This window comes from Lynx canadensis, chromosome D1 (genome assembly GCF_007474595.2).
Source record: "Lynx canadensis isolate LIC74 chromosome D1, mLynCan4.pri.v2, whole genome shotgun sequence".
Classification (NCBI taxonomy): Eukaryota; Metazoa; Chordata; class Mammalia; order Carnivora; family Felidae; genus Lynx; species Lynx canadensis.
Genome location: NC_044312.2, coordinates 74,030,790 through 74,319,147, shown reverse-complemented (window position 1 = coordinate 74,319,147; position 288,358 = coordinate 74,030,790). Strand labels below are relative to the sequence as shown.

General features: G+C 43.6%; 2 protein-coding genes across 2 annotated transcripts; both read left to right on the top strand.

Moving 5' to 3' along the window:
- Positions 1–15,467: 15,467 nt before the first annotated feature.
- On the top strand, positions 15,468–41,713 carry TPH1 (tryptophan hydroxylase 1). The gene is made up of 10 exons (XM_030332476.1): positions 15,468–16,042; positions 23,931–24,114; positions 26,303–26,403; positions 30,025–30,092; positions 30,219–30,415; positions 33,095–33,230; positions 33,931–34,057; positions 38,504–38,599; positions 39,401–39,534; positions 41,285–41,713. Exons 1-10 carry the CDS (start codon positions 15,677–15,679, stop codon positions 41,457–41,459), a joined length of 1,584 nt encoding a protein of 527 aa, XP_030188336.1. The 5' UTR covers positions 15,468–15,676; the 3' UTR covers positions 41,460–41,713.
- A 7,395-nt stretch (positions 41,714–49,108) lies between these two features.
- On the top strand, positions 49,109–287,312 carry SERGEF (secretion regulating guanine nucleotide exchange factor). The gene is given in 12 exon segments (XM_030332663.1): positions 49,109–49,194; positions 52,663–52,798; positions 53,987–54,142; positions 55,835–55,929; positions 60,801–60,861; positions 65,627–65,740; positions 68,501–68,563; positions 73,187–73,345; positions 101,436–101,602; positions 197,256–197,292; positions 286,963–287,208; positions 287,211–287,312. Coding segments are annotated over 12 exon segments (1,386 nt in total). The 5' UTR covers positions 49,109–49,134; the 3' UTR covers positions 287,303–287,312.
- The last annotated feature ends 1,046 nt before the right edge of the window (positions 287,313–288,358 follow it).

Below are 288,358 nucleotides of genomic sequence, written 5' to 3'. Positions count from 1 at the left end.
CCACCCCATTAATCTGGCTAAAGGCTGGCAATCCTCTGATAGGCCAGTGTAGAGCCATGAGACTACCCTGGGGCTAGGTGGGCAGGATAGAATCAGGTTCACCAAAACCAAGTGGACTGCGAGTGGGAGTCAGGAGGAGTCTCCAGAAGAAACAGCTTCTGTTAATAGAGGAAGAGGGAATAGATGTAAAATATAAGGAACAGCACTATCCTCTATAAGCAATGAACCAATAAGCCAGGAAAATTGTAGTTAGGATCAAATAATCACTGATAATGTGGCATTTGATGCAATTATTAGATGTTAATGTACTAACAATTTGCAAATGAAATTCCAGATGATTTCAACACAGGGTTGAGGCTCAGTAAAGATTTGTTGAATGAATGCATGAGACATTTGGAAGTTTGGGATAGAGTGGGCAGGGGAAAAGAGAAGCAAGAGCCTTCTAAATTCCTTGTCTTGTTAAGGAGAGAGTTGTAGATACTGATTAATCTTGGTGCTGACAGGATTATGTACATTGAAGTGTGTTTATTAAGCATTTAGGGATAATCACTATTAAAATAGGAAAAAGATGTGGAATTTCTAAACCACTAGATTACAAAAGGGAGGGGAAGCAAAGAAAATTTGGTCAATCCAGCAAAAATCTGGTTGGAAAAGAAATAGTGCATTTTAAAACTAAAGATACCCATGATATAAATGTGTTAAATTCTCGTTATTAAAAGGTAAAGATTTTTCTGTTGAGACAAAATCAAGTTTTATGTTGTTTAAATTTTTTTTTAAGTTTATTTATTTTTGACACACAGAGAGAAGGAGCATGAGCTAGGGAGAGGCAGAGAGAGAGGGAGACACAGAATCCGAAGCAGGCTCCAGGCTCTGAGCTGTCAGCACAGAGCCTGATGTGGGGCTTGAACTCACGCACCATGAGACCATGACCTGGGCCAAAGTCGGACGCTTAACGGACTGAGCCGCCCAGGTGCCCCAAGTTTTATGTTGTTTAAAGGAGACAAATGTGACAACACACAATAAAGGGATGGATAAAGAGAAACTAGGTAAGTGATAAAATAGAAGGCAGGAATCGAAAAACAGAATTCAAGGCAAAAAATTTAAAGGGACTTTTGGTCTAACTTATAAGTGATACAACTAATATGATAGCATGCCTGTCTCAAAGGCTTGTATGAGGATTACAGTCCTTTGAGAAAGGCTTGCTACCTAATCTTCATTTTACAGATAGAAAAGCCAAGGCATGGAAGAGTTAAGTAACTTGCCTGAGGCCACCGAGCTAAGTAAATGGCAGAACTGCATTTGGCCTCAACAGTGCGTGCTCTTAATTCCTATGCTCTAAATGCACACATGTATAGATCTTTGTATCCTACAGTGGAAAAAAAAATATTTGGGCTCTTCATATTTCATTCCCATCTTCCTGGATTTCTAGGGAGATGGTAGCTATCTTGCACTAAGGAGGGGCATTGTGATTAGTTGTAGTCAGTGAAAGGAAAGCCATAGCATTTAAGAGCTGGCATGCCACCTCACAGCTCTTTTCTCTCTGGTGACAGCCACAGATTGAGACAGTAGAGGCACAAGGTGGAAGTTACCAGAATCCCTGAGTAAGCACCCACCCAGAGAAGCACATGGAGAGAAGCTGCCCTGCAGGGTCTTCCAGTGCATGTTGGATTTAGAGTGAGAGAGAAATGAACCTTTATTGTGTCAGCATAAAAAAAGGATAACTTGTTATTGCAGTTAGCCTGATTATTACATACCCCCAAATGAAGAATTCACATTCTTTTCAAATTTAATGGAATATCCATAACGTTTGATAATGTGATGAGGCACGAAGAACATCCTCATAAATTTCCCTAAGTAGAAATAAGATAGGCACATTCTCTGACTCCAGTGTAGTAAATAAAAACATTTTTTAAGGGAGAAACCAAAAGAACACAACCACATGGAAACCTTTAAATAGTGGATAACTTTCTAGGAAAATAGTCAATACTAAAATACTCAAAAAGAGACAGAAAATCTTGAAAGGTTAATAATATTCACATTGGAAAGATAGTAAAAGAGCTACCCTTGTTTCTATCTCAAGGCAACAGAAAATGGTGGGAAATTTCTGAATTCTACAGAGACAACAAAATGTTGTTTACAAAACTCGGTAAGAACAGTCACACACACAAAAGAACTATAGGCCAGTTTTTCTATTAATATGGATGCAAAAATTCTAGACAAAATGCCAGCAAATAAAATTTAGCACCATATTAAAAGATATATAAAAATAGACATTTTAAATAGACATAAAAAAAAGATATATAAAAATAGACATCATGACCAAAGTGAGTTTATCTCACAGGTGTACAGATGGTTTACGTTAGGAAATCTTTTTTATTTTTTTTTATTTTTTACATTTATTTATTCTTGAGAGACAGAGACAGAGCACAAGTGGGGGAGGGGGAGAGAGAGAGGGAGACACAGAATCCAAAGCAGGTTCCAAGCCCTGAGCTGTCAGCACCGAGCTCACAAACTCAGGGCTCGAACTCACAAACCATGAGATCATGACCTGAGCCGAGGTCAGATGCTTAGCCGACTGAGCCACCCAGGCGCCCCAGGAAATTTTTTAATGTAATTCACTATATTAATGCATTAAAAAAAGAAGAGCTGTTGATCATTTCAGTAAGTGCCAACAATTCATTTGATAAAATTTAATATCTATTTCTGAGAAAAACCCCTTTATAGTCTGAAATAAGAAAACTTCATTAATATGATACCTATAGCAAATATTCTTAATTAAAACATTAGAAACATTCCCATTAAAACCTGGAACAAGGGGTGCCTGGGTGGCTCAGTTGGTTGAGCGTCCGACTTTGGCTCAGGTCATGATCTCGCGGTTTGTGGGTTCGAGCCGTGTTGGGCTCTGTGCAGACAGCTTGGAGCCGGCAGCCTGCTTTGGATTCTGTGTCTCCCTCTCTCTCTCTGCCCTCCCCTGCTCATGCTCCATCTCTCTCAAAAATAAACATTAAAAAAAAAACAAAACCTGGAACAAAACAGGATATTATTATATTAAACATTGTTCTGACAGCCCTACCTAATACATTGGATGAAAAACAAATAGGTATAAGGTATAAGGTATAAATATTAAAAAGAAAGGATTAAACAATGCTATTATTTTTACAGTTTATTTTGTTTTTCATTAATCTTTTTCTTGTCAAATAAAACACAGAAACAGAAAACCGCGTGAAACCAATGTGCATCTTATTGAAAAAGCAAATACTGCGGTATCCATCACCTAGCTCAAGAAACAGAGAACTTTGTCAGTCAACCAGAAGCCCATCTATATGCCTGCTCTCAGTCGTAACTCCTGCCTTCCCCCAAAACAAACCACCCTGCTGACTTTTATGATGATCACTTATTTGAAAAGTGCTGTTATTTTTTTTTCATGTGCCTTTTCAGAGGATATTACTGTGTACCTATGAAGTCAAGAGACTCAGCTGACTGACCTATTAGAACTAATGAGATCACTAGGATGGACTTTGCTCCTACAGTTATTCTCTGACTTTCTAAATCATCCATTTCTTCTGCCCTACTGGATCATTCGTTCTTTAGTATTTCCTATCTTAACAACAACAACAAAAATCCTTCCCTTTACCCCATATCCCCCTCTAGCCGCTACCACATTTTTCTGCTCGTGTACAACAAAACTCCTCTGAAAGAGTTGACTCTGTGACCTAATATCACCTCTGCTCATGTAATCTGGATTCCCTCTGTCCCACACCACCAATTCCCAATTGTCCCACAATTGCTCTTATTGGTAATCCCAGACTTCCCTGTTGCTGAATCCAGTGGTTACATTTCTGTCCTTGAGTTGAAGTAGCATTAAATGCAATTGACGATTCTTTGCCTCTTTTTTTTTTTTAAAAAAACATTTATTTATTTTTGAGACAGAGAGAGACAGAGCATGAACAGGGGAGGGGCAGAGAGAGAGGGAGACACAGAATCTGAAACAGGCTCCAGGCTCTGAGCTGTCAGCACAGAGCCCGACGCGGGGCTCGAACTCACGGACCGCGAGATCATGACCTGAGCCGAAGTCGGACGCTTAACCGACAAAGTCACCCAGGCGCCCCTCTTTGCCTCTTCTTAAAACACTTTCTCCTCTTGGCTTCTGGACACCACCTTCCCCTGAGTTTTCTCCCTCCCTGGTGTCCATTCCTTCAGGCTCCTTTTCCTCCTCTTTCTGGCCTGTGAACATTGGCATGCCCCAGGGCCCAGTCCTGGGCCTCTTTCTTGTCTCTTGACACATTTTCTCCCTAGAAGTTTCATCCAGCCCTGTGATTTTATATACTATCTTTATATATGATCATTATACCAGTGACTTATAAATTTGTATCTCTGCCTGTGATCTCTTTCTGAATTTTGGACTCCCACTGCTTGATGCCTACCTGACATTTTCATTTGGAAAAAAAGAGGCATATCAGACCTAACAAGTTCAAAACAGGACTTCATTTTCTACCCCTTACCAAACCTGCTCCAAATGCCAAGCAAAGAGCTTATAAATCATCCTTGAAACTCAGGTTCCCTTACCAGGTCCACCACCCCTGTCATCAGCTGATCCTATGGACTCCACCTCTGAAGTTGGTGGGTATTTCATTCTCTTTGTCTCTACTTTACCCATACCCACCATCATATCTCTCAGCTGGACCCCTTCAGTAGCCTTTCAGCCAGTCTCCCTGCTTCCACGCTTAACTCCTTACATCACACCCACAACGAATCTCCCCTTGTCCACCTTAGAACTGGAAGGAGGGAGAAGGGGGTGACTTGGGTGCCGCTTTAAACTCCAGCGTAAAAGATTGATTTGACTTTATAAAAACAAAAACAGTTGCAAAGTATAAGACATCTGTAATGAAGTTAAAGACGAATGAAAGGCTTAGGGGATAATGATGCATATATAATAGTTACTATCCATAATATTTAGACAGCTCCTCCCTATCAAGAAAAATATAGCCTGATTAAAGAATGAGCAGTGACAGGAAATTCACATGTGAACAAATGTCTGAAAAGATGCTCAGCTCTGCTAATAATTAGGAAAGAGCTAATTAAAAATTAGATACTTGTCTTTGCTACTCAGATTATCAAAATTGAGGTTAATTGCATCCACTGTTGGTTGGGATGAGGATGTTGTTTTATATTCTTGGGAGTAGGAATGTAAGCTGATATAATCTTTTTGGAAGGCAATTTGGCAGAATTGCACATCTGGGAATGAGTTCTACAGAAATGCTAGATTGAATGCATATATGGGCACATATTTGCAAATAGGTTCTATCATCCAGTTGTCATTAATTGAACAAATATATTGAGAAACCCCTATGTGCCAGGCACTGGGATAGCCATTGGAGACTTAACAAAAAAAAAAAGCAAAAAACAGAAAATTTTTTCCTTGTGGGAGATATAAGTAAATTGAATCACACAAATAACTGATAGCTGTTGTTACAAGTGCTCTGAAGTAAAAGGGCAGGGTATGAAGAAAGGGGCAGATGAGAGCCTGGTTTAGACTGGGGGATAGTTTACTTCAGGGAAGGAATTGATCCTTATGTGAAAACTTAAATAAGGGATGAGAAAATATAATCAGGTGAAGAGTCAGGGTTGGAGTGTGAGGGTGGAGATCTTCAGGGTAAGGATGTGGGAAGGTCCTGAAATGGGAAGGAGCTTTGCAGAGAGGACTAGAATGCAATAGTAGAAGGAATGTGGTGAAGAAAGGGAGAGTGAAAGGCCAACAAGCCAGAGAGGTGCATACGGGCCAGATTGGAGGCCTTTGCAGATGATGAAAGACTTTAAACTTCATCATATGAATAATGGGGAGCCTTACATGGTTATGATCAGTGTAGTGACATGATTGTGTTTGCATTTGTAAAGTGTGGCAAAAATTATCGTGTAGACTCGACAATAGTTTTTGGCATACTTAAAAAATGAGAATGGAGCGGGGCACTTGGGTGGCTCAGTCAGCTGAGCATCTGGCTTCAGCTCAGGTCATGATCTCACAGTTCATGGGTTTGAGCCCCACATTAGTCTCTGTGCTGACAGCTCAGAGCCTGGAGTCTGCTAAAGATCCTGTGTCTCCCTCTCTCTCTGCCCCTCCTGTGTTCATGCTCTTTCTCTCTCAAAAATAAACATTAAGAAAAAATAAAATAAAAATGAGAATAGAGGAAGAGAAAGGAAAGCCAGTGAGGAGACAACTGCAGTATTTCAGAGACAAGATGGTGGATTGGACTGGCAGAGTGGCAGAGGAGATGGGGAGGAATGCATGAGTTCAAGTCTGTAGTAGAGATAGAAGAGACCAAATTTCTTCATTTGTGAAATGAAGGAGATGAGAAAGAAGCATATGCAGGAAGGACAGAGACTTGAGGGGGGGGGCAGGGAAATCATTTACCTTTTCTATTGAGGTGAAGTTCACATAACGTAAAATTAACCGTTTTAAACTGAACAATTCAGGGCACCTGGGTGGCTCAGTTGGTTGAGCGTCTGACTTCAGCTCAAGTCATGATCTCATGGCTCATGAATTCGAGCCCCGTGTAGGGCTCTGTGCTGACAGCTCGGAGCCTGGAGCCTGCTTCAGATTCTGTGTCTCCTCTCTCTCTGCCCCTCTCCCTGCTCATACTCTGTCTCTGTCTCTGTCTCTGTCTCTCTCAAAATAAATAAACATTAAATTAAAAAATTTTTTTAATTAAAAAGAACTGAACAATTCAGTGGCATTTAATAAATTGACAATGTTGTGTAACCACTACCTCTGTCTACTTCCAAAATATTTGGAATCAGATCATTCCAAAATAAAACCCTATACCCATTAAATACTTACTCCTTAGCTCCTCCTCCCCACCCTTGGCAGCCACCACACTGTATCTGTTTCTCTGGATTTACCTATTCTGGATATTTCCTATAAATCGAATCATACAATATGTGGCATTTTGTGTCTAGCTTCTTTCAGGTAGTGTAACATTTTCCAGGTTCATCCAGGTTGTAGCATGTATGAGTACGTCGCTGTTTTTTTTTTTTTTTTAATCACTGAATAGTATTTCATTGTATGTATATACCACAGTTTGTTTATCCATTTATCCACTGATGGGCATTTGGATGGACATTTGTTTCTACCTTTCGGCTATTGTGATGAATGCTGCTGTGAACATTTGTGTATAAGGATTTGTCTAAGAATCTGTTTTCAGTTCTTTTGGGTGTATACCTTGGTGTAGAATTACCAGGTCATATGTTAATTCTTTGTTTAACTTTTTGAGGAACCACCAACTGTTTTCTGCAATGGCTGAGTCATTTTATACTCCCACCAGCAGTGTGCAATGGTTCAGATCTCTCCACATCCTCACCAACACTTGTTACTTTCCCAGGGTCTCTTTTGGATATGTTAAGATGCCAGTGTGTTACAGAAGTGGAGATATAAAATAAGCTATTGGACATAGAAGATCTGGAGTTCAGAAGGAATATTTGGGCTTTGAATATATATTTTGGAATTGTTGGTTTACCAAGGGCACTTAAAGACACAAGAGAAGATGACATTGACAAGGAAAAGTGTATAGACTGTGAGGAGAAGAGGGCCTTAGATCTTTGCTCAGAAGAACCATGGGTATCTGGAGGGAAGAGGAGAAGGAGCTGGCAAAGATCAAAGGGGGGCCAATCCAAACATACCACCAAGTCAGCTTAGCAAATGAGAAGTGGAAGTTGTGATGTGTCCTGTCTCAGATAGGTTCTGCTGAAGATCCAGGAAGTGCAATGAGGTGTTTCTTCATTACCATCCATGGCACCAGTACTTTTAATATCTCAAAAGGCACATCTCAGGATCAGAAAACTCCTTGCTATAGATTTCCACAGAAATAGAATAGTACAAACATAAGGAGAAAGACCCTTTCCCATCTTCTAATTTTGATACAGATATGTCCACATCCTAATCTTTGGAACCTGTGAATATGCTATTTTACATGGCAAAAGTGACTTTGCAGATGTGATTAAATTAAGGATTTTGAGATGGAAAGATTATCCTGGATTATCTGAGTAGCCACAAAGTAATCAGAAAGGTCCTTACAAGTGATAGGCAGGCCAGTCAGAGATTTAAAGATGCCACATTGCTTGCTTTGAAGATAGATGAAGGATTAAGACAAGGGAACTTTTTTGAGGTGATGGAAATATTGTATATTTTGATTGGTAGTCGCACAACTGTATATGTTTGTCAAAACTCACAGAACTGTACATCTCAAAAGGGTGAATTTTACTGTGTGTAAATTATACAGCAATAAACTTGACTTGACATGATCTGTTTGCAGGACAGAGTCCTTCCGGCTCCGTGCTCTTAGCAGAGCCTGCTTGGGACTCTGTCCTCTCCCTCTCTCTCTGTCCCTCCCCTGCACGCACTGTCTCTCTCTCTCTCTGAATAAATAAACTTAAAAAAATAAACTTGACTTTAAAAAAATTGAAGAAAAATGTCCTACAACTATAGTCCTCAGTCCCTAGACTGAGCACTCAACCAGTAAATAACTTCGTCCAAATTTTTGGTTTCTGTGCCATGTTGTTCACATATTTGTTTCTACTAATATAGCATGCTCATCTGCCTGAAGCTTTAAATTTTAATTGGAAGAGTAATGAGCATTTCCCTTCTAAAAAGTTCAACAATTGCTCTGCCTCAAGGAATAAGGGAAAGCACCAAAAGAATGGTGACGAAATAACCTAGAAGCACAGAGGCATGTGGGAGGTGGGGGAATCCCTGCTTTGGTGCCAATCTGGAGAAGCAGGCAAGCCTATAGGAAGGAGGTCATTATGTTGAAAATAGATGTCATCTTGGTTTGGAGGGAATTTCCAACTCCGGATTGTTTAATGTTAGACTTATGTAGTTAAGGATGGCCTGGCATTAGCTTAATTAAAACACCAGTCCGTTGTACCTAAAAGCTAAGGCGCGCGAATCTCTGCACAGGCTGGCAGGGACGGTCCCCACCGAGCAGGGGTCAGCTCTCGGCCAACTCTCTCCAGCCCGGCAGGCGAACGGCCTTCTCATTGGCCACTGTCCGGCTGCCTCGGGCGTTCATTGGCCCTCTCCGAATCCCGTTTACTATAAGAGGCGGGCAGCCCTGGTCCGCCGGCAGCACCAGCTTCTCGCCAGCGGCAGCACCACAGGTGAGTGGGGTGGCTCCTACTGGCGGGGATCTGGTACCAGGGTCGCGGATCTGGGGACGCTGGGCCGGCACGGGGCGGAGGCAGGGTCACTCCCCCAGGAGGTGGAGGAGTCAGAGTCTGGATCTGGGGAGTCAGAGTTGTACCCCTGTGATGACTTTTCTCCTTTCCTTCTACCCTCTTTGGGGAGAAAAGACACAATTTTTGAGGGCCTGCTGTGTGCCAAGAACAGGCCCTTTACACATCATCTTATTTCACTTTCACAACAAATCCTGTGAGGTGGGTATTTCTTGCATTTTACATTTCTCAGCAAGTTCACAGTTGAACTGAAGTCTGTATGTATGACTCCTTTATGTTAGCAAAAACAAATGCATTCTTCTTCCTTTCCTTCTCAAATAGCAACATCTCTTTCTTCCTTCTTTCATTAAAGGAACCATCCCTTAGGGGCGCCTGGGTGACTTAGTGGGTTAAGCATCTGGCTCTTGATTTCGGCTCAGGGCATGATCTCATGGTTGGTGGGTTTGGGCCCCAATTTGGGCTCTGTGTGGACAAGCACGGAACCTGCTTGGGTTTCTCTCTCTCTCTCTCTCTCTCTCTGCCCCTCCCTCCTTGTGCTCTCTCTCAATAATAAATACACATTAAAAACAAAAAAGGGAACCATCCCTTAGACATTTCCAAAGGAAAGAGTATTTCAGCTGCAAAGCCTCTCAGCCTCACATCCATCTTTATCACCGGCACCCTAACACAGTACTAAGAGCTTTGGTACAAAGTTACAACTGACAAACAGTGCTAGTGGTTCAGATTCAACAGGTAAGCTTAACCTTGCCTCTGACCGTTTGGTTTCAGTGGTTTAAAATTAATTCCCAGCTGATGTTCTAGTCTAGTTGGCTTGAGGGATGGGGTGGGAAACTAGAGTTAAACTTTCTGGTCCAGTAAAAGTTTGTGCCTGTCAATCAATTATTAAAGAAGAATGGAATTCACTTATTTGCTTTAAAAGGAGATGCGAGCACAGCTTAAAGTAACTACAAGTGTTTTCGTGAAGCCATAATCTGTGGTTTATGAATTTCAGCGCTGAAGTTCACTTGTATATATGTTATCATATTAGCTTATCTTCAGATAAGGATGTGGCTTCTATTTCCATTTTCTTTGCCAGTGCCTGTATTCCTTAGAAAAATGCTTTTCATGGACACTGTTTTCTTTTGTATTTCATGGGCACTGTTTTCTTTTGTATTTCATTTCTACTTTCATTTTTATTCCCTTCCCCCAGTCAGAAAAGAAAATCAAGATTCTCTGGAAGATTCTCTCCCTCCATACCAGTCCTTCCCACACCATTTAATTCTGTCTTCAAACAGCATCTGTGCTTCCAAATATTTTAATTTGATAGTTCTTTATGATTATTAGATCAGATAAATTTAAATTATACTTGTTACTGATTAAACTGAGGGGAGAAAAGAGTTAGTCAATGTAAACACATTGACTTCTACTCTTTATTTTTATTTTATTTTATTTTTTTTTTAAATGTTTATTTACTTTTGAGAGAGAGAGACAGCGTGAGTCAGGGAGGAGCAGAGCGAGAGGGAGACACAGAATCCAAAGCAGGATCCAGGCTCCGAGCTGTCAGCACAGAGCCCCATGCGGGGCTCAAACCCATGAACTGTGAGACCATGACCCGAGCCGAAGTCAGACACTTAACCGACTGAGCCACCCAGGCACCCCTGACTTCTACTCTTTAAAGAGACAGTTGATCTTCTGACCTCCTTCTTGGGATGTCCTCCATATTTCCAATGGTATATCCTCCACACCAGTGCATCTTCAGTCAAGCCAGGAAATGCAGCAGGAGAATGATTCCCTGCCTTTTACAGGAAAAGGGAAAAAACCAGTTGGCATTGGCTCATTAGAGTGTTACTTTGAAAATAAAATCTATACTTGTCTTGATGAGATACGGGTTTAAACAAGTGTGACCTCTTGGACACTCGATAGCTTTTATCTTACCAGTCTGTGCTGTGGTTTTTCCTTCTGAAGGAGTAGGAAGGGATAGGCATGTTGAAGGGGGGGGGGAGGGGAGGAGGGAAAAAAAAGTGACAAGAGAAAATTTTGAGGTTCTGAAAAGGCTTTGGGGGTAATTGAATAAAGGAAAAAAGAACTTATGCTTCATAAGCTCAACCAGGCAAAATTATGGCCAACTTTCAGTGGAGATCAAACCCCTGTGCTCTGTAAGCTTATTTGGGGGGGATCTAGTGGTGGGTGGAGGGTGGCAATAGGGGAGTGAGTGAGAATTGTTTTCTTCTAGTTTCTTAGCAAAAGTTCCTTTTGAGAAACTTCATTCTTATATTGACTTAAACAAGAGGGATAGGAATGTTTCAAAATCTCAACATAAAATGCCTTGTACATGATAAATATTCAACTAATGTATCCTTCACCCTTCTCTGCCCCAACCCACTAAAGAGATATTGGTAGCAAAACTAGATCCATTCCAGAACCAGGGAAAGAAGAGAGAATTATGAATCCCAAAAAGATGGAGTGAGATCAACCATGAGTGTTAGTGCTTTTTACAGTGGTTCCCCGAGGAACTTAAGGATTGGTTTTGAAATGTGAAAGGAAATCTTTATATAGTTTTATATGAAGAGTTGTATTCTAATCTCTAAGAGATCATTGAAGGGTGAACTGTCAGGCTATCTGAAATTCTGTCAGTTTTCCCACTGACTGGCAAAAATCACCTTTCTTTGCTGTTCTCTGATCCTTGCTCCCAGTTGTTAAATTTGCTCTCATTATGAACATGGTGGTGGTCTAGGAAGTAGCTTATATTTGCAGAATCCTCATCCTTCAGCATGTCATGGTGACAATATCAAGGAAAATGGGGACTTAGTAAACAGAGGCTGACCGGAGTCTTCATCTGTTTGTTTGCAAAAGAATTGCTAAATTCTTCACTTGTGATTTGGAACAGTATATTTTAGGAGTTTCATAATAAAAGAACTAATGAAACTGAAAATCACCTCAAGACAAAAGAATACTTACATTTTATGTTGCAAAACAACCTTTACCCTCTTGTAAAATGCTTAATGCCCAGAGCAAGAAAAATTCTTAGCTAAGGTAGTTTAGAATGTCAATTTTATTACATTTAACATTTTATCTTTTTTGGAAGGTGGGGAAATTTGGGATGCACTTCCCATTGGTAGAGCTAATATTTATTGAGTACTTGGTGTAGGTTAACAACTGTTCTAACAGTTTTATACATTATATATATATTTACTCCTCCTTATAACCATGAGATTGATATCAATTATCCTCCCTCCAATTTTGTAAATAAGGAAACTGATGCACATAGAAATCAGAACTTGTCTAGATAAATTTGTAGATGAATTTATTACTAGCAATTTGCTATCTGGTTTTATTTCTGTCTTATTGTTTGTATCTGCATATAATAGAACAAAATCACCCATGCTCTAGGTGGAACAAAAAGAATGACAGATCTTTAGATAAGAATGTTTCCAAAGATTTTCACATCTCTAAAAGCAGTGTGAGAATGTATCCCTGAATTTTTAGCCCAGAGCCACCAGTTCAGACTTTCCTGTGTATACTTAAAGTTCACCAAAGGGTCAGTTTCTTTGAAGCCGTAAGTCTCTCTTAGGATCTCTTGTTTCTCATCCATCAATCCTTTCTGATCAGACTTATGGATGGGCCAGAAGCCATCTCCAATTATCTTTAGGATATTGGTCATGGCGTGGGGGAAATGAGGGGGTGTTGTGCTCCTCAGATATCATAGCTGGATCTCAGGGTCCCATTCTCTTCTGCTTATTTGTACTTATTGGGAGGTCTGCCTCTCCTTCCCCCACCCCTCATACATAAGTCTGTGAATTCTTTGGAGGCAATTTGTCTTATTTTTTAACCTTTACTTCCTTAACACTGACTATGATACTTCATACACTTGAATGCACCTAAGTTGACATTTCATTTACCATTAGTAAACAGTTGAGCTACAGAACAATCCAGATTATTATTAAATTTAACCGGAGTGTTTGGTTTTAAAGTATTTGACATAGAGATTGTTTTAGTTATAGAGAATAAATTGACACAATTAAAAATATTTAGGGGTGCCAGGGTGACTCAGTCGGTTGAGCGACTGTCTTCAACTCAGGTTATGATCTCACCATTCATGGGTTCGAGCCCTGCATCGGGCTCTGTGCTGACAGCTCAGAGCCTGGAGCCTGCTTCAGATTCTGTGTCTCCCTCTCTCTCTGCCCCTCTCCTGCTCACACTCTGTCTCTCTGTCTCTCAAAAATAAATAAACATTAAAAAATTTTTAAAAAATATTTAAGCAGTTTTGATTTTAAATCCAATGAATAAATAAGTATTTGCTAAATGTTGAATTATATATCTCAGTCTTTTCTTGGTGCCCTAAGTAGCCTAGTTTCTTTCTTCTGTGGGGAAAACATCAGGATGCCAAGTCACATTTTGTGTTTTAAAATGGGTGAGAGAGTACCGGGTTTTTGAGTTCCAGTGAACTGTTTGGTAATTTTGCTGTATTAGAAAGGTTAAGAGGCGCCTGGTTGGCTCAGTCGGTTAACCATCCAACTTCAGCTCAGGTCATGATCTCACCGTCTCATGGCTTGTGGGTTCTAGCCCCGTGTCAGGCTCTGTGCTGACAGCTCAGAGCCTGGAGCCTGCTTCGGATTCTGTGTCTCCCTCCCTCTCTGCCCCTCCCCTGTTTGCACTCTGTCTCTCTATCTCTCTCAAAAATAAATAAACATTAAAAAATAATTTAAAAAAAAAAGGTTAAATAACATGCCCAAGGTCACATACTGATAAATATCAGACCAATGAATAGATATGTCTGACTTCACCTTCCAAATATTTCTGTACACTATTTAGCAATGTAAATAGGTGCTCGAGAAGATGCCAAGGTAGATCTCTAGTTCATCTGAGAAGACAGCTCTCAACTAGATGCCAGGAATTTTATACTACCTTCTATGTTTCTGAACATAACCAAATATTCACTGAAACCGAGCTACAACTGCATCTGTGACCATTGCTATAAACAGGAGGTATATGTTGTGGCGATCTTGAACTCTGAGGGGAATGGACTTGGGGAGATCAGGGAAGGCTTCCATGAGTTAATGAAGTTTGAGCTGTGGGGAATTTGACACAGTCTATGTGACTTCAAGCCACAGCATCATTCTATACCTGTTCTGGGTGGTACTGCTTCAGACTTGGATCCATGAGTGTGAGCAGCTAAAAGGCAGTGGAATTGGTCACATCCATCTAAGTTGTTAAAAGTTAATTCCACTAGAACTGCAACACAAAACTGGGCAATTAGGAAGAATTAATAAGAAAACTAATAAGAATAAATACTCCATATACTGTTTCCATTTATTAATCCAGATCTTATTTTTCAGGTGAAAGTTATTATACTCCGCTTTCATGCCCACAATATCTTTACCTCCCCCAACACACATACACAGAGTTGGATTTATAATCACATAGCTCTTGTAGGCTAATAGGCTAAATGGCCTTTCAGGGCCCACAGCCTGGGGGATTCCAAGTCGGAGAAGAAAGAAGATACTTAATGTGGATCCAGAATTCTCTTGGCTAGCTGTTATTCTTGTAGCCCCCATGTGTCCAGAGCTGCCCAGGCTCTTGAATTTATGGAAAAAAATAGAAGGCCTTGTCCTTGTTCTAAGGGGCTTGCTGCCCTGTTAAAAGACAAGACGATGGGAATGCAAGCTGGTGCAGCCACTCTGGAAAACAGTGTGGAGGCTCCTCAAAAAACTAAAAATAGAACTACCCTACGACCCAGCAATTGCACTACTAGGCATTTATCCAAGGGATACAGGTGTGCTGTTTCGAAGGGACACATGCACCCCCATGGTTATAGCAGCACTGTCAACAATAGCCAAAGTATGGAAACAGCCCAAATGTCCATCGATGGATGAATGGATAAAGAAGATGTGGTATATATATACAATGGAGCATTACTCGGCAATCAAGAAGAATGAAATCTTGCCATTTGCAACTACATGGATGGAACTAGAGGGTATTATGCTAAGTGAAATTAGAGAAAGACAAAAATAATATGACTTCACTCATATGAGGACTTTAAGAGACAAAACAGATGAACACAAGAGAAGGGAAGCAAAAATAATATAAAAACAGTGAGGGGGATGAAACATAAGAGACTGTTAAATATGGAGAACAAACAGGTTACTGGAGGGGTTGTGGGAGGGGGATGGGCTAAATGGGTAAGGGGCACTAAGGAATCTACTCCTGAAATCATTGTTGCACTATATGCTAATTTGGATGTACAATAAAGAAAATTAAAAAAAAAAAAAAGACAAGACGTGTGCGAATAAAACTTGAATTTAAGACCCAGTATAAATAAATAAAGTGCTGAAATTGTTGCGGGAGAGGAGGTAGGCTTTAACAGAGAAAGAGTGGCCAGTTCAGGCACAGTAGGAAGACTGTAAGAAGCCAGTAGGCATGAATCATGCCCTGAAAGGATTGAGTTAGAAAAAAAGAAAAGGAAACTACTAACATGCATTGTATGCCTATTATATTCCAGGCACTGTTAGGCAATGTTTTATCTTACGTTGGTCTCATTACAGTCTTGCAAAGCAAATCTACAAATCCATGTTTCACAGGTGAGGAAACTAAGACTTGGTTAATGTTATCAAGTATTGTCTTTGGTTTCAAATATTGTCAAATACAGCCTCTCTTGCACAACTTCTCTTTTAGACCTCTCTATTTTCATACTTTGTTTTTAGAGAAGTACACCAAACTCATCATGATTGAAGACAATAAGGAAAATAAAGACCATTCCCTAGAAAGAGGAAGGGCAACTCTCATTTTTTCCTTGAAGAATGAAGTTGGTGGACTAATAAAAGCACTGAAAATCTTCCAGGTAAGCGCTCTCCATATTTTTATACTTTTGCATAAAATCCTTCTAAAAGGAGTCTCCAGAATTACATTTAAAGTGTAAATTATTGTAAATTCTTCTTAAGCACTTAAATTTCTAAAATACTGCTCAATTCTCATTTATGGAAGAAAAGATACAAATAACTAATAAAGGAGCTGAGAGGAAAGAGTCACTTCACGGATTTCAGAGAAGCAAATTTTCATTTTATTTTAATTAAATAAAATATTAAAATTTAATATTTAATGACATATTCATAATATATTTAATGATATTGTTAAGATAGCAAAATAACAAAGATTCTACAGTTATACTGTTCCCTACTGTCAAAGCTTTAATGCATTTGGGACTTATTTTTTTTTTTTTTTTATTTTTTTTTTTTTTTAGTTTTTTTTTTTTTCAACGTTTTTTATTTATTTTTGGGACAGAGAGAGACAGAGCATGAACGGGGGAGGGGCAGAGAGAGAGGGAGACACAGAATGGGAAACAGGCTCCAGGCTCTGAGCCATCAGCCCAGAGCCCGACGCGGGGCTCGAACTCACGGACCGCGAGATCGTGACCTGGCTGAAGTCGGACGCTTAACCGACTGCGCCACCCAGGCGCCCCTGCATTTGGGACTTAAATGCACCTTTGGTATGAGGGTAACTTAGTATAATGCATAGGGAAACAATAGGCGGAACAATCGGTAGTGCCTTAAAATGTTCTTGTATTTTGAGGCACCTGGGTAACTAATTGTCCGACTCTTGATTTGGGCTCAGCTCATTATCTCACGGTCTTGAGATCAAGCCCCGTGGGGTTGGGCTCGGCACTGGATATGGAGCCTGCTTGGGATTCTCTGTCTCCTTCTGCCCCTTCCTCTCTTGCTTGTATTCTCTCCCTCCCTCTCTCTCTCTCAAAAAAAAAAAAAAAAAGTTCACATATTTTGATCCAGTAATTTCACTTCGATAAACCCATCCTAAGGAAATAGGGGTCAGTCAGGCAGAACATGAATATTTACTGAGTACTTACTGTGTGCCAAGTGCCCTGCTAGAATCTAAGGATGTAGACCTGAACAGAGTAGACACAGTACCTCCCCTCACAGTGTATATAATCTAGGGAGAAAGACAGAAAATAAACAAATAATGATAGTAAATAAATAGTTACATGTGTATAAAGTGACCTAAAAGAAATACCAGATAGTACTATGATAGCATTGAACTGGGGGACCTAACCTGGTTTATGGGCTTAGGGACACAAAGACTTATTTATAAGAACTAAAATTATAAACAAAGTATTTGTCCAAGGGGAGGGAGCAGGTTAAATTATGCTAATAGAACTTCACTGGCATTAAACTCTTACGCTCTGGAGGCAGACCACCTGAGTTCAAATCCTTGCTCTGTCACTTATTGGCTGGGTGACCATGGAAAAATCAATTGGTCTCTCTGTGCTTCAGTCTTTGCATCTATAAAGTGAGAACCCTGCCTCCCTCATAGGGTCATCGTGAGAAATAACAGAGTTAACATATGTAAAGAGCAGATGTTAGCTCTTTTAAAAATCAAGTTTATATCATATGACATGCTTTTTTATAGCCATGTGAAAATCATACTTCAAAGAATTAAACATTTTACATAGAGACCAGTAGTCTAGAAGAGTTTGCAATGAAAAGCATTTTTTTCTACTCAATACACCAACCATATCCTAGTCCCATTCCCTAGAGGCAACCACTTTCAACTATTTCTGGTGTTTAATTCCTTTGACGCCAAATTTATGATATCTAAATATTGTTTTGATCCCTCTCTTGGAGTTATCAACTTTACATGATATTCATTTATTCTCTCTTGTGAATGATACTGATAACCATCACTTCTTCCTCTTCCTTCTCCCTAAATTTGATAATTACATGATTATTTTAACTTCTTTATTGATTACCTTTGAGTTTTTAAATAACATACCTTTATTTCTTCATCTATCCACTGTCTTTTTTATTTTATTTTTAATCAAAGAATGTGTGTGCATGGTTTAAAAAGTGAACCCACACCATAAAGCTTATAAAGAAGATAGTAGTCTTCTGCTTCATGTCTTTTCATTTTTAAGATAAGTTTAATTTATTTTGTTAACCTTAGGGTGGAGGGTTGACTTAATCATATATCTTAGATCACCTGTAAACGATCATCATCGACTTATACAGCCTCCTCCTGTTTTTTTTTTAATTTTTAAAAATTTACATCCAAATTAGTTAGCATATAGTGCTAGCCTCCTCCTATTTTTTATTTTTTATTTTATTTTTTTTAACGTTTATTTATTTTTGAGACAGAGAGAGACAGAGCATGAACAGGGGAGGGGCAGAGAGAGAGGGAGACACAGAATCTGAAACAGGCTCCAGGCTCTGAGCAGTCAGCACAGAGCCTGACGTGGGGCTCGAACTCACAGACTGCGAGATCATGACCTGAGCCGAAGTCAGACGCTGGCTCAACCGACTGAGCCACCCAGGCGCCCCTCCTCCTATTTAAAAAAAAAAAAAAAATTTTTAACGTTTATTTATTTTGGGGAGCTGGAGAGAGCGGGGGAGGGGCAGAGAGAGAGGCAGACACAGAATCCAAAGCAGGTTCCAGGCTCTGAGCCTGTCAGCACAGAGCCTGACGCGGGACTCGAACCCACAAAGTGTGGGATCATGACCTGGGCGGAAGTCATTCAACCGACTGAGCCACACAGGTGCCCCACCCTCCTCCTGTTTTATTTTATTGTTCCATTCGATCTCCATTTCTCCCGCCTGATACACAACTGCTCTGATATGTTTGATCTGTACACTGAGTTATTTTCATGTGCACTTTACAATATGTGGAGTTTTTTGTGCGTGTCTTAGTAATTTACGTAATTGTAACTGTATGACACACTTTTTCTTTCAGTCAGCACTACCCATGTATCCATTTCCTTTGTTCTTCTAACTGTTGGCATCATTTCCAGGGTGCACTCATTCTACTCCTCTTCAGCCTGCAGGAGGCAACTATTTGAAGCTCTTTTAACTGTCTTTTCTAGTGCTTCCTTCTATGGGTTTTTTTGCTTGTTTTGTTTCTTGTTTTTTGAAAGATTTTATTTTTAGGCAATCTCTATACCCAAGATGGGGCTCAAACTTACAACCCGGAGATAAAGAGTCGCATGCTTTACCGACAGAGTGGCCAGGCACCCCTACTTCCATGTTCATAAACAATATGCTCATTCTGCTATTTCTTGATTTTTTTCACTCGTAGATATTACCTACTGATTTCTTGCAATGGAAATAAAGACTTAGCTTTTTTGACACAGCTCCCTTTCCAGTGGCGCCCTCAGCTTTCCTTCCCCTGAATCTTCCCAATGCAGTCATGTCCCAGTTTTTGGCTATGCCAGTTTTTAATGTTTTCAATATTAAAATTATATAAGTCCTGCTCAAAGAAGGCCATATTATCCATTATTTTGACTTCCTTTTTGGTAAACAGGATTACAATTTAGTGTTTAAAAGCATGGAAAGTTTGAATTCCAGTTCTGACACTTATTAGCTGTGTGTCTTTGGGCAAACTGCTTAACTTCTCTGTGCCTCTGTTTCTATAATTGAAATACATGACAGGGAATGTCTCACTTATTACTTCTACTTTATATAAAATTTCCTGGATCTTCCTGACTAAATTTTTCTTGCAGATGGAAAATAATAATTTTAAATTATTTAGTTATATTTCCTCACCAAATTCCATCAAAATTTTGATTTTGATAGTGTTCAATTTATAGAGTAATTCAGGAAGAATTGACTTAGTGCTTCTTTGTCTCAAAAAACATAATTTAGCTTTATATTTATTCATGTCATCACTCAGAAAATATTTATCGGGGTGCCTGGGTGGCTCAGTCAGTTGAGCATCTGACTCTTGATCTCAGCTCAGGTCTTGATCTCAGAGTTGTGGGTTCAAGCCTCATGTTGGGCTCCACACTGGGAGTGGAGCCTACTTAAAAAAAATATTTATGAGTGCATTCTTATTATAAAACTTAATAAGAAATAGATTAAAGCCTCCTTTACTTCTTTCTAAAAAGGTTTTAATTCCAGTGTAGTTAACATACAGTGTTATACTCAGATACCACCTCACGCCAGTCAGAGTGGCTAAAATGAACAAATCAGGAGACAACAGATGCTGGAGAGGATGTGGAGAAATGGGAACCCTCTTGCACTGTTGGGAATGCAAACTGGTGCAGCCACTCTGGAAAACAGGGTGCAGGTTCCTCAAAAAGTTAAAAATATATCTACCCTATGACCCAGCAATAGCACTGCTAAGAATTTACCCAAGGGATACAGGAGTGCTGATGCATAGGGGCACTTGTACCCCAATGTTTATAGCAGCACTTTCAACAATAGTCAAATTATGGAAAGAGCCTAAATGTCCATCAACTGGCGAATGAATAAAGAAGATGTGGTTTATATATACAATGGAATACTACTTGGCAATGAGAAAGAATGAAATCTGGCCATTTGCAGCAACGTGGATGGAACTGGGGTATTATGCTAAGTGAAATAAGTCAGTCAGAGAAAGATAGATACCATATGTTTTTACTCTTATGTGGATCCTGAGAAACGTAACAAAGGACCATGGGGAAGAAAAAAAAAAAGGTTAGAGAAGGAGGGAACCAAATCATAAGAGACTCTTAAAAACTGAGAATAAACTGAGGGTTTATGGGGGGTGGGAGGGAAGGGAAAGTGGGTGATGGGCACTGAGGAGGGCACCTGTTGGGATGAGCACTGGGTGTTGTATGGAAACCAATTTGACAATTAATTTCATATTTAAAAAAAAACATACAGTGTTACATTAGTATCAGGTATACAATATAGTGATTGAAAGCTTCCATACATAAACCAGTGCTCAACACGCCAAGTGCACTCCTTAATCCCCATCACCTATTTTACCCATCCCCCCACCCACTTGCCCCCGACCCAACTCCCCTCTGGTACCTGTCAGTTTGTTCTCTGTAGTTAAGAATCTGTTTCTTGGTTTGTTTCTCTCTCTTTTTTTTTCCTTTGCTCATTTGTTTTGTTTCTTAAATTCCACATATAAGTGAAGTCATATTGTATTTGTCTTTCTCTGACTTATTTCACTTAGCATTATACTCTGTAGCTCCATCCATGTCATTGCAAATGACAAGATTTCATTCTTTTTTATGGCAGAATAAAATTCCATTGTATATGTATATATACACACATATATGTATATGTATACATATATTTATGTGTGTGTGTGTGTGTGTATACATACACACACAACATCTTCTTTATCCATTTTTTTATTGATGGATACTTGGGCTCCTCCATAATTTAGCTATTATAAATAATGCCCCTATAAACATAGGGGTGCATGTATCCCTTCTAATTATTGTTTTTGTATCTTTTTGTGTAAATACCCAGTAGTGTCATTACTGGATTATAGGGTAGTTCTGTTTTTAACTTTTTGAGGAACCTCGTACCAGTGGCAAGTGGCTGCACCAGTTTGCATTCCCACCAATAGTGCAATGCAATTTCCTCCACATCCTTGACAACACTTGTTATTTATTGTGTTTTTATTTTAGCCATTCTGATAGGTGTGAGATGATATGTCATTGTGGTTGTTGGGTGTTTTTTTTTTTAACAAACTTTATTTATTATTTTTTTACGTTTATTTATGAGACACAGAGACAGAGCACAAGAGAGAGAGGGAGACACAGAAACCAAAGCAGGCTCCAGGCTCTGAGCTGTCAGCACAGAGCCCCATGCGGGGCTTGAACTCACAAACTGTGAGGTCATGACCTGAGGTGAAGTTGGTCACTTAACCAACTGAGCCACCCAGGCGCCCCTCATTGTGGTTTCAATTTGCATTTCCCTGGTGATGAGCGATGTTGAGCATCTTGTAATGTGTGTGTTGGCCATCTGGATGTCTTCTTTGGAGAAATATCTGTTCATGTCTTCTACCCGTTTTTCAATTGGATTATTTGTTTTTTGGATGTTGAGTTGTATCAGCTCTTTATTATACATTTTGGACACTAACCCTTTATCAGATGTGTCATTTGCAGATATTTCCTCCCATTCAGTAGGTTGCCTGTTAGTTTTGTTGATTGTTTCCTTCACTGTGCAGAAACCTTTTATTTTGATGTAGTTCCAAAAGTTTACTTTTGCTTTTATTTCCCTTGCCTCAGGAGACATATCTAGAAAAATGTTGCTACAGCCAATGTCAGAAACTCTCCTGTACCTCTGATCAACTCCAGTATATTTTGTAACTGGCTTTCTTCCATTGATTCCATGATAAAGTCTATATTCCAGGATAAACCTTGCCCATTCCAATTTTCCAATATCCCTGATACTCTTTTTTTCTTGTCAGTTCATGTTCCTAATAGTTCTTACTTCATCCCTACCTTTACATATGCAGTTCCTCCTGTTTTGAATCCGCCTTCTTCTTTTCTGTCTTCCCACTCTATTTCTTTTTTTTTTTTTTTAATTTTTTTTTCAACGTTTATTTATTTTTTTGGGGACAGAGAGAGACAGAGCATGAAAGGGGGAGGGTCAGAGAGAGAGGGAGACACAGAATCAGAAACAGGCTCCAGGCTCTGAGCCATCAGCCCAGAGCCTGACGCGGGGCTCGAACTCACGGACCGCGAGATCATGACCTGGCTGAAGTCGGACGCTTAACCGACTGCGCCACCCAGGCGCCCCCCCCACTCTATTTCTTAAGACTCATTTCAGTTCCTATCTGCTCCATGGAAACTTCTTCTTCCTCCAGCCCATAATGCTTTTTCCCAGGACATCTCTGCACCCAAATACTTATTACTTCTATTTCTCTTCGTCTCTCATGTGTTAGCTTACCAGATTATAAACTCCTTGCATATCTTACCTTTCTTTGTATGCCTCACAGCCCTTACCTGGCTACGTAGGTGTTCACCAAGTTAATTCAAATTGAACTGGTTAGTGTTGGAGATTAGCTTTTCCAACCTTGTAATTTTTTTTGTTTTGTTTTTGATGGAAAAACTGTTGGGTAATTGGTTCTTATGTTTCATTATTATGTCACCGGGGCTGGTCCTCAGCTATCCAGATTGGTAAGAGAAGATATCCTCCTCCCACAGGCTTGCACATATGGCACCCAGCTCAGGCTGGCATGGGGAGAGAGCAGAAGGAGCAATCTGCTTCAGCTGGTTACTAAGTTTGTAGCTTAAGAGATTTGAGGTATTAAATACTCTGTTCAAGCTGTTCAGCTCATTTTATTAAATGCGTATTCGCAAAGGAAACTTTTCTTTCTTTTTTTTTTTTTTTAATTTTTTTTTCAACGTTTATTTATTTTTGGGACAGAGAGAGACAGAGCATGAACGGGGGAGGGGCAGAGAGAGAGGGAGACACAGAATCGGAAACAGGCTCCAGGCTCTGAGCCATCAGCCCAGAGCCTGACGCGGGGCTCGAACTCCCGGACCGCGAGATCGTGACCCGGCTGAAGTCGGACGCTTAACCGACTGCGCCACCCAGGCGCCCCAGGAAACTTTTCTTTCTGAAGGACTAACATTAATATCCCTTTTTGAAAACTAGCTTTTATTTCTGAGAATCTTTGAAAAGTTCTTTTTATCTAGGAGGTTTGAGAATTCCACCACTGAACCACCAGTGCTCACAGGTTTGATATTTTGGTTTGAAGGCCATTCATTTCTGGCAATTCGACGGACTTTCTAGTGGGTGATTAATTTTTCAAACTTTTTTGAACAGTACCTAATATTTAGGGGGAATTACTTTGCTTGTTGCATCAAAAACAGCCTCTTTCTCCTTTGATATTATGGTGAGTGTGGAATTGATTTTTAGTGGTGATGAATGTGACGAGCTCAGTGACTAATACCATTTGAGGCTGTCATATGTATCTTCACTCTCTGCTTTACACAGGAGAAACATGTGAGCCTGTTACATATTGAGTCCCGAAAATCAAAGAGAAGAAACTCAGAATTTGAGATCTTTATTGACTGTGATATCAACAGAGAACAACTGAATGATATTTTTCATCTGTTGAAGTCCTACACTAACGTTCTCTCTGTGAATCCACCAGATAATTTTACTGTGAAAGAAGATGGTAAGTTCGAAAAGTGAAAATCCCCCTGAGAAGATTAAGTACATCATATGTGTCCAATCTTGTATTTATCTTGGAGGCATGAAAATAAAAATAAAACACTGTCTCCTCAAATTTCTTACAGTCTAGTAGTGAAGGAAACCCCAAATGTAATTGCTTAAAATACTACAGAACAATTAGAAAGCAACATTTTTATCAAGTGTGAGGGAACGTGAAAAGGAAACGTTGGGTGCAAGAAAGAATTCAGAATAGTTAGAAATTGATTAAGTTTTCTCAGTTTCCAAATCATCAAACATTTCTTGATTTCACAAACCTTCAATTTACAATCCCCGAGCCCCTAGAGACTCCCACAGGGCCTACCATCTGGCAGATATTAAGTGTTCAAATTTGTTGAGAATGTTGACAGTTGCTGATGATTATGGTATGAATACACTCTTTACATACTCCTCCCTGTCCCCACTCCCACCAAAAGCAAGTGAAAAGCAACACAGCCTTCTAAGGTTTCAGATGGCTAAGATCTTCTGTTGTGAAAAAAATCCTCATAGTTTACTTGGGACAAAAGACAAAAAGATAATCCAACCACATTGTATATATGTTACTCAACTTAAAATAGTCCCTTTAAGAGAGCCAAAGCATAAGAGACTCTTAAAAACTGAGAACAAACTGAGCGTTGATGGGGGGTGGGAGGGAGGGGAGGGTGGGTGATGGGTATTGAGGAGGGCACCTTTTGGGATGAGCACTGGGTGTTGTATGGAAACCAATTTGACAATAAATTTCATAGATTGAAAAAAAAATAAAAGGAGGTAAACAAAATGAAAAAAAAGAAAATAAGCAAATGAAATGTCACAAAAATATTATTATTGATTTAAAATGTATTTTCTGAAGTAAAATATTAATCTGTAAAAAAAAATAAAAATAAAAAAATAAAATAGTCCCTTTAGATTATGCACGACATTAGGGTATAATCAGGACTGATGCCGATCTGTTATGCATTTGCATGGCTGTGTAAGTTATTAAAATACTAATATGCTTCCATTTCTAAGTGGCAGATAGCTGCTTCCCCAAATCGCTTGAGTGTCCCCACCATGCCTGAAGTCCCTGTGCTCCAGATGCTATCCTAGGTGTCCCAGGCCCACCACAAACAAAGAAAGGATTAACATCTGGCAGAGCAGGAGCCTAGGACTGGTCCCCCTGTGGTATTCGGGGTTAAATCTGACTATCAATTCTGGGTATGTTACAAAGAACATTAAATGGCTAGAACAAGAAGGATTGAATTCTAGTTCTCTCTCTTCCAATAGAGATGAGTTACCTTGGATAAATTACTTCTCATCTCTGAGCTTTGGTTGCCTCATCTATAAAATGAAGAGTGTTGTAGGGGCTAAATGGTTCAGTTGGTGTTTAGGGAACACCAAGTTGTATCAGATGTCTCTACTAAGAAACAGGGATACAGATATACGTAGTCCCTCCCCTAGAGTCCTTCCCATTCTTTCCTGTAAGACACAGATATGAACACATAATATTTTAAAGAATCAGAAACAGTGTCACAGGAGCCCAGAGGACAGAGAAATAGCTCAACCTACAAGGTCAGGGGAGGTTCATTAGATCTGAGTCTTGAAGAAAGAGAAGGATATTTTCAGGAAAACAGAAGGATGGGGTGGAGCAGGAAGTGGGGGTGGGGTATAGGTATTCCAGGGAGGAGAACAGCATATGCAAAACCCCAGAGTTCTCGGAGGGCCTGTATGTCTCAGGGAGGGTGAGAGATCAGAGTGGCAAAGACATAAATGATCTCTAAGATCCTTTGCATCAACGAAAATAAACGTTCATTCTTATTAAATTTGTACCTTTGGTCTGCAAAGTTGTACATCCTTACTCTGCTTTTTTAAGGATAGCTGAGTTTTAGTTTTTTGGGTTTTTTTTTTTTTTTTTTGGTACTTTAGGTCTATTTCTAAAGTACAGCATTTCTCCAACACCTAGGAAATCAAGGAAATCAAAAAAAGTTTTAAGCTCAAAAATTTTGGATAAACTTTACTTATTAAGAAATAGAGCAATATACTTGTATAAATTTTGCCTCAAAGTACAAGCTAAAATTAAAAATCTCCTCCAAATGTATCCATGACTTTCTTAATTTCTTCTTCCTTCTTGCCTTATTTAAGATCATCTATTCCACATTCAGTGGTTTTGTATTTTGCAGGTATGGAAACTGTTCCTTGGTTTCCAAAGAAGATTTCTGACCTGGATCATTGTGCCAACAGAGTTCTGATGTATGGATCTGAACTGGATGCAGACCATCCTGTAAGTATCTTAATAAATCTTTTCAAGAGAATATTTTAAAGCAAACTAAAAATTAAGGGAAATTATTTTCTTTTTTGGAGATTGTGGTTATTCTAGACTAAATAGGATCTTGTTTTACTCTGGATTTTGGGAAGTTCCGGTAGTCTTGTTGTTGGTGGAATCCGGACTAAAGGCCTGAAGAGCATCCAACCTCAGTGGCTCCAAAACACCTGTCGCATGCCTGGCATTCCCATTACCAAGAGCTATTCCAAAAGTTATTCTAAAATGAAGACAGAATCTGAAGCAGTTTTTATTTATTTATTTATTTATTTATTTATTTATTTATTTATTTTTATTTTTTTAATGTTTTATTTATATTTGAGAGAAAGAGACAGAGCATGAGGGGGAGAGGGACAGAGAGAGAAGGAGACACAGAATTAGAAGCAGGCTTCAGGCTCTAAGCTGTCAGCACAGAGCCTGATGCAGGGCTCGAACTCACAAACTGTGAGATCATGACCTGAGCTGAAGTTGGATGCTCAACTGACTGTCCCACCCAGGCGCCCCTGCAGCAGTTTTTACTAAAGTGGGGCATGGATTGTTGGAAAGGCATGTAAAGATAGGAGCGAGAAAGACTGTCCAGCATGATTGATTTATTAGGTGGTTGATGAACTACGAAATTGTTTCTTTGGAAAATTACCTGGGAGACGGTATAGGCATGAGTTGGAGAATTAGTAAGCCCAAAGCATCAGGGTTGTTTATGGAGCTCTTCGGTCCTGGGAAGGTGGAGAAAAAAGATCGCAATTCTGGAGTCAACACCAAGGTTTTGATCTGCCACTTACTAGCTGTATACATTGACTGTGTATTGCCTTAGCCAGTCCTCAGCTGATCTGCCTATTTTTTTTTTCTATAGTATCTTATTAGGCAACTTATTAATTGGGATTAATACATTGCTGTACTTGCTCAGTTGGAAAGATAAAGCACACATATATGAATAAACACAAGATCAAATTGTGAAAAGTGCTAAGTGGCACGGATAAATTGCTTTGAGATGTACACAAGAGGACAAACACGTCTGGTTGAAGAGGTCAGAGGTCAAACTCTTAACTAGGCTTTGAAGGATTTTGGTAGGAAAGAGATGGAGAGGAAAGATAATTCATTGCAACATGAGCAAAGGATCAGAGGCAAGAAAATCTGGGTCATGTTTACGGAGAGGTGACTAAGTCAGTTTTACTGATCTACTACCAAGTACTGCTGATTTTGATATCCTAAATATTGCTTAAATTTGTTCCTTATTTATACCACACCTTTAACTCATCTCCCAGCTTCCAGCTTGCCACCTTAAACCCATACTCCTCATAGTCACAAGAGCAATCTAAAACCTCAGGATGAAAAATAAAAAAAAAAAAAATTAAAAAAAATTAAAAAAAAAAGAAATGGGGCGCCTGGGTGGCTCAGTCGGTTAAGCGTCCGACTTCAACTCCGGTCACGATATCGTGGTCCGTGAGTTCGAGCCCCGCGTCGGGCTCTGGGCTGACGGCTCAGAGCCTGGACCCTGCTTCCGATTCTGTGTCTCCCTCTCTCTCTGCCCCTCCCCCATTCATGCTCTGTCTCTCTCTGTCTCAAAAATAAATAAACGTTAAAAAAAAAAATAAAACCTCAGGATGATCATTATCCCTTTTCTGACTAAAGATCACCACTGATACCTAGGTACACATCTAAGAAAATTGAAAACATATGTCCACGCAAAAACTTGTACACAAATGTTCATAGTGGCAAAAAGTGGTCCATCCACTAGTGAATAGACAAGTAAAGTTTGATATGTCCCTAAAATATAATATTATTGGCCATAAAAAAGCATGAAATACTGATATATGCTACAATATGAATGAACCTTGAAAACTGATAGTAAAAGAAGCCGGTCACAAAAGACCATATGTTATATGATTCTTTTTATATGAAATGCCCAGAATATGCAAATTCATAGAAACAGAAAGTAGATTAGTGGCTGCCAGGGTCTGAAGGTGAAGGGAAATGGGGAGAGTTTGTGAATGAGTATGGTGTTTCTTTTGGGGATAAACATTTTTTGAAATCATAGTAGAGGTAGTTGCACAACACTGTGAATGTACTAAAAATCACTACTCTGTACACTTTAAGATTTTATGGTGTGTGAATTATATCAATAAAGCTGTTACTCACTCACTCACTCACTGATTGATTGATTGATTGATTGATAGAAATCACCAGTGGCTTCCCATTACCCAAAGATGGAATCCAGGCTGTTTCAGACCTTTACTAGCAGACCTCAAACCAGTCCACTCCATGCCCCACCTCCTCCTCCAAACTCCAGCAACACTGGGTTGCTCCTGTTTCCCTAGGCCCAGAATGCTGTTTTTCAGCTCTGCACTGTCACTGCTGCTGTCCTTTCTGGCCCTTTCCATCCAGCTATCTCCTTTCCTCTTTTGAGACTTAGCTTAGGAGTCGTTGTTGGGAAACCTTTCCTGACCTACCCCCCGTCCCCCATACTCTTTCACATACTGTCTGGGTTGGGACTTTCTCTCTCTTTCAAAGTTTCTCTTTTGAGTCCCAGTGGCATTTTGTGCATATCTCTAATAAGGCAGTTATCATATTGTTTCATAATAATTGGTGGATATAAACTCCTTGAAGACTCAGATTGTGCTTCATTCATATTTGTTTCTCTGGATTTTAGCACAAGGCCAGGTGCATAGTAGGGGTTTGTTAATCTGTGTTAAAGAGAAGGAGACTCATTCTCCCCTTTCATTCTCCCCTTGTTTCCCATTTTGCATTATTGGCCGCTTTCTCCTGGGTTTTGCATTTTGATGTCTTATTTTATCTATTTTTTAAAAAATTTTTTCCGGGGCGCCTGGGTGGCGCAGTCGGTTAAGCCTCCGACTTCAGCCAGGTCACGATCTCGCGGTCCGTGAGTTCGAGCCCCGCGTCGGGTTCTGGGCTGATGGCTCAGAGCCTGGAGCCTGTTTCCCGATTCTGTGTCTCCCTCTCTCTCTGCCCCTCCCCCATTCATGCTCTGTCTCTCTCTGTCCGAAAAATAAATAAACGTTGAAAAAAAAAAAAAAAAGTTAAAAAAAATTTTTTCCTAGGTATAGATTCTAATGTTACTATTTTATCTTTTTATTATCATTGTTTGCCTTTGCAAATATGATTATGTTTGCATTTTGCGATAAAATCTAAGGCTAGATTAAGTTGTCATGATTTTGTGTGTTATTAACTACTATTTTATTAGTAATTACTATTACAGGAAACTATAACTGAAGATGTAGGCAAACGATTAAGAAAAAAAGAATCTCACCCTTGGTAAAGAGTCGTGTATTTAACTAGGATGCTGCTTTTCTTATTCCTCAAACTATTTTATTTTTGTAGCCACTATAGGATTTTTGTGTCTTTGTATCTATAGAATCTTTTGTCCTGGTAGCAACTATCACATAAAGCTTTCATGTAACATCGACTTTAAAATAAAAATGATCATCAATTTCTAAACAATGCTTACTCAAAATAATTCTGTAGCCCTTTAATTTCATAGCTTGAGTAAAAGTGAAATGTTTCCTAAAGATCATTTGTCAAGTATTTTTTAGGGTGGATATTTAAAAACTTTTCTTTAATTATCAGGGCTTCAAAGACAATGTCTACCGTAAAAGACGAAAGTATTTTGCAGACTTGGCTATGAACTATAAGCAGTAAGTATATTATAAATAATACATATAAAATAAATGAATAGAATAAGTTATACTCATTTAGTAAATAGAAAGTGAGTGCTACTATTTATTGAATGCTAATTCAAAATAACATCTGTGTCTCATTAGTGGAGACCCCATTCCCAAGGTTGAATTCACTGAAGAGGAGATTAAGACCTGGGGAACCGTGTTCCGAGAGCTGAACAAACTTTACCCAACCCATGCCTGCAGAGAGTATCTCAAAAACTTACCTTTGCTTTCTAAATATTGTGGATACCGGGAAGATAATATCCCACAATTGGAAGATGTCTCAAACTTTTTAAAAGGTAATAAGTGAATTACTTTTTTGTAAGGGGAATGTTGAACTCTGTTGTGATCATGACAGAATTAAAAAAAATTTTTTTAATGTTTATTTTCAAGAGAGAGAGAGACAGAGCGTGAGCAGGAGAGGCGCAGAGAGAGAGGGAGACACAGAATCCGAAGCAGGCTCCAGGCTCTGAGCTGTCAGCACAGAGCCCGACATGGGGCTTGAACTCATGAACCACGAGATCATGACCTGGGCCAAAGTCGGACATTTAGCCAATTGAACCACCCAGGAGCCCCATCCGTGACAGAATTTTTAATCAAAGAATAAAGTCAAGGGGCTCCTGGGTGGCTTAGTCAGTTAAATGTCCGACTTCAGCTCAGGTCATGGTCTCATGGTTTGTGGGTTCAAGCCCCGCATTAGGCTCTGCACCAACAGTGCACCAACAGTGCAGAGCCTGCATGGGATTCTCTCTCTCCCTCTCTCTCTCTGTCACTCCCCCCACTTACATTCTCTTTCTCTGTCTTAAAATAAATAAATAAACTTAAAAAATTATTAAAGAAGAAGAAAGTCAAGTACATAGGAGGTCAGATTTTCCTTACTCCGTCCTGGAGTATTGGATCCAGTATGGGGCACCCCATTTGAAGAGGGACAATCATAACCTGGAGCCGGTGTAGAGGAAAGTGAGCAGAATTATAAGGGGATTGGAAAACATAGTATATAAATAAAATTTGGAGGACTCTTAGGATATTTAGCCTGGAGATTTAGAGGACATTATAGCTTTATTTAGGTACCAGATGATCATCTTATGTAAGAGAGGAATTACTATGTGGTCCTAAAGTAAATGACAATTGGATTGAAACTGCAAGCTTTTGGCTCAAAATGGAGAAGACCTTGTGTTAAAAGAGCCATTTAGAAATGGAACAGGCTCATGAGATGATTATTTCTGCCTCCCCAGAGGTTTTCATACAAAAGCCCTATACCCACTTGTCTGGGATATAGTAGAGGAGATTCAAGCTCCTTAGGGGAAGATTGGTGTAAATGATCTCTGAAGCTCCTTTCCACACTAAGACTCTATCAGTTTCCCAAGGAAGATGTGCAAGTAGAGGCATTAACAGAGTAGGTTAATTTTTTTCCTTTTAGTTTTTCATGCTTATTTGGTTCAGGTTTCCTTATTTTTTTCTAGCTAGTTTAGGATGTAACCTGATCAGTAATTTCCAGGGTTTACAGTATGTAAGAAAAATATATATCCCCTTTGATCTCAGGGAACAAATAGAAGTTATGCTTTTCACTCAAATGGTTTAGTTTATTTCCACCGTGGTCTGAAATTCCTATCACTGAATTTCTTACATAGATTGTCATAAAAGTCTATGAATTTACTCAGCTCCATAATTCTTATTAGTCAACCACTATGCGCAAAACTAAGAACTAAACAGGAAAAGGCATGATAGTTTTACAAGGGAAGATTTCGTGTACATGGTTCCTATAAAAACCAGATTAAAAAAATAGTGATGAAGGATGACAGAGAACCAATGCACATGATGCATCTTACAAAGATGGACAAGTATATGCTATGTAAGTTATCAAATTAAATTTGCTTGAGATTTGGAGGAAATATTTTGTTATGGGTACAAAACTGAAAGCTATGCACTTGGGGTCTGGAGCTTGAATTGTCTGCAGAACATGTTGCTACAGGTGTTTCAAGAGAAACTGCCAAAGAGGGAAACCAAACTTAAATGATACTTCAAACAAAACATCAGTTGGAAGGAGTTCTCTGCACTGTCAAATATGGTAGTCCCTAGACACGTGTGGTTGCTTAAATAATTCAAATTAATGTAAATCAAAATGTTAGTTTTCTATCCACCCTAGCCACATTTCAAGTGCTTAATAGCCATATGTGGTTAGTGGCTACCCTATTGGGCAGCCTAGATATAGAACATTTCCATTATCATGGAGAGTTCTATTGGACCATGAAATCTACCCATCAGAGTGGGAGAATCCAAGTACAAAGCAACGGGGTGGAACTGGAAGATCAGAGGGTGAGGGTTTGAAATGAATGGAAAGAGTAGAGCTTATAGAGTTCCCCTGAGCCACTGTGGCCTACTGGCTGGTCTCTTTTTATAGAGGGCATACGCAGTTATAGCTGTTGGGGAATAAACGAGCACCATCCAGTTTAGAGAAAGTATAGAAACTACTTTGCAAGAGGTAATACTGGCTAAAAATGGCATAGATTAAAAAATCGTTCTGATTTCAATTAATAGATCTTCTTAGTTTTTTTTTTTTTTTTTTTTTTTTTTGCAAAAGGAAGTAAGATTGTCTAAGAGATATTCTAAACCCTTTAGGGAGACAATAAGGTGTAATATAAGGAGACCTGGGCTCCCTTTCTACCTTTATTATCTACTGTGTGACCTTGGATACTTACTAAGTCTCTGAGCCTCAGTTTTATAGTCATCACAATGAGGAGAATAAACTTTAATTCAAATTGCAAACATGAAAGGGGGTATGATGGATAAGGTCTAACTCATTGCCTGACCATAGTAAGTGCTTAATAATTATCACTTCCCCTTAGTGCACACATGACACATTTTAGTTTCCATGTTCTCCCTCAAAGTGTTACTTGGTACCACTGGCAGTATTAAAGCGTGGCGGTAACTGGTCTGTTTGGGTGAAGATTTTCTTCATTTTCTCCTTTGCTTTGCAGAGCGCACGGGTTTTTCCATCCGTCCTGTGGCTGGTTACTTATCACCAAGAGATTTCTTATCAGGTTTAGCCTTTCGAGTTTTTCATTGCACACAGTATGTGAGACACAGTTCAGACCCTCTCTATACCCCAGAGCCGTGAGTACTTCTACATCAGCCTTCATTCATCAAATAGTATTTGTCATAGTGGTACTCACGTCATGAGTTTTGTGTGAAGATTAAATGAATGAACGCATGTGAAGCATTGAGAATAATGCCTGGCACATGATACATGCTCCATGCTCTGCATATGTTAGCCATTAGCATTACCATTAGTAACTGACAACCTGTTAGGTGCCAGGTGCTATTCTAAGCATAGGGAGTGTAGCATTGAAAAAATTTTCAGGCAGAAATTTCTGCCTTCGTAGAATTTATATTCCAATGGGGGATAAGGATAATAAACAAGTAAATAACATATTATATTTGATGGTGAAAAGTGCTATGGAGAAAAGTAAAGCAGAGCAGGAGGAAAAAAGTGTTATGTGTGGAGTGTTTCTGTTTTGGAAAGGGTGATCAGACAAGGACTCACTGAGAAGGTGAAATTTGAGCAGAGACTTGATTTGGTGGGGGTGTGGGGGGCACACGTCTATGGGTATCCTATGTGTGTATGTTTCTGAGTGGCCTAGGTTTTGAACCAAAATAGTTTCTCTACTAAATTGTTAGTGTCCTTTGTGATCTATTTCCAAGTAATACCACCTGAATAGAAGGAAGATCAGATTCTGGCTTGATTGAATTGTTGATTTTGCATTTATGTGTGACATAAGCATCACAGTGTGACAAACTTGTACCTCTTTTTCAGAGATACCTGCCATGAACTCCTAGGTCATGTCCCCCTGTTGGCTGAACCTAGTTTTGCTCAATTCTCCCAAGAAATTGGCCTGGCTTCTCTTGGAGCTTCAGAGGAGGCTGTTCAAAAACTGGCAACGGTATAAATCTGAAAATAGCTGTGTAGATCAGTAATTCTTATCTGGGGTGGGATATGAGTGTCAGTTTAAAAGTACAGATTCAAGATGGCTGTTAGATTTGTCTTTGTTCATATTTAATTTAATTTAAATGATTTCTTATTTATTTATTTTTAATATGAGATTTATTGTCAAATTGGTTTCCATACAACACCCAGTGCTCATCCCAACAGGTGCCCTCCTCAATGCCCATCACCCACTTTTGCCTCACTCCCACTCCCCATCAACCCTCAGTTTATTCTCAGTTTTTAAGAGTCTCTTGTGATTTGGCTCCCTCCCTCTCTAACCTTTTTTTTTTTCCTTCCCCTCCCCCCATGATCTTCTGTTAAGTTTCTCAGGATCCACATAAGAGTAAAAACATATGATATCTGTCTTTCTTTGTATGAGAATCTCTTATTTCACTTAGCATAACACTCTCCAGTTCCATCCACATTGCTACAAAAGGCCATATTTCATTCTTTCTCGTTGCCACGTAGTATTCCATTGTGTATATAAACCACAATTTCTTTATCCATTCATCAGTTGATGGACATTTAGGCTCTTTCCATCATTTGGCTATTGTTGAGAGTGCTGCTATAAACATTGGGGTACAATTGCCCCTATGCGTCAGTACTCCTGTATCCCTTGGGTAAATTCCTAGCAGTGCTATTGCTGGGTCATAGGGTAGGTCTATTTTTAACTTTCTGAGGAACCTCCACCCTGTTTTCCAGAGTGGCTGCACCAGTTTGCATTCCCACCAACAGTGCAAGAGGGTTCCCGTTTCTCCACATCCTCGCCAGCATCTGTTGTCTCCTGATTTGTTCATTTTAGCCACTCTGACCTGTGTGAGGTGATATCTCAGTGTGGTTTTGATTTGTGTTTCCCTGATGAGGAGTGACGTTGAGCATCGTCATGTGCACATCTTTTCATGTGCCTGTTGGCCGTCTGGATGTCTTCTTTAGAGAAGTGTCTATTCATGTCTTCTGCCCATTTCTTCACGGGATTATTTGTTTTTTGGGTGTGGAGTTTGGTGAGTTCTTTATAGATTTTGGATATCAGCCCTTTGTCTGATATGTCACTTGCAAATATCTTTTCCCATTCCGTTGGTTGCCTTTTAGTTTTGTTGTTTCCTTTGCAGTGCAGAAGCCTTTTATCTTCATGAGGTCCCAAAAGTTCATTTTTGCTTTTAATTCCCTTGCCTGTGGAGGTGTGTCAAGTACGAAATTGCTGCGGCTGAGGTCAGAGAGGTTTTTTCCTCCTTTCTCCTCTAGGGTTTTGATGGTTTCCTGTCTCATATTCAGGTCCTTCATCCATTTTGAGTTCATCTTTGTGAATGGTGTAAGAAAGTGGTCCAGTTTCATTCTTTTGCATGTTGCTGTCCAGTTCTCCCAGCACCATTTGTTAAAGAGACTGTCTTTTTTCCATTGGATATTCTTTCCTGCTTTGTCAAAGATTAGTTGGCCATACTTTTGTGGGTCCAATTCCGGAGTCTCTATTCTATTCCATTGGTCTAGGTGTTTGTTTTTGGGTCAATACCATGCTGTCTTAATGATTACAGCTTTGTAGTAGAGGCTGAAGTCTGGGATTGTGATGCCTCCTGCTTTGGTCTTCTTCAATATTACTTTGGCTATTGGGGGTCTTTTGTGGTTCCATGCAAATTTTAGGATTGCTTGTTCTAGCTTCAAGAAGAATGCTGGTGCAATTTTGATTGGGATTGCTTTGAATGCATAGATTGCTTTGGGTAGTATTGACATTTTAACAATATTTATTCTTCCAATCCATGAGCACAGAATGTTTTTCCATTTCTTTGTATCTTCTTCAATTTCTTTCATAAGCTTTCTATAGTTCTCAGTATACAGATCTTTTACATCTTTGGTTAGGTTTATTCCTAGGTATTTTGTGATTCTTGGTGCAGTTGTGAATGGGATCAGTTTCTTTATTTGCCTTTCTGTTGCTTTATTATTAGTGTATAAGAATGCAACTGATTCCTGTACATTAATTTTGTATCCTGTGACTTTGCTGAATTCATGTATCAGTTCTAGCAGACTTCTGGTGGAGTCTATTGGGTTTTCCATGTATATCATGTCATCTGCAAAATGTGAAAGCTTGACTTCATCTTTGCCAATCCTCTTACCAGGCTTCTCAAAAAGAAAAGGGAGATGACCCAAATAGCTAAAATCATGAATGAAAATGGAATTATTACAACCAATCCCTCAGAAATACAAGCAATTATCAGGGAATACTATGAAAAATTATATGCCAGCAAACTGGAAAACCTGGAAGAAATGGACAAATTCCTAAGCACCCACCCGCTTCCAAAACTCAAACAGGAAGAAATAGAAAACTTGAACAGTGAAGAAATTGAATCAGTTATCAAGAATCTCCCAACAAATAAGAGTCCAGGACCAGATGGCTTCCCTGGGGAATTCTACCAGACATTTAAAGCAGAAATAATACCTATCCTTCTCAAGCTGTTCCAAAAAATAGAAAGGGAAAGAAAGCTTCCAGACTCCTTCTATGAAGCCAGCATAACTTTATTTCCCAAACCAGACAGAGACCCAGCAAAAAAAGAGAACTACAGGCCAATATCCCTGATGAATATGGATGCGAAAATTCTCAACAAGATACTAGCAAATCGAATTCAACAGCATATAAAAAGAATTATATACCATGATCAAGTGGCATTCATTCCTGGGCTGCAGGGCTTGTTCAACATTTGCAAACCAATCAATGCGATACATTACATTAATAAAAGAAAAGATAAGAACCATATGATCCTGGTAATCGATGCAGAAAAAACATTTGACAAAATTCAGCATCTTTCTTAATAAAAACCCTTGAGAAAGTTGGGAATGAAGGAACATACTTAAATATCATAAAAGCCAGTTATGAAAAGCCCACAGCTAATATCATCCTCAATGGGGAAAAACTGAGAGCTTTCCCCTCTGAGATCAGGAACAGGACAGGGATGTCCACTCTCACCTCTGTTGTTTAACATAAAGTTGGAAGTTCTAGCATCAGCAATCAGACAACAAAAGGAAATCAAAGGCATCAAAATTGGTAATTTAAATGATTTCAATAACATTAAAGGAGGATGTAAGATTTTTAAGGTTCATCAAAAGGAGACATGGGCCTTAAAAAATGGTAGAGAAACACTAGAGTTCAATAACAATAGTTTGTAGATATTTCTTTGGTAAAATGATAGGCCCTCTAAAGATGATGCTAAAAATATTCTTTGAGCACTAAGTACAAGACGTCATGCTGGAAATACAAAGATGAGGAAGGCCTGGTTCCTGCCTTCAAGGAATTTATACGCTACTTGAGGAAGCTGTTGTGTTAGGATGGGATGAACTGTACAGCGAAGTTCAGGCAGAGTGGTCTGGGAGGACAGAGAACTGCTTGGGGGAGGTTTCATGGAAGAGGAACATCTGGACTAGCCCAGGGAAGATGAGTCATGTTTTCACCTGGCAAGAAAGGGAGGAAGAGCATCTCTGGATGAGTGCACACAAGGGAAGACAGGAGGTGCTTGGTGTGTCTGGGGAAGTGACGAGAAGCTGGAGCAGCGTGTGTTAGGGTCGGGAAGATAGTATGAAATAGGCTAGACGATTAGAACAGTGCTTCTCTAGTTGTGGGTCGGGGACCCCCTAGAGTCCCTGCAACCCTTGCACAGGGTCCTTAAGTGAAAGACCCACTCAGAGTGCAAAGTGGCTTTCAATATAAGAAAGGCTAGAGTTCATTGATATAGTTTCAGACTCCACACTACAGCTGAACTCTAAGAAATTGCCACTTGTTGAGTTCTGATGCGTCAAAGAAGAACACCCACAATTATCTGAAAAGGCTATTAAAATATTTAGCCTTCTTCCAACTACTTTTCTGTGTGAGGCTGAATTCTCTTTGTATACTTGAACCAAAACAACATATTGCAACAGGTTAAATGCAGTAGCAGATGTGAGAATCCATCTTGTTTTCCAGCCAGACATTAAATAATATCTAGCCAGATGTTAAAAAAGATTTAGAGCAATGTAAAACAATGCCTTTTTCCTGACTCTTTTTTGTTTTGTACAATATAAGTCACTTTGCATTAAATTGTTATGTTACCATAACATGGTTTATTACATTTTAAATTTAATCAGTAAACATGTAAATGTTTTCAGTTTTAACTTTTACTGCTGTAAATATAGTAAGCTGTAACCCACATAAACAAAAGATCTTTCAGGTCCTGAGTAATTTTTAAGAGTGTGTAAGAGTCCTGGGAACAGCAGTTTGAGAGGGGCTACCTTAGAACAAGCCCAGATTGTAGAAATACTTATGAACTGGTCTGGGGGTCTTGAACTTAACTCCAGGACACTTTGGGTCAATCTCTAAGGGTTGCAGTTTGTTTTAAATTGAGCTAATTCAGGATGTGAAAGTAATATCAATGTCCTTTTGCAGTGCTACTTTTTCACTGTGGAGTTTGGTCTCTGTAAACAAGATGGGCAGTTGCGAGTCTTTGGTGCTGGATTACTTTCTTCGATCAGTGAACTTAAAGTAAGAGCTGTAAACTTCTGCATATAGTCATGTTCACTTAATATGATTGATATGACCAGAAAGAGTTTTTGGATTTGAACAAGTGTCTACTATGGAAAATACTTGGGGTGGCAATAAACATTACTTAAGAGACAATTTTCTCTATTTCCCAAGTTTATAGCGCTATCTTAAATTGTTTTTTTACTTATATGTGGACTTTAATTACTTAATTTCTCTTTTTTGAGTATAGTTGACACACTATAGATATATCTTTTAAATAAAAAGTACTTTAGAGCTTTTGCTTGCAAAGTCTTGCTGTTCTCTCATCATTTTTAGTGTGCTAGCAATAACTTCTCCTAAATTCTAGAGAATTCTTTGAGATTGATTATTTATCCAATAAAGGAATGAACTAAGTATGTTTGTTGAGTAATGGGTGTGTGTGAAACACTGTCCAAGGTACTGTCTTGCTCTCAAGGAGCCTACGACCTGATGGTGGGTACAGTCATGTATAGGAATAACTAGTACAGGATGGAAAGTAGGTGTCCTAATGCAGGAATATATAAATAAAGATCACTGGGGGCTCTTACATGGAAAGTGTGTTAGAACAATGCTATGGGATGATCTTGGGGCACTTATGGGGAACAGCAGTTTGTTTTGCTGAAGTATATTGTGGGTTAAATAATGCTGTAGGAAGTAAGTTTGGAATTGTAGGTTGGGGCCATTGCATTAGTACATTCAGAGGTGTGCTGATTGTGGTGGTTGTGTGTAGGATGTGATCCATAAAATTAGACAATATTCTTTGATTCACTGACTATCTTCTAGCATTCACTTTCTGGACATGCCAAAGTAAAGCCCTTTGATCCCAAAATTACCTGCAAACAGGAGTGTCGCATCACAACTTTTCAGGATGTGTACTTTGTATCTGAAAGCTTTGAAGATGCAAAAGAGAAGATGAGGTAAAGTATATCTTCCTCATGCCTAACTTTCCTCTGCAAAAGATAAGTCCAGGGGCGCCTGGGTGACTCAGTCAGCTGAGTATCTGACTCTTGATTTTGGCTCAGGTCATCATCCCAGGGTCATGGGATCAAGCCCCATGTCAGGCTCTATGTTGAGCATGGAGTCCGCTTGGGATTTTCTCTCTCTCTTCCTCTGCCCCCTCCCCCACTCGCGTGACCTCTCACTCTAAAATAATAATAATATAAATAAATAAATAAATAAATAAATAAATAGATTAAAGAAAAATATAGGTCCAATAATGGTAACAAATCACAGAAGTAAGCAGCTGGATAATTAGAAGCCTACTAGGTACCTTCTGCCTGTGATATATCTCCCTTTCACAACAAATATTTAGAGTATGTTGTTTATGGTGATGTTTGGTGACTGCATATATGAATCAGATACATTGAGAAATTGGTTTCTCCTCATCAGAGTTTATAATCTAATAGGAAAAATAAACTATATACAAATTGCTACGTAACAACATAGGAAGCCTTACAGCGATACAGATGAAACTTTGTTCTCCATTTTATTCAGGAGCAATTTGTTCCAGATGGAGGAACAGGGAAAGCTTAATGACATCTGAAAAAGCACTTGGAGGATAAATAGGATTTAGGTATGTTAAGTTTTAGGCTAAGGAACAGCATAAAAAAGGTAAGGAGATGGAAACATACAAGAGTGTGATGCAATCAAGCTATGTGTTATTTAACTATTGATCAGCTAAGTGTATTGTTAAGAAAGAAGAACATTGGAGGCAGAGAAACTACTTAGGAGGTTTTTGTAATACTTCAGGTGAAAATAAGGGCCTGGGCCAAGACTGTAGGACTATAGAAGCAGAATTAACAAAACATTTGTTGGAAGGTGTCATGAGGTCACATTGTGAGATCGTTGTGGGATAGATGGGGGTTTAAGACATGCTCCTTGTCTTCCAGGGATTTTCTGTTACTCGAGGAGTTAGGCCATGCACAGAACCAAATAACAATACTAGCAGGGCTTCCTCTAACACATATGACCCGCTTTTGCAGACTAGAAAAAGGGGTCCCTTCTGGGTAGACCAGTTGGATTGCAAGCTGCATTTCAGCCCTTACTCCTGTACAGTTGTCTTCAGGTGTGTTCCTAGGGGTCCTGAACACAATTGTTCTTGGGGGTGCCAAATGAGAGGTTCAAATGTTGGCCTGATAAAGGAGGCAGAACTTTGATGTGTGAAGAAAGGGTAGAAGTTAGGTCATTTGAGAAGAGGCTAGAGGATGACATTCTAAACAGAAAGAATGTCCATGTGCAGGAGGCAGGCCTCCTGGCCTGTTTCTGGCCTGTTTCCATGTATGTGTGTTTGTGTGTGTATAGCTGTAGTTATGTAAATCACAGCTGAGGAGTCTGTTACTAGGTGGTCAAGGGCTACCGTTGTCTACTGATAAAGCTACTGTAGTTGGTCTCCTTAGCGTAGCCAAGAGATATATAAAAGAATACATCATTAATACAGTCATCCACAGGATCTTTCCCTAGAAATGCAGGGGTGGATGTGTCTATGACAATTTTAGGTTTCCTACCTGTGTAGGATTCCAGGGGATCTCTGCACAGGCAGTGTAGGGAAATAGGTCAAATTGGCTGTGTCTTTTGTCTAGTGTGTGAAATAGGTTTGCTATTGCTCATTCTGTTTTCATCATTCTGCCTCCTAGAAATTGATTGCCTCTTACTTGTTTTCTTCAATAGAGAATTTACCAAAACAATTAAGCGTCCGTTTGGAGTGAAGTATAATCCATATACACGGAGTATTCAGATCCTGAAAGACACCAAGAGCATAACCAGTGCCATGAATGAACTGCAGCATGATCTTGATGTTGTTAGTGATGCCCTTGCGAAGGTCAGCAAGCAGCTGAGCATCTGATCCTGAGAGCATCTGAGCGCCAATTCAGAGAGAGACCTGTGGGCCAGCTCCTGCTTTTCTTGAAGACCTGGTCATGGAGGGACAGTAGCCAAACAACATTCTCTACTCCCATTCCTTAATTAGTTCTTTGGAAATTTGTACCTGGATACTCTATACCAGTACCTATTTTTTTTTTTTTTTGTAACAGCTTAGTGAAATATGATTCACATACCATACCATTCATTGACCACTCATTTAAAAAAATTTTTTTTAAACATTTTGTTTATATTTGAGAGACAGAGACAGAGAGTGAGTGGGGGAGGGGCAGAGACAGAAGGAAACACAGAATCTGAAGCACGCTCCAGGCTCTGAGCAAGCTGTCAGCACAGAGCCTGGTTTGTGGGGCTTGAACCCACAAACCGTGAGATCATGACCTGGGCTGAAGTTGGACGCTTAACCAACTGAGCCACCCAGGCACCCCTGACTGACCACTCATTTTTTACAGAGAAGTTTTTTAACCCCATGGATAGATCTAATACTGGCTTGATTCTCTTTTCCCTAATTTTTCTTGAGTAAAATGACCTTTATGATCATTTAAAATGCCTTGGTGGGTATCATGGAGCTGACCCATATTGACACCTAAGATCCTTTTATTTCTAAAGTATCTTACTTATCATTGGATTTGTGCCAAGCTTGATCCCATTCAGAGCCATAAAGTTAATAGGAGACCCACTGTCTCCACTGCTAGCATGGGCAGAAGTATAGAGACCTTTCCACATGAAGCACACCTCATAAAGAACAAGTAGTCTAGTTTCAAGTATGGTATCTTGTAAGGAAATAGGAGTAGCTAAATCTGGAAAGGTTGATTAGGGCATCATCCTCAAGACCAGGTTATGAATTTGGGACTTTATTTGGTGGGCACTAGGGAGCCCCTTCCCATGTGACCATCCTCCTTGAGTGAGACCCTTTGTTTTCTAAGGCACTGCATGATGCTGGTTTTGTTTTAAAACTTTTTTTAAATGTTTATTTTTGAGACAGAGAAACAGGGCATGAGCAGGGGAGGGGCAGAGAGATACGGAGACACAGAATCTGAAGCAGGCTCCAGGCTCTGAGCTGTCAGCACAGAACCCACTGCGGGGCTCGAACCCACGAACCATGATATCATGACCTGAGCCAAAGCCAGACACTGACTGAGCCACCCAGATGCCCCATGCTGATTTTGTTTCAGATTATCTGTTCTACTCATGGGTCCAACGGGGAACTTGGAGGCCGGGCATTTGCAAGGCCCTATACTCAGATGTGTAGCGTATCATGATGGGATTTGCCCTTAGGTTAGCAGAAGATGATATTGTCAAATGGAGAGTTCAAACTGAGACAGGTGAGAGAAGCACAAAGTTAATGTTAGAAAACTGATGTTGGGCACTTCATTTCCAAGGTTTAAGGTGAGACTGTAAATAGGGAGTCAAGGCATAAGGGTGGAGGGTGGGGAAACGGCTGAGGAAATGGGATGTGAGAAAGGTCAAGAAGACCATTTTAGGTCTGACACTAATAATGCAAGGGTGCAAGGACTGGTTTTTATGTGGTGTCTGCTGTGTAGTACAGGGAGTGGGCCTGATACAAGCAGGTGAAGCTGGACTCCTCAATACGTGCTGTGTCTGTTTAATTTGCTCCTTTTCTCTTCCCCACTCCCTCCTCAAGTTTCTCCTGTCTTTGGTCTTCTCTTTCTGCCATCTCTTTATGGGAAATGTTATCCACATCCATGACTTCAATTATTATTTTGTATGACTCCCGTGTTTGCAATTCTAACCTTGAGATCTTTGTTGAATTTTTGCCTCTTAAGTCCTGCTTAATATTTTAGCCTGCTAGATATTTTCCATCTAGATGTCCCATAAATCAGGCCAATGTTGTACAACTTCTTGTGGTACCATCCACATAGAATGAAACGGGTTTATACAACACGGTAGACCTGCCAAGTATTTCACATTCAGTAGGTTAAAAAAAAAAGAACCCATGAATAAAAACCTCAGGATCACCTGAATATTACACCCCACCAGGTTCCTCTCCCAGTGATGTCATTTCTGTTAATGATATATTATGGGTCATATTTTTAGCCAATTCTTCATTCTTAATCAGGTACTTAAAAAACTGTCTTTACTTTTTTTCACATTAATAGTCAAATGGTATACCATTTAACACATTGTATCTCAACAGACCACTAGATCTTTTCATTTATTTTAAGGCCACAAAAGAAATTATAGAAACTTAAAAAAATTTCTTTTATTTTAGGTCATACAAGGAAATAGAACTGGGAAGAGTAATTCATGCTATTTCAGATTTTTACATTACTTATAATTTTAGTTAAGTATAATTTAATATACCTTTGATAGTAATAGATCTAAGTCAGCTAATCTAAAATCATTTAAAATATTGATTAGCTAGTTTATAGTTAGTGTATTTGGTTGCAAGGAAATCTGTAAGAAAACCATGATAGATAAAAATTAATAGCAAGTTATGCATATCATATTTGGTTATTTTCATATAACTTTGATCATGGTATAAATAATCATAGTTTTTGAATTTTAAGATTGTGGTATTTAAAACCACTCTGCATAAAGCACACTAAAATCAGTGTTAGAGCACAATCAATATTACTTATAACTTCAGAATAATGGAAATATTTAATGATTGATTTTAGTTCTTCTAACCTCTGGACTTGTGATATTTACTTGGTACATCAGGAGTCCTGAGAGTCTTAGAATTTTAAATAAATATTTTAAATATATGTCTTTAAGGCATCTAAGAATATGTTAATATTTACTCCAATATGAGAATAGAATTGAGTCGAAAGTTTGGTTTATAATTCTTTTTTTTTTTTAATTATCTCAGAAGGCTAGGGCTTCTTTTTTTAAAATTTTTTTAAAATGTTTTATTTATTTTTGAGACAGGGAGAGACAGAGCATGAACAGGGGAGGGTCAGAGAGAGGGAGACACAGAATCTGAAACAGGCTCCGGGTTCTGAGCTGTCAGCACAGAGCCCGATGCGGGGCTCGAACTCACGGACTGCGAGATCATGACCTGAGCCGAGTGGACCGCTTAACCGACTGAGCCACCCAGGTGCCCCTGGTTTATAATTCTTAATCAGTGACTTAATACTTAAAGATGTAGGTGGTATCTTTCTGACTTTTTGAAGAAAGCTCTAAAAGCTAGCTGGTTGTCAGAATACCTATATTTCTTAATCTGCCTATGTTGTAATTTGGAGTTATATATTGTAATGACACACCAGAATGTACACAATTATACTTAATTTGTAAGTTGGCTTCAAAACTGAAAAAGGAAAAAATCCTGGAGTTCTTTAAAGGCACACATAATAGAGTCCATATAGTAATTTCTAGGAAATGTATAAAGATGCTGTGGTCCATTTCAGTCTAGTGTTTATTGTACTATGTAATATACATTTATGATTTGCAAGTTTGTTATTCAAGCAGACAATAATAAATGGACACAAAATTCATGTTCTTAATAAGCCTTTTTTTGTCAAACATGCTAAAAACGGATTTCAATATATATTAGCAATTTTATAAGTTTAAGAAATTTGTAACATTCTATACCTCTTGAAAAGCTTGTGAATATGAGATATAAGGGAAACCCAACACACTTGGAACTTAGTAACTACTTTTGGAATTTTTGATAAAGTCTCAATCTCATGTTTCTCATTGGAATCATTAGCTAAATCTACTTCATTGAGTTATTGGAGGAATTATGTTGTAAAAGGACATTGTAAAAAGAAACTTGTTATCCAGATGTAAAGAATCATTAATGCACTCACTGTCCTGATCCAGGATCTCCCATAGCTTCTGGATGACTTTATCTTCTTCCAGAAGGAATTCACTCTTGCTTCTAACAGGCAGTATATAATGGCATGCAAGATCTTCTTAGTCCAATTAGGGATTAAGCTAATTTGAAGCTGAACTTCAGTCTTTGTGAGGGCTGGTCTATTTCCGGTTCACTCTACTCCCAGGGTGCAGTGCTTTAGGGATCCCAAAGGAAAGCTATGGGTGTGTACGAGGGCTTCTCTTTGGGGACCCTGGATGCCTACTTTTGTCCCCTCCTCCTGTCATTCTCCTCACCCCTATAAGATTGCTGAAAGTACTGTTCAGCTTCTCAGCTTCTCAGCTGCAGCTTTCAGCCCAGTTTCTTAGCCTCCAAGTCACTACTTGCTAATTAGCAAACACTTCAAGTGGAAAAGCAGTGCCAAATATAAACTCTCAGCTTCCAGATCTTGGCCCTTCAAGTTCTGGCTGCTTTGATAATTTTCCAATGACTTGAAATAGATTTTTAAAATACTATCCCCCAGCTTTTCTAGTTGTTCTTGTGAGAAGCTTGATCTGCAGCTAACTAATTCGCCTGTATCAAAAATGGAAATCTGGGGCACCTGGGTGGCTCAGTTGGTCCGACTTCGGCTCAGGTCATGATCTCACTGTTCGTGAGTTCGAGCCCCGCATTGGACTCTGTGCTGACAGTTCAGAGCCTGCAGCTTGCTATGGATTCTGTGTCTCCCTCTCTCTCTGCATCTCCCCTGCTTGCTCGCTCGCTCTCTCTCTCTCTCTCTCTCAAAATTAAACGTTAAAAAAAATGGAAATCTAACCTGGGAGTAAATTGTCTAACTTCTTTGAGCCTCGGTTTTTCTCATCTATAAAATAAGATAATCTAAAGGAAAACATTTCTTAATTTGCATGGTACATAGATATAGTCTAGGTGGTCCCAAAGTACTTTATACTTTCCTCTTAAGGGGAAAAAAGGCATTTGAAATTGATATCATCAAATAGTTTGGCCCCATTCAGGAACTGCCACTCAACCAGGCTGCTAATGGGAAGAGGTACTCAGTGACATGTATGTAGTTGAAATAGTGACAACATCTCAACACTTCCAAGAAATTGTATTAAAAGATATAATAATATAACTGTAAGTTAACTGAAATATAGATGCATGTATATTCAAGGGGTGAAATTGTATCCTTCCAGATCCTCTCTCTATCAAAACTGACTCTGTGGATAGTTCTACTTGCCCCTTCAGCTGAAATCTCAGGTCCTGGCCTCGAATTTTCTGCTCATTTTCAGTCCTTGGCTTCTAATTTCTCTCTTTCTTGTTCCTCTGTGCCCACTCACTAGGATGCCTCTGGCTCCTCCAGGGTTTGGGAATGGTAGTGGGGAGGAGAGGCAATGAATAGAAAGTTCTGTTTGGTTTGATACTGTCGTGAGTTGGCATCAGTGCTTTCTGTACTTTGTAAGTATTTAATGCTGACTCATTCTCTGTGGGTGTTTTGGAAGACCTTCCCACCTCCTTATTTCTTGGGAATCTGTGGATGTGGGTAAATCTACCTCTCTGACTGGGCTGTTGTATTCATCTCCCTCACTCTCTAGGAATCTAGTGGTTAACTCTATTGGGGTGTCCCTTCACCCCTCCAGAAATTCCTCTGGACAGGGTCAAAACCACCCCCTGGCCAAACTGGTCCAGAGTGGGAAATACTTGCCTGGGAGATACTCTGGGTATGAAAGACCTGTCCAAAGTATCAATCTCTCTTTGCTCAACTATCAGAGTAGTTATCTGGCCACAAGCCACCGGATTTCTCAGCACAAATCTACAGACTGCCCAGGCTTCAGACTGGAGGGATACATACCAAACTCTCTAAGTGGTTCTGCAGAAGCACCCTTTCCTGAGACATGAGATGGGTGGAGCTCAAAGCACATTGACAACAGTCCCCCTATATCCTATCAGAATTCTCTCTGCCTCTCCAACCTCTTTATAGACTGGAAGTCATATGCTGGTTTCTAGACATCTCTCTCACAAATTTGTATTTTTCTTAGCATGGTCATGGATGTTCTCAAGATGCCTCAGTCTGGGAGAGGAAAAAGTGAGGTGCTGCCCTCAAGTGGACTTACAGGCAGAAATGCTAAGGAGTGGTTGGTGTGAAAGAACAAGAAAGGTGCGTTCAGAGCTCCCTGGAGATACATACATTCCAGGGCTCCCAGGCATGAAGGGTGGTGAGAACTGGAGGCTTATGTCAGCAGAGGAGGTCAAGAACTAGTGAATATGGATTATCATCTTTAAATTTTTTTTTAATGTTTATTTTTGAGAGAGAGAGAGAGACAGAGACAGAGACAGAGACAGGGAGCAAGCAGGGGAGGGGTAGAGAGAGGGAGACCCAGGATCTGAAGCAGGCTCCAGGCTCTGAGCTGTTAGCACAGAGCCTGACATAGGGATTGAACCCACCAACTGTGAGATCATGACCTGAACTGAAGTTGGAGGCCTAACCGACTGAGCCACCCAGATGCCCCGAATTATCTTTAATGTGACCCCATTTGTACCCACAAGATTATGTATGTCTTGGAAAATGCAGGTTATGTACAAAAAAAGTACAGCAAAGAAAATAAAATTCAGCTGTAATCTACCACCCTGAGTCTATGTGTTTGTGTGTGTGTAGAATTGCTATAGTATATTGCTATAATACTTTTATGACATATCATGAACGCTTCCCTTATTTAATATTTTCCAAAACATATTTTTTTAAATGGCAACCTAGTATTCCACTCACTGTATGGCTGTGCCATAATTTAATCAATTTAATTTTGGACTTTCAGGTAATAAGTTCTTTCCTATTATGTACAACTCCCTAACAAATAACTTGCATTCTAAGACTTAGTGCAAGTCTCTGATTATTTTCTTGTGATAAATTAACAAATGTGGAATTTACTGGGTAGTTTACATTCATATTCCTAATATGCATTACCCCATTTTCCTTCGGAAAAATTGTACTTGTTTAGCTCCCACTAGTAGTGTAGAAGGGTATCTGATAAAAGCCATTTTATATGAAAACCTTTGTTGGGTGAATATTATCCAGTATTGATGATCGGAATCAGGGCAGGACCGTGCTCTGCGCGCTGAGGGTTAGAAGGCTGCCCTGGCAGGAATCCATGAGAACCAGCCTCCTCAGTTCAGTGTCCCGAGGTCTAAGTTCCTACACACTCGTTTATCAAAGAGCTTTCTCAGATTTTGCAAACACACACCAAAGCAGATCCAAAGGCAGCTCCGCTAAGACACTGGAGGGGACCCTTTCCACCCCTCCCAGGCTCAATTTCTTCCCGGTCAAAACAATCCGTGCCCTGTCTGTCCTTCCAGGCTATCTTGGGACTCCAAAGAAATAAAAACGTGAAGGAGCGTAGTGCACTCGTATATTACTAAAAATAGAGTGCAAGGGAAGGGAGAGAGAAGTAGAGAGGCACTGCAAGGCTGGAGGCGGGAGGCTGACTCACTCAGAGCGCGCCCGGGCGGAGCGACTGGGAGGCGACTCCAGAGCAATTAAGGGGCTCCCGCGGGCCCTTCTCCGCTCCGGCCCCGCCCCCACAACAGACCACGCCCCAGCGACGGCCCCACCCCCGCGCCCGTCCCTCTCCCTCTGCAGACCCTTCCCCAGCGCCAGCCCCGCGCCCACTATAGACCCCCTCCCTCGGGCCAGCCCCGCCCCCACCTCATTCCTCTTCCCAGCTATGGCCCCGCCTTCGCCGCAGACTCCGCCCCCTCACCGGCTCCTCCCAACCACAGACCCCTCCCCCGTCAACCCCACAGCCCAGTTACTAATCCCTCCCCTGGCGGGCTCCACCTCCGACCCCTCCCGGAAGCGCCGGCATAGCGTCCCCACATGGAGCGCGAGCCAAGAGCCTCCGAGGCCGCCCCCGAGGCGGCGGTGCTCTTCGCCTGGGTACGTGACTCCGTCCCCGGGCCGGGGCCGCTGGGACTGAGGGTCGCTGAAGGGATGGGAGCTGGAGGCCTCCGCGTGGGCTGTCGTGGGCTTGGTGGCTGAGGTCCCGGCCGGGCTCTGGGCTGGAGGACCCTGGGCTGGGGCCTGAGGAGGAGAGGGTCGGGAGGCAGGGGTCCTCACGGCTGACTTAGGGGCCTGCTGGCTGGTGGGGTCCGAACCCGAGGGGCTGCGGCGCCGGGGGAAGCATCTGCCTCCTGGGCAGAGCGTGTGGTTCCGCCAGAGCCCTCAGGCCGGGCTAGCGCCTGGAGAGACGGCGTGGAGGTATCGCCCCGTCCCGGAGCCATTGTAAGGCCACCTGTGCTCCTCACCCTCTCGTTGCCCGGAGGATGCCGGCCCCTTCCCAGCCCCGCCCCAGCCTGGCGAGAGCACCGTTTGCTGCGAGGCCTGCAGTATTTGGCCGTGCACATTTGCTGATCTTCGTCTGTGACCGGATCTTGCCTGTGTTGGGGGCGTGGGTGTCTGCTTAATGTCAGTCTCTTTCGCTAGAAGCGTCACGAGGGGGGATGTATTGTGCCTGTCTTGTTCACGGTGCCTAGCAGATATTTGGACGGATGAATGAATGAGACCCTTTTGTATGCCTATGTGCTGGTCTTTGGGGGAAAAACACAAAACTGAAAGACCCAGCTCTGGTGTTGAGGGAGCGGGATAACACCTAGATTACTGTTAAAACTACCATGTATTTGACTAGTCAAAAAAAGGTAATGATCAGCACCAGGCAGCACTTGTTGAGTGTAAGCCTGCATATACCGGCAGAAGGGAGATCGTGGGGCCTGAGGTTGGCTGGCTGGCTGAGTACTGTCTTTGGGGTGGCACTTGAGCCGGGGGTGGAGTTGGGGTTGAATGTGTGCCTGCGGTGGGTGCTGGTGCTGGCTTTTCCCAGGCGGGAGACTGGGGTCTGGGTGTCAGATAGGGCCTTGTCTACTGCTTGGAAGCCTGATGGCCTTCCCGCTGCATTATGTGTGTGGAGGGGTGTGTTAGTTTGCTAGGGCTGTCATAGAAAAATACCAGAGACTGAGACGTCTTAAAAAATGGATTTTATTTTCTTGTAGTTCTGGAGGCCAGAAGTTCAAGAGCAAGGTGTCTGGCAGGTTTACTTTCTTCTGAGGCCTCCTTCTTTGGCTTGCAGATGACCGCCTTCTTGCTGTGTCCTCATGTGGCTTTTTCTGTGTTTGAGAGCATCCCTGTGTCTCCTTCCTATATTGGATTAGAGCCATACCTTTATGACCTCGTTTAACCTTAATTATCTTTTAAAAGGCCCTATCCCCAGATACAGTCACCTTCTGAGGTACTGGAGTCTAGGGCTTCAACAAATTAATTTTAGGGGAACACAATTTCCCTAACAAAGGGAAATTTACCTCCTTGAGGTTGTGTGTGTGTGTGTGTGTGTGTGTGTGTGTGTGTGTGTGTGTGTGTGTAGTATGTCTGGAGTGTTTGTAAGGAAGGGAGGCAAGTACGGCTAACATGTTGTACTGAATTTTTCTTTGTTTTGCTTTATCCTGGATTTTGGGCCCCTTGCTGTGTTTCAGAAATTGAGTGCCATAATTTGAGCCCCAAGTGCATGTGTCTCTCTCACTCTCTGTTCAACAGCTTGTAGTCCTGGTAATGGGGCAGCCACAGAGATCTCCGGCCTGATGGAGACATCCTGTGCATATGTACTCCACAGCATGCACATCTTTCATTTGATCTTTCCTAGGTAGGGCCTCATCAGATCATATATTCATTCACTATATTCATTCTAAAATATATATACACTTTCTCTGGGGCAGCATAGTTTCAGATGCATTTTCAGGGAAAATGGCAGTGAACAAAACAAAGTTCTTGCTCTCATTGAGTTTACTTTGCAGTAGGGGAGGTAGACAGTAAACAACTAAGCAAATGTAATGTCAGGGAGTTCTATGAAGAAAAAGCATAAAAAGGGAATAAAGTGATGGGGTGCTATTGTAGATACAGTCATACAGTTAGTGTCTTGCCAGGTAAGCTCCGGACTGAATTTCACCAAAAATCCTTAGGGACATGGTATAGCTTAGTGAAAGGAGGAGGGCATATCTGACTTCTTGCCTTCCCAGCTATGCAACTATGCAACTTAACCTCTCTGAGACTTAGTTTCTTCATCTGTGAAATGAGAGCCATAAATGTCTATCTCCTCTGTTATTGTGAGAATTAAGGGTGAATACTAAGTATTGAGGAAGCAGTCAGTAATTGGCAGCTAATACTGCCCCTGAGGGCCTCTTGGACCTGTGCCCTTGCCATAGCTTGCTTTTTCAGCTTGGAGTCCTTGCAGCCCAGGATGGCTATGAAATAGAACATGAGGGGCAGGAGTTTGTATGTATGTATGTATTTTAAATTATTTTTCCTCATTAAAATGTCTTAGAAAACAAACACATTTGGAAGGTTTTACTACTTATCTCTAGGAAGAACCAGCCAGGAGTAATTATAAGGAATTATGAGGATTTCTGAAATCTAAAGATTTTTCTGCAGGTCTACAATTCTTTATCTTCAAGTTTGAATACAAAAAACAAAACAAAACAAAAACCTCCAAAACTCAAACTGACCTGACATAATGCTATTTATAGTCTATGCGCAGTTAATGTATTTGTACCTTTTACTGCAGAAATAATACTATTTTGCTTATGGGGTGCTGCTCCTGGACCTTGCAGCAGTATATATGATTTATATACAGTATTATTTTTTTTAAGCCTATAAAAGCCTGAATCTGAAATACATCTGGCAGCAAGAGTTTTGGATTTGGGATTCTGGACTGTTATTTCATAATAACAAAGATAGACATATTGCCCACCAAGGGGAAATCTGTTCCCTTACAGGAATCTCACCATGTGAATCTTAGAGTCTCAAAGCATTGTACTTGGAAAGGCCCTTAGAGATCATTGCCAACCTCTTTCACTGTACGATGAAATAACAGTGAGGTGACCTGCTTGAGGGCACAAAGCCCTCAGCTAACTTTGATTAAAGAAGTCCTTGCCAGTTTTCTCAGCGAGGGCATGAGAAGGGACAAGTCCAGTGCATTTCCCACCCACTTGGCTGCTATTTCCTTTCCTTATTTCTTTTCTTAGCCTCCCTAGAGAATTGGCTTTTATCACAAGGAACTCCCATGCTGTCTCCCAGAGGCAACACATGTGGGCTGGGGCATTAGAAGGAGAAGGCGAGGAATATCTTTGGATAAATAGTGGATGCTAAGAGCTCCTCTCATGTGGAAATCGTCGTGTTCTGGGTATAGGGCCACTGTCTAAGTATGGGTTGCATATAGCAACCTCTTAAGAATGAGCTTATGAAATCTCATCTGTTAGAGGCTCTGGGAGGTATGTCAGGATGAGAAAGATAGGGACAGGTAAATGCACAATGACAGTTGTGTTTCCTGTACTCTTTCATCCTTGCCTTATTTATCCCTAGGGTGCAAATAGCTACGGGCAACTTGGCCTTGGCCACAAGGAAGATGTGCTTTTGCCCCAGCAACTGAATGACTTCTGTAAACCTGAATGTGTCAGGAGGATCACGGGAGGAGGGGGCCACTCTGCTATTGTCACAGGTAACATCCTTCTGGAGTAGATATTTCTTATTTAGACATTTCTCCCTAGCGTATTGTATTGCCATCTTTCATCCTTTTGTATTTTGCAGAGGAAAACATTTTTGTGAAAAAGCCAAGTTACCAGTAGAGAATTCTAGATTGTCAGAGCTGAAAGCCCTTCAGAGATCTAGGCTCTCCACCCCCATTTATACAAATGAGGCTTGGAGAGGAAAACCAGTTGCTTAAGGTTACAAGACAAATTAATGGCGGAGTTGCAACATATACCACATTTCATACAATATATTGTCATTTAACTTTCACATGTTAGAGTTAGAAGTCTTTGCAGTTAGAGTGAATATTCCTTGAGAGCAAGAACTTTGTATTTTCTTTAATTTCCTTCATAGTACCTATGATAGTACTTAATGAGTACTCCAGATGCCATGATATTGGAAAGGATGGTGTATTGAATCCTGATTAAGAACATGAGTTCTGGAATCAACTGCTTGGGTTCAAATCCTGGTTCTGTTATTAGCTGTGTGGCCTTGGGCAAATTAATTTCTCTGTGCCACTTTTCCCTCTGTTACATGGGGATAAAAATGATGAATGAAGCGAATCAGTGAACTACAGGGCTGCATTATGACTTTCATGGGTCCTTGGCACTCTTGCCTTTGTGGACCCCTTCTTCCTTAAAGAAATATTAAGAACTATATTTTACGACAGCTTTGATATAAAGATTAGTATAATCCAGGCTAGATTTAGCATTGTGTATTCGTTATTATTGCATTTATTTATTTTTTTTATTTTAGAAGAATATAAGATTAAAACATTTTTGTGGGCCTCTGAAAGTATCGTGGGCCCTAGGCATTCTGCCTAAAGGATAAATGGGCCCCACAGATAAAGCTCTTACAAGAATACCTGGCATATTATAAGTTCTAAATAAATGTTGGCTTTTCTTATTATAGTAGATGCTCTATTTGGTGATTGGCCACTGCTCTCTAGGACTTGGAGTTTTCATATAGATGCTAGACTTGAGCCCCTTCGCCCTATGCCATTTGGGCCAGTGCACATTAACGTACATGGCTTATTAACGCGGGTGGGAAAAAATTTATTGGGTTTGTGACTGCAGCTAATTAGTAAAATCCTTTTACTCGCTTTGACAGTTGTAATTTCCCCTGTGCACACCATCACCAAAACTTTTGCTTTCTGCAGATGAAGGAGGCCTTTTTGTTTGTGGCCTGAACAAAGATGGGCAATTGGGGCTTGGTCACACAGAAGATGTTCTGTATTTTACCACCTGCAGATCCCTCCTTGGCTGTCCTGTCCAACAGGTGGCCTGCGGCTGGGATTTTACCATTATTCTCACAGGTGAGTTCACTCATGGGTAAATCTTTATCACCACAAAGGCATTGGGTGAGAAGAACTCGATGGTGGTGATACTGATTAAGTGAAAGTCTCTTTATGTGTAAACATACATACAAATTTCTCTTTGGTTATTGAGGAAAGTTGTGGGTGCCTTTTGCAAGGAGAGTTTGAACAGCAAAATTTTGGGCTGGAAAACTTTTACTAGAGACTAGGGAAGAGACTGGATCACCTTTGGTGGCTACTTCCTGTCCCAGAAATTCACGATAGCTGTGTGCCTGGGCTAGCTGGCCATTAGTACCGGTGAAGGGTTACTCATGGGGAAATGTGGTGGGGAAGCAGGAGGAAGTCAGCGTTCACACAACAGTGATGGCAGCTTTTCCCCCACTGAAGGATTAAAAAAAAAAAATGGTTGGGCACAACTCTTTGCTCTCTGCAAAGCCGGATAGCAGAATAGGGTGTAGAGGGATATGGCCAAACGGCTAATAGGATAATGCTCTTGGGAGCAGCTAGCAATAGTTACTTTTTGTCAGCTGACTTCTCCCCAGAAGTAGTTTTGTCCTGTCTAGCTTGCCATTCTGGATGGAGAAGACCATGTATAGTTTCTGACTAGACTCCTTCTTTGACACAGTCATCTGGCAAGGGCATTTTCTGACCAAATCCTCCCCACCCCACCCTTGTAGATTCTTATGTGCACAGCTCAGATCCCAAACTTCCACACATAGCTTCAATTACTGGTCCCTACCTATCCCTGTTGTTGCCTTGTCTTTTATTCTCCACATTCTCCATACTTTTCTTTCTAGAAATACCAAGCAGAATGTTGTTCTCTCTCTGGAACAGTCCCTTTTTCTGATGACTCATATCCTTTCTTCAAAACCCTGCTCAGGCATCAGCATCTCTCTTTTGCAGAGGGATTCTGTAATAGGTGCTGAATTTGGTACTAATAACCCTGAATAGTAGCCATCATTTCTGAAGTGCTTTTTGTGGACCATGTTGGGGTTGTAGGGAGTCTGTGAATAACACTCTATTTCCTGCTCACTTTTGGAACCAATTGTGAGAAAGGTGGAGAGCAGTCAGATAGCTGGAGATCACACTGTTGGCTTTTCACTGACAAAGGCTATGTTGGAGAACAGGGTTAATGGTCAGGCCAAGTGCTTCTGCTAATTCTCCTCTGATCCAGAGTTATTCTGCAAACAGTAGGTTATCTCTGTAGGGGAAACACTTACTGTGCATCAGTCTAGAGTACCTGAGAGGAAGGTGCCAAGCCACACATGCTCTTCCTTCTCCCAAACTTATCAGTTGGTTAAGTTACCCCTTTTCTCCTGGAAAGCAGGGAGCATACGAAGGGGCAGGGAGAGAGGCCTGGAGTGTTAAAATAATGAAAATTATGTCACATGGAAACATGAAAAGTGGGGCGTGGGGCATCAGTATCCCATCCCAGCACCAGGCTAATGTTCTATAGCAGATAAGCTGTCATTAATTAGGTAGTGTGATAGAGAATCTGTAAAATGCTTAGCCCAGTGCCTAGTGTTTTTATTCCTAGAGGAACAATAAAAGCAGGGACTGTGGTTTGAATGTACTAAAATGTAACCCTGTCTTCCTCCTCTCATTCCCTTTGCTCCTCCCATCCTTCAACATTTACTCACTGGTCAAAGATATCTTACTTCTGAGGTTATGATTTAAATATTTGATTTGCAGAAAATGGTCAAGTTCTGTCATGTGGATCCAACTCCTTCGGCCAGTTAGGAGTTCCTCATGGCCCTCGAAGATGTGTGGTTCCCCAGGCCATTGAGGTAAGGATGGCACCTCATATATAGCTGACCCACATACTATTGAAATGTTTCCCTCCCCAGACTAAGAGACTGGCTGGGTCCCTGAAAAGCCATGGGCCACTTAGAATTTAAGTTGAAAAACTTAGGTTCTTCTGGGAAGGATTAAGTTGGGGGGATGGAAGCTGTTAGTGAAAAACCTCTGTTAGTCCTCATACGCATTATGAATGTTTGTGAAATAAAACATTGAAGGTAATATATGTCATAAAGCCATATTAATGACATTTTACAATACTAAAATTAGTAATAATGGGAACTATGTTAGAAACAGGTCCTGATAGAAGCGACTTACCTAAAGACACTAAGCTTGGCAAATAGTATATAGGCCAGTAGCGCCCAATAAAAATATGGTGTGAGTCACATACGTAACTTAAAATTTTTAGTAGCACTATTCAAAGAGTAAAGAGAAACAAATGGAATTAATTTTTTAAAATAACAGCTTTATTGAGATGTAATTTACATGCCATAGAATTTACCCTTTAAAAATGTATAATTCAGTGGTTTTTAGTAGATTCACAGAGATGTGCAGCCATCAGCATTATCTAATTTTAGAACATTTTCATCACCAAGAAAGAAACTGTGTACCCAATGGCAATTACTTCCCATTCTGCCCTCCCCCAGCCCCTGGCAACCACTAATCTGTCTCTGTGGATTTGCTATTCTGGGCATTTCATATAAATGGAATCATACAATATGTGGCTTTTTGTATCTGGCTTCTCTCATTTCATATGATGTTTCAAGTTTCATTCATATTGTGGTGTGTAGGTGAAATTAATTTTAATAAATCCAGTGTATTCAATGGATTATTTCATTTTATATGTCACTAATGTAAAAATTTCCTAATGAGATACTTTATATTCTCCATTTTTTTTAAGATTATTTATTTTGAGAGAGAGAGTGTGTATGTGTACATGCTAGTGGGAGAGCGGCAGAAAGAGAGGGAGAATCTTAAGCATGCTCTCTCCTATCCGCATGGAACCTGATGCAGGCTTGATTCCATGAACTGTGAGAACATGATCGGAGCTGAGATCAAGAGTTGGACGCTCAACCAACTGAGCCACCCAGATGCCCCTATATTGTCTACTTTATACTAAGTTGAACTCTGGTGTGCATGTTGTACTGTGAGTGATCTCAGTTCATACCTACTCACATTTCGGCTCTTTAGTACCTGCATGTAGCTAGTGGCTTCATAGTGGACAGCACAGGACTAGACAGGACTCCTGGCCCTAGTTCAGAGCCCTTTCCTCTGCATCATATTTAAAATGTACACATTTTTGTGACATTTATATGATAAGTAGTCATAAGAGGGCTGTGGAATTTTGAAAGAAATATGCTGGGATCTAAAATGAGTTCACCACCTAAGCTGCTCACGTCTAGCTAATTTTCTTGAACTCTGACTCAGAGTGGGAGATCTGTTTTCACTGGAGAGAGCTTGGTCAGCTCCTGTCATGTTGCTGAATTACAATTGGTGGTCTGTGGGATAGTATTTGAGGTCATGATCTCCACAGTGTTGTAGTGTGTTTGGGCTGCTGTAACAAAAATACCATAGATTGAATGGCTTAAGCAACAAACATTTATTTTTCACATTTCTGGAGGCTGAGAAGTACAAGATTGGGGTATCGGCAGATTTGGTGTCTAGTGAGGACCCCGTTCCTTGTTCATAAACACTTATTTCTCTGGACAGAGTTGCCCTCTGGGGCCTTTCTTATAAGGGCATTTATCCCATTCAATGAGGGCTCCATTCTCATGACGGCTCCATTCTCATGACCTAATTAATAACCTCAAGAAGACCCCATTTGCAAATACTATCACATTGGGTAATAGGTTTCAATATATGAATTTCAGGGGCACGGAAACATTGAGTATGTAGCACATGATATGCACAGAAATCTAGACTCTATAGTCACTTGTAGGAAGTGTTACAGTTGCCAATTACAAATGGATGGTTTTTTTAAGAACCTATATACATTGTAATTAATTTAGCTTGGGTCACATGATTAAGGAAGACAGAGGAAAACAATGGTTAAAATATGTTGGATGACAGAATCAGGAGGTGAAAACATTTGGGATACATCAAGGCTGTATCCTCTTGAACAATGGGAGGAATGTGGCAAAGTGAAATATAGTAGAAATTCATTCATTTATTTAATAGCAACTATTGGGTATATAGGTGCTGGGTTTAGGCAGTGGGGACAAAGGTGAGGGTCTTAGTATTTGAGGTCTTAGAATTTAGTGGTACATGTTAGCATTTGAGAGTCTTAAGAGTTAGTGGTACATATTAGATATAGAGACACCTAAATGTTAAACTATGGTAGATGCAGGTGTAGCCTCAAAGGAGGGAATATTTTAAGTCTTTCTAGGGGAGGTGGAGTGAGAACAGGCTTATACAGAGTCTTGAAAGTTGAGTAGAAATTTACTTGACTTGAGATAGGATGCATAGAATGGATGCAAAAGAAGAGCATTCCAGACAGAAGGAACTGTGTAAGCAAGGGTGTAGAAGCATGAAATATCAGGGTTTGAGATACTGCAAGCAGTTTAGTATGACTGGAATATAAGGAAGTGGTAGAAATTCTATTGGGGAGGGGACAGTCAGGGAGGTGGTGCATGGCAAACGGTAAGAACAGTGTGTTAGGTCGGGGCCCGAAGGGGTAGTGAGGAGGAAGATTATTCAGGACACTCTTGCTAATAATCCAGACAAGAGGTGATCCTGGTCCAAACTAAAGCCATGGCAGTGGGGATGGAGAGGAAGGAATGGAGGTGAGTTGAAGAAATTGAGGAGATTGAATCTACATGTAAAGCCCTTTAGTTGTTGTTGTTTTATTTATTTATTTTTTAAAAAATTTTTTTTTTTTTTTCAACGTTTATTTATTTTTGGGACAGAGAGAGACAGAGCATGAACGGGGGAGGGGCAGAGAGAGAGGGAGACACAGAATCGGAAACAGGCTCCAGGCTTTGAGCCATCAGCCCAGAGCCTGACGCGGGGCTCGAACTCACGGAGCGCGAGATCGTGACCTGGCTGAAGTCGGACGCTTAACCGACTGCGCCACCCAGGCGCCCCAGTTGTTGTTGTTTTAAAGAGAAAATGCCTAAAGGACAATATGTTCAAGTTGTATTAGTAGTAAGATTTGATCTTCCCCAAAGCTAATGTGGTTGTGGGTTGTATTAACAGAAATATAGTCTCTAAAAGAAGGGAAGCCAGAGTCCTGTCCTTTTTTGTGCTAATCAGACTGCATATGGGATGTTGTATTCTGTTGATTTAGTGCTTAGTCCTGGGCATAAAGGTGAATAAGACTTAGATCCTGCCATTGAGGGTCCTAAAGTTTAGGAAGGCCATGTGGATCTGTAATAAACACATGTAGTAAAGCTGCACAGGGGCCATGATTGATGTATATACAACACCCCCCCCCCGCCGCCCGCCCCGCTTTTTTTTGACAGAAAGAGAGAGAGGGAGCGTGCACATGCACACACACATGCACGCATGCCCAGGGGAGGGGCAGGGAGAGAGAGAGTCTTAAGCAAGCTCCATGCCCAGTATGGAGCCTGACATGGGGCTCGATCTCATGACCATGAGATCATGACCTGAGCCAAAGTCAAGAGTTGGACGCTTAACTGACTGAGCCACACAGGTGCTCCTATACAGTCTCTTTTAAAAGAGGGAGATTGAGTAACCAGAGCATATTTAGAGGAGAGAAACCAAGAAGGGAATGGAATTTGAAACCAGGGGATCACTGATGGAATTGGGGATGTTTGGCCAAAAGAAGAGATATGTATTAGTTATCTATTACAGTGTCATAAATTACTCTAAATTTAGCACCTTTAAACAACAGGTATTTACTATCTTAGTTTCTGAGGGTCAGAAATCTGGGCACAGCTTAGCTGGTCTCATGAGGTTGCAACTCATGAGGTTCAGTGCCTTTCTGTGGGGTTGTTCAGACATGGCATCTGGCTTCCTCCAGGAGTGATTTGAGAGTGAGGCCAAGCAGGAAGCCTCAGTGCCTTTTATCACCTAGTCTCTAAGCCACTCATCACTTCTTTATTCTTTTCACTAGAAGCAAGTTGCTTAGTCCAGACCACATTCAGCAAGAGGGGAATTAAGCTCCAGCTCCACATCTTGAAGGGATGGGTCTCAAAGAATTTGAAGACTTAGTTTTAAAGTCACCACAAGATATCTTAGAGAGGACATGACAGTGGTCTTCATGTCTTTGGAAAGCATTGTGAAAAGCTGTAGGCAGATGTTTGGCTCCACCTAACGAGATAAATGGAACTGCACAAAGATGGAATAGGCACCTGGGGAAGTAGTGAGGCTGTGCCACAGGAAGTAGGTGCTTGGCAGGGGTTGGATGATGATTTGTGGGGGGTTGTGGAAGGGATCTGGCATTGAATAGAGATTGGACTAAATCAAAGGTCGTCCAGCTAGAACCCTTGGTAAATAAATCTTCATTGGAACATAGCCATGCCCATTCATTCATGTATTGTCTGTGGCTGCTTGTATGCTACAATGGCAGAGTAGAGTACTATGACATAAACCATATGGCCTGCAAAGTCTAAAGCATTTACTATCTGGTCTTTATTGGAAACATTTGCCAACTCCTGGACTGGATGACTTTGAAGGTCCCTTGCGGCCCCGAGACACATTGTGATATATTATTTTTAAAAGATTTTTCCTTTTAGGGATACATACAGAAGTATGGAGGGATGGAAATGTTGGGAGTTGGGGACTCTAAACCAATCAGACATGTAATGAGGGCTGTGCTGCATTGTGTCAGGGCATAAATTCCAAAGCATTTTGCAGATGGGTGATTCTAAGACCTCAGCCCTTTTCTTTGTTTTCACAGCTCCTGAAAGAGAAGGTTGTTTGCATTGCTGCTGGACTGAGGCATGCTTTAGCTGCTACAGGTGATCATTTTGCTTTTATTTTCAAAATAGGGACATCACGAGGAGAAGCAGCGCTTTAGAGCAAACAAACTTTAAGGAGTAATTCAGAATGTCCTGCTGTGCTGCATTTCTGATTAAAAGGAGAGGACGTAAGGCCAAAGTCATGTGGGAAATCTTTAGCAGGTAGGGTGGAAAGAAATGAAGTTTTCTAGCTCTTTATTATGTTCTAGGCATGATGCTAGGTTCTCTTGATTTAATTAATACCTTATTTAATCCTCACAACCCTGCAGTGATGTGAGTTACATTTTTACATGTGAGGAAACTGAGGTCCGAAGAGGCTGAAATGCTTGTCTAAGGTTACACAGGGGGTAAGGTAGTAAAAGGTAGAGCTGGGAACAGAGTCTGAGGTGGTGTAGTTTCCAAGGCCCACATTCTTTGCTGTGAACTCCACTGCTTGCCTAGTGCATTTTAATGTTTATTAGTTTAAAAGCTTCAAATGAGCTTGTCTCCTGTACTGTGAGAGGGTGGTGATGGACGTAGGGCTGACAGTGTGTGTGAGGTTTGAAGGTGGCAAGTGGAGAGAGGTGGTCATCTACAGAAGAGCAGTGGCCCTTTTTTCTTCCCCAGGCTCATTTTTCTGCTCCCACTCTCGTGGGGTGAAGTGCAGCCCTAACTGGCTGTGGCAGCTGAGGCTCAAGTGTGGATGCATCCAGTCGTGGCCTGGGGAAGGTGGAGGAGGGGAGGAAGAGTCTGGTGCAGCACTGTACTGGTGTCGTCTGGGGCTTAATGTTGCTCATATAGTAAAATTTTTCTTAACCCTATTATTTTGAGATATTTGTCGATTTACATGCAGTTGTAAGAAATAAAATACATCTCATGCACTATTTTCCCAGTTTCTCCCACTGGTAACATTTTGTGAAACTGTAGTGCAACAGCCCAGCCAGCCTTGATACGGTCAGGACACAAACAGTTCATTGCCACAGCCATCCTGCCTGTGGCCCTTTTATAATACCCATTTTTATACACCCTTTTATATGGCTTTTATACACTTTTATGCGTCTATTATACATCCACTTTCTACTTACCCTCAACCCTTCTTAGCTCCTGGCAAGAACATTATATAAATGATATCAAACAATATATAATTCTTTAGGGTTGGCTATTTTTGCTCAGCATGACTCCCTGGAGAGTCATCCAAGTTGTGAGTATCAATAATTTGTTCCTTTTTATTGCTAAGTAGTAGTATTCTATGTTATAGATGTACCACTGAATTAGTCATCTCAGGCTGCCATAACGATATACCACAGACTGGGTGGCTTAAACAACAGGAATTTTCTCACAGTTACAGAGGCTACAAGTCTGCGATCCAGATGCTATGAGGGTTGGTCTCTGGTGAGGCCTCTCTTCCTGACTTGTAGATGGCTGCCTTCTTGCTATGTCCTTACAGGGCATTTCCTCTGTGCACTCATGCAGAGAGGGAGACATCTGGTGTCTCTTCTTTTTTATACAGACACCAGTTCTGTCAGATTAAGGCCTCACTCTTATGACCCATTTAACCTTTATTACCTTCTTATGGACCGCTCCAAATACAGTCAAACTGTAGATTAGGGCCTCAACATATGAATTTTTGGGGGCACAACTCAGTCCACAACAACACAGTTTCTTTCACCATTCACCCACTGAGGGACATCTGGTTGTTTCTAGGTTCTGGCTATTAAGTATAAAGCTATAAACATTGTGGGCAAGTTTTTATGCAAACATAAATTTTCATTTCTCTGGATAAATGCCCAGGAGTGTGATTGCTGAGTTGTATGGTAGTGATTACATCTTATAAGCAGCTTCTCCTCTTAGATTAGTGGGACTGGAGAATGGCCTATTAATGGTTTAATTCCCCCTTTCCTACCAACTTTCTGTGATTGCTAGTCTTACATATACATTTCTGTCCAGTTACAAAGCAGTACGGTTTCCATTATGTGTTTGATTAACTTAATTGTAAGTCCTCCTCTCCCATTTAATCTGTAAATATTTCTGCAGGCATCTCTAAATGATAAGGACTCTATTGAAAACATTAACAAAATGCCATCATCATACCTACAAGAAAACTAACAATAAATCTGTAATTTGATCAAGTATCCAGCATTTACATTTTCTTGACTGTCTCAAAAATATATTTCTTAACAGTTTGTTTAAATCAGGGTTTGAATTATGTCTCTACACTGCAGTTGGTGGATATGTATGTCAGATATCTCTATTTTAAAAAATATATATTTATTCCTCTTAATTTTTTTATTATGATAAAATATACATAACACAATTTACTGTCTTAGCCATTTTAAATGTACGGTTGAGTGATGTTAAGTACATTCACGTTACTGTGCAGCCGTTACCACCGTGTATCTCCAGAACTTTTTTTATCTTGTGAAACTGAAATTATATCCACTAAACAATAACTCTCCATCCCCCCTTTCCCCCAGCCCCTGGCAACCACCATTCTACTTTCTGACCCTGTGATTTTGACCACTCATACAGGTACCTCACATAAGTGGAATTGTATAGTATTTGTCTTTTTGTGGCTCATTTCACTTAGCATAATGTCCTCGAGGTCTGTCTATTTTGTAGCATGTGTCAGAATTTTCTCCCTTTTTAAGGCTGAATAATATTCCATTACTTGGATATGTCACATTTTGCTTATCCATTCACCAGTTGACAGACGCTTGTGTGGCTGCCATGTTTTAGCTATTGTGAATACTGCTGCTATGAATGTGGGTGTACAAATATCACTTTGAGATCCTGCTTTTGGTTCTTTAGGATATATACCCTGAAGTAGAATTGCTGGATCATATAGTAATTCTATTTTCATTTTTTTGAGGAACTGCCATACCCTTTTCCACAATGGCCATACCATTTTAATTTCTGCCAGTAGCACACAAGGGTTCCAAATAACTTCACGTCCTTGCCAACATTTGTTACTTTGTTGTTTTTTTTTTTTTTTAAATAGTAGTCATCCTAATGAATGTGAAATGGTACCTCATTGTGGTTTTGTTTTGCATTTCTCTTATAATTAGTGATGTTGAGCATCTTTTCATATCTGCATTTCACCATTTGTATATTTTCTTTGGAGAAATGTCTATTCGAGTCCTTTGCTCATTTTTGGAATCAGGTTTTTGTTGTTGAGGGTTTTTTTTTTTTTTTTTTTTTTAAAGTAGGCTTCATGCCCAGTGTGGAGCCCAATGCAGGGCTTGAACTCATGACCTGAGATCAAGACCTGAGCTGAGCTCAAGAGTCAGACGCTTAACGGACTAAGCCACCCAGGTGCCCCTGTTGCTGTTGAGTTTTAAGAGTTCTGTATATATTCTGATTATTAATCCTATATCAGATATCTCAAGATTCATTTTGCTCCCTTTTTTACCATTTTGCAATTTATTTGTGGAAGAGATGGTAAATTTTGTATTCAACAATTGTGGTTTGTTTTTTTTTTTTTTTTTTTAAATTTTTTCAACGTTTATTTATTTTTGGGACAGAGAGAGACAGAGCATGAACGGGGGAGGGGCAGAGAGAGAGGGAGACACAGAATCGGAAACAGGCTCCAGGCTCTGAGCCATCAGCCCAGAGCCCGACGCGGGGCTCGAACTCCCGGACCGCGAGATCGTGACCTGGCTGAAGTCGGACGCTTAACCGACTGCGCCACCCAGGCGCCCCAACAATTGTGTTTTTTTTAATGTTTATTTATTTTGAGGAGAGAGACAGAGTGTGAGCGGGGGAGGGGCAGAAAGAGAAGGAGACCCAGAACGCAAAGCTGGCTCCAGGCTCTGAGCTGTCAGCACAGAGCCCGATGTGGAGCTCAAACCCAAGAACTGTGAGATCATGACCTGAGCCGAAGTCAGATGATTAACTGACTGAGCCACCCAGGTGCCCCTGTATTATTTGAGTATTGTGTTTTGCTCACATTGTGCTCAGTCATCATCACTTATGTTTCACAAAGCAGACTTGTCTGTTTGCAGCCTAAAGGACTGTTGTTTGTAGGATACGTTGAGAGGAGTGGAACCTTAATGTGCTGTTGGGTGACGGATCCTAGTTACACACATCTGACTGTAGATTAAATATATAAAATGTCATCTACACATTTGTATGAGGTTCAGAACATGGGCACATGAATTAGATTCAGTGGATAGGGAAATAAAAGGCCATTCCACTGAAGTAATGACTATTAAGAAGCTATCTTGCAGTCATAAATATGTATTTATTTGGTAATTAGGAGTCATTGAATTTATCTTGGTGTCGTGGAAAAGGCACTGCATTAGGTGTTAGGAGAGCTGAGTCCTAGTATTTTCTCTGCTACTAGCTCCCAAGGATGACTGTGGGCAGATCACATCCTCTCTTCCAGACCTCAATTTTCTCACCTATTAAATGTGAGGAATGGACTTGATAATCATCAGGGTTCTTTCCTGCTTGGTCTGGAGTTTGAATTGTCCTTTCAGGTTAGTCATGAATAAGGTGTTGTTCTAGTAATTTGACTCTGAAAGAGCCATATGTCCTGGAATTTTTTGGAGGGAGTTTTAGAATGTGGGAATTTTCTTGAATGGTCTTAAATTGCCCTGAAGATTGGACTTGTGATTGACTTGGTGATAACCAAGCCATAGGGCCCCTCGAAGCCCTGAGCCTGTCCCTAGTAGGCATGTTAAGGAGAATGAATGGAGAATCTCCCATGACAGCGAGGCTCAAAAAACAATCTGGTAGTAATCCCATTAAGCATTTTCTTCATTTCCTCCTCTGTTCCATTGGGAAGCAAGTGGCATTGTGTTCCAGTGGGGAACTGGTTTGGCATCATCTGGACGGCGGTTATGCCCTGGGCAGACTCTCCCATTGTTTTTGACAGCAAAGGAGCCAAGCAGAGTGACAGGTAAGGCCCTTATTTCTTGAGTCCTATATTTATTCTTTGTCAAGAAATAGTGACATACACAGGCAGGAAATGGGTAAATGGAATCTTGCTTTTGCTGTTTCTTAGTTCTTCTGTCTTAAGTCTCTGTGTTGGCTGGTCTGTTAGTCTTGTTAGACTTTTTGTGAACCCAGTAAAAGTACCCTTCCTCGATGCCAGAGTTTGCAGCCCGTTGAGAGATAGATGCGAGTCAGTTAAGTGGAGACCAGAATAGTAGCACTAGAACTGTTAATAGTTAGGTTGGAAGACATGACTTAGGTGTTTGGAGATAATGTGTAGCAATAGTGAGCCTCTAGATTCTGAATCCCAGATTGGATTTACTCACCAGGCACTGTAGCAGCTGCATGGCGTCAGCCCCGCTAAGCTCACTGCATGGCTGGGAGCACATGAGGAGGCACCCTCTCTGCAGGTAGGCACATCCCAAAGGGAGAACCTAGAAGGACTGTGCCTCACATGCCCAGTTCCTGTTTCCCAAAAGGAGAGCAGGAGTGAGTGAGGAGGTAGAGAGAGGGGCCAGGAGTGTTACTGTAGGGAAATCTCTGTACATGGGCACATGAGTAGGTAGTGAGCACTATGCCCATGGGTCTGTTGGTGTGTCTGTGTTGGTCATTTAGCCTGTAGGCTTTCTCTCCTGTTTTTCACTCTGGGGCCCAGCCTCTTTCGGCTTCTCTCTCTGCTCACCTCTCCCTCTGCTCTGTGCTCTCACTGTGGGCCCCTCTCTTTCTCTGTATATAGCACCATGTCTGTATCTCCTCTTCTTCCTTTCTTGCTCTCTTACTTTGTGGCCCAGTCTTCTGAGTGTTGGCTGTAGGAAAAACTTGCACAGGAAACCTCTACTCTCCTCTAGGTGAGAGCAAAGGAGGAATTTTTGAGGGTGGGATAGGAAGTGGGGAAAGAAGGGAAGGGAAAGCCATGGTGGGAGTGATGCACAAGGTGTTGGGATCATTCTGATTTTCCTAAGTCCTGGAGTCTCTCCTGTTCAGCTGGCGGTGAGATTGGTCACCCTGAAGCCCAGTGGTGGAGTTTGGGAGGGTACTCTTAGAGAAGGAGAAGGGGGCACTGGGTGCTAGATAGGCAGTCCAACTCACATGACCTTGAAAGCATTCATAAAATAAACTCATACTTCCCAGACATTTTTTCCTGCCTCATCTAGGTATTCACTGCTCCCTGGGCATTTCCTGCTTTCTCATTCCTCTGTGTCTATGGGTAAGCTGTTAACCCTGTCTGAAATGTCTTTTCCTTCCTGTTCCTTCTGGTAATCTTTATTCTGTTGTGATCATTTTTCAAAGCATAGCTCAGATACAGCTTTCTCAGTGAAGAGTCTTCCCTCTTCTGACACCATTGCATTTTCTTCACATGCCTGGATAGCACAGTGTACTGCATTATTATGAATTGTTCATATGTTTTCCCACATGCCAAAGACTGAGCTTTTTCAGGGTAGGAACTGTGTCTACTTTCTCTTTCAGCATAGGACTTGTAACTGGAAGAAATCAGAAATGCTTTTATTTGATTTAAATGACTTGTTTGGGTTCTGATTAGGGCACAGCTTACGTTCCAAGTTGATTGGGGGAGTTTTATGATGAGACATTAGAATAGATCGTGAACTTCCTGCCCTCAGTCTTTCCCTTTTTATTCCTCCATCTTTACTTACTTGCCACTGCTTCTGGAGCTGCAGCCCTGGGTGTCCTTTCCTTGCCTGACCACAAGGCCTCTTGCTTCCTCTCTGATGAATGTGTTGGAAACACCTGTTTTGTCCCTTTCTCATTCTACAGGGTACTTGAAGGTGTGAAGGGCATTTTATTAAGACACTAGTTAATTAAACAGAAGTGTCAGAAAAGACTGGGGCACCTTGGGTGGCTCAGTTGGTTAAGCATCCGACTTCAGCTCAGGTCATGATCTCACGGCTCGTGAGTTTGAGGCCTGTGCCAGGCTCTGTGCTGACAGCTCAGAGCCTGGAGCCTGCTTCAGATTCTGTGTCTCCCTCTCTTTCTGCCCCTCCCCGCTCGTGCTTTGTCTGTCTCTCTCTCAAAAATAAATAAACGTAAAAAGTGTCAGAAAAGAGTTGCAGAATAGACTGTATTTCTCTGCATGTTAGACCCAGTGACCACAGTTTCTAGCAGAGTTGGTTGGGATTATAACTTGTCAGTGAAGACAGTATAATTAAGGGAGAAAAAGTGCTGGATTTGGAAAGCAGGTTCAAATTCTTAGTTCTGCCTGTGTGTTCTTTGGAGTTTTGGGTTTGCCTGCATGTGATGGCAGCTGAACGTATGAGATCTTGTTGCTTCTAGGCCTGCTGATGGACAGAGCTAGGAGATAGACATGTGCACACACATATTTACACATATGTACACCCGTGTCTATTTGTCTGCTTCTACCAGGAGCTATGATGGTTTACAATGATTTCTCTAAGACAATCCACTATCCCATGGTCGATTCTAGTCTTCCACCTTTTTACGTCTGTACCTTTCCTCTTCTCTCTGCTAGTGAGAAATCTGGCTTCTTTATCTCCAGTACACTTACTTATTTGTTCAGTCCCTTGGTAGGTAACTAGTCTCCCCACCATGTCGTTCGTGTTCTTGGTCAGCGCCACCAACTTAGACCAGCCTGCTCTGGCTGCAAGTTTCTCCTGGGCCCTGATGGTGCTGCCTGAGCTCCTTCTCTGCCCAGTTTGTTCTGTTGTGAATGTGATTTCCAAAGATTTTTTTTTTTTTTTTTTTTTTGTAGGCCTGGAGAATTCTAAAGCAACCTGTGTTCTTGCTGGCTCAGATCACTCAGCTTCGTTGACGGGTTGGTACCAGCTCTTTTAGTCTAACATGCCATTCAGAGTTCTGCACCATTTCTGCCTCGCGTGGTGGATGTTGGACACGGAGGGAAGAGCTGAGTCAGAATTCTGCTGCCACCCCTGGTCTTATCTTAGGAAGTTTCTTTACCTTCGGAGACTGTTGTCTTATCTATCAAAATACTCTGGATAGTTGTGAGAAGTAAAGATGAAAATACATGAAGGAAATACCGGCTCACTTCCTTTCCTCTCAACTGTACAGTAGGGATAATATCTTCCTCTGAGGGTAATTGTGATTGCCAAATCACACAGCCAATAGTTAGTTTATATATCACATTGTTATCTTATCCATCAGATCCATTTTGGTGTCTAATTCAACTGTATATTTTCTCTAGATGTTTGCTCTCAGATTAACCTGTTTTATCCACCTCTATCTTCTAGTCTATTTATCTACCTGTCTGCTCTGTCTGTATTCATCTATTCTTTATTTATCTGCTTGTCTCCATTTTTATTTACCTTTCATCTTTGTATCTTTCTATCTAATCTATGTGTCTGTATATCTTTGTAAATCGAGTTATGCACATAATTCTCTAATTTATTTGTATTTTTATGTATTTTTCTAACCTATTTTGTATTTTAATGTATTTCTAGTCTGTTTCGTCTCTTTGATCCCTCCATCTCTGTCTAACCTGTTTTACTCTCTCACACTACATCTCTCTTTTTGACTATGCATCCTTTCATCCATTTGACACCCCCCTACCAATACAGTACAAACTTCCCATTGGCGATGCAACATATTCTTCGAAGTGAAGGTGACCTCTTCCAAAGGTTTTCTTTCAAAGCCAAGATTGCCCTGATCCCTACCAGTAGACTGAGACAAGAGGTCTGAGAGATTTATTTTGATAAGACTTCTCACATGGAGCTGAATGCAGGGCATTTTTTAAGCAAAGGGGAATGACTTTCACACTTAGTATTTTCAGTGTTTTATGTGGAAATTAAGGTGTGTACACAGTACGTGTAAATTAACAGTGACGTGCGTTCTTAAACATCAAATTTGTAATGCAGTCCAACTGAGAAGCTGCTACTGTTTCCAAAATACAAGAACCATAGTGTGAGAGTTTAAATACATTATACATTCTAAACTACAGATAACTGGTGGTTTAACAAATTCAAAATAACCAACCAACAAAAGAAAAATCTACTTTTAGCCTATGTCTCATATTAGGTAGACTTACATATATGTTGAAAGTGTTGAGTTGAAGTGAATGCCAACTATAAAGGACTCCCCTGGGCATCTGGTCCCACCTCTCCTTCTATAGAGGAAGGACTGCAGGCCCCAGGGTGAGAAGTGACTAGTTCATGCCCTATAGTCAGTGAGGGTTGAGGAAGGCATTCTTTTCTTTTCCTTTTTTTTTAATGTTTATTTATTTATTTTGAGAGAGAGATGGCATGAGCAGGGTAGGGACAGAGAGAGAGAATCCCAAGCAGGCTCCACACTATCAGTGTGTAGCCCAATGTGGGACTCTATCCCATGAACTGAGAGATCACGACCTGAGCTGAAATCAAGAGTCGGACACTCCACTGACTGAGTCACCCAGACGCCCCAGCAAGGCATTCTTTTCTGAGAATAAGAGTATACTAAGAGATGTTTCTAATCTGTCCTGATTAATTTGATGGCAAGTATTATGTAAACTTAGAGATTCTCTAATTGCTTGCTAAAAGTTTCTTAGAAAATCTTATGATTAGTGAAATTACTTATTATTTCATATGTGGAACACTTCTATTGTGTTTTTAAAACGGATGTTGAATTTTTATTTTATTGAGATGTAATTCATACATAAAATTTGTCTCTTTAAAGTGTATAATTTAGTGATTTTTAGTACATTCAGAAAGGAAATTGGTTTTTGATACTTTAATTTTTTTTTTTTTCAACGTTTATTTATTTTTGGGACAGAGAGAGACAGAGCATGAATGGGGGAGGGGCAGAGAGAGAGGGACACACAGAATCGGAAGCAGGCTCCAGGCTCTGAGCCATCAGCCCAGAGCCTGACGCGGGGCTCGAACTCACGGAGCGCGAGATCGTGACCTGGCTGAAGTCGGACGCTTAACCGACTGCGCCACCCAGGCGCCCCGGTTTTTGATACTTTAAAAGTGGGTTAAAAATGATCAAGATTAATATCCCTTTCTCCTGGTCTAGTTTGAGCTGTCACACACTGGATTTTGCTCATTGCTCTTTAGACCTTTTCTCTGGAGTTGTGGTGGATTATATAATTATTTGGCATTGCAGGAGAATTTAATTTTGCCTGCTGATGCAACAGTGTAATGATCCGCATGTGGAAGATAGTTTGTCTTTGCAAAAAAGCTGGTTTAGACTTACTAAGATAAATGAAGGCTTATTACAGACACAGGCGCACTATGAGTGGCATCTTGGTAGCTAACCAGTCCATTAAATGGGTTGAGACTGGCTGAGAGGGTCCTCATAAGGGATCTTCATACTTTGTACACTCTGGTGAAGTCCAGGGAGGTTGCCCTCTCTCAGGGTATGAAATAGACCAGATTCACATCATAGAACTGCAGAATGTCAGTGCTGCAAGGTCATCTGGGTGACAAAATGGCTCCACTGGTTTACACTCCCTCATTTTAGACCTGATGAAACAGAGGCCCAGAAGGTGAAGTGATGCACCCAGTATCAAAGAGCTATTGAGGGGCGTCTGGGTGGCTCAGTCGGTTTAAATGTCTTGGTTTTCAGCTGAGGTCATGATCTCACAGTTCGTGGGTTCAAGCCCTACATTGGACTCTGCACACACAGTGCAGGGCCTGCTTGGGATTCTCTTTTCCTCACTCTCTGCCCTTCCCCCACTCATTCTCTCTTTCTCTCTCTCTCTTTCTCTCTCTCTCAAAATATATAAACTTAAAAAAAAAGATTGAATAGTGGCTCTGGAACTTGAACCCCGAATCTTGGTCTGATGTCTTTTTCGTTATACTGTTTGGCTTTCTACCAGACTGCCCTATGGCAAGCAGCACTGGAAAACTTTTTTGGAAGGTCACAAAATGCAGTGGAAACAGAGGGCTTGGTTTCCGCTTCCACTTGACTCGTTATTAGCCATGTGATCTTGAAAGTCATTTAACATCTCCAACCCTTGATTAATTTATCTTCTAGAAGAATGCTATCTAATAGAAAATACAATGTGTGCGCCATTTCAAAAAGTAAAAAGCAGGTAAATTAATTTTAATAATATATTTTATTTGACCCAGTGTATCCACAATATTGTTTAAAGCAGTAATCAATATGAATTTTATTAAGGAGCTACATTCTTTTTTTTTTTTTTCAATGTTTATTTATTTATTTTGAGAGGGAGAGGGAGAGCGTGCGTGAGAGAGAGCGCGTGGAGGAGGGGCAGAGAGAGAGGGAGAGAGCAAATCCCAAGTAGGCTCTGCACTATCAGTGCAGAAATTGATGCAGGGCTCGATCTCACAAACTGTGAGATCATAACCTGAGCTGAAATCAAGAGTTGAGTGCTTAACCCACTGAGCCACCCAGGCACCACGCCCCCTTTTTTTGTGTGCTAAGGCTTCATAATTTGTTGTACTTTTTTGGTTTTACAACACTTCTCAATTTGGACTGTCCACATTTCATGTGTTCAGTAGCTACATGTGCATGCTGTGTGCTACAGAGTAGAGTGTAGAAACTTAGAATGTTAGGGTTGGTTGCAAAAGCTCTTAGAGACCATTCAAAGAGTCATAAAGTATAGGTTCTTGGGCCAAATTTTGTAGTTTATGGCTCCATTTGGTGTGGCTTCCAGTTAAAAATGATTTAGAACGTGAATGCCTCGTAGACTAGCATGTGTCCTCTAGCTTTCCACTGTGGCCCACAAGTCTCTCTTGTGGCTGGTATCATCAGTTACACTGCCTGCCCTTCTAGGCCAACCGCCCTCCCCTCTGATTTTCAGCTGGTGAAACTAAGGCTTAGGAAGTGATTTGCCCAAGGTCAGTAGCTAGTTAGCAGGTCCAGGAATAGAAGCCAGCATCACTTGACTCTGAATTTGCTGTCTTTCTGTTAATTCACATTGTCAGTCAGTCGCATTGCACTTATACCTCAGGAGGACTATGAGGTTCCAGTGAATTATGGTGCTGCACAGAAGGGAGGCAGCAGCATGATGTTTTCTGCTGGACAGGGCGTGTAGAGAAATCCTCCCAGGTCAGAAAAGTTTAAGCTTAAATAATGTATCTTTTAACCTGTTATTTTAAAAAGTTAATACATATTTTTCCTAACCACAGGTAATACAAGCATACATTAGAAAAATGTAGAAAATGGAGAAACATGTTTTTCTTAGGGTAGATGTTCAAGAAATATTTGCTGAATGAATTAATGAAAAAATAAACTCATACGTTCCTATTCCTTGACAGACTAGGAAGAACATTTGGCCTCGTTTCCTATTTATAGAATTAAAAACAATCTTCTACGTTAAAATGCCGTACATGAATTTTGTATCCTGCTTTCTGTAGGCCACGTTGTAGCATAAGAATAATACAACTTCTTTTAGCCACTTTCTTTTTTCAGATTGTGTTATTTTCCATCATTTTGAACTAATGTTCCTTCACCTCTTTTGTTCCCCTTCTGTTTGTTTAAGATGCAGGAGAGCTGTATGTTTGGGGAAGCAACAAGCACGGGCAACTGGCTTCCTTGGCTGCTTTCCTTCCTCTGCCCCAGAAAATAGAAGCACGTTGTTTTCAGAATGAAAAGGTCACTTCTGTCTGGAGTGGGTGGACACACCTGGTTGCTCAGACAGGTGAGAGAGCAGCAGAGAATTTGTGGTTGGTGAGAGCAGTTTTGGCGGGAGGGGACAGCTGTCTAAACAGCTATGAATGTTCAGGGCTAAGTAGGTAGGTTTTGACAACGAAAAGCTTTAAGGACTGGGATGAGGAGGATCTGGGATCAAGTTCTGTGGTCAGCCAGATATGGAGCTTTTCCTCTCTGGATCAAAGGGCTGCACCCAAAAAGGCAAGGCTAGGTTAGATGAACTCTTTCTGGTCCTATGAATTCCTTGAGGTTTTGAGAAGGAACCTGTTGCAGCAGACGTTCCCAGAAATTTGTCCAGGTTGTTGGGGAGGTGGGGAGTCTTTGCCTGGTCATAGCTGAAGAGATGACTTTACTTGCATTTCCACCTGAGTCTAAATTAAAGGTTTCAGAAACTTGAAGATTGGTATTTCAAGATTGAGGCAGGAGCATTATTTTGAATTACGGCTGGCATGATATTTTGATTTAAATTTCCATTAACCCTAATAAACCTTTGGTTTGGACATCAGCTGTTCCCTTATGGTGCCATGCCATCCAGCTGTTGGCATCTTTATCTTCTCTTGAGTCTCCATTTCTTTCTTGTCTTCTCTGTGGGGCAGTTCTCCTTTTGTGGTCTCCACATGGCTGATTTTGTTCTCTGGGGTTGTTGTTTTGTGGCCTCTCTTCTTCTCTGCCTTCCCACAGCTCCTGCTGACTTTGGTAGGGTTTCTCAGACAGGCAGTTTGTGATTCTCAAGATCTATTATCATGTCAAAGTCTCTTGAACTTCAGGGGTTCTCAGGAGTCCCTTTGCCTGCCTTTGGCCTGCTTGTTAGCTACACGCAGATCTCTAGGCTCCCAAATACCTACCTAGTGACTGTCAGTTACTGCAGTGCTTTCTGGTTTTTGTAGGTGCTCAGGTGAGCTTCAGTTATCCTTGGGAAGTCCCACATACTACACATGTGAACACACATACGCTTGTGAGTGTTCATATCGATGATGCTTTTAATTGGTCTTTTAAAAAATTTTATGACCATTTTGGAACAGAGGCCTGTGTAACAAAGGCATAAAATAAACTTTCTGTACTGACCACTTCAGAGGCTGCTCTAAAGGGGAAAAATCATGACTTTTCTCAAAGAGGTTTAGACTGCTTGAAGATTGGGACTGTCTACACAAAGTCTTCTTTCTTTCTTCTTTTTTTTTTTTTTAATTTTTTTAAATGTTCATTTATTTTTGTGTGTGTGTGAGAGAGAGACAGTGTGAGCCGGGGAGGGACAGACAGAGAGGGAGGCAGAGTCTGAAGTAGGCTCCAGGCTCCGAGCTGTCAACACAGAGCCTGACACGGGGCTTGAACTCACAAAGCGTGAGGTCATGACCTGAGCCAAAGTTGGACGCTTAATGGACTGAGCCACCCAGGTGTCCCTACACAAAGTTTTCTTAAAGCATAGTAGTTGTTTATTTGTATAATTGTTAATATTTGTCTATTACCCCAGACACTGAGCTCTGTGAAGGGCGGCACCATTATTAGTCTTGTTCACTTCTGTATCTTCACTTTCTAGTTGAAAGAGAGTAAATATTCAAATGCATATGAGTCAGGGTGGACAGCCAGGATTTCTGATCTCTCTTTCCTTGGTATCACTGGTTCTCTTTGCATTCATGACTCCAACCAAATCAGTTATTGTTTATTGGGAACCTATTGAGCAATGTGGTGAGTGTGGGAGAAACAGAGGAGAAAAGAACTGGGCTGTACCCTCCGTAAAATGTGTAGACAGGCCTAAGTCTAAGAATATAGACATGGAAGACTTTACCCTCTGTCCGTCCATCCATCATACGATGGTGAGGATCTGTTTATGTACCATACCTTGTAGTATATCTAAATCCTGCCCTCAAGGAGCCCCTTGTCCATTAAGGGAGAGAGACCTGTTATCCAGCTTCAGTACATTATGGTAGGAGATTTGCAACAGTGGAGCTAAGACAGTGCGCAGGAGTGCCATAGAAGGTAGCAGTAGTGTGAGTAATTGGGTGTTAACAGGTGGCTGTTTCATGGCTAGTCTTTTTTTTTATTTTTATTTTTTAATTTTTTTTTCAACGTTTTTATTTATTTTTGGGACAGAGAGAGACAGAGCATGAACGGGGGAGGGGCAGAGAGAGAGGGAGACACAGAATCGGAAACAGGCTCCAGGCTCTGAGCCATCAGCCCAGAGCCTGACGCGGGGCTCGAACTCACGGACCGCGAGATCGTGACCTGGCTAAAGTCAGACGCTTAACCGACTGCGCCACCCAGGCGCCCCGTTTCATGGTTAGTCTTCAAAGAACTACAGTGCAATGAAATACACTTACTACCAAATGGCAGTGAGTTTGGTTGAGTTTGTCAGTAAACCCCTTAACCAGTTATGTAGCTGACCAATGAAAGACACAAAGATGCTGCTTCTTGGGTGCTAACTTTGTAGCATTGTAACTGATACTGATTTCCACTTCTGGGCTAAAGCCCAGCCCTCCGGGTGGGAGGTTGGAACCCAGGGCCCTAACACTGTTTGAGTCACCCCAGCTGCTCTGGAGCTCAGCTTCACATCTCCACCTCCACTTGACAGCAAGATTTTTTGGTAATGTTTCAGCTGTTTAATTAGCTTGTTAATTCAGATCTCTTGTGTGTATACTCTGTCACTTTCCCCTTAGTCCAAGAATGGTCGTAAGCTGGTCTGTCTGAGTGTCCTGGCTCTTGTATTGAATTTGGGTAAATGGGAGTCTCCTGCTTTTTGATTCACCAATTTTGCACTCCTTCTAGTGGCAGTAGAAGCTTTTGCTCTGGCCCAGTGTCATTGAGAAGAAACACCCAGGGCTCCTGGTTTAATCAGACTCAGCTGCTCATATTAATGGGAACAAGATTTGCTCACAGGGTCAGAAGCAGCTCATTAGTGGAACAAGGAGTTACTTGACTGTAGTTGTACAAGCTCCAGTGGTGAATTGCTCTTGGGACCTGCTGGCAGGCCACATCAGCACAGGGCTGCTCTCGGTCTAATTCTGGAAGGCATTGGTTGTGTGATCCTGATTAAAAGAAGGATCTATGCACACTGGCCATATATCTGTCCAGTGAGATGGGATGGGATGGGGCGGGTTAGGACGACAGACAGAGAAGCGGACTCTGCTTTTCCCCATCTCCATGGTCCCTAGACCAGTGATTCTCAACCATAGGCGATTTTGTGCCCCAGGGAATGTTTGCAATATCTGGAAACATAGTTGGTTGTCACAACTGAGGGGTGCTGCTGGCATCTAGTTGGTAGAGGTCAGGGATGCTGCTGAACATCCTGCAATGCAAGGGCAACACCCCACAACAAAGAAATACCTGGCCCCGAATGTTATTCTCGCCAAGATTGAGATATGGTGCCCAGGACTCACACACATCCCTAGTGGTAGCTGCTTAGCTAGGGCAGTTCACATGCTATCAGGATACCTTTAGAGCTTGTCTGTATGGGAATCTGGGATGCAGTCTCTGCCCTCCCCCTTCAGGAGACTGGTGCCTGCCTGCAGTGTTTGCGATGGAAAAATACTTTTCTCTGTTAGTCAGAGGCACTTGGAAAGAGTCCAAGAGAACCTGTTCTAATCTGGGAAAGTTGGCAAGGATACCTGTGTCTCAGGCTGGAGGAGCTGCATTCTAGAAACCTTTCCTAAGCTGCTTAATATCCCTGATCATTGTTCTCAGGAACTTCGTGGGACTCCTGGGTGTCTTTATCCAGGCCCAGTGACCTGCAGCTGTCTCATCCGAGAGTCATGATTTCCCGGCCCGAGGTGCTTCTAGTAAGATTTGGGTGGCAGATCTGGGTGCCTTCCTAGCTTGGCGACCTTCACCTTTCTAGGCCTCTATTTCCTCATCTCTCACGCAGTGTGTTAAAACCTGCCTGCATTCTACATGGGGCTGCCGTGAGGTTCAAATGAATGAATCTGTGTGAAAGATCCCCAGTAATTGTAAACTTCTGTACACACCTAACTAAGTGAGGGGTGCCTGAAGCTGGGATATGTGAGTATATTAAGGAATAAGCAAGACTTTTAGAAAGACTTCCTTGTCAACAGAGTCTGTGCAGGGCTTGAGACATACCAGCTTTCCCCGAGGGCTTATGCGCTGTCCAGAGAGGCGATGCTCGGTGCCCAGCTCTGAGAGGGAAAGGTTCCTAAAGTCTTTCACTTACACATAGCTGGCAAGTGGCTGTTTCGTTAGGAAGAGTTAGGACGATCTATCTTTGTGGCCGCCCAGGTAGTTTTTCTGTGAAAATCTCTGATCACACTATTGTTCCTTCATGCTACTCATCCCAATTTGTAATCATACATATCCATCTGTGTTCTTGTAATGCCTAGACTGTCCACCCTGAGAGAGCCGTGTCTGTTTTGCTTGTGGCTGTGTCCCCAGCACCTGGCATAGGCCTGGCACATAGTAGATGGTTAGTAGCTAAATTGCTGAATGAATGAATAAATGGCAAGGTAGAAAGCAACGTGGACTTTGAAGTCAGACGGGCCTAGGTTTCTGAGTCTCAGCTTTGCCCCCTTCGTGAGTGCGTGGTGGTGGGCAGCCCCGCCTCTCTCCACCTTTGTGGCTACCACCGTAGGTCAGGCCCCTGAAACCTCTTGCCTGGATCCTGCAGTGGCCTCTGACATCTTCATCCTCCTACACTCACTCCCTTCCCCCCAATCTGTTCTCTACACCTCGGTTGGAAGGTCTTTACAAACCCATCGTTTCACGTTCCAGTGGCTTCCCAATGTTCTTATGATGAAAACACACTCCTTAGTGGTCCCGCGAGGCCCCATGTGGTCTGCCCTCTGCCTGCCTCGCTAGCCCTGTGTCATACCATGCCAGCTCTGGCTAGCCAACCAGTCTCCACTGTGGCCTTTCCCTGCTATCTTGAATGCATCATGTATTTCCCACCATAGTGCCTTTGTACCTCATGTTCCCTCTATTTGGCACACTTATTCCTATGCCCCTTCTTCATTTTGACTTAGTTATATCCTTTTCTTCTCAGATCTCAGCTTGGTCATTTCCTCCCTAGGGAGGCCTTCCCTTGCTCTCCCTGACTAATCACTTTTTCCTTTTATCTGTCTCATAGCACTACAACCTCTCCTGTGTGCTGTTTTTTGTAGATTCCTCCTCCCCTTAGACTGTGAGCTCTATAAGGGCAGGAACTACAATTGGTTTCGCTCAGCATTATATCCCCAGTGCTTGGCAAAGTAATTGGCACATATGAGTTTGGTACTCAGTAATGTTGGGCAGGTGAAAAAATGAGCTTATTTTCTCATCAGGAAATGGGGAAATATTGCTGACCTTGTGTGAGGATTAAATGAGATGATGTCTTAAATCTTCCAGTATCCATGGGGACTGGGCTCATGTGTTGGTTCAGTACACATTAGTTTCCTCTGCTCTCGAAAGCTCTGGAGCTCTCTGGAGGTCACATGCCCCATATCTTCTCCTTCCGGCAGAAGTCTCTGTGGGACTGATGTGGATGTCTCTGGACAGGTAACAGGTTGATTCAGGACTCTCCTGGAGAGTGCGGAAAGATCAATGCTTACAAATGCTAAGTGCTGGTTGCTGGTGATTTATTAGAATCTCAAGGGGAATGATTTACACAAGATTCAGACCTTAATGTGGGATTGGTCAGTGTCTGGAATCTGGTTGCTTCCCTCATACTGGAAGCTTTCCCTGAGCCACGCAGTATCCCAAAGTAGCCTGTGGTCTCACAAAGGCTATAGACTGAGAAAGTGAGCCCACATAACGATTGTTGACATTCTTCACTTTCTTCAATGTCACCAAAGAAAGTCCTAGAGAGTTGGAGGTTTTAGAGAATCCGAGATGGAAGAAGACATCTCCTTACCTTGCCGATGGGAAAACTGAAAGAAGAGAGAAGGTGACTTTATGGCAGCATTTAAGCTGGCAACCTGATTCTACTTTTCAGTGAATTTTCCCCCCTCCCATCACAGTGCTCCTGGTTCTTGGTTATATCCTTTTAATTGAGATATGTTTTATTCTTTTGTTTCTTTAAAGTGGAGAACTGCATGGCACACATGGAAGGGACCAACTCTTAGCCACTCTCCTTTCTTCAAGTGTCACTGGCCAAGAAATATTTTATTCTATTTGATGTCTAAGCATTAGTGAAATCCAAGCCCAGCAATTGATTCACACTATTTTTTTTTTTTTTTTTTTGAGTTTATAAATATATCTAATGCTGATTTTTCTGTTTTGGGGCCAAGATCCTTTCTAGAGTAGGGTGACAGTGTATATTACTCCATCTTCTTTGGGACCATGTATCGTGAAACCTCAACCGAGCTCAGGAGATTCTGACCTCATGGGCTCTATTTAAAGCAGATGCTTTGGAATTCATGATGTTTATGCTTTAGAACTCTGAAAACACAATGGTTGAAAGTCAAACCGAGCCCAAAGGACTATTTTGAAATGAATAGTTTTTGCTTCTCATTAAAGTCATTAGTTTTTATCCTAGAATCCTTAGAATGTCAGGAATGGATGGGAAATTAGAGCTCATCAGGCCCAACTCCTTCAGCTTAGAGATGGGGAAACTGAGGACTGATGAGGGGAAGGGCGTGAAGGAGGTAGGGCAGAACTCAGATCCCAAAGCTCTTGGTCCGGTGCTCTTTCCACCTTGTCATATTCTTTCCAGAGATGATGAGGAGATGTGGATGGCTTTACTAATCAACCCAGGGACGTGAACCAGGAATAGCAGTTCCTTCTGTACATGAAGTTGTTTCTAGAAAACTGATTCTTACCTGAAATGTGTAGCGGTAGATTCCCTTAACAGATTTGTGTGTGGAGCAGAAACTAGGAGATGGTGCCCAGGAGCAAGGGTCAGGAGGCCATTCTAGGATTCGGAGAAGCAGCTGCATTTCTGCTTATGATAATACAATCATAGTTCTTTTTTTTTTTTTTTTTTTTTTTGAGAGAGAGAGGGCACAAGTGAGTGAGGGACACAGAGAGAGAGAGAATCCCACAAGGGGCAGAGAGAGCGAGAAGTGGGGCTTCTCTGGGGTTCACGTTTTACCTGAAGCGGGGCTCGTGCTCACTGGAAGTGGGACTCAAACTCACCTGAAGTGGGACTCAAACTCACCGAAAGCGGGGCTCAAACTCATGAACTGTGGGATCATGACCTGAGCTGAAGTCACATGCTTAATGACTGAGCCACCCAGGTGCCCAGTCATAGTTCTTACGGACCACTTTTATCATTATATAGCGCTTTTGTATCCATTTTCTCATGTGAAGTGGCAACATGGGTGTTATCCTTGTGTCACAGACAAGTCCCTAATTGGTTAGCTGCCTTTCCTTGGTCTACTAGACTGGCAGAGCTAAAACTTGAATCTGGTCCCTAAGCCTGCTATTCTGATTCCAAGTATGTATCTCAGAATGATCTTATTCATTAGCATCTTTCTCCAATTTTTGATTCTTCTAAACAATAAGGAAGGAAATTCTTAGTTATCCTTGATCCTTCAGCAGTTATTTGTGGAATGCTTACTTATATGTGTATAGCACTGTGCTACAGGGGTGCCTGGGTGGCTCAGTCGGTCTGACTGGAATTTGGCTCAGGTCATGAACTTGAAGTTCGTGGGTTCGAGCCCTCCATTGGGCTCTGTGCTGGCAGTGTGGAGCCTGCTTGGGATTCTCTCTTTCTCTGCCCCTCCTGAGTTTTTTCTCTCTTTCTCAAGGTAAATAAATAAACTGAAAAAAAAAAAAATGTTTAGCACTATGCTATAGAATACAGGGGAATATAAAATCTGGAATATAAAATACTTCAGGAAGCTTGTGGTTGGATGAACAAATGAAATACTTAGTAGAAGAATAAAAAAGAATGTGGCAAAGAGTCAGAAGAGTGGCCAAGACACTGAAAGCTCTAGGGTTTCGAGGGAAGGAGAGGTCAGTGTGGGGGAGGGTGGTCAGAGAAGGGTGCGAAATCCTTTGGGAAAGTCACATTTTAATGGGTGGAGAGTTTGGGACTTGGTTCTGTTGCTTTCTTTTTGTCCTCTGGCAAGACACAAACCCCCCTGGTCCCTTTCTTCCTATCTGGGCAATAGGAAGTTGTGGATGTAGTGATCTCTAAGGACCATTATGGCTCTGAAATTCTATCCTATATTCAAATAAAACTGGCCTAAAGAAATAATTATGGAGCTGTTGGAAGATTAAGTATAATGCCATTCATTGCAGCCTGATTTATAATGACAACAAATGTGTGGACACAAAGAGGGATTGTAGGGGGATCAGTTAAAATAAATGATGATACAACATATGTTAGAATAGATAGCTGTTAAATAGAATGCTTTAGAAGGATATTTAATGACAGAAGAATATACTCATTATATAGTAAGTGAAGAGTAGTTTACAATAAGTTACCTCATTGTAACTTCTATTTTTTTTTTGTAAAGAATGTTTGCATAGGAAAGACTAGAAGGAAACAACGAGAATTTTCTCTCTGATGGTGAGATTATGTGAGGCTTTTATTTTCATTTATATTTTTATGCTAAATAGTTTGCAGTCTGGTTAAGTCTGATTGAATGTTAAGATTAATTGAATAAAATTTCTTGCCTGTCTGTGCAGGGAACTAGCCCCTTCACCGCCCTTTCCTGGGTGTATGTCCTTGACAAGTCACTTCCATGGGCTTCACTTGGGAGGCATGGAGGTGAGGCAAGAGACTATAGAAGGAGGCAGGAACGCAGAGATCTATTTTTGGCTTAGTCATGAGTCAGCTTTGTGACCTCGGACAAGTCCCTTCTGAACATCCCTGAGCCTTGGTTTCCTCATCTGAAGAGGGAAGTTGGAGGTCACAAAAGGTCCTTTGAGCTTCAAGCTATGCTTGTTCTGAAAGATGGGGGTTTCTCCACTGTCCTGGATTGGCTCAGGGCCTCATTGGTTCCTGGTGGCCTTGCTTTCTTTACTGTTCCTCTGCACTGAGTGCGAGCTGATTTTTTCCTGTTCAAAGTCGAGGTGGGGATTGAATATACTTTGTTGATAGGGCTTGGAGCTGAGAGGGTGTAGTGACAGCATTACACCACTAGAGGGAAGCATTGTTTGATTCCTCTTTCCCACTGTGCTATCTGCTCTTCAGGAGAATTGCCTTGATTTGCCCTGATTTGGTTTCAAATTCTAGAATTTTAGTATTAAAAGGACTCTGAAGATCATCTGGTAGAACCCCTATTATGTTGCAGTTATGATATGATAGAGGCAAGAAAAGGCAAGTGACCTATTTAAAGTCACACAGTATGTTTTTTTCAGGGTCTGCACTATAGCGTTTAGGAGAAGGCTGCAGACAAGAGCCAAGAGTGTGGTCACATGAGTCGAAAAAATGTAGACAGTTCCGACGATTGTGCAGGAACCTGAGAGATCTGCCTGGATATACTTTACCAAGCTGCTCTGGCCAGGTGTTGAGAGGCCTGGATATAGAGAAAAAAAGATATAACTCTACCCCAAGGAGTTCATGTCTGGTGGGAGAAGCACGTGCAAACACGTGGTGCTGCCCCAGTGTGTCTTCCTTGTTTTCTGGTTTCTGCCTCGATTGGGATCTGTGCTGTGGTGGTGACTTGGAGGCTGGCTTATGGAAGCCCTGCAGGTGTCTGCATGAATGATGCCCTCCAAGGTTAGGAGATAGATGCCCCAGGTACCTCCAGTTTGTTATTTCCAGTGCATCATTTCAAGCAGTGCTCACATGTTCCCATGCCTGGTCTTACCATTTCTTGAGGTTTGCAAGGAATCCTGACAGTTTGTTTCCCAACTTTGAAAGGCTTTGTTTCCTTGGCCCTGGGCTGGCTTTATTTTTGGTTTCCAGGGTGCCCGTCAGCCCTAAGCATTGTGGTTAAGTGGAATTATGGCTGATCTGTGCAACCTTGGGCAGTTCCTTCCTCTCTCTGGGCAGGGAGGTCAGGTTCTCAGCTACAGTGGTGTCATCTCTGCTAGAGAGATGAAGTTCTGGTGTTATTTTTGGTTTTTATGTTTGGCAATGAATACCCATTGATCTGTGGTCCATAGAAGTATAGAGTGTGTCCAGCTGAAGCAGAAGCAAGATCCACCCTTTGAAGCAGGATCATTCGAATAAGGGGCATGCCGGGCGGCCTGGCCAAAGCCAAGTGCAGCTGGGCCTACAGGGCCACCAGATGGCAGCAGTGGGCAGGCAGACAGCCTTGGGATGAGGTGAGTAGGGCCAGCATCCAGAGTCAGAATTAGCAAGGTCAGATCTGACCTAGAGGTCACCCAGGCCCTCTTTTTATGGATGAGAAAGCTCAGGCCCAAAGAGAGAAGAGGTTACCTAAGGTCTTGCTGTGAGTTAATACCTGATTGTCTCCTCGCTTGTGAGGAGAACTGAGATTGGTTTGGCCTCTAGCTGGCTGCCCCCCAGGAGAGCCAGGAGACAAAGGCCTGGGCCCTGGGCCAGTGAGCCAGAGGTGGGAAGGGAAGAGGACACAGTGAAGTGTCCGCCTTGATCTTGGTTTCTTTGAGTGTCTGGTCCCGGTGATTTTCATCCTTGCACGTGCAGTAAGGGTCGTGTCTGTTGTCTTCTCCTGCCTGTTGGCCCAGTTCTCTGGGCCAGGGCCCTTCCATAGGCTGTGCTGTGATGGGATCTTCCTCAAGGGTCATCTCACAGCCTCCACACCCAACAGATAGGTAGGTGCAGTAAGACACGAGTTGACACGATTGGTTGAACAAAAAAAATTGTTTTAATTTCCCCGGGGGTCAGGTAGGGCAGGGGACCAATCTTTGCCAAGCACTTACCATGTGCTAGGTGCTCTGCCAGGTGCTGCTGCTTACATACTCCTCATAACTCTGCGAGGTAGGCTTCACTTCCCTTGCCTTGCAGGTGAGGAAATTGAGGCTCAGGGAGGCTGAGTGGCTTGTCCAAAGTAACACAGATAGTTAAGCAAAACGGACACTTCAGCCAAGCTCTGTGTGGTGTCAAAAGTCCGATTCATTTCATTGCATTGTGCTGCCGCCTTTCAAAGTGTGCTGGAAATGTGGCAGGTGACTCAAGCTTCAGGGCAGGGAGGAGCAAATGTTGTTCTCTCATCCCGGGAGTCGGGGAGTCATGGTGGTGGGCTGCTGGGGAGGAGGCCTTAGAAGCAGTGAAGGGCAGGCAGTCCTGGCAGGTTCGGGTGGAGGCTGAGGGGAGGCCGAGTCTCTGTGCCTGTGCTCCAGCAGTTCCTCTGCCAAGAGTGGTCATCTCTGGTCCCCATGAAGCTACTGCCGCACTTGGGCACTTTCTGCCCATCGTCACCTCGCATAGCGGCCCACCCTGTCCCCCCCCCCATCAGAAGTAGCCACCACCATCTTCTCAGCACACTCTTCTCCCTGCCCTGCCTTATTTTGCACTGTAGCAGTTTTCACTGCCTGAAACCATGGTATCTTTATTTGTTTACTTGTTGTCAGTGTCTTCTCAGCAAACGTGACCCTCCTGGGTGAGGGACTTGTTCTGTTTTATTCACCTCTGGGTCTCGCCTGGCATAGAGGAGAGGCTCAGCGAGTGTGAATTGCATGGGACAGCTGCAGTTTTTGGATGGGGAAGCTGTGCCATTTCAGTGGCTGTGCTTGGGAGACCCAGCCTGGGGCCCTGCCCTCTTCCTGCCTTCTTGGAGGAGCCCAGGGCAGCGAGCCTCAGCTCCCTGAGGCTGACAGTGATGTCTGGTGCCCTACGGTCTCAGGGCCAGCTTTGACCCTGTGTGTCTCCAAGGCCTTGCCTTGGGTCCTTGGTTTCCCTTTCTGTCCACAGTGGATGGGGACACCAGTCATGCTGCGAGCTCACCAGATGGTTCTGGGAAGGGCTCAAAGGTCCCAGGCAGAGGATTCGGTTTCCATTCAAGGAATCCTTCTCCTCTTTCCTGGTGGGGATTGATTTGTTCCAGGAGCTTTCTAAAAGTGAGCATGCTTTAAGTGACTGGCCTGTAATTTCACCATCATTTTTAGGTTCTTGACAGATGGCACTGTGCTTGCCCTTTCTCAGGGGACCTTGCCTGTCTCATGGGAGCTGTCAATAATCATAGTGACAGCCAGTGCCGTTAAGTGCTCTTAGATGTGTGCCAAGAGGAAAGTGGCCCATTTTGAGGAATCTTGGGTCAGCTTTTTCCTAATCTGAGAGTGACTTTTTACTTTAGGAGGAAGCCTAATGTGGCCAAAAGAGCCCGAGGAGCCAGGCACAAGTTCTATTTGGCTGCTTTTTGGCTGTGTAATCTTAGGCAAATCATTTAACTTCTCTGGTCCTGAATTTCCTCATCTGTTAAATGAGATTCAGAATTTCTAATTCTTCTGCCTCACAGAGATATATTATGTCATTCGTTCATTCACACATTCCTTCCTTCATTTCTTCACCCTATTATTCAACAAATATTTGTTGAGTAGGCAGAGGTGAGGAGAAGGCGTTCCAGGCAGAAGGAATACTGGAAACGAAGGTATAGAAGTGGGAGGCGCCCCTGGGCATTGTTTGCTTAGCTTGGGGCCAGGTAGAAGGGACTGGAAGCGTTCAGGTATAATAGGCATGGGTCCTTATTCAGGCTTTATCTGTGAGCAGTGGAGGGAGAAGCTGAGGTTTCTGTGGGGGTGGGGGTGGTGGTGGTGACAAGTGGGAGCGATGAAGGAAAGGCCCTGCCTCCGGGTGGCTCTTGCAGGCTCCTCTGTCGCAGCCTCATGCTTGCTTTCCTCTTCAGGTCTCATCTCTGTGGCTGATTTCTAGGTACTTTGGATTGTCGGAGTGGGGGCCCCATTCCCCATGAACGAGGTGACTCTTGGAATGCACGAGATTGGTAGGGATTGGCATTAGCTGGCTCATTGGTCTACCTTCTGGGGAGCTGTCTTGGGCCACGTGGAAAGCCACTTAGGAAGCCGTCCTTTTGCCTTCAATAAGCATTTTTTAAAGGTCTAAAAATGAGCAGTTTTGGGGCTTATCCTAATCTCCCTGAGGAGATGGGGGTGTGTGGGGAAGGGCTGTTCACATTTACCAGAGACACACTGTGTGTCGGGCATTCTGCCAGGGCTTTACAGAATCATCTATTTAATCCTTACACAAAGCTTGCTGAGTAAGGCTCGCTTCATTTTACATGGGAGGAAACTGAAGAGAGGTTAAGAGATGTGGGCTCACCCTACCTGGTTACTTAGCCTTAAAGTGCTCAGTGTGCAGTGGGGGTCAGACAACATCACCTTGTCAACTTGAGGGTGTTGTGAAGACCAGATAAGATCCTGGATGTGAATGCACTTTGTGAGCTGGAAAGCGCTGTGTGCACAGGCAGGGAGTCAGAGTAGTACCACTTCCCAGTGAAATTGCCGGAGATTTGCTTGTGTCCTTCCTGCCTGGGCAGATAGAAAGTTCCAACCTTTGGCTTCTCATCTGTGCGATTTCCTCCAGGCAGCCCCAGAGTCAGTGGCTCCACTCAGCACTTCTCCCTTTTAAGCCCACAAATAGGCAGGACGCCTCTTTTTTTTTTTTTCTAAAGCAAATTAACCCTGTTGTACAAAATTAACATCAAAGTCAGACTTTCTTGCCATGTTGGTGAAAACAATAATAAGTCGTGGAATTTTAATGCTGCAGGGGACCATCTTCTCCTTATTAGAAATGTGGGAAAACAAGCCCCAGGGAAATGGTTCTAAAGCTAATGGATGCAGAGCCAGGGTTGGAACCCAGTGGGACCTGTGCCCAGGGCCTCTTCACTGCCCCACATCGCCCCTCTTAAGAGAGACTTCAAGTGCTTTATTGCCTTTATAGAGGAAGAATCCAGCTTAATAAATTTCATTACACCAGCCCCTTTATGTAACCAGGCTGTTTCCGGGTCCTGGCAGATGGTCCATAGTAACAGTGCTTTGCTGATTTGGTTGGAGCTGATCCTATGAAATGAAAAATCCTGTGCAGCAGATGCCTTTCCCAGTCTCTGGCCATGGAAAAGTCAGCCTCTCCAAGGAAGGCACTGTAGCTTTGGTTACTTACTGTCTCTGGTGTGACCAGAGGTGAGTGACACTGGAGGGAGACTTCAACCATGTCAGGTTTTCACAGAAGGTCACACTGGAGACTTAGAGTTTCTTGGCAGGTGGGGCACTGGTAAAGAGTGTTTCTTCTGGTGCCTGAAGGACAGATGGGAGCAGAAGCAGAGTGGGAGGGTGATGAGCAGATGTGGAAGGGAAGGACAGGCTGTCCCACCGTGGATCTGGCCTGGCGGACCTTCACACATTCCGAGGCCACGCACCTGCAGATGAGCAACTTGAATATAAATGCAGTGTTTGTCACGCACATCAGCCTTGACAGTAGTCTTTGATCTCACGCCTCTCCCAACCCCTTCCATTGAAATTACCAGGCCTCCAGGTCTCGTGATTATCTTGCCTTTTCTGGTGGCTGCTGGATCATAATGGGTTCTCCTCAGTGGCCTCCTCTGGCGATGCTCATTACTGACACTGTTTGATGCGAGTGGCAAATCCCCGAGCCATTGTGTGTGGAGTGGGCGTCACTTCCACGGGTCACTCCTTACCTTGTCCTGCTGCTCAGTTCTTGCCCTTGAAGGGCCCTCAGACATGGCAGTGGGAGAGTGCTCCCCTATTTGTGAGTGCAGCTCTGTTAGGATCCCTACAGGTCTTTTATGCTCACCTGTCACGAAGAGCCCGGGAGAGTTCCCTGCGGGTGCACTTGGAGGAAATTTGAGAGGCACCAGCCAAAGTCATGTCCCAAGACATTCTCACTGGTTGAGCACACACTGGCATCCCAGGACAGGCTCCCTCCCCTCTTTGCTCCTGCCCCTGGTGAATTATTTGCCCACTGAAAGCTTTGGGGCAACCTTTGTCTCCCCTGTTTGAAGGTCTTAATCTGCACCCCTCAGTAACCAAAAGCCAGTTTCTCTTTGTGGGGGGTTGTGGGATTTTTTGGGGTTTCAGAGGTGGAGTCCTAGCTTTCTACATGACAGTTTTTTTTTTAAATTTTTTTAACGTTTATTTATTTTTGAGACAGAGAGAGACAGAGCATGAATGGGGGAGGGTCAGAGAGAGAGGGAGACACAGAATCGGAAGCAGGCTCCAGGCTCTGGGCCATCATCAACCCAGAGCCCGATGCGGGACTCGAACCCACGGACCGCGAGATCGTGACCTGAGCTGAAGTCAGACGCTCAACCGACTGAGCCACCCAGGCGCCCCTCTACATGACAGTTTTAATACCATGGTGAGCTTTGCAGGATTCACGTCCCAGTTTATGGTTTGTCTCTGGGCCTGTTCATGCAGGGCCTCAGGGTGGTCTGCAGGGGGAGCTGTGTTCCCACAGCCAGGTGCTGGGATTTCACTGAAGGACTTAAGTGTTCTTCTCTGCAGGCCAGTGTGCTTGGAAACTGCATCTTTCCTTTTCCTCGGCAAACCAGCCTCTCAGGTCTCATTCCCAGCTCCAGCCTGCAGCTTGGGCATTGTGAGTCATCATCGGCAGCAGAAAATGCGGCCTCGCCAACAGCTGGGTGCAGCACCTGGCCTTTTTTCCCTTCTCTTTTTGTAACTTCATAGAGATGGAAGCTGCTGATGACCTTTTGTAATGGACGGTGACTGAAGGTGGAGGCCAGGGCTAGGGCAGCAGCTCTAGGTAGGGAGAGGAGGACCCTGAGGAGATGGGGTGGGGAATATGTGTCTTTCTTTCACCCAGCCCTTGGGCCTTCCAGAAAGTCATTCCAGGGAAAAAGGCAGTGAGGGACTGCGTGAGCTTCACCCGTCTCTCTTCTTTTCTGCCAAGGATCCCAGAAAGCCTTAGTTGATGCAGGTAGCAGTGGGGGCTGTGAGACGTTACTGGTGCCTTTCTCAGAAGCTGTGGACAGGATGTAGTAGAAGTCAGGGTAGTCTAGGTTCTAGACTTGTTTCGCTTCTAACTCACTATTTACCCTTGGGCAAGTAAGTCACTTTTCTTCCTGGGCCTCATTTTTCCGGGCCTCACTTTTCCTCAGCAGAAGCAGACAGGATAGAGTGCTCTGAGGTCCCTTCCTTCTATGAGTGAGTCTGTAATGAATGTAAAGAATTTTGAGCCTTGTTCCCTTGATCATCTTGAACATCTGAAACCTGTAACTACTTCTCCAGATGAATAGCGCTAACTGCAGAAGGACAGAGGTATGATTCTCACTGTTGAAAAACTTAGGTCTTCCTCCTTCCTTCTCCCCACGAGGCAGTACAGAGGGAAGCAGGGAAGCAGAGGGATTCTAGTTTTGGCTCTGCCAAAACACATTGTGTGTCCTGGGGCAAATCATTCCTCTCCTTCAGCCTCATTCTCGTTTTCTCGAAAGTCAAGAGATTAGACTTGCTTCCTGGCTCCCACCCCCCCCCCGCCCCGCCCCATTCCCCTGCCCCCATCCCCACTGGAGCCTCCTACTAGCTCTTCTGCAGGGTGTGATTCTTAGCTGCAGAAGCCCTGGGGTATAGTTTCCTTCCTTGCTGGGAGGGAGAGTAGCAAGATTATTTTTTTTAATTACGCAGCTAAGATTAGGCAGCAATCTGCATTTTATTTTATTATTTTTTTTTTTTTTAAATTTTTTTTTTTCAACGTTTATTTATTTTTGGGACAGAGAGAGACAGAGCATGAACGGGCGAGGGGCAGAGAGAGAGGGAGACACAGAATCGGAAACAGGCTCCAGGCTCTGAGCCATCAGCCCAGAGCCCAACGCGGGGCTCGAACTCACGGACCGCGAGATCGTGACCTGGCTGAAGTCGGACGCTTAACCGACTGCGCCACCCAGGCGCCCCAGCAATCTGCATTTTAAAATGTTATTAATAAGAGTCTAAAAGTGTGTGAAGAAGCTCTGGAGTTTGAATGTGACATGAGCTGGGAAACATCTGCAGAGCCCCCAGCCTCCAGCAGAGAGTTCTCTCCAGGCACCAAGCAAGCGCTGGGTATGACCAGCGGCCTGGTGTGTGCTTGGACCCTTAGAGGAGCAGGGGACCCACTCATTCAGCCAGAGCAACCCTCTGAGAGCTGGGACTCACAGACCAGCCTCTCTTGATGGTCCTTCACAATCTGGCTTTAGAGAAAAAGTGATGGTTGTAATATTACTAACACCTCTGCTAGAGTTTACAAAATACTTTCATGTCTATTGTCTCCCTTACTTTTCATCACAGTCCTGAGAGGTAGTTAGAGCAAGTTTCATTGCTCCTACATGGGTTGGCTGAGTTCTCTTAAACTTAAGATTCTTCATTTAAGCAAGGTGGTGTGCAACGGAGGAAAAGCACCAGATGGGGAGTCGGGAGCTAGGTGCTGGTCCTGGGCCTCTGCCACCCTCCCCAGCTCTGCCTGTTCCTTTTCTCTACTTTATATTCTCTATAGCACTTAGAGTCATTTGCTGGGGCATATGTTTTGTGTGGTTTTTGGTCATTTGCCTGTCTTCCTCCTGCTTTAATATTCCTTGAAGGAAGGACAGAAGAGTTCTGTTTTGTTCATGGCTGTGGCCCCTAGCACCTGGGACAGCACCTGGCATATAAATAGTGGGCAATAATGATGTGTTGAATATTGTGACTACCTGGTTCTGCCTCCAAGTAGTTAGTGTGACTTGGAAAAGTTATTTTCTTCAGTTTTGTCTTCTCTTTGGGAAGTCAAATGGGATGGTCTCTGATGTCCTTGGTTGCATACAAAAGTCCGTGGTAAGAGCAATGCCTAGTACTCTTCTGTCAGCGAACATTGAGCCCCTGCTCTGGGTCAGGTCCTGTGCTAGGTGCTGTGAGGAGTACAGAGAAAATGTGAAAGGATCATTGCTCTTCACTCTTTAGTGGGTGTGATGGTTAATTTTATGTGTCAACTTGACTGGGAGATGAGGTACCCAGTTATTTGGTAAACATTTTGAGTATTTCTGTGAAGGTGTTTTTGGGTGAGATTAACATTTACATTACAGACTGAGTAAAGATTGCCCTCCCTAATGTGAGTGGGCCTCATCTAATCAACTGAAGGCCTGAATAGAACAAAAGGCAGATCCTTCCCCAAGTAAGAGGGAATTCTCCTGCTTGTCGGCCTTCTAACTGGGGCACCAGCTCTTCCTGCTGGGCAACCTTTGAACTGAGATATTGGCTTTGCAGATTTTGGACTTGCCAGCCTCCATAAAATCATGTGAGCCAATTCCTTGTAAATCTCTCTCTCTCTCTCTCTCTCTCTCTCCTATTGGTTCTGTTTCTCTGGAGAACCGTGACTAATTTAGAGGGCCACACAAGGCATCTCATCAAATAATCTTACATTTGGAGGCATAGAATAATTGTTGGTGCAACGGTACAAGCATCAGGCCAGTGGCTCCCAAAGCAAGGGGTGTCAGAACAAGGGGACGATGGGAGACTTTGGCTGTGGCATTTGAGCCAGGACCTGAAGGGTGAGAAGGAGTTCTGTAGGTGGAACAAGTAAAACCCACCAGCGTTATGGGCTGACCAGCCTTGCGGACTGGAGCCCAGCATGACCCGAAAGCCTGGGAGGGAAGAAGCAAAGTATGCCCTTGACAAAGGGGCAGCCATCCAGCATTGAGAGAACATAGGTGTTTACGGAAAAGGATTGTGTGGAAGGCCAAGGAGCCACTTAAATAAACTAGAACCCAGTTTGGGAGAAGAAAGCATTCCTCCCTTTTGTCTGGGAAGCCCCAGCCCTGCATGGTATAGATAGTCCTGTGGCTGGCCTAGGGCCGCCTCAGGGTGCAGTCTGTCTTGACCTCTATTACCAGTGCTCCTGATTTGACAGCTAATAGAGTCAGTGATGAAAATGGAGCAGCTGTGTGGAATGCCTGGCATGTTGTAGGATTCTGATCTCTGCCATGTAGGCCAAGGATGAAGCTCGTGCAGTCACTCAGCAGCTAGGCTCTTTGCATCCCTGTAACCCTGAACAACCTCCAGAAGTCCTTGGGAATGTTCACTTTTGAAGAGGCACTGTGACCCAGCAAAAAGCAGTATATCCTCTGCAGGGTAGTGAGTGAGGGCACCAGTTCTGGTGCCAGGCTGCCGGATTCCATCTGCACTCTGCCACTGACAGCTGCGGGACCCTGAGCCTGAGACTTAACCTCTCCTGTGCTTTAATTTCCTCGCCTATAATTTGAGGATTATAATAATGCCTACCCATGAGGGGATTCTGTGGACCGAATGGGACAACCCATGTAGAGTGCCCTCAGAATATTAGCTGTTATTATCATCATCATCATGATAGCTTTGCAGCATACCAGTTGTGTGATCTTGAGCAAGTCATTAAAATCCTGTGATGTTTCTTTACTGTAAGATGGGGCTCACACCCATCATTCAGGGTTGATTAAGTTAGAGAACAATGGCAGTGCCTAAAGCAGAGTGGTTTTTTTTCTAAATTAGAAACAATTTTTTAATGGTGAAGGAGAAATTAAAAATATTATCATTTTTTTAATTGAAATACAGTAGACTCACAATGTTGTATTATTTTCAGGCATATATCGTAGTGATTCCGTGTGTATACATTATGCTTTCCAGATACCTATACAAGTGTAGCTATAATGTGAAAGCATGCAACACTTTATTACAGGATTAACTATATTCTGTAGGCTGTACCTTGTATCCCAATGATTTATTCATTCCATAGCTGGAAGCCTGCAACTCTTTCTCAAAGGTGTCAACTGTTGTATTTAACCCAAGTATTTTGGTGGTAAACACCATTACCTGTAGTTCAGCATGTGTGACCTCCTCGTGGCCGATTTGGATGCCTTTTATTTCTTTGTGTTGTCTGACTGCAGAGGCTAAGACTTCCAATACTGTGTTGAATAACAGTGGTGAGAGTGGACATCCCTGTCTTGTTCCTGACCTTAGGGGGAAAGCTCTCAGTTTTCCCCCATTGAGGATGATATTAGTGTTGGGTCGTTCATATATGGCTTTTATGATCTCGAGGTATGCTCCTTCTATCCTTACTTTCTTGAGGGTTTTTATCAAGAAAGGATGCTGTATTTTGTCAAATGCTTTCTCTGCATCTATTGAGAGGATCATGTGGTTCTTGTCCCTAAAGTAGAGTTTTACCCAGAGTCAGGTCTCAGTAAAATTCTCCCCAGTCCCTTACCTTTTGTCATTCTCTTTGTAGGCTTCTTCTCCCCTTTTCAGTTGGACAGCGTATGGGGGAAATTTTATTCCTGCACTGACTTCTCAAAAATTTCTTTTTTTTTTAATTTTTTTTTATTTTATTTTTTTAATTTTTTTTTTATGAAATTTATTGACAAATTGGTTTCCATACAACACCCAGTGCTCATCCCAAAAGGTGCCCTCCTCAATACCCATCACCCACCCTCCCCTCCCTCCCACCCCCCATCAACCCTCAGTTTGTTCTCAGTTTTTAACAGTCTCTTATGCTTTGGCTCTCTCCCACTCTAACCTCTTTTTTTTTTTTTTCCTTCCCCTCCCCCATGGGTTCCTGTTAAGTTTCTCAGGATCCACATAAGAGTGAAACCATATGGTATCTGTCTTTCTCTGTATGGCTTATTTCACTTAGCATTACACTCTCCAGTTCCATCCACGTTGCTACAAAGGGCCATATTTCATTTTTTCTCATTGCCACATAGTATTCCATTGTGTATATAAACCACAATTTCTTTATCCATTCATCAGTTGATGGACATTTAGGCTCTTTCCATAATTTGGCTATTGTTGAGAGTGCTGCTATGAACATTGGGGTACAAGTGCCCCTATGCATCAGTACTCCTGTATCCCTTGGATAAATTCCTAGCAGTGCTATTGCTGGGTCATAGGATAGGTCTATTTTTAATTTTCTGAGGAACCTCCACACTGCTTTCCAGAGCGGCTGCACCAATTTGCATTCCCACCAACAGTGCAAGAGGGTTCCTGTTTCTCCACATCCTCTCCAGCATCTATAGTCTCCTGATTTGTTCATTTTGGCCACTCTGACTGGCGTGAGGTGATACCTGAGTGTGGTTTTGATTTGTATTTCCCTGATAAGGAGCGACGCTGAACATCTTTTCATGTGCCTGTTGGCCATCTGGATGTCTTCTTTAGAGAAGTGTCTATTCATGTTTTCTGCCCATTTCTTCACTGGGTTATTTGTTTTTCGGGTGTGGAGTTTGGTGAGCTCTTTATAGATTTTAGATACTAGCCCTTTGTCCGATATGTCATTTGCAAATATCTTTTCCCATTCCGTTGGTTGCCTTTTAGTTTTGTTGGTTGTTTCCTTTGCCGTGCAGAAGCTTTTTATCTTCATAAGGTCCCAGTAATTCACTTTTGCTTTTAATTCCCTTGCCTTTGGGGATGTGTCGAGTAAGAGATTGCTACGGCTGAGGTCAGAGAGGTCTTTTCCTGCTTTCTCCTCTAAGACCAAAGCAGGAGGCATCACAATCCCAGACTTTAGCCTCTACTACAAAGCTGTAATCATCAAGACAGCATGGTATTGGCACAAAAACAGACACACAGACCAATGGAATAGAATAGAAACCCCAGAACTAGACCCACAAACGTATGGCCAACTCATCTTTGACAAAGCAGGAAAGAACATCCAATGGAAAAAAGACAGCCTCTTTAACAAATGGTGCTGGGAGAACTGGACAGCAACATGCAGAAGGTTGAAACTAGACCACTTTCTCACACCATTTACAAAAATAAACTCAAAATGGATAAAGGACCTAAATGTGAGACAGGAAACCATCAAAAATTTCAAACCTTTTCCATGGTGGTATTGTTCATGATACAACTTTGGAGACTAAGGAAATTTCACTAAGAGATAACAGGATATACAGTCGATCCCAATCTTTATTTGAATTGATAACTATCCGACTGGTGCTTTCTTTCAGGACACTGGTCAGACTAAATATTACAAAGATATTAATAAAATTGGATTGTACAGCACTCATTTTGATAGTGAAGATTTTTAGACATCCTTGTTGAAGTTAATCAGGAAATGGCTCCAAAGCCATTTATCCCAGTCCTCTTATTTTATGTATGGGAAGCATAGGCCCCTGGAGGAGAAGGGGCCTGTTTAAGGTCACACAGCATAGAAGAGAAGCCAGGAATAGGATCCAGGTCTTCTGAGTCTTAGGTTCTCCCTTCCCCACTGCTTTTTTTTTTTTTTTTCTTTCTTTTTCCCTAGCTTTAATCTGTTGGTATTGCATGATACTTCAGAGGCCTCTGATGTGCCAGACGCCATGCTTGAATCTTTTCAAAATCCAAAATTTTAAGACAGAGCATTCAGTGCTCTTCTCCTTCTTTGGTTGTCTGTAGAGACATTGACCCCAAGACATTGGTAGGTGGGAGTTGACTGAGAAGATGTGACAAATTGGTAGACACTGTGGGTGGACACTGGAAATCCTTCATAAGGCTATAGAGTTCAGCCAGGAGAATGAGAGTACTGGTGGCTAACATTTACTATGAAATGTCACATACTTTTTGCAAAAATATCCTTACAACAACCCTACAAGTAGATGTTATTCCCATTTTATAAATGTTGAGTAATTTGCTCAAGATTATGGAACCAGTGAATGATAAAATTCAGTAATTAATTTCATTTGTTCATTTGTTTATTCAGGCCACAGATATTCGTTGAGCACCTGCTTTGTGCTGAGCATTATTCTAGGGTGCAGGGATGAGCAAACACAGGCAGTCCCTGAAGTCATAGAGCTGACTGTGTGAAGGGGAGACAAACATTAATCAAAAGTGTTCCTAATGAGTGTACATTTATAAACTGAGATAAGTGCCTCAAGATGAGGAACGTGGTTCTCCAAGGTTGTTGCATAGAGGAACCTGACCTGAGCTGAGGGCTCAGGAGAGTTGAAGAGGCAGTAGGAGTTAACTGGGTGAAGGGGGCTGGGTAGTGGAGACAGCCAGGGACAGAAGGAAGCAGTGTGGCGGCCTGTGGAGGAGCAGCACGGCATGTTCACGCACATTCATGGCCTGGCGTTTCTGCTTCCAGCACCTGTGCTCTGAGCTCTCTCCCTCTGCACTCTTCTCCTTCCATGGGAAGATTAGGCTGGGAGACTCCAGTTCTGTGCTTGACCAATTCTTGGTTATTAGCGCCTTTTTTTCCCTAATGTTTATTTATTTTTGAGGGGGGGGGGGAAGAGAAGCGGGGACAGAGGATTCAAAGCCGGCTCTGTGCTGACAGCAAAGCCGCCCTATTAGTGCCTTTTTATAAAATCTCTGTCCATGTGGCAGAACAAGGGATGAGTTATAGAAATCAGGTTCTTCTACGTTAAGGCCTTAGAATTAATAACCTGAGAGTAACTGGTGTTCGTCAGCAGATGAATTACAAATGTAACAAGTTCCTGACTGGAGGATGGCTCACTTCTTACATGTGTGTGCTCTAGGAGGCTTTAGCACCTAGAATATGCTATGGGAATATGCATATGGAATATGCTATATATATGAGGAGCTGTGTGGCCTTTTCTCTGCCTTGACCCAGGGGTGTTCTTTTTATAACATCTACCTCTGTTTGCTAACTCCCTTTGATGCCTTCAATGACACTCTTCCCTTTTGGGACATTCTTTTAAGAAAGGGTGAAGGTTCCTTAATTTACAGTAATCCATCTTCCTCTCACCTTTAGGGCCCCTTTCCCTGGAATGGGGTAGAAATTCCCCTTAGCTGAAGAGCTTAGATGTTGCTGGAGTGGCTTCTCACCTGCCTTTACCACCATTCCCGACAGCCTTCCTATGGATGCTAAAGGAAGCTACCTCCTTGAATATTCGCCACCTCCCCAGCCTCCTGAGTCTCCTCTGACTTGCTCTGCCCCTGCCAGGGCTTTGCAGAGAGTTGTCTTTTTCCTCACTTATTTCCTCTTTATTTATATTTGACTATTTGTTTGCAGAAGACCCCAGAAGAGTTAACTCATTTTAGTAATGAAATAATATTTCATGATTCCCATCGATGGGACCCCGGATCTGGCATTTTAGCCCTTTTGTCTATTTCTTTTAATGTACCACCACCTTCCCACCAATCTTGAAATCTGAAATCCTGAAATCTCAGAGTGGTGTTCATCTCCTCCTGTTCCCTTTCTCTGACATCTGATAGGATGGCACGCCTTGCAAATTCCCATCTTGTTTTCCCCCCTGTGACTTCAACCCTTGGTTCAGTCCTGATCCATCTTAGGCTTGTGTAATTGTAGTGGCTTTCTTTCTTCTTTCCCCTTTCACTTACTACTGCTGTGCCTTTGGGTAAGCACCTAGTTTCTTGTCCATCAACTAGGGCTGGGAAGAGTGATAAGCAGAGTACCGTATAGAGAATGCTTAGACCAGTACATAGCACACAGTGGATGCGATGCAAGTGTTGGCATGAATGTTCTTATTACTGGTGCCTCCACCTTTGCCTCATGTGCCAGCCCCAGACACTCCTTTGACCAGATGTCACTCCTGTTCCCAGTGTGCAGTCTCCCCATGGTCTAGTTAGCAGCAGTCTCTAAAGTGAGCATGTGAGACTCATTGCCAGGGTATGGGAAGAACAAATCATGACTCCTTTTATGTATTTTTATCTCGTTCTTTAGCATTTTCTACTTTGTGAGTATATTTTACACTGTATATTTTTAAATAAGGGCATATTTATAATTTATGTATATAGGTAATACAAGTATATATTTTAATAAATAGATGAATATATGTGTATATGTAATGTGTGTACATGTGTATATGTGTGTATGTATATATATGTAACACACATATATACATGTAATATACATATAATATACATGTATATGTACATGTAATATACACATATATAATATATATATACACACACACATATACACACACGTATACCTATACATACATACATATAATTACATAGTATGTTAAAAAATATTTTACTAATAGGTGAGTACAAACCAGCCAGTTTGGGAATCCCTGATCTGGAAGGTGAGATGCAGACCCCAAGCCTGGCATTTCCCTGTGGTGGCCCCAGCCTGCAGTTCTGACCCGCTTTCCAGTCCCTCTTCCTCGTGACCCTAACTCTCTCTCTACCTGACCCACCCACCTTGTGCCTTTTGGTTTCTATCATCACTTGTCCCCTCTCCCTACTCCTAGAATATTTTTCCTCATTCTCCCATTTTCTTTTCCTATCTAGAAGTTCACCTTGAATGTTGCTTCTTCCATCAAGCCTGCCAGGAGAATTCCAGCTTGAAATGGTTTCTCCAAGTTCCTTAGGCATACTTTGTCAATGCTACTTACTTGGCCCCTGTTGTTTTCTGTGTTGTGTTGGGATCTTTTGCCACCTATAGTTAATGTCTTGGCTCCATAGTGATTTTATGTCAATTTGCACATGGGCATACCTTGAAATTATATTTTACTTGCTAACTTTATTTTGTGCTGTTGGTCATTTTTCTCATTTATCTGAAGATACACACTTATACTTTTTGGATGCCATTAATGTATCTATCTTTTATCACAGTAATACATAATTCTTTACTATTAGTAAAAAATTCATTTGTTACATTTGTGCTCTGAATCTCCTTGGATTTGATAGTATACTTCTGCTTGAGACATATTTTCGTCTACAGTGCATTAGTGAACATTTTTTTGTATGTGGATTCATTGTTTTCTTTTACTCTGGGTGACCTAACATCATTTTCCTGTGTTAGATGCCTTTATTTCAACACTTACAGTCCTGAGTTCTGCGAGGTGTCCTGGGAAGTGAGCTGGTATGCAGAACATACCCATGTGACCTGGGCTTTCCCCCTCCTCAAATACTGTAAGAATTGACAGCAGCTGGGCAATCACTGGAGCTACCAATGGTGTTGGAGTCAGAATACACAGATTTTAATCTTGATTCCACCACCTGCTGGTTGTTGGGTCTTGACCAAATCATTTACCCTCATCTGTGAAATAAACTTAGTAATCTGTACCTCCTAGAATTATTTTGGGGATTAATTGAGATAGTGGCCCTGAATGTGCTGGGCACCTAAGAAGTGGTCAGTATGTGTCTGTTTAAAAGAAAAGAAAAAATAAGAATCTCTCTTTTTTTTTTTTTTTTTTTTTTCTGCGAACCTTCTGATGCAGAGTGTATTTTGGGGAGAAATAGACAGATAGCATCAGAGAGTGCACCTACCTGACTGAGCAAACCTAGGCTGGAGAGTGAAGGCTGGACATCCAGTCAGCCTGGTTTTGGGGCTTGTCTCTAATAGAATGTCTGTGGCCTCCCCAGGGAACACGAGAATTAATTAGTTAATCTTTGTAAAGTGCCTTGAAGTTGAAAAGTGCTATGTAAGTAGAATGGTTGAATTGCTATTGGAGATGGAGTAATGGCGGCAGTCTTGCCTGTCTTCACATCAATAATCAATAGGAGAGAAGATGCTAAGATGTTTTACTTGATAAGAAAGGATTCATTGTGGGACTTGTGATAACGTAATTCTTCGATAGTCTTGCAGAGAGCAACGTGCTGGTTCTTTCCAGCAGAACAATGCTAGGGTGAGTTCAGAAGTAACAGTCTCCTCTTTTAGCTTCTTGGGACTCTCCCTGCTAAGGCAGTCTGGTTGTAAATCCTACCCAGCTCATGTAGAGGGACCGTTTGTCATTTTTGGATGCTTTGTGGGTCCTGGGAACATGGGCTTTTTTGTGGGTCCTATAGAAGTGAGGGAAGGATATTGAGTGTTGAGTGTTGGTTATCCAGTGATGCAGACCCATGTGAAAAGCCAATACAGAATAGTACCATGGGCTAGTAGAAGGAGATGTGGCTTAGCTGTGTGACCCTGGGCTAGTCACTTCTCTGAACCTTAGTTTCTCACCTGTTAAATGGGAACATAGTTGTTGATGAGGACAGTAATAAAGGTGGCTCACAGGAGGGTGGGTTTCACCCTTTCTGTGGAGGATTGAGGGGTCAAAAAAGGCTTCACAGAACTGGTGGTACATGAGCTGGACTGTACAGGTGGAGCCATAGCTTATCAAATGAATAATGTAAGGAAAGGGCTTCCATGGCAAAAGGAACAACACATGTGAGGCCATGAAATAGCCTATCCGAGGGAACCCACTCCTAGTTCCTGTCATATACCTGGTACCCCATGGGCTGCACAGACTTTTTTCCCTCTTTGAGGAAGCTCAGAACTTCTTGTGCACTTCTTGGTATCTCCATTGGTGTCCATGAGCAGATTGATTCTGAGGACTTTATCCCTTCAATATTCCGACATTTCCCCTATGAGTCTGTAGTTGTATTCTAGCTGACACTATAAACCATATGTTGAATGTGGGGCCAGATGAAGCCTTGATACCAAACACAGTAGTATCATAGTAGTAGGTTTGTCTAGAATTTAATATGCATTGCTTGGTGTTTTGTCTCTTAAGCAAAGTTTTTCTTTGTTAAAATAAACATGTATAAAGAATTTATACAGCGCACATGGTTATGCATATTTATTGCGGAGAATCTGTTAATAATCTATGCCTCATCGGATTTTGCATTTCTGTTGAAATAACAAATGTGGCACTTGGTACAACTGAACGAGTTCGGTGAATTTTTTCTTATCTGGGAGAAGAAAGGCGTTTCTCTTTTTTCCAAATTCCATTTTCTTCAATCATCTTTTGCACTGGCCAGCTTCCCAGGTGGTGCATCTGGGGAACTGAGGCTTTCCTGGCTGTAAATGATTTTGTCTTTTTTCCCTTCTCTCACTCCCTTCCTTCTCGCACACGTAGACACTTGCCTTGGGACTATGAGAATTGCTTTTTTGGGTAAGAGCTTAGACTCTGAAGATTCTTTTATGTTATATGGAAAGAAAACACATGAAATTGGCTTTAATGGTGCTAAGAGATTATGGCATGGGGCAGGTCAGGAGCCTGGGGGACTTCTGGGTAGCTGATGGGCCCCATATTGGGTGAGAGGGAGGAGAACCTGAGAATAGAGATCTGGGCAAAGTGCAAGGAGAGATAGAGAGGCCATAAAGTGTGGTTGAAGAATTCCCTGTAGCCTGGTCCCTGTCTTTTAAAATGCAGGTGCACGGCTTTAGAATCTGCCCTCTGCTGGAATCCAGCTCTGGTGCTCACTGCACCACAGCTTGATCTTGGTCATGTCGTTTTACCGAATATCAGTCCCCACATCTGTGAAAGTGTGAATAGTTGTGCTTTCCCTGTAGAAGATAGGATGGTTCCTGGTACATGGTAGTTGGTCCTAAAATAAATGTTCACAGTTTCTCTTGTAATTCTTTGCCTACCCATGAGAGCATAGCTGTGGAATATAGCCTTAATTCAACTAATGTTTGTTTTTAGAAACTGGCAGAGTGTTTACCTGGGGCCGAGCGGACTATGGTCAACTAGGGAGGAAGTTGGAGTCTCGTGAAGGCTGGAAACTACAGAGTCATGATTCATCCCTCCCCTGCTCAGGACCACAGAAGAGCATGCCTTCCTGTCTGCACTGCTTAACAGGAGCAGCTGAGGTAGGAATGACTTTCCATAGATGTGATACATCTCTTTTCCTTGTCTTTCATCGAAACAGTTACTGAGGTCCTACGGTGTGCTTATAGTGAAGGCATTATGGTATGGGTTCCATGCAGGACTCTGAGGGGGTCTTTGCCTCAAGTTGCTTGTGGTTTAACATGGTAGAAGAGGGAGTTACCTATACCTCAAGGCAGACTGTGTGTAACTCCTTTAGAGAGATTCCATATACTCTGTGTCCACTTCAAAGAATGAGAAATGAATCCAGGCTACTGTGATCGGGTTAGGCTAGTGTCATAGAGGCCACAGCTTTGAGCGGTGCCTTGGAGGATGGATCATATTCGAGTAAGTGTCTGTAAGAGAGAAGAGGACTTTCAGGTAGGCACAAAGGCCAGAACAGAGTCACAGGGTAGGAAAGTAAAGAAACTATTTGGGGAACCACTGGTGGGTCAGTTTGGCTAGAGCGTGGGGTGTCTGTAGTATCCAAAAGATGGGTTGCAGCCTGATCAAGGGGGCTTTTATACTGAGCTAAGTGTTTTGCACTTCAGTTTATATTTCCCAGTGCAGAAAATACTGTAGTTCAGTTGCTTATCAAGCCCCTTTAATTCCCTGAAATGTCTTGAATTTCTACATTTAAGGCAGGAGTCTTAATTTCTCCAGGGTGTGTGTTTCTGTTACTAAATTTTACTTTACTGTTGTCCTTAAAAAAAGAAAAGGCTAGGTTTTTGAGAAGAATGAGGATGGCCACGGAGGAAATGTGCCTCTGAACCCAAGTTGGCTTAATGAAGGAGTTCAGTCTTCATTCAGAGTCTGTGAAAAAAATTAATAAGCCAGCGAGACTTCTGTAATTAGCATCAGACTAATTACAACCCTCTTCATACCTAGAGGGCTTCCCTTCCCCTGGGGCCTGCCTGGCCTCCTCCTTCCGGGTATGTAGGACGGTTCTCAATTTCTGCTTCACATCCCAGACCGCTCCTCCTGGGCCTTTCCTTAGTGCTGGGTTAAGTCTGTCTGTCTTTCTTGCTCTCTCTTTTTCTTTAATTGACAAGGCACTCATTAAACAAAACCAAAAAGGCAATTTAGACATGGTGGTAATAATAATAATAATAATAATAATAATAATAATAATAAAACCATCCTTAATCTTAACCACCTTAACAACATTCCCTTTTGCATGTACACATGTACATACTTTCCAAAGTTTCAGTGATAGTACTTATGATATTTGGTATTCAGTCTTCATTTATTTTATCACAGATGCTTTGCTTTGTTTCTTTCTGATCTCTGAGGCCATTTAAAATGGCTATGTAACATTATATGATTCGAAGGCTCTGGGATTTTCCAAACCATTCTTGGAATGTTAGACATTTATATAATTTCTTCTCTTTTGTCACTGTGGTGGATTCTGCAGTGAATACCCTTTTGAAGTGTTTTTTAAGATACAGTCTTAAGGATGAAATTGCAGGGGCAAAGGCCATGAGCATCTTTATGACCTTTGCTATATTTCTCTAGATTCTGTTTGAGAGAAGTTGACCTCCCCAGCTGCGAATGAGGGAATGCAGCATTGTAGCTAGTACTGTCTACTTAGCCAGTGAAGGTGCTGAGAGCTTGGTACCAAGTGCATTAAACCCTTTATTCTTCTTTGTCTTTTCCAGAACATTTAAGACTCCATGGTCAGGTAGCACAGCAGAGGCACAGAGGCTTCACGGATTTTTCTGAGTCTCTGGTTTTATTGGCAAGATCAGGATAATAATACTTACCACAAAAGGTCATTGATGAGGATTATACCCAAGGTTCTTGGCATGTCGCAGGCACTCAGTAACTGTTGGGTCCTTTCTCTTCTTTGCCTTTTAACACCCTGTGGTGGCCATCGTGTGTGGCAGCACTGTGACAGATATGGCCAGTGGAAACATACAGCCTAAGAGCCTGACATTGATGTGACTTTTGTTTAGCTTCTTAGTAGAGCAATCTGAGGAGGTGGCTTGAGCCTGGAGGGCCATGGCCACTCCATTTTAGTGCTCCCTCCATCTCTGCTCTAGTCTCTGGAGTACTGGCACGTCTACTTGCTGGTCCCACTGCAGGTTCAGATGCCAGGCTATCTCCTTTTGGTAAATTGGGTCTGGGGATTATCCCCCCTGTTGATGTCCAGGTCTGACCCATCAGACATCTATTTGCCTGAGGCCCAGAGCCAGGCCAGTGGGCAGCTATAAGCCACTAGGAGTGGATTCACCTTGGAAAAGATAAAAGCCATCCTTGAGTAGGTATTGCCCTGGGAGGGACTTGGCCAGGGAGGTGCAGAGACACCTGGGGAGACAGGAACAGCCTTGAACTAAGCTGATGATTCCTGACCTTCAAGGAATTAAGAGTGGCCCCGTAGCTGACCAGTTGCCTTCTTCTGTGTCCAAGGGATAAGCAGAGTGAGGAGTGAGGTGTCTGGGCTGGGATCCAGAGTGACAGCCCACAAGAGGAGAAAGCACAGGTGGTTTAACCATCCCGTCTTGTGAACAAAAGAAAGCAAACAAACACAATGTTACTTGGTGGTGATTATGGTCCAGGCAGCATACTAAAAACTTTACGTGTATTATTTCATCTTCTCAATAAAACTGGGTGCCGCTGTTATAATCACTGCTTTATGAATAAGGATACTCAGGCTCACAATGGGGAAGTCACTGGCCCCAGATCACACAGTAGGTCAACAAACAGTGGGGTTGGGACTTGAACTTGAAGTACTTGAAGCTTACATACTTTCTGTATAGATGAAATAAAGTTGCATCTGTCCTTTTGCATATATACCCTCACCTGGATGAAAGTTCTGGGAGTCTGGAAGGCAGAGTCTCTGATTCCCTGAGAGTCTCAATTCTTTCTTCTGAGCCATGCCTCATCTCCAGCCTGAGAAGGACTTTGAGATTATAGACCTGGCAGGCTTCCCTTTAATGTTCTCACAGTGGTGAAGACTATGTGTTTCATGCTCTATCAGCTTGGCCTTAGATACTCGGCCGTTTTGGCCACTCTTAGAAAATTCCAGGGATAGCAGAATAATCGGGATTAATCCCCCCCATGTACACATCAGGGCAGAGTGTGTGTGAACCACAGCAGCTTCCCAGACCCCAGGCAAGGCTGCCATGTTTCCCAGGGAACCTTGGCTCTAAACTCTGCCCAAAGATGGAGGCAGAAGTACTTGTGCTCACTTAGTGGGTCCATAGGGGCTCCCTAGGATTCTGAAGCAGCTAGAGCTGGGCACCTGGTGTGTTAGTGGAACCATCAGAAGACCTGCTTGACTGAAGGTAAACAGCCTCTGAGGGGACAAGGTCTGGATTAGGAGTCAGAAGACCTGGGTTCTAGCTCTGGTTCCGCCCTGATTGAGTGAATTTGGGAAAGCCCCTTTTCCTCCTGTACCCTTAGTTCCCCCATACGTAGGTGGGGCATGTTAGACCAGGTGATTCCTGATGTTTCTTACAGATCTAAGAGTACCTTCCATTTCTGATTCTTATTTTATGGAAATGATCACTACTTAAATTTATAATGACTCTTGCCCCTGGAGTCCCTCAGGGTCATAGCCAAGATCACTTGACCCCTAGCTGCTGGCTCAATTTTGGCAGACCTGAGCATGTTAACTGATCCAGAAGTTCTAGGCTTTAGTACCACCTGAGCCTTGCTCTGCCTTGTTGCCTTGGCTCTGTTCTCTGCCCTTGTTCCTTGTCCCCAGGGGCTCCTGTTCCAGTTTAGGTCATTGGGATTTTAGTATGATGCTGCCGCCTAGTCCTCCCAGGACCTGTGGTTCAGCTTTGATTCCTGTCCCCGTGGCCGTGACCTTATTGCCAGGGGCAGGCAGACGTTTGTGACACTACTTCCTACCACCTGCCGCCCTTCCCACTGGCTCTGTGTGTGCTGTCCCACATTTCCTGCTGTCCTGAGTTTACGTTCTTCTTGGCTTTGGGATCTTGCCTATTCCATAGTCAGCCTAGTAAATGTTGGTTGATGTCTGCCACGTGCCTATGTTGACCACACGGTGGTGGGGAGGGAGGTAGATACAAAGATAAAAAAATACATGTCTGTGCCCTCAAAGAACTTCCAGGTTTGTAAATCCTTACTGTATAGAGTGGATGTGCTATTAGAGTTGCATATGAAAGGCCAAGGGAGCAGGGAAGATGGAATGATTTATGCTGAAGACAGCAATCGAACAGAAATGTTGTTTGAACTGGGTTCTTAAAAACAAGGAGTTTAGCAAAAGGAGGATATTCCAGGCAGAGGGGATAACATGAACTGAAGCTGTGAATCTAGATCTGTTCTAACTCCTGGAATGGTCAGGATGCCTGCCCATCCCAGTGGGCCAGCCTCGGTTTGTGGTCTAGCTGCCTGTCTAGCCTGTCCCGTCCCCACCACCCATCTTTCTGATAGGATTACTGTCTGAAGGAAAATAACTTCCACAAACGTTATCTCATTTGATCCCAGCATGATGCCGTGAAATAGGCCAGACTTGGAATGATTATCCTCCTTTTACAATCGAGGAAACTGAGGCCCAGAGAGGCTAGCTAGGAATTAGGAGACCGCCAAGACAAACACCGATTCCCAGTGTTTCTGAGGGCCTTGTTCTGGGCTTATTCTGCAGCCATGGTCCTGAGTCATGTTCCTGGTTTAAATTCTGCCCACGTTTGGTTGAGGAGCACCAAATCCCAGTCAGGGAGCTCAGTGTACATGTGCATGTGCGTGCACATACACAGCTATTGGAGCAGGAGTGGGAAACGTGGAGATAAACAAGAGTGGAACCAGGGATTGGGTAATTGTCAAGCCCAGATGCCATCAACCCTCACTTTGCTGCAGGACTAAAGCTGTTTGTTGGAGGATCTACCTGTGCACTGGGTCTGGGTGAAATCTGTCAGAATGAGTGGGAAAGAAGCTATTTTTAGTTTGCAGAGTCACTCACTCGGCTGTGCTAGCTGAGGTTTGAGCCAGTCCCCTACGCTTTCCACAGTGTTATTTCAGAAGGAGAAATACCACTCGGATGCTGTGTAAAACCCATTAACGAACCTGGAAGTTTCCAGGGCGTCTTTGTCCTGCAGCTCCCTCGGAAGGCTGCCCTTCCTGAATGACCTTCCTCCTTTCCTATATTTAATGCACTTCTAATTTTAAGTTTGTGTCAAGACCGTGGGACTTCGGTGCCCTAAATAACACAGAGATCTACCACCAGCAATCAGCTGAGTCCGGAGGGCTCTGACAGAATTCAATACAACCTGAAAAAGCATTCCCAAGTAGCTCTCTGGTAAGTAACCTCTAGCATCATTGCCGTTCTTGGAGGAGCATGAGGTCTCTGAGACGAGGCAGCCCTGGCAGCCCAGACCTTCCAGGTGTGGCAGGTTTTAGAGGCCACCCCAAATGGGGTAGCCGTGTTCACCCAAAGACTGTTTTTGTTGGGAGGTTAGCACAGCTAGCATATCTGTGCTGCAGCTGCTGACCTGGCAGGAGGAGTAATCACACAAAACGAACGTCGAAGCAGTGGACTGGATTTGTCCGTGTGAACACTCGGAAGAGACCGGGCTGTTTTGTTTGAGAGGGATGCTGAAGGACACGATAACAGCAAGCACTTCTTTACCACCTGCCGTTCTCTTATTTACTCACATTTATCATCTCTTCCCACTAAAATATTGGACCTGGGAGTGCAAGGGCCTTGTCTGTCTCGTTCAAAGCTGTCTTCCCGGTGTCTAGAGTAGCTCCTGCACTGTGTTGGTCCTCAGTGGATGTTTACTGACTGAATAAATAAAAACAGAATGAAAGAAATGGTTTCAGTGGTACGTGACCCTCGTCAGCTCCTCTGCGCTCTCTCCCTACAGTCTGTGCTGCTCAGTCCCAGGCCAGCTCGGGAATAGGCATTTCCATGTGTTCAGACATTTGGGCATCACATGTCCTGCAGAGCCAGAGAACAGATAGGCTCTGACCCCGTCGTATGTTTGAACAACCCAGAAGTTTCTTACGGAATCTGTTGATAATGAGGCTTGTAGTCCTTTAGTGCTTCACAATTTACCAAGTGCTGTCACACATGTTCATCTTCAGTTTTTTTCTTTTATCCAGCAGATGCTTATGTATGCCTGTCTGTCCAAGCACTACGTTAGGCAAACGGGGGAAGCAGAGAAGGTGGAACAGTTCCTGTGTCAGATGCTCGTGAGCTACTGGCGGGGCTCAGATCAGTTCATTACGGGACAAGCTGAATGTGACAAAGGCTGGAAAAGAGTCTGATAATGATCCCATCCTTTCCCGTGTCCTTGGGGACCTTTTCTTTCTTGCATTTGCAGCCCCTCTGGTTCTGTTGGATCCTGTAGGGCTGGGGTGTGGGGTGGTTGGGGTGGGAGGTGGTGACTGGAAAGGCTTCCTAAATTGGAAGCTTTGACATTAAATTATTTCTCAAGGGAGCTAATGCAAAATAACAGGGGAATCTTGGCAAGAGCTTGCATTAGGAGGAAAGCAGAGGAAGAGCAGCCAGATAGAGACTGTGTATTGACAAGAGAGGGAGAAAGCAAGCCAGGAACTGCAGTGTTCTCAGAAGCTAAGGAAATTTCAACAGGGAGGTCAGGGAGGTCGGGGGCTGAGAAAAGATGGCTGGGTTTGGCGATGGGAGGTTTGTGGTGTCACCTCTGAGGGACTGAGGCTGGGACATAGGGAATGAAGAGATGGCGAGAAATGCAGGCTGCGGGTGCATTTCCAGAGATTCTGTGGCCAGAGGAGGATGAGAACAAGGTCGGGAACTGGGAGGAGAGCTTGGCTCGAGTTAGTTTCGTGAGCTTGGGGAAACTGGAGTGTGTCAGAAGGCTGAAGCAGAGGATTAGAGAGAGGGAGAGCGCACTGTGGGTAGAGATGCAGGAGGCAGGGGGTTAGCGGAGCAGGGCGCCCAGGGAGATGAGAGAGGCTCGAAATCTCTGTGAAGGGGTTAGTGATAAGACGGAAGGATGCTTTCTTGCAGGACAGGAGTAAAGAAAAAAGGGGACATGCGAAGATGGAGGTTTGGAGGTGGAGAAGAGAAGCACTTTCATTAAAGTGTGTCCATCTTTTGTCGTCATGTTGCATCTTCCTTTTATTTATTCAATATATGTTTACTGCATCCCAGCATGACCCACACACAGTGCAGGTGCCAAGAATTCACAGAGCAGTGACAAAGTTGGTGCCCAGTGCTGTCACATGGTACTTATTAGTTGCTACGGTAATTATTTTTTTTTTTTTAATTTTTTTTCAACGTTTATTTATTTTTGGGACAGAGAGAGAGAGAGCATGAACGGGGGAGGGGCAGAGAGAGGGAGACACAGAATCGGAAACAGGCTCCAGGCTCTGAGCCATCAGCCCAGAGCCCGACGCGGGGCTCGAACTCACAGACCGCGAGATCGTGACCTGGCTGAAGTCGGACGCTTAGCCGACTGCGCCACCCAGGCGCCCCAGCTACGGTAATTATTAATATGTCTGTCTCTAAACCAAACATTGAGTTCTTGGAGCACAGACACTGTCTTATTTATCTATGCTCATTGAGGGCCCAGCTTGATCCACAGTGAGGCATTGGTGCAACTGTGTTGAGAAAAGGATGAGAAGCCCTGTTGGGTGGCTTAAGTCTTCCTGGTTAGGTTGAAAGTCAGCTTGTCTGCTGGAGTGATGACGTTAATGTGGGCAGGCCTCCGGGCAGGGATGAGCTGGCTTTACTCTGTAGTGAGTCCCTCCGGCAACTACTGGGAAATGGCAAAAAAAAACCCAAAAAAACAAAAAAAACACTTTTACTGGCTCTGACCCCCAAGTGGTGGGCAGGACAGTTGTTGCTGTCCTCATTCTGGGGGCGAGGGAGCAGAAGTTGAGAGAGAAAGCTGGCACGAGCTCCAGGTTACGCAGCACATGGTTACCCGGTTCAGGGCCTGGAACCTGGCTCACAGAGCCCTCACTCTTCTCATGGCCAGCTCTGTACAGCAACAGCTTCCTCGGGACGGTTCTGACCAGAATGTGGCCCTGTGCTCTGTCTTTGGCTCTCACTAGGTGGTAGTTCTGTCTGACGGACACCTAGCAGCTCTCTCCAGACTTGCAGTCTAGGTCACTGTCTAGTGAGGAACAGCAGGAGGACAAGGATAGCCCCAGCAAAGACAGGGGCAATGAGGTTCACTCACGACTGTGGTCAACCATAGTCCTGGCTGGGGTGGCGGGGCTGACAAGCCAGTCTTGAATGTAGAGTGAGACCTAGGTCGGAGTTTCTGCTCTGTCACCCACAATCCGCGTGACTTCGGGTCAGTCAGACCTCTCCAAATTCTGCTTTAATCTTGCCCACAGGGCTATAAAAATATGCAAATGAGATCTATAAGGGTTTCTGTAAACTCTAAAGTGACGTACAAGTGTTCTATTGGGTTCATTGGATATGAGCCACTCTGTGCTTCAGACGCGGGTTTTGTTGTAAGTATGGGTCAGAGCTGCTCGTCTATCTTAATCACTTGGGATCTTAGGAGCTACATAGAACTGTCCTGGATCTTGTGATAAACACTTCCTAGAATCAGAATCAGTGAATGTAGTGGAGGCCAGATGCTTGATAATCCATGACCAGTCTCCACGCAGTGCCACAGAGTGTGGATTCCTGTCGAGGTTAGCCATCAGTGTCGACAGCAAAGATGTTTCTGGCTGGCTTTCTCCCAGCTGCAGAGCAAATTCATCAGCCCTGATTTAAAGTCCCAATGACCTCATGTGTCACCACCATGCTCTGCAGCATTACGACTGGCCCAGGCCGCACTCAGGGTCACCCTAGAGCTGACCAGCTGTCTTTTGTTGCATTTGACCTTGAAAACTGGGCTGTCCCAGGGTGAAAGTAAATCATGCAGAGGTTTAGAGAGAAAGCAGAAGCCAATGAGAGTTTAAAGGAGGCTGCGGTGGTTTGATGAGAGAAATGTGAGCTCTGTGAAGGCCGGTTGGCCAAGGGACTAAAACTGTCTCCATCTCTGCCACTATGGACCCCCATTATCTACCACCTAATATGGGATATGGGGTGGACCCCCATTATCTACCACCTAATTTCAGTGGCATTGTCTCAAGGGAGAACCTGTTGTCTCTAGTTTGGCCTCATTCCAGCTGCCAAAATGATGTACTAAAATATAAATCTGATTTTGTTATGCTCTTAAACCTTTTTTTTTTTTTAAAGATTCTTAATAATACAGAAAAAAATTCATTCCCACAATAAACATTTATTGGAACCCTACTATATGGAAGAAACTTAGCCAAGTCTTTATGATATAGAGGAGGATAAGACCCAGCCTCTTCCCTCAAGGGGAAGGAGAAACACAGTCTGTAATCCCCACAGCCAGTTGCAAAGAATGGGGTTACTAGAGCTTAAGTTGGGGTTGCTGTTGGCCTTGTTCACCACTGTATCCCCATCACCTTGATTAATGACTGGCACATAGTAGGTGCTCAGCAAATAATTGTTATAGGGATGAATGTGTGCCCTTACTTTTCAATGGCTTCCCACCCAGGATGAAGTCCAACATCTCTGGCTTGATATAAGAAGCTCTTCTTGGGGCGCCTGGGTGGCTCCATCGGTTAAGTGTCTAACTCTGAACATGATCTCACAGTTCAGGGGTTCAAGCCCCGCGTGGGGCTCTGTGCTGACAGCGTGGAGCCTGGAACCTGCTTCATAGTCCCTGTCTCCCTTTCTCTCTCTCTCTGCCCCTCCACTGCTTGTGCACACGTGTGGGTGCTCTCTCTCTCTAAAATAAATAAATAAACCTTAAAAAAAAAAAAAAGTTCTTCTTGATCCTGTCCCTGTCCGAATATCCAGCCTCACCTCCTACCAGTCTTTCCCTTGCATTCTGCATTTCATCTGTACTGAACCAACAACATTATTATATTGTTTGATACTTCTGAGTCTTTGCACATGCTGGTTCTTCTGCTTCCCTTTGCTCTTGGCTGCTGGGACAATTGCTACCCGTCCCCCAGTGGGTAACAAGGATGATGTCTTACATTCATCTCAGTATTCCTGCCATCCGGCCTGACAAACCTACTTCTTTTTTCTTTCTTGATTGAATTTTTCTTTGCTTGGTGTCATTACCCACTTTTCCTTGACTGTTGAGCTGCTCTCTCTGAAGCTCTTTTCCACCTTCCCTCTACTTTCCTTGTCCCTCATCCTTCTTGAGATTCCAGATCTGGAGTTTGCTGTGTGCTGGCTAATGGAACCTGGCCTTCCTTTTGTCTTTCTGAAACACCTTCTCCCTTCCACGTGGGCCCTGTCCAGACAGCTGGACCTCTCTGCCAGTTCCATTGCACACGAGCTATACCCTGAATAGGGCATGGATTTTGCCAGTCTCATTACCCAGGGACTGGACTCTGTGTCCTGGATCCTGATCACTGTCTGGGACCTTGTTCTGAATGGCTGATTCCTCAGTAAGATGCCATCTGCTTTATTTTGAGGGTTGAGGCTGCTTGGAGCTTCCTGCTTGGAGGCCCTTTTTGGTATTGGCACTGGCCCAAATCAGCCCTCTCACTGCCAGGCCCCTCACTTTATATTGGATGGCTGTTTGAGGAGCCTGCCCTGTAGTCACCCCTCTTTCCCAAAGGTTATTTCCATCTAGTTCCAGCCTCTTCTTGGCCTGAAGTATCCTGAGATGCTGAGGCCTTGCCTGGTAGGCACCTCTTGCAGTAGATAAAGAGAAACGCTCTGGTTACTTCCCACGAAGCAAAACCAGGCCACTCTTTTGGGATGTGGCTCTCAGAACCCCGAGACCCCCATTGGTGGAGGGACCACTGAATTATGACTAGAAGGGAGAAGTTAGTCTTTGTGTGATTACGTAACTCCCTTTTGTGATGCAGTGGCTCTCTCTGTGGGAGCACTGTCAGTGGTGGTAGGGACCTCCCACACCTGCAGATTGCTGTTTGGAAGGGAGCTCTTTTCCCTGAAAGCCTGGTATCATCCAACACTGGGGGAGACTGGCTGTGGGTAGCAGAAATGGAAGAAATCAGAGATGTCTTTGCAAAAAGACAGTTTCTACGACAATCAATTGTGAGGCTTTTGGCTTTTCAAAGAGGTCAGAAGTGTGAGAGGAAAAGGAAGCAGGAGGCAGAGTGGAAGCCTGCTTGTAGGCGCTGGGAGGCTGCCTGTAGCTCCCATGAGGACCTTGCCATATGCCACTTCAGGAGACCTAGCTGGCTGGGGACGGTTGCTCACGGCTGCTGAACAAAATGTAGGTCGTTGTAGCCAGTGCTCCCCAGGATTGTGTGAGGAAAGTTCCTCGCTCCAGAAAGGTAACTTAGTCATTCTTGAGGATCTTCTTTGTGGTTTTATTTCCACGTGATTCCTTTTGAGTGAGATTTTTTTATTAATAGTCTGGAGCATGCATATCATTTGAAGATAGAATATGTATGAAGGAACAATAAACAGAAGAAGGACTTGGAAGAATCAAGAAAGTTAACGTGGTTTCATTCTTGGACAAACTGCTTTACTTCTCTGAGCCTCAGATTTTATGTCTGTATAATAATAATTATTTGGCCTACGTCTTCAAGTTGTTGTCAAAATGAGGTTGTGAATATGAAAACATTTTGTAAACTATGAAGCAATAAATGTAAGTTACGTTAGTCGATTTCTTTGTCATATCCAACTTTCTCTGGGTTTTCAGGAAACCTCAATTTCCTATAGCTCTTTGGAAATTGTTATCTGTTATCATAGAGCTGGAATTGATGTGAATCGTTTCCATGATTCTTCTGTTCCTCTTAATCCATCAGTACTTGTTGAGTACCCAGGTTGCATTTGAGCTGTGGACTTAGAATATGACAACAGGGAGGACACAGTCCTAAAGCTCTGTAAAATGGGATGTGATTGATAGTATAAGTCTCCTACAGGTAAGAGCTGAGAACTTGTGAACAGAAAGATCTAGAGGTGGTGTCAGGGAAGAGTAGTTGGTTAGGTCTCTTGAGTCTTTGGGAAAGCCTCTTCAAGCAGATGACATTTGAAGGCTGGGCCAGACTGAATTTGAAGGGGAGAAGATCAAGTCTCTTCAGGCTCCTGAAGGATCTATGGGAGCTGGTTCCTTAGAGGTGATAAATGTGGGGATGTTGTTGGCAGGTTTGAGTACTCAGTTAAGAAAGACTTAATTAGGAACAATAGGAATTTTTAGAAATGATAATGTTAGCTCCTATATATTGATCATTGTGTACCATGTATTGTGTTAAGCACTGTATAAATATCACTTTCTTTGTTTTCTCAATGTTTATTTTTTATTTTTGGTAGAGAGTGTGAGTGGGGGAGTGGCAGGGAGAGAGGGGGAGACAGAGAATCTGAAGCAGGCTCTGTGCTGACAATTGCAGGTTTGAACTCAAGGACCGCAAGATCATGACCTGAGCTGGTCAGATGCTTGACTGACTGAGCCACCCAGGAGCCCCTAAATATCACTTTCACTTCTTATCACATGCTGGTGAAGCATATACTATTTTATCCCTATTTTGCAGATGAAGAAACTGAAACTTGATGAAGTAACTTGTCTGAGGACACAGGAAATAGAGCTAACATGGTGGCGTGTGATGGACTAGAGGACATGCAGGTGCCTAGATAGTGGTTTTCCAGGTTGGAGGACAAAAAGGTAACTGTGAATGGTGCTCACCTCACCACCACCCCTAGAAGTCCAGGTGGTTCCAGAAGAGGTAGAGCCTGTGACAGCTCATTATCTGCTTCAGGGCCTGGGCGCAGGCTAGGGGAGGTGAGCAGAGCCAGAGTGGCTTTCCTTCCTCAGAAACTGCCACTTTAAAGCTGGGACAATGAAGTGTGCCTTTGAAGAGCTGAGAAAAGATATTTTATTTCCTTATGATCCCTTCTTGGGCTTCTGTTCTCATTCAGAGTGGCAGCAAGGATGAGTTTCAGAGTATCACAAGCCCAGCTCCCTTGCTTGCAAACCCAAATTGTACCACTTCACAAGGTTCAGGTTACAGTTTACCCAGTTGAATTCTTTTTGGACAATGCCAGTTGCCATTTCAAATATAAGCTACTTGAGGACAGGTAAGGTACCATGTCTCGGTTGCAGCTGTATCTTTAGGGCATGGCACAGTGTCTGTCAGAGAGCACGTGGCTAGGATTTGTTATGGAACTGAATGGAAACTTTTTCTCACTTAGAGTCTGAGTCACGTGTGGCTACTTTGATTTTACTCTAATATCTGATCACCTCATCTGTGGTCATCTTCCAGAGGAGAGCATATGGTGCTACAGAGTGGGCACTGTATTTTAGGGTTGTTTTGGATCCCATGCCTGTCCTGTTGGGCAGGGGGTAAGGGGCTACTCACACAGGAGGCACCTGGAGAAGCCTTGGGAGAGCTCCACCCACTCTGAAGCCAGCTTGCAGAGACCTGCTGTGGGATAGCTGTGTTGGTAGCTAACAGAGTTGTGATACATTACTTCTGGAAGGAGAAGAACAAAAACAGAATGCTGACTCCTCTCGTTGTCTCAGCATGAGGGTCGTGGAAATATAAACATCTTCCTTCATCTGCAGTGCTCCATCCCTCAGATGCCTTTTTAAAGGTGAGGACACAGAGGCATGTAAATGGTACATTTCCCTTTGCACTCCTCAAGGTGAAATTTCTGCTACTGCACGGGGACTTGCAGGAGCAGTTCTGTAGTTGCTGCTTTACAATGCATTTATCATTCTGCTCCTCTGGCACATTTTGCCAAGCTGCATAATTCCCCCGTTCCTTCCTACACTCACCAGCTCTGCGATGATGATGCATCTGGTGGCCAAAGCCTCCCCGATCAGCCTGTGTTATAGTGTAAAGAGCAATGTATTAGCTAATGATGACAGCAGGTGGCATTCACCAAGTCCCAGTGGGGTGCCAGGTTTTCTGCCAAGCGCTTTCTAGACATCATCTCTTTAATCTTCATGACAATCCAGCAGAGTTGAAATTATTCTTCTTCAGTTTGCAGATGATGAGAGTGAGGCTTGGCGGTGGCTACTTGTCCAAGGCCACATGACTAATAAGTGACATAGCAAAGCCTATGCTATAAGATACCAGTTTCCATTTTGAACTCTAATGTGAGTTCACTGTGGGATCTGGGGCCAGAGACTCTGCTTCCCTGGGCTTCAGTTTCCTAATCTAATGAAAAGCATTCCAAGGGTCTTCCAGAGCTCTAAACCCAGTGCCATTCTGATTTGGTTAGATCTCTTTACCTATCTGGATTTCCTTAAGCTTTGAGAATTTTTATTTTGTTTTATAGTGGCAGGCTAGCTGCTATGTACTCATTCTTCACTAAAAACATTAATATCAGGCAATTAAGAGTATACATGACATAAAATAGCATGGGTCAGTACTCTCCAGTAAAAATGGTCTGTATCGGTCCAGTCCAGTAGCTGATAACCACGTGTGGCTACTGAGCACTTGGAATGTGACTAGTGTGACAGAGGAACTGAATTTTATTTATTTATTAAAAAAATTTTTTTTAAACATTTATTTATTATTGAAAGACAGAGAGAGACAGAGCATGAGCATGGGAGGGGCAGAGACAGGGAGACACAGAATCCAAAGCAGGCTCCAGGCTCTGAGCTGTTAGCACAGAGCCTGGCATGGGGCTCGAACCCACAAACCGTGAGATCATGACCTGAACTGAAGTCAAACACTTAACCGACTGAGCCACCCAGGTGCCCCATGAATTTTAAATTTTATTTTAATTTAAATTTAAATGGCCACATGTACAGTAGCTACTGTATTGGACAGTGCAGGTATACATAGTATAATAATATAAAACCAAATAGAGTATATAGATTCTTCCATTCTCATCTCATTTGTAACATGTCTCCTGTATTCCAACTAAGGCTTCTGATTACCATGGTTAATTTTTCTGGAGGTTGAATACTTGATATATTGTTCCACTTGTATTCTGCTTTCAAATTTTAGCATACTCAAATATGCAATATTGCATCATTTTTCTCCTGCTTATGAGGAAAATAGAAAAGATGGATAGTGCTATGTCATTTTTCAGATAGGGAAACTGAGGCATAGAGAGGTTAAATACGCTACTAGGAACTGAATAAATACTTTTTGCATGGATAAGTGATTTACCTAAAGCCATTTTTGGAGTTTTAGACCCAGGACTAGAAACTTAGGTCTTTTGATTCCTGGCCAGAGTTTCCTTTATATTTCCTAACACTGGTCTGCCAAGCATAGAGTAGAGAGACTCTGCTCATTGAAATTCTTTCAATGTTAGTGGGGGAACTTTTTCTTTTTATTTGATTCCTTTGTGTACTATTTGATTTTTTAATTCTATGTAGGCGTCACTTAATTATAATAATAATATAGATATTTGAAAAAAAATATGAAATGCTGAGTCTGCATAATGGAACTGTCCCTGTTTTGTAGTTGTTGAGAGCTGTCATGCTAGTCAAACAGACAAGCATATTTTTCATGTGGAATCTGTGGTCAGAAGAGGATTGAATCCTATCCTGATTCCATTTCTGGTAATGGTGAAATAGTTCTTTTGGACCAGCCCTCTCACAGAAAACAAGTATAAATTCAGACAAAATGTAAAAAAGAACTACCTGATTGAACTGGAGAGTGACCAAAATCAGGCCCATTCTTCACAAAGATATCAAGGTCCTGAAGGTCAAGGAAAGACTGAGGAACAGTTCCAGACTGAAAGGATTCTAAAGAGACAGGGCAACTAAGTGAAATGTACTATCGGGAACTAGATTCTTTTGTTGTAAGGGACATTACAGGAACTAAATAGAGTCTCAAGTTTTGTTGGTAGTTACATACCAATGTTAATTATTTAGTTTTTTAAATTTAAATGTTTATGTATTTTTATTTATTTTTTAGAGAGAGAGGGCATGCGTGGGGGAGAGAGGCGGAGGGAAAGAGAGAGACAATCTCAAGCAGGCTCCATGCTCAGTACAGAGCCTGATGCGGGGCTTTATCCCATTACTCTGGGATCATGACCTGAGCCAAAATCAAGAGTTGGATGCTCAACTGACTGAGCCACCCAGGTTCCCAGCTTTTTAGTTTTGATGGTTGAATTGTTGCAATGTAGAGTGTTGACAGTTTGGTTGACAAATACTCTAACATATTTCTGAGTGGTACGGCATCGCTTTGCCTAATTCTCTCAGAGATCATTCAGAAAAAAATAGAGAAAGAGGGAAGGTAATATAGAGCAAAGATGGCAAAGTGTCAATATTTAGGGAATATGGATGAAGGGTAAACAGGAGTTCTTTGTATAGTTCTTGTAACTTTTCTCTGAATTTATTTCAAAATGAAAAGATTTTTTAAAACTTAATATTGAATGGTAATGAAAATAGAACACATAAACATTTGTAGGATGTACCTAAAGCAGTGTTTTGAGGGAAATTTATGTCTTTAAATGAATATATTAGGAAGAAAGGACAAGATTCAGTGACTTAAGGTTCCATCCTTAGAAGCTGAAAAAAGAAAAATTAATCCAAAATAAGTAGAAAAAGGGAAATATTAAAGATAGGAGCAGAAATTAGTGAAATAGAAAAAAGACAAAAATAGGGAAAAATAATAAAACCGAAACCAATTCTTTGAAAATATCAGTAAAATTGATGAAGCCCTAGCTGGACTGATAAGAAAAAGGAGAAAAAGATTGTAAAGTACCAGTGTCAGTAATGAAAGTATGTAGGTCACTACAGAGTCTACAGACATTAAAGGATACTAAAGGAATATTCTGAACAACTTTGTGCCAATAAATTTGGCAAATTGGATAAAATGGATGACTTAAAAAAATACAATTTACCAAAACTGACACAAGATGAAATAGAAAATCTGAACAGTTATACATCTGTTAATTCATTATCAAAAATTTTCCCACAAAGAACCTTCTAGGCCTAGATGGTTTAACTGGTAAATTTTATCAGATATTTAAGAGAAAAACACAAGTTTTATACAAACTCTTTCAGAAAATAGAGGAAGAGGAGTGAATGCTTCTCAAATCATTTTGTGAAGTCAGCATGGTTCTGATACCAAAACTTGACAAAAACCTTACAAAAAAAAGAGAAAATTATAGACTAGAATCTCTCATTAACAAAGATGCATATATATCTTTAACAGAATATTAGCATATGAAATCTGGCAATATATGAAAAGGGAAGTTCGTCATGACCAAGCTGTGTTATCCCAGGAATAAAAATTTGCTTTAACATTTGGAAAAAAAAATGTAATTTTCCATACTAACAAAATAAAGGAGGAAAGCCTTATGATCATTTCAACAGATGTAGAGAAAACATTGAGAAAATCACAATGTGCTATCACTGTATACTTCTTAGGGATAAGTAAGACAAGACAATAAGATGAGAGATAACAAATGTTGACAAGAGTATGGAGAAAAGGGAACCCTTGTACACAGTTTAGTGCTAATATAAATTGGTATATACATTATGGAAAACAGTAGGAAGTTTCCTCAAAAAAATTAAAACTAGAAATATCATGTGATTCAGCAATTCTACTTCTGGTTTTATATCCATAGGAAATGGAATCAATATCTTGAAGAGATCTCTGCACCTCCATGTTTATTGCAGCATTATTCACAGTAGATATGGAAACAACATGAGATATGGAAACAACATAAATGTCCATTGATGGATGAATGGATAAAGAAAATGTCACACACACACATGCACACACACACACACACACACACACACACAGAAGAATATTATCCATCCCTAAAAAAAAAAAAAAAGAGGAAGTCCTACCATTTGTAACAATATGCATGAACCTGGAGGACATTATGCTAAATGAAATAAGCTAAACACAAAAAGTCAAATGCTGCTTGATCCCACTAAAATGTGGAATCTAGGAAAGTTGAACTTATAAAAGAGTAGAATGGTGGTTGCTGTGTGGGGAATCAGGGAGTTGTTTGTTAAAGGGTAAAAATGACTTAGTTATGTGAGATGAATAAGTTCTGGAGATTAATGTATAGTATGGTGACTATAGTTAATAATACCGTATCATATACTTGAAATTTGCTAAGTGTGATCTTAAGCATTTTTACCACACACATGCACACAAAAATAGTAACTGTGTGAAGTGATGGATGTGCTAATTAGCTTATTGTGGTAATCATTTCACAATGTATGTCAATATCAAATCACTTTGTACATCTTCAATATATACAATTTTTATTTGTCAATGATACCTCAATAAAGCTGGAAAAATTTGACATCCATTTGTGGTAAAAACTCTTGGGAAATTAGAAATAGAAGGGAACTTCTGCAATCTAATAAAGGGCATTTTTAAAATGCAAATGTCATAATTAGTGGTGAAAAATTGAAAGTGTTTCTTCTAAGATCATAGTAATGCCAGTGTGTTTTCTCTCATCATTTTTGTTCAACATTATACTGAATGGTTCTAGTGAGTGCCTTCAAGTGAGGAAAAGCAATAAAAGGCTTAACAATCAGAAAATAAGCAAATCTATTTTCATCCACAGATGGCATGACTGTTGACATAGAAAATCTTAAGGAATCTATAAATAACTATTAGAACCAAGAAGTGAATTTAACAGAGTTCAAAGTCAACATTCAGAAATTAATTATATTTATTATATAGCAGCAGCAAGTAATTTGAAGATATTTAAAAAGCAATTTCTTTTATAGTTATATTACAAACCATAAAATATTTAGATAATAAATTTGACAAAAAAGTGTAAAAGACCTGTACATAAAAACTACAAAACTGTGCTGTGAGAAGTTAAAGACCTAAATAAGTGGAGAGATATATCATGTTCATGGATCAAAAGACTCAATGTTGTTTTCTGTTCTCCCTAAATAGATTTGTAGATTTAAAGCAATCCCATGCACAATCCCAGGTGGCTTTTTTAGGGGTAGAGATTGACAACCTGACTCTATCTAACGTATATGGAAATGTAATGGACCTTGAATAGCCAAAGAAATCTTGATAAAGTCGAAGGATTCACATTACCTGACTTGAAGATTTGCTATAAAACTACAGTATGTCAACAACAAAAATACAAATAACTTGATTAAAAAATGGGCAAAGGACTCGAGTAGATATTTCTTTAAAGAGGATATACAAATGGCCAGTAGCATGTGAATATATACTCCGCATCACTAATCAGTAGGGAAATGCAAATCAAAACCACAATTGCCTATGACAATTACCTACATTTATTGTAGTGAGCATTGCATAATGATTAGAATTGTCTAATCACTATGTTGTACATCTAAAACTAATATAACCTTGTATGTCAACAATACTTCAAAAAAAAACCTACAATGAGATAACACCTCACATTCATTAGGATGGCTGCTATAACAAAAACAAAACAAAACAAAACAAAACAAAAAGTAACAAGCATTGGCCAGGATGTAGAGAATTTGGAACCCTCATGCACTGTTAGTGGACATGTAAAATGGCGCAGCTGCTGTGGAAAACAGTCTGGTGGCTCCTCAAAATATTAAATATAGAACTACCATATGATCCAGCAATTCTTCTTCTGGGTATGTGTTCCAAGGAATTGAAAGCAGGATCTTGAAGAGTGTTCATAAGAGCATTTCACAAGAGCTGAAAGATGGAAGCAACCCAAGTGTCCATTGACAGATGAATGGATAAGCATAATGTGGTATATACAGTCAATGGAATATCACTAAGCCTTAAGAAGGAAGGAAATTCTGACACATGTTACAACACGGATGAACCTTGAGGAAATTGTGCTAAGTGATATAAGCCAATCATAAAAGGCAAATACTGGATGATTTCACTTACATGAGATGCCTCGAGTAGTCAAAAATAATAACCACAGATAGTAAAATGTTTATTCATAGTAGTCCCAAATTGAGAACAGTTCAAGCATCCATCAATAGGAGAATGGATAAAGAAATGTAGTATAATCATACAGTTCAAAAGGAGTGAAATGATTCATCCAACAACATAGATGACATCTCAAAAACATTATTCTGAGTGAAAGAAGCCTTACACAAAAGAGTACACACTGCATGATTCCATATATGTGAAATTCTAACAGGCAAAACTAAAAGCAATAATATTAGGTACACATCATCTCTGTTTCATAGATGGGGACACTGGCACTCAGAGAAGCTAAACCCTGGTCCAAGGCTGCACAACAAGTCAGTGGCAGAGCTGGGCCTGCCACACAGATGTCCTGACTCCCAGTGCACCATGTTTTTCACCACCCTGGGTGGCCTTGTTAGCATTCTGGGATGTTAGTACATCAGTACCTTGAGAGGAATGCTGAGGGTGCAAGATGGCTTAGATTTCCTCTGACTCCTCTTTTTGGCCTGAAAGTGCTCTTCCAGCTTTCCTGTTGACCCTACTAGATTGGACTCCATTGATCTCATAGACCCCTTCAGCTCTCCTCTTCTTGCTAGACTGGAATAGGGAAGGAGCTGGAGAGTGCACTGACTGGGTTATTAGAAAGGACTTTTTTAATCTTTTTTTTTTTTTTATGTTCATTCATTTTTCAGGGAGAGAGACAGACAGACAGACAGACAGACCAAGTGTGAACTGGGGAGGGGCAGAGAGAGAGGGAGACACAGAATCTGAAGCAGGCTTCAGAATCTGAGCTGTCAGCACAGAGCCCAATGCAGGGCTCGAACTCATGGACTCTGAGATCATGACCTGAGCTGAAGTCGGATGCTTAACTGACTGAGCCACCCAGGCGCCCCTAGAAAGGATTTTAAGGACAGTGCACCGACTGGGTTATTAGAAAGGATTTTTCTGGGACTCTTTCCTCTGCACCTCTAATTAAAAATAAAACAGGCAAATAACTCTGCTCCTCCTCCTTTCCAAATATTGCTGAGAATCTCTGTGATGTTGTTCTTGGTTGCATGTCCTGGTGATATCTGAGCATTATGTGCAAATTGAGAAAGGGACTGACAACACCACTACCAAAGGGGTTTTCTCAAGGGAAATGACCACGTCTAGAACAGAACAGCTATCTGCTGCCAGACAGACAGGGTTCCACTGACTGTGAATTTGACCTGGAGGCTGGCCTTTTCTGTGTGTTTTGCACTCTGGGGATACCCTTTGGGTCTTTGTTTCCCCCTGGCTCATCCACCCTCCCACTCTCGCCTCAGGCTAACTGGTCTCCCAGGAGTCCTTCAGGAGTCACACAGCCTGTGATGCCTGGGCACCCCTGATGATCCAGAGGAAGCCAGCAGCACACTGTATTCATGCAGTGAGGTGGCACCTCAGCTTCTATGCAGTTAAATGGCCAAATTAATTCACTGTTGTTAGCAGTCCTCCCAGCTGAGAAGACTCATGGCAGTTCAGAATGTTCTGGTGCAAGAGGGGGTGCTGAAGAGAGGTGGATTTTTCTGTCTACACAAATGCTCTTTCCTGATGAACCTCGATACATCATTACCTTGGAAGCCAAAGGTCTGGGGAGGTAGATGGAGACAGGTTGATGGTAGATAGAAATCAGAATAATAAAGTCCATCTTCCTTTTTAAGTTAGAAAGAAAAAACTCTTGTTTCTACCTTGTTGTCTAGCTTGTTTATATGTTTTTCTACTCTTCCTTCTTTCCTCTACACTAATCTTCCTTTCTCTTTCTCCTTGCCTCACCCCTCTGTTCTTCCCACCCTTGTCCCATTCTCCACTCTTTTATCTTATGTTTTCCGACAATATGAAAACAAGGAATGGTAGGGAAAATACAACACATCACCAAACTCTTGCCCACTCCCCAGGTAACAGAGTCACTATCTTGGAGAAGGAGTCCAGAATGTAATGTTCGCTGATTCAGAGCTTATCACATTATTATGCATTGTCCCACACAGTTTATGTTGATGAAAGCAAGGCTGTAGCCAAGTCAGGGAGGACCAAGAAACCAAGGCAGAAATGGATTACCTTTCCCTAAACTCCTTCATTTCATCAGTTTAGTTTCCCCTGATACCCCCATGTACTCCTTCCTGTCTTCTCTGGTGGGCAGTATAGATGATTGCAGCTTTGTTCAAGCATCTACTTACCATTGAGGTGCTGTGTGTTCACTTTCTTTAACGTGGTTCTGTGTCATCTGTCCTAAAGAAGCAGGGGCTTTTCTGTCTCCTCAACCTATTACTAGCATGTCCTGTCATTTCCTGCTTGCTCACTGTCCATTATTTCCAAGTCCCAATGTTTTGGTCACTGACAACCTAAAATAACTAAAGTCTCCTGTGATCTTCAGCAAAAAGACCCACAGGAGGTGGAAGAGTCTGGGGCGCCTCATAATATCAGGGGTCTAGAGTCCCTGGAGAGCCAGGGTTTCTCTAATTTAACAAGTTGAATTGGAAGTCAGGACACCCATGTTCTACACCTGATTTGCCAATAACTTGCTGCATAGCTTTGAATAAATCACTGTCCTCTGAGTCCTGGTTTCCCCATCTGTCATAAGCTTTGGTGCCTGTAGGGGTGTAGATAGAAGTTAAGCTTCTTATACTGTATTGTGACCAATCTACACCCCTACTCAGGTATATTGTCTTTTAAAATGCTTGGTGGGCCAAACAAAAAACATCTGGGGGTTGTATTTGATACTCTCACTTGTTCTTTCCTCTCCCATGGCATACCTGGGACCACAACTGCAGAGTAAAGCCTTGGGACCAGTTTAAGCCCCCAGGGATGTTACCATGAGCACTGTATCCCAGAGCCAGTAGCAGAGGCCCTAGCAACATGTTTGCTGTCCAGAAGGGCCTTTACTACTTAGAGAGTTAGTAGCTGGTAAGGGCACAGTGGCCATTAGCTTCTAGGGTTGGTCCCCTTTAGGGTCTCTCTTTCTTGGCCACTGACTGCCTGCTTTATCCTTGAGTGTTAGGGCACTGGTCAGGAAGGGTACGACCAACCCAACCAAGCTCTACCCTGCTAACAATGCAGGACACATCTTGTGGATGGAGGGATTTCACAAAGGGCTCTAGAATCCCAAGTTACTAATGTCTTACCCAATCAGGGGCCTTGTGGTCATACAATGCTGCTTGGGTCCTCTCCCCACGGATTCCATTTTAAGGTCATCCTTACTGTTAGAAAGCTCATCCTTCCTATTTGTTTTTTTTTTTTTTTTTTAATTTTGTTTTTTCAACGTTTATTTATTTTTGGGACAGAGAGAGACAGAGCATGAACGGGGGAGGGGCAGAGAGAGAGGGAGACACAGAATCGGAAATAGGCTCCAGGCTCTGAGCCATCAGCCCAGAGCCCGACGCGGGGCTCGAACTCCCGGACCGCGAGATCGTGACCTGGCTGAAGTCGGACGCTTAACCGACTGCGCCACCCAGGCGCCCCTTTCCTATTTGTTTTTATTACTACTCTGGGAGGTAGTAGGACAAGGACTTTTTAAGTATAATTTTAAATTTCTGGTTATAAAAATAGTGCATGCTCATTGTAGGATTATAGAACATCAAAACCATCCATAATTTCACAACCTACAGAAAACCACTTATAACATTCTAATGCATTTCCCATCTTTTATATTTATTTTTTATAAAATAAGATACTGTGTGTATTGTGTGTTTGCTTTATATCTAGATTTTCTACCTGCAATTATATTGGGAACATATTCTCCATATTATTAAATATTCTGTAAAATAATCACTAACATTAAGAAATAATATTCCATTATTTGAATATTCCACAATTCATGTGATTATGGAAATTTAGATCCAAATTTTCCTACTAAAAATTGTGTCATGATCAACATAACTACTTCAGAGATATTGAAGGTTTGGCTCTGGACCAATAAAGCAAATATCACAATAAAGTGAGTCAAACAAATTTTTTGGTTTCCCACTGTAAAGGTTATGTTTACACTATATTGTAGTCTGTTAAGTGTGCAATAGCATTATGTCTAAAAAAAACAATGTATGTACCTTAATTAAAAAACATTTTTTTGCTAAAAAGCGCTAATCATCATCTGAGCTTTCAGTGACTTATAATCTTTTTGCTAAAGGGTCTTGCCTCGGCTCAGAGCCTGGAGCCTGTTTCCGATTCTGTGTCTCCCTCTCTCTCTGCCCCTCCCCCGTTCATGCTCTGTCTCGCTCTGTCCCAAAAATAAATAAAAAACGTTGAAAAAAAAAATTAAAAAAAAAAAATAAAGGGTCTTGCCTCAATGTCAATGGTTGCTGATTGATCAGGGTGGTGGTTGCTGGAGGTTGGGGTGGCTGTGGCAGTTTGATAAGACAACAGTGAAGTATGCTGCATTGATTGACTCTTCCCTTTAGGAACAATTTCTCTGTAGCATGCGATCCTGTGTGATAGCATTTCACCCACAGTAGAACTTCTTTCAAAAACGGAGTCAATCCTCTCAAGCCCCGACCCGCTGCTTTATCAGCTAAGTTTATGTAATATTGTAAATCCTTTGTTGTCATTTCAACAATCTTCACAGCATCTTCACCAGGAGTAGATTCCATCTCAAGAAACCACTTTCTTTGCTCAGCCCTTAGAAGCAATTCCTCATCTGTTCAAGTTTTTTTGTGAGATGGAAGCAATTCAGTCATATCTGCAGGCTCCATTTCTAATCTCATTTTCTTGCTGTTTCCACCACCCTGCCATTATCTCCTCCACTGAAGTCTTGAACCCCTCAAAATGCATGAAGATTGGAATCAACTTCTTCCAAACTACTGTTGATGTTGATATTTTGACCTCTTCCCATGAGTCACGAATATTATTAATGACATCTAGAATGACGAATCCTTTCCAGAAGGTTTTCCATTTACTTTGCCCAGAACCATCAGAGGAATCACTGTCTTTGGCAGGTGTAGCCTTACAAAATGTATTTCTAAATAATAAGACTTGAAAGTCAAAATTACTCCTTGACTTATGGGCTGCAGAATGGATGTTGTATTTGCAGGCATGAAAACAGCATTCATCTTGTTGTACATCTCCATCTGAGCTCTTGGGTGACCAGGTGCACTGTCAATGAGCAGTCACATTTTGAAAGGAAGCTTTTTTTTTTTTTTTTTCCTGAGCAGATCTCAACAGTGGGCTAGAAATATTTAGTAAACCATGTTGTAAACAGATGTTCTGTCATTCAGGCTTTGTTTTCTATTTACAGAGCACAGACAGAGTAGGTTTAGCATAATTCTGTTTGTTTGTTTATGTATTTATGTATTTATTTAGAGAGGGTGTGTGCATGCACACGTGCACATGAGTGGGGGAGGGGCAGAAAGAGAGGGAAAGAGAATCACAAGCCGGCTTCTGCACCATTGGTGTGGAGCCCTCACGCAGGGCCTCTGTGAACTGTAAGATCATGACCTGAGCCAAAATCAAGAGCTGGACGCTCAACAGCCTGAGCCACCCAGGCGCCCCAGATTTAGTATAATTCTTAAAGGCCCTAGGATTTTGGGGATGGTAAGTGAGAATTAAGTTCAACTGAAGTCACCAGCTGCATTGCTTCTAACAAGAGGGTCAGTCTGTCCTTTAAAGCTTTTTTTTTTTTTAAAGAAATGTTTATTTACTTATTTTGAGAGAGAGAGAGAGAGAGAAAGAGGAGAGAGATCCCAAGCAGGCTCTGTGCTGTCAAACCATGAGATCATGACCTGAGCTGAAATTGAGAGCTGGACACTTAACTGACTGAGCCACCCAGGTGCCCCTGTCCTTTAAAGTTCTGAAGCCAGGCATTGCCTTCTTTCTAGTTGTGAAAGTCCTAGATGACACCTTCTTCCAACAGAAGGTTGTTACGCCTACAGTGAAAATATGTTCTTTGGTGCAGCCATCTTAATTAGTTATCCTAGCTAGATCTTCTGAATAACTTGTTACAGCTTCTACATCAGCAGTTGCTGCTTCACCTTGCACTTTTATGTTATGGAGACATCTTCTTTCCTCAAACTTCATGAACCAGCTTCTGCTGGCTGCAAACTTCTGCAACTTCTTTGCTTCTCTCAGCCTTCATAGAATTGAAGAGTTAGGACATTGCTCTGGATTAGGCTTTGGCTTAAAGGAAAGTTCTAGCTGTTTTAGTCTTCTATCCAGACCACTCAGACTTTCTCAGCAATAAGGCTGTTACCCTTTCTTATCATTTATCTGTTCACTGGAGTAGCACTCTGAATTTCCTTCAAGAACTTTTCCTTTGCGTTTACAACTTGGTTAACTGGCACAGGTGTCTTCACTTTCAGCCCGTCTCAGCTTTTGACATTCCTTCCTTGCTAAGCTTAACCATTTCTAGCTTCTGATTCAAAGTGACTCTTCCTGGGGCACCTGAGTGGCTCAGATGGTTGAGTGGCTGACTTCGGCTCAGGTCATGATCTTGTGGTTTGAGAGTTTGAGTCCCGTGTTGGGCTCTGTGCTGACATGTCTGAGCCTGGAGCCTGCTTCAGATCCTATGTCTCTGTCTCTCTCTCTGCCCTCCCCTGCTCGCTCTCTCTCTCTCTCTCTCTCTCTCTCAAAAATAAACATTAAAAAAAATTAAAGTGACTCTTCCTTTCACTTGAGCATTTAGAGGCCATTTTAGGGCATTCAGTGGCCTAATTTCAGTATTTTTGTGTCTCAGGGAATAGGGAGGGCCCGGGGAAAGGAAGAGAGATGGGAGAATGGCTGGTCCGTGGAACAATCAGAACAAACATATTTATTAAATTCACTTTCTTATATAGGTGCAGTTTGAAGTATCCCCAAACAATTACAGTTAGTAACATCAAAGATGACTAATTGTAGATCATAATAACAAATGTAATAATAGTGAAAAAGTTTGAAATATTGCAAGAATTGAGTAGAGTTAGGAGAAGATGGTGCCCTAGGAGGACACTGGGCTCTCCTTGTCCTTCTGATTGCTTGGATTCCACCCACATCTGCCTAAATAACCCAGAAAACTGCCGGAAGACTAGCAGAACGGACTCTCTGGGGCCAAGCGTAGACAAGAGGTCCACAGAAGAGGGTAGGAAGGGTGGAGAGGTGGTGCATGCTACACGGACTGGTGGGAGGGAGCCGGGGTGGTGGAGGGGCAGCCTGCCAGGCAAGGCAGAGCCCCCGAAGTCTGGCTTGCAAAGGCGGAGGGGCCGCACTCCGTGAGTTCTGACAGCCAGCGGGACGTAACATCTGGAATGTTCAAAGTCAACAGCTCTGCCCTCAGAGAGCAGGGAGGGTGAGAAGATGCCGGGAGGGAGAATTGTTGAGCCCCAGAAGGACAGAACTCGGTGGGGGAACAAAGGCGCTGGCAAATGCCATCTCCCTCTCCTATCCCCCGGCCGAAATTCCAAAGGGAACCAGTTCCTGTCAATGAACTTGCTTGCACCGTGCAAACGCCCAATGCTGTGCTTCTGTGGATCCATCACTCTGACGGGCCTACCTCCCTCCCGGTGCTGCAGGGCCCCTCCCACAGGGGACCACTGACTGCAAAGCAAGCTGAGCCTGTCCCTCTCACCCCTGTGCATCTTGCGGATCCACCCCGGCTAATATGCCTTTGGCCAGATCCCATTGAAGCAGCACCACAAGCCTGGCAGTGTGCAAGCAGCCCAGACAGGGGCCACACCACTCCACAGTGAGTCCTGCCCCTGGGAGAGGGGAAGATAAGGTACACACCAGTCTGACTGTGGCCTCAGCGGTGGGCTGGGAGCAGACATCGGGTCTGACTGTGGCTCCGCCCACCAACACAAGTTTCTCTGGACAGCGCAGGGTAAGTTCCCTGCAGTTTGGAGCTACCGCAGATACTACTCAAAATGACGAACCGGAAGAATTCTCTGCAAAAGAAACTCCAGGAAGTAGCGACAGCTAATTAATTGATCAAAACCGATTTAAGCAATATAACGGAACAAGAATTTAGAATAATAGTCATAAAATTAATCACTGGGCTTGTAAAAAGCATAGAGGACAGCAACGAATCTATTGCTACAGAGATCAAGGGACTAAAAAATAGTCAAGAGGAATTTAAAAAAAATGCTATAAATGAGGTGCAAAATAAAATGGAGGCGGCCATAGCACGGATTGAAGAGGCAGAGGGGAGAATAGGTGAATTAGAAGATAAAATTATGGAAAAAGAGGAAGCTGAGAAAAAGAGATAAAAAGAAATCCAGGAGTATGAGGGGAGAATTAGAGAACTAAGTGATGCAATCAAACGGAACAGTATCCTTATCATAGGAATTCTAGAAGAAGAGGAGAGAGAGAAAGGGGCTGAAGATGTACTTGAACAAATCATAGCTGAGAACTTCCCTGATCTGGGGAAGGAAAGAGGCATTGAAATCCAAGAGGCACAGAGAACTTCCTTCAGACGTCACTTGAACTGATCTTCTGCATGACATATCGTAGTGCAACTGGCAAAATACAAGGATAAAGAGAGAATTCTGAAAGCAGCCATGGATAAATGGGCCTTAACATACAAAGGTAGACACATAAGGGTAGTAGCAGACCTATCTACTGAAACTTGGCAGGCCAGAAAAGAATGGCAGGAAATCTTCAATGTGATGAACAGAAAAAATATGCAGCTGAGAATCCTTTATCCAGCAAGTCTGTCATTCGGAATAGAAGGAGAGATAAAGGTTTTCCCAAACAAACAAAAACTGAAGGGATTCATCACCACTAAACCAGCCCTACAAGAGATCCTAAGGAGGACTCTGTGAGTGAAATGTTACAAGGACCACAAAGTACCAGAGACATCACTACAAGCATGAAACCTGTAGACATCACAATGACTGTAAACACATATCTTTCCATAGTAACACTGAATGTAAATGGACTAAATAAATGCTCCATCCAAAAGACATAGGGTATCAGAATGGATAAAAAAAAAAACAAGACCCATCTATTTGCTGTCTACAAGAGACTCATTTTAGACCAGAGGACACCTTCAGATTGAAAGTGAGGGGATGGAGAACTATCTATCATGCTACTGGAAGTCAAAAGAAAGCTGGAGTAGCCATACTTACATCAGACAAACTAGACTTTAAAGGCTGTAACAAGAGATGAAGAAGATCATTATATAATAATTACAGGGTCTATCCGCTAGGAAGAGCTAACAATAATAAATGTCTATGCACCAAATACGGGAGCCCCCAAATATATAAAATAATCACAAACATAAGCAACCTTATTGATAAAAATGTGGTAATTGCAGGGGACTTTAACACCCCACTTACAGAAATGGATAGATCATCTAGACAAAGAATCAATAAAGAAGCAAGGACCCTGAATCATACATTGGATCAGATGGACTTGACAGATACATTTAGAACTCTGCATCCCAAAGCAACAGAATATACTTTCTTCTTGAGTGCACATGGAACATTCTCCAAGATAGATTACGTAATGGGTCACAAGACAGCCCTTCATAAGTATAAAAGAACTGAGATCATACTATGCACACTTTCAGACCACAATGCTATGAAACTTGAAATCAACCACAGGAAAAAGTCTGGAAAACCTCCAAAAGCATGGAGGTTAAAGAACACCCTACTAAAGAATGAATGGGTCCACCAGGCAATTAGAGAAGAAATTAAAAAATATATGGTAACAAATGAAAATGAAAATACAACAATCCAAATGCTTTGGGATGCAGCGAAGGCAGTTCTGAGAGGAAAACACATTGCAGTCCAGGCCCGTCTCAACAAACAAGAAAAATCCCAAATAAAAATCTAACACCACACCTAAAGGAAATAGAAGCAGAACAGCAAAGATACCCCAAACCCAGCAGAAGAAGAGAAATAATAAAGATCAGAGCAGAAATAAACAATATAGAATCTAAAAAAAGTGTAGAGCAGATCAATGAAACCAAGAGTTGGTTTTTTTGAAAAAATAAACAAAATTGATAAACCTCTAGCCATGCTTCTCAAAAAGAAAAGGGAGAGGACCCAAATAGATAAAATCATGGATGAAAGTGGAATTATTACCACCAATCCCTCAGAAATACAAGCAATTATCAGGGAATACAATGAAAAATTATATGCCAACAAACTGGACAACCTGGAAGAAATGGACAAGTTCCTAAGCACCCACACACTTCCAAAACTCAAACAGGAAGAAATAGAAAACTTGAACAGGCCCATAACCAGTGAAGAAATTGAATCAGTTATCAAAAATCTCCCAACAAATAAGAGTCCAGGACCAGATGGCTTCCCTGGGGAATTCTACCAGACGTTTAAAGCAGAGATAATACCTATCCTTCTCAAGCTGTTCCAAAAAGTAGAAAGGGAAGGAAAACTTCCAGACTCCGTCTATGAAGCCAGCATTACTTTGATTCCCAGACAGAGACCCAGCAAAAAAAGAGAACTACAAGCCAATATTCCTGATGAATATGGATGCAAAAATTCTCAACAAGATACTAGTAAATCGAATTCAACAGCATATAAAAAGAATTATTCACCATGATCAAGTGGGATTCATTCCTGGGCTGCAGGGCTGGTTCAACATTCGCAAATCAATCATTGTGATACATCACATTAATAAAAGAAAAGACAAGACCCATATTATCCTGGCAATCAATGCAGAAAAAACATTTGACAAAATTCAGCATCCTTTCTTAATAAAAACCCTCAAGAGAGTTGGGATAGAAGGAACATACTTAAACATCATAAAAGCCGTTTATGAAAAGCCCCAGCTAATATCATCCTCAATGGGGAAAAACTGAGAGCTTTCCCCTCTGAGATCAGGAACATGACAGGGATGTCCACTCTCACTGCTAATGTTTAACATAGTGTTGGAAATTCTAGCATCAGCAATCAGACAACAAAAGGAAATCAAAGGCATCAAAATTGGCAAAGATGAAGTCAAGCTTTCACTTTTTGCAGATGACATGATATTATGCATGGAAAACCCAATAGACCTCACCAAAAGTCTGCTAGAACTGATACATGAATTCAGCAAAGTCACAGGATACAGAATTAATGTACAGGAATCAGTTGCATTCTTATACACTAATAAGTAACAGAAAGACAAATAAAGAAACTGATCCCATTCACAACTGCACCAAGAATCATAAAATACCTAGGAATAAATCTAACCAAAGATGTAAAAGATCTGTATGCTGAAAACTTATGAAGGAAATTGAAGAAGATACAAAGAAATGGAAAAACATACTGTGCTCATGGATTGGAAGAATAAATATTGTTACAATGTCAATACTACCCAAAGCAATCTATGCATTCAATGCAATCCCAATCAAAATTGCACCAGCATTCTTCTTGAAGCTAGAACAAGCAATCCTAAAATTTGCATGGAACCACAAAAGACCCCCAACAGCCAAAGTAATATTGAAGAAGAAGACCAAAGCGGGATGCATCACAATCCCAGACTTTAGCCCTACTACAAAGCTGTAATCATTAAGACAGCATGGTATTGACCCCAAAACAAACACCTAGCCCAATGGAATAGAATAGAGACTCCGGAATTGGACCCACAAAAGTATGGCCAACTAATCTTTGACAAAGCAGGAAAGAATATCCAATGCAAAAAAAAAAAAAAAAAAAAAAAAAAGACAGTCTCTTTAACAAATGGTGCTGGGAGAACTGGACAGCAACATGCAAAAGAATGAAACTGGACCACTTTCTTACACCATTCACAAAGATGAACTCAAAATGGATGAAAGACCTGAATATGAGACAGGAAACCATCAAAACCCTAGAGGAGAAAAGAGGAAAAAACCTCTCTGACCTCAGCCGCAGCAATTTCGTACTTGACACACCTCCACAGGCAAGGGAATTAAAAGCAAAAATGAACTATTGGGACCTCATGAAGATAAAAGGCTTCTGCACTGCAAAGGAAACAATCAACAAAACTAAAAGGCAACCAACGGAATGGGAAAAGATATTTGCAAGTGACATATCAGACAAAGGGCTAGTATCCAAAATCTATAAAGAACTCACCAAACTCCACACCCAAAAATCAAATAATCCAGTGAAGAAATGGGCAGAAGACATGAATAGACACTTCTCTAAGGAAGACATCCAGATGGCCAACAGGCACATGAAAAGATGTCCAACATCATTCCTCAGCAGGGAAATGCAAATCAAAACCACACTGAGATACCACCTCATGCCAGTCAGAGTGGCTAAAGTGAACAAATGAGGAGACTATAGATGCTGGCGAGGATGTGGAGAAATGGGAACCCTCTTGCACTGTTGGTGGGAATGCAAACTGGTGCAGCCGCTCTGGAAAACAGTGTGGAGGTTCCTCAAAAAATTAAAAATAGATCTACCCTATGACCCAGCAATAGCACTGATAGGAATTTGCCCAAGGGATACAGGAGTGCTGATGCATAGGGGCACTTGTACCCCAATGTTTATAGTAGCACTTTCAACAATAGCCAAATTGTGGAAAGAGCCTAAATGTCCATCAACTGATGAATGGATAAAGAAATTGTGGTTTATATACACAATGGAATACTACGTGGCAATGAGAAAGAATGAAATATGGCCCTTTGTAGCAACGTGGATGGAACTGGAGAGTGTTATGCTAAGTGAAATAAGTCATACAGAGAAAGATACCATATGTTTTCACTCTTACATGGATCCTGAGAAACTTAACAGAAGACCATGGGGGAGGGGAAGGAAAAAAAAAGTTAGAGAGGGAGGGAGCCAAAACATAAGAGACTCTTAAAAACTGAGAATAAACTGAGGGTTGATGGGGGGTGGGAGGGAGGGGAGGGTGGGTGATGGGCATTGAGGAGGGCACCTGTTGGGATGAGCACTGGGTGTTGTATGAAAACCAATTTGACAATAAATTTCATATTAAAAAAAAAAGAAATATTGCCAGAATTACCAAAATGTGACACAAAGACACAAAGTGAGCAAATGTTGTTGGAAGAGTGGTGTTGATAGATTTGCTGAAAGCAGTATTGCCTCAAATCTCCAATTTGTAAAAAATATAGTATCTGCAAAGTACGATAAAGAGAAGCACAAGAAAACCAGGAATACCTGTACCTGAATTTTTTTATCACATCTCTGGTTATTTTCTCAGGAGGCTTTTCTAGAAATGAGATTCCTGGTTCAAGGGATATAGACTTTTTAAGGTCTCTTGACACGTAGTATGGCAAGAATTATTAAAGTTTGCATTTTAGTCCTTAATCCTGATGCTGAACACTGGTAGAGTGACAGATGCCTGAGTGTCTGAAGCATCTCACTTGAAAATTGCCTGTACCCCTCAAATGAGGAACGGATTTTATTTATTTATTTAAAAAAATTTTTTTTAACATTTATTTATTTTTATTTTTTATTTTTTTTTTAAATTTTTTTTTTTCCAACGTTTATTTATTTTTGGGACAGAGAGAGACAGAGCATGAACAGGGGAGGGGCAGAGAGAGAGGGAGACACAGAATCGGAAACAGGCTCCAGGCTCTGAGCCATCAGCCCAGAGCCTGACGCGGGGCTCGAACTCACAGACTGTGAGATCGTGACCTGGCTGAAGTCGGACGCTTAACCGACTGCGCCACCCAGGCGCCCCTCGTTTATTTATTTTTGAGACAGAGAGAGACACAGCATGAACGGGGGAGGGGCAGAGAGAGAGGGAGACACAGAATCGGAAGCAGGCTCCAGGCTCTGAGCCATCAGCCCAGAGCCCGACGCGGGGCTCGAACTCGCGGACCGCGAGATCGTGACCTGAGCTGAAGTCGGACGCTCAACCGACTGAGCCACCCAGGCGCCCCGAGGAACGGATTTTAAAATGCTTTTGTCTGGGCGCCTGGTGGCTCAGTTGGTTAAATGTCTGACTTTGGCTTGGGTCGTGATCTTGCTGTTTGTGAGTTCGAGCCCCACATTGGGTTCCATGCTGACCTCACAGAGCCTTGGAATTCTCCCTCTCCCTCTCTCTCTCTGCCCCTCCCCTGCTTGTGCTCTCTCTCTCTAAATAAATAAACTTTTTTAAAAAAGTTCATAAAAATAAATAAGTAAATCGCTCTTCTTATCCTCAACCCTGTTGAATGGCACTCCTAAATCTGTGGATCTGTCTTGTGATGGGTCTTGCTGGTTTCCTTGGCCGGAGCGACATCAGGACCAGAATGTAGGCCCTGGAGGTCAGGAGGCTTCCTATTACCTTGCATTGACTAAGAGGCCAGCCTTCCTTATTAGAATATGGAAAAAATGCTGCCTTGTTACTTGTCACATGAGAATAATGCACATGAAAACACATTGAAAACTGTGAAGAACTCTGTAAATGTAATATTATTAAGGTTACTTTGGATTCAAATAATAATGCTGATATGACTACTAGGACATTATATAATGCTTTTGGCACATTAGAGGGTATGATATTTGAATGATGGCATGGGACTTCAGAGAATATTTACCCTGGCCTCTTATTTTACAGATAAGGAAACTGAGGCTCAGAGAACTTAATTATCTCCAGTGTCACACTGCAGAATAAGCATGGCAGCCAGGTCCCCAGACTCCTATCTCCTTTTTTTGCCACATTCGTGGACTTCTAGAGCCAAGTACAACAGTTAATATGTTGCCAATGTGTGCTTCTAATGTACTGTTTCACACTTTTTTAAAACTTGAGGTATAATTGATGTACATTATTTTCAGGTGTACAGCATAGTGATTTGATGTTTGTATATATTGTAAAATGATCACCACAGCATGTCTAGTTAACACTGTCATTGTACATAGTTACAGAATTTTTTTCTTGTGATGAGAAACTTTAAGATTTACTCTCTTTGCAATTTTGAAATATGCAATACAGTGTTATTAACTAGAGTCACCACGCTGTATATCACATCATGGTGTTGTTTATTTTATAACTAGAAGTTTCTACCCTTTGGCTCCCTTCACCAGTTTTTCCCACTCCCACCCCCTGCATCTGGTAACCACTAATCTGGTCTCCATATCTGTGAACTTGGTTTTTGTTTTGTTTGTTTTGCTTTTTATTTATTTTTTAATTGTTTATTAAGAAAATTTTTTTAATGTTTACTTATTTTTGAGAGAGTGAGAGACAGAGCACAAGCTGGGGAGGGGCAGAGAGAGAGGGAGACACAGAATTCAAAGCAGGCCCCAGGCTCTGAGCTGTCAGCACAGAACCCGACATGGTGCTTGAACCCGCGAACTGTGAGATCATGATCTTAGCCGAAGTTGGAGCTTAACCTACTGAGCCACTCTGGCACTCCTGTTTTGCTTTTTAGAGTCCATGTAAAGTGAGATCATATGGGATTTGCCTTTCTCTGACGTATTTCCCTGAGCATAATGCCCTCAAAGTCTATCTACATTGTCACAAATGTCAAGATTTCTTTCTTTTTCGTGGACGAATAATATTCCAGTGTGTGTGTGTGTGTGTGTGTGTGTGTGTGTGTGTCTGTATGTACATACTTGTGTGTGTGTGTGTGTGTACACACACACACACACACACAACATCTTTTTTATCCATTCACCCTTTGGTGGGCATTTAGGTTGTTTCTATATCTTGGCTATTGTAAATAATGTGCAGTGAATGTAGGGATGCATTTATCTTTTCGAGTTATTAGTTTTATTTTATTTACTTCAGATAGATACCCAGAAGTGGAATTGCTGGATCATAGGGTAGTTCTGTTTTTAATTTTTTGAGGAACTGCCATACTGTTTTTCCATAGTGGCTGTACCAATTTACATTCCTACCAACAGTGCACAAGGACTCCCCTTTCTGCACATTCTCACCAATACTTGTTATTTCTTGTCTTTTTGATAATAGCCATTCTGACTGGTGTGAGGTGATACCTCAAGGTGGTTTTGATATGCACTTATGATTAGTGATGTTGAGCCTCTTTTCATGTACTGGTTGGCCATTTGTATGCCTTCTTTAATTTTTTTAAATGTTTATTTATATTTGAGAGAGACAGAGAGAGCATGAGTGAGGGAGGGGCAGAGAGAGAGAGAAGGACACAGAATCCAAAGCAGGCTCCAGGCTCTGAGCTGTCAGCACAGAGCTTGACACAGGACTCAGACTCATGAGCCGTGAGATCGTGACCTGAGCCGAAGTCAGATACTCAACCAGCTAAGCCACCTAGGTGCCCCTGTATGCCTTCTTTAGAAAGATGTCTATTTAGATCCTCTGCCAGCTGTTAAAATGGATTGTTTGTTTTGTTATTAAGTTATATGATTTTTAAAATATATTTTGGATATTAACCCGTTATCAATACACGGTTTGCAAATATTCTCCCGTTTGGTAGGATGGCTTTATTTTGTTGATGGCTTTCTTTGCTGTGCAGAAGCTTTTCAGTTTGTTGTCATTCCACTTTTTAATTTTTGCTTTTGTTGCCTTTGTTTTTGGAGTCAAATCCAAAAAACCATCCCCAAGATTGATATCAAGGAGCTTATTACTTCTGTTTTCTTCTAGGAGTTTTATGATTTCAGGTCTTATATGCAAGTCTTTAATGCATTTTGAGTTAATTTTTGTGTATATTGTAAGATAGTGGTCCAGTTTCATTCTTTTGCATGTGGCTCTGCACTTTTCCAACACCATTTATTGAAGAGACTGTCCTTTCCTCATTGTATATTCTTGGTTACTTTGTTAGAAAAACCATATATGCATAGGTTTGTTTCTAGGGTCTCTATCATGTCCCATTGATCTATGTGTCTGTTTTTATGGCAGTGCCATACTGTTTTAATTACTATAGCTTTGTAATATAGTTTGAAATCAGGGAATGTGATACCTCCAGCCTTGTTCTTTCTTAAGATTGCTTTGGCTGTTTGGGGTCTTTTGTGGTTCCATGAAAATTTTAGAATTGTGTATTCTATTTCTGTGAAAAATGTTTTTGGAATTTTGTTAGGAATTGCATCGAAACTGTAGATTGCTTTAGGTAATGTGGACATTTTAACAATATTAACATTTCCAATCCAATAGCATAGAATATCTTTCCATTTATTTGTATCTTCAACTTCTTTCATCACTGTTTTATAGTTTTTAGTGTGCGGGTCTTTTACTTCCTTTCCTAAAACTATTCCTAGGTATTTTACTCTTTTTGATGCAGCTGTAAATGGAAGTGTTTTCTTAATTTCTCTTTCTGCTACTTCATTATTAGTATGTAGAAATGCAACACATTTCATTGTACATTGATTTTTTATCCTGCAACTTTACATTGTCCATTTATTTTGGTTCTGACAGTTTTTTTGGTGGAGTCGTTAGGGTTTTCTATAAATAGTATCATGACCTCCACAAATAGTTACAGTTTTACGTCTTCTTTTCCAATTTGGATCCCTTTTATTTCTTTTCCTTGCCTAATTGCTCTACCTAGGACTTCTAAGAATATGTTGAAAAAGCTAGTGAAAAAGGGCATCCTTGTCTTGTTCCTGATCTTATAGGAAAAGCTTTTAGTTTTTCATTGCATATGATTGTAGTTGTGGGCTTGTCATATATGGCTTTTATTATGTTGAGGTATATTCCCTCTATACCCACTTCGTTGAAAGTTTAATCATAAATGAATGTTGAATTTTGTCAAAAGCTTTTCTTTGCATCTGTTGAGATGATTATATGATTTTCATCCTTCATTTTGTTAATGTAGCATATCATGTCAATTGATTTTTAGATGTTGAACCATCTTTACATCCCTGGAATAAATCCTACTTGATCATGCTGTATGGTTTTTTTAATATATTGTTGAATTCGGTTTGTTAATATGTTGTTGAGGAGTTTTGCATCTATGTTCATCAGGTTATTGGCCTGAATTTTCGTTTTTTGTGGTATCCTTGTCTGGTTTTTATATCAGAGTAATGCTGGCCTTGTAAAATGAGTTTGGAAGTATTCCTTCCTCTTCTATTTTTTGGAAGAGTTTAAGAAGGGTTGGTATTAATTCTTTGAATGTTTGGTAGAATTTGCTAGTGAAACTGTCTGGTCCTGTACTTTTGTTTGTAGGAAGTTTTAAAATTATGATCTGATATCCTTACTAGGAATTTATCAGTTTAGATTTTCTTTTTCTTCATGATTCAGTCTTAGAAGGGTTGTGTGTTTCTAGGAACTTATCCATTTCTTCTAGATTGTCCAATTTGTTGGTGTGTAATTGTTCCTAGTAGTCTTTTATGGGCTTTTCTATTTCTTTGATATCAGTTGTACCATTTCCTCTTTCATTTCTGATTTTATTTGTTTGAGCTCTTGTTTTCTTAGTGAGTCTAGCTTGTTTTACCAATTTTAGTTTATATTTCCAAAGAACCAGCTTTTGGTTTCATTGATCTTTTCTACTGTCTTTTCGGCCTATATTTCATTTATTTCTGCTCTGATCTTTGTTATTTCCTTCCTTATACTAACTTTGGGCTTCATTTGTTCTTTTTCTAGTTCCTTGTGGTGTAAAGTTAGATTGTTTGAGATTTCTGTTGCTTCTTTAGGTAAGCATTTATCAATATGAACTTCCCTCTTAGAACTGATTTTGCTGCATCTCATAAGTTTTGGAGTGTTGTATTTTCATTTGTCTCAAGGTGTTTTTGATTTTTCTTTTGGTTTCTTTATTGACCTTTAGGAGCATGTTGTTTAGTGTTCACATATTTGTGAATTTTCCAGTTTTCTTCTTGTAATTGATTTCTAGTTTCATACCATTTTGATTGGAAGATATGCTTGATGTGTTTTCAGTATTCTTAAATTTGCTAAGAATTGCCTTGTGACCTAAAATATGACGTTTTGGAGAATGTTCCATGTGCACTCGAAAAGAATGTGTATTTTGTTGCTTTTGGATGACATGTTCTGTTTATATCTCTTAAGTCCATCTCATCAAACATGTTGATGTTTCTTTATTGGTTTTATGTCTGCGTGATATATCCATTGATGTAGATAGGGTATTAAAGTCTTGTACTATTAGTTTATTTCCTTTTTTCCCTTTAGGTTTGTTAACATTTGTTTTATATATTTAGGTGCTGCTATGTTGGGTCCATAAATATTTAAAATGTTATATCTTTTTGTTAGATTGACCCCTTTATCAATATGTAATACCCTTCTTTGTGTCATATTGTAGCCTTTGTTTTACAGTCTATATTGTCTGATATAAGTATAGCTACCCCAGATTTCTTTTGGTTTTCATTTACATGGAATATCTTTTTCCATGCCTCACTTTACGTCTGTGTATGCTCTTATAGCTGAAGTGAGTCTTTTGTAGGCAGCATATAGTTTTAAAATCTGTTCAGCAACTCTGTGTCTTTTGATTGGAGAATTTAGTCCATTTACATTTAATTATTGATAAGTATGTACTTATTGCCATTTTGTTAATTATGTTTTGGCTCTTTTGTAGTTCCTCATATCCTTTCTTCTTTTACTCCATTTCTCTGTTGTTTGATGACTTTTTTTTTTTTTTTTTACCAGGATGCCGAGATTCCTTTCTCATTATCTTTTGTGTATCTATTATACATATTTGCTTGGTGGTTACCATGAGGCTTACATATAACAACTTACACAGTAAAACCTTGGTGCAAGTGTAATTTATTCTGGAAACATGCTTGTAATCCAAAGCACTTGTATATCAAAACGAATTTCTCCATAAGAAATAATGGAAACTCAGATAATTCATTCCACAATATATTCATATATATTGCCACCTTAGTGGCTGGTATGAGGGAGACCAGAGAGAGGAGGGTTATTATGTAGGATGACTTTCACTATCACCAATGGAATCACTGCTCTCTATTGATTCAATGGAATCTTTTTCTTTTTGTGCAGCTTTACAAGGAACCTATCCAATGACACTTGATTTTGCCTCATTTTGAGGATTTCACATAAATGTGACATTGTATTGTCATTACACAGATTCATCGCTTGCACTGCTACAGCCTTATTTGGATGGTGCTTTTCTACAAAATTTTGCACTGTTTCCCACATTTTACACATCTCCTTGATCTCATTTGAAGTGAGGGATTCCAACCCCCTTTTCTCCTCCTCCTTTGCAGACAAGATGCAGATGTAGACTTATAAAGTCTTGCAGTTTCGACCACTTGCATATCTCGTTCATACTTCTCGATGATTTTCTTCTTAACTTCCACTGTAATCATCTCCTTCTTCTTACCACCTTTCTTTTCAACCTTTTCCTGCATGGGGGGCCATTGTATACACTTGCACGGATATGACTACAGTACAATGTTAATAAACTCTTGTCATATACTGTATTAATGTAACTGGCAGCAAGGGTGCGGAGGAAAGGGTTTATATCTGCAGGCAGCCTGGCCTAGAATGAAACAATACTTCATGAAGCTTACTCGTGTATGGAAAAGCAAAGGACTGTCCGTAGGTGCTTTGAGGTAACAAAAAATACACTAGTGCCAGTTGTGATCGCCCTCCAACATTCTGAAAAATCACTGATTTCTGCCAGACACCTTGGCCTTAGACTGAGCATCCAAGCATGGGAGATGATCACCCACAATCCTACAGCAAAAGAGAGAGAGAGAGAGAGAGTGCCATTGGCTCAGTTGTGATCATGTGACATTCGGTGTCATGTACTACTCGTATTGCAAGACATCAGCCATTGATCAAATTAAAATTTATTAGAAATGTTTGCTAGTCTTGTGGAACACTTGCAAAACAAGTTACTTGCAATTCAAGGTTTTACTGTATTTATAAAAAAGTCTATTTTAAGTTGATAACTGAAGTTTGAATGCATTTTAAAGCTCTACATTTTTACTCTCCCCTGTTTCATGTTTTTGATGACACGTTTTACATCTTGTTGTCTTGTGTATATCTACTTAATTATTGTAGTTAGTTATTTTTATTAGTTTTGTTTGTTAGCTTTCATATAGCTTTATTGTTTTCTTAAAGCTTTATATGTTTTCTTCTTACTAATTAGCACCCTTTCTTTTTAGTTTAAAGATGTCCTTTTAGCATTTCTTGTAAGGCTGATTTAGTGGTGAAGAACTTCTTTAGCTTTTGCTTGTCTAGAAAACTCTTTATCTTCTTCAATTCTGAATAATTTTGTTGGGTAGAGTATTCTTGGTTTTTTTCTTTCAGCACTTCGACTATATTGTGTCACTTTCTTCTGGTTTGGAAAGTTTCTCTAGGAAATCTGCTAATAGTCTTCTGAGGGCTCCCTCATACATACATAACAAGTTGTTATTCTTTGGCTGATTTTAAGATACTATCCTTGTCTTTACCTTTCGACATTTTAATCATAATATCTTGGTGTGGATCTCTTTAGGTTTATCTTTTTTGAAACTCTCTAGGCTTCTTGGATCTGGATGTCTATTTCTTTTCCCAGATAGGTAAGTCTTCAGCCATTATTCTTCAAGTAAGTTTTCTGCCTTTTTCTTTCTTCTCTTTCTGGGACTCCTACAATGCCAATCTTAGTTCCATAAGCCGCTTAAACTATCTGTACCTTGTTTCATTCTTTTTTCTTTTTGCTGCTCTAATTTGGTGTCTCTGCCTGGTCTTCAAGTTCACTTATCCTTTCCTCTCTTTCATATAGTCTGTTATTGAACCTCTCTAGTGTATTTTTCAGTTCAGTTACTGATTTTTCAGTTTCTGTGACTTCTCCTTGGAACTTTCTTACATTTTTTCTTTTTGTTAAAGTTCTCACTGTTTATCCATTCTTCTCCCAAGTTCAGTGAGTACCTTTATGACCATTGTATTGAATGCCTTATTAGGTAAGTTACTTATTTCTGTTTTGTTAAGGTTTTTTTTTCCTGGTGTTTTATCTTATTTTTTCATTTGGAACCTATTCTTTTTCCTCATTTTGCTTGACCTTCTGTACTGGTTTTTATGCATTAGATGAAACAGCTACTTCTTCCAGTCTTAAAGGGTTGGCCTTATGTAGGAAATGAATCTCATTGTTCAACCCTGCCCTAGCTCTTGGTTGTCTCTGAAACCTTTGTGATTGTCCAGGCAGTCTATTTTATTTTATTTAAAAAATTTTTTTAATGTTTATTTATTTTTGAGACAGAGAGAGACAGAGCATGAATGGGGGAGGGGCAGAGAGAGAGGGAGACACAGAATCGGAAGCAGGCTCCAGGCTCTGAGCCATCAGCCCAGAGCCTGACGCGAGGCTCGAACCCACGAACCACGAGATCGTGACCCGAGCTGAAGTCGGACGCTCAACCGACTGAGCCACCCAGGCGCCCCCCCCCCTTTTTTTAAGTCTATTTTATTTTTAATAGCTTCCAGTAGTTGAGGGTGTGCCAAGACCAGTTGGTGTCCCAAAGGGGAGGATTTTAGTCAGCACCTAGTTTTAAGCTTATTAGAAGTCAGACACTCAGGCAACAGCTTTTAAATAATGCAAATATGTACAGTGCTTTGTGACTGCAGGTGTAAATTCTGCTGGCCCCAAGGGTCAAGCAGTCTGGAGGCATCCCCTGGGCAGCACAAAATCAGGGCTCCAGACAAATGTACAAGATCTTTTCTGGGAGATACTGGTAAGCTGTAGTGAGGCAGAAGGAGAGCACAAAGATGGCATCCTCTGGCCTTTGTTCCCTGACTACACCTCCATGGCCTCTCAATGTGTGCCAAACCCAAAGCCTACCCATAAGGTTGAGGGGTTTAGTGCCCTGGGATGGTAGCCTGCCAAAAACCATCTCTCTGATTGTTACAGCCCCATGGAACTCAGGAACACAAATACTCCTAGTGACCAGAGCAGGACCATCAAGGGGTATCCCCGGGGCAGTAGCCATAAAGAGTAGGGCATGAGATGTAAAAACTGAGGTACCAGACATATATAAGATCTTCCCTCCAAGAGATCCTGGTGCTCTGGAGCATGGCAGAGGGAGAGCACAAAGATAGTGCCTGTCCTTTGAGGTCTCAGGAAAGATCTACAGTCAGTATTTAGATGTATGTTTAATTAGAAACCTGCCCCTCAGGCTATAGTTATGATGATAAGCTAATAGGCCTCCTTCCAGAAAGATAGAGCTTCTGGGTCTGTTGCTTCTTGCTGTGTTCTGGGTTAGTAGCTGTTTAAGAACTGTTTCTCCGTTGGTTACAGTCCCGTGGGACCCAGGAGCAAAAGCCCCACTCACTACCAGAGCCAGGCAATGTAGAGGTGTCTTCTGACAGCAACCACAAAAATCAGGGCACCAGAGACAGGAGCAAGTTCCTTTCTGTAAGATACTGGTGAGCTCTAGGGATGCAGAGGGAGAGCACAAAGATTGAACACCAGGCTCTATTCCCTGAGAGGCCCTCTGGAAGCCCCTATAAGTGTGCCATACCAGAGGCTGGCCTTCAGGCCAAAGCTTCTGGACAAGCAAATAGGCCACTTTCTCAGAAAGGCTGGGGTCGGGCTCTTTTGGTCTTTATCTGTGCAGTGCCCTGGGAGTAATAGCCTGCCAAGAACTGTCTCTCTGATTGGTACAGTCCTGTAGGACCCATGAATGCAAACCTCCTAGTCTTCAGAGCCAGGTGATCGAGGGGTATTCCCCAGGTGATAGCTGTAAAAACTGGGTCACCAGGCATAAAAAGCAGGGTACCAGATGTGTGTAGAAGCTTCCCTCTGGGAGATACTGGTGCTCTGGAGTGTGTCAGAGGGAGAGTGGGAAGATCATGCCTACTGGCTGGAGGGAGGCAGAAGGGGAGCGCAAAGATGGCACTTGCTGAGAAAAGAAAAGAAAAAGAAAAGAGAAAAAGAAGAAAAAAGGGAAATACAAAGGAGGAAAAAAAGATGGTGTCTGCTGGCTTTAGCAAGGCAGAGGGAGAGCATGGAAGATGGCGCCTGCCAGCTGGAGCATAAAGATGGCACCTGCAGGGAAGGGAAAAAAAGGAGGAAGAAAACCAGATGGCACTTGGCAGCTTTAGCAAGGCAGAGAGAGGGCAGGAAAATGGTGCCTGCCAGCCTTTGTTCCTGGAGAGTGTCCCAGCAGGCCCCTGTCCCTCAGTCCAGCACTCAAAGATTAGGGAATGAGTGCCATTCACATAAAGTCTGGGCACTTTTCAAAGTGTTCCTTCTGGGCCCTGGGACAGGTCAGTCTGTGTGTGGGCCCTTATGAGAGAGTCCTTAGTTCACCACAGCCCTGCTGGTTGTCAAAGCCAGGTATTTTGGGGGCTTGTCTCTCAGTTGCCAGTCTTAAAAGTGGGGGTGCCTGGTGTGGAGTATGAACCCTTTGCTTGTCTGGGAGAAGCTCCAGGTTTTGAGTTCCCTCCTGATTGTAAGTCACCACACCAGGGGTGGGGTTTATTCATTGTGTCTCAGCCTTTCCTACCCGCTTTGATGTGGCTCCTTCTCTTTTGCTCAGTGTGAAGGGATCGCTCTGCCAGGTTTTAGGTTTTCTTCAGAGGAAATCGTTCCACATACAGCTGTAGATTCAGTGTGTCCATGGGAGAAGGGGAGTTCAGGCTCTTCTGACATTGCCATCTTCCTGTTTAACATTTTAACCAAACACCTTTAACACCCTGTTTTTTATATTATACTGATTTGTTTTGTATGTCATTTTAAAAGAAGTGGATGGAGTTCTGGGAAATTTCACACAAACTTACCATTGGATTATGTCTTCTGAATTAGTGAGCCTGAATTAATGAGAGTTGTGCACACATGTTTTTATTAAGTTCATGAAGACCTAATGGCAATGGTGTCTGAGAAAATTCACCACTTGTAACCTCAAGCTCTTTCTCCCCTGGTCTCCCCATCCTTCTTCTTCATTGCCTTGTAATATACCGTATACTCATTTCTTACATTTATTATCTGTGTTCCTCTACTAAATTAAAAGTGCCATGAGAGCAGGATTGTTTTGTCCCTTTTAATTTCTCAGTGCTTAAATCAGTGCTTGGCTCATAGTAGCATTTCATAAATATTTATTGAAGGAGTGAATGAATAGTTCTTGAATTAGGAATAGGGTCTTTGAGGTGGGTATGAAACCTGGGATCTAATTCCAGTTCCTAATTGCTATATGAGCTTGGGCAAGTCTTTCTTCTCTTTGGGTCTCCTTTTAGCATCTGTAAAACAAAAGCATTGGCTCTCTTAAGTTTCTTCCTAGCTCGAAAATTTCATAGTTCTGTACATTCTTGGTTTTTAAATGCTTAGTAGTAATGGAACTATTTTTTTTTTATTTTCAAATAAAATGTTATGCAGAACCTCAAAATGTAAAATAGATAAAAATGGAACTGATCTGATTGAATTGGGAACAGGGATAGGAATGTGGGGGAAGGGAGAATAAAGCCCTACCACTTGGCTACCGCTCTTCATGGTAGCCCCTGGGGTGCATCCAGGGAACACAGGGCTCTGTAGGACACAGTTTGAAAACCTTTCTCTACATTAAGTGAGAAATGGGAACTGGGTCATATCTCGGAGTAAAATTTTGTTTGTTCTCAGAGGTGGATCTGAAAGAGAATGTTGTATAATGAAAAAAAAGTGTTAGATGGTAGACTTGTAGATGGAGTTTTCTTTGTACAAATAACTTCCTATATTATTATACAAAAATAAAATTGGGATAACAGTTTTTGATTATGTGAGTTTATTAGAAACTCATTTGGTTGAGGTTACTTAGTCCATGTTGGTCCCAAGGCACCTGGGTGGCTCAGTTGGTTAAGCATCTGACTTTGGCTCAGGTCATGATTTCATGGTTTGTGAGTTCAAGCCCCACATCAGGCTCTGTGCTGACAGCTTGGAGCCTGGAGCCTGCTTTGGAGTCTGTGTCTCCCTCTCTCTGTTCCTGCCCCGCTTGTGCACACGTGCTCGCTTGCTCTTTCTCAAAAAATAAACATTAAAAAAAATACATGTTGGTCTCTAGTTTATCTTACATGGCTACAAATATCATGTAGCCTGAGGCCTAGAGATCTGTTTGTTTTGTAATTGCCAGAGGATTAAGTGTCTTTGTGAAGGTTTCATATTAAGATTCCCAGTCGTGGCCCCACCACTAGTCCCCTCACATTGAAGTGGACCTGGACCATTGTAGTTAATAGACCTAATGTTTAAACTGTGGGTCTTACTTGGAGGAGAGCTGTCAGGTATGTGGGTTTAATAGGATAGTGAATTAAATGACATGGGCAGTTTCTTTTCTCCTGAATCTGTAACTGGATTGAACTCTGTCTGGCGTACCAGCTGGGAAGCAAGCTAAGCTAATATTTGTCTAGCTCTGTGATCTGAATTGTTTGAAGGATGGTTTGGCTTGTTTGAATTTGAGTATCCACTAATAATCAGGAGAGATCGAAAGCTCTTGTTTTGTCGAGTACATATTTACCATGTATTATACTACCTTTTATTAATATAGCAGCTAAAGAAACATTCAGAGTAAATTGTCTATAGACTCATTTGATTGGTATTCCTTCCTGGATAAAGAGCAGTGATATATGTATTTAGACACTACCTTTCGTTCAAGGATCTCAGCACTTGAAAAAGTTGTTTTTTAGTGTTTTTTTATTATTCGGTTTATTCTGAAGATCACTTGAATTTTGTTAATTCTGTGAGCATTTTGAACTGTATATTTGAAAGAAGTTATAAGCATAGTAGTAGAAACTTTCTTGTGGTTTTCATAGGTAAAGCAGGTATACTTGTTGATGGCTCATTGGTTGCCCCAACTGAGTGGGCCCATTTGTTGCTATGGCAACTCTAGCATCACTTGGGATTATTCAAACTCGATTTTTCCAAAGATGCTTATTTCGATGGTCCAAAATTTGAGGATAAATCCAACAACACTGAGAACTATTTTTCAGTTTCTCTACCTGCTCACCTTGATATTTTGTGATCCTTAAAGCAGCATATTTTTCTTTACCTAATTTTAAAAGCTTTTAAAAGTAGTTTGATCTTCAGTAGAAGTTTTATTTGCTTGTTTGATTTGAATTTAGGGGAATCTAGGTACTATCTCTTAGTAACAACTTGTTTTTTCATCTGCTAGTCACAACAATTTAGTGAATTATGGCAAAGAATATCATGTCATTTTATATATGAGGGACCTGAAGCCTGGAGTGCTAAAGTAACTTTCCCAGAGATGATATCTGGTAGTGGCTAAGCAAAGACAAGAACCCAGGTCTCTCGATTCCCTGATTACTTCTCTTTCCAATAGAAGTCCAACTCAGTGCATATCATTTTTTGCCCCCGTTTGTCATTTGGATGTCTCAAGATGACATTAATCCATCAGTAAAGATTAAAATGAGAGAAAATCAATGGGAACTAGTTGTGAATTGGAACATCATTAAATTTACAACCTTCCACACCCAGAGAGTTGTTTATGCTTCCATTTAAAGTGAAAGATATTAGAAATGAACTATCTTTAGATGGATTTACGATTAGCCATGAATGTCTTTTCCTTTATGACCTTTAGAACATCAGGTCATCTCTACAGGAAATTTGCTGTTACAGTAAAGCTGCCTTTTCGTTATTATGTTGTTCCTCAGTATTTAACATTTGTGGTCTGCTGGATGAAAATCACATTTGGACTGTAAAATTAGACCTAACTTGGCTTTGAATTTCATTCCAGGAAAATAGGTGTTTTAAAATCAAATGTATTGTCTTAAAATTTAGTTGTCGTAAAATATTAATGTGTAACCTAGCATAGTCCTTGTCATCATGGGTGCTTTTTATTACATGGTTGTTCCCACATGTTGAAATATACAGTATTCCTAATTAAGGTCACTGACTGAATTAACATGCATAAAAATACTGCACTGCGCAGTATGCACTCTCAGCCCCCAACCACCCAACTTGAAGTTGTTCTGCACTGCTTTTCCCACCCTATCGCGATAACTAAACAGGAAAAGACAAAACACAGCTTTTGGATAGCAACTAAGCTGTGCTGGGTTGGTTTAGCCGCCTGGTGGCAGAGGCCAAGAAATGTCTCAATATTCCTTCAGTACCTCTTTTCTCTTTCCGCTGATCCTGCCCTCTTCTCTCTTTTGTTGTTCAGAGCTCGGCAAATCCTACTTTAAATAATCTCTTTCTCATATATATATACTCACATATGTCTTTCTCCCTCTTACTTTTAATTCTCCTTTCATTTTTATTTTTATTTATTTATTTTTGAGAGAGCGAGAGAACACTGTCAGCATGGAGCCCCACACAGGGTTTGATCCCACAAACTGCGAGATCATGACCTGGGGCCAAATCCAGAGTCAGAGCTTAACTGACTGAGCCACCAAGGTGCCCCTCCCTTCATTTTTGTAAAAAAAAATTTTTAGTTTGTTTTTGAGAGAGAAGAGAGAGAAAGAGAGTGTGAGTAGGAGAGGGACGGAGGGAGAGAGACACAGAATCCAAAGCAGGTTCCAGGCTCCAAGCTGTCAGCATAGAGCCCCAACGCGGAGCTTGAACCCACCAACCACGAGATATGACCTGAGCCAAAGTTGGATGCTCAACCGACTGAGACACCCAGGCACCCCTCATTTTTTTTAATGTTTATTTACTTTGAGGGGGAGAGAGAGAGAAAGAGAGTGAGGGAGGGGCAGAGAGAGAGGGAGAGAGAGAATCCCAAGCAGGCTCTGTACCATCAGCACAGAGCCCAGCATGGGGCTCAGTCTCATGAACCGTGAGATCATTAGAGTCGGATGTTAAACCGACTGGGCCACCCAGGTGCCCCCCACCCCTGTAAAAAAAGCTGTAAAAAAGCAAGGAGCGATAAATTTACTGGCCTCACATTTATTGCTCCTTGCCTTTTTACTTTCTGTCCTCCAACTTATGTGGGTCCAAAAACAAGTGACTTTAATTGTGGCTGCTAGGTCTGAGAGTCCTGTTAGTGAATATGTGGGAACATGCTCTGAAGTGATGAGCTGTCAGCAGAAGGGACTGAACAGGCCTATATTCAGAATGAAGTACTTCACAGGAAAAGGCCTGGGGCCTTCACCTCAGAGGCTTCTGAATATGCGCAGACTGTCCTTTCTGCATCAGACTCAGCACTTCTGTCTCTTTCTTACTTCTCTAATAAACCTGTTTTTCCAAAACACCATTTTTTTTTAATTTATTTTTTTAGGTAGGCTTCACACCCAGCATGGAGCCCAGCTCAGGTCTTGAACTCACAACCCTGAGATCAAGACCCAACCAAACTGGGATCAAGAGTCAGATGCTTAACTGACTGAGCCACAGGGGTGCCCTCATTTAAGATGTTTTGAAAAACTAGTTTCTTACCCAATTTTCTTGTTTTTCTGTTAGGTTTAATGGACAACTTAGTTCTCTACCATTTTTACTGCAAATGTGCAACAGTAGGTGCTCTAAGGAGGTGATTTCGCACACCTAAGCTTCAGAATCACCTGCAGGACTTGTTAAAACAGAGTGCTGGGAGTTTCTCATTCAGTAGGGTCTGGGGTGGAGCCCGAGAATTTGAGTCTAACAAGTTCCCAAGTGGCATTTATGCTGATGGCCATTTATGCTGGGGCCACATTTTGAAAACTACCGCCCCAGGGTTATGTGGCCTTTACAGTATGGATACTGGGCAACACTTTACAATCTACTCTTTGGCCTAAGTGCTTGCCATGGCCATTTTCTGGCCTATGAACTGGGTTCTAGTCTGCTGCTTAGTCTTCCACAGCTGGGACCACTTGACCTGTAGCCTCACACTTTAAGGACAGAAATTGCATGTCATCACTGTTTCTCCAGCCCTGTTAAGAATGGCCAGGATATATTAAAAGGTGCTTAGTGAATGGTGGGTATGTGTTTGCAGGTGAGAGTGGATGTTGTTGCAAGGCAGCAAGGCTGGGGTATTGAGTATCATTTATAGTATTGTTTCCATAATGAATGGGTTACATTACTCTGTGTGGCATTGTTTGTGAAGTAGGCATATATATTGCCCCCATGTCCCTTCTAGTAGTTTTTTTGTTTTTGTTTTTGTTTTTGCAGTACAGGCCAGCAATTCATTATAGCTATTCCTATTATAATGGAAACAAAGAAAGGAGAAACTTGTTTTCTGGATACATTTTATTTGGCGATTTTATTGACTAGTCTTTGTAATAATCCAGTTGTCTTAAAAAAAAAAAAAAGAAACGAAAACAGTCTTAAATACCCAAGCAAGTGACAAATGGTAGCTGTTTTAGGGAGTGACTGTGATGATATTATCTGGTAAATTGCAAATGTAGAAGAAGCAGGTGCAGTGCTGAATCAGGAGACTAAATAGGCTTAGGAAATACTGTATTAGCTCTTGCTTATGACCATTTCATCAACTGTGTGAGGGTCAACCTAACATCAGTTCAGTGTGTGCATGATTGAAAGGTTTTCCTTTTGCCCACTGATCACAGCCGCTTGGCATGCATTTAGAATCTCAGATCTTTAGTGCTATAAGGGCCTTTACATTATCCTAGTCCAACCCCTTGTATTTACAAAAGGCGATATGAAGCCTAGGTAAAAGAAAGACTTGCCCCAAAGCATGAGCCTAATAGGTGGCAGAGTTTGGATTTGAGCCCTGTCCTCTGATTCTAGGCCGAACCCTTTTGTCATTATACTGGGCTGCCTTCCCCCTCACTGGTCTTATGGTCTTTTTTTTTTTTAAGTTTATTTATTTATTTTGAGAGAGAGAGAGAGAGAGAAAGAGAACATGCCAGAGCAGGGAAGGGGCAGAGAGAGAGGGAGAGAGAGAATCCCAACGCAGCTCTGGGCTGTCAGCACAGAGCCCAACACAAGGCTCCATCTCACAAACTGAGATCATGACCTGAGCCAAAATCAAGAGTCAGACGCTCAACCATCTGAACCATCCCTGCGCCCCTGGTCTTATGATCTTACTCAGTGACTATAGCCTACTTGTAGACCTTTGGGTTCCCTTTAGTTTCCTAAGGACAGCATAAGTGGGGAGGGGAGTTGTGTATACTTCTGTCTGAATGCTTCAAAGGCCATTTTCTGGCCTGAGAAATTGGCTCAGTCCCTGCCATTTTCTCCTATAACTGCAGCCATTTGATCTCGACCTGCAGGCTTGGTCCAGGGCCCAGTGTTGTACTTTGGTCAGGGGGATTGAAGAAGCTCATGTTCAGAGCCTGGGAGTCAGTAAGATGTCACCTGGGCTGCTACCAGTTCCTGACCTGCCCCAGTTCCTGTCCTGTTACCCTGAGCCTAATTCTGTCTTGATGACTTATCAATTCCTGTAGGTTGGCATCCTGGCTTGTTGTTATCCATTATTTCTTCACTAGGGAAGAGTTGGTGGTAGGGGATGGGGTAATGGGGTAATATTTGTTGAGCATCTATTTTGTGTTCACCGCTCGAGCCACATTACATTATTTAGTCTTTGCCACATCTGTATGAGGTATTATCTCCATTTTACGGTTGAGGAAACTGAGGCTCAGATCATGAGACTTGGTTAAGACAACAGTGCATGGAGCTGGGGTTCAAACTGGGGTCTGTCGAGCTCCAAATTGCATACTTTGACCACTATACCTCTCAGGCCTGTAGTTTGTCCATAAACTCCAGTTCATTCATCTGTTCAGTGAGTATTTGTGGAGCACTACTACATTCCAGCCACTGTGCTAGTCTCCTAGATTGCCCACATGGAGCTTACCATCTATTGAGGAAGAGATGGTAGAGTAGTAAAACGGAGATTGCATGGGAGCGTGTAGCAGGCAAACCTAACCTGGTCCAGGATGCGATTGGGGTACAAATCAGGCAAGACCTCCTGGACGAAGAGATATTTAAGCTGAGACCTGTCCCAAAGCATGAAGGGACCTTGCACCTTGGACCTGAAGCAAGGCTAGTGTGGCAGGAACGTATTGAGCAGATACTAGAAATCCTCCTTTTGCTGCCCACCTGCCTCGCACATTACCTGGAATATAACGGGTGTCCAGTGAATGTTTGCTGACTGAGTGCATGAATGGATGAAACAGTAAATGAACGGCAAGGCTGATCTTATATAATAACATAATAAGTTACCTTGGAATGATTCATAGTTCCAAACAGCTTGTTCCTCCAGCTTCTCTTATCTTTTTGTTGTTTTGGGTTTCCTTGCTATATTTTGAATGTCCTCACACGTGTCCTGCCTTTCCTTCACAGCCATGGGGTGTCTTCCTGCCTCAAAGAGAGCAAAAGCTGAGCTGCCCTATTATCCTCTTAGTGGCTGCCTTGAGCATGAAGTTTGAAATAGCGTCAGTGATTTGATTTTTTCCTCTGGGGATCTGGCAATTGAAAATAAATGTAGAAAGAGCCCCAAAGGAGGTTTTTCTTGGGGGCATGAGAGATGACAGCACCAGTTATTGGTGCACTTTGACAATGCAGAGTTATATAAGTAGATGAAAAATAGAGGCTATTCCACCAAAGTCAGCTTGCCTTACTTAAATGCTTTTATATTCACAAAAGTGGGTGGCCCAGAGTGGTTGCTGGAACTCCACTATTTGCAAATTCCTAATTCGTGACATAGAGAAATAGAATTCTATAGATTGAGGTTTAGCAAATGTTAAACAATGATCATGTGCTAGGTACTTTCACACTGCATTTAATAGCTAAAATATAAACAATATCCCATTTCTAAAGAATCATTTCTGACCTAACAGTTCTGGTAAGGGTGGCATAGAATATTGCAGAGCCTGAAATAGGTGAGAACAGCCTACTTGTTAGTATATGTTGGTCCAGAAAAAATTCCAAGCCAATTTGAATCCCAATTTTTTCCAGGCCTCCGAGGTCTTCTCTTTCTGTTCTAGCTTCTGAACTGAGGAGGAGGTGTGGCTCACAATGAGTTTGAAGGTCAGACTTGATGGACACAGGTAAAACTGAGTAAATGATCTTTGATCCTTGCTTGTTTTTCATTGGTTGATTGATTCATTCATTCACTCATAAAATATTTGTTGTCGTTTCTGGCCTTCTATGTTCAGGCCACCATAGGTACAGAGACCAGTTTTCTGCTACTGTTCTCAGAAAGCTTACAGTGCATGGGTGAGACAGATAAAAGCATGTGATAGAAGATGAGGTGGGGAGTGTTGGGGTGGGCACCTAGTGTGACATGGTCAGTGAGGGCATCCTAGAGAAGGTGAATCTTAGAGGCCTGCCGAGAGTCAGCTGTCAGTAATGACTCACACAGATGAGCCACCATCCCTCCCTAAGTGAGGATTGAGGCAAGCCGTAGTCCATTCAGTTAAGTATTCAGAGTAATCCTGCCCATGTCCCCACCACAGTAAGAGTAGGGCTGTTTAAGAAGGATATTCAGAAGGCCTGTTGCTTTTTCCTCTGGGTTCTGTATGAGGTTTAGAGGTCTTAAAGATTGTTTTTTGCAGGCTAAGTATAGCCATAGCCAATGGCTTATAGCGAATTTTATAGTCACATCTCCACTTGAGATTTCTGTCAGAGTTGTTTGGAGAAATCAGGTGGTTAGAAATCCTCCCAGACGAAGAATATAGTTATTGTGTGACCCTGAAATCATAAGGTGGAAGAAGGCCCTCTGGCAGGTGCAGTGAGGAACTTTGGAGCTGGGCTCTGAGGGTTACAAGTTATTTTTTTTTTACAGTGTGCTTATGATGTAAAATGGACACTATGATATGGAGAGTGCCTCAAGGAAAGGGCCCCTTTCTGAACTGCTGGTGACCTGCACAGCCATCAGGTCCAGGTCTGACCTTCATTCCCCTCTGTTCTTTCTTCTTCCTCCCTTCCTCCCTCCTGTCCTGTCCATTGCTAGGGAAACAGGCAGTGGAGATACAGTGCTTGCATAGTGGGTGATGTGGCCATGCAAACACAGACAAATAGTTCTACAGTGTGCAGTGGAATCCCATATCAGAGGAGCAAGTGGTGATTCTCATCTAGAAAGAATGGGGCGAGGGCAGGGAAGCTGCCTCCCAGGGTCACATAGCACATTAGTATAGCCTGAGGACTAGAACCAAGGGCTTAGGATGTTTTCTCTGCTTGTCTCAGAGTCTCACTGACTCAATGAGACTTTCGCAGCTGCATGTCACCAAGCCAGAAGTTGGTCTTCTCCTTGGATTTGGAATCAAGGGCAAGGTTTGTTTAGTCTCTGCTATTTCCAGTCTGTACTTCTCCCCTTCTCTTTCTGCCTTACGGGACTGACTTGTGTGGGTCTGTCACCCCAGAGATTGTGGCCCTCTTTCATCTCTACCCTGCCGTATTGGTCTGGGCAGTGTTCCTGTGAGTGTGGCCTTGTCTGTGGGCTTCCAGCTGAAACTGAAATTCTGGTAGGTGAGGACCAGTCAGGAGACAGGTGGAGCAGGGAGAAATGCTGTGGTTTCAGAGGTGACCTCTTTGCTGATTTTAGAGTTCTGTTCAGTGCCTGCTGGCAGGATGCCAGTACCAGAAGGAGATCTGGACTCACTAATGCTTGGTTCATGGTTAGACTTCCGTGCATAATTAGTATTTTTAAAGTCATTTTGTCTAAAGACTTCAAATTTAGAGACTCTAAGTACTTGAGAGATCTTTTATGGATCGCAGCTGAGTCTAAAAGGATCCTGCAGCATCTCTCCCCAGCCCTTACTACTGGCCAGCTGCTTCTAATCACTTCAGTAAAGTCCTGTGACTGACTCATTCTTCTTCCAGCTTCTTGCAGAAGAGGTCATGCTCCAGGTTGGCTTGGTCTTTCTGAAGAGCTGCAGAACAGTGTTTCTCAAACTTCATTGTTCATGCAAAATCACTTAGGGATCTTGTTAAAATGCAGAATCTGATTCCATAGGTCCAATCAGTAGGTCTCCTCTGCATTTCTAACAAGTTCCCAGCTGATGCCAATGCTGTAGTCTCAGAACTACATTTTGAGTAGCAAGGAAATTACTGAATGTCAGGCATAGCCAGAGCCATAGAAATGGATCGCCAGATCAAAGCCTGTGACTCCATCAAGGAGAATATAGAGACTCAGCCAAGGAGAGTGACTCACCTGAGGTCACACAACAAATTGGTGGAAGAGACCAGGACTAAAAATTAGTCACCACTTTCCCTTTGTGTTGGATATGCTTTTCCTCTGCTGACCTGGAGAGAAGTAGCAATAAAGAAGTAAAGAAATAGAAATTAGATTTCCTTTTTGCATTCTCAGGTTTAGAGCAACCTCACAGAGCCAAACTCTTACAGTCTAGACCTGACTGGGGCTCTTCTTTCTTAGGTTTTAGTGAGACATTTTTGTATTAGCCTCAGGATCTTCAACAGAGCTTCCCTCATTCTACTCTTGCTGTGCAGCACTGCTTGTTGGACAGAGCTGAGTCCCTTCCACACCAGTGCCAGAAGGTGCCAGATGGCCCAAAATGCATCTTTAGATGGAATTCTTCGACACCAGGAGCGGAAGGTGGGGCTAGGACACTGAGCGAGGCAGCAGTCTGCAGACCTGACTTAGCGCCTCGGCTCTTAGCATACACTCGTTGGCAAAGGGGACATACTGGGAACAGGGTAGGTAGGTTTGACCTGGAGACCCTGCCAGGAACCGACAGCAACCAGAGAACATGGCAAGAAACAACAGTACTTTTGTCAATCAAGGAGGTCGTGTGTGTGGGGAGGGGCATAGGAGCAGATAGTCTGCAGTCATGTAGGTGAGTGGGCAAACTTTCATCCTATAAATATTTATTGTGTGCCTGCAACATGCCAGAGGCTGAGCTGTGCGCTGGGAGATGTGGAGATGCATTCCTAGGAGCTCTGGTCTCTGGAGGCTCCTGGGCAGATTCTGCATCAAGACAATCTCTTGGAGTAATAGTAAGGCAGAACTCTGGTCTTGGTAGAATGGGTCACCAGGGGGGGATTCAGATAGAAGAAACAGTTCAGGGTCATAGTCATTGGAACTCTAGCACAAAGCAGGGCTTGTTTCCCAGAATAAGGCAGATGCTTAGTAATGAAGACCAAAGAACAAGGTCAGAACAGGAATGGCAGCACAATGATCTTGCTTCTGAGTTGCTAACCTCAGATACTTTAAACCTTTCCTGAGGATGGTACTGACTGGTCAAGGCTGGGCTGGGGCTGAGCCTGTAGGTAAAGGTCACCTGGTGAGGACATGGTTCCAAGCACCCTGATACCAGGAGGGTATAGACATGCAAGCTTGCCATCTGTTCCCCTGTCTTGGCCCTGGTTGTAAGAAGCATCTTACTCTGTGGTTATGGAGAATCAGGTTCTGGAAGCTTCACAGGATCAAGGCCCCTAGAGCAGCAGAAGTGGCGAGCGGCCCCACTCCCCACCGTCATTTGTACTAACACGTCCCAGAGTCTCGGGGTTGAGATATCATTATGATGGAGGCAAGTGCTAAGGCTTCAGTGGGGAAAGTACTGGGTGAGTGAGTACATGACTTGAGCCCACAGACTAGGCTGCATTTGAAAGTGCTATCCAGTGACTGAACTAAAGAGGTGCAGTGGTCTTAATGATGGGAACAAAGGTGAACAAATGCCTGGCACCTGGTAGCCCTCAGTAAATATTTGTTGATTGAGTAGGTGTTAACCAAATGCCTTATAGTTTCCAAAACACTTCCAAAGACACTGTTCCCCGCAGGATCTGTGAGATAGGTAGAGCATTATACCCATTTGATACTGAGGAAGCTGAGGCTCAGGGTGATCACACAGCTGGTAAATCACAGAGCTGACACTAGACCTCAGGTCTCCTGAGTCTTTTTCTAATGTTCCCTCTTTGAAGACATTTCTTTTTTTTTTTAATTTTTAAAAAAATGTTTATTAATTTTTGAGACAGAGAGAGACAGAGCATGAACGGGGGAGGGTCAGAGAGAGAGGGAGACACAGAATCCGAAGCAGGCTCCAGGCTCTGAGCTGTCAGCACAGAGCCCGACGCGGGGCTTGAACTCATGGACCATGAGATCATGACCTGAGCTGAAGTCGGCCGCTTAACCGACTGAGCCACCCAGGCGCCCCTGAAGACACATCTGAAAATGCACACAGGTGCTTCCAGGTATCTTGCTGTTGTACATTTGGTTTTTGGTACTTATTAAACAGATTTCATTTTTTAATGCAAAACATTTTTTTTTTATAGGAAATGTGCCTCTCTGTGTGCATTTTTACCAAATTGAGCCCTTGGGTGTCTTTATTTTTAATAAGGAAGAAACACTTGGGTCTGGAACAGCTGAACCAAGCACCATTGCTGCCTACTCATTAGCTCTGTCTAATTAGATTGAAACCAAGGAAGGAAGCAGCAGAGGCAACCATTTCGTTTCGCAGGAATGATCATGTATGGCCTTGAACCTTCCCTCCCTTTCTCCTCTCTCCAGGAGACCATTACAATGCAGCTCCTTTCATAGGACAGTAGTATATTTCTATTGTAGAGAAAGACAGAGAGACAGAGATTGGTAGGGAGAGGGGGGAGAGAGAGACATTGGCGGGGGGGGGGGAGAATCTGGAGGAAGAGAGAGGGAGGAGGGAGAGAGGAGGTGGGCAGGCAGGAGGGAGAGTGTGTGTGTGTGTGTGTGTGCATGACAGACAGACAGACAGACTGATTTCTGGGACCCTAGAGACTTGGTGAGTCATTGCATCTTTTTGTTGGCACCCAAGCATGTAGGGCAAAGAAGCTATTGTTTTTTCTTTAAGAACAAACTAGATAGAAACCATTTCTCTGAAGTACTTGAAGGACCTTGGAGTCCTGTAAACAGCTTTAAAAAAAAAAAAAAGTACACCTGAAAGGTTTTGTTGCTGAAACTTGGGCCCCAAGTTTGCATGTGAGTGGGAAAGTGCTGGCCCTGATCCCAGGCCTGTTGTAGGTGGTTTTGCCCCGTTGTCACTGGTGACTGTGACCTCCGGGCCTGCTCACCCCCAGTCACAGCTTTCAGCTGGAATTTTCCATATTCGTGCTCCTCAGTTGTTGCACAAATTGTGAGGCAGGCAATGTGGAGAGAAGGGGATTTATCTAACTCATAAAGCTGTAGTTTATATGAAGGAGCCTTGGGGATCACCAAGGACCAACTGCAGTTTTTCTGAGTCTCCGTCTCTACCCAAGTCCTTGAGCTGGCTTCCTTCATTTCCCCCTTCTCTCCCCGTCCATCTCCGTTCCCTCCTGCACCCAGCCCACATCAGCTCCTCTCATTGCCCTGTGTGTCCCCGACACTTGACCCCTTCTCCCACCTTCCACACAGCCACCAGAGTGCCTGTGCCATTCACTGCCTGCTCAGAACTCTGCAGTGGCTCTTCAGTGTTCCAGAAGCCCATCTCCTTGGCAGGGCAGGCAGGGAGCTGTTAGCTCTTCTCGATCGCTTCAGCCTGTGTGTTACTGCTGCTCCTGGTACAAACCCGGCTTGCACCCAGACCTGCAGTCTTGGGTGTGTGCCAGACTCTGCCCTGCCTGTGTGCCTTTGCAAATGCTGTTCCTTTGACTGGAGTTTAGTTCTTTAGATTTTAAGTCAAGTGTTATCTAGCTCCTCTGTGAAATTCTCTGTATCTAACTCAGGCAAAAGTAGGAGCTGTCTCTCCTTTCTGCTCTTAGAGCAGAACATCCAAACATATTCCTGCTGTATTGTTTATCACATAATTTTGCAGCAGTTTGTTTGAATGTGTATCCCTTTCTCTTACCCTCTAAGTCATCAAGCATTTGCTTTCAGTCTGCTCTGTAACGCCACTATCACCTAAAGATTTTTAAAGTACTGACTCTAAATCAGGCCCTGGGCTAATAAGTAAAGGGTTTATGTACATCGCTCATTTCCTCCTCCTTGGGTGTAGAGATTATCATTATCTCTACACTGCAGACTAGAAATTGAAGCTTAGAGAGCTTACGTGACTTGGCAAGACCACAGAGCTAGTAATTGGTAGACCTGGGGCTTGTGCTGGACACAATGCTAGACGCTGTATATATAATGTTCATTATGACACAGCCTCTACCCTCAAGGAGCTTGTGGTCTGGCATGTGAGGCAAGTAAGTCAGACTGTCAGTCCAGGATGCTAATCCAGTGACGAGGAGGATCAGGGGGCTTCAGTGGGTTGCTGGGGCTGTGTGCATACCCACCTTGGCATTCCTAGCACTCGCGCTATGTTAAATTATTTTCCCCTGTGACCGGGACTCCACGTCTCTGTCATCTTTTGTTCCAGTCTATGCTCTCATGTGTTCTGCCACAGCACCTTCCTTTACATGGAGTCTGGAATCGGTACTGCCTACGCCCTGGGCCACCCTGTCCACACGAGCTGCCCCAGTGTGGGAGGAATGTGTGTGAGAGTGTGAAGGTTTCTGGAGTACCAGGAGTCTCTGGAGATTGCCTGTCCTCAGCTCATTTGTCATTGCCTAGGCTTCCTGGAGCGTTTCCATCCTAGGAAATTTTTTTTTGGCCTCAAGACAGAACTTCTAAGAACATGTCCTAGGATTGGGCCCTCTGGCACCGTGGCCCTCTCACCCCACCAGCTCTGGCCGGCCTCTGCTGTATGCTGGATTCTGTGCTGCTTGCAGATTGGAGGGCACTGAGACGTGGCCCCTGCTTTCCAGGGGCTCAGGGTCCAGTAGCTGGAACCAGGTGAGGGGCAGAGGGCTGGCTAGCCCTGCAGGGGTCCCTGGGCCTAAGGCAGGGCTGGACCAGTAGACGGGAGTCAGCTGGGAGGGGGAGGAGGGTCGCATGGGCAGGGCAACAGGCCAGCTGAGTCGGCTAGGGAGTCGCTTAAGCGGAGGTGTGACCAGGCGGGGTGGACTGTCTGAGGTCTGAGTGAGGAGAGGTGGGAAAGGGCTGGGGTCATTACCTGAGTTTCCTCCAGTTAGGGTAACTCCCAAACGGGAGTTAGTGTCGAACCAGGCTGAGGCCCCCAAAGGATGCTCTTTTGATCTGACATCAAAAGAGGTGAACCCAGTGCCCCGCCAGGAAAACATTCCAATTTGTTTCAGAGGCACAAAGAAAAGGAGTCAGGGGAGTGGGAAGCAAAAGGTAAGGAGCCCCTCCTCACGTGTGCATTGTGCCAGGTTATTATTTAGTAATGTGTGTGTTATTTAATTTTCCCGACTGTCGCCCAAATCGACATTGACAGTAAGGAAACTGGGACTGAAAGCCATGCAGCTGGTAACCAGGAGAGCAGTCTTTGAGGCCAGGTGAGGTTCCAGAGCTTCAGCTCAGTGTGCTGCCTATTCCCAAGGGACTGACAGATACTCCCCCTCCCACCCCAGGGACACAATTGGATCAAGTCCTAAGTACCACACAGGAAGCCCCAAACTGACAGTGTGAAAATGTCAACCAAGGAGCAGAAAGTTGTTAATGAGCTCTTTGCCAGCATGCGCCGTTATACCTTGAAAAAACCCATGCTTTCCACAGAGTCAGGTTCTTTATACCTTCTCTTCCCTGCTCTGAGCATGACTGCCTCTTCCTAGGCCTCTCCAAAAGCTCTGGGTAATCATATGACCCTGCAACCTCTAAGAGAGCCCTGTGTCTCGTCCTGTCTGTGGGTGCCTTGATGGATAACCCCAGACAACTTAGGCTGGCCTACCAGAGCCCTCTCTGTGAGTGTGTGTGATCCGTTTTACTGCCAGAGCTCATTTGGGTTCTTTTAATAATTGAAGGCCAGTGTTAAACGTTTCATGGTTTGTCCTTCATGGATAGGAGTGGTTTTCTGTGTAAGTGATACGCCCTGTCTCCCAAGGATGCTCCGTTTCCTGAAGTGCAGCTGATTCAGCATGTGCACACATTGCCACTGGGTGGCTTAGATTTCATCAAATCCTCGTTTAAGGAGAGATCTCTCCTGTCTCATCTTTGAGACCCAGCATGAGAGGCTGGGTGGCTGGGGGCCACAATCACTTTACTGGGAATTCAGACGAGGGAGGGTAGGCTCCAGGAGACATGCTCAGCCACTTCCCATTGTGCTGAGGAATCTATGCATTTTGTCACTTCAATGTGAAAGAGGGACCATTGCAGGTCTAAATACCTGTAATGTTAGCCCTGCATTGGTCATTCTAGGCCAATTCCCATTGCAGATTCTCCCAAGTCTTTCTTGCTTTTAGGCCTCCCTGCCCTCCTCACCTTTCCCTGTACTCTGCTGACTTTTTCCCCCTTTCTCGCTCAGCTCTGGCCTTGCTCTTCCTGAGAAAGGGCTTCTTCTCTGCACCCTGCCCCCAGCCCTGTGTGTCTCCCCCTCTTTCCTGTGTGAGAGTTAACTTGTTTGGTTGCCTTTTGCCAGTGGACCAAGAGCTCTTTGGGGATGATGGAATCACGACCAAATGAACAAATCGAGGTAGTTCATAAATTCTACTGCTGGGAAAATAGCAATAATAAGTAAGACAGTTGACATTAATTGAGAACCTGTTATGACTCAGGCACAGGGCTAGGTGTGCTATCTCATTCAACTGTCACAATGGCCTTGGATCGTGGAGGTTAGAGGTTATACAGAGAAGTCAAAATTCCTGCAGTCTTTCATCGTTATCCTTGTTTTTGGACTGACTCATCACAAACGACCTGCTTTATAATTTAATAATGAGTACTTTTGAAACTTAAAAAAATGCTTTCTTTTAATTTTGCAGTTTCACAGTTTAGCATTGAGTACAATAATGTATCAGATGACTGTCAAAATGCAGAACCAACTCTTTTGCTGGAAATAATTACACTCTGCCAACTCTGTTTATTTTGAGCAGCTCCAGTGGTTAATGTGCTGTGCTGTAAGTTGAGCCTGTGATATATGGATTATGTGGTGGTGGGGTGGGGGGGGGAGTGAATCAGAGTGGCAATGAAACCAAGTGCAGACCCCAGACCCACCGGATGGGTGGTATAAAGGGAAATAGAACATGTCCCTTTGTTAAGTACATTCCCCTGAAGATAAATTTGTGATTTGACAATTTAGACAGCTGAAAAAATTAGGAGCTGCTTTGTTGGAGAAGCTGGCCTGATGTTTCAGACTTGCACTTAGGAAATGAAACCATTGGCCCTCTGGTCAGAGTGCTTGTTTCTCAGGCTGTAGGCAGTTCAGAAACCACACACATAGACCTGCCCCCCAGCTAGGCCAGGTCTGCCTTCTTGGCTGGTTCTCTTGGCTGTATTCTCACATTTCTCACTGCTTGCTCCTTATGTCCTCCCAGATGGGTCACTGTCCCCTCAGAGGTGGCCTGTCTAAAGCAAGACCTCAGCCTGATAGGAAGTTAGAGCTGGACAGATTTGTGTTTGCATTCAGGTTCCCACTACAGACCAACAACTGTGTTATTTAGGGAAAGTTGTATTGCCTTTCTGAGCCTCCATTTTCTCATCTTAAATGGAGGAGCCTCCAATTTCTCATCTTACATTGAACAATTATTTTGAATGCCTGTTATGTACTAGCCACTGTTCGAGGTATTTGGGAGATAGAAATCCTTGTCCTTGTGGAATTTACATTTTAGTGAGAGGAGACAGACGTTGAACCATGAACATGATAAATAAGAAAATTATACATTAGAAGGTAATAAGTACAATAAAAAAGAAAAAAGAGCAGGGTATGGGACTTTGGGAACTCTAGAGGGGAGCTAGGATGTGTGGGTTGCAGTTTTCGATGGGCCTCACTGGGGTGGTAACACTGGAGCAAAGATGTGGAGTTGGTGAGGGACTTGGCTCTGCAGATATCTGGTGAAGAGCGTCTCAGCACAGAGGCTCTAAAGCAGGTGGCATGCTCCTGGCATGCTCAGGAACCCACAAGGAAGCTAGCATGGCTCAAGCAGAGTGAGCATGGGCGAGGATAAGAGAAGCTGAGGTCAGAGAGGTAATGGTGATAATATTCCCAGGGTTGTGAGGATTCAGCGAAGTGATGTCTGTAAAGCACCTTGCTTTTCCATCCGACTGCCCGCTTTCCCATCGGTGTTGCTATCTCCCAGCCACTCAGGCTCCAGACTTTAGTGAGACTATGATGACTCCCTTCTCTTTGCCCTGTTGCCAATCACTTGCTAGGCCTGTACCTGGGTCTGTGTCTTCTGTCCCTATCTTCTTGTTCCTCTTGACCTTAACCTGTTGGTGGCCTCTCACCTGTCTCATCATAGTAGCCTCCTAACCATTAGATCTGCCGCCTCTAGTCTCTCCATTGCCACCCCTCCCTCCCCTTTCCTTTCCGCACCATGATGCACTATTGAGCCACCCTCTCCTGCTCATTAATGTACTCATTTATTCATTCCTTTGTTCATACATCAGCATCTTTTGAGCACCTACTAATGCTCATACTCATTTGAATTGAGTCTAATGGAGGAAGCAGACTTGAAAATAATTACAATACCAATTCAGAAATGTTTGTTTTTACCCTAGCTTTTTTCAAAAAGGATTTGGAGTTCAATAGATTTATTATATAACATGATGAGTAATGTGAAGCAGCTCTCTCTATATGTGCAAAGCAAAGTTCCGAGCTCTCGACCTACCATTTAAGTTTCCCTGCTTAGGCACAGACCTGCTTTCCTAGTTCCACCTCCCACATCTGAAGTGAACCTTTTGCTTCAACCAAGGAGACACCATGCAGTTCTACACCATAACCTTCTCTTTCACAGCTCCGTGCCTTGGTTCAGGCTCTTCCATTTGCTGGGAGTGCCAGTTTTGGCTAATCCATGTTCTAGCTGTCTGTCCTTCCACACTCAACTTTAGATGGCACTTCCTTGGGAAGTCTTCCCTGATCCTAGACCTAAGTGATCTCTCCCTTCTTTCACCTTCCATAGCATTCTCTTCTGTTACTCACCACATTCCACCTTGCATGTTAGGTAGTGGTATGTGTATATGTTTCTGCTTTTTTTCCTTACTGGACAATGAATTCCTTGAAGTGTGGATCATTTTCACTTTTTATCACCCATAGCACCTGGCATAGCACCTTTTCCATAGGAGGCACTCAATAAATCCTTTAGTGAGGGAGTGAATGGATGTTTCCTGAGCCATAACGTCTGGGGATGGATTTGCTTTGGAGGCATGCTCTTCTCTTATGCTGATATGAACGAAGTACTAACGGGTTTCTGGAGCTCATAGGTATTGACCCTGCAGGGAGCTGCTACCATCTGGTGCCGTAACTCAGAATGCAGTTTCTTGTAGAAGTCATGATGTAAATAGTCTCTGCAAGTGGTTCCATCAGTGGTTCCAAATATCTGGCTCAGAAACACACGCTTTTGGAGGCTTGCTCCTTCATAAGTTGGGGGCTGCTTCCTTTTTGAACTTGCTCCATTTGTACCAGCAGGCAGGTGGTGTCTGCTTAGCCATACCGTCAGCCGCTGTCCACAGGCGCCACGGGGAGGAGAAAGACACACAGACCCACTTCACAGAGAGATGACCAGCTCTCCTGCTTCTTAGTTGTATTACCTTCAGCAAATTACTTTACTGATTTAAGCCTCAATTTTGTAACCTGTAAAACAGGAATAAAAATACATACCACTAGGCAGAGTGAAGATGAATGAGGTAACGTATGTAACAGATAGCGCCTGGTAAGTACTTGGAGTGTCATTTAACAGCCATCAGGACAGTACATTTAGTTCCGTACGTCTGTGAAATTCCTGTGGTCTAGGACTGTGGCTGCTCAAATCATATTGTGTATATGAGTCACCTGGGCACTTCATTAAAATGTGAAATTTGATTTGGTAGGTCTGGGATGGGGACCCAATTCTGCGTTTCTGATGCGCCATGTTGCTGATCCAGGGACCATATTTGGAGATGGAACATGTTAGGTCGATGGTTCACAAACGATAGCCTGCCTCTGAATTACCTGAAAATCTTGTTAAAACAGATTTCTGGGCCCCACCTCTAATGATGTACTTATTCAGTAGGTCTGGGGCAGGGCCTGAGAATTTTCATTCTAATAATTTCTCAGGTCTTGCTGATGCTGCTGGTTCAGGGACCACACTTGTAGAACCACTGTGCTAGGAAGATAATAGGGACGAAGTTAATAAGAAGCAAGAAATAAATAGTGGTAGTTCTTCCACTGTGGGATACTTGTGCTCTCTGCTCTTTTAAGTGTAGATGTCCATATGGTAACTATTATTTGACCAGGCTCTGGAATGTCTTATTAATAATTAAATAACAGCAACAACCAACACTTACTGAGCACTTACTATGTGCCAGAAACTGTGCCAAGAGCTTTATATAGTTCCACTTAATTTTGATAATAATCCTATGCAGTGGATACTGTGATTTTCTAGCTTGATATTTCTCATGCTAACCAATTCATAAGAATCACCTGGTGTGCTTGCTAAAAATACAGATTTGTAGTTCTCTACTTTGGTGATTTTAATTTAGTGAGGTCAAGTGCCCCATAGATGATTTTTATGATCAAGTGAAGCTGGAAATCTTTGCTGTAGTTAATAAGCTATCTGCTTCTTCATGTATGCCCAGTAGAAAATTGCCAATTTCGAAGAAATACCATATCAGTATTAACACAGTATGTTTGACATTAAAAGTTGCACTAATTCACATTTTTCTTTGAGAATTCATAAAACCCTTCATAATCTCCAGATGCTTTAGGGTTCCCATTTTGACTATCCCTGGACTATAGAGGTGCAGAAAGGCCAGGTGATAGGGCATTTTATTTACTAGAAGGCCAAGGAAGCCCATACTGACAATATAATACTTGATTCTCTTGAGGGAGAACATTTTGTCTGGAATGTTATTCTAGGAAATTGGTCTTCATTGCATCCAGATGGATTCTGTGTTTCCACAGGGTTTTAAGAAAATTGAAAAGAAAATGTTGTACTTGCTTCTTGTCAGGCCAGAGCTTGTTTGCCCACATCAAGGCCAGCTGGCCAACCACTTGCTTGGAGCACACCCCATCACACTACACCAGCGATCCCAGTACCTGCTGGTCTCCCTCACCTAGCTATCGTCTTCAGCTCCTGTCTGGTTTTCCAGCCACTGACTTCTTTGCATGACTTGCCCATTTAGCCTATGGTGGTGTATTCCATATTTTGTTGGAACTATGGCTAAGGTTGTAAAAAGGGAAACATTTTAGAGTTGTAGATATAGTTGGAAATTCAACCCCTTGCCTGATCGGGGGGACTCTGTCTGCATGCCTTGATGGAGGTGGACAGTGAGGTATAGTGAGGGTGAGGTTGGTTGTCGGTTAACTGTGCCATATTTTAGCCATCAGGAAAGACAGTTCTGAAACCAAAGAAAATTGAGGGTTTTTTGTTTGTTTGTTTTTAAAGTTCTACTGATGCTAATCTGAGTTCCTTCTTGGGCCAGTTAATAGCCCTCAGAATAATTTTCTTTTAAAAACATTTTTTTAATGTTTATTTTTGAGAGAGAGAGAGAGAGTGAGCACGAGTGGGGGAGGGGCAGAGAGAGAGGGAGACACAGAATCCGAAGCAGGCTCCAGGCACCCAGCTGTCAGCACAGAGCCCAACACGGGGCTCAAACTCACAAACTGATCACGACCTGAGCCAAAGTCGGACCGCTTAACAGACTGAGCCACCCAGGCACCCCTCAGAATAATTTTCTGATGCTGATGGGAAAAGTGTTTCAGTTTGATGGAATGAACACTGTACCCGGAGTCAGAGGAGCTGAGGACTCAGGTCAGCTCCCCCTCTGATTTCTTCTGTGATCTTGGCCCACTAATCACCTCTCTGGATATCAGTTTTATCTTTAAAATGAGGAGATTGGGCCCAGTAATCTCTGGATCAGCTTGCTATTCTATGATCTTGTGGTCAGCTGTTCCCAGGAACATGTGCCTGCCATTCACCCATTCAGTCAATATCTATTGAGCATCTAGTGTATTTCAAGTACTCTCCTGGGCACTAAGGGGGATATATCCATAGATAAGGAACTCTGATCAATTCACTCACTCCTGCTTTTATTCATTCATACAACAAGCATTTATTTTTGTGCCAAGCACTGTGCAAAAAGCCATGAGAGATACAGAGGTGAATAAGACATAGGTTTTGTTGTCAGGCAGTGTGCTGTCTTGAAGGGGTTCCTAACCACTTTTTCTGAAAGAAAACCTCTCCTTTTATTCTCCATCCCCTTCCCCTACTTTTAAAAGTACCACCTGACCTTACTGTGTATTATCTGTCTCCTTATCAGAATGTAAGCTGCATGAGAGCAGGGGCTTTGTTTTGATCACTGTTTATAATCTAGTACCTAGAATAGTGCCTGACATAAAATAAACACTCAACAATCTTTTAACAATATCTATATAAGAAGCTGGAAGTTATATGCCATAAAACATATTTAGATAAAGTGCTGTGGAAGTTCAGTGAAGAGAGAAACTTAGGATAATCGTTTTAAAATCTGGTTGCATATTACAAATACCTTAGGAACTTAAAAAAAAATCAATTGCCTAAAGTCCTACTCCATACTGAACAATCAGAATCTCTGTGATGATTGGACATCAGTATTTTGTAAGAGCTCCCCTGGTAATAATAATGGATAGTTAATATAATGTTAACCAGAATAATCAGGGCAAGCTGCATAGAGAAGGTGGGATTTGAGCTGGCTTGAAAGTCAGGTAGCATTTGTCTAAGAAGGAAGCATTTCAGATGGGCACACAGCATAAACCAAGTGCAGAGGCAGGAATCACATGAGTTCAGGGATAAGAAGTAGTTCATTTCAGCTGGAGCCTACAGGACACAAAGAGATGAATAATTAAAGCAAAGCTATAAAGGTTGGCTGGGACAGTTTGAGAAGGTGTTTGGATGCTAGGCTAAGGGATTTAGGCTTCATTTGGTTTTGCAATCAGTGAGAATTATGAATGATTTTTAAACAGATGTGATGTGATCAGAGTTCTCCCTGGCTTCCCTGGAAGATGGCTTGGAAGTAGACAGGGAGACCCGCTAGGAGGCCATGTAGCATGGGTTCAGCTTTGGGCTGCATCACTGGCGTTGGAGAGGAGGGCTGAGGTGGAGCCAGGCTGCAAGGCCTGCCCACCTCCCAGCCATGGTTCTCCTTTGAGGGCTCTTGGTGAAGTCACTAACATTGCAGCGATCAGTGCCTTTTGACCAAGCCAGGGCATCAGGCTGTACTGACATTCCTAGCCCAATTTTTTCCTATGCATGACTGATGAACTGGTAGTACAGCCAGGCCTCCTTCCAGAAATGATAGGCCATTTTATCCAGAGAAGGATTTCTACAGGCAGAATTCGGTACCATGCCAACCTACCTTTGAGACAGAGGTTTCTGTTGTTTTAATATGGCAATGTGTGTCTTTGCTTTATCTCTGACTAATTCCAGCACCATGGACACTAATGGTTATGGCTAGTAGAGATCAACCCTAGCAGGATCTGGAGCTACTAATTTCTTTTTTTTTTTTTTTTAACTTCATTTATTTTTGAGAGAGACAGAGATAGTGCAAGTGGGGGAGGGGCAGAGAGAGAAGGAGAGAGAGAATCCCAAACAGGCTCCACACTGTCAGTGCAGAGCCCCACATGGGGCTTGAACTCACGAAACTGTAAGATCATGACCTGAGCCAAAACCAAAAGTCAGACATTTAACCAACTGAGCCACCTAGGTGCCCCTGGAGCTACTAATTTCTTAAGTTCTGGGTGTACTAAGGACATCCTGCCTTCAGCATGTTAGAGAGCTTTGAGCAAAGGCTGCGGGCCATGGGCCAGGGGGTATGTTTCCAGTAACCTCATAGCAGAATGCTCCTCTACAAAGAGCTGAGGCTTTTGGGGGCACAGGACATCTGCATAGGCAAGGACACCCTATGTGTGTGGGGCTGGGGGAAAGTGGGGTTGGTGGAGGAAGGCTGGTGATTGGGTCCAGTTTGCTGATACAGGCTTGTGCAGAGAGGACTGCCTGCCCTTGGCCAGATGCTGCTGGTAGCTACTTCATCCCCAGGGTCATTTACTACCCAAAAGGACACAAGCAGGAGTTGCTAGTGCGGATATTTTTCCTTCCCTCTGTCTGTTTTGCCAAGGCTGACCTTATTCACAGTCAGTCCCTCAGACATGCACAGACTTGAACAGATTGCAAGGAGCTTTCACACTCTGTCTCATTGGAATTTCGCAGAAGTCTTGTGAATTATGACATGAGTTGTTGATCCATTTTACTGATGAGAAAACTGGGGCTAGGATGGGGTTAGGTATCTTATTCTAAAGTCATGCAGATACCAAGCACAAGTAGTTGAGATTTGTCCATGTAGGAGCCAAAAGGCAACTTGTCAGAGCTGCTTAAGATAGTATTTATGCACATTGCAGTAGAAGTTAACAGTGTAGCTTCTTCATTAACTAAGTGGATGACTTTGGCAAGTCCATTCTTGTGCATCTCACTATTATCAGCTATAAAATGAGAATAGTTATATCTACTTAATAGGATTATTTGAAGGTTAAATAATCATTTATTGAGAAGAGTGTTCAGTGCAATGTCTAGCATAAACTGGATGTTCAGTTAGTTCAGTTCCTTTATAAAAAAAACCCTTCTTCTTGAAATAATTATAGACTTACAGGAAGTTATAAAAATAGTACAGAGAATCCTGGGTGTCCTTCACCCAGCTACCCCCAATGGTAGAGTCTTAAGTAGTTAGAGTATAGTATCAAAACTAGGAAATTGACATGGGTACAATACCTATTGTTAACTATACTACACATTTTATTCAGATTCCCTTGACCTTTTAAGATAAAAATTAGACTATATTACTCCTGAGTTTTTTCTAGCTCTGAAATGCTCTATACAGTGTCTTCATTGTCCTTGACTTTTCTGTGGCATCTGACTTTCTAGAGACTTTGTCCTCCCATGGTGTTCGTAGCACTGTGCATCTCTCGTTACCGCCTCACACCTTCTCAGCCTTCTTCACTGCTTCCTGTGTTCTATACTGTATGTCTCCCCAGATTCTGTTCTTAGCCCCTGCTCTTCCCTGCTGGGGTTTTGCCTTGGGTGGAATCTTACCTCCGTCTTTACTCGAGGATTCGGAAGTCAGTATTCCCACCTCAAAGTGCCAAACCTCTCTCTAGTTCCTGTTTCTGCCTATTTGCTGAATGTAAGCTCTAATTTATCATATCTAAAGCAAAACTTGTCATAATTTAAACCCCAAACTAGTGCCCTCCTGCCTCTCCCCTGGGTACTTCCCTGGTTCTTTCAGTGAATCACCATTAAAACTGCCCAGAGCTGTATGAGGAAATTTTGGGGGGATGGATATGTTCTTTGTCTTGATTGTAGTGAGGGTTTTGCTGGCTTTATATCGATGTCAAAACTCATCAGATTGTACATGTTAAGTAAGTATATGTCAATTACACCTCAATAAAACTTTTTTTAAAAGTTAAAAAAAAAATAGAACTGCCCAGAACCAGACAGCCTAGGTCTCAATCCTGGCTCTGCCACTCGGACAAGTTAATCAACTTCTCTGTGCCTCATTTTCCTCATCTGTAAAAGGAGCATAGTAACAGTAACTTACTATATAGGATTTTTGGAGGAGTAAGTGAGTTAATTTAGGTAAAGTGCTCAGAATATTACCTGCTGCAGATTAAGCACTGCAAGGGTTTGTTGTGTCTTATTCATCTCAGCTTATAGTGTCTGGCACAGAGTGTTTGATAAGGTGTTTATTGAATGAATGACTGAATGAATGAATGAATGAATGCTGCCATAATCTTGAAGTGCTATTTTTTTCCCCTAGGTTTTATCCAAATATTTCTGCTTTTTTAAGGTCCAGCTTCAGTTCTGCATTTCTTCTCCACTCCTCTGAGTCCACAAGGCCCTCCTGGCCTTCCTCCTTTCTCCCCTCCCTGCTGTTTTATGTTAGTGTTTTTGCCACTGAAAGCCAGGTTTCTTTGTTTAAGCAGCCTCGTGTGTGTGTGTGTGTGTGTGTGTGTGTGTGTGTGTGTGTGTGTGTGTGTCATGTCTCCATCTCCACTGGATGTTTCCTGAGAGCCTGTGCCATTTCTAATTTTTTTTCTCTATTTCCCCTTTGCCAATGCTGGGCATACAGTATATGCTCTGTAAGAGTGGAATGAATAAATGAATAGTATATGATTTGCAAGGTATTATGAAGGCTTCATACAATGAGACAAATTTCCACCAGCTCATTATTAAAACAAACCCAAAACTTACAAAATTTATCCCCAAAGGGAAAATTTCCAAGTATGCGTAGGTGGCAAGTGGTCCCAATTCTGACCTTCTGATCTCACCTTTCCTTTTGGGTCTTGAGGGGGCTGTAGGCCTCCTTTAACACCTTGGCCCAAGCTCAGACACAGACCTTTCTCTGAGTCCCCTGAGCATAGCTGAGGCAGACTGCTGGCACTGTTCTGAAGACTTGTCTGGACCACAGTGAGGGAGCCATAGGGTACTCAGCAAAGGGGAGGAGAAGACCCTGGGTCTCTTGCCCCAGAGATTGGGTACAATTCCTCTGACTCTGGCCTGATCCTCTGTAGGATCTTGCTGCAGCCTCTTGCTTACATGGAGGGTCCAATCTGAAAACTAATTTGTTAGGAGCTCCTTCTTGGACACCCTGACATTTTGTGTCTAAGACCAGAGAACTTGGTTTCTATTTCTCTTGATATACATTTCGTTTTTCCAATTTGAGAGACACACTCAGGATGACCACTATTTAGGCGACACTCTTGACACTCCATTTCTTATAGATGTAGTTCCATCTTGTCCTCTGTGCAAATCTAATAATATAATGGTACCTTAGCCATATCATCAATAAGACATACATACTGTGACAGTTACTCAAACAAAATAGCACATTATTCTGTGCCATCCCTGCTGGGCCCTGATCTAGCTTACAAGTTGATCATTACTAGTGCGATTCCTTTGGATTAAGCATTGCCTTTTCCAGCAGCATCTCCTGCTGGGGATGGTAACATCAGGTCCCTCATATCTTGGAGCACATTCATTTATCAACATGCATTCCTCCCCTTTACAAGAAATCTGGAACAATTTATAAGCACTCGATGCCTCGGGACAGAAGAGACACAGCTTCTGGTCAACATTCATAATAATAGGCTCTGATTACATTATTCTTTTCATTTACAAAGTGTAGCATGCCTCATATGTTTCTTTAAACAGTTCTATGAAATGGGTGTTGTGTTCCCATTTTTACCAATGAAGAATCTAAGGTTCCTAGAGAAAAAGCTTGGCTTGTCCAAGGCCATGGAGCTGGTAAGTGGTGGAGTGCCTGTTTCCAAACCCTGTTCCCTTTCCATTGTACTTCCTGGCCCCTCCTCCCAGTATCTTCTCTTTGATCTGCCTAGGGTTTTTCTGGCTTTAACCCCAGGTTTTTATTTGATTCCAAGATAAACTATTTATTATTTTCTCTGCTGCATCCATACCTTTTTAGTCTTGGGAGAGTTCCCTAGATTCCAGCAGGAAGTTTACTCCCCTCAGACCCTGAGATTCTGTTGTGACTTCCCATGCTGACTGCGGAACTCCATCTATTCCCCCTTGCTAGAGCTCCCACTGGTCTCTGCCTTTATTTTTCCCACTGTCAAGTTTATCTTTGGTCTGAACCTTAGACCCTGCTTTGTCCCTTGTCTTTTTTCTCTTGGTCTGTCCCATAGTTCTTACGGTTCTTCCTGTGAGTCTTGCTTCTTTGATAGACTAAGGCTCGCCCTCCTATCAGGTAGGCTTAATTTCCCACATTTGTTTGTTTGTTTGTTTTTAAATTTTTTTAACGTTTATTTATTTTTGAGACAGAGAGAGACAGAGCATGAACGGGGGAGGGGCAGAGAGAGAGGGAGACACAGAATCGGAAGCAGGCTCCAGGCTCTGAGCCATCAGCCCAGAGCCTGACGCGGGGCTCGAACTCACGGACCGGGAGATCGTGACCTGAGCCGAAGTCGGACGCCTAACCGACTGAGCCACCCAGGCGCCCCTGTTTGTTTGTTTGTTTTACTCATTCATTTATTCATCAGCTATTTTCTGAGTACCTATGTGAAGCACTGTTACTTAGACATGGGGAGGGAAAGGGGCATGTTTCTAAGATGTTAAAGCATGGTTGAGAAGACTAAAGAATCAGGACCCTTTTATAATTCACTATGGTAATGGTTATGAAGGCACAAACAAAAGATGTTTGTGGGAACATAGGAGGAGGCACATGTAATCCAGATTTGGGGGGTCAGAGAAGTCTTCTTGGAAGAGATCATGTCTGCACTGTGTCCAAGGAATAAGTTCAAGTTGGCTTAGAGTGCGTCGTGGTGGTGGTGGTCATGGTGGTGGTAGTGGATTGAGCTGTAGGGAGGCCAGAATGAGCTATGTATGTGCAGACCCAAAGCTGTACGTTTAGGGGACTACAAACATTTTAGCCTAACTGGAATGGAGATTGTAGGGATGGTGAGCGGTGAGACAGAATAAGTAATCTGGAATCAGACTGTGCAGGGCTCTTATTTTATTCTGAAGGTGATGAGGGGTCATGGAAAGATCCTAAGTAGAGGACAGACTTGTTTAGAATAGTGTTTGAGAAAGATCACTATAGTGCCAGGGTGAAGGGTAGATTGCCGAGAGACACAGATAAGAAGTGAGTCAGAAGGGGCGCCTGGGTGGCTCAGTCGGTTGAGCGTCCGACTTCGGCTCAGGTCATGATCTCGCGGTCTGTGAGTTCGAGCCCCGCGTTGGGCTCTGTGCTGACCGCTCAGAGCCTGGAGCCTGTTTCAGATTCTGTGTCTCCCTCTCTCTCTGACCCTCCCCCGTTCATGCTCTGTCTCTCTCTGTCTCAAATATAAATAAACGTTAAAAAAAAAAAAAAATTTAAAAAAAAAAAAAAAAAAAAAGAGGTGAGTCAGAAGACTCGGGCATTGATTGAAGCCCGAATTGAGAACTTGAACTAAGGTATGACAGTGATAAAGGAGAAAAGTAAATGGTTGCAGACTATAAGGCAAGTGGAATTTCTAGGGCTGGTAGCTGATCAGCTGTCCATACAGTTAACAGGACGCATACTGTTTTGCTTCACCCTTATGTTTGTCTCTCTTGTCTTCTCCTACATGCAGTCCCTTTTTACTGTCAGAAGAGAGACCTGATGTTTGATTCTTGGTTGGCTCTGTTTACCCATCCTTCTTCCCACGCACCATTCCCCCTACAAGGCCCTTCTCCTTTTGGCTAACCCTCCCGTTGTCATTGCCTGATCAATGTCCAGGGCATTCTTTCCATTTACATTTGGAAATCTGAGTGGCACCGCAAGCTAACTAAGAGGTGTCACTCAAGTTTCCATCTAGGGAACCTCCACTTCCCCTCTGCCTGGATAGTGCCATCATCTTTTCAGAGTGGTTACCTCGAGAGGAGTGACATAAAAGGTGACCTTCTTTGCTGAGTTACCTCTAAAGGAGGAAGAGGCAAGTATCTCCCTTGCAGTTTTAGAATAGAAGATCTTTAAATACAGTGGGAAAGAGCATGTAACTAATTCCCAAGAAGAGAAGAGGAAGCCTGATGTGAGGAGATTGAAATGCTCCAGCTTGGTGACACTTGGCACTGTCCTCTCCATGGTAGTGCTGACGAGTTTAATCTTTTATGGAATAGAATAGAACACTAGCATTGGAAGGGACCTTAGAATTCATCCAAATCATCCTCCTCATTGTGCAGATGAAGACTTTGAAGTCTCTAGGGGTGGTATGGTTTGCCCAAGGTCACAATTAGCTATGGCAGAACTGGGACCAAATCAAGGCCCTCTAGTTCAGTTCTTGTTTCACTAGTCCCATGAAAGTACTTTTTTTTTTTTTTTTTTTGTCCTAAGTTTGACAGTTTGACAGACTGGAGAATAAAGAACAGGCTCTTTTAATGATAGTATGATTTGATAGTCCCCCTTTTCCCAGGAGAAGGGAAGTAGCTTATCCAAAGTCACAGGGTGAGTGAAGGATAGAGGGGTCTCCAGACTTGTAGACTTTTGTTCTTTCTAGCACAGTCCAAGGTCTCACCCAGGGCCCAAGACTGGGACAGCTTGGCTCCAGTGACACTGAGCAGAATCATTCTTCAAATGCACCACAACCACAGTCAATTTCATAAGTTCAGAAAGACAATTTCTTTCTTTTTTCTTTTTTCCCTGTTTTTTTTTTTTTTCTTATTTGATAAAAGTGTATGGCTGTGGAAATTACGTCAGTTTAATTAGGCTGCTTGACACAGTACTTTTCCACTGAATTTACTAGGAACTGGGAATTTGTTGTAGCAAACTGCACTGCAGGCTGCAGTATCTGATTGGCATGCCAGGAGCATCACTAGCGAACAGCTAAATAGAGATTGGGGAGAAAACTGGGTCAGGAAACAGGCCTCCTGTACCTGCAGCGGCTGTGCAAGGCGGCGCAGAGGCGGCAGGTGGCCACAGCATGGCACTGTCTCCCAGACGCTGAGCCACTGATCACCCTGCCCACCCCCCCAAGCTCTGCACTGCAGCCCCCCCCCCCTTTCCTTTGCAGGTGATTGTTCCCGTAGCCATGTTGCCTTCTATTTCTCTACAGACTGTAAAGCTTTTATACCTGACAGCTCAGGAATGTCATTTTGTCAGTAAAAAAGTCAAAGATTGGTTCAGATGGAATCTTAAACCACCAGAATTCCAAATCATGGAGCAAGTCTCTTGGCTCTCCAGAGCAAGGTTTGTCAGGGGGCTGGAACTGGGTTTGAGAGTTCCATACAGTGATGAGGAAAGGGTTGCAATGTTCCCATTTGTTTCTTTCCAGTTTCTCCCCCCTGCCCTCACCCTCCAGTTATATGACATTAGTCTCTGAAAGTGTCAGTGCTGAGCACAAAGACAAATCGGGGGCTTCTAGAGGGAAGAGTAAGTGATTATATTAGAAGGGTCAGGGGGAGCTTCTTGAAGGCAGTGGCATTTGAGCTAGGCTTTGAGCAATGAATTGTGTCAAGATACGAATAAATGAGGGGAGGACTCTGGTGGCGACTGCTTTGTGGAGGCTAGAGACCTCCCCTGTCATCTGGGGCTAGAATCTGCACATTGGAGCTGACAGGAACCTGTACATCTAAGCTCCTTGTTTTATAGATGGGCAAGTGAAGGCATAGAGAACAAGAGACTGGAACAGAGGCCAGCCCAATGCTATTATAACCATACTATCTATGCCCAGTTATGTACTTGTCCTCATTTTGAATGGGACTCTCAGAACATCTACTTCCTCCTTTGGGATTTCACTTCTGTCATCTCCTTTCTGATTCCTTTCATGTGAACTCAGAGATGCCCAGTGGTCTCCACCTATAAATTACCACTTGGGAGGGAACATGGGTCCTGCTGGCACTGGATTCCTAGGTCACCCAGATCCCTGCTAGACAGTCATATCCCTTCCTTCCTCAGGCCAACCCACATTAAGCCAGGACTGGTTTTTCAGTAGGGCTGGTGCCTCCCCAAGAATGCTTGGTAGGAGTGGGTCTTGCCTCAGAGCGGGGGCTCGAATGCTCACAGAAAGAAAAGCTGAGTGTAGCAGGAATCCAGGCCATTGTACTTTTATGTTATTTTGTGAGAAAATTGGGCTTATTTTGACTGAAAATTGTTTTCAATGAAGTACACTTAAATTTACTGAAATTTGCTTTAAAGACAACTTTTGTTAGACCATTTAAATTCTGTACAGCATCTCTTTCCCTTTTGGGGAGAAATCAGAGGGTGGGAATAAAACAGTCTCCCTAGTAATTTTCCCTGAATCTTTTGGATGGTCTCAATTCAATATGAGGAATTCTGTCTTCAGACCAAGAACTGATGTTACAATTGAAATGCAGAAATGTATACCCATTTTCTGATAGACATACCAAAGTTTGCTAATCAGATGAACCATTTGTGCAGGATCTTTCAAAGCCAACTTGAAAGCCAACATGCTTTGGAAGATAGTTGACCATTGAAATGTCAAGTAGTCTCTGGCTTGAGCTAAGTGGAGTGAACAGAAGAACATGCTCAGCAGACATCAGACATTCTGGCTGTGAAATCAAGCTTTGATGGCCCTAGAAGTCAGGTGGCCAGAACAGATCCAGACTTCCTCAAAGCAGAGGTTCCCTTATATTATTTTACTTTATTTTATCTTATTTTATTTTGGGTTAGAGCATGTGGTTTTAGATGCCTTTAAATAATTTCCCTGGTCTTGGAAGGTATATTCTTCTGTAAATTAGTAGGCCTTGCATCTAGTTGGCATTTGCTGAAAGAGAGAAAGGGGAGAAGGGAAAGGAGGAAAGGAAAGATGAAATACTTCTTGGTGCTTAGGCAGGTTTCTACCCAGAGGCTGACACATTCATAGAAATTTCCATATATTCTCATTTTGAGGTCATACTAGTACTTGTCCCCAGAGTGAGCATCATCTGAACAGTTCATAGAAGTGGTTGGAATAGACAGAGAAAAGCTGGAGAGAGATTATAATTTGAAGTTTGTCAAGGGTCACCTATCTTCCTTGCAGAGTTACATAAAGGGAGGCAAAAGGCAGGGCTTCAGTTACAGTGGATGCCCGGGCATGATGGAAGCTCTCTGGATGGATAGTCTTTCCTGAACTTGTCCACCCCTGCCCATGGCCTCCTTGGTCAAGGATGCTTAAGAATGGTCTTTAGTCTTCAACCATTCATGTTGGCCATTGCCAAGGGCAGCTTGGAGAACCCATACTCTGTTCCCTGAGGACCGCCCCCTCCCTGCTGCACTGGTTCAGGCTGTGGCCCATACTCTCATTTCCAGCAGTAGAAATGCTTTTCTGTTTCTTGGAGCCCTCATTAGCCCTCCCTAGGGAAGAAAGTATATGAGACACAAAACCGGGAAAGGGTCTAAAGCAGTGGACTTCTTACATTTTCTCCTCTTCCCTCTGCTTTGCTACTCTCTCAGCCCTTGAACACTTCCCTGAATGTACTTCCCTGGCCCTAGACACCCGCCCCCATATTCTGATCATAGAGCAGATGTGGGCCGACTCCTGTGGTGCTGTGTGGTCATGCCTTCAAGGCCCGTAAGGCTGAGGTGAAGGAGGGGCTGTAGTGCTCACTGCTGATGGCTGTTGTCTGGTCCTTTACGATCGTCCATAGGACCTGGAGACTCCCTTTTCCTTCTCTCTCCATGACTGTCCTTGGTTCTGATGCAGGTTAGGAAGATCACACAGCTTCAGTGTACCTGAAATTCATTCCTTCCTTTCATATCCATCCATCCAGTTATCAAATCCTAGGATTCCACCCCTGCACTTTCCCACATGTCCATCCCCATCTACTCACTTCTGTTGTCACCTGAATGACTGCAGATAAGTTTCTCTTCCCAAAGCTCTGCTCTGGAAATGTCTGCCCTGGTTGTAGTTTCCACAGTACCAGCTTGCACTGCTTGCTGCCCAGGCCCCTCATCATTTACTTTTTGCATCTCAGGCTCTTCTATTAAATGTTCATTAAACGTTCTACGATCCATCCAGAGCAACCTTGTCAGAACAGAGAGCAAAAAAGCAAATATCTATCTTCTTTCTTGTCATTTCTCTCAGATGAATGAATTAAATATTTTTATTGCCTTGAAGATTAATTATCTTCTGTCCCTGGGCCAGCTTTAATATTCTAGCTGTATCTTCTTGTGACAGGGACCTGGCAATTGGAATTTCTGCCCTCACTCTAAATTTGTGCTTTTGCCAGATTTCTCCACATCTCCACACCATGCAGGCTTCTGCAGTGAGTCGCTGTCCAGGGGTTCTGAGAGAGCGATGTCTGACTTGCAGGATTTAGCTTAAGTACTAGATCGGAGATCTCAGCACTGCAAGACTTCCTGAAATATTCTGGTTCTTTCTGGCACGTGAGATACCGTTATTACACTTAAGAAATAAAACACTCAAGACCCAGAGTGTTCAAGTGACTAACCCAAGGTCACCCAGCTCATGAATTTTGGACCCTAATGCCAGACTAGATTTTAGGCTATAAATGCAGTTTATCGTGTCCATATAAGCCTTTATTTTATTTGGATAAAGTACCAACTCTCTGAATTTCTTTTGCAGGTAAGACAACTTGAGACCTGTTTTCTCAGTACTATGCCTTGTCAGTGTAGAGAAAGGCAGCCTAGAAGAAGTGACTTTCTCCCAAGCAGGTGATGTCTAGTGGGTAGGCAGACCTCCCTGTTTCTTGCTCCTCAGAGAACTCCTGGAGTCAGTGTGTGGGACACTTGGTCCTACATGATTCTTGTTCAGTGAATCCTTGTAGGCCCTCATGTACAAAAGGAGGTTTTTGTTTGTTTCTAAAGTGGTTTCTCAGTCCCTCAGGACCACCACGTGCTAACTCCTCATCTCTGCTTGTGTTCCACCTCAGGCTAAAAAAATTAACTTGTGTTCTTCCTGCATGTACTGCTCTCCCCAGGTTCTCCCCCTCCCAGCCCATCCCTCAGTTTTCCAGGTATTCCTCTGTCCTCCTCATTACCTAGGCTTGGAGCCCTCTGGGACTCAGCTTGATAGGTGTTCTCCAGTCATTTAGTCAGCACTCACCAACCCTGTCATTTTTTTCCTTGGGCCTGCCTTGGAAATCCAACCATTCCTGTGTGCTCCCTTGTGGCTGTCACCAGCCACAGCCAGGTGTTTGTGCCCTCTTCCTCAGACCACTACAGCAGCCTCTTAGTGATCTCCTGGTCGTTAGTCCTTCATCCGTCATGCAGACTGGTAGAGTCTTAAGTATTGACCCACTTTTGAGTTTAAAACTCCCTTAAAACTACCAAGCCAAAACATTCCAGTTCCTTCATAATCTACCCTTCCATCCCCAGTATGAGTTATTCATACCAGTCACACTGAGCTACTCATGTCTCCTACATATTTGGTGATTCTTTGCTCATTTGTTCCTTCCTTCCTTCTCTCCCTCCTTCGATGAGAAAATATAATAACCTTTCTTTGCAAACTATAAAGCATGCAAGCTTTTATTTATTCAACAAGTACACTGCTAATGTGAAAGGGAAAAAAGGGGGCTTTGGATTTAGTGACTACCTATAGTGTGCCAATAATTTGCATATATTATCTTATCTAATCCTTTGATTTTCCTGTGAGTTGGGCTGAGTTATGTTCATATTACAGACGTGGAAATGGAGGCCCTGAGAAGAAAACATGTGCCCTTCTGCTAAGCTGTGGGCTTGGTGCTAGAGGTGGAGTGGTTGGTAGAAGCTGAAAATCTCTAGGCTGGCAGGAGGGATTGAGCAAATACATAAACAACTGTCATGGAAGAAAGTGCTGTTGTCCTAAGATCTGTAGATACAATGCTATAGAAATCCTGAGGATGGTGAAATTTCTTCTAGCTAGGAGATAGAGAAGACTTCATGGGGAAGGTAGATTTTCACTGAGTGCGAAGGATAGGCAGTAATTTGACCAAAAGAGGTGGGATGCCAGGACAGGAAAGGAGGGACAAGCATAGACAGAGTCACAGAGAGGGAAATGCCCTTGGTGTCATAAGAGATCATCAGTGAATGGTCCACTTTGGCTGGAACACAGAGATCTTGGTTGGGAGTGGGGGGAACGTAGCAGGCTATAAGGCTACAAAGGAGAGCTATAGCCCGTTCCCAGGTGGACTTAAATGTCTGGTGAGAAGACTCCAGGTTTGCTCTATAGGCACAGGGAAGACATGGGTAGGTTTTGAACAGGGAAGTTGCTACTCAAAGCTGAGGTTTAGAAAGGTTACCTTGGGCATCCAATGTATTGAAGAGAAGGGAAACAACAGAGAAAGGAAATAATTAGAAGCTATTATAATTTTCCAGTACAGATATTCTGAGGGTCTGAAATAACACAGTGGCAATGGGGATGGAGATGAGGGGCAACATGAGAGCAGAACCAGGGAGACAGGATTATAGAAATCGGTGGTTGGTAGGACCGATGAGTGAGATGGGGATTCCTAGGTGATTCTGAGGGAACTGTGAGGATGATGGCAGCAGCAACTAACAGAAAGAGGAAGGCCAGGAGGGAAAACAGATGTAGGGTTGGGAGGGATGGGGGGGTGGTAGGTGGTGTGTTCCGTTTTGTTCAGGTGTGATTTTAGGTGCACGGAATTGCCTGTTTTTGCATCTGTGCTGAGTGCTCTTCACCACGATTGCCACCATTCCGGATCCCCTCTGTCCTTCCTCTTTTTCAAGAGAACTTTTTGCTGCCTTTTACGGTCCAGTTGAACGAAGCCCTCAAGGGGACCTTATCTTTGAATTTCTGATGCACTGTCGATGCCTCTCAGTATTTCCCGAGTCCAGTCTCCCCAGTGTGTGCCCCACACACATAACTATACACGGAAAGGTGGGATGAGCATCTGGTGGTTACAGCTGACATAATGACAACGGTAGTTTGTGCTTGTTTGAACGTTTATAATAGGTGAAGCGCTTAGGATGGTCAGAAGCATGTTGCATTTCCCTGCCAGACCGCCCCAGGTAGGGTCACTGAACCACTGACTCAATAAGCTGAAAAGGTTATTAGGGAATAAATGTTAGGTTTTACTTTACTAATAAATGCAGTTGAAGACATTAGCACATAGCATATGGGAGAGTTAGGATGATTTGTAGCTGCCATAAAGAGGTAGATTCTGTTAGAAAGAATGGTCAAGTCTGAAAATATATTTCAAATGATATCAATGCTAAGATTGATGTTCTCTGGGTATTAAGAATAAAGACTCTTAGCATTGTACCTGGCACACAGCACTCAGTAAATGTTTGATTATATTACTACTGATGGAAAATTTGAAATTGTAGAAGGGAAGAAAAGCCATTGTTTAAGATGGGACCAACATTTTGATTAGTATGGAAATAAATGCAGTGCTTTTAAAGTGCCCTGTAGAAGTTTAAAGTTGTTGTTAGTTGATGAATGTAAAAGTGTTTGTTTGTTCATAACATTATCATAGCTGACACTCTTAGAAAGGATCAAACTCAAAAAATTTTGGAAGAGTTGGTTTTCTCTTCTAATTTTTTTTTTTTCTTTAACGGAAGATAAAAGAGGTCTGGGGAAAAAAGATTGCTCCACCCTCTTGTTTCTCTGGGCCATCAGATCTCCAAATGGATAAAGGGGCAAGTGAACTAGCATATAAGTGTCTACTTTCTCCAAGGTACTAAATATAGGTAATTGAATTCAATCCTCATGATAGTCGTGTGAGGTTATTGCTTTAATTCCAGCTATGCAGATGAGGAAATTGAGGCTTACACAATCTTAGTAATTTGGCCAAGTTCACAAAACTAACAGGCAATAGGACCCGAAGTGAAGCCCGCTTTCACCCAGACTTTTGCAGCAGCCTCCTGACAGCCTGTGATGGAGAGCCTTGCTGTTGCATGTGGCAGAGGGCAGCAGCTTTTGTTTACAGCTTCACACTAGAGCTGCTAGAACAAGTAATTCATTCAAAAATATTTGACCTCTGTTTTGCCTGAAGGCAGGGCCAGATTCCTGAGTTCCTCAGTCACCATTGCTGTCTGCTACTTATTTAAAAGTGTTAAATTATTTGGAATACTCAAGTCTCTCAGGATGGCCCTTCTATCAATGGGATGTATTGTTCCAAGGAACCGGACAAGAGAAATCTGTGTGGCATAGCTTTTTGAAAACTTGATTACTCCCCTTCAGACTGTGTGTTCTAAGGTTTCAAACTTTTTTTTTATAGAACTTTTACTCACATTAGGAGCTAATGGGGACATCTGTCGTGTTAGAGTGGCAGAGAAAGAAATGAATGTGCAGTGATATGTTTTGTGAGTGGGCCTCCTCAGCTCCAGTGCTGGACTGAGGGTTCAGGTGAGGCAGAAAAGTCAGACAGGAAGCAGCTGGCACCAGTCAACCCACTGACCCCAACCTCAGCTTTTTTTCACTATAAATTAGACTTGTCTATCTGCTCTATCACTATGAATTGGATTTGTTTTTCCTGGAGTCATACTAATGGAATCATATAGTATGTATTCTTTTGTGTCTGGTTTCTTTCATTCAACAGTGTTTCTGAGATTCATCCATGTTATATGTACCAGTAGATTGTTTCTTTTTTATTGAATAGTATTCCATTGTATGATGTACTACAGCGTGTTTATCCATTTACCCATTGCATTAGTTTTCTCTTGCTGCGTAACAAATTACCACAAACTTAGTGGCTTCAAATAGCATCTCTTTATTAGTTCATAGTTCTATAGGTCGGAAGTCTGGGTGGGCTAAGCTAGGTTTTCTGCTTAGGATTTCACAAAGCCAACATCAACTTATCAGCTGGGCTGGATTCTTATGCAGAGACTCTAAGAAGAATCTGCTTCTAAACTCATATAGCTTGTTGGCAGATTTCAGTTCCTGTGGTTAGAGGACTTAAGGGCCGTTTCCTTGCTGGTTGTTGACTGGAGGCTGCTCTCAGCAATTAGTTGCTGCTCCCCAGTCTTTGCATACAGCCCCTCTATCTTCAAAGCCAGTTACAGTGCCTCCAGTCCTTTTTGGGCTCCAAATCTTGCTGGATTCTTCTGCCATCAGCTGGAAAAAACTCTGTTTCTAAAGGGTCTGCATGATTAAATTTGACCCATCTGGAGATAGCCCTTCCATTTTTTTGGTAGACTTTCATTTATAGAATGGCCTTTCTGATACGAAGCTGTATTTTGACATTTTAAGTATTTCTATCCATTGATCCTCATTCTGCAATCTCATTCTGCAACCTGATTCCCTTTTTCCCTGTGCTGTGGCCCTTGTACTATCCAAGTTTTCTCTTCTCCAGGTTGAAAACACTCACTTTTCCTCTTTATTTCTTACATGACATGTCGCAGCAGAACAGTAAGTGTGCTTTCTTGGAATCACACGTGTGATTGGATTGAAATTCGGCTATGCCACCTACTAAGTATGATGTTGGACCAGTTAATATCTCTGAACCTTGATTTCCTTATCTATGCATGCTTAATGGAATTACTTCACAGATTACATGGGCTAATGCATGCAAAGCTCTTAAGCACCTTCCCTGTCACATTATAGACACCCAGTATATGTTAGCCAATATTATTCCATCCATATTGGTACCCTTTCCCCAATTTGTTCTCTTTCTTCTGGATGTGATCTATTCTGTCAGTGACTCTGCCTGAATCGTACAAGTGCCTTTAAGAGGTTTATAGTCCTTTACTCAATAATTCCACTTTAGGAAATTTATGCCAAGGAAATAATCAGATGTAGGCAACGGTTTTTGTTCCAGAATGTTCATCTCAACACAATTTATAATGACAAAATATTGAAAGCGATCTAAGTATCCAACAGTAGGAAAAAAATGAAATTAGGGTACATTTCTATGATGCTACCAAGCCATAAAATCACAATTTCAATGTAAGTAATGACATAGGAAACATTATGTTAAATACAGAAGTCATGATATAAAACCAAATATATAGCATGACCTCAACTGTGTTTCTGAAATTATATATATTTTATTCACACACAAATATTAGTAGGGAAAAGAGTGGAAGGAAATACACCACATGTTCGTAGGTGGTGGGATTATAGGTGTTTTAAAATTTTCCTCATTATGTTTTTTTTTTTTTTGCCATAACTGTGTATTACTTTTATAAACTGAAAAAATATGAATAAACTTTATTTAAAAATTATTTTGTGTGTGTTGTCCACCACAGAACCTCATAATCCATAACTTTGTCTTGAACCAAAAAAGGTGTAGAGTCACATCGTAGATCAAGAAGTTGCCTCTGATGGTCACTTAGCTGGGAGCCGGAGTGAAGGCAGTGGGAGTCTAGCAAGCTGCCCCTGGGGACAGGCCAGCAGCGCTCATTAGACTGCTGACTTGTGGGGCTTCACTGGCAGGCTGGGTCACGTGACACCAGTTGCTGGAGATGCAGTCGTCATTGTTAGTACTGTGCTCATTGTTACGCTGCACGTACTTGTTATGATAAGCTTTGATCACTCTGTCACATCTTATTTGCATTCTTGACTTTTTAATTCCAGAAAGAACACAGCTTTAGGATACGGGCCTCTAGATTTTGTTTTGTTTTATTCTAATCAAAAAAGCAAAAGCGATCCGTTATGTGAGGAGCTCCACCTGGCCTCTTGGTCAGGGGCCACGTTCAGGTGCTCTGACCCCATGCCTAGCAATGGACCAGCCAAGCTCTGCTGTGTCTCTGTAGTAAAGAATACGATTCCTGGGCCTTGTATACAAATGGCTCAGGGTCAGCCTGTCAGCTTGTTTTTTACTGTTACTATTATTGGGGATAGAATCAAGATAGGAGGGGCTGTGCCCTCTCCCTCCACACAGTAGGGGTTCACTTTGTAATTGTTTCCATCCTGAGGTATCACTCAGAGGCTTTTCCTCAGGCCTTGTGGGAATATACCTGTCTTGTTTTGGGAGTCATTCTGTTTCTCCACTGACTCAAATTCTCAACATCTAAAGGATAATCTGGTTTCTGAATTCAATGGTTATTTACAGGGCTCCAAGCATTCAGAAGACTCTGATAAGGAGCTGAGAAAATTCAAGAATAAATCCAACGTCATTCATCTAGCATTTTCCGAGTACTTGCTCTGTGCTGGACTCTGAGGCAAGAGCTGTGGGAGAGAAGTACACGGATGAGTGACTTCAGCAAGCATGTGTAGGACCTACTATGTGCTCACTGTGTGAGCCAATGAGGAAAGAGATCAATGAGACACAGTCCTCATGTTTAAGAAAGTTATAATCTGTATAATCTGGGAAGAGACACACATGTGAACCACTTAATAATAGGAAGAATAAGTGCTATTTCTCTAGCAGAGCTATAACTGCTCCCTTCTGATGTGGCCTAGCCACTGACTAGCTATATGTTTTTAGTCAAAATATTTAACCACTCTGTTCCTCAGGTAATCTATCAAATGAAGGTATAATGAGTTAATTCACATAAAGTGCCTAGAATGGGATTTAGTCGTCAGTAAATGTTAGCAATCTTTCTTGTTCTCCTTTTCTCCTCCCTCCCTCCTTCCCAAGGATGGATGGTAAAGGTTCCCTGCCCCGAGGGGACAGCAAGAGCCAGGCATGATGAGATAGTGGGATGCTGTGCATGGGGTCTGATGAGGCTGGCATACAAGTGTTTGTGGATGATTCTACTGGGGAAAGAGGCTGGAGAACCCCACTAGGTCCAAACCATGGAGGATCTTCAGTACTAGACAAAGGAATTTGGACGTGGGCAATGGAGAGCAAAATAGTCCATGTGTACTTCAGGAAGAGCATTTTGGCAGAGTAAGGAGAGATTGGGGAGGGTAGGGGGCACCAAGGAAGCTGCTGCAGCATTTCAGGCAAGAGCTAAGACCCAGACCATTTCTCTGACTCTTTCAGTGTGACAGAGGCTGAGGAAGAGACTTAATTCTCTTTCTGTGTGCCTGCCTGTGGGTTTCTTCCTGAAGGAACATTGGTTTGAGTGACAGTTTATCCCATGTGTGCATATGTGTCCTCTGTCTCTTTCTTCTGTGAAGATTTAACATTAATGGAATACTGTTATCTAATGTACAGAGTGTCTTCATAGTTTTCCAGTTGTCCCAGTGATGTCTTTGATGGAAATTTTTTACTTTAATCCAGGGCCCAACCCAGGATCATATATTGCATTTAGTTGTCCTATCTTTTTGCTTCCTTTAATCTGAGATAGCTTGTCTTTATCTTTTATGGCATTGATATTTTTTAAGAGTATAGGACAGTTGTTTTGTATAATGGCTCTCAGTTTGTTTTTTTCTGATTTTTCCTCATGATTGGATTTCACATAGGCACTTTGGGCAGGAATGCTAAATAAGTGATGTGTCTTTAATGCATTGCACAAAGAGACACCTGATGTCAGTTTATCCCATTATTAGCGATGCTGACTTAGATCGCTTGGGTAAGTTGGCGTCCGCCTCATTTCTCTGCTACAAAGTTACCACTTCTCCCTTGTTAATTAAGAAGTAGTCTGTGAAGAGATACTTGGAAACTATAGGGGCGCCTGGGTGGCGCAGTCGGTTAAGCGTCGGACTTCAGCCAGGTCACGATCTCGCGGTCCGTGAGTTCGAGCCCCGCGTCAGGCTCTGGGCTGATGGCTCAGAGCCTGGAGCCTGTTTCTGATTCTGTGTCTCCCTCTCTCTCTGCCCCTCCCCCGTTCATGCTCTGCCTCTCTCTGTCCCAAAATAAAAAAAAAAAAATTAAAAAAAAAAACGTTGGAAAAAAAAAGAAGTAGTCTGTGAAGAGATACTTGGAAACTATGTAAATATTCCATTCCTCTTCAGATTTTTGCCCTGTAATTTTAACATCCATTCATGATTCTTGCCTGAATTAACTATTACTATTGCAAAATTATTTTCTTTCCCAATTATTCCTTTTATGTGTACTACTTTTGACATTGTACTCGAAGGAAGAGCTTTCCCTGCTCCATATTTATTTATTATTCAGGAAGTACTTATGAATTTTTATTTTGTTCAGTGAGTTATAATCTACTAATGTCATTATTCATTCTGATATTCAAATTCTCCCTGGTTTAGCCAGTGGAAAACCCTTCAGGAAAACCTGGCTCCTAGTAGCCTTTTGACATCTCCCTGTCATTTTTTGATCACTTCCTTACTTCCTGGCACAAATAGATGTTCCAGGCTCAAATTGTTCTTTCCCTGTCCCAATCCTGGAAACAGCCACTTCTCCAGGAGTTCTGATTCTTTTTAGTCAAATAGTATTTAAAAGCCAAGATTGGTGTACCAAGTGAACTCACTGCTGCTGAGATGTCATTGCTTCTAGGAAATTTCATATTTGTTGAACTCAGTGCGTGTGCGTGTGTGTATAAAACTGTGAGTTCATACTGATACCTTTCATTTGAATCCAATGTCCACAGGGTTTCTCTTTGCTATGTTTTATTCCGTATTTGTATTTCCTTTATCTACAGTGAAAACTCTGGTTCCCAGCGACATTAACATATTTTCTCAGTAGCATGGTCCTACAATACATCCAAAATGCTTTCAGAATTGATACATGTGTTCTACTATAAAAAAAAAAAATCTACTAAGTAAAGATCTTTTTTACAGCTCTTTTTGTTTTTAAATAGTTATTTAAAGAACTTTAAAAGTTACTAGGATTGGTTACTTTTTCCCTCTTGAGAACAGTTATATTATTCATTTGAAATAAGTTTTGCCTAGAGTCATACACTATTTACTCTTCTCTGTCTGGTTGCTTTTGTTCACCATTATTCTTGAAGATTTATCCATGTTGTGAATAGTAGTTTTCCCCCCATCGTTAGAGTATTCTGAGTATACCACACTATCCATTCACTGATGATGAATATTTGGTTAATTTTATGCTTTTTATTTATTATGAATAAAATTGCTATGAATGTTCTTATGTTTGTCTTTGGATGGAAGGACGTAATTGTTTGGGGTACGTGGGTGTCCTGGCATCTGAATATGTATATCTGTCTTTATATCTGTATGTCTAGCTTCTTGGGAACGATTGTTTTCCCCATTCTAAGGGAATTCCTTTCTCCTCTAAGTTGTCCTGTGGATACCAGGTGTTCTTGCTTCCTGTGACGACACCTAACAAAGTTACCACTTGGTACATAATGCCAAGTCGTTTTTCAAAGCAGTCGTTGAATTTATGTTCCTATGAGCAGTGTAAGCGATTTCCAGTTGTTAGACATCCTCACCAGCACTTGGAATTGGCAGTCTTTTTAAATTTCAGCCTGTCTTGGCTACTAGGGCAAGGGTTAAATTGTTTTTGAGGAACACACTACAGGATGTTTGGCCTGAATCTATTAATGACCTGTATTTGAGGTTGGTTGTTCAGCTCACGTGGTTTCATGCTGTTCTCAAGGGTTTAAGTAGCTTAATGGTGTGTCTTTTCTGAAGTCTAGATGCATTGTTGTGTTAGGTGTTCTCAGTTTGTAAGGATCAGAGGTACTCCTAGGTTACTGTAATATTGTAAGGATGGATATAAGTGGAGAAAAGAGGTAAAGCAAATTATCTCGTAAAAGAAAAACTCGAAGGTCATTTAGAACATAACCCAGCTCAGAAACCTAGACCTTCTTGTGCCATCAGCAGTAGGATGAAGAAACCCATTCTAGTGACTTTTAGCTGCTCTTCTCTACTTTGATTGTTCCTGCTGTTCTGACTCTTCTGCCTATAACCGCTCCTTATATTAACGCCTCTTGTGTCTATTTCTTCCAGCTACTGCTCCAGCTACCAATCGGAGGACTCAGTCCCTACAAGCCCTTTCAGGCAGAATTTTCTCATTAGGCCACTTCGTAGGCTATGGCCAATCTATGCATTGACCTACTTTCAGACAGGTATCCATCTGTAGTCCATCCATACCAGTCAGGTGTGGCCACAGGAAGCAGGAGCGTCTTGTATCAACGTGGCAACTTAGAGGAGAAGGGAATTCCCTTGGAATGGGGAAAACAAGCATTCTTAGGGTGTGCTAGTTTAATTGTGTATATTATTTTCTAATTACTGTGTATATTGTATTCTAATTCAGCAGACATTTCTTAAGCCCTCTCCTTTTCTGCCAATAGAATAACTCTGTTGAAAAAGGAAATGAACTGTTGTTCATTGTGAACCTATTCCAGTTCCTAATACTTATAGTTTCTTTTTATGTGTTCCCAAGTTATATATCTTCATATGTTGTGGACACATATCTGCAGAACAGAGTCCGGCTCAAAGCAAATTTTATTCTGTAGACAGGGGAGCATGAAAGAATTTGGGGATGTATGAGATCTATTTGGTTGTTACTATCCCATTTTAAAGATGAGGGAACTGAAATCCAGAGTGGCAAAGAGATTTGCCCAAGGCCACACAACCGGGAAGTGGCAGGAACCACTTCTGATTCCATAACTAGAGCTCTTTCTCCTATTCTACACTGACTGGGAAGACATGCCCCACCCCCTGTGCCCAAATTATTAATAGTAGAAAGGAGATTTGACAAAAGTAAACTTCAGCCAAAGCAAATGGGAGGATTCAAGAGAAGATCTGGGAGGCTTCCTCAAGGCTGTGGGTTTGGAAGTGAGTCTTGTAAGGCTTGGTCAGGTTTATAATAGTATAGACAAGGGAGAATGGTGCAAATAAAGGCCCAGAAGTGGGGAAACAGATTTTCTAGCAACAGAGGAGCTACCTGTATTTCTGGATTAGTGGGTTTATATATAGCAAATGAGAAAGAAATCAGGTATGGTAGGAAGTTAGGAGGCTTTGAGACTATGGCAACTTCCAAATTAAAAAAAAATCAGATCATGACATGACAAAGAGAAGAAAGCTTGAAGTCATAAAAGAGTCTTAAAAGAGTCTAGGCTGTAGTGAAAAGGATTGAAGAATGTGGAGCAGCTGGAGATCAAGATACAGATTTGAGAGTCTTTGAGAAGGCAGAACTAATAGGATGGAGACAGTAGGAGATAAAGAGAGAGTTGCCACTTGAGAGTTTGAGCCTTAGTGATGGGGGCCGTCTGGTGCCAGTATCAGAAGAGAGGCAGTATGTATTATGGTGAAGCTCACAGGCTTTGGATCAAGGCTGACTTGGGCGTACACCGCCCCCCCCCCCCCCCCGGACTTGGGACCAGTGATTTAACTCCTCTGAGTAAGTTTGCTGATCTGTTGTTGAGTAGGGACACAGATTCCCACTTCCCAGAGTAGCTGTGAGGTTGTGAGGCTATGCAGGTAGAGTGAAATTCTGTGATGCCACATGCCTGGCATCCAGACACCTAACAAATTTTTGCTTTTCTCCCCAACCCAACCTCTGTTTGAGGAAGTAGCAGAACCTACTTGAAGCCTCTTCTTATGTGTAATCTGCACTTTGAAAAAAAGGAATTGGCTTTGGAGGGAAAATGGGTTCTTTGGGAACCCAATCAATGGGACTTTGAGTTGGACAGATAAAGCCTCTTATTTTTTGGCCTCCTTTGACATCTAGACTTCAGTAAAAAAAAAAAAAAAGACGAAGCCCTCACAAAGGAGCCAGAAGTATCTTTGCAAGGCTAGGTCCTTCCAAAAACAAGCAACTGTGCTGCCTCTCTGCTGCCACGATGACCTCCATTTGGGGCTATTTCTGAGCCGAGGGGTAAAAATCCACTGGCTGACAGGACTGCAGTTTGCGTGTAAAACACGCACAGCCTCCCAGCCTGCTTTTTTTCACAGGTTTGGAAATTCCCGTGGTCTCCTCAGAGTTCTACACACATGACAACTGGGTTTGGGCGGAGTTGTAGCAAAGGCTGCACCGAGGTGCCCATTGCCTTCCGTTAACCCCCGCCGTGGGGAGGCTGCCTTTCTGGAGCTGCTCCCAACACGCTTCTCTGGGCCATGGTGCCTGCCAAAGACTCTCCCCGAGGCGCAGAGCCCAGGCTTCGAATCCCTCCTCCGAGTCCTTGGCAATGGCCCGCCTCCGCACAACTGCCTCGTTGCCATAGCATCCGAGGGGCGCCCGGGCCCATTGGCACAGGGCGGGAACCAATCAGAAGGCCCCGCAGGCTGCTGTGCTCCTGGATGGTCCCTGGGCTGCCACCAACTGCTCCTAGGAAGATGAGGGTGGCTCCTGGCCAGTGGTGCGGAACTGGCCTAGATCCCACATACTCTTCTTGGGATCTTAGTGCTGTTTACCCTGAGCCCTGGTCACACCCCATCTCCCCGCCCTGATATCCTCCTGTTCAGAGTTGAACTATCTGGTGGAGTTACCCGCAAGGTGATGGCTTCCGCAGGGAGGGCAGGAGCAAAGCTTTGTTGCCACTGTACAGCCGTTTCCTCCAAGAGAAAACTCTGGAGCAGCTTCTTGATTGGTCCAGGGGTGGGCCTTCCTAGCCCCAGGAGGATGTTGTCTGGGCCTTGAAAGTCTAGGGCTGTCCCAGTTTAAGATCCCTTGCTAACTGGCATATGATTGCCAGCTATAAGGAACTGGAACTGGGTGGGCGGTTTATTTACATCCTGTTTGCCAACAGGAAGGTTAAAACGGTTGGGAAGACAGAAAAGTGGAATCGGAAAGATCATAGAATCCTGCACCTTCCCTAGCAGTAAGATACTGGGCAAGTGACTGTACTCTCTGAACCCCAGTTGCCTCACTTGTAAAACGGTTGTAACAAAAGAACCTATGTGCTAGGTTTGGTATAAGTTTAAATGAGATAATACAGGCCAAGCAGTCAGGTGCCTGGCCATAAGCACTCAGTAAGGGACAGTCACCTGTGTTTAGAAATGGTAGAACAGTACTGACCAGAGCTAGAGTACTTACATGTAGCATTTGGCAGATATTTCACGTTAATGTAATTTTTGCTTATTCATTTAGTTATTCATTCATTTTAACTCATTAATACATTCAGCATATATTCTCTGGGCACCTACTCTCTGTATCGTTCCAATTTTAGTATATGTGCTGCCGAAGCAAGCACATATTCTCTGGGCATCTACTACCAGTCACTTCATCCCTGTCCAACTGTATTTAGTGGGAGCCAGCCCCCAGGGGAGTAGAGACTTTCTTCCCAAGAACTGATGGAGTCTAGCCTGGCAGGAGGCTCTCTGGAGGATCTTGGCACCACGGGGAGGCAGTTGGGAGTTTGGAAATTGTTTTCTGCACTCCTGCCTCCTGTGGCTGAGGTGCCTGAACAGAGCAGACCCCTTTCACGTTTGAGCAGCACTGAGTCATGACAGGTTTCCACAGCCACTTTTGTTCCCCTCACCTGTGTGGAGGTGTGCCCCCTTTGCCTGAAGTCCCCGATCAGCAACCCGGAACCTACTTTCTCTGTAGCGGGACTCCATCTCCCGAGGCTGACCTCCTTTGCTGCTCTACTGCACTTTGCCATGCTGGAGTTCCTGAAACAATTCTACTCTACTCTTCATGCTCCTGTCACCTGTACACTGTGCTCCTGTAGTGCTGTTCCCTTCCTGCCTCACTGTGCATCTCAGTGCTTGTCTCCAGTTGGACCGGGGTGACCACACCCCTAACTCATTTGTCTTGAGATCACCTAACTCCTCTGGGCCCCTCATCTTTTTACCCCTTCCCCCCTCCAGCTTCACGCCCTGTATACTTGGGCTGTGTGACAGAGACGTTACTGGGGAGGCACTCTGCTGGATGTCTGAGCAACAGAGGTGCTTAACACCTCTTAACACCTCTTAACACCTTTATAACATGTCATAAATAGACATCTCATATGTGATAAGGCCGTGATGTATAGTGCTGTGGGGGTAGGTAGGGTGGAGCAGCCTTGAGACTCAGGGAAGTCTTTACCAGGAGGTGATGTTTGGGCAGTCTTAAAGGATTTAGCTAGGTAGACAGTGGGAGGGAGGAGATTCAAGTCAAGGAAAAAAGCACACATAAAAGCCTGAAATTGCCTCATATTCTTAGAAAAAATGTACTGTAGTGTGAATGGGAAAAAAAAGGAATATGTTATTTGGGGTTGAGGGTTCATGAGTAGCAGAGAGAAGTGAGGCCAGAGAGCCAAACAGGGGACTACTCATTGTGGGCTTGCAAGCCACTGCTGGGAGCTTGTGAAGGGCTTTATATAGAGGCATGACATTCAGATTCATATGTAAGAAAGGTGAGACAAATGGCTGTGAGGCGATGGAGTGTCTCATTTGTCCTCCGGCAGTTTTGTGAGGCAGACGGGTTGACGCTATTATCTACCTGTTACACCCGAGAACACTGAGGCCTGAGCAGTTAAACATCTTGCCAAAGGTCTCAGGGCCAAAAAGGAGAGGACCTAGGACTCACCTGGCTTCCTGGCTCCGAACCTCTTCCTCCTGGGCATGCTGCCATTGTTAACAGAGTCTTCTAGAAAGCTGCCTGCAGCTGGGTGGTTGGGTATATGCTGACAGGAGCAATATGAAGCAAATGGTCATTGATACAATCTTGTTGAAGGAGTGTAGCACTGGGATTTTGTGGCCTGTGGTGTTCGGTCTCCTGACCTCTATGCCATTGCACGTACAGCAAGAAGCAGTGGGGAGCTTTGAGTTTCAAGCTCTACGTTGCCTTGACAAAATCCATTCATCAGTGTCTCGCTCATTAATTCAGAGCAGCATCTGCTACCTGATACTGGCATTTGTCACTGGCTTGTTTCTGGAAGCCCCTGGTCCTCCAGGTTGGTCAGCTCTGCAGCCTGCAGCCCCAGGGTGAGCCCTGGCAGTCAGAGGCAGCCCCTTTCTCTGTATGCATTTTGTAAAATGAAATAGCTTTATTTTTTTAAAACAAAAGTAACATTTAGCAGTACAGAACATAAGCTTGGAGACCAGGCAGTCCTGGGTTTTAGTTCTGCCACTGCCACCTAGCTAGCTATGATAGTTATTTAATGTGTATGGGCCTCAGTGTTCTTGTCTCTAAAATAAGCACAGTCAAGCTTCCCTGAAGGGACTGTTGTGGTGATTAAGATGAGGTTACATTTGCAGAGTGCCTTGGCATGACGCTTGGCTTTTTAAAAAAAAAATTTTTTTTTAATGTTTTTATTTATTTTTGAGACAGAGAGAGACAGAGCATAAGCAGGGGAGGGGCAGAGAGAGAGGGAGACACAGAATCCGAAGCAGGCTCCAGGCACCCAGCTGTCAGCACAGAGCCCGACGCGGGGCTCGAACTCACGAACGGTGAGATCATGACCTGAGCTGAAGTCGGACGTTTAACCGACCGAGCCACCCAGGCGCCCCAGGTGCTTGGCTTTTGTATATCCTCAGTATATGGTGACTTTAATTCCTGCACTTGTTGCTCCCCCCACCGCGACTACTACCATCACAGTTAAAGACTATTTGAGAAACAGAGAATAGGAGTAACTGTCTTATAATCCTACCATCACAATGCAGCTACCATTATTATTTAGGTATTATGTCCTTTAAATCCTTTTCCCCCCACAACTTCAGAAGATACCAGATTTTATAACATATTTATTTTATAGCCATATTTATTTATTATTTTCACCTCTGTAGTAGGAGCTGCATTATGTTTATTTTCTATATTTTTAATAATTGTTTTCTGATTGTAAGATTACCGTATAAAATTCAGACAGCGTAGAAAAAGCAAAAGGAAAAACCATAAGAATGAGTGCATACCTCATTCCTAGCCCTGAGGCTATCACTGTTAACTTTTGATGTAGTTTCTTTCGGTCTTTCACTCACATTTTATTGTAGAGTTGAGACACAATTTTTGTGTAATTTTGTGTAGTTTTTCAGTTCATAGGATATCATGAGCATGTTTCTTTACTGTAAGCATTATTTTTCAAAGCTGCATAGTAGTCCATCAGAGGGCTCCACCATAATTTACATAAGCATTCCCCTATTGTTAGACACGTAAGTTTTTCCCAATTCTTCAATCTAAGCAGCTTCCTATGGCAGAACCTAGGCACCCAGCCTCAGTGTAACCAGAAAGCACATAATGAACTTGTGCTGTATGTATGGCCCTGGGCGAGACATGGTGGAACCCCTCAGCTAGACACTGAGCCTGCCCCAAGGGAGCTCAGAGACTAGACACCTGGAAATACTGGGACGAAATATGCAGGTGGTTCTTTGCCAGATACTATCAGGGAGTACACCTAAGAGCGGGTATCTCTGTTTCCTGTGGAAGCTGTGATCTGGAACACACAGCTTTTACAAAGACAAAAGTCTCAGAAACTTTGCTGACCTTTCTCACCTACCAGTGTGTTATTAGGCCTCCAACGCTCAAATGCCTTTTCATCCTGTTACCTTGACTGTCAGGGGCCTGTGCTAATGACCTTTGAATATCACTTCCAAGTGGTTTTCACTGGGAAGGGGTGAGAAGCTATAGCATCAAGAAAGGAACTTGCCTGAAGCTCCGAAGAATCAGAGATGCTCCAGTCCTTGTTTCAATGCACACTTGCTCTGGCACCCACGGCAAATTGTTTCCTCTTCCCAAGCCTGTGTTTTCTCCTTGCAACATAGAGAGATTGGACTAGATGATCTCCAGGGCCCTTCCAGCATTGACATTCCATGGGGACCTGAAGCCTTCCTCTTGGTAGGAGCTGAAGTGCGCATCCTGATAAAGGTCACAGGATCCTTCTCCGGAGTCCAGAGTTTCTTTTAATTAGTACCTGGGGAACCACTTATGCTTTTATATTCCCGCTTACTTCCTTCTGGTAGCAGTTGGGACATGTGGAGACTGAAAGGCAAGAAGTGCTGCTCACTTGGTGAAAACACTAGATTCTGAACCCCAAATGATTCTTTGTTCTTTTATGTATTGGGTATTTTTTCTTTTATGTGCTTGGTTTTTGCATTCACTCTCTCATTTGGCAGATATTAACTGAGTCCCAGACCCAGACAGTTAACCGAGACTCAGCCCTGTTCTCAAAATGCATGCCGTCTAGCGAAGAGACAGAAAAAAATGTAAAAGGCAACAAGAGAATTGCTACAGTGGGGTACATACAAGTTGCATAAGGAAAGGAGTGTTGAGTCGGCCTAGAAGCAAAGGAGTCTCAGTGGACACGTTGAGACTTTAAAGGATGAGTGGAAGTTTTCTAGGTAGACAGTCGAGGAGAGGGCATTCCAGACAGAAGAACCACACGTGCAAAGGCCAGGAGGTGTGAGAGTACATGTCGTGTTCTTTGTGGGGCTAGGGGGTGAAAGGGACAAATAGCAGATGAGAAGAAGTCAAACATCTTTCCTTGAACAAGGAATTTTCTTCCTCTAATATAACTTATTTTTTTCTTTTTACAGGTCTCTTGTGGCTCAGAGCATAATCTGGCAGTGATTGGTAAGTAATGAGTAGCCTGCTAACTGTGATCTGAAAGTCCTGTGGCAGAGTTAGAGAAGACTTTCGGTTAACCCAAGGCCAGGGTGTGTGTGTGTGTGTGTGTGCACGTATGTTGGGGGACATGCTGGGAAATGGAAGTCTTTGGTTGACCAAGGCTTTACTAGAAGCCCCTTTTCTTTTCTTTTTAAAAATGTTTCCTTCTTTTGAGAGAGAGAGAGAGAGAATGAGTGGGGGAGAAGGAGAGAGGGAATCCCAAGCAGACTCTGTGCTGTTAGCACAGAGCCTGACATGGGGCTAGAAGCCCCTTTTCTAAAAATTTCTATCCATATCATTGAGCGTCTTTTTAAGGTACCTGAGCTGGCTCCCCTCCCCCAGGGAGTGGCATTTGAGGGTATTAAAGATTTTATACACTATGAGGACAGCATGTGTAGAAAGCCAGATATGAAAGAGGAAGAAGATTGGGCTGCTCTTGTTTCTTTGAATAAATCCCTTACTCCAAGTACTTTCCTCTTTCTTTGGAGATATAGGGCTCTGCTCACTGCCCTAACTGCCTTGTATTTCGTGGCACTCAGGTACTCCCAGATGAAGCCAAGCTTCTGATTAATTGAGGTTTCCTCTTAATTGACTCTGGATAACCAGGGTTCACTGTTTTTATAATTAGGCCTATGAGTAATTCCTTTAAGAAGCTTTCTCATTACTTCTATAGGTAGACTAGTCTCATCTCACAGAGCATTAAAGAGACACCAGTGTGGGGCCCGACTGTCTGAGTTCAATACAGGCTTCCACTTCCTAGCCGTGTGAACTTGGACAAGGCACTTAACCCCTCTGTGGGAGGACAGTAGCGCGTACCTCCTAGGGTTTGTTGTGAGGGTTCCAGGAGTTAATATATATAAAGCACATAGAATAGCACTTGGCTCCTAGTAAGGGTTTTAGCAGTGTTCACTGTTATTATCTGATATTTTTTGTAATTGCCCTCCTCTGGGCTCTAGCTCTCCATCTGTAAAATGGAGGGGTTAAAACAGAAAATCAAGGTTCCCTCCTGCTCTGATATTTTCGGATTCCATTACAAACCCATCACTGCTAGCCTTCTGTTGGTGATTTCTGTTTCTGGCTACTTCTCTCCCAGCCTCTGACTCGGCTTCTGAAGGGCAAGGCCCCTGCATTTTCCTTTTGTTTTCTGCCTGTTTGCAGTACCCAGAGCAGTGCCTGGTACCCGGCAGAGACTCGGGCTCTGTTTTCTGAATTGAGCTGAGACTGGCTCAGCCGCCTGCAGTGGCAGCATTTTGAAGCACTACTTTGTAGGCCCAAACGTGATGTGCAAGGAGGCAGAACCAAGGACAGCTGAGGAGGTAGGCTGCCAGCCAGCAGAGGGGGGTGGGGAGTAAACTGGGCTGGAGTCAGAGAAGGAGCGAGAAAATGTAACAGCAAACCTGCATGCTTCGCAGCAGCACCACATACTCTATTCCGGAACTGCTCCAGCCTGGGTGTAATTAAGACAAGCTACTCGGAGAATCAGAGGTGGTGCCTAGGATGCTGCTGCTGCTGCTGTTGTCACTGCACTGGGGGAGATGTTGGCTCCCTCTGGGACCAGCACAAACAAGAAGATTGTAGGGAATCTAACTATGAGAAAGACCACAATCCAGATGAAGGCGGGGCCAGAGCTCGCAGGGCGGCAGGCCGAGCTGAGAGAGGCAGCCTGGGGCTGTAGAAAGAGCATAGACTCTGCGGGCAGATAGCCTTGCTTCACACTGGTTGCATCTCTTTGTGAGCCCCCATTTCCCCCCCTCATCTGTGTAATGGGGATAATTCCCATTTTGCAGGATTGCTGTGGGGATTGGTGCATGTGAGGTACCAGGTCTATAGTGGGTATGAGAGAAATGTGTATGTGTGGATAATTCTGTTTGTTTCTCATTTCTCTTGGTCCGGGTGGGGAGAGGGGAGAATGGCGTGTTAGTGTAACCGTGCTAGTGAAGTAATTGTTACTTGGGAGAGAGGAATGATAACATTCTAGAAAGGTGTCCAGCGTTACCCAGGTGAGGAGAACATCAGAGGCAGCGGAGAGCAGGTGTGCCGGTGAGCTCTTGAGGGGGTAGACCTGTATTTTTCTGTTTTGTCCTCAGTGCCCTGGTCCTGGCTCACAGTCTGTTAAATGAATGGTTGCAGAATCAGAAAAGGTGGGCCCAGTCACAGGGCTCTGGGCATATTTACCTGCCTGTGTGTGAGCTGGCAGCAGAGGCTCCCCACTGGAAGAATGGGGCCCTCCATGGGTGCTCTGCAGGGCTCAGGCTGTGCTGTAGGAAGTGACAAGAAGTGCCTGTTAGCCTTGGCAGAAGGCCAGAAAAGAGGGAGACAAGCTGGAGGAGGAGAGTTCCTATGGGCTTAAAGCCTGGTTCTCACAGCCAGCTCCTCCCCTCAGCTCTTCTGCCATTGCCGACTTTAGATGGATTTCTCTGCCTTCAGTCTCATTCCCTGAGATCTGGGCTCTCTGCGCCTGGTGCTAAGTCTCCCATGTGATAGGCACAAAACAGTTATAGAATAGACTGGAACAGAGTATAAGGAAGCCAAACTTGCCCCAAGTGTAGAAACAGCTTTGATGTGTAGTGAATGTGCAATAGACAGACCAGAAGAAGAGGTGAAATAGAGCCTGATGGAAGGACATGACTCAGGATCTGCTCTTAGAATGGACACTCCACAAAGTATATTTGTTGTACCCATTTTATAGAGGATAAACAGGTTGTCCAGGGACAAGTAGCAATAAATAGTAGAGCTGTCTGCTTGTCTTCCAAGACTGCTCTTTTGACTCTCATATCCTAGGACCTGATGCATTATGGGTGGTGGTTAAGAAGAGCACAGACACCAGGGCCAGATCGCTTGGACTCAAATTCTGGCTCCTACACCTATGAGCCATGTAACCTTCTATAAGTGGCTTAACCCCTCGGTGCCTTGATTGCCTCATTTGATATGCCTTGATGTGCCTTGATCGCCTCATATAATATTATTGGCCTCATAAGGTTGTTATGTAGAGTGCTAACAGTGCCCGGCACAAAAGTAGAAGCTCAATAAATGTGAGCTGGTATTATTACCATAATCATTGTCATCGTCATATATTAAGACTTCAAGGAAGGAAGTAATTGTAAGATGGGTATAAGGAGGCCTGAGGCTCAGGATGGGAACCTCAAAAGCTAGAGAGGGAAGCATCTTCCTCACCCTTCAGGGAACAATGCAGGATCTCACCATAGCTGCAGAAGGGATTTGTAAATTGGAGCCTGGGGACCCCAATCTGGGGGATCTGGAAATCCCAACAGCCCTAGAAACAGTGCTAGCCCAGATTTGTTCCAGATCAGGATTCTGCTGTCTGCTGCCCCAGACGGGGATTCAGAACCTGCCATGTTCCAGCCTGAAGCAAACCCCGCAGCAGCCACATTTCCGCTTTCTTAGGGAATCAAAATAATTCCACTCTGCTACTTCATTTGCTTCCAGGTTTCTTTTTTCCCCTTCTTCTGCAGTTTGGTTTGGTTCTTTCCTTTGTTTTCCAATGAGGCTTCTCTTGACATATTCTGTGTTTGCCACCAGGTATCACCATGGCTAGACAGGATGGTGAAGTGGTGTGAGTTCCTGCTTTAGAAAAAGGAAGCCAGGGATCGAGAATCTCAGGTGACAATCAGGAAAGAGAGAGCTGAGGCCATTGGCCACAGCTGGCGTGGCCACTTCTAACTGTGTGCCTTGCCCAGTCAGTCCACCTCAGTGAGTCTGATTCCTCATCTGTAAAATCTACCCACCCCTAAAATTGTTCTTCCAAATGGCATAGGTATGTCAGGTGGCTGCTTAGTGCCTGCCACATAACAGGTGCTCAGCAGGTGCTCACTCGTTTGGCAGGTTCACTAGTCCTTCCTTCCTTCCCACCTAGGATTTCCCTCCATATCTGACAGAGCTGGCTGGCTGGCTCCCATTCGTGGGCATAGACTGAGGTCAGCAGGAGTGACATGAGGGCATTTGACCACCACTTGCCCAGAAAGATCCCTGCCTACCAGAGGCTGGCTCCCAGGCCAGCTCTGTCTTTGGGGCCCTCACCTCTATGTCTGGCTGAATTGGCTCCAGCTGTTTTGCTTCCCCTAGGAGCAGCTTATTTTGGCTTGAATGAGCAATTTGTTTGCCTTCTCTCCTGATGTGCAGTTGTTCAGCCTTCCCTTCCTGCAGAGAAAAAAGAGCTGACTGCATTTCCTCTCTCCCTGCTCCACACAGACCTTTGGAAAATATTTTTTTTATTATTGGTGGCCTTCTCCTGGAGCATTCAGGCCTGCCAGACAGGCATTGTTAAAGGGTTAGATATTTGGCAGGAAAGTGTCGTGTCTCCTCCTCCTCCTCCTCCTCCTCCTCCTCCTCCTCCTCCTCCTCCTCCTCCTCCAAGCAAAGCCAGATCTTCTACCAAATTGGAGCTATAATCTATGTAAGGATCTTTTATTCTCTTCATTTCACTGATAATTTCCAATTATTGAACCTTTGTATCTTTGTAATATGTGTGGCACAGTGTCTGACCTTGGCTTGAAACCCATCAAGCAGGGTCATGTAAGAATTTAATAGTGAGAACTAAATCTTTTTTGACACTAGCTCTTCTCTGAGAGGCAATACCTCCAAGCCCGAGGGTACTGCAGAGACCTTAGAGGCAAGTAAAAGCCTGTATGGTCCTATGCACAGTGTGATTGGCAAAGCAGAAGTGCTTTATATTATCTCATTTAATCCTAATACCGAATGGATGAGTTGGCACTACTGTTAACCCCATATTCTAGATGCGGGAAGGGGAAGCATAGGCTGAGCAGTTTGTTGGGAGGAATCTGTATGTCAGGTCTTTAACCAGGGCTTCTAACTTCAGAGCCTGTGGTCCACTACCCGATGCTGCTTTCCTGCAGACCAGTGACAGTCCAGCCTATTTTTAAGGCCACCAGATAAGATGATGTCATCTCTTCATTTCAGTATTTAGTTCCCCTTCATGTTAGCAGTAACTTCTTCTGTCTTCCAGACTAAATGTCTTCTTCAGGGGCGCCTGGGTGGCTTGGTCGGTTAAGCGTCCGACTTCGGCTCGGGTCATGATCTCACGGTCCATGGGTTCGAGCCCCGCGTCGGGCTCTGTGCTGACAGCTCAGAACCTGGAGCCTGTTTCAGATTCTGTGTCTCCCTCTCTCTGTGACCCTCCCCCATTCGTGCTCTGTCTCTCTGTGTCTCAAAAATAAATAAACATTAAAAAAAAAAATTTAAATGTCTTCTTCAGATCCAGCAGTTCTCCGTATAAGAACCAGAGAGAATTGTGAAGTTGATGACATTGTTTTGGAAAACCACCCCTTTTAGGATTCTTCTTCCCCTTCTCATTGTCCCTTACCTCTTAAAAAAATTACTTCACTTATTTAATTTTTGAATAATTAATACATGTACATGATTCAAACTTAAAAGGCATAAAAAGATTTAAAATGAAAAACTTCCCTCCTACCCTGTCCCCCATTTGTCCAACATCCCAAAATCCTTCTACCACATGTGCAGTTAATGCCTATTATTAGTTTCTTCTGTATTTTTCTGGTTTCTTTTTGGATATATTAAGTATATGCTAAGATATCTTTTTATCTCCCCTTTTACATAAACGGCAGTATATTATACACACTTATTAGTGTCATATTTTTTCTTTCAACAGTTTATCTGGGAAGTCTTTACATATCAGTATAAAGCCTTCCTACTTTGTTATTACAGGTACATAATATTCCAGTATACCTATGCACCATGATTCGTTCAACCCTTGCCTTACTGATGGGCATGTAGATCATCTCCAGTCTTTTTGCTATTCTAAGTAATAATGTAGTGAATAACCTTGTTTGTGTGTGTATATATATATATATATATATATATATATATATATTGTTTCATATGTGAGCTGTTGAAGTATAAATATAGATTATTGTATCAAAGAGTAAGTATATCTATTTTGCAAGATAGGAACTACCTTCATAGGAATTATGCCATTTTTCACTCCCACTAGCACTGTATGAGTACCTGTTTCTGCAGCCCCCCTAATAGTATGTTAAGAAACTTCGGGATTGGGGTACCTGGGTAACTCAGTCAGTTAAGCCGACTTTTGACTTCAGCTCAGGTCATGATCTCATGGTTCCTGAGATCAAACCCAATGTTGGGCTCTCCGCTGACAGTGTGGAGCCTGCTTGGGATTCTCTCTCTCTCCCTCTTTCTCTGCCCCTCCCCTGCTTACGCTCGCCCCCTCCCCAAAATAAATAAACATTAAAAAAAAAAAAAAAGAAAGAAACGTCAGGATTTTTGCCAATCTGATAAGTGAAAAACTACTGAAGGTGGTTTTCGTCTTTTTTTACTTTTTAAATTGAAGTACAGTAAAGTGTACATGTCTTAAAGTTTCAGTTTGGTGAGTTTTTCATATGTGTATACCTAGGAAACCACCACCCAGTACAAAATACAGAACATTTCCGGCACCCCAGAAATTATCCCTTCTCAGTCAATACCCCACCCCGGGAGTTAACTACTATTACAACTTCTGTCTCTAGAAATGAGTTTTGCCTGTGGTTGAACTTCATATTAATGGTGTTATGCACTGTGTACTCTTTTGTGTCCAGCCTCTTTGCCCAACACATTGCGTCTTCTATCTTGTCATTCTTTTTTATTGGTAATAGTCCACTGTATGAACACACCACAACTTGATCCATTTAACTGTTGAAGATTTGGGTTGCTTCCAGTTTGAGGATTGTGAATAAGGCTGCAATGAACATTCTTACACACGTCTTTTGGTGAACATGCACATTGATTTCTCTTGAGTACATAACTGAGAGTAGGATTTTTGGATCCTATCCTTAGCATTAGTAGATAACTTCTCAACAGTTTTCCATAGTAGTAGCGCCCATTATATATTGCCCATCAGTAACATATGGGAGTTCCAACTGCCATCTCCTTGCCAGGTATTTTCAGTCTTATTGATTTAGGCCATTCTGCTAAGTGTGTAGTGTGGAACCTCACTGTCATTATAATTTGCATTTCTCTGATAAACAGTGATGCGTAGCACCATTTCATACGCTTATAGGCCATTTGGGTAGCTTCTTTTGTTAAGTGCAAAAACTTAAGTGCAAACACTTTAAAGTGGATTTTGCCTATGTTTTCCTTACTGATTTGTAGGCATCCTTTATCTTTCAGATTCAAGACCTTTGTTGGAGATATATATATATATATATTGCGAACATCTTTTCCCAGTCAGTGGCTTGCTCTTTTGCTTTCTTAATGGTGTCTTTGATGCATAGATATCCTTAATTGTAATGAAGTCCAGCTTATCAGTCTTTTATTTAGTGGTTTGAGGTATTTTTGGGGAGCCTGGGTGGCTCAGTCAGTTAAGTGACCGACTTCGGCTCAGGTCATGATCTCGTGGCTTGTGAGTTCGAGCCCCGCATTGGGCTCTGGGCTGACAGCTCAGAGCCTGGAGCCTGCTTCGGATTCTGTGTCTCCCTCTCTCCCCCTCCTCCACTCATGCTCTGACCATCTGTCTGTCTGTCTTTCTGTCTCTCTCTCCCTCAAAAATAAATAAACATTAAAAAAAAATAAAACGTTTTTGTCTACTCCAAGGTCACGAAATGAAAATATTCTCTTTCTGTTCATCTTGAAACTTTATTATTTTGCATTTTACATTTAGGCTTAAAATCCATTTCGAATTAGTTAAAACACACACACACACACACACACACACACACACACACACACACACACTGCTCCAAAACCATTTATTGAAGTTTGCTCTTTCCCCGTTGAAATTTAGAGGCTCCTTTGTTGTAAATCAAGAAACTGTCTATATGTGTAAATTTGTTTTTGGTCTCCTCTTTCATTAGTCTATTTTTCTATATGTGTGCTAGTACCATACCACCTTGACTGCAGCTTTATAATAAATTCTAATATCTGGTATTGTTAAGTCTTCCAACTCTGTTCTTCTTTAAGATGATGGTGACCTCTCTAATCCCTCTAGTTTTGGATATCATGAATGAGGATTGAGCACCTTTTTGAAAGTTAGGAGCTATTTGTATTTTCTTCTTTTTAATTTTTTTTTCAACGTTTATTTATTTTTGGGACAGAGAGAGACAGAGCATGAACGGGGGAGGGGCAGAGAGAGAGGGAGTCACAGAATCGGAAACAGGCTCCAGGCTCTGAGCCATCAGCCCAGAGCCCAACGCGGGGCTCGAACTCACGGACCGCGAGATCGTGACCTGGCTGAAGTCGGACGCTTAACCGACTGCGCCACCCAGGCGTCCCTGTATTTTCTTCTTTTTTAAAAAAATGTTATTTATTTATTTTTAATGTTTATTCATTTTTGAGAGAGAGAGACAGAGTGCAAGTGGGAAAGGGGCAGAGAGAGAGGGAGACACAGAATCGAAAGCAGGCTCCAGGCTCCAAGCTGTCAGCACAGACCCTGACGCAGGGCTCAAACCCATGAACAGCGACATCATGACGGGAGCGAAGTTGGACACTTAACTGACTGAGCCACCAGGTGCCCCTGTATTTTCTTCTTTATGAAGGGTTTCTCCATACCTGTATTAGTTTTTATTGCTACTATAACAGATTACCAGAAAACTAGTGGCTTAAAACAATACAAATGTATTGTCATAGGGTTTGTGGTCAGAAGTCTGAAATGGGTCTCACGGGGCTAAAATCAGGGTGTGAACAGGCTGTATTATCTTCTGGAGTATAGAGGGAGTGTTTTCTTCCCTCTTCCAGCTTCTGGAGGCTGTCTGCATTTCTTGACTGTGGCCCCCTGCCATCTCAAAGCCAGCAGTGGTTGGTTGAATCTTTCCTGTATCACATCATATCACTGACTTTTCTGTCACTCTTTTCCACATTTAAAAATCCTCATGATTCCATTAGGCCCCCTCTCCTGCCCTGGATAATCCAGCATAATCTCCCTATCTTGAAGTCAGCTAATTAGCACATTTAATTTCATCTGCTACCTCAGTTCTCCTTTGACATGTAACACTCACAAGGCTCCAGGAATTAGGACTTTGGGAGGACATTGTACTGCCTGTGCTTCAGGGTCCTTTGCCCTTTTTTTCCAGTTAGATTGTTGGTCTTTTTATAATAAATTTCTAGGACTTTTTATGTACTACAGAGGTTAGGCCTTTGGGGGTTCAGACTGCAAATATATTTTCTTAGCTTCTTTTTTGTTTCTGCTTTGGTATTTTTGTTTATTCTGTGTTGTTTTTGCCATGCAACTTTTTCTTTCTCTGTCGCTGACATTTATCAATCTTTTCCTATTTGGCTTCTGGATTCTGAGTTAGAGAAGCCCTCTGCACTCTAGAGTATAAAGGAACTTCTCATATTCTACTCTAGTACTTTAAAAAAAAATAAAAAAAATTTTTAATGTTTTATTTATTCTTGAGAGAGAGAGACAGAGACAGAGCATGAGTGAGGGAGGGGCAGAGCGAGAGAGGGACATGGAATCCGAAGCAGACTGCAGACTCTGAGCTGTCAGCACGGAGCCTGACACGGGGCTTGAACTCACAAGCCATGAGATCATGACCTGAACCGAAGTCGGATGCTTAACTGACTGAGCCACCCAGGCACCCCACCCCAAATTTTTTTTAATGTTTATTTATTTTTGAGAGAGAGACAGAGTGTGGGCACGGGAGGGGCAGAGAGAGAGGGAGACATAGAATCCAAAGCAGGCTCCAAGCTCCAAGCTATCAGCACAGAGCCTGATGCAGGTCCTGAACCCGTGAACCGTGAGATTGTGACCTGAGTTGAAGTCAGACACTCAACCGACTGAGCCAGCCAGGCACCTGATTCTAGTACTTTTTATGTTTTTGTTTTTGTTTTTGTTTTTGTTTTTAACTTGTAGGTCGTTGATCCATTTGGAATTTATCTTGGTACACAATGTCAAGTGTGGATTCAACTTCATTATTTTTCCAGATGGCTACCCAATAGTGTCTCAACACTATTTATTGAATTCCCTTTCTTTGGCTGCCTTCCTGGGTCCCATTGCTCCCAGAGTAACCCTAAGGCCTAAAGAGAGGCAATGACTTACCCGAGATTGCCAGCTAGTCAGTGGTAAAGCTGGGGCTAGACCTTGGGTCTAGCTCATGCTGCTCAATCTGAAGCTGGTAGCTGGTTCTCAAGGTGCTGGCTTAGATGGCTGTGACCTCCTGGGCTGTTTGCTGAGGCAGAGCAGCCCCTTGGTTCCATGGTTTGTCAGCACATGTCCTAGGGTGTGCTTCCCTCAGCTCCGGAGTGAGGTATAGTCATTGCCACTCTCACACCTGGCTGCTCCAAGCCCTGCATTTTCTTCTTTACCAGACCAGAAATGTGATAAGACTTTTGGCATTCAAGAGAGATGTTTCACCGTTAGTACAGAGATGTTTTTACAGACCGTTGATTATTGTTTAAATTACATTTCTGTTCAGTCATTTGTTTTCCAAGGCATGGCCTCACATCACAAGGTGTGCTTTTTAGCTTTCAATAAAGGTGGTCTTTTCGCTATTAATCCTAAAGAGGCAGAGTTTGTATCAGTCCACAGGAGTCAGTCTATAGGAGACCACAGGTGAGGGTGCCAGGCTGTCAAAGAGGCTCACATACTTGCTAAATTACTCGATCTCTCATGCCAGCCTTTTTGGGCACAAGAATGATTGCCACATTTTAGCACAATGCTCTAGTCCTTCTAATGTTGCTTATAGTAGCAGAAACTACAGTTGTGACCCAGTGTACTTGTTTACAAATACTTATGGGCTTGGAGCCTGGCAAAGGTGGTGAGCTCTGGGGCGCCTGGGTGGCTCAGTCGGTTGAGCGTCCAACTTTAGCTCAGGTCACAATCTCACGGTTCGTGAGTTCGAGCCCCGTGTCAGGCTCTGGGCTGATGGCTCGGAGCCTGGAGCCTGCTTCCGATTCTGTGTCTCCCTCTCTCTCTGCCCCTCCCCCATTGCTCTGTCTCTCTCTGTCTCAAAAATAAATAAACATTAAAAAAAAAATTAAAAAAAAAAAAAGGTGGTGAGCTCAAGGTAGAAATTACAAAGAGGTAGAGTGAGCCAGAGCAGCCTTCTGCAATGGAAGGTCTAGTCCCACTTTGCCTGCCACCAGCTCCCTGTGTGATCCTGGCCAGTCACTATCCCTCTCTGGGCCTGACGACCTCCATGAGAGAAATGTTCCTAAAGTCTGCTGTACCACTCCAGTCTGTCCTCATGTCCATAAATTATGTTGCACATCTTTTTTAAAAAAAGTAATCAATTCATTTTAAAAATGTTATTGCGGTACGAACATTTAATTTGAGGTCACTCTCATAATAGATTTTTAAGTGTACAATATACTATCGTTAACTGTAGGCTCAATGTGGTACCACAGACCCCTGGAACTTACTCATCTTCCTTCCTGAAACAGTTACTTTTCTCGGCGTCCACGATATCCTGCCCTCCTGGTTCCTTCTGTTTCATTGGCGGCTGCTTCTCCTTAGTCTCCTCCATGGGCTTCCCCCCCTTCTCTGCCTGAATGCTGAAGGTCTGAGCACTCCGGGGCTCTGTGTTAGTCCCCCTTCTTTTCTCTCTCTGCAGGTTTTCCAGTCAACTTCATCCAGTCCCATGGCTTTAAAAACTTTTTGTATGCTGATGACTTCCCAATTTTTATGTTCAGCTCTGACCTCTCCTCTGAGCACCAAATTATATATCCAGGTTACCCTTTGACATCTCCACATCAGTTTTAAAACAGTATCTCCAATTTAACGTGCCCAGAATAGAACTTTTGTCTTTTTCAAGACCCACGCTACTGGATCTTTTTCTCAATATTTGGCATTACCATCAAGCCAGTCACTTAACCCAAAAATCTAGGAGTCCACGTGGATTCCTCTTCTTTCCTTATTCAGCCTCACATCTAATCCCTTAGGAGTCTTGCTGACTTTCCCTCTAAAAGTATCCTGAGAACATCCACTTTTGTCTGTTTCCACTGCTACCACTTAGCCCAAGCCATAGAGTCTGTCCTCAGAACTGTTTCTACAGTCTTAACTTTGGCAGGGTTCCCTTCTCTTTCCTGCCACCAGTAAGAATGGAGTCCCTACAGGATGGTTATATGGTAGCCAGAGTGCTTTTTATGTGTTGTACCAACCATAATGGACCAGATTGTCACTGCTTGCCTTGCATGCAGGGAGTGCTTCACATGTCTGTTAAAAACTGACTGATTCTTACACACAGATTGTCCTCGTTCCTTGCCTTCGGCCCTTACTGGTGGCTGACAATATGCCACGTGGCATTCTGGGTGCTGTGGAGGAATACAGCCAATGCTTGTTACCTCACGGAGCTCACATTTAGTGGGAAGGAAATCTATGAATTAAGTCTGGCACATAATATGTACTTAATACTGAATGAATCCCAAGCAGAGAGTGATAAGAACTAGAGGAAAAGGTGAAGAGGAAGGAATGATTAATTCTGGGAATCCTCATAGAAGAAGGTAGTTTTGAGCAGAGGAAGAGAAAGAGCCTTGTGTGCTGAGACACCAACATGAACAAAGGGAAGGAAGGCTTTAAAGAGTGAATCATGGTTGGGGGACAAGTGGCCAACCATCAGGACAGCTGAGGGTCAGCTAGGACCAGGTCTCCTGTGGCATGCTGAGTGGCATTGACTTTATTGTACAGACAGTGTGGAACCATTATGGGTTATTTAAGAAGACACTTCAGAAGCTGACAATTATAGCAGAAGATAAAGGCTTTAAAACAATAGATAATGCCTTTTTGCAGAGAAAAGAGAACAGACAGTAGTTGGGCACCTACTACATGCTGGCAGCATTCTGAGCATTTTGCATATATCATTTCACTTTGTCATCATCATGCAAGATAGAAAGTAGGCAGATGAGAATTGTCCCTATGTTTCAGATGGGAAACTGTAGACCCAGAGAGGTGGAGCCCAGGATTCAGACTGACATTTATTGACTTCACGGAGGTCTGCACTTTTCACTCATCTTTTTACCTTCCTGCAGGGGTCAGGCTTTGGCTTAATTAGCATATCAGGCAGCACCAACCAATCTTATAGTGTGCAGGTGACTTTGGAAGCCAAGAAGAAGCAACAGCAGAGCTAGTACTGGTAGTACTTGTCCGCAGGGACAGAGACCAGCCCGTTCCGTTGTCTGTCCTCAGAGCATTGCACCTAGGGGACACGTGCAGCATGGGGCAACTTTGACAATGACCAAGAAGTCAGGCACATGAGCCCACTCTGTCCTTCCTTAGGAACGGGCTTCCTGAGCCTGGGTGGCACTATGAACGCTTAGACTCAACTCACAGTGTTGCCCCTTAGCACCCACAGGGCTTGGCTTACCCTTGTGTCCTAAATACCACCTACCCCATGGCTGCTGTCCCTGCTCCGCTGGTCTCTTCCTCCCTCTTCCTCGTGGATACACCTAAAGCCCTTAATGCAGAATAGCTGTGACTATTCATTCCAAAGTACTCTCTCTGGGCAGGGCTTCAGCAATGCTCTGTTTGCCCTTTTGGCCATTCATGGATTTATTGATTCATTAAGAGGCCTGGGCCAGGGGACCTGAGTGCAAGACTAGCTCCTGTCACCTTGGGCAGCCCACTTTCCTTCTCTGGGCCTCCTTTATGGATAAAAGAAGAGAGTTGTGTAAGGGAATCTTCAAGGTCTGTTCCAGCTCTGACACTTTCTGGGTTTTGTTCTTCTGTAAATTCACACCTTGCCCCTAACATGGCATTAAGTGAACGCTTCTCAGAAGAGATCATGTTTAAGGTGGGTGGGTCTTAAAGGATGAGGAGGAGGAGAAAGGCATTCCAGTGAATGGGATCAGCATGAACAAGAGCATGGAAAAGTCATCACAAATTAAGGGAAAAGAAGGGATCAGGAAGGGAACAGAGAGCAGTGGGAGACAAGGCTGCAGGATATCTGCAGCCCGGTCACAGAGGCCTTGAATGACAAGCCAGGGAGCTGGGACTTCATCTTGCACGGTAGCAGTAATGTATCATGATACAGCTCCTGTGCTGTACTTTCTCTTTCTGTGGGTTAAAATTGCCTGTTTTTTCCCCTCTTTCTTTGATTGATTTTCTATATACTTCAACAGAGGAATCATAGAGGAATGGCAATGGGTTTGATTTTGTGGCTTTGTAAGATATTAATTCAGTAAGCTTGTGCTTCTCTTCTTGAAATAAGAAAGATGCTGCTGACCTGGCCCTTAGCACGCTGAATGTCTGATTGCTCTGACTGGGTGTTGTGGCTCCAAAATCCCCATCAGACTCCTTGGCCCAGAGTCTGCCCTATCTTAGGTGCAACTCTAGGCCCAGCTTGTGGCTAGTCCTTTTCCTTTGGTAGCCAAGAGGCTGACGGACAGGAAGCTCACAGCATAGCCCTCGTGTGGCATGTGTGCAGACGTGAGTGGCTCTTATGTGTGTTCATGGCTCACAGTGCCCAAAGGTCTCCAACTCACCTGTTTTCATTCTTTCAGCTGCTTGGAGTTTTTTCAGGGGGAGGTTCAGTCCCTATCATGCAGGTGAGGACAGGGAGTCTTAGAAAGGTTGCCAGATTTGCCCCAGGCACCCTAAGATAGAGTAAGGAGCCTGAGGTGTTGGAGTTAGGAAGCCATGGGTTCCAATTCCACCTCTGCTCCTTAATATCTGTGTGACCAGGGGTAAGTCTCCACCCTCTCTGAACTGTGGGTTCTTCATCTTTGAAGATCAAGATAATAGCTTCTGTAAATGCTTGTCACTGGAGTGAATTGTGTGGTTTCTGGAAAAGCTCTTGGCACAGAGTAGGTGCTCAGCATGTTTGTTTCTGACTCACTTCAGGGCTCTTTCTGGTATTTCGCCTTGCTTCCCATATGGCCCTCTTTGTCATCTTGCTCCTCTCTTCTTAAGCCAATGCCACAGACATATACTAGTGAAAATACTCTTCCTGTGTACCCTTTGTAAAGCTGGGCCCTGTGACTGGGGCTCGAGGACACAGGTCATGGTCCCTGCTTATCGTCTCGTTGGGTGTGTGTTGAAGCACAGAGGGTTCGGTCTTCATTCCTGAAGCAGAACCAGGGTGATGTGACCATCACATGTGCCAGTGATATCCTTCCTTCTCAGGGAATTTACCACATACGTAGCAGGAGCCAGACTAAGCTCTTACATACGCTGTCTCACAAAGCTCTTACGCACTCTCCTGCATACTCCTGTGCTTGTATCTTATATACACTTACGCTGTAACACACAATCCTGTTTCACAGATGAAGCTTAGAAAAGTAAACATCTTGTAAGATCTTAAAACTGACATTTGGTGGGACTATTTGAACTAGATTATCTGACTCTGGAGCATGTGCTTTTTTACTAGATTACTGCTTGTTTGTAGCCGAATAGTATGTGTGTGTGTGTATGTGCGTGTGTGTGTGTATTGTGTATTGTGTGTGTGTGTGTGTGTGTGTGTGTATATAGTGTGTGTGTGTGTGTGTATACATTGTGTGTGTGTGTTAAAAAGTAAAATAATAAAAGGCTTAAAAAATGGCAGTTTCTGCCTCAGCTTTTCCCATCCCGAGACCCATTCCCAGAGCCAGACATTTTGAATTCTTTTCAGGTATTTATACCTCTGTTTTTCCAAATCAAATGCTTACTTAAGATATTTTAATTTAATCTAATTTAACTTTTTTTATTTTAAAGTTTTTTTTTTAAGTTTATTTATCTTGAGAGAGAGCGAGACCATGGGGGAGGGACAGAGAGAGAGACAGAGAGAGAGAGAGCATCCCAAGCAGGCTCCGCACTGTCAGTGCAAAGCCCGGGGTAGGGCTTGAACTCACAAACTGTGAGATCATGACCTAAACTGAAGTCGGATGCCTAATTGACTGAGGCACCCATGTGCCCCAAGATATTTTAATTTTAAATAAGGCAAATTTTATCCTTTGATTTTCCTAATATAAATAAAAATTTAATTATCTTACTCTACCACTTCCATTTCCTCTCCCTCCATCCTCCCAACTGTACTGAAATCATTAGTCCGTTATTATGACCAGTGTGACTCTGTCACTGCTGAGCCAAGTAATACATCACGACATAGCTTCTGTGCTGTATACTCTTTTCCTGGGGTAAAATTGCCTGGTTTTTTCCCTCTTCCTTTGTTTGCTATTCTCTATACTAACCACTAATTTTTCCCAAATGCCCCCCAAAATACCTGTAAAACACCTCTTCACCTCTTGATACTCTTTTCCATAGGGTCAAGTACATCAACTCTGTTAGCAGTGTCCCCACCCCAGGCCTATACAGGGGGTTATCCTGCGATTTCTGTTTACCGCTGTCCTGTCATAAACCCTCTTTCAACTCCCTGTCTTCCTCTTTCTTTAGATCGTTCTCTTATTTTAGTGGAGCACATGTTCCAGTAGCTTCCTGAGAAAGAATAGTTGGAGATAAATTTTTTGATCCCTTGAATTTCTGAAAATACATGTACTCTGTTTTCACACTTGATTGACAGTTTAGCTGTGTGTAGGATACTAGGTTGGAAATCCTTTTCCTTCTGATTGTGGAGGTTTTTTTCCATTGTCCTCTAGCTTTGAATGTTACTATTGAGAAGTCTGTTTTTTCTAATTTCTGTTCCTTTGTATGTCACACACACCACACACACACCCCTCCCCCCCGCCCCCCGCCGCCTTTGAAACCTTCAGGAGCTTCTCTTTCTCTTCACTGTTTTGAAATTTTATGATGATGGAGGCGACTAGGTGGCTCAGTTGATTGAGTGTCCAATTTCGGCTCAGGTCATGATCTTGCGGTATGTGAGTTGAAGCCCTGTGTCAGGCTCTGTGTTTAGAGCTTGGAGCCTGGAGCCTAGAGCCTGCTTCGGATTCTGTGTCTCCCTCTCTCTCTGCCCCTCCCCTGCTTGTGTTCTCTCTCCCTCAAAAATAAATAAATAAACATTGAAAAACAATTTATGATGATGTACCTTGGTGTGGGTGTTCTTTTATTCATTGTCCTGGTACTCACTGAACTCTCTCAATAGGATATTTGTGCCCTTTAGTTCTGGGAAATTTTTCTTGAAATAGTTTTTAGTAATTTTTGTTTTTATTTGTCTCGGTTCTCATTTTCTGGGATTTCTTAGATGTGTGTCGAATCTCCTGGACTTATCTTCTAATTTTCTCAGTTTTTCTTTCTTCTTGGACATCTTTTTACTATTTTGATCACTTTCAGGGAAATTTCCTTGAGTTGATTTTCTAACCTTTGTAATGGAATTTTTTTTGGCTATCATTTAAAAAAATGTTTATTTATTTATTTTGAGAGAAAAGAGAGAGAACACAAGCAGGGGAGGGGCAGAGAGAGAGGGAGAGAGAGAATCCCAAGCAGGTTCCACACTGTCAGCACAGAACCCCACATGAGACTCGAACTCAGGAAACCGCAAGATCATCACCTGAGCCCAAATCCAGAGTCAGAGCTTAACCAGCTGAGCCACCCAGGCTCCCTTAGGCTATCATTTTTAATTTCGAGGGGTTCTTTCTTCTTCTTTAATCCTCTTTTTAAAAAATAATTTTCTATTCTTGATCATATTGTAGCCTTGTCATCTATTATTTCTCGATGGATATTATTGTGGAGTTTTAAAAATGTTTTGTTTTGCTGTCTGCCTTGCCTCTGTTTCTTCCACTTTTTTCTTTTCTGTTTCTTTGTTTGGGTTTTGTCTTACCTGTTGGAGTCTGTGCCGGAAGTTGCTTGTTGCCCAGCAGATATGCTCTCTGCACCCCTCTGGGTGCCTCCCAGAGGCTGATCTCTGTGGCCTGCACCAGCAGGCTTCCTTGCCCTCTGACTTTTGGTAAGATTTGGCCAATGAGAGGCATGGCAGGAGACCTGAGGACTGGAAAAAGATGAGGTTAGGGTATTTATTTTACCAGCTTGGATCCCTGCTTGATTACCACAGCTCCTGCCACCTCACATCTCTCTCCATGACTCTACCCTCTCTGGTTCTGCTAACCACAACCTTCCCTTGCCTTTACTGGCTGAGAGGTGGTAAAATGCTATCTTTACCTAGTAGTCCTGGGGCACTAAACTATCCCTCTTGGTTTCCCTAAACATTGTCCCTGGCTCTGAGAATGGTTCCTTTATAAAACGCTTCCCTGTTACTCCTTTGATGTGGAGCCCGTCTTGTACTGAGACCCTGACTGTTAATAGAGGTTTTCCTCTGTAAAAGCTTGGTGATCTTTGGCTGTTCGTATTGGAAAGTGAGACACTAAGTGAGGCTCTGTGTGCATAAGGAGGGCTCATTGACTGGTAGACTTCCCTGTAAAATGTAGGACAGAGGAGTGAGGGAAGCTTTTTCATTTATAGACCTCCAGAGATAGTATTTATGGGATTTTTTTCTAATCTCTTGCCTTGGGAGTATATATGCCTGGTTGTTGACTTTCTAGAACAGGATAGAGGAAGGAGACCTGGGTCTCCTCATAGACCCATATACAGACTCATATACAGACTGTCACTGAAACCATGTGTCTCATCCTTATCCTCACTCCTACACTTCAGTGCATCTGCTGTTTCCTGAGTCCAGGACCTCCCTGGGTCAGTTTCTCCAGAGAATAAATATCTAGTGTTCCCTTAGGGATGACAGGAGGTAGGTTTCCTGGTTGTGTGCATTGGGAAGAATCTGAGAACCTAACTGTCCCATACATGTGCTTTCATCCAGTCCCTCCGATTTCAGCTCTGCCTGTACCCCACTTTCAAAGGCACTTGGTACCTCTCGTCCATGAGGCTTTCTAGAGTTTTGCCAAAAAAGTGGGTTCCATTTTTACTGTCCCCTTCAGCCTGCACTGGGCTTCAGCCTCCTCCATCCACTCTGAGAGGTCAGTTACTTCCTCCATCTGTTCTTCCTCTGAAATGTGTTGCACTATCTTGTCTGCTGTTGTCTCCCCTTCTATTCCCCTTTCCTTGTGGATTTATACTTTCTTTAGTTCATTCCAGTCAGTTGAATGGGGCTTTGGAAGGGAGTAGAGATAAAAGACTGGGCTCGATCTTCCCTGATCAGTGGGATTCCTAGCTAGTTTTTGTAGCCCACAGCTGCAAAGGGCAGAGGAATTGGCCCCCGAGTGGCCCAGAAACTGAAAGGCAGGCTGTGAGCTGATGGAAGGTAAGCCACCCAGAGCTGGAGCCTCAGCACTGTGAGCTTTGTGATGGTGGGTTTTGTGAGTTTTGTATCATTTTATTCAGGCAGCACCACTTATATAACTTCTGCATATGAAGAGAATTTACTGCCATCAATTGGGAACTGACTAGTAAAATATTCAACAAATAGCATCACAGAGCAGAAGGCAAACAACAACAAACCCCGAGTAAAACGATAGGGATTATTGAACAACTGCATTTTAAAAACTTAATTTGGGGGCGCCTGGGTGGCTCAGTCAGTTGAGCGTCTGACTTCGGCTCAGGTCATGATCTCACGGTCTATGGGTTCAAGCCCTGCGTCAGGTTCTGTGCTGACAGCTCAGAGCCTGGAGTCCGCTTCCGATCCTGTGTCTCCCTCTATCTCTGCCCCTCCCCCACTCTCACTTTGTCTCACTCTGTCTCTCAAAAATAAATAAATGTAAAAAAAAATTTTAAATAAATAACTAAATAAAAACTTAATTTTGCCAAATGAAGTGGATGGCCAGAGGGTTATGAGCGCCTACTGTGGGAGGTGCCTGCCTTCCTGAGGGAGGAGAGCAGAATTTTAGCTGCTGTAATCTCAGGAGGGGCCTGGGGTCACAGAACCACATACTTTAGAGGAGACTTTAGAAATGGTCTAATCTCCACAAAAGAGGAAATGAAGCCCTAAGTGAGGAAATGATTTGCCTTAAGTCACACAGCAAGTCAGAGGCTAAGCCCAGGATGACAGCCCCCTAGTCATGACTCCAGCTGGTGTCACCACACCTCTTTGGAGTTGGAGACAGAGTATCAGCAACATTTGAGGTGAGCTCCAAAGGCCCCACCCTTGTCACTGTGACTTGGCAGCCATGGCATGGGGGGCCCTTGCTCGGCTCATTTCTGGGTAATTCCTGTTGCTTGTCCACACTAGACACATCGTGTCCTCCATTTCCACCCCCTGCAGCAGTTTACAGGCTTTCAGTTCGTGCAGCCTGGTATAAGACAGAAATTAGACCTGTTTCCTTTTATTCCCCAAGTTTGAGGCTCTCTCAGGGGTTGCTATATGAACTCAATTGCATTAAAAAAAAACAAAAGAAGAAGGTAAAGACTTCAATAACTCAAGTCTGGGGTTTGGGGAAAGTAAGGGAAAAAAAAAAAAACAAGCCAACACAGTAAATTACCATCTCTCCAATATTTACTGACCATAATAGCAGTAATAACTGACATTATTGGCCCTTACCATGGACCATGTATGATTTTATACATTTTATGTGCATTATTAATTGATTCTTTACATGAAATATGAGGTAGGTACTGTGATGCTTATTTCACAGATGGGGATACTAAGGCACAGAGAGGTTAAGTAACTTGCTCAAGGAGAAGAGCATTGTGCTGGGTGCCCTGCAGTATAAGGGGCTGGGTATCTAAAGTGGCAGATTCATAATTAGCAAGTGATATTCTCCCAAAGTATTCAGTAGTAGATTGATACGAGCTGTAAAAAGATCTCTTGTAGCTGCCAAAGTCTCCAGCCTCAGACTGTCCTCACAAAGGCAGAGAAAAAGAATGTTCTACTTTCTGAGATATCAGAAAACTGGGAGGGTTTCTATGTGCAAAGAGTGACAAAATCAGAAACAAAACAAGAGTGGAAATGTGAGCTGAAGCCAACAAAGTAACATTTCACTAGGTATAAATGTAAGAGTGAGCTTAATGGTAGAAGTTGTGAGTCTTGGATGTTGACTGCCTAGATGTTTCCTGGCCAGCCTGCAGTGAGGTCAAGGCCAGGGAGCCAGCCATGGCTGTGGAGATGTGCACAGAGGGGAGAAGACAAATTTGGTGGCTATGTTGCCTTTAAACTGTCAATGGGACAGGTAGTGGACCTGTCCTGAAGACAAAAAGTAAAGGGGTCTCGTGAGAACATTTGTGGGCAGGGGTGGGGATGTGGTTTTGAGCATCTCAGGTCATAGCACCGCATCTGTGTGGCCACACTGCACAATAACATCTGTCCAGAGAGAGCCCGCAAGGTGCTAGTGTACTTGGGAATGGTGCGTTTATAGAATTGAAGTGGGTTGGAGCCAGCAAGGATCCCAGAGGCTCTATTCTACTCCTCATCTGTGAATGAAATACTTGAGTCTTGGAAGGGGCAGTGATAGATAGGTTCCAGTAGTGAGCCAGCCAGAGGAGAGGCCCAGGCTGATTGAGTAAGTCAATCTACCACCACTCAGCCCAGAACCCTATGCTTCAAACCATGTGTTCTCAGAAGGGAGTATTTGAAACTGTGGCACCTTGTAAACCCAGGACTGCTTGTCCCCTAGAGAAGATGTCTTTTTAATCTGGCTCTTTAGACTGTTCTGATGCTTTTGTTAATCTTGTATTCTTTGTGACTTTAAGTAATTTGCATGCCCTCCAAGGACTGTAATTGAACAACTATATAAATAAAGATAATAATCTGATTCCCCTCCCTTGCATTTATAGAGATTTCCTGATGTAACAAGTATCAGTATGGTTAGAAAAGAAAGGTAATAATTTTGCATGAAAAGCAAAATAGAATAGCACAGTTTTAATAAATATTGTTTTAACATCATTCTCAAATGAATACGATGTGATTTTGGGGGGACGACACTAAGTCCATGAAAGAAACTTATTAGGTTTCAAATGTCAGCTCTGCCACTTTCTATCTGTGTTACTTAGAGTGAATTACAACCTCCCTGAGCCTATTGTGTGGATAAAGAAAATGAGAATGCTCAAAGAGTTATTACGACAATTAAATGGGATAATATATGTAAAGGACCTACCTTAATGCCTGAGACATGATACCAGCAGTACAGGAAGATCTCTGTAGCCCCACATCCTTGCCAAAACTTGGAATGATCCAGCTATCAATTTTACCACTTTAATAGGTTCTATCAAAGTAAGAATTTTGTTTCAGAGACAGGGTATATCAGCCCAGGTTCAACCAGAGAAACAGACCCAGTAGGAGATACATATTAAGAGATTTAATGCAAAGAATCAGCCTATAGGACTGTGGAGCATGATGAAGGAAGTCTGAAACCCATAGGGCAAACCTTCAGGGTAGGCAGGCTCATGCTAAGTCAGTAGACAGAATCTCATCCTCAGGGAAACTCCATTTCTCTTCTTAAGGCCTTTCGTCGGATTGGATCAGGCCCATCCAGATTATCCAGAATAATCTCCTCTATATCAAGCCAACTGATAATAGAGGTTAATCACATCTACAAAATATCTTCACAAGCAGCACCTAGAGTAGATTTGTGTTTGATTGAATAATTAGGTACAAATTGCCACATAAAAGTGTCACATGGTCCAACTTGTATTTTAAGTTATTTATTGTGAAAGGGGGGTGGAGGGGCAGAGAAGGAGAGAGAATCCCAAGCAGGCTCCATGCTGAAAGCACAAGGACTGACTCAGGGCTCGATCTCATGAACTGGGAGATCATGACCTGAGCTGAAATCAGGATTCAGACACTTAACCAACTAGCCACCCAGGCGCCCCATCCAACGTGTATTTTAAATCATTCTGGAGTCAGGAGGGAGGCTGAACTGAAGGGGAGAAAGTCTGGAAGTGGAGAGATGAGTAAAGAAACCAGAGTATTACCTTAAGGGAGGGGAGATGATAACCTGAAGTAAGTCATGGCAATTGAGATAGAAAGTAAGAAGATATTTGAGAAACCAAGCTCAGTTTATTGGGATTAAGTGACACAGTATGAACCGGGTTGAGATGGGAAGGGGAAAAACAGGCACGATCACGGATGGTATCTGGTTATCTGCTTGGAAGACTGGGTAGATGTGCTATCACTGACTGAGAAGGGAAATACATGGAAAGAGGAAAGAGTAGACTTTAGGCAAGGTAATGAATTTATTTTTGAGTATAACAGAGTGTGCGATGCCTGTGGAACATCCAAATAGAACTACCAGGAAGGAGATTGGGATGAAGACTTTTAACTCTTTAGAGAGGTTAAGGAGTTTCTGTAGAGAAAGGTTAGTGAAGCAAAACCAGCTAAGTCGTTTTTCTTCATGTATATATGGAAGGTGTTTCTGCCAAGTGGCCCTGCTTTAGGGTTGGTTTTGTCATGCCTTTGTTAATGTTGCATCAGTCTGACTATTCTGTCATTATTCCTGCCCCCGCAGGGCAGAGACTGCTTTCCTGGCCCTGTTTTGCAGGGATGTCCCCATCCCTAAGACTTTCTTCCTAGATGTCAAAAAGCCATTGTAAGGGTGTGGTCTTCAATAGGAGCCCATACATGTGAGGGCTGTGTCTCCTTGAGGAAAATCCAGGACGGAGTCGCTAATTTCTGGGGAGTGACCTGAAAGCACATAACACAAAGTATGATTCATGACTTCGTGTAGCAGCTCACTATCCCCAGAAACACAGCCAGCCCAAAACGGCTGCCTGGGAAGAAGCACCCTCTGCTCTCCCAATTTCCAACCCTAGACCTCCTCTCAACAGTTCTGCAGATGACGGGTGGGAGTTTCTGCCCTGGAAAGTACGGGAGCTTGGTGATGGAGAGGGAACACTATTCATTGAGCACCTCCTTTGTGCCAGGTAGGGTGCTGGGCACCTTCCTTCATGATGATCATGATGACAACAGTGATGATTGATTTAATTGTTAGGGCAGCAATGTAAGATAGGTACTATTATTATCTGCATTTTACAAGTGAGGAAATCAAGGCAGAGAGATTAAGTGACTTGCTAAGGGTCACACAGTTAGTAGATATCTAAGGTAGGATTTGAAAAAATGTTCTGATTCCAAAGCCTAGAGTTTCAGACTTTCTACTGCTTCTTTCTGGCCCTGACACAGCTACATTACCCTCCCTGGTCTTGTCATTCAGGGGAGTGGGACTACAGGGATTTTCTTGTACAGACCTCACAGATTTCTGTCTTCACAACTTTAATGAGTGGGTGGGTTGGGGGAAGCTGTGGATGTGAATGAGGAGACATAGATTCTTATACCAGCCTCTGTCTGACCTTGGACCTTAGACATTAACCTTTTGCATCATCTATGAAGTTTTCATCATCTATAAAATGGAGAGACTAACGTTTACCTCCCAGGGTATTATGAGCATTGGATGAAGAAATCGCCAAGAAAATGTTTTTGTAAACTTTGGGAGTGATTCTGTTATGTTTGTACCAACTGCCCTGCTTTTCAGAAAATCCTCTCCTATTATCTTCCCCAACCCTGACCCCTCTTGTCCTTTATATGGTTTATGGCATTCTTATCACTTAAAAGTCTCTGATAATCATGCCTTGAGGCAGGAGGCCACTGAAATTCTTATATAAATAATTCTACTTCCCTGAGCCAGCAGGAGGGGGTGGGGTGGTAGAGCAGATTTAGCAGCTGCCAGAGCTATAGCCAAGAGAAGTCTTGTCAGTCAAAGGAGTGAATCATTCAAATGGCTTCTTTGCTGCGTCCTTCCCAGAGCCATAAAGGTAAATTGGATAGCACTATTGCTTTCATCATTCACGAGGCTTAAAGGGAAGCTCGCCTTCTTTCTTTGAAAGGTAGCAGGCATGTGTGTTTGAAAGAGCATGAGTTCTGGAGCCAGACTGACCTGGGTTCTGTTCCCAGCATCACCACTTAATAAGCTGAATGACCCTGGGTAGGTCCTCTCACCACCCCGAGGCTCAGTGTCCTCATCTATAAAATGGGAACCATAACACCTGCCTCATAGGGTTGTCACACAGCTCAGAGGAGATCACAAAGGGTCCAGCATGATAGCAAGTGCTCGTTAGACTCTCAGTAACACTTACTTCCCCATGTCCCTGAGCTGTGGGAATGAGCACCTTGGGATGGTAGGTTTGATGAGTGAAACGGTCTGGTTTCCAGAGTGCAAAGGCAGAGGACTCAGCAATAGACACTGGACTCATAGCTCTACTTTGAGCTCCATCGTGCCTGAGCGTTAAAAATGTGCAAGTGTCCCTTCATCCTTCCAGTGTAAGAGTGGGGGGCCAGGGTGAGGGTGGCCAGGGGACTGTGCCGCTTCTCCAGAGGTGCCTATTCCACTTTCACCTTCCTCCTCATCAGTGTCCATCACGATCACCTTGGGTATCAGCTTCGAGGAAGCCGTGCTGATGCTCAGACATGAGTGCTCTCCCTGGTCTTCAGCAGGGTTCTCTCACTGCCCAACCGGGCTTCAGCTTTCTCCAGCTGTTACAACTTGGGAAGATTTCATCCATCCCCCCTGCCCATGTTCACTGTGCAGTTCACTTCACGAATTTGGGGAACACGGCAGTAAATCTTTTTCCAGCAGTTCCTGTCTCTCCCCTCCATTCTCAAGATGCACATGTTAACAGTAATAAATGTTATTTTATGTCACCTTGCAGTAGCTCCCTGTTAGTCAGGAATTTGGTTTGGTGGTGAAGAGCACAGGGTTTCAAATCAAAGAGATGAGGGTTTGAATCCTAACTCTGCAACTGAACACTGTGTGGCCTGGGTCAAACTACTGAACTCTTCTGAGTGTAGGTTTCCACATCTATCAAATGGAGATAATAGTACCCATCTCCTCGGACCTCAAGGATGGGTGAAAAAAATGCATGCAGAGCCTCAGCGCAGAGCCAGGCACACAGCGAGTACATAACACATTGTAAATGGGGCACCATTGTTAGAGCAGAGGAGACAGCAGCCTAGGGAGGTTAACTCATTTGTCTAGGATAGGCATATCCCTATTTTCTGTGAAAGGAAACTGAGACTGAGAGGTCACGGATCTTGCCCAAGGTATACAGCTAGTAAACTGCAGAATCTGAGCTATAAGCCAGCTCTCCTGACACCTCAGCCGGGTCTCCTGACATTTTACTAGAAGCCTTTGCAAAACTGGAATTAATGCCCCAACTCATTTATAACTGGCCCCCTGGCGGTGGAGTCTGAGCTCAGCCTCCCTTCTGCTGAATCCGGCTTTCTAGAAATGGGCTGCTGGTAAAAGACGTATGTGCACACACAGGTTGTGTACAAATACATACATATAAATGATGGAGCAGGAAAATGTCCTGGGAAATCATGATTCCCTAGAGCACTCCAGGAATGCAGTATTTTGGCTAATGGATTTTCTGAGTATTAACTTCATGGTTTCAGGTCTTGTTATGGGTCATTATGAAATGCATTGCAGCCAGTCACTTCCTAGGGCTAGGACGGGCTGTCTAGTGAATGTAATTAAATCCTTCTGAAACGACAGAGGATATTGGCAGGATCTCCAGTCATTGTCATAATGACCAGTTGTAATATTCAGGACTCTAATAATCTGTCTGTCTGGATCTCTTATACTCATTGTGCCATTCAGTCATGGCAACGGCTGTGTGTGTGTGTGTGTGTGTGTGTGTGTGTGTGTGTGTGTGGAGAGTGAAGGCAGGATGAAGAGGTAATTATCCCCATCCCACAGATGAGAAAGGTAGGACTCAGCATGAATCCTCATTGGGGACAATAGAGCTTGATCACAGCCGGGCCAGAATTGAAATGACATTTGCCGAGACAATGTAGTAAAGCAGAAAAAACAAACAAACTAACTAACTAACAGTTTTTTTGAGTCAGAGATACTGGGCTTTAAACCCCAGTTTTGACACTGCCTAATGGTGTTGACCTTTGAGCAAGTTACTCAGTCTTGTGGTCCCAACATTCCTCATCTGTAAAATGGCAAGAAGAATATTTCCCTTTTGGGATTATTTTAAGGTGGTTCTAAGTAATGTATGTGAAGCAACTAGCATCATGCCTGGTCAGAGTAGGTCCTCAGCACATGGAAACTATTACTCTTCCATCTCCTAGTCAAGCATCATTTCCAGTCTACCAAGATGTCTGCTGCTATGATCTGGGACGTACAAGGGATTGGACTGACCTGTCTCGAGCCCATCAAACTCTAGAAGTGCCTTTTGAAGTAAATCTATTCTTATTAGCTTTAAGAGGGTGGGTCTTTTTTCCCCTTTACCTCTAATAATAGAGGCCCAAGACAGACTTTTATTCAGTAGATATACTTAAATAATTTTACATCAATACCATAGGTGCTGTAAAGCAATAAAATCAGTGTCATATATGGATGTTATAATGGTAAATGCCCACAGTCTGGAAATGCTTTTTGGATCATGTTGGTCTGTCTTTTATTTTTTTAATTTTTATTTAAAAAAATGTTTAATGTTTATTTATGAGAGAGAGACAGAGCACGAGTGGGGGGGGGGGGTTGGCAGAGACAGAGGGAGACACACAATCTGAAGCAGGCTCCAGGCTCTGAGCGGTCAGCACAGAGCCCAACGTGGGGCTCAAACCCACGAACCACAAGATTATGACCTGAGCCAAAGTCGGACACTCAAACGACTGAGCCAACCAGGCTCCCCTGTCTTTTAAAAATATGCATAGAATTTGAATAGGTAAACAGGAGACATTTCATGTAGGATCAAAGGTGCAGAGGTAAAACAGTGTAAGATATGCCTGGCTTGGTTAGAACAGAAACTATAATTGCTGGAGGAGCATACATGATAAGGTCAGAAAAAAATAGACCCTCATATAGAGCTTCACATGTGTATATATGTACATAAACATACACACATTGGGGCGCCTGGGTGGCTCAATCGGTTGAGTGTCTGACTCTTGATTTCGGTTCAGGTCATGATCTCACAGTTCATGGGATCAAGGCCCATGTTGCTCCAGCCCCACATCAGGCTCCACGCTGATGCCATGGAGCCTGCTTGGGATTCTTTCTCTCTCCTCTCTCTCTTCCCCTTCTCTCTCTCTCTCTCTCTGTCTTTGTCTCTGTCTCTCACTCTCCAAATAAATAAACTTGAAAAAATACACTTATTACTCTAATATCCTACCATGTCCATTGCCAATCTAAAATCCTTAGTTAGAAGTGATCATAAATATTGGCTGAATAGATCTTACTGCTTTCAGCCCTAACGTGAAGGAAAGCAACGTGCTACACAAGAAAGAACCCTTGACCAGGAGTTAGGAGACTTAGGTATTGCTCTTGGTTTCACTTCCTTTCAGCGGTGTGACTTGGTCAAGACGTATAACTTCTTAGGGCCTTCCTTACCTCCTCATTTACAAAAACAGGCCCCTTTTGGAAAATCCTTTGGAACTATTTATCAAGAGCCTTCAAGATGTCCGTTCAGTTTCATTCATTAATTCATATCCCGGAGTTGTCTCCTAAGGAAGGACCTTAAATATGGAAATAGCTTTCTGGTTAAAGATGTTCGTCCTAGTGTTTGTATGATTTAGTTAAATTAGAAGCTGCCTAAACATCTGGTAATTGAGATTGGATAAATTAAATAAATAAAATAAATATAAGTAAATATAACATATAAATATAAAAATATAAAATAAATATAAATTAAATAAATTGGGATTGACTAACCTGCAATATTTACTAAGAGTGACAGCATTGGTCACTTTGTAAAATAAATACAAATAAAAACAAAAATAAAATAAAAACAAAAAGGCATGTATAAAAAAAGTACTGGACAATATCGTACTTTCCAATGTAGGCAATGTTGTTGATGTCATCCAGGATCCTTCACAATCTGGCCCCAGTTGTTCACACCAGCTACCCTGTGCCACCACTATTTGCCGCACATGGTGACCACACTATGTTAACCTTAGGGCATTTTCCCAACAGACACTGTGTGTGCTTTTGTATGTCGTGTTCATTCTTTCTGAAATACACTTCCCTCCCTTGCCTAGCAGGTGAATACTTCACTCTCCTTCCAGTTCAGCTTTGGGTTTCTCCGACTTCCTAGAAGAAGTAAATTGTACCTTCATCTCTGTTCTGTACATTTTGTAAGAGGGCTCTAACATGTCTGTAATGGTGTTAGTCTTCCACGTCTGCTTCTGTTTCCACGCATAGACTGGAGCCCCTTGAAGGTCAGAAATGTGTTATCACCAAATCCCTAGTGCTTAGCAGACAGCCTGGCATTTAATGGGCACTCGATACATGTTGGTTGAATTGTTTTTCACTTTTTACTTTTACTTTTTGCTTTTTCGTGTTTTCTGCATATTTTATAATTATGCATTATCCTTATAATGGATGAACAATAACAGTAATTCATCCACCCATTTATTTTTGAGGTGACTGGCCTAACTCAAAAGTTCTCAAACCTGTCAGTGTATCACAAATACCTGGAAAGCTTATTAAAATGCTGAGTCCCGTGTCCTGAGACACGTGTCCCGAATCCCAAAATCTACAGCAAAGACCTGGAATCAGTATTGTCAACAAGCCACTTTGGTTATTGTGATGTTTAGCCATGCGTGAGAATCTTTGAATTAACTACCTCCAAGGGGCTTTCACCTTAAAAGCTGTCTAGTTCTCAGAGTGGTTCACTCGCCCCTGTTCCCACTGCCATGCAAGGCTTCAGCTTGAGGGCATCGTGGAGCAGCAGGCCAGACAGTAGAGATTAACTGTCCTTGCGTCATTATCAAGCACCTGTTTTTTTGCCAACAACTGCTTTACATACAGCATTTTTTTTTATCTGTAAACACCGTGAGGTCAGTTTTATTATGTCCATTTTATGGATGAGAAAACTGAGGCAAAGGAAAGTTAAGTATCTTGCTCAAGGTTAAATAATAGGAATGCAGTGGAGCTCATCTTTGAATTTAGTCCTAACAGATTTCAAAGCCCAGGAGCTAGAACCTCTGTTATCGCCCCTTCTCTACGTTCTCACCCCCACAAAGCATCCCGTCAGGGCAGCCTTGCTGTGTGCAGACGTGCCCAGTGGAGCAGGGTGAGCACTGGAGCCCTCTGCCCTCTGCGCAGACCTGTGGGATTAGCATGCTTGGTGGACAGCCATGTGCCACATAAGCAGAAGCTCCTGCTCACCAAATGTGCTCTGATGCCCACCCACCTGCTTCCAGGGTGCAGTGAAGCAGTGGAATTCAATTTGCAGCAGTGACCTAAGAGGGGCTATTTTTAGTAAGAAAGTAGGTCAGGGTCTGCAGCGGTGCTGCCTGAGAAATGAGCATCCTCCCCTCTCACCAGGAGGCTTCTTCACTTCTCACGCAGCCAGCGTGGAGGTGAGGAAGGCAGATCTGACATCCTCACATGACTGCACTTGTAATCGTCACTGTGGAACCACTTGGGGGGGCGGGTAGGGAGACACACATATATATCTGAAACACAGAGGTTCTTGTCGGGGATTGCCCAGGGTCCTGGCCTCAATCTTCCTCAAGAGATTAGAATCCCTTCAGAAAACATCTCGAACATGGTAGGAGGTTCACGAATGGTACGGCCACTACATGCCAGCTACTATTCTGGGTTTGATATGCATTGTCTCATTTAAACCTTGCATATACCTCTACAAAGTAGGTATTATTATCCCCATTTTGCAGATGTGGAAACTAGTCACAGAGAAATTAAGAGACTTACTCAAGGTCACGGCTAGTATTTAGTTTGAGACTTCAGAGCTGATAATAGACGATCAGTCCATCAAACCATGTTGGGGGTGATTTTTTAATTCTCACTCTACCTGTGCCCCATTTTGTTTGGTACCTCAGAGAAAATGTTACAGAGATGGCTTGCTTTCTCTAGCCAGACTTGTCCAAGTCAGACATCCTTTTCCTTTCAGGACAGGAAAGGGTACCCAGGACACAGACTTGTTCCCCAAAGAGGAGAACATACATCCCTGCATACTGCTGCCCAATCACTGAGGCCAGGAGTTGCCAAAACAAACCAACCACCTGATTTCCCAGGGCCCGGAGTGTCTCGAAATCCTCTGCCCCGCTTGCTCTGCCACATATTAGCTGCAGATCTGTGGCAAATTGCAGGGCACTCATTGGCGACGCACAGGCGAACACGAGCTTGTTAACAGAATGTAGTAATTGACATATCGTGATTCATTATGCACAGCACGGAGGACTGTAGCAGAAGCCCACTTTGTGGCCAACCGCCGCTGGCACCACCAGCCTTGAGAATTTGTTCCTGGCTCTGTTCTGGCTCTCCAGCTGGAGAGCACCATACCTTTAAGGGCCAGAAGCAGCCTGAGGCTTCTGTTTTATCCTGCTGCCTCCCTCCAGGCAAGGAGCGGGGCTATTTCTCCCTGCCCCCAGGCTGCATGACCTTGGAGGTAGGTTATTTGTTCATCCATTCATTCAACAAACATTTTTTGAAAATGCGCCAGGCATGCAGTGGGGAACGAGGCAGATAGTCCCAGCCCTTACAGAATTTATAGTCCCTCTCTGAGCCTTAATTTCCTTATCGTCAAATGGGTGGGAAAGAAAGAACTGGATTGGTCAATCTCTTCTAGCCCTAAGATTTCAGAATCTGTAATTCTGGGTTATAAACATTTATTATTGACTCACAGTGTCAATCTTAGTCATTCGTATCCAGTGCCAAAAAGAAAAAATAGAATTTCAGAATCTGGATGGGAACCATGGACATAAGCTAATTCAATTTCTTCACTTACAAATGAGAAAAATGAGGCTAAGAGAAGGGTGTGACTTGCCCGGCATATCGGTGACAGAGCCAGGATGGGGAGGCCAGTCAGCTGAGCCCACCTCTCCTGTGGTCCTCCTGAGGCCCCCTCCCCACTCAGCACTGCTGATGCACCCCTCCTTGGAACCCTTTCTACATTTAGCGTCTCTAACACAAAGCTCTGCTGACTCTCCCTTGCCGTACCTCTCTAACCACTGCTTCTGGGCTCCCTTACCAGCCTCAGAGCCTGAGACCTGCCACGTGGAAGAGAAGGAGTAGCTCTGGTAGCTGGGCCTCACAAGGTAAATGGAATCGGAATTCATTGTGCCAAGACTGCCAAAAAGCAGGACATGAGGAAGTTGAGGCAGAGTGTGTAGAGTTTGCTGTCAGAGTTCTCGAACAAGCAGTATGGGCAAACCTCAGTGAAACTGAAAAAAGAAGGAGACCCAGTGGAGATGGCTGGTGAGAAGCTGCTCAGTGAGCTCACAGAACACCTGCAGAAAGACCTGCCTCCCCTCAAGCCTCAGAACCTCTACCTTGCCTGTTGCCTACATTTAACCAGTGGAAAGTCTAAAACTGGAAGGACAGAGGATCTTTCTGATATTCTAGTGAGGCAAGGGAATTGAGCTGCCTATGGAGAAGTCAGTAGCGGGAGGCTCTTCACTTTTTCAGTGACCGGAATGTTCCCTCGTGGGCAAAGAAAGACGCTATAAGGTATAGCAAGGCTTTAGCCGACTACTGAAGTTCTTCTTTATCTGTTGCTCTTACCTTCTCTCCATCACAGCCTGGGAACCCATACCTTGAAGCACTGTCCTTGATTAATTAATAAAGATTAATGCCCTATAGCAGTCCCCTAAGATAGAGGTGGTCAGAGGTAGGAGAGGGTGGAGAATACTGTTTTTGATTATGAAAACTTATATCCATTCTATATACCCACTTTAGTCTCCTAAATCTGTTCTTCTCCACATTGTACTATTATAAAAAATAATTTTCCAGTAGGCACATAATATTGTCCTGAAAGAATTACCTAGCACATATGTATAAAATATGTCATGGGCATTTATACATACATACATACATGTGTGTGTGTGTGTGTGTGTGTGTGTGTGTGTGTGTGTGTGTGTGTGTGTATAATGCTTAATAGTAAATCATTCTGGGATGCCTGGGTTGCGTTGAGTTTCCGACTTCGGCTCAGGTCATGATCTCACGGTTCATGAGTTCCAGCCCTGCGTCGGGCTCTGTGCTGACAGCTCAGAGCCTGGAGCCTGCTTCGGATTCTGTGTCTCCCTCTCTCTCTGCCCCTTCCCTGCTCATGCTCTGTCTCTCAAAAATAAATAAACATTATTTTAAAAAAAGTAAATCATTCTGAATTTTTGAAAAATGACTTCAAGTCATTTGGCTGTAAGCCAGAGACCTGAGTCTGAAGCATTGACTCTTGTGTGCCCTTGGGCTAGTCATGTTCCCTTTCCGCCCCTCTGCTCTCATGTCTGCAGAGTGCAGGTGATTGATTGATCAGTGGTTTTATTCACCTGGACTGTGAACCAGTTCTACCAAATCACTCAGGATAATTATTAAACGTACTGATTCCTGGGCCCACTTGCACATTTGTAGAATTGGGAATTGAGTGCTTGGAAATGTTTAGTTCTAATAATGTCCCAGGTGATGCAGCCAGGTTTTGAGTAGTTGTCTTCCGAGAACCCCTCTGGTTCTGATGTTTTAGAATCCTCTGCCTTCTCTCTCTCGCTCAGTTTCCTGATTTTGTCTTAGCCTTTTTGCCCTGGAACCTCCCTCACTATACTGCGACCCTCTCAGGAGCAGGGGCCCTATCTTGCCCATCTCTGTTTCCCTGGCATCCAGCACAATGCCAGGGAGGTGCTCGGTGAGCAGAAGGAGAGAACAAATGGCTTTCACGGCCTTGCTACCACTTATGCACATCCAAGTAATTTCCAGAATTCTTCCTGCAGACTCAGTCATTAGAAATCCTCTGATTTCAGAATCTAACAAAACTGGATTTGAATCTCTGTTTCACGTCTTACTGTGTCATTTAATCTCTTTTAAATACAGTTTCCTTCATTATAAAATAATGGCACATCTTGCTCACAATACTTGTGAGGATTAACTTACTGTATGAGAATGTGCATGTAAAAATGCTTGACATATAGCAGGAACTTATTTACTTTGTCTGCTTTCTTCCTTTACATGGCCAATGGTGAGTGACGGGAAGAGGGGGGACTCAGAAGAGTAGATCATGCCCAGGCTGACTGAGAGGATGACATTTGGTGCTTTGTCATCTCCTGGCTTCCTGAGATCCTGAGGCTCCTGACTGAGGCCCAGGCATCTTAGGTGGATCCCTGCTTGCTTAGCTCTGGGCACCTTAGAATTCAGACTTAGAATCTCACTCCAGATACAGCATGTTCTTTCTCTTACTCTGCTATAGGGATGTAGAAAAAGACGTAGCAAAAGAAATCCAAGGAAATATTATAGGTTTAAGTTCCCCATGCAGGCCTGGTGTCTGGGCTTATAGTGAGAAACCCAAGTTCATTCAGAGAGGTTAGCTCCTGGGGCCAGAGATCTTAGGGTTGGTTTTGTTAACACATCAGCTCCCCTCTCCACATACTCTGTGTTGGAACTGCCACAGCATGCTGCTTTTCATAAAAGTCTCTTTTTTCAAACCAAGTCCAACTGTTTCAGCCCCAGAAAGGCAGCCAGATTAGCTCTCTTCTGGGCAAAATGGTAAATGATCACCCTCTCCCACCCCACAATGCCTCCAGCACCACACTAATCATGACAGCCACCCCTTACCCAGTGCCTACTGTGCTTGAATTTTCATGACATCACTGTGAGTAGGTATGATTAGCTCCATTTTACTGGGCAGCAGGTTGTAATTAAGCCTGTAGACTTTAGAGTCAGACTGAGGTGTAAATCCTAGCCCCACTGTGTTTTAGCCAGCCCCCTCTGAGTCTCAGTTTCTTTATCAGCAAAATAGAATTAATAATGTAGACCCCATAGTACTAGGAGGACTACATGAATACCACATGCATGGTGTATTAAAATAATTGTGCCAGTCATGTACAATTACAAACTAGGATAAATGCTATGAGAGAAAGGGACAATCTGCCATGAGAGCATATAATAGGGATCCTGACCTATTTGCTGAGGAGCTAAGATCTGAAGGGTCTTTAGGAGTTTTTTAGGTGAAGGGAGTGGGTGGGATAGAGGGAAAGCTTTCTAGGCATTATGTACCAGTATGGCCCCTAAGGTGAGAGGCAGCTTAGTGCTTCAGAGAATGGAAAGGCTCAATATGACTTGAGTGTGGAGAGTGGGGAAGAGTATAAGAGAAGAGCCTAGACAGGGAAATTAGGGCCTTGTTAAGGATTTTTTTTTTCTCTTTATTCTAACAGCATTGGGACCATCGGAGCGTATGGAACAAAATACATGTGTTGCACATGTGGATAGAGAGATGACTGATTTGGTATTTGCAAGAGATCTTTTTTTGTTGTTGTTTATTTATTTTGAAAAAATTATTTTTTCAACATTTATTTATTTTTGGGACAGAGAGAGACAGAGCATGAACAGGGGAGGGGCAGAGAGAGAGGGAGACACAGAATCGGAAACAGGCTCCAGGCTCTGAGCCATCAGCCCAGAGCCCGACGCGGGGCTCGAACTCACAGACCACGAGATCGTGACCTGGCTGAAGTCGGACGCTTAACCGACTGCGCCACCCAGGCGCCCCGTGTTTATTTATTTTGAAAGAGAGTAAAAGCAAGCACATGTGAGTGGGGGAGTGGCAGAGAGATAGAGAGAGAGGGAGAGAAGGAATCTTAAGCAGGCTCCACACTCAGCACGGAGCCCAACATGTGGCGCGATCTCACCAACTGTGAGATCGTGACCTGAGCCAAAATCAAGAGTCGGATGCTTAACTGACTGAGCCACCCAGGTGCCCCTACAAGAGATCTTTTCGACAGTGGTCTTGAGAATGCGTTGGAGGGTGCAAGAGTAGTTGTGGGGAGACCAGTTCAGAGGAAGCTCTGCATCTGTCCCAGTGAGAAATAATATTGGGTAGAGCTAGAGTAGTGACAGCAGAGATGAGGCAATGAGGGGGGTTGAGATATTTAGAAGGTAAATTGCAGGACTTGATGATCACTTGGCTATAGCTATGAGGAAAGGGTATAAAGAGTAACCACCAGGTTTCCTGCCATTCTAAGCTTAAAAAACTAAAAAGGTGGAAGAAAACCTGGTTTGAGTAGAAAAATATTGATTTGAGAATTCGAACACACTGCACTTGAGCTGCCTTTTATGCATCCAAGTGTAAATGTTCCATGCCCAGGGCCGTCAACGGTAGAACACAATGGCCTCGGGATGCCTTTGGACAGTCTGACCCAGATCCAGCCTCTTTGGGGGTCAGGCTTGTTTTAGTCCAGTTGGTCTGAGGACTCAGGTTTGCTCCCCACCCCTCGTGGTTCTGTTTCCTTACCAGAATATCCTGAAAAGGGACACATGACAGAATTCAGCCTATAATGTCTGACCCATGAACAGTCTGGGGAGAGTCTGCTTTTTCAGGGGAAATAATTCAGATATTGATGCATGTTGTTTGAGGTGCTTTCTTCCCAGATCTCTGGGTGAAATACTTGTGTTTGATGTGTGTCCTTTTATTCATTTCTTTATTCATTTATTATTAAAATGTTTGCTATTAATACATATCTATGATGTGGCAGGCACAATGCCAAGTCAGAAAGGACCCCTGGTTCTTTGGGAAGTGACTTCCCCAGAACCCATTTGGCACTGCTGTTCTTGTGATCATAAAGATGCCAGCAGGAAGCTGCCCTTTCTCTGAATGCTAAATCTCCAGGATGCTGAGCTGCTGACTCTTATCAAGGGGGCATGTCCTTGAGTTCAGAGAGTTGGTTTGTCGGGGGCTCCCTCTGCAGCTACAAGTCCCAGGTCTGTATCTGGGCCTCCTGTCTTTTGCAGACTCCCTAGACAGTAACTATATCAATGCCAGTTTTTCACTTTGAATGGGGCTCAGCTGGGCAGTCTGAGCCCGACCACCCAGCCCACGCCTGTGCCATGTGTTCTGGTTTATTGTCTGAGAGCATCTCTTTGTGTCCCTGTGAGGGGAGAGAAGTGGCAAAGCAGGCTTTGTGTCCTCCCATGGAATGGTCGAGGAAGTTCAACCAGCGAGCAGGGCGGTTATGGGGGAGGGGAGCAGAGGAATGACTCATCCGGCCTTGGCACCGCGTGATTGGAGTTATGAATACCCGAGTGGAATAGATACATGCTCTAAGAACATGTTTGCCTTGTGAAAATCTAAACCCGTGAGCTACATGAGTGATTACCATCATGAAGTGGAGCATGGTGTCCTTTTAAAAATCCTCTAGTGTATTTAATGTGCAGTGAGGGAGGGGAAGAACTATGCCAAGTCAGGCACTCAAGGAAAGCTGACATTCTTTGTGTCAGTGGAACGAAGAACTTCTTACAACTGGAGCAGATGGTGAGCCCCTGTTAGGGGAGATGTTCCTGCAGAGGGCTGACCATGTGTCAGGTGGGACAGAGAGACTGCTTCCCAGGGGTGGGATGGTAGGCTGAGAATTGCATCTCTGAGATTCTCTGGTTCTTGGCTTTGCCTTTCATCTTCACAAGTAAGTCTGTCAAGGACCTGAAGAGTCCTCGAGGTCAGAAGCACCTCAGCTAAATCCCAGCTCCACCTCTTCTAACTGTGTGATTTGGGCAAGATGCTCTCTGCATGTCCTTCTCCCAGCCTGCCAAACCAGGTCCGTCGTACCTTGCAGAGTTGTGTATGTACCAGGGTCAAATGAGTTAAGCCTAGCAGCCAGCACCCCAGGATGTAAGAGGAGGGGAAGCCTGTGGGGCCGCTGATCAGCTGTCAGCTCTGTGGCGTGTGCACATGGCCTGGATCTGCATGCTCGGCTCAGAACGTTTGTTGCTCCCAGAACACATATGCAGGCCATGCGTCAGCTCACTGGCAGCCTGGGGTGGGCTGGGACATACTGTCCTGTTTCTGCCTGAGGAGACACCCGCTCAGCAAGCCGTTAGCCCACCTGGCTTAAGTTTCCCCGAAGAATTCACTCAGTCTTCTTTAAAGAAAATCCTGCCCGGTGCCGAAGGTGGCACATTGCTTGCAGTTTGACCCCTTAAGAATTCTGGCTGTGTCCCTTTATCATGCCAGCTCTCTCCTAAAGCTGATTTTATAAGGAGTTATTTTCCTAATGTTTTGGATACAGTCCTGCAGCATGTTTCTGATGGTGTTTTAGGGAGTTCATCCTGCTTTTATCTTCCAGGGGAACATTAGCAAGCTATAGACTAGTCTTTGAATGGAGCTGGTGCAGTCACTGTAAACTCAAGGCGATTTGCTGCCTGAAAAATCCTTGGCACCCCAGGCATCACTCTGGCTTCGTATGTCAGCACGTAACATACTTGAATCATGCCAACCTGAAGACGCTCGTCCCTGTTTGGGGTACCCATCACAGAGATCATGGTTCCCAACTGCACACACAAGGCAGAGTTATGTTCATCGGTTACTTTCTCCTCTGGCATCCCTGTAGGCTCCATGGGGTGGCGTTCTTGGCCCCTGTATTCAGATTAAGAGAGCGTGGCTCTTGCAAGGTGCAGTAGTTTGTCTGAGGTCACACAGCTAATTATCGGCAAAGCTGTGTTTCAAATCCTGGTTTTCTAAGGGGCAGCCTGACAGTGAAAACACCATCTAGCGTTTGCATCTCAGCTATGATGTTCGTGAGCTGTGTGACCTTGCACAAGCTAGTGATTAATATTATAAGTGGTTATTAATATTAACAGTAACATTTACAAAGCACCTGGTACAGTGTAGGTGCCCTCCACCACGTCTCCCTGCATCCTCACACTAGACTTGTGAGATAGGTTTTATTATCACCCATTTTACTGATAAGCAACCTGAAATTCACAGAGCTAAAGTAACTTGTCTGAGCCTCAGTTTCTCTATAAAATGAGAATGTTGATACCTCCCTGGGAGGGCGATTGTGAGGACTGAATGAGATCATGCGGGTGCACTGCCTAGCTCAGAACCTGCCGTGGAGGAGGTGTGTGATCAGTGCTGCTTTGCTTTCTCTAGTTCCCCCTCTGAGGCTAATCCAGTGGTCTTTCTGCTGCATTTCATTTAATGCATTTAGAATCTGAGGTCATTCTGAAGTCCTCTCCCTAGCTTTCTTCATCACACTTCGCCAACCCCCAGAAGCTCCTTCCAGTGTCTGATCTGAGCTCCCTGTCAGAAACCGCCTGTTTAGTCTTATGCCAGTTCAGGAAACACCATCCTTCCCTGGCATGCTGCACCACACCCCTGACATTTGCTCCAGGGCTGTGTTCTGGAACGCTAAAGCCTACTCTGGCCTCTCCAGCCGCAGGGCTCTCCCCCGTCCTGACTTTCTCTAAGGTAAATACAGGTTGTTTTCCTTATTTTGGCATCCTGCCTGGATCTTTCAGGTTGTTATGTTGTTTCACAAGGGGTCACACATGGAAGTGATCTCAAATACAGGTCTCCTGACATCTAGCATCATGTCCTACAGCTTATCATAATTTAATGTTTAAGAGGAATATGCAGTAGGTCAGGGGGAAAAATAGGAGACCTATCTTTGGGGATCCTCAGAAATGTAGTCATTTGACTTTCAATAAATATTTATTTATTCAGCACCTACTTTTGGCCAGACCCTGTATTAGATAGTAGCTATGGCAGTGAAGGAGGCAGGTCTGTCTTCCATGGAGCTCACATTCTAGTGTAAGAGTGTTTTGTTTATAAGAAAAACATAAATAAGTCAGTAGGATGATTTTATGTTTAAAGTGCCATGAACGGAATAAATAGAGCTCTGGGGTGGAGAGTAACTAGAAGATATGTTACGCATGTTGGATAGGATAGTCAGGGAAAGAGTCCTTGAGGAGGTGAAATTTTGAGCTGAGATCTCAAATGAAAAGCCAGGGCAAGAGCATTCCAGGCTGAGGAAGCAATGAAAATAAAGACCCAGAGGTGGATAGGGCCTGGCCATTCGAGGAGTAAAATGGAGATCAGGATGGCTGGGACACGGTGCGCCAGAGGGAGGAGCCATAAGGTCATAGAGCACGACCTAGATCATGTTGGGCCCTGGAGGCCACAGAGGAGTTTGGGGTTTTTTTCTAGAATCAGTGGGAAGTCATTGAAGGGCTTTAAGCAAGGGAGTAGTGTGATCTTAAAGAAAACTGAGGTGGCTAAGTGGAGAATGGATTGTAAAGCGTGAACTGGGAAGCAGAGATACCAAATAAGATGCTGTTATAGGGGCGCCTGGGTGGCTCAGTTGGTTGAGCATCCGACTTCGGCTCAGGTCATTATCTCACAGTTCGTTATCAGGTCATTATCTCACAGGGTTCTAGCCCTGTGCCGGGCTCTGTGCTGACCGCCCAGAGCCTAGAGCCTGCTTCAGATTCTGTGTCTCCCTCTCTCTCCCCCTCCCCTGCTCGTGCTCTGTCTCTCTCTCTCAAAAATAAATAAACATTAAAAAAAAAAGATGCTGTTATAATAGCCCAGGAGAGCTGACAGTGGCCTGGATGAGGTTATGACAGTGGAAGCAGAAGCAGATAAATTTGTGATTATGTTGAAGTTAGGGCAACAGGGTATGAGGAAGGATTAGATGAGGTAATCCATTCTGCCCAATCTACTCAATACCCGATTAGTGTAGATCAAAGTGATACCTAGTTTCAGTTCCTAAACTGGGGGCAGGGGGAGGCCATCTGGCAGCAGGTAGACTTGACAGGTAACACACCTGACTGCCGGCATGCGCCTCTGCAAGTTTGGGAGACCGTAGGCAGAAGCTACTTCTTGTATCTCGGAAAGACATCTTGGAGAAGTGAAAAAGGGAGACATTTTCAAAGAATTCATTCATTCAGTAGTCCTGTAGCAAGGGCCTTATCTGTGGCTGGTGTTCTGCTTTTGGTGAATAAGATAGGGCTCTGCTCTTTAGGGCCTCCCCTCTTGGGAGAGGTAGAAATATAAATAGACAAATCTCAGTCTGTATAATGGCAAAGAGGACAAACAAGGGGGTGTGGGAACATGAAGGAGAAGGTTAACTTTTTGTAGGGTAAGTAAGGGAAGGCTTCATAAAGAAACTTGGCATTAAAAGAGGCTAAGGAGACAACTATACTTCAATAAAAAAGTAATTACAAATAGTCAAAATAATACAACTAATGGCCAGGAACAACTCAGTTTATGAACATAAATACCTAATTATTCTCTACTGAAACAAGGTGGGGTGGGATGTAGGGGTGGTAAGAAGAAAGAGCATACCAGAAAAAAAGGAACAGCATTTGCAAAGGCCCGGAATCTGGAAGGAGAGGGGTGTATTCAAGAAATAGAAAGCACCTCTGTGTGGCTAGGGTATAGAGTGTGCAGGGCAGAGGTATAGGCTGGTGCCTGAGGTTATTGACTGCACTATGAAGGGTCTTGTATGCCATGTTGACAGTGTTGGACTTAATCCTTAAAGCCAGGTGTAGTTGGTAGAAAGCAAATAGCTCCCCCATAGACCTCCAATCCATCAAGTCCCCATTTCCTACTGTATCTGGATGCAGCCTCAGAAACGCTCTGAACACAGGATCCCAGGCAGCCACTTCTAGTCAGCCAGAACTGGCAGAGGAGGAGGCCCACCCACCATTCCCAAAAGAAGATGCATCTGTAGATGAGTTTAAAGAGGGAAGTGTTTAGGACCCAAAACTACTTTTTACAGTTGTCTCATCAGCTGCAAGCAAGGTTGGCTACCTTGTGTAAGACATGGTGGAGGACCCTAGAGGGAGAAGTAACAATCTAGTCTGAAGGAAGATATTTCTGAGTGTGGCCATGGTTGTATGAATTCCAAGGGGGCAGTGCTGAGGCAGAAAGTACTAGGCTTGCAAGGAATTCTAGTCCACTAACCCTTGAATGGATGCCCTTGACCTATAGGAAAGTGCAGTGCTCCAGCAAATGGAACGCTTTGTTGTTCAACTGACAGTGGTCCTTTCCCCAGGAAGCTGTCTTAAAGAGGCCATATAGCTCCTTTGAAGAAAATAAAATGTCCTGGGCCGAGGAACCAGGAAGTGACCATTAGTCTCAGAACTCAGTCATGGCTGTGATTGTCTATGCCGGTTCCATATCCCTGGCACCTAGGACAGGTCCTGAGTCAATGAATAGGGAAAAGAAAATAAGCAACCTACCAGCCAGTCAAACGTGGATTCTAAGCCCAGCTCCTGCACCTCAATTTTGTCAGCTATGTAATGACCTGGTCGGTCTCCACGGCCCTTTATTGTGCTGTCCTAGGATACGAGGATGATGCATAGAATGGTTCAGAGCAAGCCGAATCATCACTCATATTTCTGATGTGCCACAAATACAATAAGAATAAAATATCAAAATTAAGCACTACTTTACAACATCTCAGATATGCCTTTAAAAACAGAACCTGTGTCTGTTTCTGAGATGTGAAGAAAATGTATTAGGTTATGTTAAACAGCAAGATTGTTCCTTTTGTAGAAAAAAAAAAACATGAATTAAATCTTGTCTTCCTGACTGGGAATTTTAATTGGGATTTGAGTCAATTTGATCTAAATTTGAGCATCCATCTAAAGAACATTTATTGACATCTGCTATGAGCAGGGCTTTGTGCTGGGCATGTGGGAGATAGGAGGATGAACAAGATACAATATGAACAGGATCCTTCCAGGCAGAAACTGACAGTCTAGACATGGAAATAAAACATATACATACTTGACTGTGACCTTAGCTGGGAAGAGGATAAGCTGGGACAGGCCAGATCCAGGGCTAGGGGAAGTCAGAGAGAGAAATCCCTTCGGCTACATCATTTAGGCAAGAAGTCTGCCTTTTACCACACTGTGTAGAGCTGAGAATTCACGGAGCCACCATGGCCGTGAGGTTGTGCTCAGTGGCCGCCTGGATCTCCCAGTCAGCCTGCTGCCACCAAATTGAGTATCTTAGCCCAAGCTGTTGTTGGCAGGGAAAAATTATCTCAGGTGTTCAGCCCTTGGTTTTTATGAGCAACAGGTATGCTGCCTTGCCAAGCTTGGTGGCCCTTTCTATGGCTCACATCCTTGGAGTTGATTTCAAGAAAAAGTTGTTGACTTTAATAGGGATTTCTATTCTTTCTTTTTTAAGATTGGAAACTGTTTGCCTGTGTGACCCTTATTGCCTTGACTGCCTCTGAAATTCAGGATCTAACTACAATGGGAGCATCTGCTTTCTGACATTTACCCAACAATAACTTGTCAAACCCTTCACTGTGCAGGGCCCTGTGCTAAGTGGGGAGCAGACTCGCAAGGCCGTGCCCTCAAGGAGGGCAGAAGGCTGTGTGAGCCGGACCCAGGAAGAGCTGTAATACCAGCTGTGAGAGAGGGCCAGATGAAGGACCAGCAGTCAGAGGAGAGAGTTTGCTTTTGGGCTGGGGCATAAAAGGAAAACCTGAAAGAGATCTGTGTGATTTGGACCTTGAAAAATGTAGGGATCATCCACATTGAAACAGGTGTAGTAGGCTTTCTAAAATAGTGTCAACAGCGCTGAGGAAGCAGAAAACTTCAGACATGTTTAGAAAACTGGGAATACTTCAGTTTGACTCCAACAAAGGGAACATAAAGGGAAATACGGCTTTCCAAAAAGTGGGGCCTAAGTCAGTTCAAACTGCTTTAACAAGATAGCCTAGATTGGGTGGCTTAAAAAAAACCTTTATCTCTTATGGTTCTTGAGGCTAGAAATTCAAGATCAGAGTGCCAGCATGGTCAGGTTCTTGGTGAGAGCCCTCCTTCTGCTTCACAGATGGCCGTCTTCCTGCCATATCCTCACATGGCGGACAGCAGAAAAAGAGGAAGCAAAGCTTTCTTTTGTGTCTCTCTCTTTTTTTTTAATGTTTATTTATTTTGAGAGAGAGAGAGAGAGAGAGAGAGAGAGAGAGAGAACGAACATGCACAGGAGGGGCAGAGAGAGGGAGAGAGAGAACCCTAAACAGCTTCTCACTGTCAGCACAGATCCCGATGCAGGGCTTGATCTCCCGAACTGTGAGATCATGACCTGAGCCGAAATCAAGAGTCGGACACTTAACCACCTGAGCCTCCCAGATGCCCCTGCATTTCTTCTTCTTCTTCTTTTTTTTTTTTTAATGCTTATTTTTGAGAGAGAGAGAAAGACAGAGTGTGAGCAGGGGAGGGGCAGAGAGAAAAGGAGACACAGAATATGAAGCAGGCTCCAGGCTCCGAGCTGTCAGCACAGAGCCTGACACTGACATGGGGCCCAAACTCAGTAACTGCAAGATCATGGTGAGGCTCAAACTCACTAACTGTGAGACCATGACCTCAGCCAAAGTCAACGCTTAACCAACTGAGCCACCCAGGCACCCCATCCTTGTGTTTCTTCTTATAAGGACACCAAGCCCATCATGAGGGCTCTACTCTGATGACCTAGTCACCTCCCACAGGCCCACCTGCAAAAATCATCACACTGGGGATTAGAGGTTTTTTTTTTTAAATGAAATTTATTGTCAAATTGGTTCCCATACAATGGGGATTAGAGTTTTAATATATGAATTCTGGGGGGACAAAAACATTCAGTCCATGGTAAAGCCAGATCACAGAGGGCTTCCTTAAATGTTCCAGGGTGAGGTAATTAATATATTTAATTCTACAGGCCATAAGATGTCACTAATAGGATTTTATTGGAAAGGACTTTGGAGATGAGCCAGGCAGCCCTCTGTCGCACACATAAAGACTGAATCTCAAAAAGGGAAGTTAGTAACCCAAGGTCAGACAATAATCCATGATGGAGCTGGAGATGGAGCTAGGGCTAGAACCAGATCTTCTGAATTCAGATACAGTGGTCTTTTACACTCCAGGATGAGATCCCATGCTCTGGGGAGATTAATGAGTCTTTCTAGTGGAGGTAGGTTGAGGGAAAAGGAAGGGCTAAATGGAGAGCCTTGGGAAGCATTTATATAAAGTTCAGAAGAAAGGTAACACCAGGTCTTTAATTAGGGCCGTGGCCATGGGTGATGGGGAAGGGCTGATGGGAGAGGCAAGGCAGGGGTCCAATCAGCAGGGTGTGAACGTGGAAGGCAGACCAGAGGAAGATGTCTACTTGTACTTTCTTTGGTTGCTGCTCTTTACTGGATTGTCCAATTGGATTCCTTTCGTTAAGCTACATTGAAGTGGGAAAGAAAGGGTACAAATCCAAAATAATATATGTCACACGCATTTAGTATTTCCTAAGTCTTGCCTTTTTTTTATTTTTTTTTTTCCCTTTTCCTTTTTTCTTTTTCTCCTTTTTTTTTTTTTTTTTTTTTTTTTTTTTTTTAGTCCCTCTGTCCTTTTCCAGAACCTGGCCTTCCAGGTCTTAAGTCTTCAGGAATGTGATCCACTTCTCAGCTACCAGCCTGGCTTTCCGGTTTTATGCATGGGATATGAGAACTGCCATCATTGTCCGAGTGTCTCTGGTTTTAGGTTTCCTGCCAGGCCCCGTGAAGGTGCAATCCATATGACTTGCCTCTCATCCCATGACTCTAGGCTTGGAACCAAAGCTCTGAAACAACCTCCAACAGAGACTGAGCCCCATGATATGCCAGGCACCCGGCCCGAGGAAGGCACCAGGCTGAGCAGTCGTTATCTGGGGGCCTGGCCCCAGGTCTGTATACCCTGTGCCTCAGAACCTGGGGAGCATTACAATGCAGATTCCTGGGCTCTGTCTTACACCTCCTGAATCAGAATCTCTGGGGGCAGGAGGTCAGGACTATTTTTTGACAAGTGCCCCCACGTAATTCATATGTACCTAAAGTTTGAGACTGTGCCTTAGATCACTTAATTATTTTTCTGGGCTTCAGTTTCCTTGTTTGAAAATGGGGAAATTATGTATTCAGTTACTATGAAAATAGAGGAGCACTTTGGAAAAATGCTAAAAACTTTATATATATACATATATATGTATATAAAACTAATATATGTGTGTATGAATATGTATAATTACTATATATATATATTACCAAGCTGGCAGTCTTGGGGTCAAGAAAGTTTAAAACATTTCTCAAACAAAAATATACTGAAAACTGCTAAAAGGTCTGAGTGTTGACACTTGGAGCATATATGTTTACCAAGAGAATGAATATGTAAATGAATACCTCCAGGAAAGATAAACCTTGAAGTGAGGTCATTAAGCTTTCTCCTCAATATCTTCCACCTCATGCACTCAATCAGCATCATTCACTGGGTACCTAATATGTGTCAGTGTACTGTGCCAGGCTGGGAATATGGAGATAAATAAGACATGGTCCCTGACCTCAAAGGGTTGGAGATCAATATGGAAATGAGCATTCAGTACAGTATGGTAAGCACCAGCTCTGGGGGTGGGTTAGAGAGGCGGTTGTTAGTGCTTTGGCAACAATAGTAGAACCAGCTGTCAGGGAACGTGTCACCAAGGAGGTGACCCTGGAGCCGTATGTTGAACACAAGTGTGGTTTTCCCAAGAAGGAAAACATCTTTCACAGTCCTTGCCACTGGCTTCCTTCTTTCATTCCATCAAATTCTCTCATCAGTTTCTTCCCTTCCTCCCCCACCAAACCAGTCTCAGGGACCCAGTGGTCTTTGTCACTTCCTCCTTCCCCCTCCCAAAACCTGCCTTCACTCTAAGTCAAGACTTCAGTTTAGTCATAAACACTTTGGTTTAAAAAAAATGCCTTTTTTGTGTGTGGAGGGGTGCAGTTTACGTTGTTACCCCCTAAGCTTTCACCTGAAGTGATTTTAAGCTTTATGGGAGATTTGTTTGTTTGTAAATTTGCCTTTTACATCAGCCAGCTGATAGGAAAGGGGTTGTGCTTTGTTGGTTAGTTGATTTTGGTGGGGAAGAGGATTGATGACAAGTGGTTTTCCCTAGCCTGTGTTATTTTACTAGATAAATAATCACTATTTGGCTTACCTGTAAAGAATCAAGGATTAACACATAGTCTAAGTTCAGTTGTAAAGTGACGTTCTTTGTGTGTTAAGGTAGAACAACACTGGGTAAGGAATCAGAACTTAAACTGACATAGCCCTTCACCAAGTACCCTGACCATGTACATCCTTTCTACTCAAAAAGCGATCCACAAACCATTGGCCAAGTCCTTGGCTGGCACTAATTAGAAATGCAGAACCTCAGGCTCGAGCTGAGATCTGCTGGGTCAGAATCTGTACTTTTTTTTTTAAATTTTTTTAATGTTTTATTTATTTTTGAGAGAGAGTGTGAGTGGGGGAGAGTCAGAGAGAGAGGGAGACACAGAATCCGAGGTGGGCTCCAGGCTCTGAGCTGTTAGCACAGAGCCCAATGCAGGGCTTGAACTCATGAATGGTGAGATCAGACCTGAGCCGAAGTCAGATGCTTAACTGACAGAGCCACCCAGGCACCCCGAGAATCTGTATTTTTAACAAGATTCCCTGGCAATTCATTTGACATTAAAGTTTAAAAAAAAAAAAACCATGAAAATAGTGACTTATCCCCATTGATTAAGACAGTAAAGTCCAGAGATTGAGGAACTTACCCAAGATCACATAACAAGCCCTGCTCTGTTCAATTCTAAGTTCAGTGCTGTCTGCTGTACAGCTGGGCTTCTTTGTGTCATATTAATTAAAGAGCACTTTAGTGGTTCATGGTCAGTGAAGAGGGGGAACAATGACAGTTTTTCAAAGTACAAGTGCATCTTCTTGAGAGCTGTAGGGAACAAGGAAAGTCTAAGGGAGCTTTGACTGTATGCCAGGCACTTGGACAAGTGTGCATTACAGGTAGCCTTGTCTCCATTTTACAGATGGTAAGAAATCTTTGCATTTTCCTCAGTGTAACCAACCTGTAGGGACTCTTAGCAGAAGTTGAAGGTGATATCAAGGTCTGATACTAGGACTTCCTGTGTCAGAGGTCAAGGAACCAGAGATGTTGTGAGCACTTTTTTTTATCCTTAAAGTAAGATCCAATTCCTGTATAAAGCCAGCTTCTTCCTTGACTAGTCAGGTTTGGTGGCTTCCTACTCTTTCCAAAGTCAGGAATTCAAGTTTCGGTCACTTGGAACTCCTCATGATTTATGAACAACTCTGTCTCATAGAGTAAAAGAGGTTTTCCCAAAGAGGAAAAAATAGCTTAAAGAAGGCCTTGAAGAATCAAGATGACAAAATGTATTATTTATAAGGACCTAAAATAAGTGCCGGATCCTCCACTCAAAGTGAGCAGGCGACAGCCAAGTGCCGTTGTGGAGTGGAGCCCAGCGACTCCAGCTAGATCCATGTAGCAGGGCTGGTCAGCCACGGCCCCACTCAGTATTCCAGGGGTCCTTCTCGGGAAGTGGCTCCTGCTGCCGATACAGGGCAGCCTGTGTAGCTCCTATGAATGGGTCCCAATTACAAATGAGTACAACAGATCAGCTGAATGAGGAGATTGCTTGAAAGAGAATGGGAGAAAGGCAGTGCAGTGAGAGTCTGTGGGTATGACACACACACACACACACACACACACACACACACACACACACACACCATTTATAGGATTATATGGAGTTCCTGACTTAATAACCCAAGGACACAGGTATGTACTGGGAGTAAGGAGGAGGCCAGGCAGAACAGGAGTAGATGCGGAGTATCTCAACCTTGCCTTCGCTTGCTCCTGGTTCCCTAATGGAGCGTGCAGCTGCTAGTGATGCTGTCTGTGCAGAGTAGGCCCTACTGCGTCCAAGAAACAGCCACTTCTTGCTGCATTACAGATCTTTTTTTACTCAAGGCTTGGCTCATCATTCCTGAAGAGCTTAACAATAGTTTCTCTGTTTTAAGAGAATGTTTACAAACACCTCTCCTGCACACAGCGCTCCTGCTCTCGGAAGCAAACTCAGGGTCAGCAAGTCTACATTTTGGCCAGTGGGAAGGAAGCAGAGTTAGTGCCTAGGAATCTCTGATCAACAGCTGGCATTACAGAAAACCCATTTCCCTGCTACTCATCCCTTGACTCTGCCGTAAGACCTTTGTTACCTGGGTGCTTATGATACTGACTTAGACCTGAGGACCATATCCCAAATCCATTTGTCCATAGAGAGCAAGATTCAGTGGCAGGAGGGAGGTCACTGAAAAATAGAAGGTGATGCCAAGGGACTTCTGAAGAAACACAGGCAGTCATGAGATTATATTCTGGCTTCAGAGTGACTACGGGTTTGCTTTTGCCAATGGGACAATGGGCTGGGATTTGAACCGAACCCATAGCCTTCAGAACCTCTCACTTGTTTCTACTCCTTCCTCTACTCCTGCCTCTTCTCCTTCCTCTTCTCTTCGTCTCTTCTGGGATGTGGTGACTACACTGAGGAGGGTTGGGGGAGATGCTTTCAGTAGCTCTTGCTGTATCTGGAGCTTGCTTTGTGTTCTCTGCTGGCTGCTGGCCTCCTCCCAGCCATGAGAGCTGGCTGTGGTCCATGGGTCCTGATACCGTTCCCTGGTAGCATCAACCTGTATTTCCACTGCTTCTAATCTCGAAGGTCTTCTAGTTTCCTCTTACTGGAATGGTTACCCCTGGAGTACAGGGCACCCATTCAGTAGGGTTGGATTCACCTTCATGCCCTGGCAGTGCAGGCAGCCTTCAAGAAGATGAGCATCTGACCTTCCTACACCCCACACCCCAATTCGGAATAATAAGATTAAAAGAAATCAATTTAAAGATTTTTTTAAAGTTTATTTATTTTCGAGAGAGAGAGAGAGAGAGAGAGCGCGCAAGCAGGGGAGGGCAGAGAGAGAGGGAGACACAGAATCCGAAGCGGGCTCCAGGCTCTGAGCTGTCAGCATGGAACCCGACGTGGGTTTGAACTCACAAACCATGAGATCATGACCTGAGCCGAAGTCAGGCGCTGAACTGACTAACCCACCCAGGTGCCCCTTATCAGCATTTTAAAATCCAGGTAGCTACTTAATATGTGAGTGAGAGGCAGCATGGTATAGAAGGACATGGTATTTTGAACTGGTTTGGCTCATATTCCATTTCTACTACTTTCTAGTTGTGTGATCCTGGACTAGTCACCTGATCTCTCCGAGTAAGAAATGCCTTGAAGAGCCCTACTGGAGAATAAAGACAATGCAGAGAAAGTGCCTACATATATGATGTGCTTGACTAGTAGTGGGTAATACCATTATTCTGAAAACCAGAGGTTTCTAAACTTACGCTTAAGAATACCTGGGTTCTTTCCTGTGATTTCCATCATATATAGGTTTTAAACCACTCACTACCCTGGTTTTTATATTTACCACTACTACTACTATTACAACTGTTACTGTGGTTAAGTACACATAATAGAATTTACCATTTTAATCATTTTCACTGTACACTTCAGTGGCATTAAGCACATGACATTGTTGTGCAACCATCTCCACCACCCCTCTCCGGAACTTTGTCATCTTCCCATACTGAAACTCTACGCATTAAATGATAACTCCCTATTCCCCGCTTTTCCCAGCCTGGTCATTCTCTTTTCAGTAACATGCTCCAGGTTCTTCAGTGTCTTTCTTCCCATTCAATAGGGGTTGGAAGGGGCCTTTTGGTAGGGTTTTCTTCGAGTTCTGCAAACTCCCACTGGGGAGCCTGGGAGTTAAAGGTCTGTGCCATTTGCAGCAAACTTTGGGGATTGCAGATGGTTACAAAAAAGATGTCAATACAGCTGCTTTGCATAGGATGGATCTGCAAAGAGCCTTCCAAGGACTGGTACATTTCTTCTAAAAATATCCAAGGATGCGGCTTGGCATAGCTTTGGGGAGAAACCAACAGTTTTTAAATTCTTCAATAGCATCTACCTCATGGTGAAGATTAAATGAAAGAATTTGTGTTGAGTTAGTATAATACAGTGCCTGGCACAGATAAGACCTTTATATGTAGGCTGTTGTTACTGTTATTGTGCTGTGCCAGAGACATTATGTATCATGTTTTGGTATTTAGTCCCCACAATAGATAGATATCGTCTTCATTTTACATGAGGAAACTACTGCTCTGAGATGTTAACACTCCCAAAATGACCAAGCCTATAAGTAGCAGAGTAGCAGAGTGGGGATTCAAACCCATACTCTTTCTCTTATAAGAGGCCACCTGTTGTGGTATACCAAGAAAGGAACTCTATGGGTGAGTCATATTGACTTCATTCTCAGCATTTCATTTTTCCACCTGCCCTGGCCTTTCTCTGGATTACTTTCTTCTTGCTATTTCTTCATAAAGACATGTACCTAATGTCCAGAGCTTTCTGGATTTACCGGTCCCAAGTCTTTGCACCATTTTGAAGTGATCACTCAATAAACTCTCTGCTCTAGAAAAAGAAACTGAAACGTGTACAGAGCATGGAACTCTCTGGCTTTATTGGATGAGTATCTAAGAATTAACAAATTGTGTATGGAATTTAGAGCAGTCATTGTGGTTTTGGTGAGAAAAGGGTGCTTTCCAGGATATTTAAGTCACCCAGAAGCACTGGGTGGAGTTGGTTCAGAAAAGAAAATGCTTACGTTTAACTTCCGTGAGTGACTAGGATTCATTCTTTTTTCAGAAAACAAGGCCACATCACTCTGTTTTGCTCTTCATCATGGCTCCTAAGAAACTCAAAGTCAATTTGAATGCTTAGGCACACACAGCATGTATATGAATTACCAGGGCTGGCATATTTGGATATTCCTCCTTGTCATGGTTTTAAATTTCCATCTCTCTTCTACTTAGTATATTATAGGAATTGCCCTTTGGGAAGTGATAAGCTTAGAGTAAGACAGTCAGTAAAGATTCTAAGTGCTTAGAGGTCAGGGACCATGCTTGTTTATCATAGTGTCCCCAGTACATAGCCCAATATCTGGAATGTGGTAGTTGCTGAATAAATGTCTTTAAGTTGAAAAAATGAAAGCTATTATTGAACCAGCATTCAAAATAACTTAAAGCGTGGCATCTTTGGCACTTTCGTTTGGACTTCCAGCTCCCAATCTTATCAAGGTGGAAGCTTTAGACTTCCTTAGACTTTGGAGGTCTACCAGCAAGGAACTGTGTGTGCCTGCAAGTAACAGACACCAGAAATAGAAATGACTTAAACAGAAGTCAGTTTTCTCTCACCATTATGGACTTGAATGGTGTGTGCCCAAAATTCGTAGGTTGAAGCCCTTACCCCCAATATGATATATTTGGAGATAGGGCCCATAAGAGGATGATAAAGGTTAAGTGAGGTCATAAGGATGGCGTCTTCATCTAATAGAACAGGTGTCCTTCTAGAAGAGGAAGAGACACCAGAGATCACTCTCCCTTCATGTGGGCGCAATGGAAAGGCATTCTGCAAGCCAGGAAGAGAGGGTTCACCAGAAACCAACCCTGACAGCATCTTGATTTTGGACTTCTAGCTTCCAGAAATGTGAGAAAATACATTTCTCTTCTTTGAGCCACCTAGTCTATACTATTTTGTTATGGCAGACTGAGGAAACTGATATACTCATATATGAGAAGACTTGGTGATATTTAGTCCAAGGCTGGTGTAGTAGCTGTGTGAATACCAGGGGCCCGAGTTCTTTCTGTCTCTCTATTTCACTTTCCTTCGTGCAGGCTTTCTTCTCCAAGGTTTTCTCATGGTCCAAGATAGCTGCTAGGGTTCTGGCTGTCACATCCCTAGTCAGGCAGGATGCAGGTAGAGGGAGAAAGGACAAAAAGTGGCCCTATTAGGGTACTGTCCCTGAGGTGATACCCAGCCATGTCCCCCACAACTCATTGGCCAGAACCTAGCTACATAGCCACACCTAATTGTAACGAAGCCTGGGAAATTAGTCTTTTAGCTGGACACATAGCTTCCCTGAGTGAAATCTGGGGACAGTGGCTCTTGAGTAGATAACCGGTAGTCTCTGCCTTGAGAAGCATGAGCACTTTGGGGAATGAGAAATCTGGAAAGGACCTTCTCACACAACAACAGTCCTGCTCCTCAGAGCCTGTGAGCCCCCACCAGTACCATGTGGAGATGGCTCTTGTTGTCTGCAGAGTAACCCCAGCCCCTGCTTGGCTGGAGGGAACCACTCAGTTTGTTCTCAGCCACCCTGCCAACCTTTTCTTCCCCATTCACCAGCACTTTGTCCCCAGCCCCGTTCCCTGAGTATGCCTGCACTCACCTGCCTTACTATTTCCCTCTGCCTGAACTATGCCCTGTGCCCTTTGACACCCCAGTATCTTATCCATCCTTTCAGACCCACCCAAACTCTTCCTCCTGAAAACACCTGAGGTGGCATAGAGTGCTTCCTATCCTAGATTCCTGTGCACTTTGCCTGTGTGTCTATTTTAATATCCATTCTGAGCTTCTTGCAATTAAGTTATGTAGGATATTGTCTCTACTTTCGTGTATGTTTGAAAATTTCTGTAACAAGTTTTTCATGTGTGCCTGCCTCAGGGCAGGGATGGCATCATCTTGTTGCCATAGTACCAGGATTTTTACAAGTATTTATTGGGTACCTACTAAGTGTCAAGCATTCTGCTTGACCCTAGGGATATAGCAATGAGCAAAACTGTCCCTGAACTCATGATGCCTGCTAACCTGGGGACACAGGAGCAGCAGACGTTAGGCAACAAATTGATAAATACATAAAACATTGACAAATGTATAATTGCAAATTGTGAGAAATACTGTCAAGGAAAAAACAGGATGCAATGAGAGAGGAAAGCAAAGGGACATATTTTAGATGGTATGTCACATAGACCGGAATTTAAATTCCTGCTCCCCCCATATAGAATAATTCCACACAATTTATGTAGATACTCCCCCATTAAGGAGCTGGAACTTAACTTCCCATTCCCCAAGTGTGGGCTCTGCTCAGTGACTTACTTCCAAAGAGTAGAGGCTGGGAGCGCCGGGGAGGGGCAGTGGAAGGGCACAGAACTTTACCGTGAAGAAACCCAGCAAACATTTCGAGGCCAGATCATCAAAGTTAGCAGCGTCAGTGATAAACTGTGTTGGTTGATATTATGTACCTGGTATATGACACGATGAGGAGGGCACTTCGCCTCTGTGAATCCCAGCCTAACCATGAGTTAAACGTCAGAAAAAAAACACACTGAGGAGCATTCCACAAAATACCTGGCTAGTACCTCTAAAGCGGTCAAGGCCAGCAAGCACAGGGAAAATTGGAAGCACCGTAACAGACCCGAGGAGCCTAAGGAGACACAAGAGCTGAACGTAATGTGGTGTCCTAGATGGCGTCCTGGAGCAGAAGTCAGTAGGGGAAAACTCACGAAATCTAAACAGAGCGTATCATTTAGTTAGTAACGGTGGCCCTTCGTTGTGACAGATTGGCCACTGTTAACGTAAGACGTTAACAATAAGAAGGCCCCCCTATTGGAGGAGAGGCGTTTGGGAGCTATGCTATCTTTTCAACTTCTCTGTAAATCTCACACTATTCTAAAATTAAAACTTGATTAAAATAAGTCCCTGCTCTCCTGCTCCCTGGCTTATATGAGTTGGGCGTGTCACTTCACCGCTCTGGCCTCAGTTCGACTATAGGATGGGGGAGACGGCACCCTCACTGCAGGATGGAGAAGAGGCTTCAGGGCGATGGTGTGTGGCAGCACTTTGGAAACGGCGTGCCCACAGTACTGCTCAGCGTGCAGATTCCCCTCCTGCCCCTGTAGTTCTGCACAGGGAGGCACTCCAGAGGCTTCCCCAGAGGCTGCTGTGCCGTGGCACCCAGCAGGGCCCTGCCCTCACCCCTCTGGAGTGCCTTTATAGCCAGGCTTCTGTGCAGGAAACGTCCCCCTCACTTCTCTTGACAGCTTGCTCTGAGGGACTAAGACTGCTTTTTTATTTTCGTATTTCACTTGATTTCTACCCTCCCCACCCCCCCTTGAATTTAGTGTTTCTCTTCAGGAATCAGCATATGATTCAAACCGCCAGTTCTAAATTTAGTATTGCCTGTGATATGGAGAATGCATTTAGTGCTGCCTGGGATATGTATTTGGAAATAATGGTTTTATTTATCCACATCCAGTAATTCTGACTGCCTGCTGGGTTCTTTCAGGAAAGAGTTTGTCATCTCTTTTCCTCCTAATGATGAAATGTTGCCTGCTCAGGTCCCAGAGGCCCAACCCGAGCCAGAGGCTGGTGACTTGAGTCTCTGTTTAATTAAACAATATCATCCCCAGGATTCTGCAGTCATGAGCTCTTTCCAAGGCTTCTGTTTAGAAGGAATTTGGAAACAAGGTCTAGAAATGACTTAAGGACCCTTTAGAGCTTGTAAGCTTATTTCTGGGTGCCAGCATGATAAGATTTGCTCCTTTTTCAGAGAGTTGCCCCTTCTGTGCTAGAATATATGAAAGAAGGAGGTAGTTCCACATGTATAGAGCATGTGACTGTACTTTGGGTGCTGAGGATGCAGAAGTAAATCACATACAGCCCTGCCCTCTGAGAACTACAGTTCATTCATTTATTCAAAGAAATGTATTGAGCCTCTACCATGTACCTGACACCATGCTGATCATTAGGGTTGCAATAGTGACCCTTTGTCATTAGACAAAGTTCCACTCCCCAAAAGCCTGCATTCTTTTTTTTTTTTTTTTTAGTTTATTTATTTATTCATTTTGAGAGAGACAGAGACAGCGTGAGTGGGGGAGGGGCAGAGAGAGAGGGAGAGAGAGAGAATCCCAAGCAGGCTCCGCATCGTCAGCACAGAGCCCAGTGTGGGGCTTGAACCCACGAAACCATGAGATCATAACCTGAGCTGAAACCAAGAGCTGGACACTTAACTGACTGAGCCACCAAGGCGCCCTGGAACCTGCATTCTTATACATGTATTTTGTACGCATGTATAAGACACAAAGCGGGAGATAAGGGGTCATATGTGATACGTTAGGGAGATAGTGTGTGTTCGTTTCCCAGGACTGCAGTAATAAAGTACCACAGAGGGGCTTACAACAGATTCATTCTCTCCCAGTTCTGTCTGAAAACAAGGTGATGGCAGGACCATGCTCCCTCCCGAGGCTCTAGGAAAGAAACCGTCCTTGTCTTTTCTGTCTTCTGATGGTTCCAGGTGTTTTGGACTTGTGGCTGCAGAACCCCAGTCTCTGCCTCTGTCTTCACATTGCCTTCTCCTGTGTGCCTGTGTCTCTTATCTGACTCTCATGAGGACATCTGTCATTGGATTTAGGGCCCACCTGGATATCCCAGATGATCTCATCTCAAGGCCCTTAACTTCGTTACATGGTTACATCTGCAAAGACTGTAGGGGAGAACGGGTCCTTTGCTTCTTCCACCTTAGGATGGCTTCTGGCATTCCTTGACTTGTGGCCACATCATCCCAGGTTTTGCCTCCAAGGTCACATTGCCTTCTCCTCTTTTCTCTGTATGTCAGAAGCCCCTCTGCCTTTCTCTTAAAAGGATATTTGTGATGGTGCTTAGGGTCCATATAGATAATCCAGGACCATTTTCTTGTCTTACGATCCTTCATCACATCTGTAAAGACTCTTTTTCCAAATAAAGTCACATTCACAGGTTCTGGGTAGGGGGGCGAGTTAAGATATGGATATATCTTTTGGAGGGTCATTGTTTAACCCACCACACAGTGCAAGATTGTGTAGCCTTTGGATATTCACCCTGTGAGGTAGGTTGTATTCCCGTTTTCCACATGAGGGCATTAAGGCTCAAAGAAATTAAGTGCTTTACCCAAGGGCATTCAAAAAGGAAGTAGCAGAATCAGGGATAGATACCAGGAATTGTTGACTTTGAAGCCCATTCTTTTCCTCCCATAGCTCCTGACCAACTAGATTTTGAGGCATCTGTCCTTTGGTTGAAAACACCAGTGGCCATGGGAAAACCACACTTGGCTTTACCAGCATTAAGATCTGGTGGGAACCAGTCAAGTGTTAGCTGTAAGCAGGCTGCTGTGGAAATGGACAGGAAGTTTGGGAGAGGGAGGGGAGAGTGGGGTGGGGGCTGCTAATGAAGAGAGGGGGCCTAAAAGCAGGGTCAGGGTGGGGTATGTACTAAACAAGGGAAATAATACCTAAAGGAGAAGTGGCCGTGCTTTGCCATGTCAGTTTTGCATAGTTCCTTCTCTGGTTCTTTGACGTCTGAGGGGCCCCTGTGTTCACCTGCATCTAGGGAAACCTGGCCAGAGACTCTGGTACAAGCTGGGGGGCCTGAGAATGTCTAAGGAAGGGCTCTCTGGTTTGTGTCAGCTGTTCCCCCGACATTTCCTGAGCCTTGTGGTCCTTACCCTGGAGGCAGAGTGGCCAAATAGAAAAGCATAGAAAGCCAAATCCCACTCTGCCTCTCTTTCACTGTGTGACCTTGGATGACGTATACTTTACCTTTCCAAGCCTATGTTTTCTTGTAAAAAAAATTTTTTTAATGTTTATTTATTTTTGAGAGACAGAGCAGGAGTGGGACAGGGGCAGAAAGAGAGGGAGACACAGGATCTGAAGCGGGCTCCAGGCTCTGAGCTGTCAGCACAGAGCCCGAGCTCGAACACACGAACCATGAGATCATTATTTGAGCCGAAGTCATATGCTCAACTGACTGAGCCACCCAGGCGCCCCACCAAGCCTGTGTTTTCTTTTGTGGAAAAATATGGATTTTTTTTCTTTGAGATTTAAAGGAGATTAAAAAGCCCAAAATATAATAGAGTCAGTAAATGTTACTTCCATTGCTTCAAAAGGCCCACTTTCTGGGCCAGAGCAGTGGCTCTCAAACTGTAGACTCTGGCACTTAGAATCCAGAGTATGAACAAAGCCCCCAAATCCCTACATACACCTACAAGTAGCACTGTTTTCAAATACACATAGATGGTATCATATTGACTCAGATACAGTTAAGTTTAAAAGCTTTACTGAATCCATAGTGACTTTTTGTTATTAAATGTTGCTTTGATCAGTGTATATGGAAAGATCCTGAAGTTCTCTGGTATTGAAAAGGAATCTTCATACTCAGATATGTTGGCCAGCACTGCTATAGCATGGGAGACAGGTATAAAATGACCAGTCAGATTGTGGGTGAACAGTGCTTTACAGAGCAGTGTTTGGGTTCTACAGAAGCATTGAGGAAAGCTAGACAAGCTGCCTGGAGAAATCCAGGGAGGTAGAGAGGATATTTGGGCTAGGCCTTCGAAGATGAGTTTGATCTTTGCCTCATTTGAAGAGCAGGCATTGCTGGTAGAGAACAGTAGGTTAAAAGGCACAGAATCCAGGTGGCGAGGACTAAGGTGTGGGGTAGGGGAGGGGAAAGACCAGAAAAGGAGATAGGAGCAGGGTAGGGCCAGGCCTGAATGCCGTGCCAGTGCATTTAAGATCACCGTAGGCAGGGGAACCAAGGAAGGGTTTGTAGGAGAGGAGTAACAATATTAGATTGGTTAGTTAGCCTTTTAGAAAAATCACTGCCTTGATGGGCAATGGAGCTTAGGAAGCCAGAGAGTAGGAGGGAGGGATATTGGGGAGAAGGCACAGAGCTCACGGCAGAGTGGGAAAGCACAGGATTTCTGAGCACCACAGCCTGGGCCTAAATCTCAGCTTTGCTCCCTGTCAGCTGAGTGTTCCAAGTACTTAGTCTGTATGTCCCTCAATTTCCTTTTTGTACAGTGGACGTAATAATGTGTCTACCTCAGAGGACTATTAGGAGGATTAAACAAGAAAATGCACTTCATGGAATATTCAGTCTTAAAAAGGAAGGCAATTCTCATGCGTGTTACAGCATGGATGCCCCTTTAGGGCATTATGCTAAGTGAAATAAGCCAGTTGCAAAAGGACAAGTGCTGTGTGACTCGACTCATAGGTGGTACTGAGAGTAGTCACACTCAGAGAGACAGAAAGTAGAATAGTGGGTGAACAGGGCTGAGGAGGGGGAGAAATAGGAAGTTCTTATTTAATGAGTACAGAGTTTCATTCCGGGACGATGCAAAGAATTATGGAGATGGACGGTGGTAATGATTGCACAACAGTGTGAGTATCCTTCATACCACTGAGCTGTATGCGCTTAAAAACAGTTAACATGGCAAACTTCATGTCAGGTATGTTTTACCATAATTTTTTTTTTTTTAAGAATAAGACACAAATGCATTTCAAGTGCATGTTAGTTGATATTGTTGTGCTAGGTAAATGATGATGAGGGCCTAAATTAATACGGCAGAAATGAGGATGGAGAAGAGGAAATATCATCTGGATCTTTCTAGGTAGAGCCCATAGTGCCGGTGACAAGGAGCTATGGGCACAAGGCAGAACCACAACAGCTACTAGGACTCCGCAGAGCCACTCTGAGGACCCATGAATTTCTGCGCTATGTCCTGCAGAGGCGCAGGGCCAGAGCCAGCTGGTGCTGAGTCACCCATTGAGCCTGGTGCTGCCAGAGGCCCATCTCTGCACCCGTCTCCCAGACAACAGCAGCTGCCACATCCCAGGCATGGGTGCTTAAGGCTCTGCAAAGGAAGAGCCTCCGTCGCCCAAAATCAATCCACAGCACTCTTATGATGATGGCCTCTCCTCCTTCACAGGGGATCAGAAAGCCTAGGTCAGAATCCCACCAGAAACCTGAGAGGAGGCAGAAGGGTCCTTCCCTTTGATCACTCAAGTTTAGGCTTGGAACGTCCATTCACACATCTCATGGAAACCCCACAGAAACCAATACTGGAGACATCTGTGCAGCCTCAGCCTTGCAGGAGAGGCTAAGCTGTCAGGGAGAGGCCTGAGGAGCTCCCCCAATGGCACTGGGGAGACTGTTCTGCCTTTTTAGAGAGGTACTTGGTGTGGCAGTGAAGTTTTCGGGCTCCAGCCAGAGGGTTTAGGTTCACAACTCAGCTATGCCACTAACTAGTTATACGACAGTGAACAAGCACTAACTTCTCTTTCATTGCCTTAATGATAAAGGGGAGAAAGCTATTTCATGGGACTTTGGTGAAATATAATTGAGATACATACATGTAGGGCCTGATACATGATAGGTGCTTAGTAAACATGTTTTCTTTCTCTGCTATAAAATTTTATACTTCTTTTCTTCCCTCATAACCACCCTGAAAGGAAAAATTTCTTTGTTTGCTTTTTTTGTTTTATAGGTAAGGAAATTGAAATTCTTAAAGGTTAAGAAACATGGGGCACCTGGGTGGCTCAGTTGGTTGAGTGTCCGACTTCGGCTCAGGTCATGATCTCGCAGTCTGTGAATTCGAGCCCCATGTCGGGCTCTGTGCTGACAGCTCAGAGCCTGGAGCCTGCTTCGGATTCTGTGTCTCCCTCTCTCCCTGCCCCTCCCCCGTTCATGCTCGCTCTCTCTCTCTCTCTCTCTCTCTCTCTCTCTCTCTCTCTGTGAAAAATAAATAAACTTAAAAAAATTAAAAAAAAAAAAAAGAAACTTGCCTAAATCCCCACAGGAAGTGGATGGTAGCTCTGAGTCCCTCTAAGCCTTTGCCCTTGTACTGGAAGACTCTGCTTGCTGTGTCTCACTCAGACTGTGATACAAGTAGGTTCATGTATGAGACCACTTCTAGAGTAGACACCCAGTAAGCTATAACCATATAGTGTTCAAGTATTATAACGGGGAAGTGTGTGTCTGGTCATGGGACTGTGGCTCTCCTAGGCATCCTTTAGAAGGGAAAGAGAGAATTACATATGGATGTATACATATATGTATATATACATAACATATTACATATATAATGACCTTTACATACAAAGATATTTTTCCCTTTCTAAGGGAAAGGGAGAATTACATATATGTATGTATACACATATATGTAACATATATAATTATCTTTATATATAAAGATAAATATAATGTATATATATGTATACACATACATATATGTATATATATTTTTCCCTTTCTATCTAAGGGAAAGAGAGAATTAAATATGTATATATGTATATACATACATGTAATATATACGTAATTATCTTTATATATAAGGATGCATATATATACACACACACACACACACACACACACACATATACATATATAATGTATACATGTATGTATAAAGTACCTTGGAAACCTCACTCATTCAAAGCCACCTGCTAGAAGAGCCTTCCTGATAGCAGTGGATATACATTCCTGGTTCTGTGACCTTCCAACCAGAGGATAAATAAGTTAGCAGCCTCCCTGAATTCAGCCTGGAGTGGTTGCAACACAGTCCCTACCAGGGAGGGTTTGAGAAAGGATGCAGCCTTTGAGTTGACTATCCAGTTTGCCTCTTACCAGCTGTGTGATCTTAGTCGAGTACTCAAACCTCAATTTCCTCAATCTTTAAAACGGGATTAATAAAACAAACCTGGCAGAGTTGTTTGGATTAAATGCTATAGAGCCAGACTGCCTGGGTTTGAATCCCAGCTCTGCCACTTACTAGCTGTATAATATTGAGCAAGTCATTTAATCTCTCAGCACCTTGGTTTTGTCTATAAAATGGGTGTAACCTCACTCTGGAGGTTGTGGTGAAGATTGATTAGTGAGTTAATACGTGGGAAGTGCTCAGAGTAGGGCATAGTCCATTGTACATGCTCAGTAAATGCTAGTTATTACTGTTATTATCACTAGCTTTTGTCTCTCCCCAGAGTGCTGGCTGATGGTGACCATGAGCTCTAGCGGCTATTGTAAATAGGCAGACAACTCTTTTTTTTTGGGGGGGGGGGGGGGGTGCACAATAGCACCAGCATCATAGGAGGAGAGAGATCTCTGGTCTTTCAGTAGACACAGAAGACAATGCACCTGTCCTGGCAGGCTTCCTGGGGGAACATAGTACTTTTCCTGGTCTTCAAAGGAGGACCCTTTGGTCTATAATGGGTAAGGCCACTTCTCTATTTGGGACTTCATCTGAGAGGTGATGTCATTTGCTTGTCGCCACATTCCACACCATTACCTGAGGAAGAAGCATGACCTCCAGACGGGAGCCCAGAAATAAAAGGATTAGCCTAGGTAACCGGCAGAGTTGATTCTGGATGTCCTGACTTGGGTCACAAGTGGAACAAGGCTCTGTGAGACAGATTTCCTAATCAGGGTATCAAGAACATGATCCCCTGACAGTGGCTGGCTGGGCTTGTGAAGCAGGAGCAGTTTTTGACTGCACAGTCACCTCTTCACCCGGTGTGTCAAACATCATCATTTCTTATGTATGCCTTAACATGTTGGGAAGTGCTGCTCTGGAGGCCATGCCTTTGAGATGATAAGCAAGATAGTGACCAAGTGGAAACTGCCAGAAGTTCAAATGACAGGAAGCAAAGATGCATGTCCCAACCCCTTGGAGAAAGAGAGGAATTATTAGAGTCAGAAACCTCATCTTCGCTGCCCTGCCTGCTTGTAGATGTGTTTGGGATTGCCGGGATTCTTTCTTTCCAGTGCCCCTAGCATTTAGTAAACTTCCACCTGCAAATCCCACCCTGCCTCTGCTGCACGAATGAGAACTGAGGAAAGAGGTTCTATCCATCCTGGGCTAATGCTGTTCCGGGGGAGGATTCTCCCACTTCCCCAGAGACACAGCAGGGGTGAGAGGCCTTGGGTGGGGAAAGGGCAGCCCGAGGAGGAAGAGCAGAGGCTGCTTCCTCTGTCACCAGCCCAGAGAAAGCAGCCCCTTTAGGGAGAACATAATCTACCCACTCCACAGCAGGAGCCAAATAGAAACCATCTCTGGCCTGGGTCTGTCTTCAGGAGGAAGACCACTCATGGAATAACAGAATCCTCTTCTTCCCCTGACACTCAGAGCTCAGGTTTAAAAGCAGTGGGACCCTGAAGTATTTATGCAGACCTAAATCCAAAATCAGATACTGATCCCAGGGAAGAATGGAGATCCTAAAGACCACGTTTTTGCAAAAGCAGGTTATCCTGCTTGAATGAGCAAACCTGTTCATACGCCAGTGCTTGTTGGTGTTAACTGCATCCCCGTGGAGAAGTCCGGAATCAGCAACACTATTTATGAGGAATTCTTGTCCCGGCATTGTTCAGAGAAATTCTACTTCCTCATGCTCTGTGATGAAACTGATAAAGCATGGGCTTTGGGGTCTCCTGTACCAAGTGGCTCGACTCTCTGAACCTCAGTTTCCTTATCTGTAAGCAAACGTCCGAATAGCAGAACCTACCTGTCAGGTCTTCTGGACGATTAAATGAAATAAACTAGGTGAAGATACCCAACCACACATGTATTCATGTATTAGTTGGGGTTCTTCAAAAAAACAGAACCAATAGGACCAATCAATCCTATAGATTGATAGATATCTATAGGATTTAGATTTAGTTGATTCAGTTGATTAGACAAGGCCCACCACAACTGATTGTCAATGTTAATCACCTCTCAAAAAAATGCCTTTACAGCAGCATCTAGACTAGTGTTTAACCAAACAACTGGTCGCCATAAGCTAGCCAGGGTGGCACAGAGTTAACCATTACACCATGAAAGGGTTAGGGTTCTCAACAAAGACATTTCCCTCTCTCTCTCCTTTTCAAAGGCATTGCTGAGGTCTGAAGAGACTTCACTCAGTGACACCTCTGGCATGTGGGCCTGGAAGCTGTTAGAATCTGGGCAACGGGACCTGTATGTCCCTCTTGTCTCTCTCAGATCTGTTTCTACTGACTTCACACCCTAGGGAATCAGTGTCTCTACTTCCTGAGCCAAGTCCTGGAGTAGCCTTCGTGATTTTCCACTGAAGTCTGCATTCGGAGCCATACCAGTTTTCCTCTGTATTCTGTCCAGGTTGTTTCTGATCCACTTCTCTAGTATTTGCAAGGTTGTGTTCATTATTTTTGTTTCTGGGCTTGGGTCAGAAGACCTGGGCAAGACTGGTTTACCTGCCAGGATGGCCTTACTGCCATGGGTTGGTTAGCAGTGATGGAGAGGCTTCAAGGAAAGGCTTGGTGGGCTAGTAAGAGTTAACTTCCTGCCTAGAATGTTTCAGGTGGCATTCTGCCTGGAAGTAGAGAGCTGGACTCCATTCCATCTCAGAGATTTATACATCACAGGTGATCCAAAGTGCTTCTCAATTTAATGGAATGTGGCATTGCTTTTGCCAAAGAATGCCTGGATGGGACTTCTAAGGCAGCATACGTTTAGGGAAAAATCTCTTGACTAGGAATTAGACCTGGACCCTGCTTTGCCACTACTTCCCCCTTCCCCTTGTGATCAGGGGCAAGTCACTTCCTAAATTTAGGCCTCAGCTTCCTCTTTCACAGAATCCTGGAAACAACACTACACCTTATCTTGACACAAATACCAACTTACAGCCTTTAGAGCATCTTTACGATTGGTCATCTCACGTTCCTCATGCCCACCTTATAAGGTAGGCAAATACACGTATGGAAATGGACTGTTACCATTTTGTAGACAAGGTTCAAAGAGATTAAATGACTAATCTAAGTTCACACAGACAGGAGGTGGTATGGCTAGAATTGAACCCAGCTTGTTTGGAGATACTCTTTTGACTATGGTAACATCTATGGAACTGTAAAAGAGAGTACACATTAAATAGATAGAAAACCAGTGTGTGTGTGTGTGGGGGGGGACCCAGTGGGAAGGACAGCAGCATCAGAGAGGGGGTGACACTGCCGTCATGCTCCCAAAATACCCAAGGCTTTGGAGGGCCAACCTAGTCTCAGTGGACTCCCATAGACTGAAGGAGGGTTGGTCTCTACTCAAATTAAAATGTTTTCTCGTGCTATTGATTCAATTCAGAAAATATTTATTGAGGCTTTATCACAGACCAGGCTCTCTACTGGGGGGCAGAATAAGTAAGCAGAAGTATAATGCAAAGTAGACTGTCTGTCAACTTCTGCAAGCAGAAGTATAATGAAAAGTTTCATATTTGAAATGTAAACAGAAGGGTTCGCATTTCCAGTGGAAGGTGTGTGCGATTGAGTCATCTTGGGGAGATGAAGGCAAATACAGCTGAGCCCGGGAGGATGAAGCAGGATTTGACCATCGGGAAACAGAGGGGGGGAAAGGGGTCTCTGCCTTGCTCTCCCTTCTTGGCCCCCTGCAGCAGCCACCACTGCTGTGGTGGGACAGGAAGCCAGCTGCCACAGCCTGTTTGCTATAGGACCTGGCCAGCACCAGCCCCAAGGAGCCTCTACCCTTGCTCGTCAGATCTGATGCAGTGCCTGAAGCGTATAGTGCAAAGCAAGAGAGCTTGTGCCTGGCAGCTCTTGGAAGAGTACACAGTAGGAGGGGAGGCACAGGGGGCCCTTGGCAGGGGAACGGGCGGCTTGGAAGGAGGTACCTTTTTTAGTGATTGTGCCTACCCCTCCTAAGGGCCTGGGAGGCTGAGCTATTGCTTTGCATGTGTGATGTTAGACTCAGAGTGTTTTGTGTCTTTATTTTAAAACTGGCATCTCAGTCTCCTGTGCAGTTTTCTGTCAGCTCGTTGCCATGGAGAAGTCGGTTGGGGCTGGAAGCTCTTGTCCCTATCTGTGTCAGCATTTCTGGACCTGCCAGCTGCCTCGTGCCCTTCTACAGATGGAGGGGGCGCAGGACCCTACTTGCTGGGCAGACCCTTTCTCTGCTGCATCCCGATTGCCTTTGGGGCAGAAGTTTCATTCATCTGTGTACTGACTCAGCAACACTGTAGTGACGGCCTTTGTGGGCCAGGCATGGCGCTGTGCTCCGCAGGCACAAAGATGACTGTGGCTGGGGGTGCATGCATCTTCGGGCAGGACCCTGCCAGCCAGTCCTTTCTTGTTCTGTTCCTCAACCTCATTCTTTCTTAGAATGCGAAGGACTGTGTTAGCTTCTCTTCCATTCTTTATAACTGCTCATTTAGAATCTCCCTGGAATTTCCTACCAGTCTACGTGCTTCTGGATCTCATTTCCTCTCCGTGTCTCCAGCATCCGACTCAGGACCTCAGGCCAAAGAGGGGCTCCCCCAGGAAGTATCTGTCCAATGGAGTCCTTTCTCAGACTCTCAGGGTGTCTGTCTGTCCTTTCTTCTTCTCTTCTGAACCTAGAGGCAGTGTGGGTGGCAGCATGAGCCAGGGGAAAAAGGAAGGACTTTGGAACCAGATAACTCTATGCTTGAGTTTTGGCTCCACCTTTTTCTGGCTGTGTGATCTCAAGCAAGTGGCTTCTTCACTTGGAGCCTTCACTTGGAGCCTTAGTCAAACATAATACTTGTCTTTAAACCTGAATCGCCCAGCAGTCAGCAATTGAGTTTTGACATTTTAAAAAACAGAGTAGGAAGTATTGGTGGCCATTTAACCCTACTGGGTGCTCTCCTTCCACACCCATGTGAGACCCAGTTGATAAAAGTTTCCTTACGGAGAGCCCTGGAGCTGTGTTCTAGCTGGGACCCTGAGGTATGGTATGACCTGATTAAATCTCTTTCCTTACCAAGACTTCAGATTTTGTATTTGAAAAAGCCGGGAATTGGATTGGGTGATCCTGAAGAGTTCTTTTAAAATTTTTTTTGTTTATTTATTTTTGAGAGACAGAGAGAGATAGAGCACGAGCAGAGGAGGGGCAGAGAAAGAGGGAGACATAGAATCTGACGCAGGTTCCAGGCTCTGAGCTGTCAGCACAGAGCCCGATGTGGGCTTGAACCCACGAACTGTGAGATCATGACCTGAGCCAAAATCGGACGCTTAACTGACTGAGCCACCCAGGGGCCCCTTAAAGAGTTCTTTTAACTCTAAAAACCTGAAAATTCAACTTTAAAAGAAAAACCTTCCCACAGCTGGTGTGACCATCATCACCAGTGCCCCTAGGTTGGAGGCTGGCCTTAGTGTGACCCCTTCTGCCGGTCTCTCAAGCTACTCTCCCAGGAACCTCTGCACTTGGAACGCTGGCATTGGATGCAGAAATCTCTTTGGGATGTACAAGTCCTTTTGAATGCATCTTCTCTGTCCCACCCGAATCCAGAGGCTAGTCTTGGCTTGCGTCCCAGGAACAGTGGAGAATTGCTGGAAGGAGGGTTATTTTTCCTACTTCACCCATGTCTTACTTTTCCTCAAGACCTGTGGCCCTCCTGAGACTGGCTACTGAGGGTTATATTTCCTCAGCTACCTGCAATCTAGGGCTCTGTGCCAGAGGAGAAGAGATACAGGAGTCAGTGCCCTACCAATGTCATAGACCCCAATCTGTGTTATGGACAAGCAAAACAAAGCAGAGCTATAAAGCCTCATAAGAGGCTTGTCTAGGGAATGTACCTGGTCCTAGTCCATTAGTGCTTCTGCCTTGGGCAGATTCTTCCCTTCTCCAGTGCCCAGTGTCCTCTTCGTTAGAATTGAGAGGGTTGGGCCAGGGATCTCCCTTCCTGCTCTGGAACTTCTATTCTAAATGCTGTAGCTCAGTGAAGGAATGTTTGTTGTAGACTATCTAAAGGAAGGAGGACTTGAACCGAGCCTTGAAGGCTAGCCTAGGATTTGGACTCACCTAGGAGAAATGGTTGAAGACCTTCCTGACTGGAAGAAATGGAAGGAGAAATAGTTGGAGACTGTAGAGCATAGGTCAGGGTGAAGCAGGGTGGGAAGCCCTCCTGACCAAAGCAGAGGGTTCATGTGGGTCATGAGGAGAGAGAGTAATGTTGGAGGAGGTAGCAATCTCTGAGGGCCCTCATCCCCAGGGACGTTGGGTAGCAGTGGTACCTAAGGACAGAAGCAAACAAGGTGGATTAAGACCAAGGCTCTCTCCCTATCTGGGAGCCCCAGCCTAATGCTTCTCATGAAAGAAAGACCTCCACCAAGAAGGCACTAGGAGAGGTCCAGGTCCTTTCCTTCTCACTTCAGCCAACAGGTTCTTGGTTTATAGGATCAGGGCAGGGTGTGGAAGAGAAAGTCTTCCCGAGATAGTGCCCTTCTTTCATGGTCTGTTCCTCCCCAGAGTGTTCCTGGAGCCAGGGTGACTGTGTCCTTGGAATTGGATTCTAGATCCATCTATGAGGCTTATGAAGCCAGTAGTCTCATATCCTAGAACCTGGCTTTGACCTCCATCCTCTGGCTAAGGCTGTCTGACTCCCGTCACCCCTCTGTACCACAGCTTCACAGATGCTAGGCCCTCTTGGTCCTGCCTCCTTGCTTTCTCTCCTGCTGCCTCTCTTCTGCATCCCGCCACTTCTAGATAATGCAGGCTTTGTTCATCCTCTTTCTCCTGGACTCTGCCTCTGCCTCCAAGCAGATCTTCTTGTAGTCCCTCCTCTATGTTCAGTCTAAGTGCTCCCTAAATGTTATCCACTGTGACAACAGCGACAATGATGATGACTGTTATTATCCAGATTTTGCTTCTGAAGCACAGCTCTGATTCTGCTACTCCCTTGCTCAAAAGTCTTAGTGGCTTCCAATAGCTGTTGGATAAAGTCCAAAATCTTTAGTCAGGCATTTTGAGGATTATATTAACTGAGCCATCTGCAGTGAAATGCCCCCTACCTATCATTCCAAATTTCTTTCCTTCTACTGCTTTTTGCTCTTCTTCCCCCAAACTGAACTACCACCATTAGCTCTACAAGCCCATCTACTTCCCCAGCAAGACCTTTGTTCGAATTGTTCTTCGTACTCAGAAGACCCTTCCTCCCCCTCCCTTAATTTTCTTTTTCCATTGGGAAGTCTCCTCATATTACCTAGACTATATATTCCTTGATGGTTCATTCTGTATCCCTGATTGCATCTATCAAGGTAAACTCAATAAATGTTTTTTGAGTGACTAGAAAGACCTAGTTTAGCTCCCTGTTTTGAAGCAAGCTTGAAATTAGGGACGTTGGAATTAGGGGAGCTCAGTCATCAAGGCCTGTCCAGCCAGGCCTCAGTGCCTATGAAACTCTTTGAAGGGATCTGGAAGTTACCCAGTGTCTGTGGGCACATATTCAGCCAGCTCCACATGCTCATGGTTCCTCTATGCTGCATCCAAGCAAAGTGGTAGGAGAGGGTAGAAACCCAGGGGAATCATACTACCTCTGGAGTTGGCTCTTGCTAGGTCAGGATAGGGGTCAACCATCCAAGTGGTAGGGGCCTGTATGATCCTTGGAATGCATCCTGGAGGGTCTATTTGGGGTCCTCCAGCAGGAGGGTGAGGAGTCTGACAGCAGGAATCTTAAGGTAATTATCCTGGGGCATTCATATTCCAAGGGGATCCAGCCAGACATCAACTTAGGGGACAGATACACGGTTCAGGCCCTTAGGTGGTGAGATGGCAACAAAGTGTAGGCAGAGTGTCCGGGTCCTGCCCATCCAGCTACATCTAACTCAGACCCTCTAGCCTCAGAAACCCCCAATTTGGGGGTCACTAATCCTTTGTCTGGGCATTTCCAGTGGGTGTCAGTGGGGAGGCTGTCAGAGGGAAATGGGCTTCCTTTCTGGTCAGGATTGACTTGGAAATAGGCATGACCTCAATTTGGAAATACCTTCTTCTTGTCTTCAGTTCCCTTAGGCGGGCAGGACTAGGGGAGGCAGTGGCTGATGTTTGCCAGGCCTGGAGGTGAGTCCTATCTCTTGTCCTGGTTCACAGTCTGGCTCACCAGGCCCTTGCCTCCATTTCAAACTCAGGCCATGATCTAGCCACCTCTGGCCCACTGTTTGGAAAAGTCAATCCCAGGCTGATACTCACTGCCTATAAATGGTGTGGAATTAGGCTAATCAGTGACTCTTAATTCCCCAACAAATGCTAGTGCTGTGCTAATTGCCAGGGTCCATGCAGGCAGATCCCAGGCTGGCGGCATCAAACAAGAGAAGTGGTAATTTGGGGGCTGGAGTGGGGGAGGGCCTGCTTTGTTGGCTGAGCCAGTTAAAAACCATATTACCCCGAGTGAGCCATAGTGCAGAGAGCCAGGGCCTGGCCTCCTTATCAGCCAGCAGCCCCTTAAGTGGCCCACAAGTGTGTTTGCAAGAGCTGAACCTAAGCACCAGTGGGGCAGTTTCTTGTCCATTAATGGGATTTTTTTTTTTTTTTTTTTTTTTTTTTGGTTCATCGAGAAAGATTCCACCAGCAGCCTGGCATGGCACTGCCAGGGCAGCTCATTGGGGATAAAGCATCCTGAACCTAGGTCTGCTGTAACCATGGCAACATGGCATTCCAGACTCTCCAGGCAACCTTACTGGCATCTGCTGCTGTGAAAAATTCAGATGGAGAAGGGCCACTGCTCTTTCTCCAGTAGAGACAGAGGAAATTGTGAAGACAGGGAGCCACGCACCAAGGACTAGATATTAAAGGAAAATGCTGTTCCATTGGTATGGAGGCATCTTTTTTTCTTTCCTTTTCCTTTTTTTTTTTTTTTTTCTTTTTTCGTATGGGGGCTTTTTTTTTCTTAATTTTTTAAAACTTTTTTTACATTTATTTATTTTTGGAAGACAGACAGAGCACAAGTCAGGGAGGGTCAGAGAGAGAAGGAGACACAAAATCTGAAGCAGGCTCCAGGCTCTGAGCTGTCAGCACAGAGCCCGACGCGGGCCTCGAACCCACAAACTGCGAGATCATGACCTGAGCTGAAGTCAGACGCTCAACCAACTGAGCTACCCAGGTGCCCCAATATGGGGGCTTTTTTAAAAAATTATTTTTAATGTTGGGGTGCCTGGGTGGCGCAGTTGGCTAAGCATCCAACTTCAGCTCAGGTCACGATCTCAGAGTCTGTGAGTTTGAGCCCCACGTCGGGCTCTGTGCAGACAGCTCTCATGAGCAGGGGAGGGGCAGAGAGACAGGGAGACACAGAATCTGAAGCAGGCTCCAGGCTCTGAGCTATCAGCACAGAGCCCAATTGGGGGAGCAAAGACATTGGTTTGGTGGGAGAAAAGACGTTGGTGGAGGTAGACGTATTAGCCATGCCTTTCTGAAACTTGCTGCTTTGAGCCCTATCTAAGCAAAAGCCTGACCATGGCCTCACTCCACCTAGACAGTGTCCTATGCCTTTCTTTCCTGAGGTATGGGAACTGATTGCCACCCCTCACCCCTCACTTTAGGTGGGCATTTCTCATTTTCTGTCTTGACTCACAGTGTTTGCCTTATCTCTTGTACCCACTAGAATCATTGAAACTCTGCATTTCATAGGGGAACTGAGATCCAGAAAGGAAGATGCTTGCCTAACGTTATCGGAGACACAGAGTCCATGGAACAAAGGGATTAAGAACTTAGGATCTGGAAACAGACTGACCTTGGTTTGAGTCCTGGCTCCACCATTTAGTTTTCAGGTGAGCCTGAGCCCCACCTTCTAGGAATCCTGAACATTCCTGCCCAACTAGGGTATTACAGGTGTGAAATGAGAGAATGGAAGTAATACAAGAGATTCCTGGAATGTTGTAAGAGCTCAGGAGGTGTTGGTTATTAAGAGATGGGAAATTCCTTAAAAATGAGGACTATCTTATTCATCTTTGCTCATTCCTCCTTCTTTCCTTGTACACATGGGGCACTCAGAAAGTACTTTATTTGCAGTTGGTATTAGAAGGATGTTTGTTGATGGGATTGAAGGCCCAGAAAAACTGTCCACATTGACAGGCTCTACACTCCTGTCAAATGTGTTCAGCTTTGGTGCTGTTTGGTCTCCATAGGACTGGAGTCAGGCCCAGAGTCCTATGCAGCTCAGCCTGCAGAGTAAAGTGACCTGCCCATTCAGGTCCCATATCCAGTTGCCCTGTGGTCCAGCACTTACACTTCCCAGGATTGTTGTTGTTTTTTTGAAGGACAGGAGTAGATTCCTTCAACCTTTGGGGTATATGGTGTTAATGGTAACTAATATATAGCTTTATAGCATACAAAGGTTTCTATTCCCCCTCACACAAGCCTCACTGTAGCGTGGAATTGTCAGGAGCACTATCCCTATGTTGGGGATGAAGTCACTGAGGCCCGGTACCAGGGAGTGGCTGGTCTAGAAGCACACAGCAGGAAGAGCTGGAGCAGGAGCATGGTCCCATCTTCTGACTTCAGCTCTGGTGGTCCCCCACATGAAAGCTCTTTGGGTCCATATTTCTTCAGTGGGACTGAGCATTGGGATGTGATCCCCATGAGGTAAGGAGCTCAGAGCTTGGAGTCAAAATGCCTTGATTTTGGTCATGACCCTGTCACAAGGGTGCAGCTCCTAAGTGAGCCACCTCTCTTCTAGACATGCTTGCTTCCTCATCCTCCTGCTTTGGGTTTATTGTGGGGCTGAGGGTGCTTTGGAAAGTCTGAAACTCCAGTTGAGTGACTAGGGAGAGGGGCATTGTTTTCGGCAAATGACATCTCCATGAGCCACCTTGAGCTCAGCAAGACTGCGGCCTCAGCACGTCTGGATGTGCTGTGGAATGACAGACAGCCTGGGTATGTTGGAAGCTACACTCCACTGTCCTGAAACATTAACCATCAGAGCTAGAAGGGCTCTTGGAGATCAGTAAAGCTCGTGCCTTCAGTTTATAGGTGTGGAAACAGAGGACCTGGGAAGGACAGTGACTCACCCAAGTCCCCAAGTCCGTGCTGAGTCAGTGGCAGAGCTGGCCCCATGCTCCTCCCATAGAGCCATGCTGCCCATACCCTGCAGAGCTTGACATTTGCCCTTGCTCAGAGTGCCTCACCTGAATTCATTTTATTTTTTTATTTTTATTTTTTTTAATGTTTTATTTATTTTTGACAGAGAGACAGAGCATGAGCAGGGGAGGGGCAGAGAGAGAGGGAGACACAGAATCCGAAGCAGGCTCCAGGCTCTGAGCTGCCAGCACAGAGCCCAACGAGGGGCTCGAACTCACGGACCGTGAGATCATGACCTGAGCCAAAGTCGGACGCTTAGCCGACTGAGCCACCCAGGCGCCCCAACCTGAATTCATTTTAAAGCAGCAGATAAAGACTTAAAAGTTTTTGAAAGAATTTTGTATATCAGTATTTTCAACAGTTTTTTAAAAATCTTTTATTCGTATATGATCAATGAAGAAATTTTGGATAATAGACAAGTGTTCCACTTAGAAGATAACAAACCGAGTAATATCCTTTTTTTTTTAAACGTTTATTCATTTATTTTGAGAGAGAGAGAGAGAGAGTGTGTGTGTGTAGGGGAGGGGCAGAGAGAGGAAGAGAGAATCTCTGTGCTGTCAGCACAGAGCCCAGTGCAGGACTCGAACTCACCAACCGTGAGATCATGACCTGAGCTGAAACCAAAAGTCGGATACTTAACCAACTGAGCCACCCGGGCTCCCCAAACTGAGTAATATTCTTCAATCTCAGAAATACCCCTGTGGGCAGGTTGCTGTCTTTCAGATGAAGCTTTCAGAACGATGGCTTCCCCAACCCCTGTAACACCTTCTGGAAGTTTAGCTACAGAAAGTAGGAGAGTAACATTTACAGAGGCCTCTAAGGACTGCATTTAGTTCTATGACTTCCGAAGTAGTTACATATACTAGTGGTGGTGATGGTGGTCAGTGTCTGCAGAGTCTTTTCCAGATAATATAGCACTTCTTCACAGGTGTTTTCATTTGATTTTTGAGCATTAGAAGAATCCTGTAAGATAGGGAAAACAGGTATCCTTTTCCCATCTTGCAGATGAGAAAGCCCTGGAGAGATTAACTGGCCCAATATTACACATCTAGTAAGTAGTAGAGCTACTGACTTCAAATGAATACTTGCATAAAGAAAGCAGAAGGCGCCTCCTAAATATTTGTGAGCGAATGGATGAATGAATATTTGACTTCCCTTCTAGGGAAGGTGCTAGAAATCCCTGGGACTTGGGGGTGGGGGGGGGGGTCTTCAGACTGTGCTCTGGGAAGCTCTAGGATGCTGTGGAGCCAGTGGGAGTGGAGGGGGGCTGAGCACATGGGGCTCTGAGCCCATCACCCCTGCTCTAACCAGAGCAGCTTCAGTGTTGCCTGTTTTGTCCCCTGGGAGACTGAAAACAATTTAGCTAGTCTGACTCCTACATCAGACGTTCATTATCACCTCCAAGGGGAGACCCTGACGGCTGGTCTGACGCGGCACCGGGACCCTGTTAACAGATGCAGCGCAGATAGTTGTCAGTCTGTGGTTTGAGAAACAGTGGCCAACTACCTAGAGTCGGGGGAGATAAGAGTCAGGAAGAAGCAGAGAGTTACGGCTGGTCATGCAGCCCATAGGTGCATAGGCTCCACCAGGAGTCTAATCCTCTGGTGCTTCATCCACTGCCTTTCCCCCTGTGCCGCAAGGCAGCTGAGCCAGGAAACAAGTGACACAGTGGAGAATGACTGCTATAGAGAGGCTTCCGTAGCAATGCTCAGTGGCTTGCGCCTGTCAGGACATCTCAGTCACTGACTGAGGTCTCAGCTAGAACTTGTGTGAAGTGTTATCTACTTGCTCCATGCAAGGGGTCTTGGGGGATGGCCAGAGAGGAGAGATGTCATGCTTTTGTCATGTGCCCCTGCACTGGGGATCCTCCTAAATGTACTAACATCTGGAAGCAAGGAGGGCTGGGAACCAGATCCTGGGCAGGAGGCACAAGGCCACCCCCGCAGCAGCTGGGGAGACAGGGGAGGGAACAAGTGTGGACCAAGCATGTATCACAGGACAGACTCTGTGTTGGGTACTCTACACATATGTTCCCAGGGGGGAAAAAAAAGGTAAAGGAAAGATGGCTATCCTTATTTACATATGAAGAAACCGAAGCTCAGGTATACACAGTAGGTGTCAAGCAAGATCAAATCCAAGCCTGTCTGGCTCCATAGCTACTGAGCAACAACAATGGTTTGCATATTTCTGGCCCATCCAGTGAGCACTTGAGATACATGCTGCCCAGTGGGCTCCTCTTGGTCTTGGGAGGGGGAGAGGGTCTGCCTGCAGGCCACTGAGTAGGTGGGGGTCCTTATTCAGAGCTTGGACGGACTTGGCCGGGCCGAGTTAGCCAAAGGTTGAGTCTGTCCGGTCATTACCTATAATGTCTCTCTTCCCCACAGCAGAGGCTGCAGGCACTCTACAAATTGTGTGTGCCTTCAATACAGGCTGCCCCCTCCACATATACCCGTACAGTGTTCCTTTTGATGGTGACCCCTGGGAACAGCCTGCTCAGCTCTTTGACTGGGCTTTCCCCTCAAGGGAATGGGCATTCCCAAGGGAATGGGGCAAGTGACACCTGTTTATTCCTAAAACAAATATTTATTGAGCACCTTTTATATACCTATAACTATTCTCAGTGCTGGGGTTGCAGCAGTTGAACAAAATGAAATTTTTGCTCTCATGAAGTTTTTCATTTCTTAGTGGAGAGACCTAAATATATGATGGGGTGTTATGTGACAGGAAAGAAAATAAAACAGGGTGAGAGGAGAGATGGATGGGGTTGACTGATCAGGGAAGGTTCTCTGAGAATGTGAAAATTAAACTAAGACCCAAATGAAAGGAGGTAGGACGCCATGTGGATACCCAGAGAAGAGTGTTCCAGGCAGAGGGAGCAGACCCATGTGAAGCTAAAAGCATGGCTGACCAGTTAGAGGAACAGTAAGGAAGCCACTGTGGCTCAGGAGGAGTGAGTGGGGAGGGGAGCGGTGACAGCAGGCATCAGAGAGGTAGCTGGGACCCAGATGGTGTGAAACTGTATAGGTCAAGGACTAGACTTTGGATTTCCTTCTGAGCTAGGGTGCCACTGGAAGATTTGCACCCTGGGGACACATGCCTGGCCTCTACCTTAGAGCTTCTAACCCCCTCGTCTGGGAGGGGAATCTGTCCCTTTGGACTGAGCCCACAGGAGGCTGAGTAGTCCCATCAGGGATGTGAACAGCCACGCAGGCAGGGAGCCCAGCGGGACTCACCAGACCTCCCTAGCTGCGGTTGTGTGTTCTTCTAGGGCCAGGGCCACAGGGCCTCTCAGAGCTGCCTCCTTCACAGGCCCTCATTTCAGGTGGCCTCACACTCCCTAGGAATTAGAACATGTTCCAGAGAGAGTCTGGCAGCAGGGCTGCAGCATTTCTCATGCTGTGCAGACCCCGCATCCTCCGGGATTGCAACTTCTCCTGCCGACACCCGCCCCAGGCGAGGAGCGCTGGCTGGTGTGTCCCAGCCCAGCAGGCCACTCCCAGGCTGAGGGGAGGGTGCTGCTTCCCACAGGACTGGCGGGAGACCTTGGGCCGGTCGGTTGTAATTATCCCAAAGGGCAATTTTGCTTCCAAATGTTACACATTTTTTTATGAAGTAGGGACATTCACAAAGGCCTGTGGAGTATGCATCATCCCAGTCATGCACTTCCTTCAAGAAAAAAAGAAAAGCAGAAGCTAGAATTCAGCATGACGAAGGCACCAAGTCAGGCCCCATCGAGTCATGAGCACACCATTACTTCTGGAGCTGCCCACTGTTCACCTGGTGGCTCCTGCGGTTGTCATCCTCAGTTTCCCAGTTCTCACTCAGGTTGGTAATCCCGTAGACTCACCAGAAGCCTGTCTTTGGGGACGTATTCATTCATCCATCCATCCATCCATTCACGTCTAGTAGGCACTTCCACCTTAAAATGTCCACAACAGAACTCCATTTGCTCCCTAAGCCCAGCCCTCCCCCAGGCTCCTCCACCTCATAAATGGCACTACCGGCTGCCATCGCTCAACGAATCCCCGTCACTCGCTCCCTGTGTCAATCCGTCAACAGGTCCAAACACCCTACTATCAGAGTAGAATAAATCCGTCCATTTCTGCCCATTCCCCTGCTCCCAGCCCACTCCATCCTGCCCCCTCACGCCAGGTCCTCTGCCAGGCAGGAGCCTCCTGAAAGTCTCCCTGTGTTTCCCCCTTCACAGAGCAGCCTTTTCAAACGTAAGTCAGATCTTCTCACTCCCTGCTTAAAACTCTCCAGTGGCTTCTCAGCATCCTCAGAATAAACTCCTGACTCCTCACCAGGCTTCCCTTCCCTCTCAAGGCCTGCCTCTCCCCAGCTCTCTCAGCCCCACACACACAAATCCCGCTCTGGGATTTTATATTTATTATTGTCTCTGCCTGGAAAGCTCTTCCTCCAGGTGCTTGTAGACCTGGCTCCTTCTCACCCTGAGGTTGGCTCAGAGGCCACCTTATTGGAGAGGACTTCCTGACCACCTGTCCTTTCAATCATATTATTCCATTTTGTTTCTTTATAGCTCTTTATCACTAGATGCATCCTGTCGATTTGTGTCTGCTTGCTTATTGTTGCCTCAGTAGAATGTACGCCCCTGGAGGCCACGGGCCTGTGTCCTGTTCACTTCTGTATTCCTCCTGCTAGAGCCGTGCGTGAACCTTACGGGCACTCTTATGGGAGGAATAGCTATTCCTCCACTCATGCATTCACTCTGCTGGATAAAACCATAAATAAATAGGTGGAGCACAGAGGACCTAGGGCAGTGGAACTGTTCTGTCTGATGCTATAATGGTGGATACAGGTCATCGCATATTTGTCAGAGCCCATAGAATGTACAGCAACACCAGGAGTGACCCCTAATGTAAACTGTGGGACTTTGGGCCCTAATGATGTGTCAAGGTGGGTTCATCGATTGTAACAAATGTACCACTCGGGTGCGGGCTATCGATAGTGTGGAAGCAGTGAGTGTATGGAGACCGGGAATTTTCTGTACTTCATGCTCAATTTTTCTGTAACCTGAAACTGCTCTAAAAAAATTAAAGTTTTCTTAAAAGGAAAAAAAAATACATTAATGTAAATTTAAAGGATTAATCCCTTAGTTTTTCCTCTTTTGTACTATCGTATTTTCTTTCTTTCTTTTTTGGCTGTCATGGAGTTCAATAAAAATTTACTATCTGAAAAAGAGAAGATAAGTAAGAGACAGGCTCTATCCCAAAGGGGTTCGATCCTTCTGAAGAGTTGGCATGTGTCCCTGACCTAGCACTCGTACTGTGTGGGGGCCTAGTTGCCGTGTGCCAAATACATCGACCTGAATTGGGTACAGCACCAAACACAGAGCAGACGCTCATTAGTAAGTGATTGGAAAGCAAGGGAGAATTCCTTCTCAGGTTTGTGTCATCCAGTCGTGGCTCCTCTCTAGAGCCCTAATCTTCTGATCTGCCTATAGATTCTTCTGCCCCAGACCCTCTCACCCCTACCCCCACTGTTGTGCTAACGCCCAGCCTCTTCTCACGCACAGTGGTAATTCCCAGACAGGCACAGGGAGGAGAACAGCGTAGGGAGGCTCTGTTGGTGACCAGGACCCAGGAATGGCAGCAGTCCCACTGTCCCTGGTCCCAGAGCTTCATCTGTGCCCCTGCCCCTCCTCTAGTGCCCCTCGGGGATTTCTGTGTCCATTCAGTAAGACAATAATGGAGACAACTTGAAAGTTCTGGCCAGGTCCAGAACAGAAGCACACAGCCCAGGCCAGGGGACGCAGCATAGCTTCTCATGCACGGTTTAGGAGTCCGCAGACCGGGACTCCAACACAGCTCCTGTGGCCTCGGCTAAACTGATAGAGGCCGCCTCCAGGACAAGGTATACGTCCAGAGGGGTGTATTGTCTCTAGAGAGCTGTGGCCAGCTTTGGGAACACACTTAAAAAGGGATGATGGCAACCTGGAACCTATTGAGAGAAGGGTCCCTGGCTGGCTGTGAGGACAGGCCAGCAGCTTGTCACCTCCAGTGAAGAAATCGTAGTACTTGAAACGCTTACCAGGAATTGAACTCCAGAGCTGCCACCCTGTGCCCTTAACACTCCACCCACCAGGTCCAGACCCCTGCTGGCAGGGCCCGGCTGCACACCAGGCCTACTCATTTCAGCACCTCTCTGTGATCACAGAGTGTGATCCCAATACCGTCTTGCCAGGGCTGCTCTGTTAAACGGGATGGAGTCATGCAAAAGCCCTGGCACCATCCGTGGCCATAGTAGGCCCTCAAGAGGGTTAGTTGCCTTTTCTCTTCCCTCTCTCAGTGCAGCCAGGAAGCCCAGAAAGCCAGCAGTTCCACAGAGAACACAGCACTCAGAAAGACAGTCTGGGGGGAGGATTTCAGTTGTTTATAAAACAGGCCAACACGTTTCCACCTCGTAAGTTCTAAATCCATCATTCCTAGCTCCCTAGATCTAAGAATAGTCACCCAGTGGAGCCAACGTGCCACGTGCCACGGCACGCTCTCTGCGCAGGTGACTGGGAAAATGTGGCCACGGCAGCCCCAGCACCTCCTGCTCCGGGGTGGGGGGAAGTGGGGGCAGAAGGCTGGCCTCTGCCTCTCCCAGCTGTGCTGTTTCTGAACCTCTTCCAGACTCTCATGTTCTCTTCCATGCAGTGTTGATCCAAATACCTTCCTCACTGAGCTGCTCCAACCATCACATGCGGTGCCCGAAGTGATGCAAAGGGAGAGGCGGAGAGCAGTGGGAAGGTGTGTAGGTGAGGACCTCAGCACAATACTGCCCCACTCTGGGCCTCAGTTTCCTCTTACATAACGGGACAAAGACTGACAAAGAACTGGACAACTTTTTGAGATACAGGGTTTTAAAAGAGGTTCTAAAGCAGCCCCAACATTGCAGACTCAGAATAAGACTGATGAGGGTAAACCCAGAAACTCAGTACGTTTCTGTTTATCATCTGAACCAGGGCCATTCGTCTGTCTTGTCGGAGGGAGCCAGCCTGAAGGCCTGGGGCCTGCTTTCGGCCTCACCTTCCTCCCTCTCATACACATCTACCCCCACCCACACCGCCACACAAGCTCTCCATGGCCAGAGGGACTTTTGATTTGTCTCACCCCAGACTCTGCCCACCGTAAGAGGGCCTGTGCCAACTGAGGGCTCGGAACCTCCAGCAGAAGACCACCTGCTGCTCTTCTGGGCAGCCTCCTAGCCATCCCAGCCTTCTTCCTGATAGTGAGCTGCAGTCGGCCTACCCATGGCATCTCCTCCCCACATCCTCAGGTTCTCTTTTGCCCCTTCAGGAGAGAACAAGGCAGCTCTGTTATCTCACTGGCCATTTATTCATTCACTTCATTCATTCGTTGGTTCATTCATTTATTCATTTGTTTGTTCATTCCCACAACAGGTATTTGAGTACTAATAGGTGCTGAGCACTGTTTAGGTGCTAGGATATGGCAGCATACAAAACTGAGTCCCTTCTTTTGAAGAGCTGATAGATAAACAGTAAAAAATAAATAAATAAAGCAGATGAGGAGACAGAGATGGGGAGGGTTGTAGACTGCTATTTCATACAGAGTCGTCAGGGAAGGCCTTTCAGATAGATAAGGTGGCATTTGAACAAATACGTGCACAACATGAGGGAATGAACCTGTGGATATCAGGGCAAGAACATTCCAGACAGCAGGAATAGCAAGTGCAAAGGCCCTGAGGTGATTACTGTTTGAGGAACAAGAAGTCAGTGTAGCTGTTCTGATCTCAGTAGGGTGGAACACATGGGACTTGAGGTCGGAGAGGAAGCTGTTGTTTATCTGAGTAAGAGGAGAAGCCATTGGAGCATTCTGAGCAGAGCAGTGCCACGTCTGACTTGGGTTTTAACGGGATCACGCAGGCTCTGTGTGGAGGACAGATGACGAGAGGCAATAGAGGCAGCAGAGGAACCAGTAGGAAGCCCTCAGAGTTCTAGTATGAGGTGATGGGGCTGGTGAGAAGTGGCTGGTTCTGGCTATGTTTTGAATGTTACCTTCCTAATTCCTTCTTCCAGAGGCCCTCATCTTTTCTTCCATGTAGACACCCAGCCCTCCTCCTCCTTGCTTTCAGCCTTCACCCCATCTCCCCTTCTCAATGCATTCTCAGCACTTCCATGGATCCTGGTCTGGAAGGGCCCCTAGGCCAGCCTGCTTCCACTTACAGCCTTCCCTGAGGCAATTTGGGCCACAATCCCAAAACTTCCCTAGAGTGATTCTGTGGGTGAACAGCTCCACTTTCTGATTCTGGAACGGCTCTTTCCTGCTGCCTCAGCTCCTGCCTGAGGGCGTCATGGGCCCTGGAGAGTGATGGATAGACTGGTTATTGAAAGGGTCCTGCACTGTCAATGCCTCTTCCCTCAGCCTGGCCCCGTGAGGCCATTGTCCTCACAGCCATTCTCATGGCCATTCTCTGTAGGAACTGCTTTTCTGGGCAGTGTGAATGGGGACAGAGACTTGCAGCTCTCTGTTCTTGAGGCCTATGGCCAGCGGGCAGTTCTGGCCACAGACAAGGGAATAAAGGCAAGCAACCAGGCATACAACTGAGGTTGATGGCACCCAATTTCAGCATTAGGTGTGTTCCCCTTCTTGCTACTCTCTAGACAGAACAAGGGGCTCAGAAAGACTAGATGCATACATAATCTGAGTGCCTGTCCCATGTGCCTAAGGACTACTTGATGAGTGTGCCCTGTTCTCAGCACCCAACTCCAATCCCAGCTCACAGACTGGTGAGACAAATGCAAATATAAACACCTGTAGAACCAGGAGGGGTGTGGTGTGTATGCTTAGAGGATTCTGGGTAGTAGGAGCTCAAAGTGAAATTAATAGCCTTCCCGCAGCCCAGTGGGACCCAGCCCTACGCTCAGCCACCATTCACTTCTGCAGCAAAAGGATGACACTGGGATCAATGAAAGCAGCTCAGAGTGGGCAGATTTCAATGGATACCCTCTATTTAAGACTGGTGAACTCCTGGAGCACCTGGGTGGCTCAGTCGGTTAAGCATCCAACTTCAACTCAGGTCCATGAGTTCAAGCTCTGTGTCAACCTCTCTCTCTGCCCCTCCCCTGCCTTCTCTCTCTCTCTCTCTCTCTCTCTCTCAAAAATGAATAAATGCTAAAAAAAAAAAAAATAAACCTTAAAAAAAAATTGGTTAACTCCTACTCATCCTTCAAAACCCAGCTAAGAATGAACCTCTGAAACTTTCAGTGACACCCATCTCCTTTCCCCAACAGAGCATACCATCCTCTCCTCTATGCTACCTCTGTCCCTTAGGAATACTGTTATTTTTTTAAAATATATTATTGTTGGGGCGCCTGGGTGGCTCAGTCGGTTAAGCGTCCGACTTCAGCTCAGGTCATGATCTCACAGTCTGTGAGTTCAAGCCCCGCATCAGGCTCTGTGCTGACAGCTCAGAGCCTGGAGCCTGTTTCGGATTCTGTGTCTCCCTCTCTCTCTGACCCTCCCCCGTTCATGCTGTGTCTCTCTCTGTCTCAAAAATAAATAAATGTTAAAAAAAAAAATTAAAAAAAAAAATAAAATATATTATTGTCAAGTAAGCTATAGTTTTGTGTTTTTTTTTTTAAATCATCATCCTTTGTTACTACTTCTTAAATTTGAACAAACGACAAAATCTTGGCCACCTTTCCCCTCCATTTCTCCCTCTGTTGCTCAGAGATTGTTCACAGTTGGGGATGTATTCTTCAAGATCTGTACCTGTAGAAATGTATAGGGGATCTACATAAATTGAATCATACTCTGTGTTGTTCTGCAACTGATTTTCTCTCTAGAATGTCTTAGATATCTTGATGTCAGGCCATAGAAAGCTATCTCATTGTTTTTAGTAGCTGGGTAGTAGGGTCGAGCCATCCTTTCTTTAAACACTCCTCTATAGATGAGTATTTGGGGACTTCCCCCAGTCTTTTGCAGTGAACACTGTTGTGTGTGGCTCCTTGTGCACACATGCCATTGGTCCCCATAATCCTCCTTCTCATGGTTGTCTTCCCCAGTGGACTGGGAGCCCCGGGGCAGAAACTGAATTTTCCTCATCTAGGTCTTGTGTCCAGCACAGGGCCAGGAAGAAGAGCTTCCACATAAGTGGACTTGCCTGAGCAAATCATGACTGTGTGAAAGGCCCGGGTGAATTCGGGGAGGGACTCTTGATTTGTCTCAGCCCAGACTCTGCCCACCGTAAGAGGGCCCGTGCCAACGGCCGGGGCTGTTGCCTGCGGCCAAGCCTGCGGGGCTGGCACAGAGCACTGGGAAAGAGGGGTGATGCAGCCAAGAGGGACAGAGAGCTTGGAGAGCCAGCTGAGAGTCCTGGTCTTGGTCACCTTGGTGGCAGGAGACAGGAGGTTGCCCACAGGAGGACCTAGTCCTTGCTGTGCTTCAGCCTGAGTCCCCCACCCAGGCCAGCTGCCTCTACGTAAAGGATAGAGTAGCTGTTGTAATTGTCCAGGCAAGAGAGCGTGAGGACCTGAACTAGACCCAAAACACTATAGGAGGCCTGAATTCTGGGTTCTTCCCTCGCCATTCCTCGCTCACAGCAGGACCCTAGGGATCACCCTGGCAATTATGGCCAAAGGGGTGGGATCCACGTGAGTTTGGTGGCTGGACACTCAGAAGTTTTTCCCAAATTTACCCAGCTCCAGGGCCAGCTGCGGCCACAATGACATTTACCAGCTTCCTGAATCCAGAGCCTTCTCTGTGAGGCTACTCAGACCTCACCCGTCCTTCTCTCTCTGCCTGGTATTGCAGAAGACCAGCCCCTCCTGATGCTCTAGGTCTTTGTGAGGCCTTTGACAGGAGACAAGGGGAACCATTAGTTGCCTGACTTTTTGCCCACATTCTTCCTCCCTTCCCCAGCCCACTAGATGCAGGAGGGACAGGGCCTTATGCGGCTTCCTCGGGCCTGGGCCCCAATGCTCACAAGGGCTCAGTGAGGTTTGTGCTTCCTGCAGAGTGCTTCTCTCACCAGCTATGGCTCCTGCCTTCCACCGCTGACCTTGTCCCCCACACAGGTGGGCTGCGACTGTACCTTTTCCTAATTACCTGGGAAGCAGGGTTTTCGCTAGAGAGGATAGTATATTAACAGAAGAGGCCCTGGAGTCCCAATGCCCAGGCTAGAATCCAGTTCTAGAATCTAGAATGCCCAGGCTAGAATCCTTGCCCGGTTGACGCCATCCCTCTGGAAAACGGGGATAATGTTAGATTTTACCTTGCAGGCTTGTTATGGAGATTCAGTGAACTAAGTGTTCATCACAGGGCCCGGCATACACTAACCATTCAGTGATGTTACTACATTTTCACAGAGTTTGGCACTCGTGAATGAGCCTGAGACTTGGGAGTCAGGGATTCTAGTCCTGGCTCAGCATGGCTGTGTGACCATGAACAAGTTTTTTCACCCTTTGAGCCTAGTTGCGTCATCTGTAAAATGGAGATCATAACACCGGAGTCATAAATGGAGGTTGCTGTGGGGATTAAGTGACATTTGTATGCAATTGGGAAGTAATATCCCTAGGTGATAGCCTTCTTTCTCATGGTTTGAGATGGCAGCTAGAGCTCCAGCCATCACATCCACATTCCCAGTGAGGAGATAGACGAAGGGGCAACGGGTACGTGCCATCTGTCTTTGAAGGCAAGGCGCCATAGCTATTACAGAACATTTTGGCTTACAGCTCATTCACACACCCAGCTGCAAGAGAGGTTGGGAAATGTAGTCTTCGTTCCGTGGTTCACAATGAAGCTCTACCACACTAGCTCTATCACACATGCTCAGGTGTTTGCCCCTCTTAGGCAAGGCCCTCCAGCAGAAATGTGTCCCCCTCCCTAGCATTGGGCTGTAATCCCAGCACCATAAGGCCCTCTAAGGACCCAGGTTGCCAAGAAGCTCAGGCAGGTGCCACGAGGCCTGAACAGATTTGAGTATTGTGTCTAGCCTGTGCCAGGACCCTGCCAGTCCCTGGGTTCCGCTGCCTGCAGGGCTCTTAGGCTGACGCAAGTGTGGTGGGCTGCAAGCCCATCACTTGTCACAGCCTGGATGAGGCCAACTCCATTGAGCCCCATGATCAGGGGGCCTGAAGTCTTAAGAGGCTAGGGAATCCCAGTAACTATGGGCTCTCCACCCAAGGCCCAGCCATGTACCTCAGGGCCAGTAAATCAGGTCTGGATCAATCAGGTGGGTTTTAGTTCCTCAAGGACCTGGTAAGTGCCCGGCACACTGCAGAGAGCCCTCTGTAAAGCCAGGAATGATCCTATAACCTACCTATTTTGAAAACTGGGTGTTCCACATTCCAGTTAGCTTAGGGAGAGGCCTACCATAGGCCATTCTCCTTCCTCTCACTTCTGCATGAGAAGGGCCTGCGTAGTAGCAGCTTGCTGAATCCAGAGGGCCTTCCCACCTTCACTGTGTCCCTAAAAAGACCCTAAATGAGGCTGTTTGGGGGGGGCATATGAAACCGATTCTCAAATGCTGGAGGGGCTTCAGTACTTAAAGGTCTTGCTGAGAGTCCCTTCTGTTCAGGGCACAGCTCATCTTTCTTTTTTTTTTTTTTTTTTTTTTGTTTTTTTTTTTTTTTAACGTTTATTTATTTTTGAGAGACAGAGTATGAGTCGGGGAGGGGCAGGGAGAGAGGGAGACACAGAATCCGAAGCAGGCTCCAGGCTCCAAGCTGTCAGCACAGGGCCCAACGCGGGGCTCGAACTCCCAAACCGTGAGATCATGACCTGAACCGAAGTCAGACACTTAACCGGCTGAGCCACCCAGGTGCCCCAAGGCACAGTTCATCTTTCACTTTCGAAGTTCAGCAGCCTGGTTTTGGTTTTTGTTTTTTTTTTTTACTTAGGAAGTTTGTTTAAAATGTTCAGAAACCCCAAACTTCGTGTCGTTCCACCTAGGCCTTCCCATCTGCTGGTGCCCGTCCTCTCCTCCGTGCCATTTGACACTGGCACGGCCTTTCTTAAAGCCTTTTCCTCCCCTTCCTGTGGTCTGCCTCATACGTGGGTGTGGACCGTCACCGTGTGTCGGGCACTGTGCTGGAGCATGTCCACTTATGCAGTCCTCCTCCTAGCGACCTTATGACATAGATGGGGACAGAAGTACCATTATCGCGCAGCCATTCGGTAGTGTGGGACCCGGGACAGCGGAGCACAGTCCACAGTAAATAGTGGACATTGTATATGTATGCCAAGGGCTGGCAAAGTGTGACCCGCAGGCCGGGTCTGAGCTATGGCCTGTTTCGTATGGCCTTGCAAGCTACGAATGGTTTTTAAAGGGTTATAATAAAGAAGAAGAATATGCAACAGAAACCAAATGAGGCTCTCAAACCTAAAATATTTACTATCTGCCTTTTTAGAATAAATTTGGCAAGCCCTGGTATATAATATGCAAAGTTAGTGCAGATTCTGGAGCCACACTTCCTGGTTTCTAGTGCCTCGCCTCATCCTCTACAAAACGAGAATAATCTATGAAACATGGCTGCCTCACAGGGTTGTTGGAATTAAATGAGATAAAGAATATAAAGCACCTGACTTCGAGTAGGCTTCTTTGGAAGTATTGGGGGAAGAAATTTCTGGCCCTTTGCCAGACTTCTCGACCCAGTGGGCATGAAAGCCCTGGCTCAAGGCCTCTGGCTACCCCGGCCCCTCAGAGCGTGTTTCCTTTGGCAGGAGGAGAGGGACCTGCCAGCTGCCCGTTGTGCCGCGTCCTGGTGGTAGGTCAGCTCTGCCTTCCTCCCACCCCCATTCCTGCTGACCGTCAGCTGGTGCCACTCACCAGGCCCGGGCGCGAAGCCCACACCAGGTGCCGAGCAGGGCCCAAAGGTACCAAGCCTCTTCCACTCTCCCACTTTGTGCCTCCCGTCAACTTGGCCGAAACTCCTGCGTAACCATAGGAGCTGCGGCCCGGGGCTCATCTTCTCTGTGTGCATTTCCTCGCTCGTGGGCCAAACAGGGAGACATCTGTGTTTCCCCAAACCCAAACTTTTGGCCAGTGATTGCCTTCCTACCAGGGAAAAGGAAAAGGGAAAGGAAGGGTAATCCCTGGCCAGCCAGCCTCCCCCTGTGGAAGAGTGGTCTGGGAAACAGATTTTCAGTGGAGAAAGGGTGAAATGTAAAGATAGAAAAGTAAATAAGATCGTTGAAAAATCAAAAAGAATACATTCTGATCCAGACAGGGATGGGCTGTCAGTTCTTAGAAGCAGTAGAAGAAATTGTAAAAGATCAATGAAGTTTACTACAAAGAACCATGAAGCTTATGTTTTATATCAAAAGACCCAAGACAAAGTTTTAAGTCAAACTAAGAAAAAAATATTTGTGCTAGATATGGCAGAGAAAGAATATTCTAAAAATAAAAATCTTTAAAACAAGAAGGCTCTTAACATAACAAGAAGGCTCTTAAGAAGGCTCTTAACAATAACAAATATTTACATAATACTATGTGGCAAATACCATTCTAAGTATTTTACACCTACTTACTCATTTAACGCTTGTAAACAACTTTATGATAAAGGTACTATTATCCCCATTTAACAGATGAAGGAACTGAGGCACAGAGACACTAAGTAACTTGCCCAAGGTCACTCAGCTAATAAATAGAGGAGCTAGGATTTGAACCTAAACCATCTGGCTCTTGGATCTGAGCACTTAAACCCTTGTATACTAAACAGGAAAAAGATATGAAGCAGACAATACACAAAAGAGGAAATACAAATATCTGAGTAACGTAAGAATTATTTTTCAGGTTTTTAAAAAATTTTTTAATGTTTATTTTTGAGAGAGAGAGAGAGAGAGAGAGAGAGAGCAAGCAGGGGAGGGGCAGAGAGAGACTGAGACACAGAATCTCAAGGAGGCTCTAGGCTTGGAGCTGTAAGCACAGAGCCTGGCGTGGGGCTCGAACCCATGAACCATGAGATCATGACCTGAGCTGAAGTTGGACGCTTAACCGACTGAGCCACAGAGGCGCCCCTTATCTTTCAGTTTTGATGGCAATAATGTACAAATACAAACAATGAGAAATCTTTTTGTGTCTTCAAATTAGAAAAGATTTTTCAAACATTATAATGAGCACTAAATACTGGCAATGCTGGAGTAAACCGGAAACTTCCACAGATTGCCATAGTTGTATTCAGGTGGCCTTTCTGAAAAATATTGTGGAAGCATTAAAAACAGTACTCAGGAATCTCAAAAATGTCGATACCAGTTGACCAGGAATTCCCATTTTAAGAATCTAATTTGAGGAAGCAATTAGGTAGAAAAAGATACATGTGCAAAGATACTCACAGGAATATTATTCAAGTTACTCAAAATAATGAAAAACTCGAAACAACCTGCATATCTGTTAATAGGATACAGGTTAAGGAAATTGTTGAATCTCCATAATGGACAATCAGACAGTCATTTTAAAGAAATTTGTTTAACAAAAGATACCGTAAGCAAAGTGAAGAGACATGCCATGGACGTGTGGGAGAAGACACAATGCATAGAATAGCAAAAAAGTAGAAAACAATACATCAAGAAAACTCACAAATCCATTAAAAAAAAAAAAAAGACAAACAGCCAAAGAGAAAAACAGGCAAGAATGTACAGAGGCAATTCATAAGAGGAGGCGACTCAGGGCTATAAATGAAGTGATGCTCCCTCTCACTAGTAGTCGGGGAAATGCAGATTCGTTCATTGTACTTATCAGAATAGCAAGAGTGCGAAGGTAAAGATAGAGGGAAACATTCATATCCATCGCTGATGGGACGGGAAGTAACTGCAGCCATTGTGGCAGCTATTAGCCGTACCTAAATCTAAACGTGTGGCTCCACTCCACTCACGTCTGGGGACCGGCCCTGCGCAGACGCCTCTCTGTACAGGGAGACGTGCTCAGGGGTGTTCATGGCAGCGCTGTTTACAATAGCGACAATATTACTATGAAGTACATGATATTGTACATTATATATTGTGTAAGAAGGTAGCAACAATTACCATCATCAAAGAACTGTCCCTCAGAAGGGGAATGGATAAGTCAAATAAGATTTATACATAAGGGGATACTGAGCACAGTTAAAATAAATGAACTTGATCTGTGTCAGCTCGGATAAATTTCCAAAAAGAATACTGAGTGTAAAGGGCACGTGTTATAAAGATAGATATTTCAACACTATTTATATAAATCTTTTTAAAACAGACTAAAAATGCTACATGGCATTTAATGACATATGTGTAGAAAGTATAAAACCAGTAGCAAACACCAACTTCAAAATAGTGGCTCCTTCCTGGGAGGAGAAATGGCTGGAGGGCAAGAACGGGAAGCAGGGCTTAAACTGTTATCTTACTGGTATATTTTCTTTTTTTTAAGGGAAGCGTTGAAGCAGATATGTTGACGAATGTTCTAAATCTGGACGGAGTATGTTTCTTTCTGCTAAGTTATTTCTTGTATCTTTCTGCATATTGAACTATTTCAAAATTTCAAACAAATTATTTTTAATTTTCTTTTTGAATCCTTTGCAGTTCTGTGGAGAAATATTTGTGTTAGTAAGGGACAAAAGCAGAACGAAATATACACAAATATTTACAAATTTCACAAATTAAAGGTTTAACATAGTAGTGCCAAGATCAAAGTCTGCTTTTTCTTTACACTCATCCATATTTTTCTTTTTTTTTTTTTTGTCAGGAAGATGTATTATTTTTATAAATTGGGGGCAAAAAATTTTTAATGACTACAAAAAACACGAGTGAGTTTAGGCCCTAGGAAATGGTCTAAACCTAGGAAGAGATGCTGTGATGTGTGGGGGCATCATGCTGGTCTAGAGACTCTGGCTGTATGACTGTGTTCATTCAATCTTTTATCTCATCAACGAGCCCTTATTGAGCACCAGCTGTGTACCAGGCTAGAGATACGGCAGTGAATGAAACGTACGTGGTCCTTCCCTCCTTGTAGAGCACATCGGCTAGTGAGGAGGGGACAGTACACACATGACTACACAAGTCATCTATCCACCACAAAGTGCGAGGGCCCCCGTGGCGGTGAAGTCCAAGGGCAATATCAAGAATCTAAGTTAGATCGAGTGGCCAGGGAATCTGGCCTCAGAACGACATTTAACTTGAATTTAAAAGATGAGGAGGTCTGGAGCCCATTAAAAAGAGGACCTCAAGAGAAAGAAGGCCCCACAAGGCATATGTAAGGAATGGAAAGAAGGCAGGGGTTTTGGAACGTAGTGAGGTGGGGGAAAGTAAGGGGAGGGCAGCAAGGTGGTCAGAAGCCAGGTCACTCAGGGCCTCACAGGCCAAAGAAAGGCCTTTAAGGGCATTGGAAGTCACAGAAGTCTTTTAAGCAGGGGAGTGATGTGATTAGATTTGCAGTTGTCAGAGATCATCTAGACGCTCTTTGAAGATTGGGGCAGATGGTGAGCTGCCCAGTTAGTCCCTTGGCTGTCGGCATGGCCCAGCACGCGGGAGAATGGTGCCGGGATAAGGGGAAGGCAGTAGAGATGGAGAGATGGAAGGATTTGAGCTATTTCTCTGGAGGAAGAGTCGGCAGGTCTTGGATTATGGGGTGGGTGTGAGGGAGGAGGTTACGGTGAAGGAAGGAGGAAGGCCAGGTTTGGGACAGGGACAGCTGTGGGGTGGCAGGAGTGAGAAACACTGGGAAGGCTCTGGAGGGCAGGGTGGAAGCAAGGGTGGCGGGCAAGCCACCAAGTACGGTTGAGCTTTGGTCTTGTCACGTGGAAACCGGGGTTTAGGATATTACCTGTGTCCCCAGGTTGATTGTTTGAGCCCTGTTCTCAAAGCCACTTCTACAGCAGTCTTTTCTTTTCCACAGGAGGGATGTGCTACTCTTGGGGCTGGAACGAGCACGGCATGTGCGGGGACGGCTCCGAAGCCAACATCTGGGCCCCGAAGCCTGTGCCATCTCTGCAGTCGTCACTGGGACTGCTTGTGGGCTGTGGGGCTGGCCACTCCCTGGCGCTCTGCCAGCTGCCAGCCCTCCCTGCATTGGGCCAGCACCCCAAGGTCACTGGCCCTTCCCCAGATGCCGCTGAGAGTGCCAAATCTCAGGAAGCCATGGACAGAGAAACTGGAAGGAAAGACAACCAGAAACTTCCACTGAAAGCCTATCTGACAGGTCCAGAAATGGGGGGCTTGTGACAGAGGCCCTTTAATAAAATGATTTTTTCCTACCCAAAGTGTTCCCAGAGAATTGCTTGGTCAGGTTGTGTGGTCGGCCTGAGAAGGGGGGCTGACCACAGGCCAGAACAATGGGAGGCAGCCGGCTCAGCGTCTGGGGTTCAAGGAGACAGACATCCTTCCTGCCCAGCAGATGGTGCTGGGACCCCCCCTGAGGGCAATAACAAGAACCTCACTTGGTTGCATGGCTGGGGAGTCTGGCCCCTAAGCGACATTTAAACCGGAATCCCCAAAGGACATGGAAAACAGCAGCTCCAGCCTGTCTTTACCTGGTGGGGACGGAATACCCAGCCCCATCCCCCGTGGTTATTTTGGTCCAGCAGCCTTCGATTCGGCAAGAGAAACGGTTCCCAGGCCATGCTCAGAGCAGCCAAAGGCCTCTCTGAGGTTTTATTCTCAGCGCCTGGAGCATTAATTTACTGATTTGAAGATTAGTTTGCAGGTGGATACTCAGATGGGAAGGAGTTCTTGTCTTGGTGACTAAAAGAGAGAAGGCCCTGGATGGGGGGGTGGGGGGTGGGTAGGAAGTGGAGATGAATAAGTGGAGGAAGAGATAGGACTTCTGGGAAGACCCGACAGAGGAGGCACCTGGAACAGACAACAGAATCTAGAACCATGAACTCTCAGAGGATGGGTGTCTTCATCCAAGCGAGGCAGCACTCTGGAGCTGGCCTGTGTGACTAATTGCCAAGCTGTGTAGTTTCGGGTGAGGGACAGGCCGCAGCATAGGAAGGGGAGTCTGACCCTAACCCCTGACATCTGCCTCTTAGCCCTCCTTGCCTCTGGAGGAGGAGGAGGAGGTAAAATGGGGTGTAGGCCAGACCACAGGCCCCAGGCCTCCCCAGGTGGCAGCTGTGACTTTGGGGGACATAGCACCTTTCTTCTGCCTCAGGAAACAGCTTTCCCTGGGGACTGTGTGGCAGTGTCACCAGCTAGCTAGTGGCCCATCCCACACCACCTTCCCTTGGGGACTCAGGAGAGGATTGGGCCTGTGAGGGCTAGACTACGGTGGCTTCAGGAAGTTACACTCC

Bases quoted from the DNA above. Each gene is read 5' to 3' on its own strand.
- TPH1 (XM_030332476.1), top strand. From the start codon at position 15,677: ATGCATTGTATGCCTATTATATTCCAGGCACTGTTAGGCAATGTTTTA. The intron at 16,043-23,930 runs GTAAGCGCTCTC...TGCTTTACACAG, and splicing joins AAGCACTGAAAATCTTCCAG to GAGAAACATGTGAGCCTGTT. The intron at 30,093-30,218 runs GTAAGTATATTA...GTGTCTCATTAG, and splicing joins TTGGCTATGAACTATAAGCA to TGGAGACCCCATTCCCAAGG.